The sequence below is a fragment of the Babylonia areolata genome, chromosome 27, assembly GCF_041734735.1.
Source record: "Babylonia areolata isolate BAREFJ2019XMU chromosome 27, ASM4173473v1, whole genome shotgun sequence".
NCBI lineage: Eukaryota > Metazoa > Mollusca > Gastropoda > Neogastropoda > Buccinidae > Babylonia > Babylonia areolata.
Window position 1 is genome coordinate 9,856,975 of NC_134902.1, and position 240,370 is coordinate 10,097,344.

Consider the following 240,370-nt stretch of genomic DNA (forward strand, 5'->3'; position numbering starts at 1 on the left):
CAGTTTCAGGTAGAACAATTGTTCACTGTTGTCTTTGAAACATTTACACAATGAATAGTTACCGCATGCACGCAGACAGAATGACTCACTTGTTATCAGAGGAATGTTTGTGACACAGTTGCCACTGATAGATGCATCGGGAGTATGTATGGGGAAGAAGGGAAGGAAAGATGCAGGATGTAAAGACTTTGAAGTACCAACATGGGTGACAAAGCGTTGGACGACGTGGTGAGAATTGAATAATAATATTTCATTTTTATATAACGCTATAATACAAGCATAAGCAAGCTCTTAGCGCTTTACAATCTAGTACCTAAAGTGAAACAATAAAGCATATAAAAAGTAGTAGAAACATAAAACAGAATCATTAATATTATTAAAAAAACACAATGCATAAAACTCAAAAAGTAACATACTATCAATACTACAACTGTTACACTCCAACACTCGCACTAACACCCACCCACAGACACACACATGATTAAACGGCTGAGATTACAGCAATTTTCAATTAAAATGCATACATGTAAAAAGGAACGTAATTGTAATCTGCATGCCACAGATTTTGTAAAAATTGTAAAACAAAATTTGACAAAAAAGGTAAAAGGGGTAAAAATCGGGTCCTTCTCCCTTTCGAAACACACCACCACCATCCATCTACCCACTCCCATTCTCTCTACTCTCCCATCACACACACTCACATTGCCATGGGCCTGGGACAACAGCACTATTTGAGTTATGACAAGTATTTTTTAAAGAGATAAGTTCTAAGATTTACTTTAAAGGTAGATAGATGAGTTGTTTGTCTGAGAGCAATGGGCAGAGAATTCCAAGTTGTTGGGCTGAAGACGGAAAATGACCTCTTTCCACAGGAGCTAAGGAAGTATCAGGGAACAGTTAGCTGGGAAGAATCAAAAGATATCAATGTTCTGTTTCGCAAGTACAGGTTAACATGCTCAGAAAGATATGAGGGTATGGTATCACAATTCAGGCACTGAAAGCATAGGCAGGCAACTTTATATTCAATTCTGGCTTGAACAGGCAACCAGTGAAGTGTCCGCAGGAGAGCAGTAGCACTCTCTCTCCTCGACTTTTTAAGGACGAGTCGAGCTGCACTATTCTGTATTTTCTGGAGCTTGTAGAGTTTATCATTTGGAAGGCCAGCAAAGAGAGAATTACAATAATCTAGGCGGGATAAAATGAAGGCAACAGCAAGTTTATTGGTGGCATCAACAGACAGGAAGGGGCGGATTTTACGAAGCTGAAAGTAAAGAACTTTACACAGGTGGTTCACATGAGTTTCCATCGTGAGGGATGAATCGAGGTATAAACCAAGATTGCAGACAGAACAAGAAAAAAATTTCTATGCCAGAACAAATGATAGACGTTGTATTTATCTGCTTGAGCTTATTTTTATTACCAGTCAACATGAGTTCTGTTTTGTCATCATTCATTTTTAGTTTGTTTTGTTTCATCCACTTTGATACATTTTCTATACCAGTTTTAAATTTAGAAGCTAAACATGGAATTTCAGAGGGAATAGTAGAATCATGCAGTTGAAAATCGTCAGCAAACAGATGATAGTGAGGTACAGACTGTTGGATGATCAAACTTAGACGTTGTGTGTACATTGTAAAGAGTACAGGTCCCAGGACGGAACTTTGCGGTACCCCATATCTGAGCACAGACGGAACAGACTGGTTTCCATTTACAAGCACAGAGTGTGTGCGACCTGATAAGCAGGAATGAAACCATTTCAGAACAGTACCATTGAGTCCGAACACAGCACACAACCATAATGTCATGGTCTATCGTGTCAAATGCTGCAGAAAGGTCCGGCAGTGACAGAATGGATACCTTGCCTGCATCGGATGCTAGCAACAGGTCATTGACCACACTTAATAAGGCCGTTTCCGTGCTGTGTCCCTTTCTGTACGCTGACTGAAATGGCTCCAGGAGACTGTGGATCTCGAGGTGTTTCATAAGCTGGCCAAGCACAATACGTTCTAAAACTTTAAACAGAAATGGGAAGTTTGATTCTGGTCGAACGTTTTTCAGGTTTTCGGGATCAAGACTAGCTTTCTTCAAAAGGGGACACCCCAAAGCATGCTTAAAGGACTGTGGAACAACACCTGAGGTCAAGAAGATATTCATGATATTGGTTATAATAGGTAGTAATTCTTCTAAACATTGGTAAAATATAGAATGTGGGATAGGATCGAGACTGCATGATTTCTTTGACGTCTTGAGGATGACATCTTTGACCTGTTCCTTGGTAACTATCTGGAATGTAGTGAATTATGTTCCATTAAAAGTATCAGATTCGCCAAAATCAGTTGGAGAATCGAAGCTACTTCTAATCATCTCTATTTTAGTAGTGAAATAATCAATAAATTTATCAGCTAGATTTTCAGATGTATTGCTAGGCAGAACAATTCGGACATCCTTCCCCACCATATGATTGGCCAAGCGAAACAGAACTCTGAAGGAATCAGCGTCAGTAATTCTGTCGCACACGTATTTCTTTTTCGCATCGTGGATCATTTGGTTAACAATATTGCGTAAGTGAGCATATATCTGCTTGGAATTTTCCAGACCAATCTTTCGCAATTTTCGCTCAGCGGAGCGACGCTGCTGTTTTGCCATCTTGATTTCAAGAGACATCCAGGGTACACATAAACATCAAACACAACACGCATTGTGAGAGGGGCATGCTTATCAAGCAGCTCCTGGAGGGAAGTGTTGTAAAATGTGATCAGGTTACTGGTGTACAGACTGGTGGCAAATACTTCTGAAACATCAGTTTTTAAAAGATTAACATTTAAAGATATGTAATTGCGTGAGAAAACATTTTTCTTTATCTTTACAGGCTTTATGAGCTTAAGATTAATTGATATCACAGAGTGGTCAGAGATGAGTTTGTCAACAAGATCTGTCACACTGTTCTCACTGTTTGTTATGACCCAGTCTAATGTATGACGGGTGGGTGGCAACCTTAACAAGCTGTTGTAAACAACGGTTTTCATTTTTTTTTTTTTTTTTTTTTTAAAGACGAGCAACATTTACTTCAGAATTAAAAAATTGCATCAGAACTGAAAATTAAAATCACCAACAATAAAAATGTCATCACATGAGATAAAACAATCCAGCAAATCACAAAATTCATCGATAAACATTTTGTTGGAAAGTTTGTTCTTTTTGTTTGGTCTATAGACTGTGAGGAATGTAACATGCTGGTTCTCGTAGCACAGCCGAGTTTCACACACTTCAAAGGACTTAAAATAAAGGTCTTGAGTAGAAACTTGTACTGTATGTTGCAAGCTAAACTGTCCCTAAACAAAACAGCAAGTCCACCACCTACACCAGTCTCTCTGGGAACAGATTTCAAAATAAAACCAGGAGGGGTCACATTAACAATATCGCATTCATCACCAGTAGGTCTAAGCCATGCCTCAATTAAAAACATAAGATTATAGTTTCCCTTGATGATCAAGTCACACACTCCATCTGTTTCTGCACAACTGGATGTTAAGACACTATTTTAAAAGAATCGGAATGTTCTTGGGCGGAAATAGTGGTGTCGATCTTGATTACAGAAGAACTGTTTGGTACTGTAGAGAAAGGAAATCAGGCGGACGTCATCATTATGGACTTTGCGAAAGCCTTCGATAAAGTAAACCACAGCCTCCTCATCCACAAACTGAAACATTACGGCGTCTAAGGAAAGATCAACAAATGGATAGGAGCTTTCTTGAAAGACCAGCAACAATCGGTGGTAGTGGAGGGTGCAGCTTCCAGCCGGGTCAGCGTGAAATCTGGGGTCCCACAAGGCTCTGTTTTAGGGCCAGCGCTATTTTTGGCGTATATCAATGACTTGCCAGAAGAACTCTCCTCACTGACACGTATGTTTGCTGATGACACAGCTGTCTACCGTTTAAAGGCCTCCAAAACTGACCAAAACTTACTTCAGGAAGACCTCAAGAAGCTAGAAGCATGGGAGCACAGCTGGGACATGGCTTTCCATCCTGGAAAATGTGCTATTCTCCCAGTTACAAAATCATCCTGTCCTGCAAAATCCGACTATACCCTCCACAACCATATCCTAGAAACTGTGGCTACCTCAAAATACCTAGGCGTTACCATCACAAGTGATCTCAGCTGGGACCTGCACATCAACACCATTTGTGCAAAAGCCAATAAGACCCTCGGCCTCCTCAGAAGAAACCTGAAGATCCCAGCAGTGCGCCTCAAAGAAACAGCATATAAGACTTTCGTCAGACCAATCTTGGAGTACGCGTGCACCGTATGGGACCCGCATACGCAAGACAACATCAAGAACATCGAAGCTGTCCAGAGACGAGCAGCACGGTGTGTGGTCAACCGGTACCACAACACATCTAGTGTCACCGCGATGATCGACAGACTGCAATGGCCGACTCTGCAGCACAGACGGAAGGTAGTTAGGCTTGCCATGCTACGGAAAATAATGGACGGAGAGGCGATCGTCGACAAAAGCTGCATCGTGCCAGCCCCACTCAGACAAAGAAGGAAACATTCTCGCCAGCTCAACCAGATCCGGTGTAAAACCCAATACAGGCAATATTCCTTCTTCCCCAGAACGATACGTGACTGGAACAACCTGCCTGAAACAGCTATAGCTGCAGACACCTTGGACACCTTTAAGTCTAGGGTGCCCCCCAGTCAGTAGTTAATTACATAATAGGTCCCCTACCCCCCCTCCTCCTCCCCACCCCCTCTTTTACCCCAATACTTTTGGGGTTTTTTTAATTTATTTTTGGGGCCCTGCTGTCTTAGATCAGCAAGGGACCGGCTAGCTCGGAAGGGCGAAAAGTGAAGTGATAGTAGACTGCCGGAGAACCCAATTAGAGTAGGACTAGGTTTTCATCCTCACTAATAGGTCTGTCGCTTTCTGTAGTTTTTCTTTCATCGCAACCCAACAAAAACGGCGTAAAAATCAAATTGATGATTGTGGCTGTCAACGCAGTGAAAGATTATATTAGAAGGGTTGCATTTCCGAGAATGATCGAGTGAGAGAGATGGAACAGACTTACAGTTACTGTCGGTGGGCGGGGTACGGCTGGAAATCCAAACAGAAATCTTCCTGCCCTGCTTCCTACGACCTCATCTGTAAGGACGCTTCTTCCTGGCAGGCTTCCTGAGACAGGGTAGGCAGCGGGAATGAATCCCTAGTCGCTGCAGGCGCCGGCACAGTGTGGTGCAGAGAGCGCAAATCCATGATGGCAGTGAGGAAGAAACTGGGGAGGCGCTGGTCGTCGTCAGAGAAGATAAACACTGGTTTTGATAATCCATGAGCTGTCCCGAGAGTAAGCCACGGAATAAACACGGTGTTTGTTGGTGTCGTGTGGGTGCACTTGTACTGGAAGAGTGCACGGAAACCGACAAAACGACACATTGACACAGGCAGGCCGTGCGGAGAGATCACTCACAGTGGTTGGCGATCTTGCCATGACACAGAAAAGAAAGAGAGACCAGAGAAATTCGAACGTATTTCTGTTATTCATGGCCAAAGTCGAAGAAAAAGATACCACGGTGTTGTCCAGGTCATGGCAGAGAAGTTGACACCATTCACAATAAAAACTAGGTTAATTAAAAGACTAATAAGTAAAAACGGAATGGAGCGTGCACATCAAGCCTGCTATGCGAATCGTGACAACAACTCACCAGTACGACCGAATCATAGGAGACAATAGCAGTATGTACAGCATGTGTATTTTTGTGGGATGAGCTTTGGACAACAGTGAGAGATCTGTGTCAGGGATACGTTTTCGACCGAGCTTTCTAAGCGAGTGGACCACTGATCCCTTGATGCCTGAACATTTTGTGTAATTGTGATACAAGCGTGACTCAACCTCTCTCTCCGAGCAAACTCACTCTCTCTTTCTCTGTCCCTACATCTCTCTGTTATTCATGATCACATAAATGCACACAACCATAACGTTCTGCTCTGGGAGAATAGGAAAAGATGAGGGAGAGAATGCAGTCACCAGTAGAATATTTGTTCACTTAATTTTGTGCGCACGTGTGTGTGTGGTTACAAACCTTTTTTTTGTTGAAATCTCACTCGCTCATTGTTTATTTCCTATAGTTATTCAACAAATATTGAATGATGAATGGTGAAAGGAATGGCACTGGTAGTTAACTGATTGTCATTGTGTGATTTAGGAGAATAGTACGGAGGTGAATAATGCCTGGTGTTAAGATGTAAATGTACATAAAGTAATTCACATGTGGCATTCAGATGGCTGTGTACACATGATTAAAGACACTTGAGTTCAGATGGCATGGTAGGTGGCATGGTGGCTGTGACACATTGAATGAAGTACCGTATGGTTAAGTGTTCACGTTGTGCAGTGGATGTCAGAATGACAAGTCGGGTGAAGAAATGTGTGAAAATTGTTATCCCCTCTCTCTTTCTTCTTTTACACACATGTACACACAATGATAAATCATGTATCTGATGTCATATTTATTTTAGAACATTAAAGCAAAACGAACATTTGCTGTGCAGGCATGTTGCTGTGTGTATGATTGCACATGTATAAAATCCTTTATTTTTTTAATGAAATTAAACCTTTTATTTCCAAATACATACCTTATCTATCTTCTATCCTCAATTTTGAACATATAAATCACATATGTTATTAAAGTTTAATCTTCTGACACGTTGAATTCAGTTTGATATAACGGCTTTTTGGCTCACATGTGTGTTTACACACAACGTGCGGCTGTGTAAAAACTCTTTGTTTCAGGTGTGTGTGTGTGTGTGTGTGTGTGTGTGTGTGTGTGTGCTAAATTTAACAAATGCGTTTTCTCTAGAAATACTTTGTCTGACGACATCAAATCTGCCTCGAAATAATGGAAAAATCAGTTCTTTCCACACGTTATAAATCACTTCCCACTTCTGGGAAGCGCACAAACATTACAAGAAGCCAAACAAGTTGCCATTTCATGTTTCACAAAACACCCGACAAACTGATTAATAGCATTATGTATGTAAATGGCAGAGAGACAGCCAACACAGAGTTGCACAGAACGCCACACCAGGTGTATGTATGTATGTAAATGGCAGACAGCCAACACAGAGTTACACAGAACGCCACACCAGGTGTATGTATGTATGTATGTAAATGGCAGAGAGACAGCCAGCACAAAGTTACACAGAACGCCACACCAGGTGTATGTATGTATGTATGTAAATGGCAGAGAGACAACCAGCACAGGAGTTACACAGAACGCCGCACCAGGTGTATGTATGTATGTAAATGGCAGAGAGACAGCCAGCACAGAGTTACACAGAACGCCACACCAGGTGTATGTATGTATGTAAATGGCAGAGAGACAGCCAGCACAGAGTTACACAGAACGCCACACCAGGTGTATGTATGTATGTAAATGGCAGAGAGACAGCCAGCACAGAGTTACACAGAACGCCACACCAGGTGTATGTATGTATGTAAATGGCAGAGAGACAGCCAGCACAGAGTTACACAGAACGCCACACCAGGTGTATGTATGTATGTAAATGGCAGACAGCCAACACAGAGTTACACAGAACGCCGCACCAGGTGTATGTATGTATGTATGTAAATGGCAGAGATAGCCAGCACAAAGTTACACAGAACGCCGCACCAGGTGTATGTATGTATGTAAATGGCAGAGAGACAGCCAGCACAAAGTTACACAGAACGCCACACCAGGTGTATGTATGTATGTAAATGGCAGAGAGACAGCCAGCACAGGAGTTACACAAAACGCCACACCAGGTGTATGTATGTGTGTAAATGGCAGAGAGACAGCCAGCACAGAGTTACACAGAACGCCGCACCAGGTGTATGTATGTATGTAAATGGCAGAGAGACAGCCAGCACAGAGTTACACAGAACGCCGCACCAGGTGTATGTATGTATGTATGTAAATGGCAAGAGATAGCCAGCACAAAGTTACACAGAACGCCGCACCAGGTGTATGTATGTATGTAAATGGCAGAGAGACAGCCAGCACAAAGTTACACAGAACGCCGCACCAGGTGTATGTATGTATGTAAATGGCAGAGAGACAGCCAGCACAAAGTTACACAGAACGCCGCACCAGGTGTATGTATGTATGTAAATGGCAAGAGATAGCCAGCACAAAGTTACACAGAACGCCACACCAGGTGTATGTATGTATGTGAATGGCAGAGAGACAGCCAGCACAGAGTTACACAGAACGCCACACCAGGTGTATGTATGTAAATAGCAGACAGCCAGCACAGAGTTACACAGAACGCCGCACCAGGTGTATGTATGTAAATAGCAGATAGCCAGCACAGAGTTACACAGAACGCCGCACCAGGTGTATGTATGTATGTATGTAAATGGCAGAGATAGCCAGCACAAAGTTACACAGAACGCCGCACCAGGTGTATGTATGTATGTAAATGGCAGAGAGACAGCCAGCACAGTTACACAGAACGCCACACCAGGTGTATGTATGTATGTAAATGGCAGAGAGACAGCCAGCACAGAGTTACACAGAACGCCGCACCAGGTGTATGTATGTATGTATGTATGTAAATGGCAAGAGATAGCCAGCACAGAGTTACACAGAACGCCACACCAGGTGTATGTATGTATGTATGTAAATGGCAAGAGACAGCCAGCACAGAGTTACACAGAACGCCACACCAGGTGTATGTATGTATGTATGTAAATGGCAGAGATAGCCAGCACAGAGTTACACAGAACGCCGCACCAGGTGTATGTATGTATGTATGTATGTAAATGGCAAGAGATAGCCAGCACAGAGTTACACAGAACGCCACACCAGGTGTATGTATGTATGTATGTAAATGGCAGAGATAGCCAGCACAAAGTTACACAGAACGCCGCACCAGGTGTATGTATGTATGTATGTAAATGGCAGAGAGACAGCCAGCACAGAGTTACACAGAACGCCGCACCAGGTGTATGTATGTATGTATGTAAATGGCAGAGAGATAGCCAGCACAAAGTTACACAGAACGCCACACCAGGTGTATGTATGTATGTAAATGGCAGAGAGACAGCCAGCACAGAGTTACACAGAACGCCACACCAGGTGTATGTATGTATGTAAATGGCAGAGAGACAGCCAGCACAGAGTTACACAGAACGCCACACCAGGTGTATGTATGTATGTATGTAAATGGCAGAGAGACAGTCAGCACAGAAGTTAGGGATGGAAAATTTGGGAAATAGAAACAGCAATGAGCCCAGTGATTTCTCACTGGCTCATTGTTGTTTCAATTTCCTTAAGTTATCCTACAAATAGTGTGTGATTAATGATGAAAGGAAGGTGACCAAGAAGCAGAAGAAATGGACAGATTACAGACGAGTCGTGGTACAACAGACTCAAATGGCAGATCATACATCATCACTTTTCCACATGGGGTCATTCAACAAAATCGGCAACATCTTCAGAAAGTTCCAGAACTACTAGACACTCCACCTGAATCAGACATTGACTGTCCTGAAGATGAAGATACCTCAGGTCAGGCTGCTTCTTAGCCCGTCAGTGCATGCTTTGCCTCTCCAGTAACCAGAAAGTGTCACGATGTGTGTGTGTGGTCAAACCTCAAACCAGGTTATAGTACAATGACCCTGATATTGACATTATGGAACAATAATCCTGCTCGTGTGTTGACGTTTGTACTTCAATTGAACATTTCTTAATGGAAGAAAAAAAGAATGAAAGACTTTAAAAAGCTGATTAGAAATGCTTTATTAACCAATGAAAATCATTAAAGCTGCATATTTACCAAAACTAAAAATACTTTGCTCATGCTGGTACAATCACTAATTGTATGTTTCAGTTTCATGATTAATTTAAAATGTGAGGGAATTTAAAATGGGAATTTTTGGAGGTGAGACCAACAGATCAATACTTTCATCAACAATGAAATAAAATAAAGAGAGGTTCTGAATTGTTATATGATTTGATCTTTTACTATAGCGCCCGCCACCACCGTGGTTCTCCGATGTTGGCCTCCAGCTGCTGGAAGCAAAGCGTGAACGTCGCAGAGCCGAGAGACAATGCCCAAATTGTTGGGTGTGCCGCCTCCAAAATGTTATATTCTATCACCAACAAACTCCTTGGCAAATCCGACCCCCCTCCCCTTCCCACCAACATCCCACCCTCCCAACTTCCACAAGCATTTTCAAATGTCTTCAACAGTAAGATCCTGGACCTTGTCTTTCAATTCTAGTCTGAAGACCCACCTTTTCCCATCATGAATAATTTTCATCAGCTTTTCACTTTCCAGTACGAACTGAAATGACTATTAGTGAGAGTTTCAGATTTCGTAGGTTGTATTTTTGATTGTGTACTGATCATAATTGTGTGCTATGACTCGTGTGTGTGTGTGTGTGTGTGTGTGTATGTGTGTGTGTGTGTGTGTGTGTGTGTGTGTGTGCACGTGCTTGTGTATGTTGTGTGTATGGTTGGGTGTGTGTGTGTGGGGGGGGGAGGTGTTGAATGATTTGATAATGTTTGGTATCTTGAGTTAAATTTTTCCTTTTTGATATTTACGTATGTGATCTATTTGTAAACGCCTAGGGCTTATTTTCAAGATTAGGTATAAATGCTCATAATAATTGTACGTTTACTAGAGTCTGATACAGATGAAATAACACGAACACAAAGAACAGTTTGGTAATGTGCGGATTAATGTTAAAACATTCTTGCAAAAGAAAAAACACACACATTATTTACCCATCTGGATTATCTCTCTCTCATTCTTTTATATCTCATCTACAGTCATAAAATGTATAATTCACATTTTCTGAAACATTATCTATTTATGAGAACAGTTTAGCTGGCACATTAAGACAGCACCATAAACCATGAATTCGCCCATGAATAAATCAATCATTGATAATTCATATTTGCTTTTGTCCAGAGAACTAGAGTTATCCACAAATGAGGTTATAAAAAGTTTGCATATCATGATCTTATATCATGCAAGAACTCACCTTTTTATAATTTTACTAAATACAACACCCTTACAATTTGAATGCCCAACCAACCAGGGAATGTATTCCTATATACACATTAAACGTTCTAATACACCAAGAAATCCCACATTACTACTGTTGGGTTTGCTATATGTTCTCAAGGATCCAACTATCTCTTTGATAAAAAAAAAACCATTTGTACTTCAAGTTAAATGCTAACAACCAGAAATTTACTAATAATAGCAATCGCAACACACATCAGTAATTGTGTAATAATATTATTATATTAATAATAATAATAATTATTATTATTATATTATTCAACAACACACGTTATATTTTTTTTCTCATTATAATTTCATACTGTTTCAATTCATGTCAATTGGTCAGAATGGCTGCAGTCAGCCTACGGCACCAACAGCAGCACACTTTTTAAAAAAAAAATTTTTTATGGAAATAGATACAATAACAATTTGTTTTAGGTAAAGTCCTCTTTTAACGTCTTAAATTATTGCACCTATTCAAACGAAAATTTTCGCTGTTTTACAATGGAGTCATATGAGAAATGACATGCTGCGTGTAGTGTCGACCCTCCTAATAAAGAAATAGGCACAATACGACGCGAAATGATCCATAATATGAACCCGAACAGACACTTGTCATCTCAAGCTGCTATGTTTTTAATTACATTTTCATGGTTTATCGGACCAAAACAGAAAGAGCAAGATGGCGGCACGTTAGTTTAGTGCCTGAATCCGCAACAAAATAGAGTAAAATAAGTTCACGAGAACTGAGTTCATGGACATGTGGATATCCGCAAAAGTGCAAAGGCAGACAAGACAGTCGAGAGACGCTTTCCAAAGTATTATGAAAATCTATCGGTTTTCGCAGTCAGCAAAGCAAAGAGGGAATCGGTTGGGTTTTGAATTTCTTCCCATGTGACGCAGCGGTCCTGCTGGACCCCAAACACTAACGTAATAAGCGGGAACAGGATGGAATAATACCTCGCCCATGGAGAAGGGGTGGCCTCCCTGAAACCCAATTCTAATCATCAGGGTAATGAAATTGACATTTGCAAAGCATTATGGGCGACACGAGGCGACGCCTAGCATTACGAGACAAGAGTGGAGATCTCCATGGAAGTCCCACAATTCTCCTTTCTTCCTGCTAGCGGAGTCCAAACACAATTTTTGGTGGTAGAATAGAAGCAGGGCCCCTTCTCGTTTTTATTTTTATTCTTTTTATTTTTTTTTTGTGAGACAAGGCTCAATGGAAGATAGTGCACAGACTTTTCAATATTTCATTTTTCTTGTCAGATTTCTTCCTTCTTTCATTTCCGATTTTTTGTTTTGCCTGACCTCACAGCGATTGGTCCCCATTGACTGGGGGAAACTGAGTCAGACAGAAGAGATGACACAGCCAGGGATGAAGCCTTATGTGGTTTGAGAGAGAAGTAGGAAGGATGAGGTGTTATATGGTTTGAGAGAGAGAGAGAGGGGTGAGAAGGGCGAAGTGTTATGTGATTTGAGAGAGAGAGAGAGGGGTGAGAAGGGCGAAGTGTTATGTGATTTGAGAGAGAGAGAGGGGGGTGAGAAGGGCGAAGTGTTATGTGATTTGAGAGAGAGACGTGGGAAGGATGAGGTGTTACGTGGTTTGAGAGAGAGAGGTGGGAAGGATGAGGTGTTATGTGGTTTGAGAGAGAGAGGTGGGAAGGATGAGGTGTTGTGTGGTTTGAGAGAGGAGTGGGAAGGATGAGGTGTTATGTGGTTCGAGAGAGAGAGAGGTGGGAAGGATGAGGTGTTTTGTGGTTTGAGAGAGAGAGGTGGGAAGGATGAGGTGTTATGTGGTTTGAGAGAGAGAGAGGTGAGAAGGATGAGGTGTTATGTGGTTTGAGAGAGAGAGGTGAGAAGGATGAGGTGTTATGTGGTTTGAGAGAGAGAGGTGAGAAGGATGAGGTGTTATATGGTTTGAGAGAGAGAGGTGAGAAGGATGAGGTGTTATGTGGTTTGAGAGAGAGAGGTGAGAAGGATGAGGTGTTATGTGGTTTGAGAGAGAGAGGTGGGAAGGATGAGGTGTTATGTGGTTTGAGAGAGAGAGGTGAGAAGGATGAGGTGTTATGTGGTTTGAGAGAGAGAGGTGGGAAGGATGAGGTGTTATGTGGTTTGAGAGAGAGAGGTGAGAAGGATGAGGTGGTATGTAGTTTGAGTGAGAGAGGTGGGAAGGTAGAGGTGTTATGTGGTTTGAGAGAGAGAGGTGGGAAGGATGAGGTGTTGTGTGGTTTGAGAGAGAAGTGGGAAGGATGAGGTGTTGTGTGGTTTGAGAGGGAAGTGGGAAGGATGAGGTGTTGTGGTTTGAGAGGGAAGTGGGAAGGATGAGGTGTTGTGTGGTTTGAGAGAGAAGTGGGAAGGATGAGGTGTTGTGGTTTGAGAGGGAAGTGGGAAGGATGAGGAGGTTGTGTGGTTTGAGAGAGAAGTGGGAAGGATGAGGTGTTGTGGTTTGAGAGGGAAGTGGGAAGGATGAGGAGGTTGTGTGGTTTGAGAGAGAAGTGGGAAGGATGAGGTGTTATATGGTTTGAGAGAGAGAGGTGGGAAGGATGAGGTGTTGTGTGGTTTGAGAGAGAGAGGTGGGAAGGATAAGGTGTTATGTGGTTTGAGAGAGAGGTGGGAAGGATGAGGTGTTGTGTGGTTTGAGAGAGAGAGAAAAGTGGAAAGGATGAGGTGTTGTGTGGTTTGAGAGAGAGAGAAAAGTGGAAAGGATGAGGTGTTGTGTGGTTTGAGAGAGAGAAGTGGGAAGGATGAGGTGTTGTGTGGTTTGAGAGAGAAAGAAAAGTGGAAAGGATGAGGTGTTGTGTGGTTTGAGAGAGAGGTGGGAAGTATGAGGTGTTGTGTGATTTGAGAGAGAGAGAAAAGTGGAAAGGATGAGGAGGTTGTGTGGTTTGAGAGAGAGAAGTGGGAAGGATGAGGTGTTGTGTGGTTTGAGAGAGAAAGAAAAGTGGAAAGGATGAGGTGTTGTGTGGTTTGAGAGAGAGGTGGGAAGTATGAGGTGTTGTGTGATTTGAGAGAGAGAGAAAAGTGGAAAGGATGAGGAGGTTGTGTGGTTTGAGAGAGAGAGAAAAGTGGAAAGGATGAGGTGTTGTGTGGTTTGAGAGAGAGGTGGGAAGGATGAGGTGTTGTGTGGTTTGAGAGAGAGAGAAAAGTGGAAAGGATGAGGAGGTTGTGTGGTTTGAGAGAGAGGTGGGAAGGATGAGGTGTTGTGTGGTTTGAGAGAGAGGTGGGAAGGATGAGGTGTTGTGTGGTTTGAGAGAGAGAGAAAAGTGGAAAGGATGAGGTGTTGTGTGGTTTGAGAGAGAGAGAAAAGTGGAAAGGATGAGGTGTTGTGTGGTTTGAGAGAGAGGTGGGAAGTATGAGGTGTTGTGTGATTTGAGAGAGAGAGAAAAGTGGAAAGGATGAGGAGGTTGTGTGGTTTGAGAGAGAGAGAAAAGTGGAAAGGATGAGGTGTTGTGTGGTTTGAGAGAGAGGTGGGAAGGACGAGGTGTTGTGTGGTTTGAGGGAGAGAGAAAAGTGGAAAGGATGAGGAGGTTGTGTGGTTTGAGAGAGAGGTGGGAAGGATGAGGTGTTGTGTGGTTTGAGAGAGAGGTGGGAAGGATGAGGTGTTGTGTGGTTTGAGAGAGAGGTGGGAAGGATGAGGTGTTGTGTGGTTTGAGAGAGAGAGAAAAGTGGAAAGGATGAGGTGTTGTGTGGTTTGAGAGATAGGTGGGAAGGATGAGGAGGTTGTGTGGTTTGAGAGAGAGAGAAAAGTGGAAAGGATGAGGTGTTGTGTGGTTTGAGAGAGAGGTGGGAAGGATGAGGTGTTGTGTGATTTGAGAGAGAGACAAAAGTGGAAAGGATGAGGTGTTGTGTGGTTTGAGAGAGAGGTGGGAAGGATGAGGTGTTGTGTGGTTTGAGAGAGAGGTGGGAAGGATGAGGTGTTGTGTGATTTGAGAGAGAGGTGGGAAGGATGAGGTGTTGTGTGGTTTGAGAGAGAGGTGGGAAGGATGAGGTGTTGTGTGGTTTGAGAGAGAGAGGTGGGAAGGATGAGGTGTTGTGTGATTTGAGAGAGAGAGAAAAGTGGAAAGGATGAGGTGTTGTGTGGTTTGAGAGAGAGAAGTGGGAAGGATGAGGAGGTTGTGTGGTTTGAGAGAGATGTGGGCAGGATGAGGTGTTATGTGGTTTGAGAGATAAAGGTGGGAAGGATGAGGTGTTATGTAGTTTGAGAGAGAGGTGGGAAGGATGATGTCTTGTGTGGTTTGAGAGAGAGAGGTGAGAAGTCTGGGGTGTTATATGGTTTGTGTGATTTGAGAGAGAGAGGTGGGAGGGATGAGGTGTTATGTGGTTTGGAGAGAGGTGGTAAGGATGAGATGTTATGTGGTTTATGTGGTTTGAGAGAGAAAGAGAGAGAAGGGTGGGAAGGATGAGGTGTTATGTGGTTTGAGAGAGACAGAAAAGTGGGAAGGATGAGGTGTTGTGGTTTGAGAGAGAGAGAGAGGTGGTAAGGATGAAGTATTGTGGTTTGAGAGAGAGAGAAGTGGGAAGGGTGAGGTGTTATGTGGTTTGAGAGAGAGAGAGGTGGGAAGGATGAGGTGTTATGTGGTTTGAGAAAGAGAAGTGGGAAGGATGAGGTGTTATGTGGTTTGAGAGAGAGGTGGGGAGAATGAGGTGTTATGTGGTTTGAGAGAGGAAGAGGTGTGAAGGATGAGATGTTATGTGGTTTGAACAAGAACAAGAACAAGAACAAGAAGAACAAAACTTTAATCTCCAGGCCTCCGGCCCCTAGAAAGAGGTCAAAAGTACACAATATGGCGATCACTCAGCCACAACAAAATGTAAAATACGTACTAACTTAACCTGTAGAACAAAAGTGCTTCTCGTGCATTGTAAATTAATTCTAACTTTCATCATTGTTGTCACAGAATTCCTGTCGTATCTTCAGGGCATTAAATATATAAATGCATAGTTTACGAATACTGTAAACAGAACCATTCTTCATCAAGTGAACATACGATTGACCTTCAGAGTTCAGATGTTTTTGCTGCAGGTCATTGTAAAGGACACAATTATTTATAAAATGGTTTTCATCTTCGATTACATTACAACGTTTACATGCGTAATTTGAATTACATTTGAATGTTCTTCTAAAAAATGATCCATTTATTGGGAGCAAACCAAGCCGTAATTTTACTAAACAGTCCCTAAAACACTTTTTATCCACATATTCAAAATATTGCTCACACTGAAAACCAGTTTTAAACAGTCTGTAGTTATGATATATATCTTTAGACTTTACTGACTCGTCCCACTCCTGCATAAATATATCTTTTATTCTTTGCTTAGATAATGACAAAAATGTTTGCTCACAACCAACGCCTTGTTGCAACCAGACATATCCAAACCCAAGTCTAAATAAAGTATTTTTTACTAAAGACACCCAGCATTTTTTTCCCCTTTCGTCTAAGTTAAACAACATCAAATATGCCTGTCTGGGTAATCGGTGCACATTCATATTCAGCAACCTTAACCAGTACTTGATACACCTTGTTGCACTATTTATATATAGTGGATAACGTCCTAATTCGCCGTATGCAAACTTGTTTGGTACTCTAAGTGTTATGTTCAAAAAACGTTTACACGCAAAGGAATGAACTTTCTCAATATTATCAAGTCTGTTAAGACCCCACATCTCAGAAGCGTACAAAAGAATGGGTTGTACCTGAGCATCGAATATTTTGAAAAAACATCCTTTGGAAATATCATTCAGCTTCGTTATATATTTTATACAGTCAATGCATGCATGTTTGCCTTTTGCTGCTAAAATCCCTACTCCTTTGTTTATACTAATTTTTGTTGTAAAAACAAACCCTAGATAATTATATTCATTCACTACTTCTAGAGCATTTCCATCGAGATTCCACTTTTCATATCTTCCCAAAAAGCCACCTTTTCGAAAAACCATCACTTTAGTCTTGTCAGTATTTACATTCAAGAAGAGTGTTTTACATGCATTATTCAGAATATTAATTTGATTTTGCAGACCAATCGCAGTGTTAGATAGCAGTACAATATCATCTGCGAACAGAAGAATGAACAACTCTAATAAATTAGGCAAAAACTGAATTCCATGAATACCACTGATTTCAACTGCTGAAGCAATTTCGTTAACAAATAACGAAAACAATATAGGGCTCAACATACAACCTTGCCTTAAGCCAACGGGACAATCAAAAAACTCAGTTAACTTATCTTCAATACGTACGCAAGACGTAACACATTTATACATAGCAATGATAGAATTCATAAATTTCCCCTTTATACCTTTCTGAATCAAAATATCAAACAAAGGCTGACGTTGCACAGAGTCAAATGCTTTTCTCAGATCGACAAAACAGGCGTAAAGCTTGCCTCCCTTCTTTGATAAAGATTTCTCAATAACCGCGTTCAGAGTAAAAATATGATCTGTTGTGGCATAACCACGCCTGAATCTAGCCTGTGACTCTGTTAGCATATCATTTTCTTCAGCCCATTTGACAAGTCTTCCGTTTAGCACTGATGTATAACATTTGCTAATAAGACTGAGCAAAGACACGCCCCTATAGTTGTCTGTTGAACTACTATCTCCCTTTTTAAAAATTGGAACAATTATTGCCTTCGCCCATTCATCTGGATACGTGCCCTTATCAAACAGAATGTTAAACAGTTTTGTTAAAAAATGTACAGCGATATTATCAGCTGATTTTAACATTTCTGCCAAAATACTGTCTACACCACAAGCCTTGCCTTTTTTTAATTTCTGAATAGCATCTTCAAATTCTTGTTCTGAAATATCATGACTTAGTTCATCAGATATATTTGATTCCTCTGGTTGCACTTCACTAATGGCTCTGTTATCAGTAGTGATAACCTCGTTCTGAGTAAATACATTCCGAAAGTGTTCAAACCATTCATTTTCTTTAATGTCTTTACATACTCCTATTTTCCTTCTTCCAGACACTTGCTTTGCTTCTTTCCAAAACTGCTTGCTGTCTTTGCTCAGTGATGCTAGACGTCTGGCTTTATCACGTCTATAGCTGACTTTCTTTACCTTACATAAATCCTTATCATCCTTGGTTTGTCTTAACATTGTTAACAATTGTCTGGCTTTGTGTTTTGCATCTTTACATTCAGCATCAAACCATGGGGCATCTCGCTGATCACTCCCAACACACACACGCTTCCTCATACATTCACTCGCTCTCAGCAATACATTACTGAATAGTTCCAAAGCCTCATTTACACTGTAATCTAAAAGAGAAAACGCATGTACACACATAGTCTGTAAATCGTCTGAATAAAGATTTTCTCTGAAACTGTTCTCCTTTGTTTGATCCCAAGCTAATCTATTAATCCATTTAATATCATTTACTTTCTCAGTACAAGCAGTGTCTTCACTTCGAGCAATTGTAAACGATACAGGGAAATGCGGTGAGTCAATAAATGAAACTACCTTCAATGAGCGTACAAAATTCATAACACACAACTCTCTGGACATTATAACATAATCTATGGTACTTCCACCTGTAGACGAGACAAATGTTAATGAATCATCAAAACCAAAATGACATAACCCGTTCAAAATAACACAATCAAATGCGGAACACATCTCTAACAAATCTTTACCAAAAGCGTTCTTTTCTCTGTCATCAGATTTTCTCTTAAACAAATCATCTTCCTGAAAATACGACCAATCCCACTTGTCATTTTCTGTGCTGCCAGCTGAGGAAAGAGCGTTTACACAACCAGTCCGTGCATTATGTGGTTTGAGAGAGACAGAAAAGTGGGAAGAATCAGGTGTTGTGGTTTGAGAGAGAGAGAGGGAAAGGTGGGAAGGATGAGGTGTTATGTGGTTTGAGAGAGAGGTAGGAAGGATGAGGCGCTATGTGGTCTGAGAGAGAGAGAAGTGGGAAGGATGAGGTGTTATGTGGTTTGAGAGAGAGAGAGGTGGGAAGATGAGGTGTTGTGTGGTTTGAGAGAGAGAGAAAAATGGGAAGGATGAGGTGTTAAGTGGTTTATTTGGTTTTAGAGAGAGGTGGGAAGGATGAGATGTTATGTGGTTCGAGAGAGAGAGAGGTGGGAAGGTAGAGGTGTTGTGTGGTTTGAGAGAGAGAGGTGGGAAAGATGAGGTGTTGTGTGGTTTGAGACAGAGAGGTGGGAAGGTAGAGGTGTTGTGTGGTTTGAGAGAGAGAGGTGGGAAAGATGAGGTGTTGTGTGGTTTGAGACAGAGAGGTGGGAAGGTAGAGGTGTTGTGTGGTTTGAGAGAGAGAGGTGGGAAAGATGAGATGTTGTGTAGCTTGAGAGAGAGAGGTGGGAAGGTAGAGGTGTTGTGTGGTTTGAGAGAGAGAGAGGTGGGAAGGATGAGATGTTATGTGGTTCGAGAGAGAGAGAGGTGGAAAGGTAGAGGTGTTGTGTGGTTTGAGAGAGAGAGAGGTGGAAAGGTAGAGGTGTTGTGTGGTTTGAGAGAGAGAGAGGTGGGAAGGATGAGATGTTATGTGGTTCGAGAGAGAGAGAGGTGGGAAGGTAGAGGTGTTGTGTGGTTTGATTGAGAGAGGTGGGAAGGATGAGGTGTTGTGTGGTTTGAGAGAGAGGTGGGAAGGTAGAGGTGTTGTGTGGTTTGAGAGAGAGAGGTGGGAAAGATGAGGTGTTGTGTGGTTTGAGACAGAGAGGTGGGAAGGTAGAGGTGTTGTGTGGTTTGAGAGAGAGAGGTGGGAAAGATGAGGTGTTGTGTGGTTTGAGACAGAGAGGTGGAAAGGTAGAGGTGTTGTGTGGTTTGAGAGAGAGAGGTGGGAAAGATGAGATGTTGTGTAGCTTGAGAGAGAGAGGTGGGAAGGTAGAGGTGTTGTGTGGTTTGAGAGAGAGAGAGGTGGGAAGGATGAGATGTTATGTGGTTCGAGAGAGAGAGAGGTGGAAAGGTAGAGGTGTTGTGTGGTTTGAGAGAGAGAGAGGTGGAAAGGTAGAGGTGTTGTGTGGTTTGAGAGAGAGAGAGGTGGGAAGGATGAGATGTTATGTGGTTCGAGAGAGAGAGAGGTGGGAAGGTAGAGGTGTTGTGTGGTTTGATTGAGAGAGGTGGGAAGGATGAGGTGTTGTGTGGTTTGAGAGAGAGGTGGGAAGGTAGAGGTGTTGTGTGGTTTGAGAGAGAGAGGTGGGAAAGATGAGGTGTTGTGTGGTTTGAGACAGAGAGGTGGGAAGGTAGAGGTGTTGTGTGGTTTGAGAGAGAGAGGTGGGAAAGATGAGGTGTTGTGTGGTTTGAGACAGAGAGGTGGAAAGGTAGAGGTGTTGTGTGGTTTGAGAGAGAGAGGTGGGAAAGATGAGATGTTGTGTAGCTTGAGAGAGAGAGGTGGTAAGGTAGAGGTGTTGTGTGGTTTGAGAGAGAGAGAGGTGGGAAGGATGAGATGTTATGTGGTTCGAGAGAGAGAGAGGTGGAAAGGTAGAGGTGTTGTGTGGTTTGAGAGAGAGAGAGGTGGAAAGGTAGAGGTGTTGTGTGGTTTGAGAGAGAGAGAGGTGGGAAGGATGAGATGTTATGTGGTTCGAGAGAGAGAGAGGTGGGAAGGTAGAGGTGTTGTGTGGTTTGATTGAGAGAGGTGGGAAGGATGAGGTGTTGTGTGGTTTGAGAGAGAGGTGGGAAGGTAGAGGTGTTGTGTGGTTTGAGAGGGAGAGGTGGGAAGGTAGAGGTGTTGTGTGGTTTGAGACAGAGAGGTGGGAAGGATGAGGTGGTATGTAGTTTGAGTGAGAGAGGTTGGAAGGTAGAGGTGTTGTGTGGTTTGAGAGAGAGGTGGGAAGGTAGAGGTGTTGTGTGGTTTGAGACAGAGAGGTGGGAAGGATGAGGTGGTATGTAGTTTGAGTGAGAGAGGTTGGAAGGTAGAGGTGTTGTGTGGTTTGAGAGAGAGGTGGGAAGGTAGAGGTGTTGTGTGGTTTGAGAGAGAGAGAGGTGGGAAGGATGAGATGTTATGTGGTTCGAGAGAGAGAGAGGTGGGAAGGTAGAGGTGTTGTGTGGTTTGAGAGAGAGGTGGGAAGGTAGAGGTGTTGTGTGGTTTGAGAGAGAGGTGGGAAGGTAGAGGTGTTATGTGGTTTGAGAGGGAGAGGTGGGAAGGTAGAGGTGTTGTGTGGTTTGAGAGGGAGATGTGGGAAAGATGAGGTGTTGTGTGGTTTGAGAGGGAGAGGTGGGAAAGATGAGGTGTTGTGTGGTTTGAGGGAGAAGTGGGAAAGATGAGATGTTATGTGGTTTGGAGAGAGAGAGAGAGAGGGAGAGGTGGGAAAGATGAGGTGTTGTGTGGTTTGAGAGGGAGAGGTGGGAAAGATGAGGTGTTGTGTGGTTTGAGAGGGAGAGGTGGGAAAGATGAGGTGTTGTGTGGTTTGAGAGGGAGAGGTGGGAAAGATGAGGTGTTGTGTGGTTTGAGGGAGAAGTGGGAAAGATGAGATGTTATGTGGTCGAGAGAGAGAGAGAGAGGGAGAGGTGGGAAGGATGAGGTGTTATGTGGTTTGAGTGAGAGAGGTGGGAAGGATGAGGTGGTATGTAGTTTGAGTGAGAGATGTGGGAAGGATGAAGTAGTGTGTAGTTTGAGTGAGAGAGGTGGGAAGGTAGAGGTGTCATGTGGTTTGATTGAGAGACATGGGAAGGTAGAGGTGTTATGAGGTGTTATGTGATTTGAGAGAGAGATAGGTGGGAAGGTAGAGGTGTTATGTGGTTTGAGTGAGAGAGGTGGGAAGAATGAGGTGTTATGTGGTTTGATTGAGAGAGGTGGGAAGGATGAGGTGGTATGTAGTTTGAGTGAGAGAGGTTGGAAGGTAGAGGTGTTATGTGGTTTGAGAGAGAGAGGTGGGAAGGTAGAGGTGTTATGTGGCTTGAGAGAGAGAGGTGGGAAGTATGAGGTGTTATGTGGTTTGAGAGAGAGAGGTGGGAAGGATGAGGCGTTGTGTGATTTGAGAGAAAGAGAGATGGGAAAAATGAGGCGTTATGTGGTTTGAGTGAGAGAGGTGGGAAGGATGAGGCGTTATGTTGTTTGAGAGAGAGACGTGGGAAGGATGAGGTGTTATGTGGTTTGAGAGAGAGAGGTAGGAAGGATTAGGCGTGATGTGGTTTGAGTGAGAGAGGTGGGAAGGATGAGGTGTTATGTGGTTTGAGAGAGAGAAGTGGGAAGGATGAGGTGTTATGTAGTTTGAGAGAGGTGGGAAGAATTAAGTGTTATGCAGTTTGTGGAGCGAAATTTCCTCCGATGACCGCTTGGAATTGTTCATCGATGTCAGGATCTTTCAGTTTCTCAAGTTTGAATTTGAGTCGGCTGTTTTCCCTCACTTGTTCCTCAACCGTACTTGAAAGTTTACAATCACAAGATCGCGATCACTGCCAAGGTCAGCTCAATAGGACGTTCTTGTTTTCGCCCTATGGATTCCATACCTGTTTTGGTTCTTCACAAAGGGGTGCAAGCAGAGAGACCTGCTCAAGCTTGATTTTTTTTTCTGCCCAGACCGAAGCCTGAAATAAGCCTGAATTTTTTTTTTCTGATCCGACCGAAGCCTGTTTTTTTTTGTTTGTTTGTTTTTCTGCCCAGACCGAAGCCTGAAAATACTACGTGGGCTCAACAAAACATAGCATCAACCCTGAACACAATTACCGTACCATTGAATTTTCTAAAGATTGTTATTTGGGGGAGAATAATGGTGAATTCTGCGAAAATCAAGAAGCAGACAAAAAAGGAGGAAAAGGGAGGGATTATTTCCTTTGTGATGGGGTGGTGTGGAAAGGTCAGAAAAAGGAGACAAGGTGGTGTAGAGGAAAAACAGGATCGTAGGAACAGCAGAGGAGTACAGGCGAGGTGTAGACAGGGACAGGAACAGCAAGGGGACAGCTTCCCAACCAGGCAGAGAATTGAAGCGCGAAGCCCAGCGCAAGCTCCACAGAAACTACTGGATCCACACAGCCCACCTCATTGAGGACAACACAGCAGAAGGCGGAGGGGTCTCCAAAGGCCTCTGGGCCTATGTGAAAGCCAGGTGCACAGAGTCGACCAATGTCTCCCCCCTGAAGGTTGAAGGACGGCTGGTGACGGACGCCCAGGGCCAGGCTGAAATCCTGATATCGCCAATTCCAGTCGGCATTCAGCAAAAGATCCCCATGCACAGCAGAGGACTTCGTGTCTAGGACAGGGCCCAGCCCCACCCCTGAAGGACCGACATGCGACTCCATCACCATTGAGGAGGAGGGAGTCAGGAAGCTACTGAGGAATCTGAAGACCACGAAGGCCCCCGGCCCTGACGGCATCAGCCCCCAAATCCTCACGAGATCACGCCTGCCCTCAAGCTACTGTTCCAGTCCTCGATCGACTCGGGGGTTGTTCCACAAGACTGAAGGACAGCTTATGTGTCACCTGTCTTTAAGGAGGGTGAACGCTACCGTCCAGAAATCTACCGCCCTATCTCGCTGACAAGTGTACCTGGCAAGATGCTGGAGCACATCATCGTCCACACCATCATGGACTTTGCAGATGAAAACAACATTATCTGTGTGATGGATGCGTTTGCATCATCATTTGGTATTTCTTGTTTTAAACATTCCGGAGTTTTAGTTGATTTTGACTTGAAGCCGTGGACCCTGTGTTGTTTTGTATGTAAAATTGATTTTCATTGGCTGAGGTTGAACGTCACTCTATAATGACATCATCTTGATTTTGACGTGACTGGTAGGCTAGTCAACTGCTGGGAAAGATTGGGATATGTGTTTGGAGATGAGAATGGTCAGAATTGATGACTTGTGGTTGTATGTTAACCCGAAGAATGGTTAGTGTTTCCAATTCAGCTTTTTTTTTCCAGATGAGAGCACCGGGGCTATGTTTGATATCGCAGGTGGCCAACTGATCTGAAGGGAAGTCTGGTGTTGCCCTCCTTATTGATGATTAAAGCAATCCGATGTGGATATGGATACGGGTGGTCCGACATGTGTCATAGGTAGGCAAATATTAATTGGAATGATCAGTTAACCAAGAAGAAGCTGAATGAGTAAACCGACAGGTGATGAATTATGGTGAACCAGAGACTGTCGTATTATTGTGAATTATTATGAACCAGAGACTGTCATGTTATTGTGAATTATGAACCAGAGACTGTCATGTTATTGTGAATTATTATGAACCAGACTGTCATATAATTGTGAATTATTATGAACCAGAGACTGTCATGTTATTGAGAATTATTATGAACCAGAGAATGTTGTGTTATTGTGAATTATTATAAACCAGAGACTGTCGTGTTATTGTGAATTATTATGAACCAAAGAGTGAGAGACTGTCATGTTATTGTGAATTATTATGAACTAGAGACTGTCATGTTATTGTGAATTATTATGAACCAGAGACTGTCGTGTTATTGTGAATCATTATGAACCAGAGACTGTCGTGTTATTGTGAATTATTATGAACCAGAGACTGTCGTGTTATTGTGAATTATTATGAACCAGAGACTGTCCTGTTATTGTGAATTATTATGAGCCAGACAGTGTCAGAGTAAAGAATAACGAAATGTGATATATCTTGGAACAGAAACACAAATCGGTTTGTGTGTGTGTGTGTGTGTGTGTAGAATGGAACTGAGATCCAAGACCAGCTGAAGGGCATCCAGAATATATTTCAAGAAGTGTGTTCTTCTTCAAGACTGTGCAGGGACGTGAAGGAGAGACTGTGGGACTGTGTGAAAGAGAGAGAAAATGTCAACTTGTATAAAATACTAAATTAACATACTGGATGTACCTTAGTGAGGATTTATGATTGTTTCTTGTGAAACGGTTTCGATATATGTGTCACTGGTCTTTCTTGTGCCCTAGTGTCACGTGACCGGTCGAGGTTGAGGACCCACCTACAACCCGACAGGCCCCGCGCAATCTAATAAAAGAAAATTTAAGAAAAAATGGGTCTCCGGATCCTCGCACGCTCAATTAAATGCAGCCAACACCAAGAATTTGTACACAATACCACACTTTATTCACTCACTCACACGGATATACTGACAACCAAAACAGCAGTGGGGCCTATTTCCCTTAATCCCCCCTCCACTCCCCAAACTTACTAACCCGCTAATTCAAATCGCCACATTATAAGTGGGAATGAGGGAAAAATAAATGAGTAAATCACATTCGCTCGAACACGTACACTCACCCCTCTTATGCACTGCTCTCACACATACACACGCATCCTCTACCGTCCATGTACGACTCGCATTAGTTCCGAACACACAGGTCCTTGTCACAAACAACGCACGATGCAGGCGACCACTGGGAGTTCTAGTCTTTCTGTAGACAGGGGGTGTAGAGCGGCGATTGTTGTATACGTTGGGGACACCCCTGTGACAGTCTCAGGGTATCACGGGTGCAGGGAAGGATGTGGATGTCCAGGACAACGGTGGACCACTCTTCAGAGCTCAAGAGCTCGTGAAAAAAAATAATACGGGAGATTAAATCCCTGGAACTAGGACGTAATTCCAGACCTCCTGGTCGGACATGGACCCAGGAAATGTAGTGGCACTGGAGGCCCCAAACCCGAACTGAATCGGTAAAAACAACAACCCCTCACTCCAAAACGAATGGAGCAGGAACAGTGACTAGTGCGGCGTTGACGACCGTTGGTCCCTCCCTTCTTCCGGTCCCACAATTCCTTGCTGCGATGCATGCTTCCATTTCCGCCCCAGTACCCCACAACAAAATCGTCGGACAACAGGTTCGTGTTTAGAGCCAAGTCGAAGTGAAACTCTTGGCCGTCGGCGCGAAGCCCGCAAAACACACTGTTCTTCCCCAGTTGATCTGACCCGTCGAGGTAGATTCCGTATGAATTGTCCTTATCAAACTTGTAGTTGAGCTAAACAACCGGCAGATATGCATGCACGAGAAAAAGAAAACATCAACCTGAGCTGACTAGAGGGAGGGAAGGAGCACACGCTCATTCGCGCGTACACACGCACATGTGCACGCACGCATAGAAATAAAGAAAGAAAGAAGGGAACAAGAAAAAACAAAACAAAGCAAACAGCGAAAATCATGACGTATTCGAGGGGTCAAGTTGACCCAAATTCCTTCTTTTTTTTTTCAACGCTACACTGTCGCACGCGACACCTAGTCTATTGTTTTTGTTTACGGAGTGTTTGTGGTGATTGGATGTAAGATTGTGTGTGAAAAAGGGAGAGGAAAACGTAGAACACGCACAAAAATATACACACAGTGTCTGTCTATATTTCTAACAACAACATAAAGACCATCCGTAACATCTGGTGACCCCAAGTTCTTTTTTCTAACTGTTATAGTGTGTCAGGCGCCTATGGTGGAAGCATGGGATTTTCTCAGACACACTGCGCACTGATGGACCCCTCCTTCCTACCTCCCTACTCTTCTCCCCCCACCCCCCTTCCATGGCATCTATCCCCACCAACACCCCTCCCCATACCCTCTGTCCCTTTTCCCCTTCCCTTGGCCAAGTACAGAGGGAGCAAGTTATCAAGAAATACTAAGTAAAGATGGTATCTCCTCTGACCATTCTCTTCCTATACACCCCCTGCCCTTTTCCCTTCCACTCCCATCACCCTCAACCCCGTCCCCCCCTCCCCCCCAACCCCCCCTCCTTACCAACCCCCCCCCCCTCCTCCTTCCCTTCCTCTTTTCATCACCCCCCCCCCCCCCCTCCCCTTCTCCTTGTCAGTGTGGGTTCCGTGGGAAAGCATCAAAAGTGTAAAGTCTAGCACTGCTGGTTCCAGATTGGTTAGTTTCCTCCACAACCAGTGTGAGAGGGCCTGGTAGTGTACTTGGCAGATTGGTCTGTTAACTTCAGCCAATTGGAAGCGTTCTGGGTCGGAAGATAGTTTGCATACGGCGCCAGCTTGTGAAGAGGATAAAATGAATAGGCAAGTGGGGTTTCTTTCTTTTCCTTCCTTGAAGCAGGCCAGGAGAGCCAGACGGTCAAGACAGTACCATGGGGGCTGTGAGTGTCAAACTAGCATCTATTTTTCGGACTTAGTTGAATGCTTGATTTATGGTATACTTGGATTCTGTGACTAATACACTGGCTCAGTGGGATTGTGTTCTGCTACATGAATATAAAGTGAACCCTTAAACATTGGGGGCTGTGAGTAATGCTTGTACTGATAATTTGCTTTGTTGACAATTTACTTTATGGTTTTTGGAAACAGTTTGGAGTTTGTAGAATTGTGATGTTGTGTCACAAGAATGTTGAGAGATCCTTTTTAGTTGATGTGGTATTTCACAGTTAATGTAACTGGAATGTGTTGATGCAGATACCATGACTTGTGAGAGAGCATAGCCAGCATGTGTATGGCTTAATTGTATTTGAGGCTAGTGACTGAGGGAAAAGTGGTTAAAATACACAATGTAGCCAATACATGACTAATTGGAGTACTGGTTTAGGGTATTTGGGTATTCCCCCCCCCCCCCTTTCCTGTTTCATACAGGTTGATATTATGGTATGATGCTTGGACATCATGTTTGGGTTTACATGTTGTGCATCTTGGCTTGCATAAATGATAATGTTCAGTAACATGTCAGTGGTATGTCAATTGTTGACATACTGTGGGAAGAATGTAAGCATTCAGTCACAAAGAAACACAGATTATTATGTGTGTTGCATCTGTGTAGAATGTTTTGGTTGTAACAGTTGGAATTATTTTGAGGCATGACATACCTATTTTGTATGTTAGGTGGTGATGGTTATATTCAAGGTGAACAAATCTACAGGCTAACTGTATGTTCAAGCTTTTCCATGTGTGTGCACATGGGTGATAATGCAACATGGGGAACATGTGTGACTTGGTAGTTGTGATTACCATGTGCTGTAGTCATGTGTTATATGCCAGTGGGGTAACACATAGCTGTATGTGTTCAATAAGATTTGAGACCACTGACAGGCAGTCCTATGTTGGTGCACTCAGGTTGCTATATATTTACCAAATTACTTGGTAACTATATGATTCCCATGTAAACATTTTACCAATGAGATACTTTGCAGAGACAAAGTACAGATTTGTTCAGTCTTAATGGAAACAGCTATTACCGTATGGTGATTTAACTGGAGTTAAACACTGGGAGTTTGTAATTGTCTGCCACATACTTGGTGTGACAGCTATTATTCTATGGTGGTTTGACAGGAGTTAAATACTGGGAGTTAGTATTTGTTAGTCATATATTTGGTGCACATTAACTTATATGCCACTGATTGTTGATGGTAAGCTATATGAAGCTTGTTTTACATTTTTTCATAGATCTCTTTGAGAAGAGAGTGTACGGCTAGACATTGAGTGTCAGAATGGAGAAAGGTTATCTGTGGAATTGTTTACTTGTCCAGACAACATAATGATGTTTCTGTTACATCAGTGCAATTATGTCTAGCATATGTTTTGGTATTGATTTAACCTGGGTTTTAATATTGTGTGTGTTCCAGGTGTGCTGTTAAGTTAGAGAAATAAACACCTCAATTCATCTTTCTAAAAGACCCTGCTGTGGTACGAGGAGAGAGTGGATTGTGCACCTATCCTCTGCCTGTTATCCTACTCTACCCCTTCTACCTTCTACACCTACTCCTACTCAACCCCTACCCCCACCACTACTACCCCACCTTTAACATAACTTTCCCTTGTTTATTTTTTCTGATGCAAAGCCAATATGTCTGTGTAAATGTGTGTTGTGAAGTCAAGCGGGCTTCGGAGACAAGAGTAGTAGTTCTTAGTTTTCAATATTTTATTATCTTTTTTTTTAAATTATAAGTTATTAAGTCGGTTTACTCATTTATTTTACAACATTTATTTGTTTATTGTTATCAATTAGTTTATGAATTGCGTTGCTTCTACACTGTCTATATAAATTAAACTTTTCATATTTTTATTAATTAATTTGTCAGCTTAGTTTTCGGTTTTTCCTTGTCTGGTTAAAGCCATTGGAAAACCATTTTAAATCTGGATAATTAAACTCCACTCTACGCATTTTAGATCTAGCCGGTAGGTCGTTAAACCCAACTCTAAATCTGAAACGTTATTACTGTTTTTAGCTGTTACTGTGTTAGATTTGGTGCTGAGTAATATAAATAGTGCAGATCTATTCATTATTACAAGCATTTTCACTCACGAAGCATATATATTAGTCCTTTCGTGTTTATTTAAGATTTTCTACGTCAACAGTCAGATGGTCTTTCAATAAATCTAAAATCGACTTTGTCAGAGCTGAATAAGGCATTGTAAATTGCTTACAGTAACGTCGAATTGCTTGCAGTTCAATGCTGCGTTCATACCTGAAGGTTGATAAACCTTGGAATTAGATTGACTTTCTGAGTAAAGGTTTACAATAGTTGAGGATTTACAGCAAGTCAATGTGTTTTTGTTTTTTTCATCCATCTTAAGTTATCTCTCTTACATTGTGGTATTGCAACTTTGGGAAGCAGGAGGAGTTAACAAAACTTTTTAATATTTTTCTTGAAGTTAACAATTCTTTCTTCTCTGTATTGCAAAATCTACAGTGTTGTTTCCAGTATGAAAGCTTAAAATTGTGTAGGGATTACTTCTCACTATCCGGTGGTTATTGGATTGTTTGTGATTGTGTTGTTTTACGTCCATAGAGTGAGGAAGTTTGAAAATTGTGGTGATCAAAAAGAACTTTGCTATTTTTTATGATAACATTTTTTGGATTGTAGTTTGTGTGAAAACATTTTTCACAAACTTTTGGGGAACAGAGAAAGTTGTGTTCCTACAGGTTTGAAAACAGGACTGGTTGTCTTGTTTACTTTGGGTTATAATATTGTATCTAGTGTGCAGATTTTGAAATCATTCTTGATTTAGATGTTTTATGTTTTCAACTAAATTTGAACATAGCTGAGAAAAGTACTATGGAGGATAAACTTTTTAACACTTTCCTCCAGAGAGGGAAATCCCTAGGACTGGCTGATGCTAAGCTCATAGAGTTTGTTAACTTTCAAGTCAAGGAAGCGCAGGATAGGGAAGACAGGTTACGAGCAAGGAATGAGAAGCAGAGAGAGGCAGAAATAGAAAAAGAAAAGATCAGGGCAGAAATAGAAAAAGAAAAGGTCAAGGCGGAAGTAGAAAAGGCTAACCAACAAGCAGAGTTGGACAAAGCAAAACTTCAGTGGGACACAGCTCAGACGAACACTCAGAAAGAGATTGAACTGAGTGATGATATAGATTCATACCATTACAGATTTGAGACTCGTGCGATTAGTCTGAACTGGCCCAGGGAAAATTGGCCAGTGTTTTTGGCAACAAATCTGGAAGGTAGTGCTCTTACTCTCTATCATAGTCTCTCAGAGGGTAACACTCTTAGTTATGTTCTAAAGGAGAACTTGCTGAAGAAGTTTCGTTGTATTCCTGAAGGTTTCAGGAAGCGGTTTAGAGAGGCCAGACCGGGCACGGAAGAGCCTTTTGACATTTATGTTGTGGAACTGCGTCGCTTGTTTGACAGGTGGGTCTCTTTGTCCAACATTGAAAAGACATACGATGGTTTGGTTGATCTTTTGCTGGGTGAGCAATTAATGGAGAGTGTCTCAAAGGACTTAGCCACTTTCTTGTGTGAGAAGGATCAGAAGGGCTTCAGTGAGATGATCACAGCTGCAGAGTCGTACCGTCGAGCTCATCCTAACAAGACTCTTTCCCGAAAGGGTGACACAACAGTGTTTGGCTCGGTGGGCAAGATCGAGAACCAGGGTGGTTCTGCAGACTATTACAGCCAGGGAAACCGTTCTTTTCATCAGGGTTTTGGAGGACGACATCGTCCTTATTCTCGCAGTGATTTTAGAGGAAATTGTGGTTACAATGGTAGTGGTGGTTTCAGAGGCCGCGGTACAGAGTATGGTGGTTTCCAAGGTCAAGGTACAGAACGTGGTGGTTTCCAGGGTCGAGGTACAGAACGTGGTGGTTTCCAAGGTCGAGGTACAGAGCGTGGTGGTTTCTCTTGTGGAGGTCGTGGTCAAGGTGCTGGTGGTTCTCATGGAGGTGACCATGGTTCACTTTCTTGTTGGTTGTGTGATGGTGTTGGTCACACGCACAGATACTGTTCCTGGAGATTTGGAAAAGATCCATGTCACTTATGTAATTCCACTCACCCGAAGGGTCGGTGCCCAGTTGTTCTTGCTAACGGACAAGCTGCAGTGGTTTGTGAGGAAAATGATGATTCAGAGCAGCATGCGTGTGCACAAGTGCTGCGTTTGGCTATGCAAGATTTCGCGGGTCATTTGCATTTGGACTCTGGGTCTGTGAATGGCGAATCTTGTTCAGTTTTGCGGGACACAGGAGCTACTGTGTGTGGAGTGCGCAAACGCCTGGTGAGAAAGGATCAGTATTTGGGAGAGTCAGTCAAGCATGTATCATTTGGTGGGCGTACAGAGGAGTTTCAGTTGGCTCAGGTTCAGGTCGAGTCTCCATATCTTTCTGGAGCTGTTGTGCATTGTGTGCTGGAGGCTCCAGTCGCTGATGTCATCATCGGGAATGTTCCTGGTGTGGATAATTCAGTGAGATCTTATGCGGAAGCTGTTCCATTTTCGATAGCAGTGATCACTTGTGTGAGAAGCAAGCATGTTGTGGAGAGGAAACCTTTGTGTGAGTTCTCGGATGTTTTGGAAGTGTCTCAGGAAAAACTCATTCAAGGGCAGAAGTCTGACGCTTCACTGAAAATGTTTCGATTTGGCCGACTCTGGTGAAGTCTGGTCAGCTGGTGGAACGTCACACTTCTTTCATGTCACAGAGGACATTCTGCATCGAACATTTCAAAAAGGTTCCAGATCATGGGAGCAGGTTGTTGTCCTATCATCATTGCGATCGTCTGTCTTGGCAGTTTCACATGATCTTGTCTTGGCTGGACATTGTGGCGCTCGTCGAACGTTGGCCAGGCTTTGAGAAAAGTTTTTTTGGCCTGGAGTGACAATTGATGTGGCAAAGTACGTGTCTTCTTGTGATGTGCGCCAGAGGACAGTTCCAAAAGGGAAAGTTTCACCTGTGCTGTTGAGTTCCATGCCTGTGTTATAGTGTGTCAGGCGCCTGTGGTGGAAGCATGGGATTTTCTCAGACACACTGCGCACTGATGGACCCCTCCTTCCTACCTCCCTGCTCTTCTTCCCCCCACCCCCCCATCCATGGCATCTATCCCCACCAACACCCCTCCCCATACCCTCTCTCCCTCCCCCCCTTCCCTTGGCCAAGTGCAGAGGGAGCAAGTTATCAAGAAATACTAAGTAAAGATGGTATCTTCTCTGACCATTCTCTTCCTATACACTCCCCTGCCCTATTCCCTTCCACTTCCATCACCCTCAACCCCGTCCCCCCCAACCCCCAACCCCCAACCCCCCTCCTTACCCCCCATGTCGATCTCTGGCAGGATGGCATCTGCCTCAATGGTCACCACATGGTGTGGTGTGTTTATCATGAACTGTTTAGAACAGAATCAGGGCTGGGCAATCTTTCCTCCTCCTTCCCTTCCTCTTTTCATCACCCCCCCCCCCCCTTCCCCTCCCCTTCTCCTTGACAATGCTGGGTTCTGTGAGAAAAGTGTTGGATGTGCAAGTCTAGCAGGGTTGGTCCCAGATTGGTCTGTTAACTTCAGCCAATTGGAAACGTTCTGGGTTGGAAGATAGTTTGCATACAGCGCCAGCTCGTGAAGAGGATAAAATGAATAGGCAAGTGGGGTTTCTTTCTTTTCCTTCCTTGAAGCAGGCCAGGAGAGCCAGACGGTCAAGACAGTACCATGGGGGCTGTGAGTGTCAAACTAGCATCTATTTTTCGGACTTAGTTGAATGCTTGATTGATGGTATACTTGGATTCTGTGACTAACACACTGGCTCAGTGGGATTGTGTTCTGTTACATGAATATAAAGTGAACCCTGAAATGTTGGGGGCAGTGAGTAATGCATGGAGGTTCAGTTCCATAGGGAAAAATGTCTTTTCTGTTTATTTTTCACAAAAGACTAACTGCAGTACAGATTTATGGTGTTTGTGTTTACACTGAACAATAGTAATTGAAATGGGTTTAAGTACATTACTTGTAATTGTTTGTACTGGTGTTTTGTTTTGTTTTTGTAATTTAGTTCCTGAAGTTTTGGAAACAGTTTGGTGTTAGTTGAATTGTAATGTTGTATTACAAGAACATTATGACACTTTTGGCTGATGTGGTATTCCACAGTTAATGTAACTGGAATGTGTTGATGCAGATACCATGACTTGTGAGAGAGTATAGCCAGCATGTGTATGGCTTAATTGTATTTGAGGCTAGTGACTGAGGGAAAAGTGGGTAAAATACACAATGTAGCCAATACATGACTAAATGGAGTACTGGTTTAGGGTATTTGGGTATCCCCCCCCCCCCCTTTCCTGTTTCATACAGGTTGATATTATGGCATGATGCTTGGACATCATGTTTGGGTTTACATGTTGTGCATCTTGGCTTACATAAATAATAATGTTCAGTAACATGTCAGTGGTGTGTCAATTGTTGACATACTGTGGGAACAATGTAAGCATTTAGGCATAAAGAAACACAGAGAATATGTGTGGGTTGCTTCTGTGTAGAATGTTTTGGTTGTAACAGTTGGAATTATTTTGAGGCATGACATACCTATTTTGTATGTTAGGTGGTGATGGTTATATTCAAGGTGAACAAATCTACAGGCTAACTGTATGTTCATGCTTTTCCATGTGTGTGCACATGAGTGATAATGCAACATGGGGAACATGTGTGACTTGGTAGTTGTGATTACCATGTGCTGTAGTCATGTGTTATATGCCAGTGGGGTAACACATAGATGTGTGTGTTCAATAAGATTTGAGACCACTGAGAGGCAGTCCTATGTTGGTGCACACAGGTTGCTATATATTTACCAAATTACTTGGTAACTATATGATTCCCATGTAAAAATTTTACCAATGAGATACTTTGCAGAGACAAAGTACAGATTTGTTCAGTCTTAATGGAAACAGCTAATACTGTATGGTGATTTAACTGGAGTTAAACACTGGGAGTTTATAATTGTCTGCCACATACTTGGTGCAACAGCTATTACTGTATGGTGATTTAACAGGAGTTAAACTCTGGGAGTAAGTATTTGTTAGTCATATATTTGGTGCACATTAACTTATGTGCCACTGATTGTTGATAGTAAGCTAAATGAAGCTTGTTTTACATTTTTACATAAATCTCTTTGAGAAGAGAGTGTACGGCTAGACATTGAGTGTCAGAATGGAGAAAGGTTATCTGTGGAGTTGTTTACTTGTCCAGGCAACATAATGATGTTTCTGTTACATCAGTGTAATTATGTTTAGCATATGTTTTGGTATTGATTTAACCTGGGTTTTAATATTGTGTGTGTTCCAGGTGTGCTGTTAAGTTAGAGAAATAAACACCTCAATTCATCTTTCTAAAAGACCCTGCTGTGGTACGAGGAGAGAGTGGATTGTGCACCTATCCTCTGCCTGTTATCCTACTCTACCTCTTCACCTTCTACTCTACTACCCCTACTCAACCCCTACCCCCACCACTACACTACCCCCCCCCCCCCCCCCCCCCCTTTAACACCTGTAATTGGGACTCCGTTCCATAGGGTAGCAATTGATCTTGTTGGGTCAATTGCACCAGCTTCTGAACAGGGGCACAGATTCATCTTGACGCTGATTGACGTCGCTACAAGGTACCTAGAGGCAGTCCCCCTCAAAGACATTTTGTCTACATCAGTGGCAGAGGCATTGCTGTCGATCTTCTTGCGCTTGGGGTTTCCAAGAGAGATTCTGTCTGATCAAAGTAGTCAGTTCAACTCTGACCTCATGAACCAGTTTAATTCTCTGTGTGGCAGTCGGGGAATCAGAACTTCGCCGTATCACCCACAAGCTAACAGGACGGTTGAACGCTTTCACGGGACACTGAAGGCAATGTTGCGCAAGGTGGTTCAGAGTCAGCCAGTGGCATCATTACATTCCAGCACTTCTATTCGCTTGTTGTGAGTTACCATCCGAAAGCACAGGATTTTCACCTTTCAGGCTACTTTTTGATCATGAGGTCCGAGGGCCAGTGGCTTTGTTGCATGAGACATGGACAGGAAAGGATGGTAAAGATAAGGATGCCAAGCCTTTGTACAAGTACATTTTTTATCTACAGAACACCATCGCTGACATGTGCCAGGTTGCTATGGAAAACTCACCAGCCACGTCAGCGAGGGGAAAGAAGTACTTTGACAAGAAGACAAAGGACAGAGGTTTTCAAGTCGGAGATGAAGTGCTCGTTCTTCTCCCATCCAGTTCGAACAAGCTGTTGTCCAGTTGGTTGGGGCCATTTCCTGTGACGTGTCCTTGTAAAGGCAAAAGAAAAAGTGTTTCATGCCAACATGTTGAAGAAATATGTACACAGGAAACCTGCTGTGTCTACTCAATCTCTGGCGTGTGAGACTCCTGTTGTTCAGTCTGAGGAGTGTGAGACCTCTGTTGTTCTTGGTGAGTCTGAGTCATGGAGTGATATTTCTCTGCTTCAGGTTGATCCCACTTCTCTGGTTGTTTGTAGAACGGATATTCCGTTTGAGGTTTCTCAAGAGACTATGTGTCAGCTTGCACTGCCGGTGTTGTACAGGAAGCCAGTGATTCGTTTCAGTTACCGACATTGGCTACTCCCATGACAACGTCCACAGTGGATGAAGGAGTGAATGATATTAAGTTTGATGATTCATTGTCACCACCTGCTCGTGAGCAGCTGAGAGGCATTTTTGAGGAGTTTTCTGACATTCTGACAACGAAACCTGGGTGTTCTCAGGGGACCTTACTTTGGAGATTCCGCTGGTCACTGATGTGCCTGTGAGAAGGAAAATGTATGATGTCCCTTTCACCGCGAAAGAGGTGATTGAGCGAGAGGTAAAAACCATATTGGATCTTGGTGTTACTGAGCGTTCTTGAAGTCCATATACTGCTCCTGTTGTATTAGTGTGGAAGAAAGGTGGTTCTTGCCGATTCTGCATTGATTACAGATGCTTAACAAGGTGACAGAGTTTGATGCCGAGCCCATTCCAGATGTTGAGACCTTGTTTTCAGTTCTCAGTGATTCCAGAGTTTTCACCAGGATTGATTTGGCAAAAGCTATTGGCAGGTTTGTGTGAAGCCAGAGGATAGACTGAAGATGGACCAAGGAGGGCCCACGGTCGTCATGCACCATTGTGTGGACGCCTGAATGTGCTGAGGCGTTGAGGAGGATTGAGGCGATTTTGTCCGAAAATCCTGTTCTGTTACTTTCGCGTTTGGGTAACCAGTTTGTGCTGTGCACGGATGCCAGCTCAGTAGGTCTGGGAGCTGTTCTGTTTCAGGACTTTGATGGAATGTTGCATCCTGTGGTGTGTACCAGTTGCAAGTTGCTGCAGAGAGAGTGCAACTACAGTACCATCGAGCGGGAGTGCCTTGCTATCGTGTGGGGTATCCAGAAGCTTGTAAGGTTTCTGTGGGGAGTGCAGTTCATCTTGCAGACTGACCATGGACCGCTGCCATATCTTTGCACATCCAGTTTCAAGAACGTCAGAATTCTTCGTTGGGCATTGTCGCTACAAGAATTCTCTTTTGAGGTTCGTCCCATTTCTGGCATGTCCAACATCTTGGCGGATCTGCTCTCGAGATCTTCAGTTGATCAAGTGGTTCCATGAATACCCTCTCAAAGACAATTCGGTCATTGTCTTTTTCCGTGGAGGGGGTGGGGGGGTGGAGGGGGGGGTAGTGTGACGGATACGTTTGCATCATCATTTGGTATTTCTTGTTTTAAACATTCCGGAGTTTTAGTTGATTTTGACTTGAAGCAGTGGACCCTGTGTTGTTTTGTATGTAAAATTGATTTTCATTGGCTGAGGTTGAACGTCACTCTGTCTAATGACATCATCTTGATTTTGTCGCGACTGGTAGTCAACTGCTGGGAAAGATTGGGAGATGTGTTTGGAGATGAGAATGGTCAGAGTTCATGACTTGTGGTTGTATGTTATCCCGCAGAATGATTAGTGTTTCCAATTCAGCTTTTCTTCCAGATGAGAGCACCAGGGCTATGTTTGATATCGCTGGTGGCCGACTGATCTGAAGGGAAGTCTGGTTTTGCCCTTCTTATTGATGATTAAAGCAATTCGATGTGGATACGGGTGGTCCGACATGTGCCGTACGGTAGGCAAATATTAATTGGAGTGATCAGTTAACCAAGAAGCTGGATGAATTATGGTGAACCAGAGATTGTTGTGAATTATTATGAACCAGAGACTGTCATGTTATTGTGAATTATTATGAACCAGAGAATGTCGTGCTATTGTGAATTATTATGAACCAGAGACTGTCATGTTATTGTGAATTATTATGAACCAGAGACTGTCATGTTATTGTGAATTATTATGAACCAGAGAATGTCGTGCTATTGTGAATTATTATGAACCAGAGACTGTTGTGTTATTGTGAATTATTATGAACCAGAGACTGTCATGTTATTGTCAAGTGAATTATTATGAACCAGAGACTGTCGTGTTATTGTGATTTATCATGAACCAGAGACTGTCGTGTTATTGTGAATTATTATGAACCAGAGACTGTCGTGTTATTGTGAATTATTTTGAGCCAGAGACTGTCGGAGCAAAGAATAACGAAATGTGACATTTTGGAACAGAAATACAAATCAGTTTGTGTGTGTGTGTGTGTGTGTGGAGAATGGAACTATGAGATCCAAGACCAACTGAAGGGGATCCAGAATATTTTTCAAGAAGTGTATTCTTCTTCTTCAGGACTGTGCAGGGACGTGAAAGAGAGACCATGGGACTGTGTGAAAGAGAGAGAAAATGTCAACTTGTATAAGATACTAAATTAACATATTGGATCTACCTTAGTGAGGATTTATGATTGTTTCTTGTGAAACGGTTTCGATATATGTGTCATTGATCTTTACTCTTCATTTTCTAGTGCCCTGGTCTATTGTTTTTGTTTACGGAGTGTTTGTGGTGATTGGATGTAAGATTGTGTCTGAGAAAGGGAGAGAAAAACTAGAACATGCACAAAAATACACACACACACACAACTTTCAGTGTCTGTCTATATTTCTACAACAACATAAACACCATTCATAACAATCTGCAGAGAGCAGCATGGGTTCAGAAAGAAGCGATCCTGTGTCAGCCAGCTGTTGGGCCTCATGGATGAGATCACACACAGCAGGGAGAAAGGCAAGCAGACAGACATGCTAATCATGGACTTCGCCAAGGCCTTCGACAGAGTATCCCACTCACTCCTGACCCACAAATTACAGTCCTGTGGAATCACTGGCAACATCAACAACTGGATCCAGAGCTTCCTAAGTGACAGAAAGCAAGCAGTTGTTGTGGATGGTGCCACTTCGGATTTCGTGCCTGTGGAGTCAGGAGTCCCTCAAGGCTCTGTCCTCGGCTCCTGCCTCTTCGTGCTGTACATCAACGACCTCCCCAAGGGCCTGACCTCCACTGTACGGCTCTTTGCAGACGACACGGCATGTCACAAGACAATTAACAAAGCCGCCGACCAACACGATCTGCAAAGTGACCTGGACAAGCTGACTGGGAGAAGAGATGGATGATGTCCTTCCACCCGGACAAGTGTGCAGTACTGCACTTCGGCAAGCAATGGAGGGCACAATACCACCTATGTGACCATACTGTACGCTCAAGCCGCACAATGATACCATGTACCTCGGTGTCGTCATCTCCACCGACCTCAGCTGGAACAAACACACCAACAATGTCGCAAATAAAGCAAGCAAGACCCTTGGCTTCCTGCGACGAAACCTCAAGATTGGCTCAAATGCCACAAAGGACCCACTCGCACGCCCCCACCCCTCCGCCCCCCTACAAACACACGCACGCACACACACACTCACACACACACGTACACAGAGATAAACACACACGCGCGCGCGCGTACACAAACACGCACACGAACACGCGTGCACGCATGTATACCTGCATGCCTAAAATGTTAAAGTACATAATATTCATAAGCAGAAACCCAAGGTACAGCATACGACTGGCTGCATATACACTGACTTACTGAAGGATACATGCTGGCTTTAAACAAGAAAAGACACACAGACAGAGCCACAGACAGAGACATAAACAGGCAGACAGACGGACACAGAACACACGCACACGCACACACAGAGGCAGACAGATACAGAGAAACTTATTACTCAGTAATACACATTAATGTTGCATATTTGTGGAAGTTGGGACGTGTTCTGTAATACTTTGGTAAATACTGATTGCGGAGATTTTGAATTGCAGTGCATTCCATGACAAAGTGGTATTCGTCTCCCACTCGATTTGTGTCACAGTTGCAGTTTCAGTGGCTCAAGGAGGCGTCACTGCGTTCGGACAAATCCATACACGCTACACCACAACTGCCAAGCAGATGCCTGACCAGCAGCATAACCCAACGCGCTTAGTCAGGCCTTGAGAAAAAAGAAAAGAAAAAAAGGTGAATAAATAATAGATAAATACATTAAAAAAAAAAAAAGAACTACTGCTAATAATAATATGTATAAGGCGCAAAAACTTGATGAAGTCAACTATAAGCGTACATAAATAAATAAATGAATGAATGAATAAATAAATAAATTTTAAAAAATAGGTAATAATTAAATAAAAAAATAAAAAAGACAACAATAATAATATGTATAAGGCGCAAAAACTTGATGGTCAACTATAGGCGTACATAAATAAAGAAATAAATGAATGAATGAATGAATAATTTTTTTTTTTTAAATAGGTAATAATAATAAATAAATAAATAAAAAAGACCACAATGATGATAAATAAGCAAATAAAAATAAAACATGCAGACACACATTCACACATACTGCACACACATATACATAACAGATATGCACCAAACATGCAGTTTCACAGATATGAAAGCACAGTCAAATACACATAAACGTACATGAGCCCCAACACACACACACACATTACCCTGCACTTCCTCTACCCCCCTCCACCACACACTCATTTCTAGGCTACGTATCACGGCTTCCACGGCACACACACACACACAGAGGAACACTTACTTGTACAAGCACACACACATACGCCCATATCCCCACCCCGAGCCCCCCACACATATATACAAAGATATATATATATATATGCACACCCGCATGTTCCAATATTCCGTTGCACCCACAGTGTAGGCATGCATAAACACACATACCTCATCCTCTTTTAAATAAACTGTAGTTATTGGCTTTTGTAGAGTTACTACAAGTTTCTACCCATTTTTGTGTATAACTATCTTTGAGCCTTTGGGTCAGATTGTTTATCTGCCATGCCGCCGGTTGATACAGATTGTGGATAGTACCACACAAGAGACAGCCCATTTTCATCTAGAATCTGATTGATTTTAAGTAACCAGTCATTTTTGTGTATTTGTAAATTAAAACATTCATGTATTCAGCATGCGAGAGAAGAATTTTTACTACTGTCAGTGGACAATTTGTGCCAGAATTTGATCATTCGGCAATATACATGCACAAGCAGGAGGAAACGTCCCGTTTCACCATAGATGAAACAGTTTGGAGTGCTTTTCTTAAGCTGGAGTATGTATTTGCAGTATTCCAAGTGTAATGATTCGGCAATGTCAGCGCAGTTATTACCCCAAACATCACAACCATAAGTTAATATTGGCATGACCAGTGAACTGAATAAGTCTAATTGACAGGAAATATAGGTAGCTGAAGTTGTCTGCTTTTTCTTAACAGTGCCATCATTGCCTGTCTGGCCTGATCTTTTAATTGTTTCACAGCTATGTTAAACTTACCATTGAAATTGAAAGCGAATCCTAGGTATTCAAAGCAAGTAACGTGTTCTGGAGTATTCCCATTAAGTGTGAACAGGTACTGGTAATTTAGTTTCTTACCACAGAATACCATTATTTTTGTTTTGGAGCAATTCACACTTATTTTCCAGTCATTACAATATATGCTTCCAGTTCGTTTAGCGCCTTCTAAAGTTTAACTTCTGAGTCAGCAAATATTACTGTACCATCAGCATACAGAATTAGCAATAGTTTGAGGTATTCATATACTCTTTCGTCATGGTTTATTCCCATATCCACAGGGGAGCAACCATTCCTGATAAAGTTTCAGTTACAAAGCAAACAAAAAGGGGGATAGGTTTTCACCTTGGCGAACACCTTGATAAACTGCAAAAGACTCAGAAACGGCACCCTTTGAGAAAACGCATGAAACAATGCTGTGGAAGCTGCGATGTGTTGGCCTAGAAATGAGTGTGTGGAGGAGGGGGCAGGGGGTGCAGGGTAATGTGTGTGTGTGTGCGCGCGTGCGTTTTGGTGCTCATGTTTATGTTTATTTGATCATGCTTTCATATCTGTGAAACTGCATGTTTGTCAGTTATGCATGTGTGTGTGTATGTATGTGAGAATGGCGTGTGTCTGTATGTTTTACAGTTTATTTGCTTACTTATCATCTTTTTTGTTGTTGTTATTTTTAATTATTTTTATTTTATTTTATTTATTTATTTTGTTGCTGTTATTTTTGACTCACTTTTGTAAACAAAGTGAGTCTGTGTGTGACCAAGCACGCTATGCTTGCTCCAAGACTGCTCACACACTAGCTACATCAGACAACAGTTTTCGCAACTAACCCACGGCAGCATGTGTGACGTCACTCCGCTTACATCATTTTGTCCTCCTTGCCAGACAACCTACTCACGGCTCGACCAGTGTCGCGTCGCGGTATGCTATTGGCTGAGCTGGAATCTGTGTTTCTGCTCCAAAGTATTTAATCAATATATCTTTTGTTGGATCAGTAAACTACAAGTATTATATACTGGCAGAATCGTCGCGATTCCTTCTTTAAGCCTATTCCATTTGTGTTTGCCTACGTTAAACTGATTTAACGCAGTTTGTAATTTTCAGCGGCGAGCTCATTAAAACTGACCCTGTTCAGGTGACGTAAATTAAGATTATAAATTTATCTTAAATAACCAACACTTAATTTTATACTCATTATAAAGTAGGTGTTGAGCTCTTTCCTTTGCAACTTATCTGACGTAAATCGGTTCAGGCATCATTTAGAAATCTGTCACTGAACACCTTGTCAAAAACAGAGCTGTCATCGGATTTGGCCTGATTAGTGACGATCTGCTCACAGCACACGTGACGGTCTTTGCAGTCCGCTTAACTTGCATAAATTGGCACAGTGAGTGATGAGTGGTAAACAACTCCAACCGAACAAACTTGACCTTAAGGGTGTACACGCCAATAGGTCGTTAAACTCCTCCAGTAGATGAGTGGTCATTTCATACCTGGTCAGTCATCTGACTAGAGCTTCTCCCTCTCTCTCTTGCTGCGTCGTGGGCAGTGTGAGTGTGTGTCGTGTGTGTTCTCACAATGGCTAACATCTCGCTACGTATCGCTGCAAGTACTAGTGTGCAGAATGTGTTGATTTGTAAAGTGTATTGTTCAACACAGTACTTGTGTTCATAGGAGTATGTTCAGTTAATTCTTTGTTCAGTTATTGCTTTGACATGTAGTCACAGCACAGCTATGATTGATATAGAAAATCGCCATGTCGTCATATGCTCGTAGCAGTATTCCATTTGATTCTTTTTAACGTCAGTCAACGACGTCTCTGGACACTAATAGTTTGTTCGAGAATATTCTAGTGAGTGCATATGACGCGTTCTTTCTCATTTGCTGTCACTGATGAAGTAGTGTTTCACTGATTCTCCATACTCTCAGATGTGTGTAGTATTCTGTCATGATTACAAGACAGTGTTGGGTTTATATCAGTTACTGGTTAAAACCACCTGATATGTATCAGTCTGTTAATTGTAATTTAGTTATCATGCACCCTCCTATAAGGCTTACTCCAGTATAGTGTTACATGATAAACTGATTCATTTGAGTCACAGTATAGTGTTACATGATAAACTGATTCATTTGAGTCACTTTGACACAGTAAAAGCTTTACCTAATCTATACTGTCAGTGTACTTTCACTAAACCAGCGTTGCTTCAATCACTTTACCTGCACTATTTAAATGTATTAGAAATGTCATTTGATGTCAGTGTTTGGTCTTCACACATATGCAATACAAAGTGGTAATCTTTCCATGCAATATGTATACATGTGCTTTATTATTCACTTGTGCTGACATGTTGTGCTAATGACATTTATTTGTGTCATTCCAGGCACTGTCTTCTTCTCTTAGTTCTTCTCTTCTTTGTCTTCTCATTATCTCTTCTCTTAGGTCTTCTGTTTTTTATCTTCTTTTCTTATGTTCTCATAACTATTGTAAATAAAACAATAGAAAACCCCATTTGTGACTGGCCTCTATATGTTCCTGGCCTGTGCACAGGAATTCTCGTCTATCCTTTAATACATTCAATCATCATTTAGTTTAGTTCTTTTGTACCGTCCATACCCTATTAGAACCACTCGGTACACAGCTACATATGCTTTAACCCGGTGTTTGGTTGTCCGTGTGTGTGTGTGTGTGTGTGTCTGTGTGTGTTTGTGCCTGTGTCTGTGTGTCCACTGGTAAACTTTAACATTGCCATTTTCTCTGCAAATACTTTGTCAGTTGACACCAAATTTGGCATAAAAATAGGAAAAATTCAGTTCTTTCCAGTCATCTTGTTTAAAACAATATTGCACCTCTGGGATGGGCACAAAAAAATAATAACAAGAAGCCAAATTATATGCAAACTGAATTTACCGTTATATTTATATTTTTTATTCTCTAAACTTGCACTTTGATCCGATATTCTGACACAACAACAAGAGCAGTCATTTTTATCATTTTTTGTTCAAACAGGAACTTCTTTTGCTAAGCATGGAAGTTATATTTATTTTGCATGTCTTTGGTGCTGATAGTAAAAAAGGGAAATCATCTGAAATTAATGCTAGGGGGCTTAATTTGCTTTAAACTGATCTTTCACATCTTAAACATTACATTTTGAAATTATACTCAATACATAAAAAGCTTGTGTGTTTTACTCTCAGTGTACTGGGCTTTCACTATGTTCATTCGCCCAAGTGGTCTTTTTCGGAAAATACTAAAATCAATACGACGAGTGGACTTTATAGATCTATTGGCTGAGCCCTGAAGGTCATGGGCAAAACTCAATTGAGTACACATATTTACACATATTCAAAGCGCATGCTCATATTCTTCGCGAACGACGCCATTTCGTTTCAAGTTGTTGACCTGCCCATTCAATCCTATATTCAATCGACAATACACGATAACATGTGATGGAAAGTTGGAGAAGGAGACCGTTAAATATTTATTCAGATAAAGATTTGTGAACGCCTCATCACTTACTGGATTATGCCCCAAACTGCCATAAAAATATCCACAGAATCCGTCGGAATTCACAGTTAAAAATAATAAACCATGAGAGTTAATACCCTTGAATTGATGAAACGTAAAAATTTTCAGTCTTGACCTTTCTCAAAATGAAGTCCTTTTCACTTCATACAACGTTTAGAAGTACTTGTACTTGGCTTTACATGTTTTTAGTTTAACAAATACTCAATTTTCATATCAGCTTTAAAACTATAAAACTAGAATGAACATAAAAGAGAAATTGAATCAACCGTGTCAACCAGGTGTAACAAAACTTGTACATCTATCTAGATCCAGAGAAAACGGCTAAATGTTGCAGTGTGATTTCGGCGCTAGCTACGTCTCCTTTACCGCGGACTTAAAAAGAATTTTTAATTGCCCTTAAAGATTTTTTGAATGGCCAAGATATACCAGAATAATATGATTTTAACAGCGTTCTCACTGCAAAAACCGCAATCGATTTATACCCTTTAAAAAAAGCATGTTTAAATATTATAATTTTGTACGTCAGTTAAGGAGCCACAAAAGTGTAATGGGTAAGACAGTTTCTTCTCACCCGAACACGTGGGGTTCAAATCTGCCGTTATGACTTTTTTCTTTCTTTTTCTTTTAACCCGAAGCTTTATAATAACAAATACAGAACACATTTTAACGATTAGATTTTTTTTTCAAAGTGTATCACAAGTGAGTCTTGAAGGCCTTGCCTGTCTTGTTTATTTATTTATTTATCTTTTTTTTTTTTAATTTGGTTTCTTTTATTGTATTTCTTTTATTTTATTTTATTTCATTAAAAAAAAATTCTCAAGGCCTAACTATGCGCTTTGGGTTACGCTGCTGGTCAGGCATCTGCTTGGTAGAGGTGTAGCGTATATGGATTTGAGCGAACGCAGTGACGTCTCAGTCCTTGAGTTACTGTTACTGATTCTGATTATTGAATAAATTACACCCAAACTGTTTTAATTTATCAAAGGTATGATAAATGGCTTCATTGATAATTCCATCAGTTCCTGGGGATTTATTATTCTTTAGCTTTTTAACGACAGAACAAAGTTCTGCTTCTGTGAAGCTTTTTTCTTGAATTGTCTTTGCTTCATCTGATTCAATATCCCAATAATCTGTCAGCTTCTTCCTCTTGTGTGAGTGCGGTCTGGTCACTTGTATTTATCTTAGACAAATTTTCAAAGTATTCCTTGAATTTGTTTAACGGAATTGTTGTTGCTTGTTTACGGTTCTTCCCATTCATGAGAGGCCAATTGTGTTTTGGATCATGTGATTTCATTTTTCTTCTTTTTTTTTTTCAACGAGGGGAGACAATTCACAAGAATATTTCTTTAGTCTTTGAGGTAAAAGTCATTCTGTTTTCATCACGACAGCATGGCCGACGAAGGAAACAGTCCACCAAAAAAACTTGTGACGAAGAAGAAAGATCTTCCTCCGATTTCTCCGAGAAACGGTGAAAATCCACAGCCTGCTCGGAGGAAAAAAAAGAAGCCATCTGAGACAGCGTATAACGGGCAGATTTCAGCCGAAGCTGACAGGCCAGCACCACGTCGACAGCCCCGATCGACCACACCAGCGGGAAAAAAAGCGAGCAATGCAGACGGCAGTGGCGGCGAAGGTAGTGGTGCCACAACGACCACGCCAAAAAAGCTTAAACGAAAACCAAAAGCCAAAGCTGAGGCTGGCGACCAAGCTGAGGAAGCTCCAGTCAGTGACAGAAGCGCAACAAGTGCACAGGAAGTAAGTTTAAGTTGAATACAGTGCGAATGTTGTTCACAACAAAATAATGACGTGTCTGTGCATGCTTTTGCACTCCTCTGAATTTGAATTGAAAGTACATATTCACTGAAGCCCCCCGCAGCTTCACACAATGACCATTTCATGGGTAAAACCCTAGACAGGTTAATTCAGACGGGCGCAATAGCCGAAAGGTTAATTAATAACAGCGTACCACGCATATGTATGTGCAGAGATCGATGCTGCGCTGGGTATGACTTACGCATATCTGCGTGGTAGCGCCATTTTTAGTTAAACACGCGGAGCGCATCTGCGTGCCGGGTTTTGTTTCAAAACAAAGACTGCCCGTCAACGGTCTGAGGGGGAAAAAAACCGCATGGAATTCCACATACCAATCAACCGTCTGTTTTTAGACCAGTTTATGCTGACCTAGTCAGCGTTATCCGGTCGAATCCCTAACTTGAAACAAAGGACTAAAGACCAGTCATTTTGCTATCAAGGATGGCCCTGTCACTTGAAGAAGTGCTTCAAGAAGTTGTTCAGAATGGCTCTGGCAATGAAGGTAACTGTTCGGAAGGTGAAGATGAAGACCGAGAAAATGAAGACAATTTACTTGAAGCTGTTGTCGTTAAGGATGACAGTGAAAATGAGGAAGAAGCTGACGATACCAAGGAGGTGCGTGTGGGTGATGGCGATCCTGATTTTCATCTCGAAAACGGAGAAATCGACAGTGACAGTGATGATTCTGTGGTTTTTGATGATCGAAGAAATAATGAACCAGTCAACAACAACAGCAATGTGCAACATGCTGTTGGTGGAAATCAGAGGCAGCAAACGTGGGTGCGCGACATCAACAACTTTCCACGTGTTCGTGCTTTCACCGGTCAGTTTACATTTTCATGTCTGTACTTTCTGAGGTGCTGAATTTAGATCATGCACCGTTCAAACCATACCATGTGTGTGTGTGTGTGTGTTCAGTCAGTCAGTCTCTGTGTGTCAGTCTGAGTGTATATGCTGTGAACAATCATTGAATCAGTCTATAACACTATGTCTTTGTGATGTGGTTAGCCAGTAAACACAATGTCTTTGTCAATTTGTGATGAAGTCAGCCAGTAAACACAATAAATTTGTCAATTTGTAAAGTGGCCAGCCAGTAAGCACAATGTTTTTTTGATGCTGTCAGCTAGTAAACACTAGGTCTTTGTGATGTGAACAGTCAGTCTAGAATAGTTATGCCCTGGTGATGTGAACAGTCTTTCTATAACAGTATGTCTTTGTGAGGTGTATATATATATATATATAGTTTATTTATTTATTACTTTCAGGCATTCTTGGGTTGAAAGTTGATATGGGACCGCACCCAAAGCCCATTGACATCTACTGGCTTTTCATCTCAAATGATATTCTGCGTCACATAAAAAAGGAGACAAACCGGTATGCAAGATCCTGTATTGACACAGAAAGGGCAAAAGGACCTCTTTCAAGACGGAGTGCTTTCACAACATGGAGAAGGCTGTCGGTCCCTGAGCTGGAGAAGTTCCTAGCCATCTGTCTCCACATGGAACTGGTGCGAAAGCCCAAGATCACTGACTACTGGACAGTGCACCCAGGGGCACACTTCATATGCCGCTCAGCTGATGTCAAGAGAGTGGTACACATCCATTATGAAGTTCCTCCATTTGAACGATGATGTCAACATGATCCCCATATGGCCAGGAGGGCCATGACTCCATCTTCAAGTTCAGACCTTTCATGGATCACCTTGAGCAAAGATTTCAGGAGGTATACTATCCTGAGAGGGACATTTGTGTGGATGAGGCTATGTGCCCATTCAAAGGCCGTTCACGCTTTTGTGTTTACATGAAAGACAAACCCACCAAATGGGGATTCAAATTTTATTAACTTTGTGAAAGTGAACGTGGCTATGTTTACAGACTGGAAATGTTTTGTGCACAGCTTGGTGTCACTGTCAGCAACAAGCCATATGATGTAGTGATGCAGCTGGTGTCACCACTGCTCAATGTAGGTCACCACCTCTACATTGACAACTACTACTGTGAGCCCAATATCTGCACCGCTCTCTCTGATCAGTTGACAATGGTGTGTGGCACAGTCCACAAAAATCGCAAGGAGATGCCCAAGGACCTTGCCAACCAGCCACTACAGAGAGGTCAGATGGACTACAGGAGGAGGGGCAATGTTGTGGCCTGCAAGTGGAGAGACGAAAAAGAAGTTTTCACTCTGTCCACTATGCACACACATGTTCTGGAAAGAGTTCAGGCCAGGTATGAACTCAAAGAAAAACCAACAGTTGTCATCAGCTATATTCAGAACATGGCAGGTGTGGGCCAGAGTGACCAACTAATCACATACTTCCCAATGCATCGGAAGACAATGAAATGGTGGAAGAAACCTTTCTTCCACCTACTGACTCTGTGCACCATCCAGACCATGATACTGCTCAACAAGCACAGGAAGAGCAGGCAGCTGAAGAAGGTGTCGCTGGAAGAGTTGATCAAGTCTCTCCTCTTGGACCTTCCTCGCACTGACGTTGCACCTCCTCCTGCTGCTGCTGCCAGACCCAGGCTGCCTACCTTCAGACTGAAGGGCCGGCACTTCCCCGCAGAGCTCCTGCCGACAGAGAAGACAGCAAAACCCAGAAAGAACTGTCACGTCTGTTACCAAAAAATGAAGAGGCGTGGTGCCACAGCCAAAGACTTGAAGAACAAACGCCCCATGACCAGCTTTTATTGCCCAATGTGCAATATGGCATCATTGTGCATTTCCACATGTTTCAGGGACTACCGTACAAAAAAGGACTACATGGAAAACTAACTCCACCCTCTCTCTCTCTCTCACACACACACACACACATGCACGCACGCACACACGCACGCACACACATTCTTTTTATAATTCTGATTTTGTGGGCTATTTTCGGACTGACAGAAACTGAACAGAACAGCAAAACAAACTTTGTGAATCTTCAGTGACTGAGGAGACAATTCTGTGCTGAAAGTGACAGTGTGTGCTTCCCATCATCTTCTTTTGTTTTGTGCTTTTATGTGAAGCTGAATTTTACATTATTTTTCAAGATTACCTCTCTGGATGCTTGAGGTGAGTGAAACATTTTATTATTACATTATTATCTGATGTTTTGACACAATCTTCGGTACGTTTTGTGTAGATTATAAGTTTTGCTTTTTTCCAATTTGCGTGTCTTTGTTTCCTTGCATGGCTAATACAAAAGAGGAAGAAAACAGTAACAAACACACAACAGAGTGATAGATGAAAGATTCTTTTTTCCAATGATACCAAACACTTATGCTAAATCTGTAAGGAAAGATAACAAATTTCCTCTTGAAATGAACAAAAAGTAGCCCATTTCCAGCTACACACAGCCACTGAACACCTCGTGTGAGGCGAAAATCCACCCAGCTGAGGTACGCGGTGATTAGACTTTCAATCTGAGGGTCCTGGGTTCGAATCTCGGTAACGGCACCTGGTGGGTAAAGGGTGGAGATTTTTCCGATCGCCCTGGTCAGCATATGTGCTGACCTGATAGTGATATTGCCTGAACCCCCTCCGTGTGTATATGCACACAGAAGATCAAATACGCACGTTAAAGAGCCTGTAAGTGTAATCCATGTCAGCGTTCGGTGGGTTATGGAAACAAGAACATACCATTACCAAGCATGCACACCCCCGAAAATGGAGTATGGCTGCCTACATGGTGGGGTAGATAAACAAAACGGTCATACACGTAAAATGTTACATGTCTGTCTGAGTGTGTATGTGTGCGTGCCTGAAATCTGATTGAATGACACAGGAAACGAATGATGAGTGTCGAGTGGCAGCCATCAGTCGGCTCTACCCAGGTAGGCAGCCTGATGTGCAAGTGACCCCGTATTTGTAAAGTGCTTAGAGCTTGGTCTCCGACCGAGGATAGGCACTATATATATCCATATCGATCAATCAAATAATTGTGGAATACTGACCGAACGACACATGTTTTCACTCTGTGAAAGGCTCATACTGTTATAGCTTGTTTTTGTCCTACTCTGATACCGATATTACTACTCTAATACTAGTACTACTGCTTCTACTATTACTACTCCTACTACATTGTGCATTGTCTTTTCACATTCCTCAACCGTCTCAAAACAAACTGAACGCTAATTTATTTTTAAGTTTACCTTTTCGATTAATCTGATATTTTGATTTATAGTATGTATAATTATGTATCACCATTATGTATGAGTTTGAAGCATGCATGCTATCACACTTGCAAGCACACAGAATGTTACATACATACATCACAATATCACACACACACTGTCACCCCGTTGTTTGTTTTGTCACAAATTTGTGTGTGGAGATACTTTCAACTATAGTATAACATCCGGTGAACCTTGAACTTGCACACACAGGTTGTTACCCTTCCCAGCATGCCTTGCGCGAATGGACTTACTGATGTGAATAAATGTCGCCTGTCTCAGCTTGACTTGGGCACTAGTGTTGACGACACTGAAGATTGATCATTGAGTGATCGTGGCAGTTTGTTTTGTTTTTGTTTTTTTGTTCATGGGCTGCGACTCTCACGTTCACTTGTATACACGAGTGGGCTTTAATGTGTATGATCATTTTTATCCCCAACATGTAGGCAATCAATTTGTTTTGGGGGGTTGGGGTATGTTCTTGTTTCCATAACCGATGAAATGCAGACATGGATTACAGGACCTTTAACGTGCTAATTGGATCTTCTGCATGTGCATACACACAAAGGGGATTCAGGCATTAGCAGGTCTGCACATCTGTTGACCTTGGAGATTGGAAAAATCTCCACCCTTTACCCACCAGGCACAGTGACCAGGATTTGAAGCCAGGACCCTCAAATTGAAAGTCAAATGCTTTAACCACTCAGCTGTTGTGCCCACCATCACCCTGATAAGGGTTGAAGTTTTGTAATCCATTGTATATTGTTTTTCTTTATTTCATTGCCAGACACTCAGACTGTCATTGTCAGACACTCAGACTGTCTGTGGTCAGTCTACACATTTCTTCCACCAATTTGTGTCTCTTTCAGGAAGGTGGTGTGGTCGGTCTCCCTTGGTGTTGTGACAGGTAGGTTAGCTCTGTGTTCCTGTTTTGCACTTTGACATGATGAAACTATTTTCTGTCATATGTTCAGGATATGGGTGGCAGCAAAACCAGTCTAATCAAAGAGGGTGGCACTCCCAGAAAGAAAGGGAAAAAGAAGGGGCCCAAGAAAAGTAGTGAAGGTCAAGGTGACAGGGATGACCTGGGAGACAGCTACCTGGCCTCTGACCTGCAGGATATCAAGGAGGATGTGGTAGGTATGGACACCAATGGGGAGGAAGGAGAGGAGAAGAGCACCATTCCATTCAAGACTTCTGCCCCTATTCTTCACAGTCAACCCATTGACAAGATCTTCATTGAAACCAACAGTGGGTACATTGCTGTCTTTCTTTTGTTTTTTCTTTAATTTTTAATGATATATATTTAATCTATATTTCTTCCACATACATTTGAATGATGCAAACAACAAAAATAGAAAAGAGTAGTTTACAAAACACACGCAAAAAAAAACAAAAAACAAAAAAACAACAACAACAACAACAACAAAAACAGAAAAGAAACTGAATACAATATACAGCAGATTGACTTAATGCTAATATTAAAAAAAAAAAAAAAAAAGGTTGGGTGGGAGGGGTGGGGGTGGGGGCTTTTCATGAAGAAGGTACATTATTTAGCATGTTTCTTACATGAGTTTGAATTTTGGCGTACAGATGCCAACAAACTGAGTTTATCATTCTATGTGATAAACCTGTTTCAGTTATCTGTGCATCTGCCTAAGTGTATACAAATGTATATACATTTATACAGTGTGTGTGTGTGTGGTAAACGTGAAGAAATTCACTTTCTGTGTAAATACTTTCTCTGTCAACACCAATTCTGGCTTAAATTATGAATAGAAAATAGAGCTCTCTGCACACATTGCGGTTATAATTACAGTCCACAATCAGGAAGGGTACAGGAAGCAATTGTTTTGATAACTGGAATTATTGGCTCATGTGTGCAAGAAAACTTTGTCCAGAATAGAATAGAATAGAATAAATTACTGTATTGTCATGAAACCTGTTTGTGAAGTTTGTGGCACTAAATGGGTAAAAAGGTGAAATGTTGATCACTGTTGACAGAACATTGGAGGAAATGTTGACATGTTTACCAGCACACAACTTTCAGTTTCACTGTTTCAGTTTAACAGCTCTGATGGGTTCAGTGATATTTTTCTTGTGGATTATTATACTGGCTAGCCAGATCTACTGCATATCAGTCATGATTTCTTAATATTCAAGTTATCTTCCATTTTGAACTCATGAAGTATTAAATTCATCATTCATTAGTTCTAGATATCTGTTTCATCTTAAACACATTGTTTTAATCTTAATGCTAGCGACCGGTTGCTGAGGAAGGTGGCAGAATGGTTAAGATGCTTGTCAGCCAATACAGAGTCTACGAGGGTATGGGTTCGAATCCTGCTCTTGCCCTTTCTCCCAAGTTGGACTGGAAAATTGAACTGGGTGTCTAGTCATTCGGATGAGATGACAAACTGAGGTCCCGTGTGCAGCATGCATTTGGTGCACTGAAAAAGAAAGCATGGCAATGAGAGTGTTGTCCACTTACCAAATTCTGTAGAACCGAGAAATCCACATGGATAGGTACACAAATATTATTATGCATGCACTCAAGGCCTGACTAAGTGCGTTGTGTTACGTTGCTGGTCAGGCATCCGTCTGTCAGATGTGGTGTAGAATAAATAGATTTGTCTGAGTGCAATAATGCCTCTTGATGAAACTGAAACTACTGGTTGCCATTCAGTACTGTTTGAGGTTTTGGGGGGTCTTTTGTTTGTTTATGTGTTGTTTTTGTTGTTGTTGTTGTTGTTTTTTATTGGTGGTTTTTTTTGTGTGTGTTTTTTTTTTTTAGGAGGGAGGGCAGTGTCCTTTTTTTCTTTTTCTTTTTTTGAAATTACACATGATCCCTGAATAGACTTGCCTCTCTTATTGATTTCATCCACAATTTCAGGGGGTTTCAAGGGCTATACCAAAGCTCAGTTGACTAGGCGAGCGCAACAGGAAAAAGAGGAGAAAGCATCAGAACCGGAGCAACCCACAAAAACAACACTTGAGTTTGGTCTCAGTACCCACTCTGTGTTCAAGACTGTGTGTCTGTTCCTGCATGGACTGACTGCCGGCCTGGCCCTCTGGCAGATTGTGGTTGTCTACATCCTGTCTCGCCACTCTGACCAGGACTTCCTGCAGCACTACCAGGTTCTGGCATTACCTGTGCAGTGTGTGTTTTACCTCCTGTTGGCTCTGTGCGTCATTTCTGCCTGTGACAGGTAGGCTTCACTGCTGCAAGTGCAACATACCAGATAAGTCCATAGGTGTGAGAAGTGTGTTGCAGGTGTGAGATATATGCTGCAGATGTGAGATGTGTGTGCTGCAGGTGTGTGATGAATGCTTTGGGTGTGAGATGTGTGATGGAGATTGAGGAATGTGCTGCAGATGTGTGGTATCTCCTATATGTGTGGGCTGCAGATATGTTACTTTTTTAGTTACAGATAATAATAATGATAATGATGATGATGTACAATTATATAGCACCTTTTCTCTCTAAGAGCTGAGGGCGCTTTACATGAAAGAAAATATTACAAATTACATAAGTCATTCATGACCACTCTCTCTCAAAACCCTCCCTCCCTCCACTCTTGCTGTCTCACCCTTAATGCATCCAAAGTGAGCTGACATGGATGGTGTTAGAGAAGAAAGAAGCTGAGTGCTTAAAGATAGGTTTTGAATAGTGGAGTTTTAAGTGAAGAGCGAAAAACAGGGATAGAATCAGATGAACGGATATGATGAGGAAGGTTGTTTCAGATATGAGGAGCAGCAAAGAGGAAAGAATGTTCACCATAGGTTCTTGTATTGACACAAGAAAGTTTCAAAAGGTAACACTGAACAGAGGAAGAGCGGAGATTTCTTGAGGGAGTGTAAACACTGATAAGGTCAGAAATATAGGCAGGTCCTGCGGAGTGGAAAGCAGAATAGCAGAGACACACTACTTTGTAATTAATTCTTGCTTCAGTGGGGAGCCAGTGTAGAGTGGGGAGAAATGTGATCAGTACGTGGGACTCTGAGAGTGAGACAGGCAGCATTGTTTTAAAGTTTTTTTAATTCGCTGAAGAAGATTATGTGGACAGCCTGTGAGAAGAGAATTGCAGTAGTAGATTTGTGACAGCACAAAAGTGGAAATAAGAGTTTTAGAAGTTTCAGCAGAAAGGCACTGATGGATAGAGTTAATGCGGTGAAGTTCACAAGTGACTATGCGTATCAGATTTACTACCTGAGTGTGCATACTCAACTGAGGTTTGAGTCAAAAATGACTCCAAGGTTCTTTGCTAATTTAGAAAACTGAACTTGAGCATTACCAACCACAATTGTGGCAGGAAAAAAAAGTAGATGTGGACATTCTTACAGAGGAAATAATGATAGCTTTAGTTTTGTCATCATTTAACTTTAGTTTGTTGAATGTCATCCAGGATTTAACATCAAGAATGAAATCCTGCATTGACGGAATCAGACTGTGTACTTGGTTTGGTTCTGCAGTAACATCAGCAAAAGAATAGTGAAGAACAAAATGACCAGAAATGACATCAGAAAGAGGAGCAGTGTATAGAATGAACAGAACGGGGCCCAGGACAGAGTCTTGTGGCACACCGTAGGAGATCAGGATTGGATCAGACTTAAAGTTGTTAACAGAGACAATCTGGAAGCAGTTGAATAGTTATGAAGAAAACCAATTCAGAACTGTTGAATGAATTCCAAAAACATGTTAAAGTCTGGAAAGGAGCATACCGTGGTCTGTTGTGTCAAACAGCCGACAGATAAGCAAAGTTAACACAGACAGTTTACCTTCATAAACAGACAGTATTAACCACTTTCAACAAAGCACTTTCAGTGCTATGGGCAGATCTACATGGTGACTGAAAAGAAGAAAACAGGTTGTTTGATGCTAAATGGTCTGAAAGTTGGGAGAGAACAATTTTTTCAATAATTTTGGACACAAAAGCAAGGTTGGATACAGGGCAAAAATTTTTGAGGTCATTGTGTCTAGAGTGGATTTCTTTAGCAGGGGCTTAACAAGTGCAGTTTTGTATACATTAGGGAAGACACCAGAAATTAAAGAATTGTTTATGATTTTTGTTAGTGCAGGCTAAACATCATTCACTCATACAACAGTGGTGTGGGAAGGGGTTCCAGGTCGCATGTTTTTGGACCATACTTTTTTAACACATTAAGCATGGATGTGATGTGTGCCACATGTATACATGTATACATATGTCATTATGTGTGCACCTGGTGTGAGATATGTGTATGATGTGTGCTGCAGAGATGTGAGGTGTGCTGTGTGCTGCAGTTGTGGGTTGTGTGCTGTAGGTGCCATATGTGAGTTACAGATGTGAGATGTGTGCTGTAAGTGTCAGATATGTGTCACAGATGTGAGTTGTGCCGCTGGTGCAAGATATGTGTTTAAGATGTAAGATGTGTTCTGTAGGTGTGTGGTGTTTGCTGTGCTGCAGGTGTGAGATGTGTGCTGTAGGTGCCAGATAAGTGTTACAGATGTGAGATGTGTGTTGCAGGTGTGTGGTGTGTGCTTTGGTGTGAGATGTGTGCTGTAGGTTGTAGTATGTGCTGCAGATGTGTGGTATCTCCTGTATGTGTGGGCTGCATATTTGTGATTTTTTAGCTACAGATGTGAGACGTGCAATGTATGTGTGCACCAGGTGTGAGATATGTGTGCTACAGAGAGAGATGCGACGTTTGCTGTGCTGCAGTTGTGAGTTGTATGCTGTAGGTGCCAGATTTGAGTTACAGATGTGAGATATGTGCTGTAGGTGTCAGGTAAGTGTTACAGACGTGAGATGTGTGCTGTTGGTGCCAGTTGTTTGTTACAGATCTATGTGTGTAGTGCTGTAGCCCAGTGTAGGTGCCAGATGTGTGTTACAGATCTGAGATGTGTGCTGTAGGTGCCAGATACATTTTACAGATGTGAGATGTGTGCTGCAAATGTGATATATATGCTTTGGTCTGAGATGTGTGTGCCGTAGGTGCCAGGTACTAGGTAAGCATTACAGATGTGAGATGTGTGCTGTGCTGTAAGTATGAACTGTGTGCTGTTGGCTGAGATATGTGATATGCTGCAGGTGTGACATATGTGCTTCAGGTTTGATGTGGGCAACCCTACAGGGAGGTTTGTGATGCGGGCACTGACTCTGCAAAACGGGGCAGTATCCATCGTGGTGTATCTGGTGGGTCTTGTGCTGAGCCTGTCCACCATGGAAGTGGAAGACCGTATTCATCTGCTAGACAAGAATCCTATGCTGTGGAATAGCACTCAGGTCAGTGCCACTCCTCCAGATCAAATATTTTGAAAAAACTATCCACCAGTTTCTAACCTCCCTTTCCTGTCAAACCTTATTGAGAAAGTTGTCCTGAAGCAGCTGAACAACCACCTTTGTTTCAACAATCTCTTCCACCCTTTTCATTCTGCTTGCCTTGCAAACCACAGCACCGAAACAACTCTCACACACATCCTGGATTATCTACTGCTAGCATAGCGTCCAACTACGGAAAAATTTCCCTTTGCACTCTTCTTGACTTGTCTGAATTGTCAGCCACCTTTGACATGACAGACCATTGAATCCTCCTTTCCTGACTTCATTTATTCACTTGTATAAACAAAGTTAGTCTGTGTTATAACAGGTGTTAAGTTGTCTGTGTGTGTGTGTGTGTGTCCGTGGTAAACTTTAACGTTGCCATTTTTTCTGGAAATACTTTGTCTGCCAATACCAAATTTGTCTTAAACATAGTATCAAAAAAAATTCTTCTCAGTCATACCAGTAATAGGTTGTAAATCTCCCGGATTAAGTTGTACTTCTGGATCCTTAAAGGTTTATTTTGTTGAGATTCGTTCCAAAATTCTAAAATTCTAAAAAATGCTTCCCACTAAGTTGCTAGAAGGTAGGTTGTGTTTGTAAGAAGATGACATGACCTCATTTTTCTTTTTCACAATTTAAAGAGAAGAAATACAAATTCTGGACAGAACACATACGGTGACACTAACTACACCATTGACGTGTTTACTGCATATAAATATTCTAAAGTGGATACTGAATTAACTGGAATGAACATAAAAGAAAAATTGAACTGATTGTTTCTTTCAGCCCGTTGTAGACTGGTTCTTGCAGATCAAAAGATATACCATGTGTTGCGGTGTGCTTGAAACGATGGCAATGTCTCCTTTACTGCCAAAATTAAAGAATAATCGAGATATGATAAAACACACAAAAAACGTGATGTAAACGGCGTTATTACGTTCAATACATTCATGTCTATTTATCACACAAAGAAAACAACATTGCTTTAGCCATTATACCCCCAACTTGCCCAGTGTTGACTTGTAGTGTAACACCCCCACCCGCCTGGTACCGTCGTCTAAACACGTGCTTACTATGGATGCAGCCATTGTTGTTTACATAAACGAGATACTCGCGAGATTCACTGCCTCATTTTTGGCACTTCCTGCCTTGCATTTTGCACTTTTCAGAGTCCGATTTGCTTGAATTTTGACAAAGTTGTGAATTTTTAAAGTTGCAAGACGAGTTTGATGATTGCCGAGAGCTTTAGCGTAATCTGAATGCCGATTCTGAAGATGACTTTAAACCATTTGAATTTTGCATGAGAATCTTGTAAAAATCAATTAAACTGAGTGACATAGATATCGAATGACCGAGTTTTGCCGACAATGAGAGTGAAGTTGATTACTTGAATGTGAATCGATCACCAGACCTCCGAAATCATGAATCAAACACCGGACCTCCAAAATCGATACTGTCAGTGAGTTAGTCTTGATTTCACAGATATTTATTGGCGTTCTGCACAATCTTCCTGAATGTGCTAGTTCAGTGGAATATACTACTAATTTGGTAAAGTTTTGCCAAAGTTTTGAAGTTTCAAAGTTGCAAGATGAGTTCGATGACTGTCGATCGTAGTAGCGTAATCTGAACGACTATTCTGAAGATGATTTCTGCGTGAGGATTTTGTAAAAGTTTATCGTACTGAGTGACCTAGACATCCACTGACTGAGTTTTACCGATATTGAAAGTGTAATTGGTACTTGTGTGTGAATCAATCACCGGACTTCTGAAATCATGAATCGATTGCCGGACCTCCGAAATCGTGAATCAATCGCCGGGCCTCCGAGATCATAAATCAATCGCCAGACCGTCGGAATCGATACTGTCAGTCATTGATTGCACTGATACGTATTGACATTCTGCACAATATTCCTGATTTTGCTAGTTGAATGGATTATATTTTTCTTTTCATTATGGAGAAAATACATGTGAGGTAGGTTTGTTATTTGTTTTTGTTTGCTGTTGTTTTTCTCCCATCCCTCAAAATGAAAAGAACATAAAAATCAGCATGTTCATTGGTGGAATTCAAGTTGAGTAAGAAAAAGAATGAAAAGAAGATGTGTTAGAAGTCACTGCAGACAAGATAAACGTATTTAAAAGAAAATCATACTCTAATTAAAAGAATTTTTTCAAAGTTGACCATCAAATTTGATACATTTATTTTTTTTATGTGTAAATACAAAGCAACATGAGCCTGGAAACAAAAATTCTTCTGCAACTTTATTATGTGTAGAATTCAGGAAAAATAAACATGTGCAACAAAAGAAGGTAATTATATTTTTAATCAATGTTTATAATTACCCACTATCGAAAATTGCAAGAGTTATTCACCTTGGCATGGGATTTCAGGGGGGTGATTAGTGCTGAGCGACCTGGGGGTAAGAGGGTTAAATATTAAATTTAATCAGATGATGTCAGATGTGCCGCAGCTGTGGAGATTAGTCTGCTTGCTTCAGAACTGAGCATGCATGGTTTGATCCGGCTCCCATGCCTTTTTTTTTTTTTTTTTTTGTTGCCATTTTTTCTTTTTTGAACACTTTTTAACAGTTTTTTTAAATCTCTTTTTTTTTTCTCTCTCTCTCATGATTCTTTTACTGGATAAAGCATGAAGCACAAGTGAGTCTTGAAGGCTTTGCCTCTTGTTTTACATTTGGTATCAACGGCACTGCTCTCACTTGGTTCAAATCATATCTCACTGACCGATTCCAGTCTGTCATAGTTGATAATTGTCAGTCTGAACCTTTTAGAATTGAACATGGAGCCCCACAGGGATCTGTTTTAGGCCCTGTGCTTTTCACTCTGTACACTGCTCCTCTTGCTGAAATTATCAACTGCCACAATGTCAGTCATCATTCTTATGCTGACACTCAACTTCAGGAGAGTGATACCCCTGAAAATTTGTCCTCGCTCTTGCAAGAAACATCCGACTGCATCCTGGACACTTAGAACTTGATGACCCTAGATAAATTACAATTGAACGCGGACAAAACTGAAGCAATCATCATCGGAACTAAACAAAAACTTTCTTCCATCACAACTGACACAATCAAACTTGGCAGTACATCCATCCCTCTTTCCAGCTCAGTCAGGAATCTCAGCGTTGTCCTTTGCTTGACAACACACTGTCCATGCAAAAATTTATCAGTCAGACCTGTCAGTCCTGTTATTGTCAGTTGTGGTGCTTTAGTTCCATTTGGAAATATCTGTCCACCAACACAACATCTAGACTTGTTGTTTCTCTCATTCTCTCTTACCTTGACTAATGTAACTCTCTATTGTCTGGTTTGCCTGCTTCATCCATTCAGTCCCATCAGCGCATACAAAAATCTGCTACCCAACTCGTCCTCAGAAAGAAAAGATCTAAGCTCATCACTCATCTTTTGCAACATCTCCATTGGCTCCCTGTCACACACAGAATAAAGTACAAGATCCAACACTCTATGTTATAAATATATTAACCAATCCGTCCCTTCATATCTCAGTGGCTGTCATCACCTCTACACCCCATCTCGCTATGTACAATCGGCTTCAGATCCACTCTGTTTACGCATACCCAGATTCAAACATTCCACTGTCTGCTGCTGTTCTTTCCCTGTCTCTGGACCTTGCATTTGGAATGAATTTCCTCTTTTGCTCCATCAGGTCTCCATACTCAGCTCTTTCAAGTCTGGCCTTGAAACCCACCTCTTTCCAAGATCTGCCTCTTCTTTGTCTTCAGTTTCTCAAGTTTAGAGTTATGCATGCGTGTGAATGACTAGCGTGAAAGCGCTTTGTCTCAGCACAAGATTCATCACTCTATAGGTACTGATTATTATTATTATTTATTATTATTAGCCGTCTCTAAGGGTGCTGTTTTAGGTATACTGAAACAAAGCTGTCAGGTGCCATGGACATGTGGTTTAAAAGAATAGGAAATATATGAAAGCTACTGGAGGCTACATCAGTAAGTTGGTATAGTCATTTTATGTGTAAGTGTGCCCACATAGCTGCATTAACCCTTTCGCTGCCAGGAAAATAAGATTTAAGTGAAATCTATTTGCCAGGGGTTTTTCACACAAAAAACGGGTATAAATTTTCAAAAATTTCTGTGCTCTTTGTTATTGGAGAAAGACCAATAAAAGTATATATTTTCTGAAAGGTAAATAAATAAAGAATACAAAACACATGATGTTTTCCCATTTTATATATTTTTAGTGACATGCTGTTGTTTTGAAATCAGTGTTTTGTTTTTTGTCACATTTTCAACTTGTTCGTTACAAACATTAGTCAGGTAATTTACACTAAAATATCATTTTCTGGACAAATGGATATCTGCACACACACAAAATCATACTAGAACAACCACAATATAAAAAAAAAATTGAAAAAGAAATAGATACACAATGCATTGTGACTTCTCCAAGTGAAATGGATATCTGCACACACACAAAATCATACTAGAGCAACCACAATATAAAAAAAATTGAAAAAGAAATAGATACACAATGCATTGTGACTTCTCCAAGTGATAATATGGATGTGAAGCCATGCCCCCTCAGTCTCCACCACCCCCTCCTCTTCACCCCTCTCACATGGTCACTTATCCAGTTCTCATCAGACCGCGTTGGCTGAGTGCCAAGAAAATCGCTCACACTGTGTGTCCTGCTAAAAATTTGGGTGACTTCTGTCGTCTGCTAGAGCTGAACAGCCGGCATCACTCACTGATAGTCGTATCTTGGCCACTCTCTTGATTGCTCCCTTTATTTTCTATTAAATCGTCCTATAAATGTTCATCACTGTCTTCTCCTTCGAGTTTACGCTTCAATTCTTTCTGAGCATCAGCTAAAGAAAACAATCTTGGTCGATTTAGTTCGCCATGATTGCATGTCTTGAGCATGGCATCAGTCCGACATTTTGTTGAGTGAGTGAGGAGAGGAGCCAGGCAAACACTACGACAGTGACCCAACCAAAATTTTCAAATAAAGGACTGCCTCATGCCATTGATGGTGTTTCTAGCTATGAATAGAATCTAGAAAGATTCCCCAAGCTAAAGCTACCAGCATTTTTGTCAACGAACTGAATGCAAAGCAGGGAAAAGTCAGTATATTTCAATGACGAGTTATCTCGTCATTGTGGCAGCGAAGCATACATGCTTGCCATGATGAGTTATCTCATCATATAGGCAGCCTAGGGGTTAAGATACTTATCAAGCACCCCTGCTGACAGAAGAAGAAGAAAAAAAGGTCAAATTACACTTATCCGCTGTATGCAGATAACATTACGGAGACCAGGTTTGTCAAGTAGCAAATGATTAATTTGATATGGTCATTGACAGTTTAGCTAAATTATCCAAGTAACAATATTTGCTCAGGAAGCAGGTGAATTTATTTGCTTAAATAATTGTGGGCATCCTTTATCAGGGAAACATTACTGACTTACCAATATTACAGGTGATGTGATTTGCCCAGGTAACAGCTAACCTGATTTCCCCAGATAGCAGCTGGTCTGATTTGTGCAGGTGACGGATGATGAACTCACAACATTCCGATCGCTCAACACAGCCAGAGGAGTTGCAGCCATCTTGGGTTGGTTTATCATTGCCCTTGCCCCCAACACTGACCGTCTAAGTAAAAACCTGAAAGAGGGTGATGATGACATCTTATCTGGACAGATGGAGTTGGATCAAGTGTCACCAGCTTAGACTTTCTCTTCCCTTTTTGGTATAGGTTAAATAAGACTAAGTTGAAAACTTGCAAGAAAAGCTGTGATATTTTATTTGAGGAAAGCCTATACCTGATTTAAAATTTCAGTTTACATACTTTCCTTGGTTTTGGAGATGCAACATTCCAGTTGAGGAAGTCCTTTTTGATGGGTGCAACATTCCAGTTGAGAAAGTCCTTTTTGATGGGTGCAAATTCCAGTTGAGAAAGTCCTTTTTGATGGGTGCAACATCCCAGTTGAGAAAGTCCTTTTTGATGGGTGCAACATCCCAGTTGAGAAAGTCCTTTTTGATGGGTGCAACATCCCAGTTGAGAAAGTCCTTTTTGATGGGTGCAACATCCCAGTTGAGGAAGTCCTTTTTGATGGGTGCAACATCCCAGTTGAGAAAGTCCTTTTTGATGGGTGCAACATCCCAGTTGAGAAAGTCCTTTTTGATGGGTGCAACATCCCAGTTGAGGAAATTCTGTTGTACTTGTGTGATATCCTAGATCATGAAACCCTGTTTTACATGTGGGATGGTAGTGAAGTGTGTTTTGGTGTGTGACAGTGAGTGAAAGGTGTAGGTGTATTGTGACCCGTTCCCTCTGTCTGTCTGTCTGTCTCAGTGTTTGTCTCTCTTTTGTCTCTCTGTATGTAATTTGTGGACAGATTGATTGGAATGTGTTTTGATCATGTGTGTGTGTGTGTGTGTGTGTGTGTGTGTGTGTAAGTTGCATTTACAGAGATTATTATTTCTGGTGAAAGTGTAAAGATCAGAAATGCGTCATCAGTATATACTATGATGTAATGATAAAATTAATAAGCTGGATCAATCCTCAATTTCAAAGAAACAATTTACAGATATTACATGATTTAACAAGTATTAACTAGTCAGTCAGAGGCACATTACAATTAGATTTAGTTTGCTTCAGCACATAATGAATGATGATTTCAATCTTTTGACACCAGTTACAGTGTCACTGGAAGCACCATATTTCTCTGAAGATGCAGTTTTAAGGACAATCGTGGATATTATACCTGACAGCAATAAACATGGGAAACTCAATAAATCAGTCACTTCCTCAGTAAGATAGGAAAATATCAAAGAGAATAAAGTTACTTCCTCTCAGTTATATTTACCTGACACCATGAAAGACAGGAAACCATCAAAGAGAACAAAATTACTTCCTCTCAGTTATATTTACCTGACAACATGAAAGACAGGAAACCATCAAAGAGAATAAAGTTATATCCTCTCAGTTGTATTTACCTGACAACATTCAAAGAGAATAAAGTTATTTCCTCTCAGTTGTATTTACCTGACAACATTCAAAGAGAATAAAGTTATTTCCTCTCAGTTATATTTACCTGACAACATGAAAGACAGGAAACCATCAAAGAGAACAAAATTACTTCCTCTCAGTTATATTTACCTGACAACATGAAAGACAGGAAACCATCAAAGAGAATAAAGTTATATCCTCTCAGTTGTATTTACCTGACAACATTCAAAGAGAATAAAGTTATTTCCTCTCAGTTATATTTACCTGACACCATGAAAGACAGGAAACCATCAAAGAGAACAAAATTACTTCCTCTCAGTTATATTTACCTGACAACATGAAAGACAGGAAACCATCAAAGAGAATAAAGTTATATCCTCTCAGTTGTATTTACCTGACAACATTCAAAGAGAATAAAGTTATTTCCTCTCAGTTATATTTACCTGACAACATGAAAGACAGGAAACCATCAAAGAGAATAAAGTTATTTCCTCTCCGTTGTATTTATCTGACAACATGAAAGACAGGAAACCATCAAAGAGAATAAAGTTATTTAATTACACATACTTAACCATGACCCAACTAGTGCAGACTCCAGTAGGGGTCTGACATTCCTGTCCTGTGCAAACTACTATCCGCCTATGCGGAGAAAACGAAACTACGGCCGATAACCTCCCGGAAGTAGGTAACCTCCCCTTTGTCCCGCTGGCTAGTGCCCTCTTTTTCCGGCAGCCATCATGACTCCTGTTCCTGTGCTCTTCATACGGCTAAGTTTTTTTTCGTATTTTCTGCCTGTCTGTCGATTCTCTGGCATTCTTGTTTGTTGTCAAATTATGTCTCCAACCAGGTCACATAATTATATAACTCGATTGGGGAATCATGCTAAAATTAAGGCACGATCGCAATCGAGTCGCTGACACTCTGGGCCCTCTACTCCTGGCCCTCTCAACAACGCCAACCCGCCGCCTCCTCCACTCCCTCCGGTCGACTCCAGACCTCCACCACCTCCTACACCTCCTCTGATGACTTCTAGAGGTTTGTTGCCACACACTCAGATCAGTGTTGCCTTTTATGTCATTTTTATCGATCCGCGAACGCACTCGAAGCGATCCGCATTTTCTCGGCCCTGCCAGTCAGCAGTATACGAGTCGATCTCTTTACCCATACCCACAGTTGCACCAATGGAATGTGCCACAATCCCTTTGGGGAAACAACACCAAAAAAAAAAAAAAAAAAAAAAAAGCAGCTTGTTTTGGATCCGCACGTTAGACTGGGCCCTATGTGCGATGTGTCCGTGGTGGCAGCCGTGACATTGGATCACGTGACCCCCCACGCGGCATGCCTCGACTGTCTCAGATCCAATGGCGACCGAGGCGCATAGGGATGCCCTCCCCTGATGTAGGGAGGAAGGTGGACCACTAGGGGACAAGCTTGCCCATACGCGTGCACCCCCCTCCTTGTCCGGAGCACCCGATCCAAGGGAGGCAACCCCTGCTTCAGCACCCTTGCCGGTGACCGCCGCAGTTATTTCCCTTGCACCGGCACTGCTCCTCGCCTTCAGTGCGAGTGTGTGCACGGTCCTACCAAGCTATGCGGTGATGACCCCATCTGCCACACCGCCGAGTGCTGCTGTTTCCCATCCACTAATGGCATCTCAGCAAGCTGCTCAACCAAACAATCAGCACCTCATCGCTAACTTGCTGCAGCAATTATGCACCACTCTGCTTCCCGGTGCCACACCTTGCGCCTGCACCGCCCCTCGCCCACAGAGCAGGTACGTGCACGCCCCATTGGAACTTCGGCAGTGCTGGATTCTTCTGCCCCATTGCCTAACTCTGCTGTTACCCAGACTAATATCGGCACTTCCACGTTGGAGTGCCTCTTAATAACTCGATCCTGCCTCTCGGCAGTGCTCGGGCCGATCTTGTCTATCCCTTTATCCGTCAACACACAACTGAACGTCGGTCCTCTCGCAGGAGCTATTCGCGAGATTGGACCGCTGTTCAGCTACAGGGGGATGCACATCCCACGGCAAGCCGACGGACTTGTCACCCCCTAGTCCACGACACCCATAACACTGGATTACGGCGCCGTCATGCCACATGCCCCGACCATCTCGCGTCTGATGGCAACCGATTTGGGTTGGGATGCCCACTGCATTAAGGGACATTATAATTATTCCCCTTGCGGCCGTTTTCACCTGTATCGGTTGCGGTGGCATTGAACCACGGACTCTCACACGCAGCATGACACTCCTCCCTCTACAGCGAGGACACGTTGCACCAGGGGATATGTGCTCTAAAGACACCATCCTTTTCGACGATTATCGGCGCCAAGGGAGGCAACTCCGCGTTTGTAACCTAGGCGGTTGAAGCTGTAGTTACTTTCGCCGACACAGCACGTCACTCCTGCCCCCCGTGCTGTCCACCAGCGATGTTTTCTTTCGGTTTCTCATTGGGTCCTCATGCCCAGTCATGGACTTTACACATCTTTGCATAGCAACTACACTTTTCTTGCTGTTTCTCAGGCTATTGGCCACAGGAAATAAATCACAATATTTCCCCTTCTATCCTTTTGATTTATTATCACAATCAACAATCACGAAATATATATATATATATATATATATATATATATATATATATATATCTAGATGGGAAACTGTCAAAAGTTATTTCCATTGTTGTGATTTACCTGACAACAAAGAAGATGGGGAAACAACCACAAGACCCCGTCAACTCTTTCCGGCTCCCTTACATTGCAACATAACCTGCATGGTGGACACCTTCATCCCTCAAGCACACAGCAGCTGTTTCCTGATTTACCCATGCTGATTGGTGTCCTCCTAGGAACAATATATGGTAATCAGTTGTGTACGACAGTCACCATCAGAACAGCAGAGGAGGCAACTGCTGTCCCGACTGTTCGGGCTGGAATTCGATTATACAATTTCTAGTAGAGAGTGTTTTGCACAAGTTGCATCCCCACTCCCTCAATCAAGAGGGCCTTAGGACTCATCATTGGGACGGATCCCAAAGGCTACTTAGGCCCAAGGCTACAGCACTAAGTCCCAGTGCAATTTGACTTCTAGTCTGAGAGACATAGTCATTCATGAAAGACTAAGCTGCAAACAATTTCCCTTTGCAATTAAGAAACCACTGATAATACAGCTCTCACTTTGCAGTTGGCCATACTGAAAACGTATGTCAGATCAGTGCTTTGATGTAAATAGCCAGTACAACACATCTTGAGCCACTTACCTCCCTGCCCTGCCCCGCTCCATCCCAGACTCAGTGCGCACCACACACAGCCAGAGGCCTGTCATGGATCTGGTCCCCTTTCTCACTAAAGAACCTTCAGCAAAAAATTTTCCCATGGAAACCCTCTTCCATTTGGAATTCCAACACAGAATGAGACTCAGTGACCTGTGGGCACATGAAATGCACTTCCACAGCCTGATCCAACCCAGCCATTGACTGCGGACAACTTTCTGCAGGTTGCTCCAACATGCCACACTCAGGTAGAGAAGCCACCAAGCCTTCCATATGCCCCTTCATGATGGTACCTACCTGGGCAATTACACAACCCTGTTCCAGAGACACCAGGGACATCAAGTCTTTTGTTGCCAAATGTCTGCCATTCTATGCATAGGCAACATACCAGTGCTGTCATTTTTTGGCAACAACAAAAAAGTGGGGGGGGGGGGGGGGGGAGTGCCCATCGCCTGTCAGCTCGCATGGAGGAGCTCTACAGATCTGGCTGTCATGCCTAAGGCAAGCCCAACATGGCGACCTACCTCTGTCTCGTGCCACAGTTTCCTTCAAACACAAAAATCACTTCCACTATCGGCCCACATCCAATGTGGAATCATCAGATCAAACTACATGGGTACGTGTTTCCTTCCCTTCCTTTGATTCAAAGGGCTCTCAGTAAAGTGTGGATTCAACCCTCCGACCCAATTTTCTTTGCACTACATTTATCAGCACAGCTGTGGTCCACAGACCTCCCCCACAATACAGCTGCGGACCTCTGTCTTCTTTGTCCGCACCAATATCCTTAGGTGACACAGTACACTCTACTATCATCAAATTCTACTTGAGGGACACCTATTGCTTTAGGGATGATGGCTCATCGACTTCTACCAGAGAGACGTCGCACGCCTGCGGGATGATGGCTCAAGAGGCATCGCTTCTGTGGTAGTTGCACAACAGGCCATCGCAGCACACAGACAGTAGAACAGGTGAGCCCTCCACCTTGTCGCGCTATTCTGCACTAGTTGGGTCACGGTTAAGTATGTTTAATTAAAAGGAAATTTTCTATCAAAAATTACGTTTAGATAACATACTTACCGTGACCCAAATTTAAGACCCTCCCGTCCTCCCCGCTTCCTGTTCTCCCTGCTCGCTACGCTGGTGATGGCATATTGCCGTCAAAAGAGGGCGCTAGCCAGCGGGACAAAGGGGAGGTTACCTACTTCCGGGAGGTTATCGGCCGTAGTTTCGTTTTCTCCGCATAGGCGGATAGTAGTTTGCACAGGACAGGAATGTCAGACCCCTGCCGGAGTCTGCACTAGTTGGGTCATGGTAAGTATGTTATTTAAACGTAATTTTAGATAGAAAATTTCCTTTTCCTGGAAGGAAACCATCAAAGAGAATAAAGTTATTTCCTCTCACTTATTATCTGACAGCAAGGAAGATGGGAAACTGTCAAAAGTTATTTCCATTGTTGTGATTTACCTGACAACAAAGAAGATGGGGAAACAATCACAGAGAATAAAGTAATTTCCTCTCAGTTATATTAACCTGTCAACAAGGAAGACAGGACGCTGTCACTAAGTTATATACCTGACAATAATAACAAGATGGAACATTATCAAGAAGACAAAATGGTTACAAGCACTGCTTCGCCTGCTACTGCCCACCCTCTTCTCTCAACAGAGAAAAAGCATGCCATAAACATATCCTATGTCAAAGCACAGGAAGACATGTTACATGATCTCTGAAAAATGTTTAATATATATATTTGTAGCAATGAACAAGTATGTATGTATGCATGTATATATGTTGACAGATACATGTACTTATTGACATTTCTTAATGCATACAGACCATTGTGATTTTTACAAAGCACCTTGATATGTCCTGTGAAAATCAGTCAGTTCATTGTTACAAATGTTAATGCATAATGTGATTCTTTACTGGAATTTAATGAAAGTTTTCAATTATTGATAGTTAAATGGTTTGATCTTTAAAATTGGTCTGCTGATAAGTCCATTGTAGTTTGTGTGTTTGTATGTGTGTATTCTGATCATTGACAGCAGAGAGAGATTGGGCGAGGGTGAGTAGTTCTGTCCACAGAATAGAAGCTGAAATTATAGTGAAAATAAATGCAAGTTTTTGATTTTCGTAGCCATGGTTTGTTTGTAATAAATATAACATGTGTATACTTACGTCTTTATCTGTTGCTTTTTAATTCAGTTTTGTGAAAGTGTGAATTTTTGTACTTTATATGTATGTACATGGTCTGCCTGTGTTACAGTCCTTGTACAGTCCCAGTACATACAATATGTTTGGTGTCATATACTGTACCATGTCAAACTGATGCAAACTAGGCCTATTGGTTTGCCTTGCTTGGCCAAATTTCACGCTTGAATTGTTGTTTAAGTCTTTCTCTCATTCGATCTTGTCTTTTCTTTCTCTGTTTTCACCTTGGCTATTTTTCTTGGTTCAAAGTGTGGTCCAGTATGTCTCCCATGTTGTCGTGCCATGGTAGGAACCATAAGGCTGGGTTAGAGCTTTGTCAGGAGACTTTCCCAGGTTAGGAGCCCATGGTTCTTCTCGATGTGGACCACAGCAATGCATCTTTGGACATGGATTGCAGAGGCATCACTCAGTCCTCGAAACTGGTTGTGAAGGGTACCGAGGGGAAATGAGGTTGAGCATCACCCCCCAAGTTGTCCCAGTGGGATGGGGGATTGATGGGGAGTTGCAATTTTCCTCTCAGTTGTGTGGACATGGGGTGGGGCACTTCCCACAGGGGGATTCTGTACCTGACCACTGTCTCAGTCACTGTACTGAGAAGGCCCTCAGTGGGGCCGTTGCTACTTCCCCTCCTCCCTCCTATGCTGAGCCCCCTCCACCATCTCCCTCAGTGGGGAAGAAAGCCATGGCTTCAGGGGGGAATTCTCCTTTGCCCACCCCAGGCCACGTCACACCAGTTTCTCCACAGGAGGGGATTCTAGGTGTGTGGCTCTTACCTGTTCCTCAGGCAGTTCTGCTATCCAGCCGGTCTGCCCTGCTGGGGGAGGCCCATGCATGTGAGGCGGCTCTGGGCTGTCGATCTTCCCCTAGATCTCCCTCTGATTTGGCAGGGTTTCTCCCTTCCTGGAGGTCAAGGTGCCTGTGACCTCAGATTGCACACGTTAATTTCCATGTGGATTAAAAAAGTGTTTTTGAATTTGAATTGACTCTTCGGGATGGGGTCACAAGATGGCTGGTGCCCATGGGTGGATTGTATTGTATTTCTTCTCTTTTTGTCACAACAGATTTCTCTGTGTGAAATTCGGTCTGCTCTCCCCAGGGAGAGCGCGTCACTACATTACAGTGCCACCCTTTTTTTTTGTACTTTTTCGTGCGTGCAATTTTATTTGTTTTTCCTATCAGAGTGGATTTTTGTACTGAATTTTGCCAGGAACAACCCTTTTGTTGCCATGGGTTCTTTTATGTGCGCTAAGTGCATGCTCATCCGAATGACTAGCATCCAGCCCACCACTCAAGGTCTAGTGGAGGGGGAGAAAATATCAGTGGCTGAGCCGTGATTCAAACCAGCGCACTCAGATTCTCTCGCTTCCTAGGCAGATGCGTCACCTCTAGGCCATCACTCTGCCCAGAGAGGCCATCACTCCAGGATTTCCCCATTCTACCCGTACTGGGGTGCACCTATGGTGCATGCTGGGTTGCTGGAAGGACCGGGATGCAAGACCTCGTCCTGTCCTCCCCAGAACCAGCCCAGCACATCCCCCAGTGCAGCACAGGCTGCCCCACGGGCGGGATCAACTATTTGTTGGTCAGGGTGACCTTCTTGGCCAATGGTGCCTCTCTGTCGGGAAGTTGTGCCTCTGCTACCCCATATGTGACCTCCATGGTCACTACCGTCTCCATTTCAGGGTTGCCCCACTTGGGTTGGGGGAGCCTGCAGTCCCCACCTCCCCCCAACCCCACCCCACCCACCTCTCAGCCCTCAGTCCCCACATGGAGATAAATGGGTGTTTGTGCCCTCCCAGCTCGCCTGGGTCCCTATTTCCTCCAGAGAAACACAAGTGCGAAGGTTTGGTACCTGCCCTCTCAAGCATGGCTGGATCTGCAGTCCAAGCACTCTGACCAGACTTTGGTTCACCCCTGCTCGTTCCACTGGGTAGACCACCAAGTCCAGGACACCCCAGTAAGTATCACAGCTTGGGATTGGACACAGCCCGGGATGGAGTGGGAGGAAGATATGGAGCCTCTGTACTCCGAAGATGACGGTACTGATGCACATTCCCCCCCACACACACACAACCCCCCCCACCCCACCCCCATACCCCACTCCCAGTCCCAGGGTGACATATAGTAAGTCCACACTGCTTAGAGACCAGGATGAACCCCTCAGATCTGGCTGAGCTAGAGTTGACCCTCCCCAATCGGGTCACTCATGCAGAGTCCGCCCCACAAGCCACATTGTCACCTCAGCTCTTGTCAGACAACACAGTGCCGCCTCCAGGACCACAAGACGCCTTAATTTTACAGTTCCAGAGATGGTGCATAAGTGGCTCAGTAAGCCAGCCCGCACCATCATGTGTGCCGCTTCCATTCATCCTCCTGTAAAGAGTCTTTTTCAGCCCCAGGAAGAAAAAAAGAAAGAAAGAAAAAACAAACAAAAAGAAAATTCACCTATTTTCGGTAATTTAGTGATAATTTATTTTGTATTGAAATTTCAATTACTGCAGTTAGATGACATGTAAACTGCATGAATTGATCTCAATTATATTTTTATGCTCACCGTAAAAACCTGTGTTTTGGGAAATCTGTTGAAACACTGGCTTGGACCACTGTAAAGGGGCATGCGCAGCATAAACCATATGACCTGCAGCAGGGGCTTTTTCAAGCATTGTGAATGACAGACCAGTGCAAAATGGCGTGGTTTGTGACGTTATGATTTTAATGTTTAGTTCTGGATGAGTCACATCCGTTAAAAAATCCCAAAGTATATTTAGACTGATGTCCCATTACATCCCACACTATTTGTTTCTGGCAGATGTATGCATCAATGCAAGTTCCAAAATAAATGGAAGAAGTTTATATTTTAAATGAAAATGATAGAATGACTGATATTGATCAGTATGTCAGATAAAAGTGCTAAGTTTTGCTAAAAAAAAAAAAAAACAGATAAAAAAGTATCAGTAACATAACAATGGAAACATTTTTGGCTTCTCTACAGTTGTTTTTGCCCTACCCAGAGGTGCATTGTCATTGAAATTACACTGTGTAGAATTGATTTTTCAATCCTATTTTTGAGCAAAATTTCCAGAGAATATGGTTTTGTTAAAGTTTCCTACAGACCCAAATAACAGAAAACTAAACACTGGGCTATTACATAGGCCCATTGATTTTTCCCCCCCAATTTTTAAGCCAATTTTTTGTCAAAAACAGACTACATATTTCCAGAGAAAATGAATATGTTAAAATTGACCACTGTTACGACGTCTTGTTGACGTTTGTTTGTACGTGTGTTCATGTATATCTCCTCCACCCACCCTCTCTCTCTGTCTCCTTCCCTATCTGTCTCTCCTCCGTCCTCCCTATTTCATTTCTAGTGTGTTCAGTTCCAAACTTGGAAGCTGTGCCTGTGCATCTCTTGAGATGTGGGTGCGGCAAGTCTGACATCTACATTTCACCTCTACACCCAATCTCACTCTCTTCGATTAGCTTCATGTCCACTCAGTTTCTGTATACCCAGACTCAAACACTCCACAGCATATTGAGGACTAAAAGGCAGTGCCATTCTTGAATAAAAGCTCATTTATGTTTGTGCATTTCTCCTGTCTTTGCTGCTGTGTGTACATGTCAAATGGGCGGCATAAGGACAAGTCCAGACCTTCTGTATTTGAGAAGTGTCTGGATTTGTTACAGTGTACCTTTTATTTTCCTGTGTGCTAGCTGAACTGTAGCATAAGCAGCAGTGACTTGAAGTTGTGTACCTTGTAAATGGAGAGAATTGCTTCTCTTTATGTTATAGTGTGTCATCTGACTTTCTTCCTTTTCTTTTTGCCCACAGCCCTGTTCTTAACTAAAACCTCATCTCTCTGACCAACTAGACCTGACACTAGCCCCTGCATGGACCTGAATTTTCCCTCTAACAACAACAGTTTGTCCCCCAGTCGTGCCATCTGTTCCCTGGCCTGTTGCTGTTGTTGGTCCTCTTCCAGCTCTCTCTGCAGCCTCAGGGCTTCATCCCTCACCTGGATGAAGGTGGTTTGAGGCTCTCGCCTCACTACCTGGCGCAGCTCCCTTTTCAACAAGGTGTTCCGGAGGCCACTGATGAAGTGGTCCCTCAGCATGTCAGCGGTGAGGGCCCCAGTCGTCTTCATCTGGATGGCTCTCTCCATGCTGCGCACAGCATGAGAGTAGTCCATGATGGACTCCTCCGGCTGCTGTACCCTGCTGAAAAGTATGGACAGCAGTGTGGTGACACGCCGTCCGTCACCAAACACCCCCAGCAGAATGCCGGTCACCTTCTCTGGGGTGTTGGTGTCCTCCAGGTCCCGCAGCATCAGCTCCCTGCGTGCGGTTCCCTGCAGATGGCTGTAGATGAAGTATGCAGCCATCTCGTCTCCCATGGGGTATGCGGCCAGGACCCTCTCCGCCTCAGTGACGAAGTCCTCAGCCGACGTCTCACCTGGCTCACCAGTGAACACTGGCAGTGTGGGTGCCACACACCACTGCATGGGGGACTGCTGTGCTGTGGTAGTAGGCATGGTCATCCTCGGGCTGGGTTGGGCTGTGCTGGGCTGCGTTGGGCTGTGTGCTGCTAAAGCTAAGAGACACCTCACCTGCTGATCCTGTCGGCGACGCCAAGTTGTTAAAAGGGGGGGCGGGGGGGTAAGGAGGGGAGTTAGGGGGGAGGGGGGACGGGGTTGAGGGTGATGGGAGTGGAAGGGAAAAGGGCAGGGGAGTGTATAGGAAGAGAATGGTCAGAGGAGATACCATCTTTACTTAGTATTTCTTGATAACTTGCTCCCTCTGCACTTGGCCAAGGGAAGGGGGGGAAAGGGAGAGAGGGTATGGGGAGGGGTGTTGGTGGGGATAGATGCCATGAAAGGGGGGTGGGGGGAGAAGAGTAGGGAGGTAGAAAGGAGGGGTCCATCAGTGCGCAGTGTGTCTGAGAAAATCCCATGCTTCCACTATAGGCGCCTGACACACTATAACATTTATTATTGTTTAATCCATTAATTACTCTCCTGGCATCATTGTTTTTTTCTCTCCACAGTCAGCCCTCACTCTGTCTCTGTGACCTTGCACTTAGAATTAACCCTCTGCTATCCTTGCATCATTATATCATTGTTCTTTCAAGTAAAAAAAATCAATCGAGGCAATGATATGCTTGTTCTGTACTGTCCGTACATTCTATGTAGCATATTCCGGGGACTAAATGGCTATGCCACTCTTGAATAAGAGCTATTTTGTGTTTGCACATGTCGTTTCTGCTGCATGCACATGTCAAATTATCGGTACTGGAACAAGTCTGGACTCGCTTTTTTTGAGGAAGTGTCTGGGTTTAGTTTTAATTACTGTTCTAGCTGAAACGGTAGCATAAGTAAACTTATCAACTTCTCCAATGCCTGTTGCTACCAAACAAAATTAAATTATGTTTCATTTCTCAAACTTTGGACACCCAACACGTTTTCCCACTTCTAAGTCAAGTAACATTTGATAAACCTTGTATGGTAGTCTTTTATTATCCAGTTGTAATAGTGTAAACCAGTATCTTGATACAGAAACATAAGTGTTTTCATAGAGATTGTACCTTCCCAAATCACCTTAACTATTTTAATTGTTTGGGGTTCAGATTGGTGCATCTAAAAAATTTCTTGCATGCTAATATACATACTTTTTCTAGATGATCTAGCATGCTAAATCCCAAAAATTTCAGATGAATAAAATAAAATGGGTTGTATCTTAGCACAAAATGTTTTAAAGAAAGAGTTGGCAGTCATTTCCTTGTATTTTTGAAAAAGTCTGTTTAACTGTGCAACTGTTTAATTTCCCTTGGTTGCTTAATGTTCAGTACCTCTTTTCATACTTAGGCAAGTGGTCAAGTTGAAACCAAGAAAGCAATAACTGTTCACGACTTCCAGCTTCTGACCATCAAAAAACCACTGTTCATTCTTACCTAAATAGCCTTCTTCCCTGAAAACCATAATTTTAGTTTTGTTGGTGTGAACATTTAACTTTGTCATTACAACATACACAAACAATAATCAGCTGATTTTGTAGCCCACATTAAGTTGTCGAAAAAAGCAAAATGAAAAGCTCCATAATTCCTGGCATCATTTGTATACCCTGTTTTCCCTCAGCATCCATGTGGTCAGCTCGCTGGTTTGTGAAGACAGAAAACAATATGGGACTCAAAACACACCCTTGTCTTACTCTGACTGAACCACAATTTGAATGCACATATGTAATGATTGATATACTGATTCCAGAGATGCCAAAAATGTTCCATTTATACCTTGATTTTTCAAACAATAAAGAAGCTTTCTGAGTATTGCAAATACCCATATGTGTAAGCAGTTGAACTCTTAAGGTGCAGAAATCACAGTTGAGTGTGCAGTGAAGCATGCTCACAGGGCCAGTGTAATAATGTTGTAAAAAAAATTGTAATACATAAAATAAAGAAGGAAATTAATCAGTTGTGTGTGTCAATTGACTGCTCGTTGCTTTTTTTCCAATTTTATTGATTATTTTCACACACACATACATGTGCGCGCATGTGTGTCCGTGCATGTATATGTTGTTGGACCTCAGTATGTTATCACCAACCCATAAAGTTTACCCATCAACCTTCGGCCCATCCACCACACTGTGTTTTGATCCCACTGCCTGAAACAGATTTCCAAACTTTTATCGGCCACTTTTATGGCCCTTTTATGGCCCTTTTATGATACCCCATCTTGGAGCGGCCCACCCCAGATGCAGATGTGAAGGGGTCGACTTGGAAACGTCACACATGAGACAAAGACCCACATATAAGAACACACACACACACACACACACACACACACATCGACACAGTGAACACAACAGACACAAAAGTTGTGACTCCAGTTTTACGACCCAGCCATGCAAGTGGCGGAGAGAACACAACGGCAATGATAAAAGCGCTAGAGATTAGATAACATAGGGCGCGATTCCGTGCGCGCACGCACGCACGCACCCACTCACTTACACATACACACACACACACACACACACACACCTTCAACGTAAACATACGTACTGTCACACACTTGCACCTTGTAATACGCGCACGCATATAGTATACTCACGTATACTCACACGCAATCGCGCACGAACTCACCACCAGCAACAGCACAACTACACAACTGTTGTGGTGATCACCGGTATCATTATATGCCGCAAAATATTGAAGCCTACATGCACTGTCGCTGGTGCAGTTGATTTTTTGTTGTGTCTCTCCTGGCATACATCGCCGGCGACAATAATCATGTGCATGGTGACAATATGCATGTGCTGCAACATGTGTAAGCCTGGAGTTCGTGAGCTAAATGGTTATTTCAATAATGAGTTCTGACCTGACTGTCTTTTAAAAATCTTATGGCGTGAACAACTGGTTACTATCAATACAAAATAGAATCTGAAAAACGGTTTTCGGAAACGAGATGATACATTTTAACACTATCAGAATTGTTATGAGTTCAGCAGTGAAGAAGAACTTTTGAGAACTTTTCCAGATGAAATAACTCTTGAGACTCAGTTAAGGTTTGGAATAACGAAAGCAGCACTTGACCTATTATTTACGACACAGCCGTCTGTAAATATCTTTATACGATTGGGGTATTACTTTTATGTTGTCGTCTTTGGTCACATCATTATGATCGATATCAAATTGCGCTCTTTGGAGTTCACACATAGGTATCAGTACTGTCATATGCGATATTGCAAACATTTAAGCAATAATTATTCAAACCAGATTTTGCAGAAATGTTTGATGTGTATGTTCCTAGCGTGGTATGACAACCAGTAGATCTCGCTTTCTGTGGAAAATCGCGATCGGATTTGAAAATATCTGATTCAAAGTCATTTTTGACGGTTAAACTTCTTATGACAAATCTACTGCGTGCAAGTTCCCTTTGATCATCTACTGATAATAGTGTCCACTGCACCTTATGTTTTCATTGCTGAAAGACTGATGGACTGGTAAACCAAGTGCATGTGTTAAAGGGGGTAGAGTAGGGGTAGGTGTAGAAGGTGAAGAGGGGGTAGAGTAGGGGTAACAGCAGAGGATAGGTGCACAATCCACTCTCTCCTCGTACCACAGCAGGGTCTTTTAGAAAGATGAATTGAGGTGTTTATTTCTCTAACTTAACAGCACACCTGGAACACACAATATTAAAACCCAGGTTAAATCAATACCAAAACATATGCTAAACATAATTGCACTGATGTAACAGAAACATCATTATGTTGTCTGGACAAGTAAACAATTCCACAAATAACCTTTCTCCATTCTGACACTCAATGTCTAGCCGTACACTCTCTTCTCAAAGAGATTTATGTAAAAATGTAAAACAAGCTTCATATAGCTTACCATCAACAATCATGGCATATAAGTTAATGTGCACCAAATATATGACTAACAAATACTAACTCCCAGTGTTTAACTCCTGTTAGATCACCATACAGTAATAGCGGTCGCACCAAGTATGTGGCATACAATTACAAACTCCCAGTGTTTAACTCCAGTTAAATCACCATACAGTATTAGCTGTTTCCATTAAGACTGAACAAATCTGTACTTTGTCTCTGCAAAGTATCTCATTGGTAAAATGTTTACATGGGAATCATATAGTTTCCAAATAATATAGTAAATATATAGCAACCTGTGTGCACCAATATAGGACTGCCTCTCAGTGGTCTCAAATCTTATTGAACACATACAGCTGTGTGTTACCCCACTGGCATATAACATATGACTACAGCACATGGTAATCACAACTACCAAGTCACACATGTTCCCAATGTTGCATTATCACCCATGTGCACACACATGGAAAAGCATGAACATACAGTGAGCCTGTAGATTTGTTCACCTTGAATATAACCATCACCACCTAACATACAAAATAGGTATGTCATACCTCAAAATAACTCCAACTGTTGCAACCAAAACATTCTACACAGATGCAACCCACACATAATCTCTGTGTTTCTTTGTGACTGAATGCTTACATTGTTCCCACAGTATGTCAACAATTGACACACCACTGACATGTTACTGAACATTATCATTTATGTAAGCCAAAATGCACAACATGTAAACCCAACATGATGTCCAAGCATCATACCATAATATCAACCTGTATGAAACAGGAAAAGGGGGGGGGGGGGGTACCCAAATACCCTAAACCAGTACTCCAATTAGTCATGTATTGACTACATTATGTATTTTAACTACTTTTCCCTCGGTCACTAGCCTCAAATACAATTAAGCCATACACATGCTGGCTATGCTCTCTCACAAGTCATGGTATCTGCATCAACACATTCCAGTTACATTAACTGTGAAATACCACATCAGCTAAAAAGGATATCTCAATGCTCTTGTGACACAACATCACAATTCTACAAACTCCGAACTGTTTCCAAAAACCAGAAAGTAAATTGCCAACAAACCAAATTACCAGTACAAGCATTACTCACAGCCCCCAACATTTCAGGGTTCACTTTATATTCATGTAACAGAACACAATCCCACTGAGCCAGTGTGTTAGTCACAGAATCCAAGTATACCATCAATCAAGCATTCAACTAAGTCCGAAAAATAGATGCTAGTTTGACACTCACAGCCCCCATGGTACTGTCTTGACCGCCTGGCTCTCCTGGCCTGCTTCAAGGAAGGAAAAGAAAGAAACCCCACTTGCCTATTCATTTTATCTTCTTCACGAGCTGGCGCTGTATGCAAACTATCTTCCTTCTTCTTCTTCTTCTGCGTTCGTGGGCCGCAACTCCCACGTTCACTCGCATGTATACAAGTGGGCTTTTACGTGTATGACCGTTTTTACCCCGCCATGTAGGCAGCCATACTCTGTTTTCGGGGGTAAACTATCTTCCAACCCAGAACGTTTCCAATTGGCTGAAGTTAACAGACCAATCTGGGATCAACAGTGCTAGACTTGCACATCAGCACTTTCCTCACAGAACCCAGCATTGTCAAGGAGAAGGGGAGGGGGGGGGGGGTGATGAAAAGAGGAAGGGAAGGAGGAGGAAAGATCGCCCAGCCCTGATTCTGTTCTAAACAGCTCATGATAAACACACCACACCATGTGGTGACCATTGAGGCAGATGCCATCCTGCCAGAGATGGACATGGGGGGTAAGGAGGGGGGTTGGGGGTGGGGGGGGGGGGAGGACAGGGTTGAGGGTTGAGGGTGATGAAAGTGGAAGGGAAAAGGGCAGGGGAGTGTATAGGAAGAGAATGGTCAGAGGAGATACCATCTTTACTTAGTATTTCTTGATAACTTGCTCCCTCTGCACTTGGCCAAGGGGAGGGGGGGGGGAGGGAGAGAGGGTATGGGGAGGGGTGTTGGTGGGGATAGATGCCATGGAATGTGTGTGTGTGGGGGGGGGGGGGGGGAGAAGAGTAGGGAGGTAGGAAGGAGGGGTCCATCAGTGAGCAGTGTGTCTGAGAAAATCCCATGCTTCCACCATAGGCGCCTGACACACTATAACACATGTTTATATGCTCTGCAGTCCAAGTTCTTTGACTTTTTTTTAATTATTATTATTACTCACGCATGTGTGTGTGTGTGTGTGTGTGTGTTGGAAAGATATGGACGGAATCATTTCGGCAAAGTACAACATGTATGTTTCAGAAGCACTATAAAAAGAAATTTTAATTTTAACCTACTGATAAACATGGACACACACATGATTTACTTGTAAGAGAAAATTATAACCCCCTCCAGTCTATTTGTCATGGACTTGGCTCTCTCTCCGATCACAAATCCATTTTCTTCAGCATTTCAGTTCAGAAACCTTCACATCAAAAGCACTACATCAATTCTAGAAACTTGAAGAAGGTTGATAATAACTTTTTCTGTGAAGGCGTCATTATAGCAGCTTCCTTCTTGAACTAGGACTGATTCTAACCTTCTGGGTAATTTCAGTCAGGCTTTACGTGACATACTCGATTACCATGCACGTATGCATACTAGATACGTAACTGACCGTTCTCAGCTCCTTGGAAAACATCAGATGTCAAAGCTGCCAGACAGAAGCTGAGACAGATACTATAATAGAAGATGGCAATCTACTCACCTCACCTGGTAAGCAGTCAGCAGTGGTCACTGAGGTGTGTGGTCAGCAGATAAATGACTAATCAAATGCAATACTACATGCAACGAAAATTGAATACATTGCTCAATCATGCCAGCAATAATATCCACACTGATAAAGAAATCCTTCATCCAGTAACCTGGTAGCTGGCGTTTGAGCATTTTCAGTACATGAGCAAATGATCATATGGCAAGCTATCACGACACTATTCCATGACACTATAGTCGATCACTTAACAGATCAGGTGCTGCTTTCGTTATTCCAAACCTTGTCTCAAAAGTCATTTCATCTGGGAAAGTTCTCAAAAGTTCATTTTCACTGCTGAACTCGCAGCAATTCTGATGGTGTTAAACTGTGTACTTCAAGGCGGACGCGTTACTTCTAGGCCATCACTCCACCTTGTTTGTGGCGGTGTGGGGGAGCGTGCGTGTATATAATATATGTGTGTATGTGTATTTCGGGAGGAGGAGGGGTATCAGCTTGCGTGCGCGCGCGCGCGCGCGTGTGTGTATGTGTGTGTGTGTGTGCTGTGGAAGCTACGATGGGGTGGGGGTATGGTTGGGGGTGTATTCATGTCTGTATTGTGGGAGCTATACGGAATATTGGAATGTGCGTGCCAGTGTGTGTGTATAATTATATATAATGTGTGCGTCTGTGGGGGGTGGGGGTGGGGATATGGTCGTATGTGTGTGTGTGTGTGTGTGTGTGCCGGCCGTGGAAGCTGCGATACTTAGGAATGTGCGTGTGGGGGGAGGGGGTGCAGGGTAATGTGGGAAAGATGGTGAGTGAGTGTGTGTGTGTGTGTGTGTGTGTGTGTGTGTAGAGGATGGGACGTCTGTGTATGCATGTCTGTATTGTGGTAGCTACGGAATATTGGAGCATGTGTGTGTGTCAGTGTGTGTGTGTGTGTGTTTTGGGGGGTGCTGTGGGGGGTGGGGGTGGGGGTATGGGCGTGTGTGTGTGTGTGTGTGTGTGTTGGAAGCTGCAATACTTACGAATGTGCGTGTGGGGGAAGGGGGGTGTAGGTTAATGTGAGAGATGGTGTGTGTGTGTAAGGGGGGTGGGGGTAGGGGGGCTGGTGGGGGGGTATGTGGGTGTGTAGAGAATGGGGTGTGTGTATGCATGTCCGAGTCTGTATTGTGGGAGCTAGGGAATATTGGAATGTGCGCGTGTGTGTGTATGTGTCATGTATATGTGGGTGTGTAGAGGATGGCGTGTGTGTATGTATGTCTGCATTGCCGGCGGGAGCTACAGAATATTGGAATGTGCGTGTGTGTGTGTGTGTATGTGTGTGTGTGTCAGTGGAGGTGAGGTATGGACGTGTGTCAGTGTGTGTGTGTGTGTGTGCCGTGTGTGTGTGTGTGTGTGTGTGTGTGTACGCTCAAGTTGTGGCAGGAGAGCTCTGTGCGATTGCGAGCGCATACATGAGCGTATTTGCTTATCTGGATCTGGATCTGGATGCATACGTCGCAAGAGCCAATCAGCGGCCTTAAACGCGACGGACGGAACAGGGAGAGCGCAAAAATAGTTCAAAAGGCCACCACTTTGTCCTAACAGTCTTTCCTACAGGTTCAGGTCTCAATGAGTAACCACAACAGGTATCTACGGGTTTAAAAACTGGTTAAAATCTCTTCTGCTGTCTGGATGCTTAGGAGGCAGGCGATGTTAATCTGCCAAGCATTGATGCAAATGCGCTGGCAGAGCCTGCTCTGACGATGTCCTCCTCCAGATGGTTCCAGTCCATCACTGTCCGCACGAAGAAGGAATGTGCGTACTATTCTGTGTTACTGATAGGTAGCTGGAAGCCTCGAGTGTTTCTGACTACGCGGCGTTCGACGATGTTGGAGACTTCGAAGTCTAGTCCTCATACTTGGGTGGTCGTATCCGTCTGCGGCCAGCACTCACAGGGGTCCGTCAGGAATTTGAGGGTGGGGGGCGGGGGGGGGGGGGGGGGGGGGTGATGGCGGGGACTCAGTGAAATCTCCAGCTATCTTGTACATCAAGCCTAGTCGTGCCTGTCTGTGACGATCAGCCAGTGGGGGGAGATTCAAATCCCGCAGCATTCGGCTTACACAACCTGGTTCTCTGGTCCTGTAGTCCTTTGTGATGAAGCGTGCTGCCTGTTTCTGTACCCTCTCCAACTTCTTGGTGTCCTGTTGGTAGTATGGGTCCCACACTGTTGCTGCATATTCTAGTCTGGATCTCACTAGTGCGATGTACGTCAGGCGCCAGGCGCCTACACTCCTTTGGGCAATTCCGGAGATTCCATCGTAAGAAGCCCACTGTTGATCCGGCTTTTCGAGAGATGTAGGTCACTGTCTGAGATGAGCACTCGTAGGTACGGATTTTGCTGAACTTGTTTCAGGAAGACTCCATTGAGGCTGTACATATAGGTTGACTTGCTCTGGGAGGACAGGATGTAACATTTCTGTGCACTGAAGCGCATCCCCCATCTCTTGGCCCAGTCCTCAAGGTGTCTCCGGCACAGGTCTTCCTGCAGGGTGATGTCATGGTCCTGAGTGTGTGTGGGGGGTGTGGATGTGTGTGTGCGTCATCAAGTTGGGTCCGTCTATGATCTGGTGCGCGCGTGTGTGTGTTTCAGTTTCAGTTTTAGTAGCTCAAGGAGGCGTCACTGCGTTCGGACAAACCATATACGCTACACCACATCTGCCAAGCAGATGCCTGACCAGCAGCGTAACCCAACGCGCTTAGTCAGGCCTTGAGAAAAAACAAACAAACAAAAAACAAAAAACAAACAAAAAAAAAACGGGGGAATAAATAATAGATAAGCTTACATAAATAAATAAATAAATGAATAATAATTATAATATAGAAAAAGGTAGTAGTAATAATAATAGTAATACTAATAAAATGGTTTAAAAAAAATAAAAAATAAAAATAAATAAATAAATAAATAAATAAATAAGACAACAATGGTGATAAATAAGCGAATAAATGTAAAACATGAAGACACACATTCACACATACACCCACACATGCATAACAGAAATGCACCAAACATGCAGTTTCACAGATATGAAAGCACAGTCAAATACATATAAACGTACATGAGCTCCAACACACCACACACACACACACACACACACACACACACACACACTACCTTGCACCTCCTCTACCCCCTCCTCCACACACTCATTTTTAGTCTACGTATCGCAGCTTCCACGGCACACACACACACACACATACACACAAACACACACTCACAGAGATGAACACTTACTTGTGCAAGCACACACACATACGCCCATATCTCCCACCCCCAACCCCACACACATATATATCAAAGATATATATATATATATATATATATATACGTTCCAATATCCTGTTGCTCCCACAGTGTAGGCATGCATACACTCACATACCTCATCCTCTACCCCACCTCCCCCCGCACTCCCACCTCCCCTCACACACACGCACACACACACACACACACACACACACACACACACACACGTACACAGATCTCTCCTGACACTTGTGTACACTTACACTCTCGCGCATTCACAAACGCACTCAAAAGCACAGACCCACACATACACACAAACACATACACGCACAGAGGCTGCCACTGACTGGCCGCAAGAGGGATGGGAAAAGATCTCTGATGCCAAGAACGTGGCGTCTAGTGTGTTGCTCAGTCTATTGTATTTGGAAAGGCCCACAGAGACTCTGTTCCGTTTTGAAGAAATTTGCGCAATGTTGGTTTGGAAATGATGCCGATATTTGTTTGATTTGCAAAGCATCGTGCTCTACCTTTCATGTTAGACTTGCAGCCGCTCCCTCTCTCTGCTTTTATTTCTTTGAGGCGATCGATGGTGTGATGGCCTTGTACCTGTTCTTTTTGGTATTCTTTGACTTTTCTGAGGATTTCCGATTTTCCTAGATGTAGGCCGCTCGTTGGTGTTGTCTGATCCCTTGCAAGTTTCCTGGCTATCATGCGTTCCATGAGCTTTCCAGCAATGTTTTGCATGGTTAGGATCCGGTAGCCGCTTACCTGATGATGGTCCTTTCCTGGTTTTTGTATGGGTTTTAAGAAGCTGTGTGTCCAGTCCTCCGGCACCTGTCCATTGTGGAAACTGTTTTGATATAGATTGAAAAGTTTGCTTCTGTCTTCTTCCGATAGCTCCTTGATGTCTGAGTAACGAACTTTGTCTGGGCCAGGAGCCGATTTTTTCTTGCATTTAGCTATTGCCTCGTTTAGATCATCCATTGTCAAGTCATCATCAGGTCCAGTCTGCATAAGGGTTTGGTTTAACTCCTCAATATATTTCTTTTTCTCATCTAAGTTTCTTTGATCACTCTGTTGTATGAAACGTTTGAGCAAGGCAGATCCTTTTTCTTCATTTGTCTTAAGCTTGGTTCCGTCAGTGTCTAACATGTCTGGGGTTGTTGTTGTTGTGCACGTTTTCCCTTCCATGCGACGATAAAATTGCCAGAACTCTGTAACTCTGTCAGTGTTATGTCATAACTGAGTGCCTCGCAAAACTGTTTCCACTTGTCATTTTTGGCCTCTTGAGCAATGACTTCAAACTGTTTAGTTTTTTCTTTCATTTTTGTTTCAGTATCTTTGTCCGGAGATGGTTTTGTTTTTTCTTTTTGCCAAAGTTTGACAGCCGCATGTTTTTCTATCCAGGCTCTCTCTGTGTCGGTATTCCACCATGGGTGCTGAATAGTTTCCATCCTGTTCGGTGCCGTTCTTTTGTTTCTTCTGCGTCTTAATTTTTCGATGACGGTTGTCTCTTTGGTTTCATACTGAAATGGATCACGCGGTTTCATGCAGCGTTTATCTGACAGTTTCTGTAGACTGAAAACTACCGGGAGGTGGTCACTGCCTTGGTGTGGAAGCGTCTCTACATTCATTTCTGCTCTGAATTTTGGAGATGTTAGAGCGATGTCAATCACACTGTCACTGTCCCCTTGTCTTGTTCCAAGGCGAGTTGGGGATGTGGTTGTTAATGGGCTAAGAAGAATTTCCCCTATCATTCTTCAAGTGCGAATCCTTGTGGGTTGGTGTTCCGCTGGTCCCATAGCTTCGATCTTGCATTGAGGTCTCCACAGATAATGACTGAGTCTCCAAGTTCGTTCTCTATTTCCTCTAAAAAGGCCCAATCCTCTTTTGTTGTGCAGGTTCCTGGGTGAACATAGGCATTGATGAGCACGATGCTTTTGTGAATTCCGTCAGGTTTTTCGAGACGCACCCCCACTAGTTCACATGAGTTACTACACCATTTCTCTAGATTTATGGTGGAAACTTTGTTTTTTAGGTTTTTGTTCAGTATGATTGCTACTCCTCTTCCTTCATTCCTTTGAAAGACTGTGAAATTCTCAAAATGTATTGGTCCGTCTGCACTTGTCCTGGTCTCTTGGAGACATAAAATGTCAAAATCATATGCCAATTTCTCAATTGTTGAGATTCTCATTCTCGCGGTGGAACAATTCCAACTGCCGATTCTAAAGAATTTCTTTGACAGCCGCTCTGCTTTTGTCATTCTGCTACCTAGGTCCGTGACTACAAGACAGAACACAGACAGGAAATCGACAATTTTACCACTTGGTGTGATCGTGACCCAGAACAAGAACAAGGGCGAGCGCAGTTGAAGTAACACCTACAGGGGTACTGATGTCTCTACTCAGCATAGTTGGCAAAGCCCTTGCAAGAGTCATCCTGGCCCCACTGCATGTCTGTGTTGGGGTGGGAATGTGACCAAACAAGAAAAGACAAAGACCGATTTCAGAAACTTATAAAAATTGCCGCGGACCGGGTGGTGGGCAGAAAACAGGATAATATCGACGGACGACTTTTATCACTGAGTCCGGCGAAAAAAGACAGCAGATCGATTTTACACAATTTTAAATGAAGAAACACACACTGCTCTTTTCTCTGATTTCAACAGCAAACAAGTCGGTTTCGAACACACCGTGAAAGGACAGCACGTTATAACTCTTTTTATTTTATTTTATATATATCACTGGCCCTCACTGCGATACAGAGTTTTGACATTCATATGGATAATATTATTACTTCAGCCAAATGAACCCTCGGCGGCTTCCTCAGGTTAGACGTAACCCGGTGTGCGGTGCTCCAGCCGGCGTGTGCATGTGTGTGTGTGTGTGTGTGTGTGTGTGTGTGTGTGTGTGCATGTGCGCGGAGGGGGGTGGGGGTGGCGGCTGTTACGTAGGTATACATACTTCATTCATCATTCTTCATTATGCTCATCGCTCCCGGTGGAGCATATGCCATCGACGACCCCTCGCCATCGCACTCCAGTCCGTTCTGGGCTGTTTTGGCCATTCCATTCCAGTCCCTTGCTGCTTCAGCTCTGCCTCGGTGTCTCGCGGCCTCCAGCTGTTGCGAGGCCGGCCTCTCTTCCTGTTTCCCTGCGGTGGGTTCCAGGTCAGGGCTTGGCATGTGATGCTGGACTGACGCTGGCTTCTTAAGGGTGTGTCGGATCCAGCCCCACTTCCTCCGCAGTATCTGCTTAGCCACTGGTTCCTGTCCCGCTCGCTCCCACAGATCCTCGCTTCGGATCTTCTCCTGCCATCGGATTTTGTAGACTGATGCGCCTCAGACAGGTGTTGAAGAATGTCTGAATTCGATCTGCTGCATCGTCTGTGTTGTTCGCCATGTCTCGCATTCATAGAGCAGATTTGACTTCACATTGGAGTTGAAGATGCGGAGTTTGGTTTTCATACTGATTGCTCTATATGCCGCCCACGGATGTTCTTGAACACTGATGAAAGCTGTTCTTGCCTTACCGATTCTGGCTGTGACATCTCGGTCCGTGCCTCCTTGTCGGTCAACCACTACGCTTCCCAAGTAGACGAAAGACTCCACCTCCCTGATCATAGACACTAGATACTCATGTCTATGCCCTGATGGACTCTTCACCGACAGGTATACATACACTGAGTTTGAACGATCAATGTGTGAGTCAAGTTCAAGTTAAACTGATGTTTGCCGAATGCCGTCATATGGTGGTGTGTCCATCGAGATCGATGATGACCATCGTTGTCATCCAGCTGGGGGATGGGGGGAGGGTGGTGGTGGGGTGGGGGGGGGAGGATGCTCATGAATCTATCTGTCAATGCGCAGATGGCTGAATAGTCCAATCTGCGCACGAAATGTTCGCTGACAGTTAGGGCAGACAAAGACAGGCATACCATTGTCAGGGAGCTTGTTTGCCCGTGACTTTCTGGCCTGCCTCTTCTGAACAGCTGCAGCAGTCCTGTTGGCCTCGCACAACTTGGCGCCTTTGTGCACACCAGTGCGCCATTTGTCACGGTCTACTGCAGATTCCTCCCAGGAGTCAGGGTTGATATCAAAGAGACTTTCAGAGTATCTCTGAAGCGCTTCTTCTGACCTCCGTGTGATCTCTTCCCTTGTTGCAGCTCGCCATAGAAGAGCCTTTTGGGCAGCCGATGGTCTGGCATGCGCGCCGTTATATATATATATATATATATATATATATATATATATATATATATATATATATATATATGTGTGTGTGTGTGTGTGTGTGTGTGTGTGTGTGTGTCGCCGGTTTGCCGTGCGGCACACAAAAACTGACACTGATGTGACTCATGTGTGTCACAACTGAGTTGTGTCAGTAAATTTTAAGACTCAGTGAAAAAGCAACATGCATGTGTTTTGCAAAGCACCTTGAGCAGATTTCTGGATAGTGTGCAATATAAGTATCTATCATTATTATCATTAAGTTGACAAAAAATGTGTTCTGTGTGACGTCAGTGTTTCGGTGATCGTCTGTATCATAGCTGCAGATGCTTCTAGAAAGTTTCGGGAAGCTCCGGTATCTGGGGGAGAATGGGGGAGTGGAGGCAGAGTGGCTTGTGGGTTGGGGGTGGGGGGTTCACGGTGGGGGAGGGGGGGCGGAGGGCCGAGGGGGTGTCACCCACCAGCACCTTCATCGGTGTGTATTGACCTTGCCCCTTCCTGCTTGAACACGAGTCAGATATAATAATAATAATAATAATAATCTTCACGCACCTGTGCTCACATAAGAGTAGTTTCCCCTGATCAAGTCTTCGATTCACTCCTGGCAGGAAGCAGACGTAAAATACGAGACGAGAGAAGGCAAGTTTTTATTTTATTTTATTTTTTAATTCATTTATGTAAAAACCTCACTGCTCTGTGGTTCGCACTTCACGCATAAGTATATGAATACACACGGTAATATGTAATATGTCCGGGGAAAAGAAAGAGAATTGAACGTGGGAATGAATGACTTTTGAGTATCAGTGCTTCAAACCTGGCAAGCCGCAGTGACGGAACTGTCGTTCAGTTGGCTTATCAGTTGAAAATAGTTAAAAAATGGTTTATAGTTTATATTCATCAGTCCCGCAGTTTATCGTCAAATAAAGCGATGTCAACTTCAGGAATATTTAATAGAAATGTTTTTGCTTGATTGCATGCATTGCTTGATCAGGTGTTTCACCACTCATTTATTTCAACATTGTGCCACTTTCACGAGTTTTATCAACAGTATTTTGCACATGATGTGAGAGTTTGACAAGCAATACTTTCACTGACGCTCTTTCTCTCTGCCCCTCCCTCTGTCTTTTTAGTTTATCTCTCCAAACTATCCACCTGCCTGCCTGTCGGGCTGGCTGTCTCTCGTTATTTTGTACCCTTTGACTTGACTCTTGAGTGCATTGTTTTAAATTTAATGGTGGTGGAGATGAGTTTAACTTTAATGGTGGTAGAGATGAGTTTAACTTTTGGCTTGCATCCTTTAAGGTCTCAGTATTGTTTCCATTTAATACGGTCCTTGTTGTGCCTTTCTCTTATCCTATGCCTGCACGGCTGTCTCTCCCCCTCCTCTCTGTCTCTCTCACTCTTTTTAATTTTTTTTTTATGTATAAAAAATTCTGTTACCAGTATGCTTATGCACATGCTTATAAATGCCTTTATAATTTAGTATTGTGAAGACTGGATGAAAATGTACACCACTGCTTATCTATTATCCTCAGAATAACAAATTTTGTCTTGTTCTCACTCTGTTTCTCTCTTTCTCTCAAGATTTAATTTCCATTTGTTTTGTTTGGGGTATGGGGGATTACAAATAAGAGAACAAAATGAATGTGGAAAACAAGTAATAAATGAACTGGCAATATCCACATTTCTTCCCCAGCACTTTTCCGTTTATAAAATGGAAAACTTGTAAACTGGTTATTTACATTGTATATACTCTGCATTTCTCCTCCACTCTTTGACTGGCCTTTCTTGTGTCCCTTGACAGGGGAGGAAATGTAAAGTATATATTACAATGTTATTTACACAAATTTACAATTTTTCCGTCTGAGGAACAGAACTGAATGTAAAGAACATAGGAGCAGAAAAGTGCATATTGCCAATGAACTGTATTTATCATTAACATTCATTTGGTGTTGTGGATGTGAAATTCTCCAATGGTTCAAAGCATACTAAACTGATCAATTGTTTTGGAATAAGTTCTTACATTGTTACAGTGAAGACGTGCTTATTTTAATTGAAAAGTTATACACAATTTGCTATCTGTATAAATTTTGAAATAGCAAACGATTTCTTGAATTTGAAAACAGTTCACAAAAATCATAGCCTGACCTTGGATGATAAAAGCATTGGAGAATCGGTGTCGTAAATCATTATAATGAGGACATTCCATGAGATGAAATTCATCTCCTACCACTGACATAACATTTAGGGCAAAGGAGAACATTTTTGTTTAATGTCCCCTCTCACATACTGATGATTTTAGACTTTCAGGGTGTAATCTTTCATCTTGTGGTATATAGTAGTTACATCTGATTTTAAATGGTAGCTTGTGATTGCTGCAATGAAATTTAATGAGTGCATAAACATAAACGTCAGGTAAACATGATATGTATTTATCTGTTCCGAAGTCTGGTTTGACATATTTATAAAACATTAAATCATAAGAAGCATCTACTACATGCATTAAGTTCATTCCTCCAGTTAATAACAAAATGGTTCACCAAAGAATCTTGAATATAGCTACAAGTTGTATTGATATTTGAACTATATTCCCTTTCCCACTTCAGTCAGATCTGAATCTTGCAAGAATTTCTTGAATCTTACTAATCCATGCAGATTGGATGAAACCTTTGTCATGTAAATTTCTCCAGAATTGGTAAACATGGAATGACATTTTTGAGACAAGATTATACAATACTATACAGTACAGTAGAATACAATACAGTAGAAAACAATACACATATTTGTTGTCTATACTTAGGTAAAAACATGGCATTCATGCACAGACATACACAGACACGTACAGACCCCCCTGCACACACACACATCCATGTTTAATGTAAATACATATTTCTTGCAATGCACAAGGTATTTCAATTTAGAATAAGTGATGCGTTTTTTTCTTTTCTAATCACTTTTAAAACTTTTCTGTCGTCTCGGTTATACCAATGTGAACAGAAAAGTGCACACACACACACACGTATATCGGACGTATATTGGTGGACAAAACCTATCGCCGCGCAACTGAAGCCACGCAACCACCATGTTTAGCCCGGAGGTCATGTGCTGACAGTGTAGTAAACGTGTGTGTGTTCTGCAAGCTGAAGTCAATTAACGGAGGGCTGTCCACCATGTAACAGGCCTGTTTATGACTTACTGTATTATCTCAGTCATTGGTCATGGCGATGTTGAAGCCACCAGTGGGGGTCAGGTCAGGGGGGGGGGGGGGGGGGGGGGACCGCATTCCAGGCCTGTTTATGACTTCCCTTATCTCTATGATCATTGGGGCCTCAAGAAAGATATAGAAAGAGGGATTCAGGTTCAGATTCAGATGGTTTATTCATTTTAGGCCTAGCCCCCTCATGAAGGGAAAAGTGAACAGACAATAATCATATCATTTAAGACAAAGATCAAAACAATGCAGCTATGGATATATCAGGTTAATCAGGAACATTAAGAAGTGAGAATTTCCCTGTATCTTAATGCTTTGTAGAAAAACAGAGACAAATTTCGCACAACGTCATGGTCAGTACAAGACAACAATAGAACCAATTTGAAGAGACAAGGTTGTCAATAGTATCTGGGTCGAATAAAAGTTTCTCTGATTTCTTTCAGTACTTCACAACAAAGAACAAAATGAACTTCATCTTCTTTTGAACGTTTACACATAGGACAAATCAAATCAGATTCTTTCACTTTTTTGTATCTATACCTATGTACAGCCAAATCAGAAATACCCAGTCTAAACCTTGTTGTGATATACTTAATATGTTTATCCAGATTCAGAAGCAAATATGGTTTCACAACATGCAAGACACAAAATGTTCTATATATCTCAAACCTTTCAATAGTCAAGATATGCTGATTCCATTCCTGCCATCTGCTATCTATTAGACGTTGTCGAAAAGCATTTATAAAATCTGCTTCACAGCCTACACCTTGATTCAGCCACACATGGCCAAAACCATGTTTAAACAGAGGCGCACATTTGATGCCCAGTTGATTTTACCCCTACTATCCAGTTCATATAACATTTGGTTAGCTTTGTTTGGCTGTCTTGAATCTTCCATTTGTAATATTCTTAACCAATAGCGAATACAACTAACTGCAGAGTTAACAGATATTGGATATCGATTTGTTTCACCATATACTAAATCATTTGGTGTCCGCCTGTCTACACCCAAAAATCGTTTAACAGCAAATAAATGAACAGACTCACAATGTACAACAGCCTTATCCAAACCCCATAATTGAGAACCATACTGCACAATTATAGAAAGAGGGAGAGAAGGAGTGTGGATTGAACATAAGAGTAAACACACAATAGTTAACATAAACACAAATAAACGCAAAAAGAATGCAATTAAACAACACAAATCTTGACTTATGTTCCGACACATGCACGCATGCACGCACACACACACATACATTCCATGAAAAAGTTGAACTCGAACACTTCAAAAGAATTAAAAATTCAGCTTGATAATATATATATATATATATATATATATATATATATATATATATATATATATATATAGGGAGAGAGAGAGAGACAGAAACAGAGTTAAAAGGTTAGGGAAGAAAGGAGACAGGGGAAGAATGGGGTGGACTGAATATCAAATTAACAGTATTATACCATGCATAATATCTTTAAAGTATATAAGAAGCACACAAGTCTTTCCACATAGTTATTGAGATAGCACACACACACACACACACACTCACACATTAATAGTCAAAAAGTGTCAATGCTTTTCTTGTTTCTCTTTTCCATGAAACATATAACATGAACGCAACCAGTCATATTATACAGTCAACAGTTCTCTTTCTCTCTCTCTCTCTCTCTCTCTCTCTCTCTCTCTCTCTCTCTCTCTCTCTCTCTGCATCCTCACAAGCCATTGTTTCAGTCGTTCAGGTTGTTTGTGAGGAATTCTGAAAGTGGTAGAAGAAACCATTAGCTCAAGAAATTGCAAGTGCATCCCTGCATACACACATTTGTTTGTACATAGAGCACAAATATGCACACAAAAGATGGCATTCATGCAGACACAGACACACAGAGACATGTACAGGCAGACAGAGCCCCCCCACCTCCCCCAACCCCCCCACACACATACACTGCGCGCATGCACACGCGAGAGCATGCAAGCATGTTTAATGTAAATACATATTTCTTGCAATGCACAACATATTTCAGTTTAGAATAAGTGATATGTTTTTTTTGTTTGTTTTCTAATCATTTTAAAAACTTTTCTGTCATCTTGGAGGGTTATACCTATGTAAACAGAAAAGGGCGCGCGCGCACACGCACGCGCGCGCGCGCACACACACACACACACACACACATTGGTGAGCTGTTCTCCGAGTTTGAAGGCAGACGTGTTTTGGAGCTCTGTTAATTTTTCAGAGATCTTTGTTAATTATTGAGTGATCAAGTCTTCTGTCATTCCAAATTATCTCTCGATTGGACAGATGACATCATGCCAAGTTCAGCAGTGTTTTCGAGGTGCCTGTGGTCAGTTTTTCTGGACTTTTCAGTCTTTTATGAGGAAACGAGCTGCGGAGAGAGCTGCAACAAGATGACTGTGTCGTGTCTTTCGAGTGAAAAGTCTGTCGGCGGCGTTCGTACTGGTGTTTGTCACTGCCTTCCTACTGCAGTGTGGCGATGTCGAGTCCAACCCCGGCCCTTCAAAGAAACAAACGACTCTATGGTCTACTGTTTCCCGATCTTCGATTTTCGCAAGTGACAGCACTGATGAAGTCTCCCTGGATGATGTAATGAAAATGTTGACATCACACACAGGTATGTTGACAGGTATGGACAAAAAGATGACAAATATTGAAGAGAAGATGACGGCTTTTGAAACTCAAATGAGTAAAATGCAAACAGAAATCGACGAAGTCCGGAAAGAAAGTAAGGAACTGAAAGAAAAGGTGTCTAGTTTGGAGGAGAAACTTGACGATCAAGAAAGCAGAGGCAGACGAAAAAATCTCATCTTTTATGGTATTCCCACTCCTCCAAATCATGCTGAGACGAAGCTGTCAAGGATGTTGTGAAGAACAAGATGGGGATACAGGAGGAGATTACAATGGAATGAGCACATCGTCTGAAAGGGGGGGGGGGGGGGGGGGGCACACGCCCTATCATTGTTCTTTTCGAAAGTGCAAACACAAAGAAAAAGTGCTGTCAGAATGCAAGAAACTGAAAGGAACGGACGTGTTTGTGTCTGAAGACTTTGCCCTTAAGGTGAGAGAGAAGCACCGTCAGTTACTGCCTTTCCTGCGAGAGGCCAAGTCTGCCAACAAGAGAGCATTTCTGCGCTTCGGTTCCCTGGTCGTTGAAGGCAAGCACTACGTCTATGATGCTGATGCTAGAGGTCTCTGCGAAAAGATGGTAAACAAGTGATGGGCCGGCTGGCATGATCACGGTGTACCTGCAAGGAGAATTTCTGATTGTCCCCCTCCCACCAGTGCTATTACCGAGTTTGTAAATGCTGGTCATGACAGATGTCGAGATGTTTCATATGCATGTGATAATTCAACAAAAACAAACAACTGCACACAATGCATTGCACATTTACAAACTGATTCTGAAAACACAAACACACACACACATTCATCTGCATCCTTACATAACAGGAAGAGAAACATGCCTGAGTTAAACATGACAACAGGGGAATTCACTGTAACCAAGCATGTGCCTGTGCTCCAGATTATGGCATGGAATGTACAGGGGCTGTCTCAAAAGTTAAAAAATGTTTCGTTTAAAACTTTTTGTGAAAGTTTCACAATTTTTTTCATTTTCTGAGGTTTGGTTGTGTAACCAGAGTGATATTGAAAACACATTTCCCGACTATGCTGTATTCATTTCTTCCCGTGCAAAGTGAAAAAGAGGTGGTGTTGCCATTTGTATTCGTAAATCAGTTGCAATTCACGTGGAACAGCTGTTAAAAACTGAAGAAGATTGTGTATTCATTAAAATCGACAAGTCAATTTTGAACTGTTCTTCTGATACTGTCGCTGTATTTGTCTACATTGCTCCCCAACATTCTGTAATATATGATGATGACTCACATGAAGGTTTGGATAAGCTGGACAGTAATTTGTGTAATATTATGCGTAAGTACCCTGATTCAACATTATTGTTATGTGGTGATTTTAATGCCAGAACAGCAGACTTCTCTGACACCGACGTTTACGACGAAGACAGACACATTGAACCGTTAGTTGACATTCAAGATCTTCTTTGTGACACACTGCAACCTTCTCGTAGATCAAAAGACCGCAGCTCCAATGGATTTGGTTTAAAACTGATTGATTTGTTAAATGAATACAATTTGTTTTTTGTCAATGGACGAACAGATAGTGACCGGGAAGGGGAGATAACCTGCATTGCTGATCACGGTATGAGTGTTGTTGATTACTGTATTGTTTCAAACCACAGTTTGACTTAATTACTGACTTCAAAGTTGTTGACAGATGCGAATCTGACCACTTTCCTATTGTAACGACATTTTCTTCTGACTGCCTGACTGATATAGATAACTTTTCAGACGATGATGATATAGCAATGGATGATTTATGCAGGTTTTTTATGGAAGGATTCTTCCTATGAATATATTTGTCAAAACTCAGATACAGAACGTGAAAACTTTTTATCAGCAGTGGAGAGAAGTGTTGATGCAGGTTTCAGATTACCTCGTTGGCTTGTTGCAGCGAGCAGCTGACAAATGTAAACACAGGGAGGCAAAGCGGGAAACATGTGCACAGCCTTCGTGGTGGGACGAAGATTGTGAGTGTGCTAAAACTGATAAGTACAGGCAACTGAATATGTGGCGATTTTCCAATAAACTTGAGGATTTGAACCAGTACATCAATATGAAAAAAGAATTCAAAACACTTTGCAAAGAGAAACAGGAGCAACAGAATAATCAAATACTAAGAGATCTTAATGATGTTTCTAATGACAAAAACTATAAATCATTCTGGCAAAAAATTAAATCTCTTACGAGTGTAGTCTCAGATCGTTCTTGCATGATCAGTGCTCATTCATGGTATCATTACTTTCGTGATCTGTTAAATCCTGAAAAAGAAAATGTCGATTCTGAATTTTGTCAGGAAATGGAAAATGTTGTAAAGAGCCACAATTCTAATAACTGAAAAATGTCAGAGAGCGCAAGATGACCTTGATAAAGAAATTACTGAAGATGAAATTCGTCAAGCTATAAAGGGTATGAAGAAAGCCTCTGGTCCGGATGGTATACAACCTGATGTGTTTCATGTTGCTTCTGATGTTTTAATCAAGTTTTTTGCTGGTGTTATTCAACTGAGTTTTTGAAACTGAACAATACCCAGAGAGTTGGACAAAGGGACTGATTTTCTCATTGCACAAAAAAGGTGATCACAGAAAAACTGAAAACTATAGGGAGATATCGTTGTTAAACATTATAAGTAAACTATATAGCAGTGTTCTGAATAAAAGACTTAGTGCTGTTTGTGATGCGAACGGAAATATTCCAGAAGCTCAAGCAGGTTTTAGAAAGGGATATAGCACTACTGATAATATATTTTCACTGCAATCATAGATTCAGAAATTCAGGTCGTTTTTATACACTTTTTGTTGATTTTTCCAAGGTATTTGACAGTATTGAAAGATCCAGTTTACTCTATATTTTACTTCAGAAATGAATTCATGGAAAGATGTTTCAAACACTTTCAAGCATGTTCAAACGAGTGAAGGCAGCTGTGAGAGTTGTGAATAATGTCACTTTATATTTTGAGTGCATGTCAGGGGTTAGACAGGGTTGCATTCTCATCCTCTTCTGTTTTCTCTTTTTCTGTCTGAACTACAATGTGCATTGATTAACGACGACACAAGGGGCATTGATGTATTTTCAGATCAAAATTTAATGGGAATTCTGCTTTTGATGTATGCAGATGATGTCACACTGGTTTCTGACTCAGTGATTGATCTCCAGAAGAAAATTGAATGTCTTGAACAATATTGTCGTATATGGGGCCATAAAGTGAATATGGAAAAGACAAAGGTAGTTGTTTTCAAGAACGGTGGTTTTCTTTGAGATTGTGAAAAATGGTATTATGCTGGTAAACAGATCAAAGTTGAACCCAGTTACAATTACTTAGGAGTAATTTTTTCTGCCACATTAAACTGGTCCAAATGTGTTGATAATCTTTCGGGAAAGGCACTCAGAGCCGTAGCAGGGAGTAAAAGACTGTATTTCAAGTTACAGTGTGTGCCAGTTGATACTATTTTCAAAATCTTTGATGTCAAAATCAAACTAATTTTGTTGTATGGCTCTGAGATATGGGGTTTCCAGCGCTACGAAGCCATCGAAAAGGTACAAATAAAACTATGTAAAATGATTTTGGGTGTGGTTAGAGATGTTAAAAATAACATTGCCATTGGAGAGTGTGGTCGGTTTCCCATTTATGTTGATGCTTATGTGCGGCTTATCAAATATTGGTGTAGACTTATCAATTTATCCCAAGACCGATACCCAAAACAATGCTATAATATGTTACGCATGCATGATTACAATGGAAGACACAACTGGGCAACTCAAGTAAGGACTATATTGTGTAAATTTGGATTTGGGTATGTATGGGCAGTGCAAGATGCGGGTAATATTGAGTATTTTCAGAGGATCTTCAAGGACAGACTAGAAGATGATTTTCATTTTGGCAAAGCTGGCATGAATCTGTTGTGAAAGAAGGTGATTACTGTTTATATCATCCAGAAATTATAAGAGCAAGTTACTTTGGTGAGTTAGACAATCCATGAGCATCGTCACGTTCTGTGTCTGATTAAGTCAAATCGTCTACCACTTGATGGAATCCCTCATTTTGGTAATCGTTTGCCAGATCCGATTTGAAAGTATTGTAATTTGAATAGTATTGAAGATCTTGTACATTTTCTTTTTGTTTGCCCCAGAAATGCAACACTTCGTAAAAGATCTATACCACTTTATTACCACCGTTTTCCATCATCTTTTAAAGTTCAGTTGCTATGTAGAAAACCTGAGTTGGAAGTTAGCCTCCACGATTGCTATGTACATTTGTGGATCTTTGAAACTCAGATGCAGCACTTAATGTTTGATGTCTGTATGCTCACCTTGTGCTGCTTATCCCATGTAGAATTTCACTTCTCCTGTCCATATGGGTTAAATGGCCTGAAAAGTGTATTAAAATTATTGTTATTGTTGTTATTAATATTATTGTTACACACACACATTATACACATTATACTCAATAATAATAAGAAAAACAACAACATTTCTTTCACTACACAATGACATTGTAGAAATAATCAAACGGAAAAGGTCATACTCTTTCTGATGAGATGATATTCCTTTCTCTCTTTCTTCCTTTGAAGGTTTTCTGGTTTTCTGGAACAATTAATGGCAACACAACACGGCACGTTCTTACTTGCGCTTTCACACTAACTGAAGTTGGGCAAATAATGTCTGTCATACGCGAGGGACAGTCGCTTCAAGTGGTCACGCTGTGAGCCTCAGGATGGCTCGCAGCCCACGAATGAAGAAGAAAAAGAAGAACCACTTGGCTGACCAGTGCGATGTTCAAGTTCAGTGCCCTTTGCTTCAGTGGGAACCAATACCTGCCGAATGAAAATGTCACTCTGCTCCCGTTTCACCGTCTTACTCGGGCAGCCTGATGATCCGATGGTTCAAGCGTTTTGAGGGGCTGTTTTGCTCCCTTTGGATCTGCTGGATCTGGCGTTCTTGCTGCTTCAGAGTTGTTTTTCTTAAGTTTTCATTTTCTTTCCTCATTGACTTGCAGTCCTCTCTCAGCTGATCAACTTTTGTTTCTGCATCAGTCAGCTTTCTATTCTTTGGATTTTCTCAGTGAAAATTTGGGTAAGACTCTCCACTTTGGTCCTGATAGTCATTTCCATATGTTTCAAACGCTTACTGATATCGTCCATGCATTGACCAAGCACCTTCAGCGTTTCACGAATCGACACCGTCTCTACTTCCAAATTCATGATCGCATGAGACTTTTATTTTTTTTAGCTTTCCCAACTTGTTTCTTCATGGTCTCACTTTCTGAGGATGCTGATGAGTCAAGTCTTTCATTCATAATTGTAGTTTCACTACACATACTTTACCGTGACCCACTAGTGCAGACTCTGGCAGGGAGTCCGATTCCTGTCCTGTGCAAACTACTATCCGTCTATGCGGAGAAAACGAAAGTAGCTACGGCCAATAACCTCCCAGAAGTAGGTTACCTCCCCACTGTATTCCTGTCTAGCTTCCTCTTTTTTTGGCAGCCAACTTGACTCCTGATCCTGTGCTCCTCATATGGCTAATTTTTTTTTGTATTTCAGTCTGTATCGATTATTTGACACTCATGTTTTGTATCTTACAAAGACTTGTATCGGGTCACAAACTTACTTAGCTCGTTTGGCCATTCGAGCTAAAATTATGGCACAATCTCAGTCGTAAGGGCCCTCTACCTTGGGTTCTCTCAACAATAGGTACAGGTACAGTATTTGGGGCAGAAATTAAGCCCTGCGGCCTTTCCACGCCTCCACCACTCCCTCCGGTCCACTCCAGAACACTACCACCTCCTACACCTCCTCCGGTGCCATCTCTGGGTTTGTTTACCCACACAAAGGTGAGTTGTGCTGTTTCCTCATTTCACTCGATCGATTCGCGTCTGCGCTCCGCGTTTTCTCGGCCCTGCCAGTTGGCAATGCATGAATCTCTTTCCCCATGCCCAAAATTTCAATGACTGAGCGTGCGTTCCCAATGGGGAACCAACACGGGCATATGTCCGCTGCCCTGCACACTCTATCAGTATGTTTTTCGTCCGTTTTGGCGGCCAGACATCGTATCCACGCCCCGCACGTGGTATGCCCTGACTGCCTCACATCCAGTGGCGACCATGGTGAGTCGGGAAGCCCTCCCTCTAGGTAGGGAGGAAGGTGGACCACTAGGGGACACACACGCCCATATGTGTGCACACACCCCTTGTCCCAAAAATCCTTTCTTTCTTTTCTTTTGCGTTTGACAGCTGCGTGTGCAGTCAGTGTCGAAGTCCGAGGGATGCCACAAACTCGGACGTCTGGTGAAGATTGGCTACTGTCCCCCAGAGCTTGGTGTTGAGGTCCGCACCCCCAGGCCAGGACTGCTGCCGCATCTTCTCATACAGGGGGCAGTCTTGGAGAATATGGGATGGGGTCTGGTCAACCTGGCCGCAATCACATAGGGATGTGGCTGCCACTCCGATCCTCTTCAGGTGTGCTCAGAGGCCGCAGTGTCCTGTGCGAAGGCGGTAGATGGTAGTCTTGTGTCTCCTCTCTAGTGTCCTGATGGGATCCTGGTGTGCCTGGTAGCCTCCATTCAGGGTGACCCAGCCTCTTTTTGCTTCCTCATACGTGGCAGGAACGGTCAGCTGTGTGAGCTGGCTTCCTACCTTAGCAAGGTGGTCTGCATGCTCATTGCCTGGGAGGCCTACATGGGCAGGCACCCACTGGAGGGTTGTTGGGGCTGTTTGGGTAAGGGTTGTGAGGGAGTCCTTAAGGGACTGGATCAGTGGACCAGGATCAGGGGAGTCAAGGGCCTGGAGTGTGGAGTGTGGACATGTCAGTGAAGATGGAGATGCTGCCGGGGGCTTTCCACAGGAGGAGAGGAATTCTGCTGCCGTTTTAATGGCCAGGACTTCAGCTCTGAAATTGGATCAGAGCTTTCCTCCAGGGAGTGCGATACTGCTGTGCTCTCCATCGGGAAATCTGACGTAGACACCACTGCCTCCGTTGTGTGTGGCTCCCTCCACTGATCTGTCCGTGTATACATGGGTCCAGGAACTGGCTGGGTGGGACTCCTCTATCATGGCCAGAGTCAGGATCTTGAGAGTAGCTGGTTGCTGGTCTTTGGTGGTGATGTCAGGAACTCTGACGCTGATAGTGGCCTCCATCTCTTGGTCGAGCCTCCAGTCAGGCAAGCCAAGGTCAGTGCAAGACCCCCTTTGACGCCAGAACATTGCTGTGTTGTGCTCTGAGTGCTTTATACTGGTGGTTGAGGCTCTGACATTTGAGACAGTTCTTGGTGGGCTGCTCCAGTCTGTGGTGTAGGTGGTGTGAGGGCAGTCTTCTGAGCTTCTCTCCCTGCATCAGGACTTTCAGGTCGCATCTTCTCTCCAGAGGCTCGACGTTAGCAGTTTTCTCCATGTCATAAATCGGCGTGGACCTCATGGCTCCAAGTATGAGGCGTAGTTCCATATTTTGGACTTTGTCGAGCTGTCTCTTGTTGGTCTTGGAGGCTGTGCCCCACGAGGTTGAGGCATACACCATGGTGGGTCTGACCGCTCCCATGTAGACCCTGGCGAGAAGCCTGCTGTCTGCTCCCCAAGTCATCCTGGCCAGCTTCTTCAGCAGGGCTAGCTTGTGGATGCCTCTCCTCTCCATCTCCTCAATCTGGAGCCTCCAGGTCAGGCGGGTGTCCAACTTGACACCAAGGAATGTTGGTGTATCCGTCTGGGGCAAGACCTATCCCTGGAGCTTCAGTTTGACTTGTTCGTTGGCGGTGGAGAGAGAGAAGAGTGTTGCGTTGGTTTTTGTGGTGTTGAGCTCAAGACCCCAGTCGTCTGTCCATGTAGCGATATTGCTGACAACTTCCTGAAGCTTGTAGGAGGCCGTGCTGGTGTGTTCAGCAGATGTCCATACTGCCAGGTCGTCTTCATGCAGACTGTTGGAGACGTGCTTCGTGATGTTGTTTCTGATGTCGGAGGAGTGTCATGTTGTGTGTGAGAGTCCGTGGTTCGATGCCACCGTAACCGACACAGGTGAAAACGAGCGCAAGGGGAATAATTATAATGCCCCTTAGTGCCGTGGGCATCCCAACCCGAATCGGTTGCCATCGGACGCGAGACGGTCGGGGCATGTGGCATGATGGCGCCGTAATCCAGTGTTATGGGCGTCGTGGGCGAGGGGGTGACAAGTCCGTCGGCTTGCCGTGGGATGTGCATCCCCCTGTTGCTGAACGGCGGTCCAATCTCGCGAATAGCTCCTGCGAGAGGACCGACGTTCAGTTGTCAGTTGTGTGTTGACGGATAAAGTGATAGACAAGATCGGCCCGAGCACTGCCGAGAGGCAGGATCGAGTTATTAATACATTTAAGAATTATCTTGATATTCATTGTGAAAACTTTAAATACAAAACTCATTTACATATTTTCTGATTTTTCAAGCACGGCGCACTCAGTGTTGAAAAATGCAACAGACATACGTGGGGACTCTCTTTTTCTTCCCCACTTCAAGCGGGTAAAAGGCCTTGTCAGGCTTGCACGCCTTGATATTGATATATGATATGATATAAGAGGTACTCCAACGTGGAAGTGCCAATATTAGTCTGGGAAACAGCGGAGTTAGGCAATGGGGCAGAAGAATCCAACACTGCCGAAGTTCCAATGGGGCGTGCACGTACCTGCTCTGTGGGCGCAAGGCGCGGCACCGGAAGGCAGAGTGGTGCACAATTGCTGCAGCAAGTTTAGCGATGAGTTGCTGATTGTTTGGTTGAGTAGCTTGCTGAGACACCATTAGTGGATGGGAAACAGCAGCACTCGGCGGTGTGGCAGATGGGGTCATCACCGCATAGCTTGGTAGGACCGTGCACACACTCGCACTGAAGGCGAGGATCAGTGCCGGTGCAAGGGAAATAACTGCGGCAGTCACCGGCAAGGGTGCCGAAGCAGGGGTTGCCTCCCTTGGATCGGGTGATCCGGACAAGGGGAGGGGGTGCACGCGTATGGGCAAGCGTGTCCCCTAGTGGTCCACCTTCCTCCCTACACCAGGGGAGGGCATCCCTACACGCCTCGGTCGCTATTGGATCCGAGACGGTCAAGGCAAGCCTCGTGGGGGGTCGCGTGATCCGATGTCACGGCCGCCACCACGGACGCATCGCACATAGGGCCCAGTCTAACGTGCGGATCCAAGACAAGCTGCCTTTTTTTTTTTTTTTTTTTTTTTTTTTCCCCAAGGGATTGTGGCCATTCCATTGGTGCAACTGTGGGTATGGTAAAGAGATAGAGGAGATCGACTCGTACACTGCCGACTGGCAGGGCCGAGAAAACGCGGATCGCGTCGAGTGAGTTCGCGGATCGATAAAAATGACATGAAAGGTAACACTGACCTGAGTGTGTGACCACAAACCTCTAGAAGTCACCAGAGGAGGTGGCGGAGGTCTGGAGTCGACCGGAGGGAGCGGAGGAAGTGGAGAAGGCGGCGGGTTGGCGTTGTTTAGAGGGCCAGGAGTAGAGGGCCCAGAGTGTCAGCGAATCGATTGCGATCGCGCCTTAATTTTAGCACGATTCCCCAATCGAGCTACATAATTATGTGACCTGGTTGGAGACATAATTTGACCACAAACAAGAACGCCAGAGAATCGACAGACAGACAGAAAATACGAAAAAACTTAGCCGTATGAAGAGCACAGGTACAGGAGTCATGATGGCTGCCGGAAAAAGAGGGCGATAACCAGCGGGACAAAGGGGAGGTTACCTACTTCCGGGAGGTTATCGGCCGTAGTTTCGTCTGCTCTGCATGGGCGGATAGTTTGCACAGGACAGGAATGTCAGACCCCTGCCGGAGTCTGCACTAGTTGGGTCACGGTAAGTATGTTATTTAAACGTAATTTTAGATAGAAAATTTCCTTTGATATACAACAGAAACAATGTTGGGGAAAGCACTCCTCCCTGGGGGACACCCTCACGCAGCTTGATCTTTCTGCTGTGGAAGCCGTTTAATTTGACCCTTGTGGTCCTGCCAGAGAGGTAGTGGTGGATCCACGTGTACATCTTGCTACGTACACTGGCATGGAGAAGTTTCAGGATGAGGCCCTCCTTCCACACTTTGTCAAACGCTCTCGACAGGTCAGAAAACACAGCCAGTGTCTTCTTCTCCTGAAAAGAGTTTTTGATGTCCTGGACAAGGAGGGCTAGTTGGTCTTCTGTGTTGCAGAATTTTCTGTAGCCAGTCTGGGTAGGTGAAAGGATGTTATGTGTTTCCAGGATGAAGGTGAGGCGGCGGTTGACCATCCTTTCCAGCAGCTTGCTGACACAGCTCAGAAGGCTGATTGGTCTGTAGCTGTGGGGGTCTTTCTTGTTCTTTCCCTTCTTTGGGATTGGGATGATCCCGAAAATCCAATTCAAATGAGGCAACTCCCGCTTTGGCACCCCTACCAGTGACCGCCGCGGTTACCTCCCTTGCGCCTGCACTGCCCCTTGCCCACAGAGTAGGTACGGGCACGGCCCATTGAACTTCGGCAGTGCTAGTTTCTTCTGCCCCACTGCCTAACTCTGCTGTTGCCCAGACTAATATTGGCACTTCCACGTCGGAGTGCCTTTTTATAACTCGATCCTGCCACTTGGCAGTGCTTGGGCCGATCTTGTCTATCCCTTTATCTGTCAACACACAACACCTGAACGTTGGTCCTCTCACAGGAACTATTTGCGAGGTTGGACCGCCGATCAGCTACAGGGGGGTGCACATCCCATGGCAAGCTGACGGACTAGCCACCCGCTCGTCCACGACGTCCATAACACTGGCTTACGGCGCCATCATGCCACATGCCCCGACCGTCTCGCGTCCGTTGGCGACCGATTCGGGTAGGGATGCCCACGGCGCTAAGGGACATTACAATTATTCCCCTTGCGGCTGTATTCACCGGTGTCAGTTACGGTGGCATTGAACCACGGACTCCCACACGCAGTATGACACTCCTCCTTCAACAGCGAGAAAACGTCACTCCAGGGGACATGTGCTCTAAAGACACCATCCTTTTCGCTGATTATTGGTGCCAAGGGTGACAACTCTGCATTTGTAACCTAGGTGGTTGACAATATAGTTACTTCCCTTCCGCCTACACAGCACGTTACTCCTGCCCCCTTTACTGACCACCAACGATGTTTTTTTCGCATTCTCATTGGGTCTTGCTGCCTATTCGTGGGATTTACACAACTTTGCACAGCAACTGCACCTTTCTTGCTGTTTCTGAGGCTATGTGCCACTGAACTTTTGGGTTCTTCATCCCTCAGCACTTGCACACAGTCCTCTGCAGGCGACCAATCCAGTTACCATTCTCTTCTTGTTATACACAATAACATGAAATAAATCACAATGTTTTCCTTTCTATTCATTTTGATTTATTATCAAAATCAAAAACAAAAAAAAAAAAAACAAAAAAAAGTTTAATCTTGTTATATTTATACACATTTATATTTACATATACAGATGTATACTTATCCCTCGGTATACACATGTGTGTGCACTTAAGGGATATGTTCATACGATTTTAATGTTAACATGTACAATTATATTTCTATCTCTATTCATTGAGATTCCCTACATAGCAATATACGCACATTTGCATTTGCGTTATTCTGTACTCGACGCCGCATTTGCATTATTCTGTACTCTTTGCGTCTACATACTGGCACAATATTCATATGTGTATGTACAGCTCTTATATATGTGCATACACAGATTCCTTTCCATTACTGATCATGCACACATACCCATTTACTTGGGTATATCTGTGCAGGCTACATGTATGCTTGTACAGCTGCTTATTTCTTGTGCCTCGATCTCTTGTCATTGTCATATTCCTGACATCATCACTCGAGTTGATGGAAGTTTATATATATCCCTTTGTACATATATGTATTCATTTTCATAAATACATCCTTACCTTGCGTTCGGAGGACGACTGCACTCACAGACAAAACTGCCTCATTCAAGCCTGAATGTATGCTCCCTTCACATATCCGTAGTGGCTGGTCCTTAGGGACTCACACACACTCCCTTCTCACCCACAGGGCAAAGGTGCAAGGAGGGACAAGGCAGTCCAACTCATTTTCCTACAACAACCCTGGGTTTGCACCACTGTGGTTGTGTTAACAGCTTCTCAAGGGCCCTACATCCTAGCTGGCCCTGCCATTGATGGATGTTGGTCTTCGCCTCTCAAGTTTTATCAGGCCTAAAAACTGCCTAGTACAACCCCAGCTGCACACTGCTGTGGTTGTGATATGTTTCACATGGCCTGTACTTTCTAGTTGGCCAGGCCATTAACCCTTTCGCTGCCAGGAAAATAAGATTTAAGTGAAATCTATTTGCCAGGGTTTTTTCACAAAAAACGGGTATAAATTTTCAAAAAATTCTGTACTCTTTGTTATTGGAGAAAGACCCATAAAAGTATATATTTTCTGAAAGGTAAATGAATAAAGAATACAAAACACATGCTGTTTTCCCATTTTATATATTTTTAGTGACATGCTGTTGTTTTGAAATCAGTGTTTTGTTTTTTGTCACATTTTCAACTTGTTCATTACAAACATTAGTCAGGTAATTTGCACAAAAACATCATATTTTCTGGACAAATGGATATCTGCAAACACAAAATCATACTAGAACAACCACAATATATATATATATATATTTAAGAGATAGATACACAATACATTGTGACTTCTCCAAGTGATAAGATGGATGTGAGGGCACGCCCCCTCAGTCTCCACCCCCCTCCTCCTCACCCCTCTCACACGGTCACTTGATTCAGTTCTCATCAGACCGCGTTGGCTGCATGCCAAGAATATCACTCTGCTGCTAATTCGGTCATCTGTCGTCTGCTAACATCTGTACAGCCGGCATCACTCACTGACAGTCGCATCTTGGCCACTCTCTTGATTACTCCCTTTATTTTCTATCAGATCGTCCTATAAATGTTCATCACTATCTTCTCCTTCGAATTTACGCTTCAATTCTTTCTGAGCATCAGCTAAAGAAAGAAATCATGGTTGATTTAGTTCGTCACGATCGCATGTCTTGAGCACGGCGTCAGTCCGACATTTTGTTGAGCGAGCGAGGAGAGAAGTCAGGCAAACACTTGGACAGTGGCCCAACCAAAACGTTCAAATAAAGGACTGCTTCATGACGTAGATGGGGTTTCTAGCTATGAATAGAATCTAGAGAGATTCCCCAGGCTAAAGCTACCACTATTTTTGCCAAGGAAGTGAATGCAAACCAGGGAAAAGTCAGAATATTGCGATGATGAGCTATCTCGTCATGCAGGCAGCGAAGCATACATGCTTGCCATGACGAGTTATCTCGTCATGCAGGCAGCCTAGGGGTTAATGGGATAGGATGTTGGTCTTCTCCTTCCTAGTTTTTCAGGCCTAAAGACTGCCTCGGACAACGCTAGCTTTACACTAATTTTGTTGTGATCAGTTTCACATGGAATATACATCCCAGCTGGCCCTTCCATTAATGGATGTCACCCATCACCTTCCAAGTTTTATCAGGCCTAAAGACTGCCCACTGTGCAGGAGACAATCAGGTCCCACACTTGGCATGGGGTACACTTCTTACTTGCTCAACCCAAGGTCCATCCCTCCCACTTCTCCCCGGTAGCAGAAAGCCTGGGTAAAAATTGCGTTCCCCTTTGCTCAAGAGGAACGACATGTTGATCAAGGGGAATGATTATCCCACAGCACAACGAATTGTTTGCTGGCCACAGAGGTGCAGCTTTCTGCCCTCTCATACCAGCACAGTAGCTGCTGCTTTTTGGTCAGTTAGTTCAGCCCGCCATCCTGCTTGAATATGAATGCTGCGTCAACTCCTAAAACAATTGTGTTGGAAAATGATTTCCCCACCTGGTCTTACTTGCCTGACCCTTTTCAGTTTTGCCACAACCACTGCAGTGGTTACACTTACAGAGGGGCAATCTCCACTTACACGTCTCCAATGATCTTGCTGCAACAAAGGCCATCAGCCAGGTGGCAGCATGCAACACTGGCCCACTGTGTTTTTTAAGCTGGCATCGTTCCTATTGCGGTGCTTCCCCTCGCCCCGCCTCTCGTCTGCCTGGCCCTCGGGCTGGCGGAAGTGGCCGGAAACCCCCCGTTCCTCCAAAACTCAAGGAGGGGAGGGTTGCGGCCTCGGCGGGATCGGCAGGGGCCGAGGTGGTGGATATTCCGACTCGGTCGGAATCCGAAAAAGTAATTTCTAAAAATAAATACTCCATCCTGGCCGACCTTGAGCCACCGCAAGCAGAGGAGCAGGGGGTAGCGATGGAATAGGCTGCTGCTTTATTTTTTTTTAACCTTTTTAATGGCAGTGATCCACTGGAACATCCGGGGCTTCTACGCCAATTTTCAGGAACTCCAGCTGCTTTGTCGTGCTTTGAAACCTTCAGTGCTGGCGCTGCAGGAGACTCTGCAAAGAGATGGCAAGGTTTTATCTCTCTCTGGTTTTAACTCCGTTTTTAAACCCGCTCAACCGAAGCAAGAGGGATTGACGGGAGGTGTCGCTCTTTTTATTCGCAAGTCCCTTTTATACAGTACAGTTCTTTTAAGCACCCCTTTACAGGCGGTGGCAGTCAGAGTCACACTTGAGAAAACTATCACTGTCTGCTCTCTCTACCTTCCTCCTTCCGTCCGTGTTCTGAGGCAGGACCTCATGAACCTGGTCGACCAGCTCCCACGTCCGTTTTTACTGTTGGGCGTCTTCAATGGACACTCCCCGCTCTGGGGAAGTGAGATGACATCAGCCCGAGGTCTTCTCTTGGAAAACCTTCTTTTCGACATGGACTTGTGCTGTCTTAACGACAATTCTCCCACTTACCTTCATCTGCCCTCTGGAAAGCTCTCGTGTTTAGATCTGTCGGTCTGCGATCCATCGTTGGTCCTGGACTACGAGTGGAAAGTGCACGACGATCTGCACGGGAGTGACCACTTTCCTGTTGTCCTCCGCCCCACAGATGGAGAAGGTGACTCTCTGCCTGACCGCCTGAACTATGACAAAGCAGACTGGAGTTTTTTTACCAAGAAGATAAGAGCGGAGCTGCAGGAAGAAACAGTATTGAAAAGCAAGGACCCTGCTGACGCTCTGACTCGGATCGTTTTAGATTGCGCCAAAGCAGCAGTCCCATCGTCTACCTCCAAGCCTCAGGTCCCTAGAACGCCCTGGTTCAACGCGGAATGTTGGGAGGCCCGTAAGTCTCAGAAGAGAGCGCAGCGACGCGTCTTTCAGAGACCGGAGACCGATAGCGTTCGAACCCATCAACAGCTGAGGGCGAAAGCCAGGTATGTTTTTAAAAAGAGCCAGAGGAAGTCATGGAGAGATTTCTGCTCTTCCTTAACCTCCAACACACCCAAGAAGAAAGTGTGGAGGGTTTTAAAAAGAATTAAGGGCAAAAACGTATGCCCGACCTTTCATCATCTTAACCCGGAGAGCGCGATGAGCCACGATCGTGGCTTTCCCGGTAAAGTGCGATGGGCCACGATCGTGGCTCTGTTTACATAAGGTCCGACATCGTACGGCTATGCTCGGCAGCCTTCGTAAAACTGCCTCGTTCTGGTGTTACTGCCTCCCTGCTTGTGTTTGCACAAACTTTGACCGAGTTTATAAGTCCAGATCTTCGTATTTTTTGTAAACAATGAGTGACACTGAAGTTGACAAAGCTCAGGAAATGAGTGACCTTGTCACTAGTGATGATTCATTTGCTGACAGGGATTCTGGTGAAAACGGCTTTGTTATTTTGACACTTGGGCATGCTGGCTTGCTTGTTGTTCATTCAGTTTTGTGTCTCCAGCCACAAAAACTGGGGGGTGGGCGATGGGGGTGGGGAGGGGTGGTAAAGTGGGTTAGGCATGGGTCTATTGCGATTTCTTGACCAAATCAAGCTAGAAAACTGGAAATTATTTTGATTTAAAGCATTCTTGCTGCTTTTGAAAGCAACATGAGCTAAAAGAAAACATTTATTTCTGTTTTTGCCTGTGATTGCATAAAGTATTGTAGATGTGCGCGTGCGTGGCGTCGGTGGGTGTGTCTCAAACAAATAATACAGTGCTTATAATTTCATTGTTTCAGTTATATTCATTTCATGATTCTGCAGCCAGAACATTTTCTGCACAGTTTAATGCCAATTTTGAGATTTTGACTCTGTAAAAGATGTGAAAATACCTATAAACATTGTGGTTGACGTTTTTGGAAAACAAGTTTGCAAAATTTGTTGTTTATATCCTGTGGAATATCTCCAACTACTTACAAGGTACAGCCTTTTTCTTACTTTTATCTGATTCTTCATTCACTCTACTTTCCAAAAATGTATAGGTTTACCTGTTTATTCTTACTGATAAGCATACAAATGCCCCAAATCAGAGCACAGGTAGCGGAGGCAAACTATCCCTTTGTTTTAAGCATGATTTCTGTAAGCATGTTTTATTATATCCAGCACTTTGAGGGTTAAACTTTCAGACGCTCTGGTCACAGAGAAGAAAGCAGTTGCCAATTTGCTTGCCTCCACAATTGAACAGAACTCGAGATCTGCTAACAAATCTGCTCGGTTTCTTAAAACCAAAAACCTGTCAGAAAAAACACCATGTAACTTCTTTTCTGACAACACAGAGAATTACAACCTTCCTTTCACAATGAATGAACTTAAATCTGCCCTTCAGACCTGTACGGATTCCTGTCCAGGAATGGACGAGGTCCATTATAAACTCCTAAAGCACCTTCCCCAAACCTGTCTGGACACCCTGCTTAAAGTTTATAACCACATCTGGGTCACAGGCTTTTTTCCACCCTCCTGGCGGAAAGCCCTCATAATCCCGCTGCCGAAACCGGGAAAAGACCCCTCGAACCCCTCCAACTACCGCCCAATTGCACTGACCAGCTGCATCTGCAAACTGATGGAGAAGATGGTCAACGGTAGACTGATGTGGAAACTAGAGACTGACGGCCTTCTGGCGAAAGAACAGTGCGGTTTCCGCAAGCATCGCTCTACCGTTGACCATCTGGTTCGTCTGGATACCACTGTAAGAAATGCCTTCGTAAACAAACAACATGCGGTGGCCATATTTTTTGACTTGGAGAAAGCTTACGATACCACGTGGAAATTTGGTATTCTCTCGGACTTGCACAAGCTCGGCTTCCGAGGACACCTGCCTCAGTTCATCCACAATTTTTTACAAGACAGACAATTCCAGGTGAGACTTGGCACCACCCTGTCCGACATGCACGAGCAGGAGCTGGGTGTCCCGCAAGGGAGCATCCTGTCGCCGGCTCTTTTCAGCATCAAAATTAATGACATCGTTCAATCCGTTCAGAAGGGATCGAACAGCTCGCTGTTTGTGGACGATTTTGCCTTATATGCAACCGGCAGCACGTACGCCAGCATCCAGCGACGGCTTCAGCTCTGCGTCAACAAAATCCAGTGTTGGGCAGAGGAGAATGGCTTCGCATTTTCGTCCTCCAAAACTGAATGCATCCATTTTCATAATTTTCGCCAGTTCTATCCGGACCCTGAAATCCGTCTGGGAACATCCACCATCCCGGCGGTCAAGGAAGCCAGATTCTTAGGGGTCGTCTTTGATCAGAAGCTGAACTTCCTCAGCCATATTAAACAGCTGAAAATATCTTGCCTAAAAGCCCTGAACATCATCCGAGTTGTGGCACACACGAACTGGGGTGCTGATAAGAGAACTCTCTTGCACCTCTACAGAGCCCTGGTCCGGTCCAAACTGGATTATGGAAGTGTAGTATACGGCTCGGCCAGACCGTCCTACCTGAAACTGTTGGACCCTGTACACCACCAAGGGCTTCGACTCAGCTTAGGTGCTTTCCGCACCACCCCTGTGCACAGCCTGTACGCAGAGGTGGGGGAACCGCCTCTTTCCAACCGCAGACTGAAGCTGACCCTGAATTATTATTTGAAATTGTTCTCTGAACCTACAAACCCTGCTTACGACGCTGTATTCAACAACCCTTTCGATAAGAAATTTACAGACAACCCAAACTGCATACCTCCTCTCGGACTCCGCATTCAGCCGCACTTAGAAAAGGCCGATCTGGATGTCGGTGGCATCTCGGATTTCTCTAAGTTCCCTCACAGCCTCCGTGGACCTTTACAACACCTGAGGTCCGATTCGATCTGGCCTCGTACCGTAAGGACACCACCAGTTCTCTGGCCTACAGAACTTACTTTTCGGAACTGTGCCACAAATTCCCCACTTTTCAAAGCATCTTCACTGACGGTTCCAAGTCAGAGGACGGAGTCGCCGCATCTGTGTTCTGTCCCGCCTTTCCTCGACTGGCCCTCAACGGAACACATCCTGTCTGACAGCTCGGTGTACACTGCGGAACTGACCGCACTGGTTCTGGCGGTTAAAATGGTTCTCTCTTCGAAACAAAAGAGATTCATGATCTTTTCCGACTCCTTGTCAGCCCTGGAGGCGATAGCCTGCAGGAATATCACTCATCCCAAACTGCTGGAATTTTATGAAACTTTTACTCTTGCAACGAATAAGAAAGGATACGAGGTTGTGTTGGCCTGGGTTCCCGGACATGTTGGCATTCGTGGTAACGAAAGGGCAGACCTGCTGGCCAGGAATGCTGTAAAGAAAGAATTGTCCAGATCCTTTGTGCCATATACAGACATGAAGCGGAAGGTAAACACGTTAAGGATCTTTGGCAAGAGGAGTGGAACACCCAGATGGACAACAAGCTCTTCCAGATCTGTCCGGACCTAAAAGAGACCCTCCCTTCGGGGGTGAAGAACAGAAAGGAAGAGTCTGTGCTGTGCAGACTGCGTGCGGGGCACACTTTTTTTTACTCATTCTTACTTGTTGAAGGGGGAAGAGGCCCCTCGATGCATTCCCTGTGACAAGCCTCTCACCGTGAAACACGTGCTCCTTGATTGTTGGGATTTGCATGACGTTAGATGCAGACATTACACGGCGGTTTCTTTGAAGACTTTGTTTCGTGATGTCCCTCCGTGGGCGCTGATGGACTTCTTAAAAGAAGTGAACCTTTTTAACCAGATTTGAAGGTTTTAAACTATGGAAGTTTTTTTTTTAACTTTGGAGTGGAAAGTTTGAAGTGGTGACTCGTTTTAATTGGTTGTTTTTTTATCCTTGTAGTAGTTATTGACGCGGCGATAGCCTTGAAATGGCCTTAGTGGTCGGCGAGGCTCTAAGCACCATAATTTCATTTCATTTCCCTGCCTACAAGCACTGTCTTGCCAGTGGGACACCCCCTGAGGTGTTTACAGAGCCTCGTTCTTCAGCCAAGGGCCTGTCTGAGGATGACTTTGTTGTCACTGTGGCAGCAAGCACCATGTCTTTCAGGCACACGGTTGCCTCACAAGACCATGTAACATCTGTCTGGCTTCCTTACATTTCAGCAGAACCTCCTTGGTGGCCACTTTCATACTTCAAGCACACAGTTTCCTGCTTTACTCATGCTGACTCATGCCCTCCAATGGCTAGTACAGCAGATCAACAGCCATTCTGTCCCAACTGCCCCTCATGGCTCTATCCCATACTTCAAATGTACTACACAGGGCCAGACCCAGTCATGGACCTAGTCCTATTTCTCAGTTAGTGCCTTCAGTACAAACTTTCTTCATGGAGACCACCTCTTCCATTAGGAAACCCACCACAGAAAGACACCATGGCCTAGAGGCACCTGAAGCAGACACCCACAGCCGGATCCAACTCACCTAATGACTGCCTACAACATTCTGTATGTTGATCCATCATGCCACACCTGCGCAGAGAAGCCACTGAGTATCGTGTCTCTTGTAGCCTATTGCCTGCCATTCTATGCTCAGGCAACAGGCCAGTGTCGCTTTTTGTAGCTACAAAAAAAAAGGGGTGGGGGTGGGGGGGCAGCGCACCCATCACCTGTCAGCTCACACGGAGGAGCTCTACAGATAGGATGGTCACGCCTAAGGCAAGCCCAGTATCCTGGTGGGCTGCCTCTGTCTGGGGCCACAGATCCCTTCAAACACAATTATTCTTTCCCAGTTGGCCCACAACCAATGTTGACTCATCAGATCAGACCACATGCACCTTGCATTGAGGTTCAGCCTTCACCTGCCCTCTTACAGTTCTTGAGGCCTTCATGATAAGCTGCCTGCCCTCTAGCTCAATTCAGAAAACCCCACAGAGTACACTTTGCCACCTCTCACTTTGACTGGAAAGGTTTGACACTAGTTCAGCAGTTGACTCCTTGACCACTCCTTGACCACTCTTGCAAGATTATCAAGACATCTCTGTCTCAAAGGACAATCAATGATTAGGCATGTGGGCAGATGTGGGTTGGGACTTATGCCTCCTCAGCCAGAGTTCACGAAGTCGGGGCATGGTCCTCATCTCTCGCCTTGCCCACTCAGGAAAAACCCTGCTACTTTATTGGTTTCTACTTGAGAGATGTCTCACACTTCAGCAAGGATGGCTCAAGAGGCATCGCCTCTACAGTGGTCGCACAACAAGCCATCACCGTGCACAGACAGTAGTACAGGTGAACCCTCCACCTTGTGTCATTCTGCAATAGTGGGTCATGGTAAAGTATATGTAGTGAAAAGGAATTTTTTTCCCCCTAAAATTACATTTATCTAACATACTTACCATGACCGACATTTAAGACCCTCCTATCCTCCCCTGCTTCCTGTTCCCTCTGCACACTGCACTGGTTATAGTTAGGTGCCATCAAAAGAGGAAGCTAGACAGGGATAGAGGGGAGGTAACCTACTTCCGGGAGGTTATCGGCTGTAGCTACTTTCGTTTTCTCCGCATAGGCGGATGGTAGTTTGCACAGGACAGGAATTGGACTCCCTGCCGGAGTCTGCACTAGTGGGTGACGGTAAGTATATTAGTTAATTTTAGGAAGAAAATTTCCTATCAGAGTTAATAACATGATCCAACTGGTAATCCTGTCAGTTTTTTATGCGTATACACCGGGATTTTGAAACTCAAGTCGCACATATGATCAGTTTTTAGGTCAGTGAAGTTACACTCTTCACATGATGTCCGCACCGATCCCTGACGAGTGTGGGGGATCAAGGCTAATTTCAGAATCTGTTGTGTTCAGCTCTTTGTAAGGATCTTTGTGTCAAAAAGACCAACTGCTTTAACAGAGTCGCATTCTGCAATGCTACCAGTACCACCAGTCGTGAACAATCGCTCTCCCACAAGTATTATTCATTACACACCACACAGAGAAAAAGAGTCGTGATATATATATATATATATATATATATAAATATAGGCAATAAGGGAATTTAGATTAAAATTTGTGTTAGGGCCATGTTCTATTTACGATAAGATAGAATAAATCATACAGATCACACTGATATAAAGTTTACCACTGTAGTGGGGCGGGAACATAAATTTAAGATTTTGGTTTTTAATATCAAGATTCTTGTGGTTTTATTGCTTCTGCCCGTGTGAATGTGCCTTACAAAGAGTCGCAAGGCAAGAGCATGTGATGGTTATGCAAGCGCGGCTGGACTGTTGGTCGCCAGAGAAATTTGCTTTTATGAATGTTTTCCAGTTTTCAGTTTCAGCACGATATCATTTAATTCATAAGTACAATTTTGTAGACCATGCAATGCACAACTTTGGGAAATACTTCAGGCTCTGCTTTTACATGCAGAATATAAATATTTAAATGTGTGTTAATCATGTTTGTTTGAATGAACATTGCAGGAGCACTGTCCAGACAATTAATTAAGAATGTATGGAAGGCAGATTATGGCAATATCAACCAGCATGTCTTGGTGTGAAAAGAACTGTATGGCATGCATATTTTTTCTTTGGCAATGAACCAGTATTTGCAAATATGACTCACGAACCCTGGCGAAGTAGACGTCAATTTAGCTTGGAATATAAATAGTAATAATGATGATAATAATAATAAATCATGCATTTTATCAGTGATTATTTAAAACTTTATTGTGACATGTGTAACATTGAATCCAAGTTACCCAAACTAACTTTCCCCAGCATAGATGTTTGAATTACTGGATTTATAATAACACTAATAATGAATCTGTCATGCAATCCTTAGCCCATGCAATGAAATCAAACATAGTCTGCACATAATTATGTATTTTATTAATGATTACCTAAAACCTTATGACAGGTGTAACATGGAACTCAAAATACCCGAACTAACTTGCCCACCCTGGATGATTTTGTTTTTTTCAGAAACATTGCAGGCACTCCATTTTCACATTAATTCTCTCCAATGTTTAACTGATTAAAGTACTACTGTTCATTATATTATGAAATGGTAACAGTACAGTTCATATCACTTGACAAAAGTTATCCTCTTTATCTGAATAATTGCAATAAAAACACTGGATTCTTTGTATCTTTTTATTTGATCAATAAACAGAAAACAGATTAGCTTTATCCTCACAGTGAACAAATCTGTAGAATTACAGAACAAAATTTAATAAAAGTAAAACCATGAGAAAAAAACAAAATGAAACAAAAACAAAGCAACAACAACAACAACAACAACAACAACAACAACAAATAAGAAATTTTATTATCTGTGTAAAGCAGAACACAAGAACATGCGTTCCGTGTCTGAATATAACACTTGACTTCATCTCAAGCACTTCTAAATGTGAAATGCCTCAAACTTAATTTTTGAAAAATCATACACAATCAGTGCATAGTTTGGTTTTTCAGAACTTGTGTGATGTAAAACATAGCTGTTCTAATCAAATTTTGCAAAATAAGATTGTAGGGACTGACTTGTTTTGGATACAACGATTTTTTTCATTCCACATTGTCACGTGAACTGCTAATACATCATTTCGTGATAAAACTTCACCAGATAGCAAAAGCCAGAATCAAGGTGACTAAAGCAGTAAAGGGGGTGATTTTCTACTTTGAACTTCGTTGTTTGGAACTTTTGATGCAGCAAAGTATTCAACTGAAAGCAGTCTTATTGAACAACAGGAGTTGATTTGTTTCGAAATATTGCGCCAGTATCTGAATATCACCGCATCTCGCAATGTATCAGAAACCGTGATTGTGTCTAAACTTAATCAGATAAGTGAAAAATGCATAAACAAACCATAACAACAACGAAATTAACATAAACAGTTTATTTTCAAACAATATATCAACCATTGGGTTAACATATTGGAGATTTCCGTGTAACATATATGTACATTTCAGACACTGTTGGAAATGCCACATTCTCTGAATCTGTGTTCAAACACACACAGTTGAAGGGTGTTTGTCAAACTCATTTATGCTTTCCCATGATGAATCCGCATGATTTATGTGAAAATAGTTATAATTTCTTTACATGCATATTTCTATTGGGACATTTATATGTACAGAAGTAACACAGAAAAGAGGAACCAAAAATTAATATGCGATGTCAGTATGCATTTAAATAGTCATTTTTACCACAAAATGAGTATGTGCTGTTGAAGACAGTTGTGTTAACCACCTGTTGCAAGTAAAGATTGTGTAGTGTATTCAAGAATGTGCTTGCCTTTGAATGAAGGAAAAACATGTTAAGTGGAACGGGTTGTTTACGTTTGTCACGCAGTTATTTTGCATAATATTTCAAACTTAATATACCATTTTTATTGATGAACGATGTTTTATTATTACAAAAAATAAATATTATTATCTATATTAAATATAGACCCTGTATTTATGGACTGGATTTTGATAAGGTTTGTACTTATTTATTTCTGACCACTTCATGTTCAGACTAATTGCCATGTCACAAAATGGCGCCAAAATTTTGGATGTTTTTGATAATTTTCAACACATCAAAGACATAAGAACAAAACAGATTCTCACAAAATTGTTGCAGATATTTCTTTATTCAGTTGCAATCCTGATAGCATGCAAAAAATTTGAATATTCATTGTAAACACTTGTCTGTATTGAATCAGACTGAGAGAACCCCATTTCCAACAAAGTTCTGGAGACTGACCCATGTTCGTCTTCCAGGTAGTCTTTGCTCTTCATGACTATCTGATGCACTTCATTTTGCCACCTTCGTACTCCAGCCGACTGCACTCTCTTTCTGACGCTAAATTGACGTGTCTACTCCACCAGGATTCATGAGTCACATTTGCAAGTACCGGTTCATTTCCAGGTATTTCATACCGTTCTTTTCAAATCAAGATGTGATGTTGGTTGATTTTGCCATCACCTGCTTTCCATACTCTCTGAATTAATTCTGGACAGTGCTCTGACGTGTTCATTTAAAGAAGCCTGGGTAACAGTATTTGTATTCTACACATTGATAAGCAGAGACTGAAGTATTTCTTGTGCACTGCGTAAAATGTCAACAAAATTGTGCCTACGAACTAGATGATCCCATGTTGCCTTTGTAGGTTCACCTTTGAAGTCAGTATTGATACCGTTTTCATTCTTTCTGGAAATGTCATGACTGGTAAGAAACTGGAAAACATTCTAAAAAGCAAATTTGCGTCTTCTACGAATTTAGTATAAAATACATGAATTAAAAATGTTTGTTTCCTTATGACCCCACATAATTCTCTTACTTTCTGTACGGTATCTATCATCTGCCGCAGTGTCAACGGACAAAGGGTAGGACAGCATCAACGCGGCAGCAGTCAGTCACATGTGCTCTACTGGTGCTTGCTTAACTGCCTTTACTTGCTCTTGCCTTGCGACTCTTTGCAAGGCGCTGTCTCACGGCCAGAACTGCAGAAGTGTGAAAAATAATTATTAAAAATCAAAATCTGATTATGTTCCCGCCCCCCAATAGCGGTAAACTTTATATCAATGTGATCAGTATGATTTATTCTATAATCTATTTTATCGTAAAAAGAAGGGTTTTGTTGCTCACATTTGGACCATTTTCGTATCTGCCCTGGACGAATAAGTAATATATATATATATATATATATATTTTGTTTTTGTTTTTGTTTTTTTGTTGCCCCATTATCTGCACCATTTTAGTGACATTACTCCCACGCCGCTCATTCCGAGGTCTCCATACATGGCCACACCTGGGTTTGTCTGTCACAGTCCCAGTGCTGGCAGTCCACAGTGAACAATTGGGGTTAGGTCGTCAGGAGGCCACACACCAGAGAGACCCTGCACTGCTGCTGAGTCACTTTGGAGGTGTTCATTAGTTCCAGTTTTGGTTTAACGAACTTTTGGACACCACCTTCTAAGACCCCTACTGGCAACAATAATGGTTTTAATCGCGGAGCCAAGACAGAGCAAGTGTCTCCCTGAAACTGGAGACCGCCACTATGTCCCTCCAGCAACAGTCCCCCATGAATCCACTGACACTGAAGACCTTGACAAGATTCACCCCAAGCATGGAAGTGGAGGGGTATTGAAACTGAGGTCACCATGAGAGCAGGGCATGAAAGGCCACATAATTCGGGACTTTTTAAAATATATATTGATGGTGAAGGAGGAGGATGACGATACTGCTGTGGAGGTCCGTTTAGGTTTAGAACGACGTGACAAGGCTGTACTCTACCTGTTACAATGATATCCTGCCATCAACCAGGCCAGAGAAATACAGACACTTGTATTGTCAGTCGGGAAATAAGAGCAACACACCCAAAGAAGCATCCTTGAAGTGGATGATACTTGACTCTGTCATCCCAGTCTTTCCATTTTAAGTTTAAGCCCATAGTTCACTGAACACTAGGTAGGAGCCGGTTGTTGGCTGAAAACCCCCATCTCTGCTGGGATTTGAACCCATGTCCTCCCAGCTGTCAGTCCTTGATGATGACCACTTCGGCATGGCAGCTGGTTGTCTGTGATAAAGAATACATTGACCACATTCGAAAACATCAATACTGCACAGATTACATGGGCCGCTAATTGGCATGGCATGTGCAAAGCAGACTGGCGAATTGCATACTTTCTATCATTCAATGTTACAAACAAGAAAGTTGTTTGTTTGTTAAGATAGATATAGATATATATAGATAAGGCCTACCTGAACATTGCATGTTGATTCAAACGCAGCTCTAGTCAGTGTATGTGTTTGGTCAACAACTGGGGAAGCAATGTGAAAGTCATATGTTTTTAAATACCTTCCTGAAACCTGTCTGTACACCCTGTTCAAAGTTTACAACCACATCTGGATCACAGGCTTTTTTCCACCCTCCTGGTGTAAAGCCCTCATAATCCTGGTGCCAAAACTGGGAAAAGACCCCTCAAACCCCTCCAACTACTGCCAAGTTGCACTGACCAGCTGCATCTGCAAACTGATGGAGAAGATGGTCAACGGTGGACTGATGTGGAAACTAGAGACCGACGGCCTTTTGGCGAAACAACAGTGCGGTTTCCGCAAGCATCGTTCTACCATTGACCATCTGGTTCATCTGGAAACCGCTGTAAGGAATGCCTTTGTCAACATACAGCATGTGGTGGCCATATTTTTTTTATTTAGAGAAAGCCTATGATACCACCTAAAAATTTGGAATCCTCTCAGACCTGCACAAGCTCGGCTTCCAAGGACACCTGCCCCAGTTTATCCACAACTTCTTGCAAGACCAACAATTCCAGGTGAGGGTCGGCACCACCCTGTCTGACATTCACGAGCAGGAACTGGGTGTTCCGCAAGGGAGCATTCTGTCGCTGGCTCTCTTCAGCATCAAAATAAACGACATCGTCCAGTCGGTTCAGAAGGGATCGGACAGCTCGCTGTTTGTGGATGATTTCACCCTGTATGCAACTGGCAGCATGTACGCTAGCATCCAGCGACATCTTCAGCTCTGCGCGGACAAAATTCAGTGTTGGATAGAGGAGAATGGTTTCACCTTTTCGTCCTCTAAAACTGAGTGTATTCATTTTCATAACTTTCACCAATTTTATCTGGACCCTGAAATCCATCTGGGAAAATCCACCATCCGTGTGGTCAAGGAAGCCAAATTTTTAGGGGTCGTTTTTAGCCTTATCAAACAGCTGAAAATATCTTGTCAAAAAGCCCTGAACATCATCCGAGTTGTGGCACACACGGACTGATAAGAGAACTCTCTTGCACTTCTACAGAGCCCTGGTCCGGTCCAAACTGGATTACGGATGTGTTACAGTATATGGCTCGGCCAGACTGTCTTACCTGAAACTGCTGGACCCTATACACCACCAAGGGCTCTGTCTCAGCTTAGGCGTGTTCCGCACCACCCCTGTGCACAGCCTGTATGCAGAGGTGGGGGAACCGCCTCTCTCCAACCACAGATTGAAGCTGACCCTAAACTATTACTTGAAACTGTTTTCTGAACCCAAAAACCCTGCTTACGACGTATTCAACAACCCTTTCAACAAGAAATTTAAAGACAACCCAAACTGCATCCCTCCTCTTGGACTCAAGTTCACTGGCCTACAGAACTTACTTTTCGGAACTCTGCCACAAATTTCCCACTTTCCAAAAAATCTTCACTGACGGTTCCAAGTCAGAGGAGTCGCTGCATCTGCGTTCTGTCCCGCCTTTCCTGACCAGCCCTCAACAAAACACATCCTGTCTGACAGCTCTGTGTACACTGCGGAACTGACCACACTGGTTCTGGCGGTAAAAATGGTTCTCTCTTCGAAACAAAAGAGATTCATGATCTTTTCCAACTCCTTGTCAGCCCTGGAGGCGATCGCCTGCAGGAATATCACTCATCCCAAACTGCTGGAATTTTACGAAGCTTTTACTCTCGTAACGAAGAAAGGATACAAGGTTGTGTTGGCCTGGCTTCCTGGACATGTTGGCATTCGTGGTAACGAAAGGGCAGACCTGCTGGCCAAGAACGCTGTAAAGAAAGAATTATCGAGATCCTTTGTAACATACACAGACATGAAGCAGAAGGTGAACACTTACGTTAAGGATCTTTGGCAAGAGGAGTGAACACCCAGACGGACAACAAGCTCTTCCAGATCCGTCCGGACCTAAAAGAGACCCTCCCTTCAGGGGTGAAGAACAGAAAGAAGGAGTCTGTGCTAGGCAGACTGCATGCGGGGCACACTTTTTTTTTTTTTACTCATTCTTACTTGTTAAAGGGGGAAGAGGCCCCTCGATGTATTCCCTGTGATGAGCCTCTCACCGTGAAACATGTGCTTCTTGACTGTTGGGATCTGCATGACGTTAGACACAGACATTACACGGCGGTTTCTTTGAAGATTTTGTTTCGTGATGTCCCTCCGTGGACTTCTTGAAAGAAGTGAACATTTTTAATCATATTTGAAGGTTTTAAATTATGGAAGTTTTTAAAAAAAAAACCTTTTGAGTGGAAGCTTAAAGTGGTGACTTGTTTTTATTGTTTGTTTTTTACCCTTATAGTAGGTATTAACGTGGCGATAGCCTTGAGATGGCCTTTGGTTGGCGAGGCTCTAAGCACCATAATTTCATTTCATTTCAACTATTACAGCAATGGTATCAAGGATGTGGCGAAAGCGAGTGGTAGCATTATAATATCATAATAAGGTGCAATGAGTAGACCACTTCTACATTACTGGAAAAGAAAGCTTGTATTTAATCACATTGTAAAGACATCAACAACAATAAAAAATAAAATAAATAAATAAAATAAAATAAAAAATAAATAAAGACCAGCTAGTACAAAGTAAGGACTGTTATACAGAATGATAACTATGGAACATGCAAAATTGTGATTAGGTAACAGTTTCCATAATTGGAAGGTAACTGTTCCACTTTGTATGGAAGGCATGATGGTTCATTAGTATATATGTAACCAAGCGTTCTACTTGGTTCAAAAACTGTTTCACACACAAGCTGCATCAGACGACGTTTTTCGCAACTAACCCACTGGACTTTCAACGGCCTGCACAGATTGTGTGACGCCATTCCCGGTTTGAACGCAAAGCTGCTTACGTCATTTTGTCCTTCTCGCCAGACAATCCCCTCACTGCTCGACCAGTGTCGCGGTACGCTATTGGCTGAGCTGGAATCTGTGTTTCTGCTCCACCGTATTTAATTAATATTTCTTTTGTTGGATCAGTAAACTACAAGTATTATATACTGGCAGAATCGTCGCAATTCCATCTTTAAATCTATTCCATTTATGTTTGCTAACGTTAAACTGATTTAACGCAGTTTGTAATTTTCAGCGATGAGCTTGTTAAAACTGACCCTGTTCAGTTGACTTAAGATTATAAATTCATCTTAAATAATCAACACTTTATTTTATACTCATTATAAAGTAGGTGTCGAGCTGTTTCTTTTGCAACTTATCCGATGTAAATCGGTTCAAGAATCATTTAGAAATCTATCACTGAACACCTTGTAAGAAACACAGTTGTTGTCGGATTTGGCCTGATTTGGGCTGATCTGCTTTGCAGCACACGTGATTGTCTTTGCAGTCTGCTTAACTTGCATAAATTGGCACAGTGAGTGATGAGTGGTCACTTCATACCTGGTCAGTCATCTGACCAGAGGCGCTCTCTCTCTCTTGCTGCGTCGCAAGCAGTGTGTGAGTGTGTGTCGAGTGTGTTCCCACAACAGCTGACATTTGCTACGTATCGCTGTAAGTACTATTGTGTAGAATGTGCTGATGATTTATAAATTGTATTGTTCGACACAGTACTTGTGTTCATATGAGTATGTTGATATTGCTTTGTTCAGTTATTGCTTTGACATGTTGTCACAGTTTGGCTATGATTGATCTAAATAATTGCCATGTCGTCAATAGCTTGGAGCAGTGTTCCATTTGATTCTTCTTAACGTCAGTCAGTGACGTCTCTGGACACTGATAGTTTGCTACAGAATATTTTAGTGAGTGCATATGACGCGTTCTTTCTCATTTGCTGTCACTGATGAAGGTTACAGTGTTTCACTGATTCTCAGTACTCTAAAATGTGTGTAGTATTCTGTCATGATTACAAGATAGTGTTGGATTAATATCAGTTATTGGTTAAAACCACCTGATATGTATCAGTCTGTTAATTCTAATTTAGTTATCATGCCTTCACCTATATGGCTTACTCCATTATAGTGCTACATGATAAACTGATTCATTTGAGTCACTTTGACACAGTATAAGCTTTACCTAATCTATACTGTCAGTGTACGTTCATTAAACCAGCATAGCTTCAATCAGTTTAACTGCACTATTTAAATGTATTAGAAATGTCATTTGATGTCAGTGTTTGGTCTTCACACATATGCATTACCAAGTGGTAGTCTTTCCATGTAATATGTATACATGTGCTTTATTATTCACTTGTGCTGACATGTTGTGCTAATGACATTTGTTTGTGTCATTCCAGGCACTGTCTTCTCTTCTTATGTCTTCTCATTATCTCTTCTCCTTCTTGTCTTCCTCTTAGTTCTTCTCTTATAAGAACTATTGTAAATAAAACAATAGAAAAGCCCATTTGTGACTGGCCTCTATATGTTCCTGGCCTGTGCGCAGGAATTCTTGTCTATCCTTTAATTCAGTCAATCATCATTTAGTTAGTTCTTTTGTATCGTACCCTATCAGAACCACTTGTTCAATAACATGGCTACATATAAGATGCATGTTCTTTGATTTTGTATCTGTATCTGAGCTGTGGTTTAAATGCATTGAGTTCTGGTGGTTGTTTATTGAATTTGCATTTGTACAGAAAGTTTTTGGCAAGTAAAATAATGAAATCTAAAATGTCATCTGTAGCAAATGTGTGTGAGTTTCCAAATAAAACTAATTCTTCATATAGTTGGGCATTGCATACATATTGCATTTGTTATTAATATCAGTTTGGAAAGCAGTCCAAAATCTCTGCTCAATCTCACATCTCCAAAAAAGGTGTTCAATGGTTTCTGGATGTGATCCACAGAAGCTGCATTTATCATTGAGAGATATTCATCTGTTTCAGAGACCGGTTTGTTGCAATAATCCTATGAACTATTCTTATTTGAAACCATTTTAAGTTCACATCACTTATTTTGTGTATTTTGTGAAATGTCTGTTTCCAGTTAATGTTCATTTGGAACAAATCGTTCCATTTGTTACAGCATTTAGGGGTGATATTGTTTTAAACTAAAGTGTCGTAATAAACTTTTGTTTGTTTTCCAGTTAATGTTCAGTTGCAACAAATTGTTCCATTTGTTACAGCATTTAGGGGTCATATTGTTTTTAACTAAAGTGTCGTAATAAACTTTTGTTCCTTTTTTTACTGAATATATCATTTGTAATGATTTTCTCGTCTGCAAAGCAATGTCATTATCAATTTCAATGTTCAGGGTTTTTTTTTAATATAATTTCTGACTGACCTTATGCAATCATTTAAAGTAAGGAAATTTGGTTGGTGTTTTTTTTTTCATGCTTTTGACTAAAATCTTCATAGGAAAGGAAACTGCTGTCCCCATGCACTAGATGAGAAATATTCCATACCCCTTTTTCCATCCAATTTCTGTATGATAAAATCTTACTTCCAATTTTAATATTTTGGTTCAGAAAGATTGGTTCTGCTAAAACTTCTTTGCTGTTTGATTGTGGGACCTTCTGACAAAATTCTTTGTAGGCTTGGAAAACATGAATCCAGAACTTATTCTTGTCATCAGGTGTTGGTAGACAGGGTCCATATCTATCAATATCTTCAATAATTGGATTGATTGCTTTTATTATTAATGTCCATTTATGGTTTGAAAAGTTTAATTTACGTATCCAGCTCATTTTAAGACCTTTGATAAATGGCTTGATGTCAAACATTCTTAATCCTCCTATTCTTGTACTTTTAATTACTGTTTTTCTACTTATTCGATCCTGTTTTTTGTTCCAAATGAACTTAAAACATGCCTTCTGCAGCTCATCAATATATTCATCAGGTGGATTTGGTAGAAACATCCATAACTTGGTTATTTTTGATAAAATTACTGACTTGAGAACAGCTATCCTTCCTAAAGGGGTAATCGATCTTTTTATCCATATTCTAAATAACATTCTAATTTCAGATATTTTGTCTTTATAGTTTAATTCCTCACATTCTTCTAAATCAACAGTAAACCACACTCCTAAATCTTAAATTTGGTGGGTTCCACACCATTTTTAAATGAGGTAGATATCTAATTTGACATTGTTTTCTGCTACCCAGCCATATTGCTTGAGTTTTACCTGTGTATGACCGTTTTTACCCCACCATAATATAGGCAGCCATACTCTGTTTTCGGGTTGTTTTTTTTTATAGTATTAAATGGCAGGGTCACTAGTGCTTCAAAATTGGGGAAAGAGGCTCAAACATGAAAAAATATTTTGATAAAGGATGTTATTCTTGGCCTGTGAAAATCCATGGTTGATTCATTCAGGTACAAACAGGCAGCATAACAGCATGATTTCTTCTGCTTGTATTTCAGGTGTGAAAAGTGTAACTGGCAGTTCGCAGTCAGTGTGAACTTTCAGTGTAGTTTCAAATTTTTGCTTCAGCGCCTTGTGTCAGTTTGAATTAACAGAGGAATGTACACAAATTAGTGTAATTAAGATGTGTATAGACATTTTTTCTTAAATGCAGTATAAATTTTTTTGGGAACTTTTTCATCCCTGCAGCATGGTTTTCTGGTTCACAGGAATCTTACCCTTCATTCCTGGGATTCTGGAAAACCGTGCAGCAGAGAATTCCCCCTTTCCTTCCTATATCACGGAAAATCGGTTCTTAGTAAGCCCTTTGAACTTCATGAGAGTCATGTCATCAGTGCGTATCATCTATCCTTGACAAGGTCACTCGCAGGGTAGTGTTTATGAGTGGAACGGATGACACCCCCCCCCTTCCTGTCCATGGGAAAGTGGCTGCTGCTACATTCTTGCCGATGTGCTGCATAGACGCACATACACAGAAAATGGAATGTGTAGAAAATTTGTATTTTGACCAGTTTTCTGACGATGAATTTTACAACACTGTATCAGATGATGATTTCAATCTGTTACAAATGAATGAAGAAGAGAGAGTGCAATTGGCTGTTGTTGACAACAGGTGATGAGAAGTTAAAAAAGTGAAAGTGTGAAAATTGTGGTGTATATTTGTGCAGGAACTAGCGGTGTGACTGCTTCAAGGTATATCACACACATGTAACCTTTGTGTGATATATGACATGATGTCTGTGACATGGACATGCGTGTACAGTGAAAATTCTGTTTGTGAATAGTTTATGTGCAAGAACTGTGTAAATAATCTTCTTCGTTCATGGGCTGCAACTCCCATGTTCACTTGTATGTACACGAATAGGCTTTTACATGTATGACAATTTTTACCCTGCCATGTAGGCAACCATATTCCCTTTTCAGGGGTGTGCATGCTAGGTATGTTCTTGTTTCCATAACCCACCGAACGCTGACATCGATTATGGGATTTTTAACTTGTGTATTTGATCTTCTGTGTGTGTATACGCACAAAGAGGGTTCAGGCACAAGCAGGTCTACACATATGTTGACCTGGGAGATCAGAAAAATCTCCACCCTTCACCGACCAGACACCATTACCGAGATTTGAACCTAGGACCCTCAGATTGAAAGTCCACCGCTTTAATCACTCGGCTTTTGCGCCCGTCAAATAATGTTCTGATTCTGGCTCAGTGACCCCTTGTGTAGGGAAAGGCATACACATCTTTGAGACAAACTTCAAACCATTCATGTGGTTAGGACAATAGCAGTGTCAATTGTGACATTTTGATATGACCAGTAGATTGGCACTAAGATACAATTAAGGCACTACTTGGTGAGTACCTGCATGATGTGCATACTCTGCAAGCAAAACACTGTCCTGTATGTGGAACATACTTGTATGCATTGTGTGTTTTACACTTGAGTGCTACCAGAGATGTCAGCTTAGTGTCAACAGGGTCACAGACAACTTCTCACATGAATTTTGTGCATAACAGTATATGAAATCTTAGTGCACTGTAATGAGCAGTGTTGCCGCGGAAGTAAGTACCTGTTTCATACTTTCTTTCTCTTCTTTAAACCCAGGAATGAAGGGAACATATGTATAGGGAATCTGGGGGAAAAAAAGGGAAGTAATGGTTCATAGAAAAATAGGAATGAAAGAGTAAAAACTGATTTTGAAATGTGTATGAATAGATATGTTTAGTACTTGTTTGCATTGTAGTTATTGTGCTGAGGGTTATTCTGATTGTCTGTATCAGCTGTCTGAACAAATGGAAGGTAGATTCCATTTCACCCAGTATTTAACATCTGAAAAATACTGTGACTATCTGAACAGCAGTCAGTTGGAGTGAGGGGAGGGTTAGGAATTGTTTTACTGAAGTATACATTTATGTAAAGTGCACTTAAGAAATAAGTAGAGCACATGAGTCTTTGAATGTAGAAGAAGAAAAGTAATGTTTTTTCAGGTGAACTGAAATGGACTTGAAATGCAGAAGCATGATTTACTTTATTTCCCCTGCTTCCTTCCTCCTGCCCACTGTAATCCACTGTCAGTGTGTTTCCACCTGATGACCAGTGACTTCTTTCAGTTCCAGTTTATTGATGATGCTGGATGTCTGTTACAGGTGTCAGCTCTGAGTGCTTGCTACAGAACAAGAGCCACTGACCAGAGTGCACTGCTGCTTCATGACTGGCCTATTGTTTGAGAACTGGCTTGTGGTGATATTGATGTGGTTGAACTGCCCACACAGGACAACAGAAACAGATGTGTCCAGCTGGCAGCAGTGGGCAGGACTGTGTGAAGACCTCTGGCTTGACCCAGCTGTGGATCATCTGATGAGGACCTGGGTCCTTGACATGTCTCTCACTGTTCCAGCTGGATGTTTTGCCCACCTGAATTCAGTCCTGAATGCATTTGTGTGTCAAAAACAGGACAGTGCTTGTCTTATGAAAATGCCATGACTTTGCATTGTAAGACTTCTTGGTGGACAAATGTTAGGTTTATTGTTCAGCATGTGTCATGTACAGAGAAAATGTGCCAACTATTTATGATTTATCATCCTGTCTATGGCAAACAAACCCAAAGAGAGACAGTTCACTAGAGAGAGTTTCAGTAAACTCAGACAAGTTTACGTTTGCCCTGTTCAAAGAAAGTGCAGAATTTCTTTTTTTTTGGTTTTTTTGTTTTGTTTTGTTTTGTGTGTGTGTGTGTGTCTGTGTGTGTAATAAACCAGTCACTATAGCTTGTGAGTGGTGAGTGCATGATGGCAGAGCCTCCATCTATGGACTCCTACTGTGGTGCAGGAGATTCATCTTCAGGTGGGAGTGAGGGTAGCTTTCCTTTCAGCTCTAAGGTGGAGGGCTATGACTATGACTTCGAGCCGCCTCCTGACAGTCGCTATGAGTGCGCCATTTGCCTGATGGTGCTGCGGGAACCCCGACAGACCCCCTGTGGTCATCGATTTTGTCGGGACTGCATTTTGAAATGGCTTCGGTGAGGATTCATGGATGTGGTGTTTCTCTCAAAAGACTTTCCCTCTCCTCTGTCTGTCTTTGTCTTTCCCATCCCTCTGTCTTTCTGCCTTCTATGTCTCTCTCTGTGCCTTGATTGTATCTCTCTCTGTGAAGTCTGTCCCTACCAAGTGTCTGTCTGCCTTCTTTGTCTTTGAAGTCTGTCCCTTCCCTCTGTCTTCCTTTTTCTGTCTCTCTGAAGTCTGTCCCTGCCCTCTGTCTTCCTTTTTCTGTCTCTCTGAAGCCTGTCCCTGCCCTCTGTTTGTTTGCCTGATTGTTCTCTCTCTCTCTGTGAAGTCGGTCCAACCCCTCTGCCTTCTTTGTCTCTCTGTAAATAGTCTTAGTCAATCAGCCTACTCACAACCATGGTCACATCATAGATTGGGTTATGTTTCCACCACAGGACAGATATTGTGCAGTCTACCTCTGTGACTGAAGAGCTTAGCTCTGACCATTTCTGTGTTGTCTGTGAACTGAACGTAGAGTCTTCCCTGGTTCCTGCCATCTGCAAAGAAGCCCACAATTTTTGTGCCTTGGAGTTGGACAGAGAGGCTTTCAGTTTCATGCAGGACTTGCGTAGGACTGTCATCCACTCTTTGCCCCTCTGTAGAACAGCTGGACTCCACTCTACATGCTGCATTGGACAGGCATGCTCCTGTTACCCGCTGTAAAGTCAAGGATGGACGGTCTGCCCCTTGGGTACTCTGATGTTAGAGAGGAGGTTAGGAAAGCTAAGAAAGAAAGACTACATGCAGAGGAACAGAGTAAAAAGACTGGACTGATTGTAAACAAATCTTTGCCTCTGCGAAGAGAAAAGTCACCAAGATTGTCCAAAAAGCAAAAACTGTGTATCAGCGCTCATATTTCAGGTAGCAAATCAGTGAAGCAGCTTTTTAGTGTCTATGGTAGACTTGGCAATGAAAGGTCATCTCCCCTCCCCAATTTGTATCCTGTTAGTCAGTTGCCAACTGTTTTTTGTGATTATTTTAGAACTAAGATAGCTAACATTCGCCCATAACTTGATCGCGGGAGCACTACCCATATAGAGTATAGCAGAGTCTTGTAACACAGGTAGGTTTGTGACTTCTAAGTTTGATGTATTTTATCCTGTTTCTCAGAGTGAACTAACAAAGATTATTTTAAAGTCGAAGCCTACCAGTTGTTCCCTTGACTTGATTCCCACTTCATTGTTTATTGTCTTGATCTGCTGCCCACCCGTACTCACATTGTTAATGAAAATCTGCTGTCTGGTCTTTTCCCTTCCATTTTTAAGACTGCTGTGGTCAAACCATTGTTTTAAAAAAAGCCCTCCCTTGGCCAAAACAATTTGAAGAACAACTACCCAGTGTCGAATCTGTCCTTCTTCTCTAAAATAATCAAAAATGTTGTTCTCAACCAACTTTCTGAATACCTAAACTGACATTCCTTGCTCTGCCCAAACCAGTCTGCTTACTGACCCTTACACAGCAGTGAAACGGCACTGATTAAGGTCACAAATGACATTCTACTTGCCCTTGATCGTGGTGATGTATCTCTCTTGACACAATTTGATTTGAGTGCAGCTTTTGACACAATTGACCATTCTCTTCTGCTCAGTACACTTCAAAATCACTATGGCATCTGTGGAACAGCCTTGAGTTGTTTCCAGAACTACCTTACATGTCGCAGTCAGTCAGTCATTGTTTGTGACTTTTCATCGGACCTAGAACCTGTTTCCTGTGGTGTACCTCATGGCTCTGTGTTGGCCGCTGTTTTACTTATAATGTATACTAAACCCCTTCAACCACTCATTCACAGTTACTACATTTCTAACCAGTCTTTGCTGATGACAATCAATCAATCATGCAATTTCTTTCTCATCCCTCAGAAATCAACCATACTGTAGAGGTCATGCAAAGTTGTATTCGTGAAGTTAAATCTTGGATGACAAATCATGAGTTAAAATTAAAAGATGATAAAACTGAAGCCCTTGTCATTCACTCAAAGAGATCATTTTCAGTTCTTTCAAAGCCATCTACCATTTTTGTGGGAAACCGTGACATTTTGTTCTCTCCTTCTGCAAGCAACCTTGGATTCATTATCTCTGATATGTCTCTTGATAATCATGTTACTCACATCTTCAGATCTGCCTATGCTGCTCTCCTTCAGATTAGTTCCATTCGTCACTTCCTGACAACTGCAGCAGCTAAGATACTTGTTTGTGCTTTTGTCTTGTCAAGGTTTGATTATGGCAATGCTCTTCTTGCTGGCTGTCCTAAGTGATGCTTGGACAGGTTGCAAAAGGTACAGAACTCAGCTGCAAGGCTTATCTTCAAAGCAAAGAAACAAGACAATGTTACACCTCTGCTTAGAACCTTACACTGGTTCCCTGTTGAAGCACGCATACACTACCTCTGCTTAGAACCTTACACTGGTTCCCTGTTGAAGCACGCATGCACTATAAACTATGTCTCTTTTGCCATAATTTCTTCTCAGATTCCTCATCAGGCTATATTTCTGATATTCTTTCTGTGCGGTCACTTCGTTCGTCCACAGATAAACTAATTCTATGTATACCAAAAACCTGCACAAAGATATGTGGAGAACGTGCTTTTTCTTTCACTGCACCCAGACAATGGAACTCATTGCCACTTAACATTCACCACATCAGATCGAAACTGTGGTGTTGTGACTGTTGGAGACTCAGTTATTTACAAAAAACAATCTTCAAAGAGACTTAACCATTAAGATCTTCTGCTGAAACTACATAAGAGTTACTGCCTGTGTTGTGCACACGACACTATTCAACAATGATTGAACCAGTCGTTAACGGACACAAACATTACATTAGTGACAAGGGTGGGATTTTGAGGTGACTACTTGAAGAAGCCGCTGTTCCTGGTGACATTTCACTGTCCTTGTTGAGCAGTGATCATTGTCCCTTTTTCTGGACAATGATTAAAGGCGTTGGTTGGTATGGAGTGGAGTTGAATGGTTGTTGGTTCTTCAGCAGGACTGCATCACCTACTTCTAGTTTGGAAGGTTTGATGTTGGCTTTCTTGTCAGCATAGTCCTTCATCTTCTGTTTTTGAGTAGTGTCATGTTGTCGAACCGGTCCATCATTTTGATGATTTTCAGCAATATGAGGAAGTTTGCCTCGAAGACTGCGTCCAAATAGTATTGTTGCAGGAGGAATACCAGTTGTGTGTGGTGTCGTTCTGTAGTCTAACAGGAATTGATGCATGGCTTGTTTGAAGTTAGGAGTTGTTGCAGTTTTGATGGATTTCTTCAGGGTGCGCATAAATCTTTCAGTTTATTGGTGTAAGGCCACATTGGGGTGATTTTTCTGTGCTTAATGCCATTGTGGGTACAGAATTGTGTAAAGTCATTGCTTTGGAATGGAGGACCATTGTCGATTTTCAGCATTTCTGGATATCCAAATTCTGAAAATATTTTGTCAAGACTTGGAATCACAGTTTTTGCAGATGTAGAGTTAGCGACATCAACAACTGGGTAACGGGAGTACTCATTTTGGATAACAAGCACATATTGTCCATTTGGAAGGTGTCCAAAATCAGCAGAGAGTTTGGTCCAAGGAGCTTTGGGAAGTGAAGACATTTGGAGTGGTTCACGAGCTGATGTGGGTGTGGAAACCTGCCAAGTCATGTATCCCTTGACTATTTTTTCCACCAAAGACTGCATTCCTCTGAACCAGCTTTCCAAACATAGAAGTGTGACTGTCTTTACAATGCCCTGGTGGCGACTGTGGGCAATGTCTACAGCTTTCTGATGAAGGGACTGAGGTAGGACGATCTGTCAACCTTTCAGCACGATGCAGGTGTTACATGCCAAAGAGACTTCTGAGCGACAGAGGTACAGTGTCTGAAAGTTTCAGAATCTATTTTCTCATCATGGTTGTGCCACTGACTTGTAATCAGCATGTTGGTGACAGCTGTGAGTGTTGGATCTTTTGCCATTTCATTTGCAACTTCTTCTACTGTCATTGCTTTTGGTGTTGATGTTGTGACAACATAGTTCATGCACTCTTCAGCTATTTTCTCTTCTCTGCCACTTGGGGTTAGGTTCACTGGATGACTACTGAGATAATCTGCAGGATTATCATGTCCTGGGCGGTAATGTACAGCCATTTCGTATGGTTGCATCCGCATGATCCATCTCTCAATGTGTGCTGACAGCTGAGTTCATGGATTATCAAAGATTGGCACGAGAGGTTTGTGATCAGTATACACAGAAAATGGAGCGCCAAAGATGTAAATGTGAAAATATTCACAAGCCCAAGTGATGGCTAATGCTTCTCTTTCAGCTTGCGAATAGCGTTGCTCTGTAGGGGTGAGAGTTCTACCTGGAAACTGGATGATGCGGCCTTCTTGTGTCAGTACAGCTGATATTCCAACTGGGCTGCCATCAGTGTAGATCTCGGTCTTCTTCTTTGGATTGAAGTAAGTGGTGTTGTTGATTCACTGAGCGCTTTTTTTGTTTGTTTCATAAGCACTGTGTCATGCTTTTCTGTCCATGAAAATGAAGTAGATTTCTTGGTGAGCTGTCTCAGATCATGTGTCATAGTTTGGTATGTGATGTGCTCCACAGAAGTTCATCATGCCAAGCAGACTGCGAACTTCTGATGCGTTGGTAGGAGTTGGAAGTTCCAGGTTAGTTTGTAGTTTCTCTTGACTTGGTTTGACGCCATTCTCTCCAAAAACATGTCTGAGAAATTCAAGTGATTTCTTGTTGTAGACGCATTTACCAGCATTGAGTGTCAAGCCTTTCTGGTGAAGACATTGAAACGATGTTTGCAGATTGGCATCATGAGGCGCTAGTTATGTAACAAAGCACAAAATGTCATCACTAATGTTCACAACACCTTTCAGACCACTGAGTGCTTGACGTATTGTTTCCTGAAAAATCTCACTTGCCGAGTTCACACCAAAGAACAGTCAGCAGTAGCGAAGAGTCCAAGATGTGTTGAGAAAGTTGTGATGTGACGAGATTCTTCGTTGAGCTCAGGTTGATTATAACTTTGGTTGAGGTCTAGCTTGGAAAAGATTTTTGCGGCTGAAAGAAGTGTTTTCAGTTCATCAAGCATTGGAGTGCTATGTCTTTCTCATCAGATGGCTTTATTGGCAGCATGCATGTCAACACATACACGAACCTTTCCAGGCTGTTTTGGCTCAGGAACAACAATAGGAGACACCCAAGGTGTAGGGCCTGTAGTTTTTTCAATGACTCCTTGATCAAGATCTTTTTTACTTTGTTCTTCAACATATTTGCGAACGTGAAATGGTGTGCGTCTGTATGGTTCTGCAACAGTTTGGACATCTTCATCATGTGGAGTTTGACTGAGTGTCTTTAAGACATCCTAGACCAGTGAACAATTCTGGAAATTCTTTTGTCAACTCATTTTCCACTGAGTCAGTCTTATTCACAGTGGTGATGAGTTGTAGTTCTTGTGAATTTTTCCATCTCGGGATATTTCGTTTATTCCCAGGTACAATGCAGATTGTTGTAGTTGTTTCAGCTGTGTCAGACTTAATGTTGTTTGAATTTTTCTATCACAGGAATGGATTGTTGTTGTCCATATGCTGAGATTCTTGTTTGTGATGATTTCAAAGTAGGACGAGTGCAAAGACGTTAAAAAATCTTTTTCTGACAGTAGATTTTTGTTGCTCCTGAGTCAGCAAGAACATTCAGTTTTATGCCTTGAATGGAAACATTAAAATGTGGGGGTCTTTCAGTGTTTACATTTGTTGCATAGACAAATGCAGCATCACTGTCTTGTTTCTTCATCTGATGATTCAATGTTGACTTTGTTCATGTCAAGTTCGTCAACATGGTATGTGTGAGGCTGACACTTGTTATGATCTCACCTTAATGGTGATGGGTTTGCTTGTGGTTTTGATCTATACATTGATGCAAAATGTGATAATTTTCCACAATGTCTGCATTGTTTTCTGAATGCAGGACAATTGCGTTGGCCACTTTCATGAGGCCAAGAACCTCCACAGTTGCGACATTTCTGTGAAATAGAATGTTGGCCAGTCTTTGAAGACTGAGTGGTGTTGGTATTGTGTAGTGCTTTTCTTCTGTTTCTTAAACTTAAGACACTGAACTGATTCTCTTGCTTGCACGGCTGCTGATTGTTCTGTTGTTAGCTGAGCAGTATGTGCGTATTTGAGGAGATCAGTTAATGTCAGATTTAGATTGCCAAGTCCTTTCTCTCTGATTCTGGGTGATTGACAGCCTGATATAAGTTGTGATTTGATTTCTGCATCAGGATCATGAAAGTTGCATTTATGAAGTCATTCCAACCACAGAAACCATGCGATACCTGCTTGACCTTCCTTCAGTGCAGGCCAGAAACAAGTTAGAACAGGTTAAGACCTATTTCAAAGCATTAGAAAACCCTCAAAACCCACTGCATGATGTAGTCCAAGAACCAAAAGGCAGCCGTCTAGGACAAGGAAGATCATGGATGGGGCAAGCAGAAGACACAATCCAGCTAGTATGCCGACTACAAGACCTGAAAGAAACAAAAGAATGGGAGAAAAACCCCGAAAACTTCAACCATCTATTCAACACAGCCATTTCACCCACTCTAGGAAGACATTGTCGGGAATGGCCAGAGGGCAAAACTGATGCGGAAATTTAAAAAAAATTTTTTTTTTATATCTATTAGCTATTGACCTTTTTTTTTTTTTTGCTCACTTGTGTAAACAAAGTGAGTCTATGTTTAACCGGGTGTTCGGTTGTGTGTGTGTGTGTGTGTGTGTGTGTGTGTGTTTGTCCGTGGTAAACTTTAACATTGACATTTTCTCTGCAAATACTTTGTCAGTTGACACCAAATTAGGCATAAAAATAGGAAAAATTCAGTTCTTCCCAGTCATCTTGTTTAAAACAATATTGCACCTCTGGGATGGGCACAAAAAAATAAAAAATGAAGCCTAATTATATGCAAACTGCATTTACTGTTATATTTATATTGTTTGTATTCTCTAAACTTGGCACTTGGATCTGATATTCTGACACAACAACAAGAGCAGTCATTATTTATCATTTTTTGTTCAAACAGGAACTTTTGCTAAGCATGGAAGTTTTATTTATTTTGCAAACGTTTTGGTGCAGATGGTAAAAAAGGGAAATTACTCTGTAATTAATGCTAGGGGACTTAATTTACTTTAAATTGATCTTTCTCATCTTAAACATTACATTTTGAAATTATACTCAATACATAAAAAGCTTGTGTGTTTTACTCTCAGTGTACAGGGCTTTCACTATGTTCATTCGCCCAAGTGGTCTTTTTTGGAAAATACTAAAATCAATACGACTTTACAGATCTGTTGGCTGAGCCCTGAAGGTCATGGGCAAAAATCAGTTGCGTACACATATTTATACACATTCAAAGCGCGTGCTCATATTCTTCGCGAACGCGAACGACGCCATTTTTGTTTCAAGTTGTTGACCTGCCCGTTCAATCCTATATTCAATGGACAATACATGATAACATGTGATGGAAAGTTGGAGAAGGAGACCGTTAAATATTTATTCAGAGAAAGATTTGTGAACGCCTCATCACTTACTGGATTATGCCCCAAACTGCCATAAAAATGTCCACAGAATCAGTCGGAATTCACAGTTAAAAATTGTAAACCATGCGAGTTGATACCCTTGAACTGATCACAATGAAACGAAAAAATTTCCAGTCTTGACTTTTCTCAAAATGAAGTCCTTTTCACTTCTTACGACGTTAAGAAGTACTTGTACTTGGCTCTACATGTTATTAGTTTAACAAAATACTAAATTTTCATATCAACTTTAAAACTATAAAACTAGAATGAACATAAAAGAGAAATTGAATTGACCGTGGCGTACTACATTCCTGGCGGGTGTAACTAAACTTGTACATCTATCTAGATCTAGTGAAAACGGCTAAATGTTGCAGTGTGATTGCAGCGATAGCCATTAAAAAGAATTTTTAATTGCCCTTAAAGATTTTTTGAGTGCCCAAGAATAATATGATACTGCAAATACCGCAATTGATTTATCGCCCTTTAAAAAAGTATGTTCAAATGTTAAATTTTAGAACGTCAGTTAAGGAGCCACGATAGTGTAATGGATAAGGCAGTTTCTTCTCACCCGAACACGCAGGGTTCAAATCTGGTTAGGACTTTTTTTTTTTTTTTTTTTTTTTTTTTTTTAAACGCGAAGCTTTTATAATAACAAATACAGAACACATTTTAATGATTAGATTTTTTTTAAAAAGTGTATCAGAAGTGAGTCTTGAAGGCCTTGCCTCTCTTGTTTTTCTTTTTTTTCCCCCAAGGCCTGACTAAGCGCGTTGGGTTACGCTGCTGGTCAGGCATCTGCTTGGCAGATGTGGTGTAGCGTATATGGATTTGTCCGAACGCAGTGACGCCTCCTTGAGCTACTGAAACTGAAACTTCCAACCCTTGTGCCTTCTTTGTCTCTCTGTGAAGTCTGTCCATCCCAACTGTTTGCATCTTTGTCTCTCTGTGAAGTCTGTCCCTCCCAACTGTCTGCATTCTTTGTCTTTCTCTGAAGTCTGTCCCTCCCAACTGTCTGCATTCTTTATAATAATAATAATACTGTACATTTATATAGTGCCCTTTCTCACTAAGAGCTCAGGGCGCTTTACATGAAAGAAAAATATTACAAGTAACATAAAACATTCATGGCCACTCTTTCTCAAAAAACTCTTCCATCACTCACACTCTCCCTTTCCCACTCTACATACATCCAAAGTGAGCTGACATGGCTGGTGTTAGAGAAAAGGAAGAGAGAGTACTTATAGATAGGTTTTAAAAATATGAGTCTTTAGTGGTGAGCGAAAAGCAGAAATAGAATCAGATGCACGGATATGATAAGGAAGGTTGTTCCAGATGTGAGGAGCAGCAAAGAAGAAAGAATTTTCACCATAGGTTCTTGTATTGATGTGAGGAAGTTTCAAAAGGTAACCGTCAGAGGAAGAGCGGAGATTTCTTGTGGGTGTAAACACTGATAAGGTCAGAAAGATATGTAGGTCCTGTGGAGTGGAAAGCAAAATAGCAGAGACACGCATCTTTGTATTTAATTCTCGCTTCAATGAGGAGCCAATGTAGAGTGTGGAGGTGAGGAGAAATGTGATCAGTACGTGGGACTCAGACGGGCAGCATTGTTTTGAAGTTTTTGAATTCGCTGAAGAAAATTATGTGGACAGCCTATGAGAAGATAATTACAGTAGTCAATTCGTGACAGCACAAAAGCAGAAATAAGAGTTTTAGTAGTTTCAGCAGAAAGGTACTGACAGATAGAGTTGATGCGACGAAGTTCACAATTGACTATGCATATCAGATTTACAATAGATGAGCATGCATGCTGAAGTTTGAGTCAAGAATGACTCCAAGGTTCCTTGCTGATTTAGAAAACTGAACTGTGGCATCACCAACCACAATAGAGGCAGGAAAAGAAGTAGATGTGGACATTCTTGCAGAGGAAATAATCATAGCTTCAGTTTTGTCATCATTCAACTTCAGTTTGTTGAATGTCATCCAGGATTTAACACCGAGATTACAATCCTGCATTGACAGAATCAGACTATGTACTTGATTTTGTTCTGCAGACTTTTGTAGCTGAGCATCATCAGCTAAATAGTGGTGAAGAACAGAATGGCCAGAAATGACATCAGAAAGAGGAGCAGTGTACAGAACGAACAGAACGGGGCCCAGGACAGAGCCTTGTGGCACACCATAGGAGATCAGGGCTGGATCAGACTTAAGTTACTAACAGAGACAGTCTGGAAGTGGTTGGATAGGTATGAAGAAAACCAACTCAGAACTGTTGAGTGAATCCCCAAAACATGTTCAAGTCCGGAAAGGAGCATCCTGTGGTCTATTGTGTCAAACGCAGCTGACAGATTGAGTAAAGTTAACACAGATAGTTTCCCTTCATCAACAGACAGTAACAGGTCATTAACTACTTTCAACAATGCAGTTTCAGTGCTATGGGCAGATCTGTATGCTGACTGACAAGAAGAGAACGGGTGGTTTAATGCTATATGGTCTGAAAGTTGGGAGAGAACAATTTTTTCAATAATTTTGGACACAAAAACAAGGTTGGATACAGGGCGAAAACTTTTGAGGTCATTGTGATCCAGAGAGACTTTCTTTAGCAGGGGCTTAACAAGTGCAGTTTTGTATACATCTGGGAAGACACCAGAAATTAAAGAATCATTTATATTTTTTGTAAGTGCAGGCAAAACAACATCCGAACACTCATACAGTAGTGGTGTGGGAAGGGGGTCCAGGTCACATGTTTTTGGAGCAGACTTTTTCAACACACTCAGTACATCTGTCTCTGAAACAGGTGTGAAAGCAACAAAAGGAACACCTTGAAATTCTTTTCCCAGGGGATGTGACACAAGTGACTGTGAATCCAGTTCTTTCCTGAGGCTAACAGTTTTTTAGCAGAAAAAATCTGAAAAGACACTGGGCAGTAATGAAAATGAATAGATAGAAGGTAGCAAAGAAGATTTTGTTCTGCCACAAAGCTTATTTGTTATGCAATATAGTTCTTTGCTTGATTTAGCTTCGGAGATCTTGGTGTTAAAAAACAGAGTCTTTGCTTTGTGCACAAGAAAGGTAACAAAGTTCTTGGTTTTCTGCTACATTTGTTTGTAGACAGTTAAACCAGATACCTTCCACTGTGCTTCCGCATGTCGCCTCTCTCTCTTCGCTGCTAGCAGTTCCTCATCAAGAAGCCCAAACCATGGTCTCTGTGAAGTCTGTCCCTCCCAACTGTCTGCATACTTTGTCTCCCTGTGAAGTCTGTCCATCCCAACTGTCTGCATACTTTGTCTTTCTCTGAAGTCTGCCCCTCCCAACTGTCTGCATTTGTCTTTCTCTGAAGTCTGTCCTTCCCAACTGTCTGCATACTTTGTCTTTCTCTGAAGTCTGTCCCTCCCAACTGTCTGCATTTGTCTTTCTCTGAAGTCTGTCCCTCCCAACTGTCTGCATACTTTGTCTTTCTCTGAAGTCTGTCCCTCCCAACTGTCTGCATTTGTCTTTCTCTGAAGTCTGTCCCTCCCAACTGTCTGCATACTTTGTCTTTCTCTGAAGTCTGCCCCTCCCAACTGTCTGCATTTGTCTTTCTCTGAAGTCTGTCCCTCCCAACTGTCTGCATACTTTGTCTTTCTCTGAAGTCTGCCCCTCCCAACTGTCTGCATTTGTCTTTCTCTGAAGTCTGTCCCTCCCAACTGTCTGCATTTGTCTTTCTCTGAAGTCTGTCCCTCCCAACTGTCTGCATACTTTGTCTTTCTCTGAAGTCTGTCCCTCCCAACTGTCTGCATTTGTCTTTCTCTGAAGTCTGTCCCTCCCAACTGTCTGCATACTTTGTCTTTCTCTGAAGTCTGCCCCTCCCAACTGTCTGCATTTGTCTTTCTCTGAAGTCTGTCCCTCCCAACTGTCTGCATACTTTGTCTTTCTCTGAAGTCTGCCCCTCCCAACTGTCTGCATTTGTCTTTCTCTGAAGTCTGTCCATCCCAACTGTCTGCATTTGTCTTTCTCTGAAGTCTGTCCCTCCCAACTGGCTGCATTTGTCTTTCTCTGAAGTCTGTCCATCCCAACTGTCTGCATACTTTGTCTTTCTCTGAAGTCTGTCCATCCCAACTGTCTGCATACTTTGTCTCTCTGTGAAGTCTGTCCATCCCAACTGTCTGCATACTTTGTCTTTCTCTGAAGTCTGTCCCTCCCAACTGTCTGTATACTTTGTCTTTCTCTGAAGTCTGTCCCTCCCAACTGTCTGCATACTTTGTCTTTCTCTGAAGTCTGTCCCTCCCAACTGTCTGCATACTTTGTCTTTCTCTGAAGTGTGTCTCAACTCGCTGTCTCTTTGCCTTCATTGTATCTCTCTCTGTGTGAAGTCTGTTCCTACCAACTGTCAGTCTGCCTTTGTCCCTGAAGTCTATCCCTTTGCTTTGTCTTCCCTTGTATGTCTCTTTGAAATCTGTCCCTGCCCTCATTTTAATTTGATAAAATATAAGACTTTATTTTGCTCCTAGAAATTTTGATCTCCAAATGCAAAATGAAATGTAAATGTGATTTTGTCAGGGGACTTAAAAAACAGCAGAATTTCCAACATATCTCAAGATATATTTGACGACAATGATGTTTACAGTAAATGTTTCACAACAGTTCTTTTTTTCATTGTAGGAAATCAGCAGATAGTACACTGAATAATTATGGAATATGTTTGTTAAATATGTGCACTACACTTAATATATGCATTCTCAATGGCATGTGCAATGGGGACACAGAAGATAATTATACATTTATGTCAGAAACAGAAAATAGTGTTAATGATTACTTTCCGCTCTTTAAGGATTTGTTTGTAGTTGTTTTCTCGTCATGTAAACTGATAGCATCAGATAGAGTGGAGTTAGATCATTCACCAGTTGAACTGCACTTGAACTTTGAGTGGTGGTGGTGTGTCCATCGAGATCAATGATGACCATCGTTGTCATCCAGCTGGGGGATGGGGGGAGGGTGGTGGTGGGGTGGGGGGAGGGTGGTGGTGGGGTTGGGGGAGGATGCTCATGAATCTATCTGTGAGTGCGCAGATGGCTGAATAATCCAATCTGCGCACGAAATGTTCGCTGACAGTTGGGGCAGACAAAGACAGGCATATCATTGTCAGGGAGCTTGTTTGCCCATGACTTCCTGGCCTGCCTCTTCTGAACAGCTGCAGCAGTCCTGTTGGCCTCGCACAACTTGGCGCCTTTGTGCGCAGCAGCGCGCCATTTGTCACGGTCCACTGCAGATTCCTCCCAGGAGTCAGGGTTGATATCAAACGCTTTCAGAGAGACTTTCAGAGTATCTCTGAAGCGCTTCTTCTGACCTCCGTGTGATCTCTTCCCTTGTTGCAGCTCGCCATAGAAGAGCCTTTTGGGCAGCCGATGGTCTGGCATGCGCGCCACGTGTCCAGCCCAGCGAAGCTGGGACTGCATCAGGATGGTGAAGATGCTGGGAAGGGTGGCTTTTGCGAGCACCTCTGTGTCTGGGGTCCTGTCTTGCCACTTGATGTTCAGTAGCTTCCTGAGGCATGTTGTGTGGAAGTGGTTCAGCTTCTTGGCATGTCGTTGGTACACTGTCCAAGTTTCGCAGGCGTACAGTAGTGTGGGGAGAACTACTGCTCTGTAGACCTTTAGCTTGGTCTCAAGACTAATGCCTCTTCTGTTCCAGACATTTGCATTGAGTCTACCAAAAGTTGCGCTTGCTCTTGCAATCCTGACGTTCACTTCATCGTCGATGGTCGCATTTCGTGACACTGTGCTGCCAAGGTATGTGAACCGCTCCACCACACTGAGTCTCTAACCGTTGACTGTGATGTTGGGCTCAACGTAGGGTTTCCCTGGGGCTGGCTGATGGAGAACTTCAGTTTTCCTCGTGCTGATGGTAAGGCCGAAGTTCCTGCTGGCAGTGGCAAACTTGTCAACGCTGAGTTGCATGTCAGCTTCAGATCCAGCATTGAGGGCACAATCATCAGCAAACAAAAAGTCTCTGATGATGTCTGTCATGACCTTCGTTTTTGCTTGAAGCCTTCTGAGGTTAAACAACTTGCCATCTGTTTGGTACTTTAGGCCGATTCCAACATCGCCATCTCTGAAGGCATCAGTAAGCATTGCAGAGAACATGAGGCTGAACAGCGTTGGAGCCAGGACGCAGCCTTGCTTGACACCATTTGTGACAACAAAAGGAGCAGATGTTTCACCATTGCCCTGGACTCGAGCCTGCATGCCTTCATGGAATTGGCTGACCAAGGAAATAAATTTCGGAGGGCATCCGTACTTGGCCATGATCTTCCACAGTCCCTCTCTACTCACGGTGTCGAAGGTCTTAGTGAGGTCGACATAGGTGGAGAACAGATCAGCATTTTGCTCCTGACATTTCTCTTACAGCTGCCTTGCAGCAAACACCATGTCGGTGGTTCCGCGCTCTTTCCAGAATCCACATTGGCTCTCAGGCAAATGACCTTGGTCAAGGTGTGCTGTGAGGTGGTTTAGTAGGATCCTGGCAAGTATCTTGCCTGCGATGGAGAGCAAGGAAATGCCCTGATGGTTATCACAGGCTTGCCGGTTCCCCTTTCGCTTTTACAAGTGAATGATAGATGCATCTTTGAAATCCTGGGGGATCGTCTCTTCTTTCCACATGAGTGAGTACAGCTGATGGAGCTTCTCAGTCAGCGCAGTGCCTCCATCCTTGTAGACCCCTGCTGGTATGGAGTCTGAGCCAGGTGCTTTGCCACTGGATAGCAGACGGATTGCTTTCTGGGTCTCAAGAAGTGTTGGCGGATCGTCCAGTGCTTCGTTGATGGGGACTTGTGGGAGACGGTCTATGGCTTCATCATTTATGGAGGAAGGGCGATTTAAGACACTGTTGAAGTGCTCAGCCCAGCGTTCAAGAATTTTCTCCTTCTCGGTGATCAAGGTATTCCCATCTGCACTGAGGAGGGGGGATGATCCTGAGGATGTGGGGCCGTAGACTTTTTTTAAGGCATCATAGAACCTCTTCATATCGTGCCTGTCAGCATATCCCTGGATCTCCTCAGCTTTGTCACTCAGCCACTTATCCTGCATCTGGCGTAACTTTTGCTGGACAGTCCTGCGGATGGCATCATACGCATCCTTTTTTGATGTGGACTTTGGGTTGCTCAGGTAGGCTTGATGCAGATGGTGTTTCTCATCCAGAACCTGCTTGATTTCATCACAGTTTTCATCAAACCAGTCTTTGTGCTTTCTGGTCATGGGTCCCAGGGTCTCTGAAGCTGTACTATAGATCAGCTCCTCCCGAAACCTGGAGGGGGTCAGGCTGGTGTTCTCCTGACCCACTCCCGGGAGGATCACTACCTTGTCGTGGTCGGGAGGCTTAGTGGCCAGTGATCGAGCGAGCTATGTCGGCGGGGGCATCAGTGCTTCTTGGGGTTTGGTGCTCTGATCCCAGGTCTTAATTGACAGCCTACATAGCCATCAGGGCTGAATAAGTGGTGGTTTTGTACTGATGCCCCTGATAGGGCTTCCCATGCCGAACAGGTCGTGAGTGAGGCCCAAACTAAACGTGACCCACTGTCCCTTTCGCTGTTCTCTATTCTTCTTTTTACTGCCTCTTTTCTGTCCTCAGCTCCCCATCAAGCCTTCTTTTCCACATTTTTTTTGTTTGTTTTTTTTCTCTTCTCTGCGGCCTTCTTTAGGCCCGCTGTGTTTGCCGTGCGGCGCGACCTGTGATGGAGGGGAATGAGATCCTGGGGATTGAGAGAGCACGCTGCTCTAAACACACCCTTTGGCTCGGACCTCTCCTAAGACAGGCGGCACACATTAGCCCGTGTGTGTCAATCGGCTACCCCTTCGTGGGGCTGGGTCAAGACTGGCAGTTTAGAGGCTGACGAAGGTAACCCCCGTAGTGCTCGGTTCTCTGTCCCCGGGAGCTGGGCATGATCGGGGGGGAACACGTTGGAGCTGGATTGTTGGTCGTATATCCCTCCCGAAACGTGGAAGGGGTCAAGCTGGTGTTCCCTTGACCCTGGCCCCTAAGTTGGACCCCATGGTGGGTGGGTAAGGGAGGGATGAATTTACTTTTTTTCCAACATGACTTCCAAAAAACTACACCCCCCTAACTCTGGTAAAAGACGGCGGCAGGGAACGGATGACTCAGACTCCGATTCGGAGGTCGTTGAGACCTCTGGATTTTGGCCATCGTGGCTGGTGATGGAGGGCGCTGATGACGACAAGCCGTTGTCGGCTCTCAGCCCCTTCGCTATCCAGAAGGGCTTTCAGTGCCTGGCAGGATCGCTGAAGTCCATCAAGAGGCTGAGGAGCGGAGCATTTTTAGTTCAGACGGAATCCAAAAGGCAGACACAGCTCCTTCTCAAGGCGACCACTTTCGTGGATAGGGCGGTGAAGGTTTCCCCTCACAAAGGCCTCAACTGCTCAAAGGGGGTCATCAGATGCCCGGAGTTGAAAGGTGTGTCTGAGGCCGAGATCAAGAGCGAGCTGTCCTCTCAGGGAGTGACCGAAGTGTACAGGGTGACGGTGAGGAAGGGGTCGGACAGAGTCCCGACCAACACTTTCTTCCTCACCTTCTGCTGCCCGGATGTCCCCAAGGACATTCAGGTCGGATACCTCATGGTCAGCGTAAGCTTGTATGTGCCGTCCCCCCTGAGATGCTTTAAATGTCAGAAATTCGGACACGTCAGGGACCGATGTAAGGAGGAAGAGGCGTGTGGCACCTGTTCGAAGGCGGCGCACCAGGGCGATTGCGTCAGTGCAGCCCGGTGTGCGAACTGCGGAGGTGGCCACCCATCCTCATCGAAAGACTGCCCCGTCTGGAAAAAAGAGAAACAAATCCAGAAAGTCAAGACAGAAAAGAAAATTTCCTTCTTTGAGGCAAGGAAACAGGTGGAGGCCGCATCGCCTAAGGTGTCGTATGCCTCTGTCGTCAGACCCAGGATGGTGGACGTCACGGTCCAGACGACGTCCACAGGAACGCAGACGGACGACTTAACCGCCTCGTCGGAACCGTTGGCCTTGGGTGGAGACGCCGTGTCCACCCCTTCCCATCCTGTGCAGCAGTCCTCAGGGGCTGCTGGGCGGTAGAGAAAAGCCTCGGGCGGAGGCACGTTGTCCTCCTCCCACCCCACCCCACCCCCCGGCACCCCTCGCCCCGCCTCTCGTCTGCCTGGCCCTCGGGCTGGCGGAAGTGGCCGGAAACCCCCCCTACCTCCAAAACTCAAGGAGGGGAGGGTTGCGGCCTCGGCGGGATCGGGAGGGGCCAAGGTGGTGGATATTCCGACTCAGTCGGAATCCGAAAAATTTATTTCAAAAAACAAATATTCCATCCTGGCGGACCTTGAGCCACCGCAAGCACAGGAGCAGGGGGTAGCGATGGAATAGGCTGCTGCTTTATTATCTTAACCTTTTTTAATGGCAGTGATCCACTGGAACATCCGGGGGTTCCACGCCAATTTTCAGGAACTCCAGCTGCTTTGTCGTGCTTTGAAACCCTCAGTGCTGGCGCTGCAGGAGACTCTGGTTTTAACTCCGTTTTTAAACCCGCTCAACCGAAGCAAGAGGGATTGACGGGAGGTGTCGCTCTTTTTATTCGCAAGTCCCTTTTATACAGTACAGTTCTTTTAAGCACCCCTTTATAGGCGGTGGCAGTCAGAGTCACGCTTGAGAAAACCATCACTGTCTGCTCTCTCTACCTCCCTCCTTCCGTCCGCGTTCTGAGGCAGGACCTCATGAACCTGGTCGACCAGCTCCCACGTCCGTTTTTACTGTTGGGCGACTTCAATGGACACTCCCTGCTCTGGGGAAGTGAGATGACATCAGCCCGAGGTCTTCTCTTAGAAAACCTCCTTTCTGACATGGACTTGTGCTGTCTTAACGACAAGTCTCCCACTTACCTGCATCTGTCCTCTGGAAAGCTCTCGTGTTTAGATCTGTCGGTCTGCGATCCATCGTTGGTCCTGGACTACGAATGGAAAGTGCACGACGATCTGCACGGGAGTGACCACTTTCCTGTCGTCCTCCGTCCCACAGATGGAGAAGGTGACTCTCTGCCTGACCGCCTGTATTACGACAAAGCAGACTGGAGTTTTTTTACCACCAAGATAAGAGCGGAGCTGCAGGAAGAAACAGTATTGAAAAGCAAGGACCCTGCTGACGCTCTGACTCTGATCGTTTTAGATTGCGCCAAAGCAGCAGTCCCATCGTCTACCTCCAAGCCTCAGGTCCCTAGAACGCCCTGGTTCAACGCGGAATGTCGGGAGGCCCGCAAGTCTTGGAAGAGAGCGCAGCGACGCGTCTTTCGGAGACCGGAGACCGATAGCGTTCGAACCCATCAACAGCTGAGGGCGAAAGCCAGGTATGTTTTTAAAAAGAGCCAGAGGAAGTCATGGAGAGATTTCTGCTCTTCCTTAACCTCCAACACACCCAAGAAGAAAGTGTGGAGGGTTTTAAAAAGAATTAAGGGCAAAAACGTATGCCCGACCTTTCACCATCTTAAACTCTCCGACGCTCTGGTCACAGAGAAGAAAGCAGTTGCCAATTTGCTTGCCTCCACAATAGAACAGAACTCGAGATCTGCTAACAAATCTGCTTGCTTTCTTAAAACCAAAAACCTGTCGGAAAAAACACCATGTAACTTCTCTTCCGACAACACAGAGAATTACAACCTCCCTTTCACAATGAACGAACTTAAATCTGCCCTTCAGACCTGTACGGATTCCTGTCCAGGAATGGACGAGGTCCATTATAAACTCCTAAAGCACCTTCCCCAAACCTGTCTGGACACCCTGCTTAAAGTTTATAACCACATCTGGGTCACAGGCTTCTTTCCACCCTCCTGGCGGAAAGCCCTCATAATCCCGCTGCCGAAACTGGGAAAAGACCCCTCGAACCCCTCCAACTACCGCCCAATTGCACTGACCAGCTGCATCTGCAAACTGATGGAGAAGATGGTCAACGGTAGACTGATGTGGAAACTAGAGACCGACGGCCTTCTGGCGAAAGAACAGTGCGGTTTCCGCAAGCATCGCTCTACCGTTGACCATCTGGTTCGTCTGGAAACCACTGTAAGAAATGCATTTGTCAACAAACAACATGTGGTGGCAATATTTTTCGACTTGGAGAAAGCTTACGATACCACGTGGAAATTTGGTATTCTTTCCGACTTGCACAAGCTCGGCTTCCGATGACACCTGCCTCAGTTCATCCACAATTTTTTACAAGACAGACAATTCCAGGTGAGACTCGGCACCACCCTGTCCGACATTCACGAGCAGGAGCTGGGTGTCCCGCAAGGGAGCATCCTGTCGCCAGCTCTTTTCAGCATCAAAATTAATGACATCGTTCAATCCGTTCAGAAAGGATCAGACAGATCGCTGTTCGTGGATGATTTTGCCTTATATGTAACCGGCAGCACGTACGCCAGCATCCAGCGACGGCTTCAGCTCTGCGTCAACAAAATCCAGTGTTGGGCAGAGGGGAATGGCTTCACGTTTTCATCCTCCAAAACTGAATGCATCCATTTTCATAACTTTCGCCAGTTCTATCCGGACCCTGAAATCCGTCTGGGAACATCCACCATCCCGGCGGTCAAGGAAGCCAGATTTCTAGGGGTCGTCTTCGATCAGAAGCTGAACTTCCTCAGCCACATTAAACAGCTGAAAGTATCTTGCCAAAAAGCCCTGAACATCATCCGAGTTGTGGCACACACGAACTGGGGTGCTGATAAGAGAACTCTCTTGCACCTCTACAGAGCCCTGGTCCGGTCCAAACTGGATTATGGAAGTGTTGTATACGGCTCGGCCAGACCGTCCTATCTGAAACTGTTGGACCCTGTACACCACCAAGGGCTCCGTCTCAGCTTAGGTGCTTTCCGCACCACCCCTGTGCACAGCCTGTACGCAGAGGCGGGGGAACTGCCTCTTTCCAACCGCAGACTGAAGCTGACCCTGAACTATTATTTGAAATTGTTCTCTGAACCTACAAACCCTGCTTACGACGCTGTATTCAACAACCCTTTCGATAAGAAATTTACAGACAACCCAAACTGCATACCTCCTCTCGGACTCCGCATTCAGCCGCACTTAGAAAAGGCCGATCTGGATGTCGGTGGCATCTCGGATTTCTCTAAGTTCCCTCACAGCCCTCTGTGGACCTTTACAACACCTGAGGTCCGATTCGATCTGGCCTCGTACCGTAAGGACACCACCAGTTCTCTGGCCTACAGAACTTACTTTTCGGAACTGTGCCACAAATTCCCCACTTTTCAAAGCATCTTCACTGACGGTTCCAAGTCAGAGGACGGAGTCGCCGCATCTGTGTTCTGTCCCGCCTTTCCTGACTGGCCCTCAACGGAACACATCCTGTCTGACAGCTCGGTGTACACTGCGGAACTGACCGCACTGGTTCTGGCGGTTAAAATGGTTCTCTCTTCGAAACAAAAGAGATTCATGATCTTTTCCGACTCCTTGTCAGCCCTGGAGGCGATAGCCTGCAGGAATATCACTCATCCCAAACTGCTGGAATTTTATGAAACTTTTACTCTTGCAACGAAGAAAGGATACGAGGTTGTGTTGGCCTGGGTTCCCGGACATGTTGGCATTCGTGGTAACAAAAGGGCGGACCTGCTGGCCAGGAACGCTGTAAAGAAAGAATTGTCCAGATCCTTGGTACCCTATACAGACATGAAGCGGAAGGTCAACACTTACGTTAAGGATCTTTGGCAAGAGGAATTGAACACCCAGACGGACAACAAGCTCTTCCAGATCCGTCCGGACCTAAAAGAGACCCTCCCTTCGGGGGTGAAGAACAGAAAGGAGGAGTCTGTGCTGTGCAGACTGTGTACGGGGCACACTTTTTTTTACTCATTCTTACTTGTTGAAGGGGGAGGAGGCCCCTCGATGCATTCCCTGTGACGAGCCTCTCACCGTGAAACACGTGCTCCTTGACTGTTGGGATCTGCATGACGTTAGATGCAGACATTACACGGTGGTTTCTTTGAAGACTTTGTTTTGTGATGTCCCTCCGTGGGCGCTGATGGACTTCTTAAAAGAAGTGAACCTTTTTAACCAGATTTGAAGGTTTTAAACTATGGAAGTTTTCTTTTAACTTTGGAGTGAAAGTTTGAAGTGGTGACTCGTTTTAATTGGTTGTTGTTTTTTTATCCTTGTAGTAGTTATTGACGCGGCGATAGCCTTGAGATGGCCTTAGTGGTCGGCGAGGCTCTAAGCACCATAATTTCATTTCATTTCATTTCAGTTGGCTGATCATGTTTCAGAATAAAGAAGGCATGGAGTTCAGTTACTTCTAAGTGTCATGAATTATTCTGTTCTTTGCAGATGATTTTGCTTTGCTGTCAACAACACCGACTGGGTTACATATTTTAAAGATGTGCTGTGATAAGATGAAGATAAGTGTAAATATATATGGTTTTTTGAAAGAGGAGGACCATTGGCTTGAAATGATTAACTGTTTTTTTGATGGAGTTGCTTTTGAAGTTGTGAACAGTTATTGCTACCCAAGTTACACATTTGCAACAAAAATTAGCCCCTAACTGGATACTCAGTGTTTTGTAACTAAAGGTAAAAAATCTGTAATTCTCTTATGTGATTATATAATGTGTTTCAGGAATACACAGAAATGACATGTTTTAGGATTTTTACATAAAAATATTGACCATTCTCTTCTATTCATCAGAAATTTGGAGACCACTTAGATATGTATTTGTTTGTATTTGTATTTCTTTTTATCACAACAGATTTTTTGGTGTCATATACTGTACCATGTCAAACTGATGCAAACTAGGCCTATTGGTTTGCTCTGCTTGGCCAAATTTCGCGCGGCTAACGGTGAAAAGACGGGCCCGCCCGCTCTCAGCCAATCAAACGCCTCTAAAAGCTATAAGCGCAATTTGTATTACTTTTTATCACAACAGATTTCTCTGTGTGAAATTCAGGCTGCTGTCCCCAGGAAGAGTGCGTCGCTACACTACAGCACCACACATTTTTTTTGTATTTTTTCCTGCATGCAGTTTTATTTGTTTTTCCTATCAATGTGGATTTTTCTACAGAATTTTGCCAGGAACAACCCTTTTGTTGCCGTGGGTTCTTTTACGTGCTCTAAGTGCATGCTGCACATGGGACCTCAGTTTATCATCTCATCCGAATGACTAGCATCCAGACCACCACTCAAGGTCTAGTGGAGGGGGAGAAAATATCGACGGCTGAGCTGTGATTCGAACCAGTGCGCTTGGATTCTCTCGTTTCCTAGGCGGATGCGTTACCTCTAGGCCATCACCCCACTTAGATCATATAGAGAAAATACATCTGCTGGCTTGTAAACAATTTTTAGGGGTACCTGTTAAAATGCCTAACAAAATGGTGTATGGTGAATTAAGTCAATATCCACTTTTTGTAAAGTCTTATATAAGCTGCATAGGATACTGGTTAAAGCTGATTTCCATGGAGCCTCATCGATTACCGTATCAAGCATATCACATGTTAATGAATTTAGATATGTCAGGGAAACACTGTTGAGTAACACACGTTAGGAAGATTCTCTGTGAAACAGGTCTTGATATTGTATGGCATATGGTGTTGGTAATGTAAAAATCTTTCTTAGTGCTTTGAAGCAAAAGCTTATTGATTTGTTCACACAAGAATGGACTGAATCCTTGAGAGAAAGTGACAGATATACGTGCTACATGTTGTTTAAAACTGTTTTGAAAAAGAGATGTATGTATCTCAAGCATTGACGTATATTGTTACAGTGTAGCTGTCACACAGCTGTAAATTGATAATAATCTACACAGATACAGTGATTCAACAGATAAAAAGATGTGTATATGCTGTAAATCTTACATTGAAAATTTAAAGAACATGTACTATTTGAGTGTACATTGTACAGAGACCTCTGAGAAGCATTTCTGAATGACTCAATAATTGATTTTGTATATGTTGTAAATCTTACATTGAAAATTTAAAGAACATGTACTATTTGAGTGTACATTGTACAGGGACCTGAGAAGCATTTCTGGATGACTCTATAATTGATTTTGGAACACTTCTCAAGCCAAAAAATGAGAAACATAATCAGAATTTGTCAGTTTCTTTTCATGCTCTGAACGGAAGGAAACTTACTGATGGTATTTGATAATTGCTGCTATGTCCATCCCATTGCCCCGACCACCTAACCTCCCCCCCAACCCCCATTGTTTGTATAAGGGCCCATGGCCAATGTACAATAAACAATTCAGTGTTCAGTGTTGTCTATGAAGTCTGCCCTTTCCCTTTGTTTGCCTGCTTTCTCTCTCTCTCTCTCTCTGGTCTGTCCTACCCCTCAGTCTACCTTTGTTTCCCTCTCTCTCTCTCTGAAGTCTGTCTTCCCCTCTGTCTGCCTTCTTTGTCTCTCTCTCTCTCTCTCTCTCTGTGTACTCTGTCCTTCCCCTCTGTCTCTCTGTCTTCTTTATCCCTCCCTCTCTGTGTGGTCTGTCTGCCTTTCTCTCTCTGAAGTCTGTCTTTCCCCACCATCTCTGTCTTCTTTGCCTTTCTCTCAGGTCTCCATTCTCTCTGTTTGCCGTTCTGTCTTAAATCAGTCTGGTGCTCCCTTCTGTCTGCCTGACTGCTTCTTTGTCTCTCTCTGTGTCCCTGACGTCTATTCCTCCCAACTGTCTGCTTGCCTTACTGTGTTTCTTTCTGAACCAGACACTCCTACCTCTTACCTCTTGTCTCCCTCCGCCTTCCGTATGCAGTTATGGGTGGTCTTGATTTTCTAGCCCCGTTCTATCTCAGCCTATCACCCTTTCTGTGTTTGTCTGTTTTTGAAAAATAATACCAGCAACTTGCCTTTGTTCACAGGGAATCTCACACGCGGTGTCCTGCAGACAACGAGGAGATATCAGAGAATGATCTGTTTCCAGACAATTTTGCCAAACGAGAAATTCAGAATTTCACTGTGAGGTGCCCCAACAGTAAGCAAGGCTGTGATGTGCTGACCACGGTCAAGGAAGTTTCTGTGAGTACAGTGCATGGCTGATCATAAACTGAGAAAGGGAACTGACTTGCGGCTGGTCTGGCTTCAGGTTTAGGTGCAGTTTGAGGATGAGCTGATATAGCATGGTGCTTGATGCCTTTTTACTTTTAAGAGTAGCTGGAAGTGATTTGAAAAAAAAAAAAAAAGTTTTAAGATTTGTTTTCATTTTTAATCCATCCAGTGTCAGAGAATTTTGCATAGAAAAAGTGCTCTTCCCTTTCCAGGGAATTTTGATTATTCAGGGGTAATGATTAAGAAAATTTAAGCACAAAAACTACAAGAGATACATACAGAAAGTAAATGTTTTTGTGAAGGAAAATTAATAAGGATTCTGAAGTATGACAAAAAAAACCCAAACTATTTGCATCTCCACAGAATGACACGCAAAATGAAAACAAATAGAATACAGCTGGAAGTGATATTCTTAATGTCAGTTTATACCAGTCGAAGAAAATAAAAAAGGTTCCAAGCTCATGATAACAATCACAACTTGTGCAGACATGTAAGTGAATAATTACCCCAACAAAGACAAACATGGGTTCAGTTAACTTAAGGTCAATCATATCCTCAAAAAGCGAGATGTCAAGTTCTTTGACACCAAAGAGTTTCCCCCTACAGAGAGGGGAGGTCTTTGATGGCACTCACTCACTCCAGCTTGCAAATGAGACAGTTAAAGTGTCTGCTGTGCATGCTGGCTTGCCTCTGCTGCAGACATGTCAGCCTTTTGATCAAGGACAAAAACTGTGAAAAAATTAAAACATGTGTCCCAGAGTTAATGTTGGTCATTAAACCAGTAGATTAAAAAATCAATGGGTCATTTGAAAAATTAAGAGGTTAGGAAAAACACCCCCTTCTTCCCACCCCACAGCCCCAAAATTTGTAATTTAATTAATTTTGTACTCTTGTCAGTTGTATGCTTTAGTATGTGAAATTGTTTAAGTGTGTGTGTGTGTGTGTGTGTCTCTGTGTGTGTGTGTGTGTCTGTGTGTGTGTGTGTGTGTGTGTGTGTGTGTGTGTGTGTGTGTGTGTGTAGTGTGTAGACTGTACCAGTGCTTGGTGTGAAAAGACAACATGTCATGATTAACACGACTGACAGACACAAAAAAGCATCAGTCTGATTAAAGTCAATTCTGCAATGCTGAAAAACTGATGTGTGATTAATAGAAGCAGTGTCACTGTCCTTTGTGCCAGTCTATGATTAATAGAAGCAGTATCACTGTCCTTTGTGTCAGGCTATGATTAATAGAAGCAGTATCACTGTCCTTTGTGTCAGGCTATGATTAATAGAAGCAGTATCACGGTCCTTTGTGTCAGTCCAATTCCACTGTTTCAGGCAAGCACATTTCTCTGCTTTGTGGATGGAAATCCAGATCTTAACAGTTGCAAAATATATGTTAGATATCCTACTGTACCATGTCAACATACTGTGCAGATCTGTTTGTGCCTTCTTTAATCTCCTTAAAAACACATTTTCCTGTCCTTTGCATTTTCTTTAACCCAGGGTTTCATGAAAACCATTGATTATTAACTGTTGTCCAGTCTGCAGCACTATCAGTGAAAACAACAGATCACTGGTGTCACTCAGTCTACAACCATGCCTCCTTCCACACCCTCTGACTGGTATACTACCTCTCGTCTTACACCATTCCTTTTCCTCTTTCCACTTTCCACACAAATACTGTCCTCACGGCCATTCACAGTATATAAAAAAAAAGCTGTCTGTTTTGATAAAATGACTGAACTGCATCAGATGTTGCTGTCAGGTTTGTTATTGTCTTTTCATAACCTCCTTGTTTTAATGAATCATCAGACAAGAGACTCATCTCCATTTTCATACTTGACTATATTCATTTGAACAGACGATAAAATTACTGAACTGCAACAAATGTTGATGTCAGTTTTGTTATTTTTATCACCTTCTAGTTCTAATGAATCATCAGACAAAAGAGATTCATCTCCATCGTTATACTTAACTATATTCATTTGAACAGCCTGCAGAATTGATAGATGAATTATAGATAAATATGAATTATTGTAGATAGACATGTATATTGCAATTAGCAAATTACAATGCTTAGAGTTGCTCTAAATGGGATTTCAACCAAATTTATGATTTGACTATAAGTACATTGTGGATGTACTAAAAAACTGCAAAGATGATGGTCAGATGATTTTTGTCTAATTTAGTGGTTATCATGATCTTCAATGGCTTTGTTTACAAGATTAGCTTTGAGTACATTTACTTTGGGATGTACTGTATGCAGCCACACTCAAGGAAAATAATAGCAACATAATGGTAAAAGTGAGGTCACATGAGGGTAACATGATGGTAGCATGCACTTTGCTATGGTAGCTATCTTTGAGGAGAAGTGGCATGGTGATCATGGGAAGCTACACATATTGCATACTGATTTAGTTCCGGTGTGTGTGCATGCGTGTGTGTGTGCATGTATGCGCACGCAGTCAGAATAAAGCAACAAAGGTATTCTATGACCAAAAACACAATGCTGATTTGCACTTTGCTAAAACTAAATAATTATATTATCTGATGTTGCATTTTTTCCCCTCTCTGATTCATGTGGAGTCAGGTTCATCAAAACGTGTGTCCGCTGGCATTAGTCCCGTGCCCCAACCAGTGCACACATGTTCTGCTGCGCAAGGACCTGGAGCAACACATGACACAGTCATGTGACCGACGCTCCCTTCCCTGCCCATACTGCTCTGCTAGCTTTCTGGCTGTTGAGTATGAGGTGAGGGGCATGTTTGTTTGTGTATGTGCATGACCATTTGTAGGTACTTGATATCAGGTATTTTTATTTGAATTATAGCTGTCAAGATCAAGTTTTGTTCTTCATGGAATATTTATCCTCATTATTATTTTCATTTTTAAAAGAAACGATGGTATATGACGTCATAAATCATCATCACTTAAGTCGATCTCGCTGAAGTTGTCTTATCATGTAATTTGACACAATTACTTGGCCCTGGCCAGGAGTCTTCTTTTCTCAATATATTTTCCTTGCTTAACTCACTCCGGATGATGGAACGTTATTGTGTTCCTGACGTAAGGTAGCGTTCCAGACAACAGAATGCTATAGCGGTTTCGACAATTAAGATGATTTCCACGTTTTCCTCATGGGGTAACATAAAAATTGCAGCTACACCGGGCATTGCGAACGTGTCAAGGGTCAAATGGAAAGTTTCTTCGTGAGGTTCCATAACTATACACTCACTGGCCAGCCGTTGACGTTGGTACCCCACATGACAAGCTAATCTGCATACGTATCGAAAATGGTGTTGCAGGTGATACAAGTGGAAATTTGTGGAGCAAACTAGATAACGACAGCAGCTTTTACTGCTGCTGAAGTGATTGAAATGCTTCAAACTGAAGGTTTTGACATAGACGAGGATGATGAAGACGTTGAATAAAGTATCTGCAGTGAAGAAAGCTACCAGCAAGAAGTTACTGACAGTGACTCAGCTTCCGAGGGCTGTGAAGGGGTGGAGGCTCGGGGAGGGGGGGGGGGGGGCGTACACACGATGTGAGAAGAGGGGTCAGTGGGTCATGTACAGGGAGTTTATTCAGTTACTTTGTCTTTTGTATTTTTTGTGATTTTTTCCTAACCCTAACAAATGGGTCGTCTGCAGGGGAAAGCAAGGGAGAAAACTGTTCATCCAGAGTGAGTTAACCCAACCTCATTTAAGTGGATACCACACATGCATCAACATTATTTTTGTGCCCATGTAAAGCTTTCCCCTTATAAGTTGACTCTAACAAAGAGAATGTTTATGCTGGCTGAGAGAGCAATGGCATTCTGATCGCTGGCTTCCGAATCAAAAATCATAATCGAAGTGTAATACAACGCCAAGTAAAGGTGGTGTCGGCCTTCTGAAGAATGGTAGAGAGCAATCGCTTTGGATGTTGTGCATTGTGTCAAAGCTGTGTACTACGAGCCACAGGCTGAAACTGCGAATATTGCAAACAAATCCCCATGTCAAAGCCGACAAAGAAGGAAAAACGATTCCCCTTGTCACTTTGAACTGGAATGTTTTGTTTTATCCATTCCAAACACCAATTTCTAGCAACACACATGCACGAAATGAATAGATGCATGTGAACCAATAAATAAAACTAATAACTAAATGTTTAATATACATCATGTACCAATGCAACAAAGAGGCAGAAAAAAATTAAATTTATCACATCTTCAGGCATGTGGACACAATCAAAGAGTCTGCATTTGCTAGTGTCTTATTTGACATTCATGTCAGTCAACTGAACATCTTCAGATATAATGTTATTTGTCCTTTGTTTAATGAATTTGCAAGATCTGCCTGGCATACAGTAGCTGTAGCATGACCAGCTACATCAGTGTCTGCCTAAATCTGATGTTCAGATCATCTTGTCTGCTCCTTTGATTATGGTGATGAGGTGGTCCAGTGTAACCATCAGATACCACAGTTCTTGCCATTCCTAAGTGTTGTATATTGTTTTAGCAGTTCAAGCTGTTCTTTGCAATGAACATTCCCTTCTTTGAAATATATACATTACAACAACATTAATCCAACATAGAACATCAACCAAATTAAAAGACCAGTTTCTTAATTGTTTTTGTTTTGTTTTTTATAAACATTTAACAATCTCACTTGCCAATGCACTAAAACACTGAGTGAGGGAGACAGACTGAGGACAGGGGGAGAACGAGGATGGGAGGATGGAAGAAAAGAAAATGGTGGAAGGAACCACAAAGTCCATCAAATAATAAATTGTTCACACACACACACACACACACACACACACACACACATACATGTGCACACAGACCTGTGCCCGCACACACACACACACACACACACACACACACACTCACTCACTCACTCACTCACTCACTCACTCACTCACTCACATACATACATACACACAAACACACTCTGAAATCAAATTTACAGTACCAACTTCAGATGACGTTCATCATTCACAAGTGTGCAAACATGTTAATTTGTTAATTCAAGGTATGGATACCAAAGACTTTCAAAAGACTACGTTTTAGTCATAACATTGGGTTGTTTTTTTTCCAAATTTTATCTTTTCTTGGTATTGGCACCACATTATACCATGTGTCTACAGGGCATTAAGCTAATGATATTGTCAAGTCAACCTCTGTAAGTGTGTATTTCTTCTTTAACAACAAACAAAACCATTTGGTGTCATATACTGTACCATGTCAAACTGATGCAAACTAGGCCTATCAGTTTGCTCTGCTTGGCCAAATTTCACACGGTTAACAGTGAAAAGTTGACCCGTCTTGCCTGGTCCGCTCTTAGCCAATCAAACGCCTCTAAAAGCTACAGGCACTGACTCATCCCTTCGGCCAAGGCTCTCGACGCCATCTTGTCAGGTTTACTCTCTGTCTTGTCTTACGCTTTTTTTGGCTATTAAGCGTGTTCATTTGGCCTTATTTTGCTGCATGTGGCTTGATTTTCTTGTATTCTTACATTTTGTGTACTCGATTCGACTCTGCCCCCTCGAATCGTACTTTTTTCTCTACCTCTCAGTCAGTCCTGTCTTTCCTTTCTCTGTTGGGGATCGGATTTTCGCTGGGTGCCTAAGCGCGGGTACCATGCCTCGTATGTCATCCCACGACAACAGGAATCATGATGTTTGGATCGAGACTCTGCAAAAGACTCTCCCAGGCCTGGAGCTCATGATTTCTCCCTATAGGGACCGCGGCGATGCATCTTTAGATGCGAATCGCGGAGGTGACACTCCTACCATTACAATGGTCATGAAGGGGACTGGGGGAAAAGGGGTACAAGCATTGCCTCCTGAGGTGTCCCAGCGCGAGGCAGGAAAAAGAGGGAGTGGCAAGTCCTCTTGGTGGTGGGGACTCACGGCTAGGCACGAACTCCCAAGTGGAGGCCGTGCCCAGCCGTTACCCTGGTCCCCACTCAGAGACGGCCCTCAGGGGCCCCATTGCTGTTCCCCCTCCTCCCTCCACTGCCGACCCCCCTCCCCTACCTCCATCTGTGGGGGAGAAAGTTTTGGTTCCGTGGGGGACCTCTACTTTGCCCACCCTTGGCCAAGCCACCCCAGTCTCCCCACGGGAGGGGATTTGGGCACGTGGCCACCTGCTTTGCAGATCTTCCCACTATCCGGCCGGTCTCCCTGCTGGGGGAGGCCCGCGCGTGTCAGCTGGTTCCGGGCAGTCAGCCCGCTGGTCTTCTGGCGGGATTGACACCCAAGTCAGACCTGACCTCCCTCCGACTTGGCCAGGTTTTTCCCTTCATGGAGGTCAAGGCGCCAATGACCCTTGGGGTTGGGGTCACAGGATGGCTGGTGCCCAGGGTGGTTTCCCCCATTCTACCCGTACTGGGGCACACCTATGGTGCATGCTGGGTTGCCAGGAGAACCAAGGGCCAACCCCTCGTCCTCTCCCCACCAGACCCAACCAAGCACATCTCACAGGGTGACACACATGGCCTCGACAAGTGGGATCAATTTCTTGTTGATCAGGTCAAGCTGCTTGATCAGTATTGCCACTCATTCCACAAATCAGGCCTCTGTCAACCCACAAGTGACCTTCATGGTCACAACGGCCTCCTTGTCAGGACTGACGGCTGCCGAGTCACCCCACTTGGCCCGGGGGAGCCTGCGGTTCCCACCTACCCAGCCCTCGGCCCTACAGGGAGATGAGTGGGTGTTTGTCCCCTCACAGCACTCACCGGTCCCTCTTGCATCCAGGGATGCCCTCACTGAGAAGGTGTGGCACCCACCATCCCAAGAGTGGTTGGACCTGTGGTCCACACTCTCCCCGCCCGCTTCAACAGCTATGGCCATGGTCCCCGCTCGGGATTGTCCCAGCTTGTCCCGTTGTCCCGCTGGGCTGACCACAGCTCACAGGACGCCCTAGCAGGTACATCCACTTGGGATGGCACCCAGCAGGGGATGGACTGGGAGCAAGAGTGGGAGCCTCTGTCTTTGGAGGAGGACGAACAAGTGGATGAGCACTCTTTGCCCCCATCCCAGGGGGACAGATTGAGCCCACACCTCCCTAGGGACCAGCCTGAACCAAACTTGGACTTAGCCAAGCTCGAACTGACCCTCCACAATCGGGTCATGCATGCTGAATTGGTCCCTCAGGCTGCATTGTTACCCTTGACCCTCCTTAGGCCATGTGACTCTAACTCCAGAACCACCAGATGACTCAGAGTACCATTAATGGCGCAGGAATGGCTTAATAAGCCAGCCCGCACTGTTAGGGGTGCTGCTTCCATCCCTCCTCCAGGCAGGGAGTCCCTCCCTGGGCAAGTTCCTTAAAGATTCCTCCAAAGGCGGGGTATGGTCCTTGTACACACAGGACCACCCAGCTTACATGGAAGCGGAGCCCTCCGCGCAGGACAGGATGTTGGTCTCAGTGCAGCACCTTTCCCACTTCAGCTAATCTACCCTTTAAACGTTAGCAGGGTGGGACAGATTGGCCCGCCGCTGCCTCCTCAAGGTTTCCACGGCTTATACCTTCTTTGACGCGTTCCTCCACAGGGCCAATGAGCTGTGGGAACAGCGTCCGGTTAATCAGGACACGGGGTTGCCTTCCTCTGTCCCACCAAGCCTCTTTACCGACCAGAGGTTAACTCTCTCCATACGAACGGCGAAAGAGACGACGTTAACAGCGTTTCACCCCAGTTACCATCATCAAATTATTGCAAGCGGAAGGCTCTTATACTGAAGAGGTGAATGTTGACAAAGAATACCACAATTCTGACGATGGAAGCTAAAGGTTGGGTCATTCAGACACCCACTGGACATCCGCGGGGTCTTTGTAGAGGAGAAGAGAGGACTGGCCGTACTGAGTGAGTTAAACACTTTTGGCAGTAGGGTAGCCTCTGGTCTCACAGCGGCCGCAGACACAGCTACCAGCCTTCCCTTCAATACTGTGCTGGCTCGACGTGATGCCGTTCTCCGCCTCTCCAACATTCCAGTAGAGGAGAGGGCTGCCTTGCGGTCCATCCCGGTGCAGCAGCACTCCCTCTTCGGCCAGTATGCACCCCATTTTGTCAGCAACAGGGCAGAGATGAACATGGAGGTGGCTTCATATTTAGCCCACACCTCCCAGGGGCGCCAGGGTTCGCTGCCATTGAAGAGGCCAGCCACCAGGGCCCCTCCATATACCATGCCACCTAAGTCACAGCGGCGTGCACAGAATCAACAGCAGAGGAATAAACCACTTCATGTCCGTCCAAGCTGACCGGCCATGCCCAAGGCCAGAAGGCAGCACCCCCAATGACTGGGGCGCGATTCAGCACTGCCAGTCGTCCAGCCCCTCCAAGTAGGAAACTTGTCCCGGCATGCACATCAGTGGTGTGCTCTGGGACTCAACGACTGGATTGTGTCGGTGCTAGAGTTGGGGTACATGCTGTCTTGGGCAGAGGACCGCCCACCTCCTCCTTATGCACCCAGCTCAGTGGAGCAGGAGAGCATCTTTGAGACAAAGATATCACACCTACTCTTCATAGGGGCGATATCTCAACTCTCGGACCCGGGCCCCGGTTTTTACGGCCGGTTGTTTGTGATTCCAAAGGTCTCGGGAGGGTGGAGACCAGTCTTGGACTTGTCTCCCTCAACAAATTCCTCCCCAAAATCCAATTCAAGATGAACAAATTCCTCCCCAAAATCAAATTCAAAATGGACACACAGGTGCAGATTCAAGAGACCATTCAACAGGGCGATTGGGCTACCTCTATCGATCTGAAAGATGCTTATTTTCATATCCTCATCCATCCGGTGTCCTGTTGGTACCTGAGGTTCATGTGGAGGGACAAGGTGTTCCAGTTCTCGGCCCTCCGATTTGGTCTGTCCCTTGCCCCTTTCCTGTTTACCAAGGTGGTGCGGGAATTGGTGTCCATCGTCCGGTCGGAATCCAATCGTCTCTGTGTGCACCTGGACGACTGGCTCATTCTGGCCCAGTCGCAGGCCCTGTGCCAGTCATACGGCCAGACTTCTAGATCTTTGCTCCCAACTGGGCTTCCTCACGAACCAGGAGAAATGCTATCTGTCCACAAGTCAGTCCTTTGACTTCTTAGGGATGAGATTCAACACGTGGTCCATGATAGTCTCTCCGACGCCAGATCGCTGTGACCGACTGGCAGGCCGCCTCAGCCACTTGCGAGCAACAGCATGGACACTTTCATCTCTCCTGGGCATGATGGAGTCCATGGCACCTCTCATTCCCCTGGGCAGGGTTCTCAAGCACCATCGTCAGGGGGCACTGAGGCTGCGGTGGTCCCAGAGAACCCAATCATGGGATACCCAGATATGTCTGGGCAAGTGGTTCCTCGAGGTGACATCAGAGTGGCTAACCACCCCTCTTCGGACACAGGGGGTGCCTATAGCCCCACCTACTCTTCAGGTGCCACTCTTCACAGACGCCTCCTCCCTGGGTTGGGGAGCCCACATGGACTCACTCCATGCAGCAGGGACTTGGTCCCCAGAGGAGCGCCTATGCCACATCAATGTTCTGGAACTGGAAGCAGTTCGCAGGACTCTCCTGCACTTCATGGGGGAGGCCACTGGCAAGACCATCTGTTTGTTCACAGACAACATGACAGTCGCATGTTATGTGAACAAAGGCGGGGGAGTGCATTAAGCAGACCTCTTTCTGCGGACCGAGGCTCTCCTCCGTTGGTGCCACAACAAGGGCATTGCACTTTCAGCGAGACACATAGCAGGAAAAGCCAACATCTTGGTAGACGCTCTCAGCAGATCCAGGAGTGTCATCCACAGAGTGGACCCTGGACAATGACATCCTTCAGGGGGTGTGGGAGCGGTGGTTTCGGCTGATGGTGGACCTCTTTGCCACAAAGTTCAACAAAAGACTTCACACTTATGTCTCTCCGGTCGCTGACCCAGAAGTGTGGGCAGTGGATGCTCTGTCTCTAGACTGGTGCAGTCTGATTGCCTGTGCATTTCCTCCTTTTCCAATTCTGTCCAAGGTGATACGGAAAGCCAGATTGGAATGCCTGCAGCTGATTCTCATTGCGCCGAAATGGCCAGCCCATCCCTGGTATCTGGACCTTCAGTCCCTGACACACGTTCCACCCCTGGAACTCGAAACCAAACCTCATCTGCTGAGGCAGCCTCGTTTGGTGATTCCTCATTCCAATCCTCAACTGCTCCACCTGCACGCGTGGCTGCTGTGTGGTTGGAACTGTCAGTACCACCATTGAAGTCTTCGACCCCTTGGTTGGCCTCTTCAACAAACAAAACCAGTTCTTTGGAAAAGGCTAACTTTTTTTCTTAATAATTCCTCTAATTTCCTAAAATACACTTACGTGTGTACATATCCACCAGCTACCATCTGCCATTGTGAAGTGGTTAGCAACACGGACCGATGGCTGGGAGGACGCGGGTTCGATTCCAAGTGGTAGTGGGTTTCTTGGTCCGCATCTGACTCCTACCCATGCAGAGTAGAGTGCGCTGCTGGCTTGAAAGGGAAGACTGGGACCACACATTCGAATATCATCCACTTCACAGATACTTCTTTGGGTGTGTTGCTCTAATTTCCTGATCAACACTACAAGTGTCGGTATCTCTCAGGTCTGTTTAACGCTAGGATATTATCATGAAAGGAAGCGGAGAATACAACCTTGTGATGTAGTCCCAAACATGAATGGACCTCTGTAGCAACATCGTCATCATAATCCTCCTCCTCCATCTTCATTATCAATAAGAAAAAATGTCCCAAATTCTGTGGCCTTTCATGCTATGCTCTCATGGTGACTTTAGTTTTGATCTGCTCCCACTTTGTGCTTGGAGTGAGTCCTGTCAGTATCTTTGGTGTTGACAGATTCATGGGGGACTGTTGTTGGAGGGACATGGTTGTGGTCTTCACTCTAGGGGGAACACTCACTCATTCTGGCTCCACTGGCTAAGCTATTATTGTCATCAGTAGGGGGCTCAGTAGGTGGTGTCCTAAATATGTATAATCAGAACAGGGACTACTGAACACCACCATCAGCAGTTCAGGATCTCCTTTAGTGTGTGGCCTCCTGACGACCTAACATAGATGGTTGCCTGTGGCTGACTGGCGACACTGTGACTGCGATAGACGAACCCGGGTGTGGCTCCTTATGGAGTACTAGGAATGAGCGGCATGGAAGTAATGCCATTGAAACAGCAGATATGGGACAGAAAAAAAAATTGCTGACAATCCACTTTTTTATTACATTTTGCAAAAATTGTTTGTCCATTTCTGTTCTTCAAAAGAGGTGTTCCATATAATTACCCCTGGAGGCAGTGAATCAGTCCGTCTTTGTATACTATTGTTTTCTTATCTGTTTATCATTGAAATCATTTGTTTTTGCACTCTGTACCTTGATACAACATACCTATTGTATTTTGAAAATTCTTAATTGCTTCAATAAAGTCACGGTACTGTAATGAGTGGGTCCTCAGGTTTGGATATTTCTGTTGAAACACATCAAAAGATAACGAAATACCATCTTCATTCAATAGATGATAAATCTGATATATACTTGTTGGAAATCAATCCAGCAGAAACAGTGTATGATTACTAACCAAAATGTTTATGCTATGAAAATACATTAACATCATGTATATTTGAGGAAGTTATTGTTGTCCTTTCATACATTACAAAATACTATGCCAGAATGCATTATGCACAGTGTTCATTGATGTATTTTCAAAATCTGTGCCACGTGTTTTAAACTTATCAGTGTCTAGATACTAATCAGTGCCTAGATACATAAACAAAACAAGTTCCTTCAAATGAGAATCAAAATAAACAGCCTAATCAACCAACTGAGTTGACAGAAAATTATTTATTTTTGACATTTTAGTCTACCTCTTGAACATAGTTGGCGTACACAATTTAGATAATAACTTTACCATTCCACAATAATCTGAAAACATAGTCATTTTTTTTTAAAGCACCATCAGTGTCTGGGACATCAATGAAGTACATTAACTTTGACATAAAAAGAGTTTTTAGACTGATTTTTTTTCCTCCCTGAAGTAGTAAGCTGACACTTACTCCAAATATTTAACATTTTCTTTATTTCAGCTTTTTACCATTATAGATTGAATGTAGAATTCTATGTATACCTGTTCCAAACTGATTCCAAAGTATCTAAAACTGCCTGGGTTCCATCAAAAATTCTTGTCACCCAGGTCTGATACTTGTTTTTGCCTTGTCGTGGTCGGGAGGCTTAGTGGCCAGTGATCGAGCGAGCTATGTCGGCGGGGGCATCAGTGCTTCTTGGGGTTTGGTGCTCTGGTCCCAGGTCTTAATTGACAGCCTACATAGCCATCGTAGCTGTTAGGGCTGAATAAGTGGTGGTTTTTGTACTGATGCCCCTGATAGGGCTTCCCATGCCGAACAGGTCGTGAGTGAGGCCCAAACTAAACGTGACCCACTGTCCCTTTCGCTATTCTCTATTCTTCTTTTTACTGCCTCTTTTCTGTCCTCAGCTCCCCATCAAGCCTTCTTTTCCACATTCTTTTTTTCTCTGCGGCCTTCTTCAGGCCCGCCGTGTTTGCCGTGCGGCGCGACCTGTGATGGAGGGGAATGAGATCCTGGGGATTGAGAGAGCACGCTGCTCTCAACACATCCCTTTGGCTCGGACCTTTCCTAAGACAGGCGGCACACATTGGCCCGTGTGTGTCAATCGGCTACCCCTTCGTGGGGCTGGGTCAAGACTGGCAGTTTAGAGGCTAACGAAGGTAACCCCTGTAGTGCTCGGTTCTCTGTCCCCGGGAGCTGGGCATGATCGGGGGGGGAACACGTTGGAGCTAGGCTGTTGGTCGTATATCCCTCCCAAAACCTGGAAGGGGTCAAGCTGGTGTTCCCTTGACCCTGGCCCCTAAGTTGGACCCCATGGTGGGTGGGTAAGGGAGGGATGAATTTACAATTTTTTCAACATGAATTCCAAACAAATACACCCCCCTAAATTTGGAAAAAGACGACGACAAGGAACAGACGATTCGGACTCAGATTCGGAGGTTGTTGAGACCTCTGGATTTTGGCCGTCGTGGCTTGTGGTGGAGGGCGCTGATGACGACAAGCCCTTGTCAGCTCTCAGCCCCTTCGCTGTCCAGAAGGGCTTTCAGTGTCTGGCAGGACCGCTAAAGTCCATCAAGAGACTGAGGAGCGGAGCGTTTTTAGTGCAGACAGAGTCCAGAAGGCAGACACAGCTCCTCCTCAAGGCGACCACTTTCGTGGATAGGGCGGTGAAGGTTTCCCCTCACAAAGGTCTCAACTGCTCAAAGGGAGTCATCAGATGCCCGGAGTTGAAAGGTGTGTCTGAGGCCGAGATCAAGAGCGAGCTGTCCTCTCAGGGAGTGACCGACGTGTACAGGGTGACGGTGAGGAAGGGGTCGGACAGAGTCCCGACCAACACTTTCTTCCTCACCTTCTGCTGCCCGGATGTCCCCAAGGACATTCGGGTCGGATACCTGATAGTTAGTGTAAGCCTGAGATGCTTTAAGTGCCAGAAATTCGGACACGTGAGAGACCGATGTAAGGAGGAAGAGGCGTGTGGCACCTGTTCGAAGGCGGCGCACCAGGGCGATTGCGTCAATCCAGCCCGGTGTGCGAACTGCGGAGGTGGCCACCCGTCCTCATCGAAAGACTGCCCCACCTGGAAAAAAGAAAAACAAATCCAGAAAGTCAAGACAGAAAAGAAAATTTCCTTCTTTGAGGCAAGGAAACAGGTGGAGGCCGCGTCGCCTAAGGCGTCGTATACCTCTGTCGTCAGACCCAGGACGGTGGACGTCGCGGTCCAGACGACGTCCACAGGAACGCAGACGGACGACTTAACCGCCTCGTCGGAACCGTTGGCCTTGGGTGGAGGCGCCGTGTCCACCCCTTCCCATCCTGTGCGGCAGTCCTCAGGGGCTGCTGGGCGGGAGCGGAAAACCTCGGGCGGAGGCACGTTGTCCTCCTCCCGCCCCACCCCACCCCCCGGCACCCTCGCCCCGCCTCTCGTCTGCCTGGCCCTCGGGCTGGCGGAAGTGGCCGGAAACCCCCCGTACCTCCAAAACTCAAGGAGGGGAGGGTTGCGGCCTCAGCGGGACCGGGAAGGGCCGAGGTGGTGGATATTCCGACTCGGTCGGAATCCGAAAAATTTACTTCGAAAAATAAATACTCCATCCTGGCGGACCTTGAGCCACCGCAAGCAGAGGAGCAGGGGGTAGCGATGGAATAGGCTGCTGCTTTATTATTTTTAACCTTTTTTAATGGCAGTGATCCACTGGAACATCCGGGGGTTCCACGCCAATTTTCAGGAACTCCAGCTGCTTTGTCGTACTTTGAAACCTTCAGTGCTGGCGCTGCAGGAGACTCTGCAAAGAGATGGCAAGGTTTTATCTCTCTCTGGTTTTAACTCCGGTTTTAAACCCGCTCAACCGAAGCAAGAGGGATTGATGGGAGGTGTTGCTCTTTTTATTCGCAAGTCCCTTTTATACAGTACAGTTCTTTTAAGCACCCCTTTACAGGCGGTGGCAGTCAGAGTCATGCTTGAGAAAACCATCACTGTCTGCTCTCTCTACCTTCCTCCTTCCGTCCGTGTTCTGAGGCAGGACCTCATGAACCTGGTCGACCAGCTCCCACGTCCGTTTTTACTGTTGGGCGACTTCAATGGACACTCCCTGCTCTGGGGAAGTGAGATGACATCAGCCCGAGGTCTTCTCTTAGAAAACCTTCTTTCTGACATGGACTTGTGCTGTCTTAACGACAAGTCTCCCACTTACCTGCATCTGTCCTCTGGAAAGCTCTCGTGTTTAGATCTGTCGGTCTGCGATCCATCGTTGGTCCTGGACTACGAGTGGAAAGTGCACGACGATCTGCACGGGAGTGACCACTTTCCTGTCATCCTCCGCCCCACAGATGGAGAAGGTGACTCTCTGCCTGACCGCCTGTACTACGACAAAGCAGACTGGAGTTTTTTTACCACCAAGATAAGAGCGGAGCTGCAGGAAGAAACAGTATTGAAAAGCAAGGACCCTGCTGACGCTCTGACTCGGATCGTTTTAGATTGCGCCAAAGCAGCAGTCCCATCGTCTACCTCCAAGCCTCAGGTCCCTAGAACGCCCTGGTTCAACCGTGAATGTCGGGAGGCCCGCAAGTCTCGGAAGAGAGCGCAGCGACGCGTCTTTCGGAGACCGGAGACCGATAGCGTTCGAACCCATCAACAGCTGAGGGCGAAAGCCAGGTATGTTTTTAAAAAGAGCCAGAGGAAGTCATGGAGAGATTTCTGCTCTTCCTTAACCTCCAACACACCCAAGAAGAAAGTGTGGAGGGTTTTAAAAAGAATTAAGGGCAAAAACATATGCCCGACCTTTCATCATCTTAAACTTTCAGACGCTCTGGTCACAGAGAAGAAAGCAGTTGCCAATTTGCTTGCCTCCACAATAGAACAGAACTCGAGATCTGCTAACAAATCTGCTCGGTTTCTTAAAACCAAAAACCTGTCAGAAAAAACACCATGTAACTTCTTTTCCTCAGGCTGGTGTTCTTCTGACCCACTCCCGGGAGGGTCACTACCTTGTCGTGGTCGGGAGGCATTAGTGGCCAGTGATCGAGCGAGCTATGTCGGCGGGGGCATCAGTGCTTCTTGGGGTTTGGTGCTCTGGTCCCAGGTCTTAATTGACAGCCTACATAGCCATCGTAGCTGTTAGGGCTGAATAAGTGGTGGTTTTGTACTGATCCCCTGATAGGGCTTCCCATGCCGAACAGTCGTGAGTGAGGCCCAAACTAAACGTGACCCACTGTCCCTTTCGCTATTCTTTGTTCTTCTTTTTACCGCCTCTTTTCTGTCCTCAGCTCCCCATCAAGCCTTCTTTTCCACATTCTTTTTTTTCTCTGCGGCCTTCTTTTAGGCCCGCCGTGTTTGCCGTGCGGCGCGACCTGTGATGGAGGGGAATGAGATCCTGGGGATTGAGAGAGCACGCTGCTCTCAAACACATCCCTTTGGCTCGGACCTCTCCTAAGACAGGCGGCACACATTGGCCCGTGTGTGTCAATCGGCTACCCCTTCGTGGGGCTGGGTCAAGACTGGCAGTTTAGTGGCTGACGAAGGTAACCCCCGTAGTGCTCGGCTCTCTGTCCCCCGGGAGCTGGGCATGATCGGGGGGGGGAGCACGTTGGAGCTGGGCTGCTGGTTGTATATCCCTCCCGAAACCTGGAAGGGGTCAAGCTGGTGTTCCCTTGACCCTGGCCCCTAAGTTGGACCCCATGGTGGGTGGGTAAGGGAGGGATGAATTCCACATTTTTCTTTCAACATGAATCCTAAACAAACACACCCCCCCAAACTCGGAAAAAGACGACGACAGGGACGGACGACTCAGACTCTGAGTCGGAGGTCGTCGAGACCTCTGGTTTTTGGCCATCGATGGCTAGTGATGGAGGGCGCTGATGACGACAAGCCCTTGTCGGCTCTCAGCCCCTTCGCTGTCCAGAAGGGCTTTCAGTGTCCTGGCAGGATCGCTCAGATCCATCAAGAGGCTGAGGAGCGGGAGCGTTTTTAGTACAGACAGAATCCAAAAGACAGACACAGCTCCTCTCAAGGCGACCACTTTCGTGGATAGGGCAGTGAAGATTTCCCCCTCACAAAGGTCTCAACTGCTCAAAGGGAGTCATCAGATTGCCCGGAGTTGAAAGGTGTGTCTGAGGCCGAGATCAAGAGCGAAACTGTCCTCTCAGGGAGTGACCGACGTGCTACAGGGTGACGGTGAGGAAGGGGTCGGACAGAGTCCCGACCAACACTTTCTTCCTCACCTTCTGCTGCCCGGATGTCCCCAAGACATTCGGTCGGATACCTGCTAGTTAATGTCAGCCTGTACGTACCGTCCCCCTCTGCGATGCTTTAAGTGTCAGAAATTCGGACACGTGAGAGACAGATGTAGGAAGGAGGAAGAGGCGTGTGGCACTGTTCGAAGGCGGCGCACCAGGGCGATTGCGTCAGTGCAGCCCTGTGTGCGAACTGCGGGAGTGGCCACCCGTCCCTCATCGAAGGACTGCCCCGCCTGGAAGAAAGAAAAACAAATTCAGAAGTCAAGACAGAACAAAAATTTCCCTTCTTTGAGGCAAGGAAAACAGTGGAGGCCGCGCGCCTAGGACGTCGTATGCCTCTGTCGTCAGATCCGGGACGGTGGAAGTCGCGTCCAGACGCGTCCAAAAGGCGCGACGGCCCACTTAAAACCCCTTTGTGGAAAAAACCCTTGGGCCCTTTGGGGGGGAGGGGCTGTGTCCAACCCCCTTCCCCTCCCGGGGGGCAGTCCTCAGGGGGTGCCGGGCGGGAGGGGAAAAACCCCGGGCGGGGCACGTTTGTCCCTCCCGCCCCCCCCCACCCCCCGGCCCCCCTCGCCCCCCCTCTCGTCTGGCCCGGCCCTCGGGCTGGCGGAAATTGGGGCCGGAACCCCCCGACTCCAAAATCAAGGAGGGGAGGGTTTCGGCCCAGGGGGGGAACCCGGGAAAGGGGGGGAAAGGGGGTGGATATTCCGACCCGGTTTGGAAACCCCAAAAATTTTTCAAAAAAATATCCATCCCGGCGGGGCCTTGGGGCCAACGCAAGGGAGGAGCAGGGGGGGGGAGCGAGGAATAGGCTGTTTCCCTTTTTTTTTTTTTTAAAAACCTTTTTTTAAAGGCCCGGATCCAATGGAAATCCCGGGGTTTTTAGCCAAATTTTTAAAGGGAAATCCAGCTGCTTTGTCGTGCTTTTTAAACCTTCAGTGCTGGGCCCGCAGGGACCCCTGCAAAGAGATGGCAAGGTTTTTTTCTCTCTCTGGTTTTAACTTTTTTTTTTAAACCCCCCTCAACCGAAGCAAAAGGGGTTGAGGGAGGTGGGCTCTTTTTAAATTTGAAAATTCCCTTTTTTTACAGTACCAAAATTCTTAAACACCCCTTTTCAGGCGGTGGGAGGCAGGGGTCAGCTTGAGAAAACCATCACTGTCTGCTCTCTCTACCTTCCCTTTCCCTCCGTGTTTGAGGCAAAGGGCCTCATTTTAACCCGGTCGACCAGCCCCCCCGTCCGTTTTTTTTGTTTGGGGGTTTTAAGGACACTCCCGCTTGGGGAAGTGAGGGGGACATCAGCCCGAGGTCTTCTCTTAGAAAAAATTCTTTTTTGCATGGACTTGTGCTTTTCTTAAAAAACAAGTCTCCCACTTACCCGCATCTGTCCCCTGGGGAAAACTCTGTGTTTGTTTTGTCGGTCGGATCCATCTTGGTTCCCGGACTTTCGAGTGGAAAAGGGCACGACGATCTGCACGGGGGCCACTTTCCCGTCTTTCCCCCCGCCCCCCCCAGATGGAGAAGGTTTACTCTCTGCCTACCGGGTTTTATTCGGGCAAAGCAGACTGGGGTTTTTTTTTTACCAAAAATAAGAGCGGAGCTGCAGGAAGAAAAAAGTATGAAAAGCCCAAAGGGCCCTCCTTTACGCTCTGACTCGGAAAGTTTTAGATTGCGCCCAAAACGCAGTCCCAAACGTCTACCCCCAAAACCTCGGTCCCCAGAAGCCCCGGTTCAAACCCGGGAAAGGGGAGGGGCCCCCAAGGCTCGGAAGAGAGCGCAGCGACGCGGGCTTTCGGAGACCCGGGGCCCGATAGGTTCGAACCCCTTTAACAAACTGAGGGGGAAAGCCAGGTATGGGGTTTTTTAAAAAAAGCCCGAGGGGAAATCTGGAGAGATTTCTGCTCTTCCCTTTAAACCTCCAACACAACCCCAAAAAGGGAAAAAGTGGAGGGTTTTAAAAAGAATTAAGGGCAAAAACCAAAGCCCCGACCTTTCCCCCATTTAAAACCCTTTTGCCTCTGGGCACAGAGAAGAAACCCGTTGCCAATTTGCTTGCCTCCAATAGAACAGAACTCGAAATCTGTAAAAAAATCTTTTCGGTTTCTTAAAAAACCCAAAAACCCGTCAGAAAAAAAAAACCCTTTTAACTTTTTTCCCACGGGTTTTTACCCCCCCACCTTCCTTTTTCCACAATGACGAAAAAATTGCCTTCAGTGGGCGGGTTTGGTCCGGTCCCCCGGGCCTTAAATTAATCTTCCAAAAGCCCTTCCCAAAATGTTGGGCTAATGTTTGTTTTAAAAATTGGGTAAGGGGTTCCCCTTTCCATCCTGGGGAAAAACCCCAAAAAAACCCCTGCCGCCCCCGGGAAAGCCTTTTAAACCCCTCCCCTCACCCCCCAATTTTTTTCCCCCCTGGGGCAGGCCCTTTTTGGGGCCGCAAAAATTTAGGAGGGGAATTTTGGTCCAGGGGTTTTAGGGAAATGAACCCCCCCCCCCACCCCCACCCCCAACCCCCCCCCCAAAACGGCCTTTTGGGCGGAAAGGAAACCCCAGTGCCGGGTTTTCCCCCAAACTGGGGTTCCGGGGGGGGCCTTGGTTGGGGGCTGGGAAACCTCCCCAAAGGGGGGAAAGCTTTTCCTTAAAAAATCCCCTAAAGGGGGGGGGCCCATTTTTTGGGTGGGAAGGGGGGGCCCCGGGGGGGAAAAAGGGAAATTTTTTCTTTCAAAATTGAACATAAACCAAAACACCCCCCCAAATCCAAAAACACAAGGAAAGGGCAACCCAAGGTGGGGGGTCGGGACCCCTGGTTTTTCCACATTCTAGGGGAGGGAGCTGGTGACCCCCAAGCCCTTGCCCGGCTCCCCTTTTGCTCCCAAAATTAATGCTGGCAAATCGTTTAGAAAATCAAGGGCTGGGGAGGGGGGTTTTTTTATTCCAAGGGCAGCCAAAAAACGCACATTCCAGGGGACCCTTTTGTTGGGGTAGAAAATTTCCCAAAAGGGTTCAAGAAGGGGGAAATGGGGTTTTAATTTTTGGGGGGTCCCAAAACGAAAAGCCTCCAATTTCCCAAATTTTTCGGGGGGGAATTTTACAGGCCCGAAAATTTTGTCCCGGGGCCTTTTCCCCCATTCCCCGGCGGGGCGGAAGCCAGATTTCTGGGGGGTCGTCCTTTTCGAAGCATGTAAATTTTTGGACATTAAACAGGTGGGGGAAAAACTTGGCCTTTAAAAGGGGGCCGAACCCGGGGGATTCGAGTTGTGGCAAAACGCGGGGGTGGCCCCCGTTAAGAAAACTCCCCCCCAAAAAAGCCCTTTCCGGTCCAAACGGAAATTTTTTTTGGGAAAAAGGGGGAACCGGGGGCCCCCAGGAACCCCCCGTCAACCGAAACGGTTGGGGCCCGTAAAACCCCCCAAAACCCAAGGGCTTCCGTCTCAAAGGGGTTGGGTGGGGGTTTCCAAACCCCCCATGGCCAGCCTGGGGGGGGCGGGGGGGGAAAAGCCTTTTCCGGGGGAAAGGGCCGCCCCCGAACCCCCCCCCCTGGAACCCCTTTTTTTGTATTGGGGGGCGGGAACCTAACCCCAAAAAAAAACCCCGCCCACGGCTGGGGGGGGGTTAAACAAACCCTTCGAATAAAAATTTACAAAAAAAATATTCCTCCCCGGTCCCGAACCCCCGCAATTTGGGGGAAAATGCGATTTGGAAAAGGCGGTGGCCCTTTAATTTTTTTTTTTTTTTTAAAAAACCCCCCCCTTTTTTAACATCCCTGGAAATTTCCGGGGTTTTTTGTCTACCGGAACCCAAAAGTTTTCTGGCCTTCAGGCCCCCTTTTTGGGGAAATTGCCCCAAAAATTTTTAAAGGATCTTCCTGGAATGGTTTTTCCCCCAAGGCAAAAGGGGACGGGGGGTTCGCCCGGGCCCAAAACTCGTTCTTTTCAAACCCCCTTTCCTGGACGGCCCTCAGGAAAAAACATCCTGATGTCCTTCCTTCCCCCCCCCGGCTGACCGGCCCTGGCCTGGGGGGAAATAATGTTTTTTTTACAAATTTTGGGGGTTCATGGGCTTTTTCCCCTCCCATAAATGGTGGCATCAAAGCCCCGGTTTTTTTAATAAAAATTTTCCCAATGGCTGGTTTTAAGAAACTTTTCCCCTTTTGCCCGGAAAGGTTCCCGGGGTTTGTTTGGTGGGGTTCCCCCATGTTGGCCATTTTGGGGGTAACGAAAGGGGGGACCTGCCCGGCCCCCCAAAACCCGTTAAAAAAAGGTGTCCGATCCCTTGGGACCTATGGGAACAAGGCAATATTTTTAACCGTTAAAGGACTTTTCAAAGGAAAAAAAAGTTTGGAAACCCAGTTATGGACTTTAACCAAAAGATCCCCCCATCCGTCAGGACCTAAAAAAACCCTTTCCCCGGGGGTGGGGGGGAAACCGGAAAAAGGGGGAGCCGGGGCCCTTTGGGGGGGTCCGGGGCCAACTTTTTTTTAAAACCCCTTTTTAAAAAGGTTTAAAGGGGGAAAAAGGTTGTTTTTCCCGGGAATTTTAAAGCCTTTCCTTTCCCCAACCCACCGGGAAAAAAGTTTTTTGGGGGTTTTGGGGCAAAAAAGTTGCCCCCACCTTACCCTTTCTTTTTGGAAAGGGAAAATGGGTTCCTTTTTGTCCCTTCCGTGGGCGCTGAAATTTTGGCTTTTTTAAAAAAAAGTGGAAAAAACCTTTTTTTAAAAACCCGAGTAAAAATTTTAAATAAGGGAATTTTCTTTTTAATTTGAGGTGGAAAGTTTTAAATTTGACCTTTTTGGGTTTTTTTTTTATCCCCCTTTGGGGAAGGTTCTTTAACCCCCGGGGGAAAGCCTTAATGGGGTTGGTTCCCGGGCCAAGCCCCAAAAACCCTTTTTAATTTGCCCCTTCCCTTTTTAAACCCTCTCAAAAGTGGAAAAATGGTCCTTGACTGGTTGGAAACGAGGGACCCCGGTTCCGAAAGGGTGGGTTTGAAGACCCCTTTGTTTTGAATTGGGCCCCCCCTGGGCCCGATGGAAACTTTTTTAAAAAAACGGGGGGCCAAATTTTTAAACCGGGGAAAGGTTTTTAAACTATGGAAGTTTTTTTTTTTTAGCTTTGGAGTGGAAAGTTTGAAGTGGTGACTCGTTTTAATTGTTTGTTTTTTTTATCCTTGTAGTAGTTATTGACGTGGCGATAGCCTTGAGATGGCCTTAGTGGTTGGCGAGGCTCTAAGCACCATAATTTTATTTCATTTCATTTCATTTACTTTCATGCCAGATGTTTCTACTAAAAACAGTAAGAATTCTAACAGCTTATACAAAGGATTCTTCACTTCCATCTCAATACAAAGCTGTATTATCAGTAAACTGTGATGGCCTGTCTTCTTCATTGATATGGATACCTTATATTTTCTCATTTCCACGCAGCATGTCTGATATTTCTGCACAAAAACAAATACAAGAAAGGGTTTCCCTGTCTTACACCATGATTAATACCAAACAATGATGAATACTTGTACCAACAGCAATACATGATGGCTGTGTCTGCATAGAAAGCTTTTATTCACTTATTTCTGGGTCAAAATTATTTTTTAATCAAAACTTAAAAAAATAAACTTCCATGTAATAGTGTCTACCAACAAGAAGAGATTGGGCATTTTCCTTTCATTATTATACATCAGTACGTCATGTAGTGTGAGATATTTCCCTTGTCTGTCTGCCTTTCATAAAACTCTTTTGTTCAGTGTGAATTAACCGTGATAAAACAACCTTTAGTCTTTTAGCAGTACATGGCCATGCTACTCTGTAAGCTGTATGAGAGAAGGATATTGGAATTCATGATATTTTTTAGCATCTGAGTGTATTTTTTTTATATTCCCATGCATGAAGAAGAGTACTCCAGTAAAATTGTGACAAAGTGATGAGATTAAGTACCTGTGCTGTCTTCCACAGCAATCCACCCCCAAACTGGGTCTTACACCAAACTTTCAAAAGGGTAGGTTTGGACAAATTGATATTTGGCAACATTGCTGGGAATAGATATTTTGCGGACTTTTCACAGTTATCAACAGTAATGGAACTGTATGTATGCATAGTATAAAAACTATTTAATTTTTGTTCAGGGTTGTCGTATATAGTTGGCCTAAATTTCCTGGACTAATAGCTGTTGTCTCCATCTAAACCCAGAACATTGGCATAGCTGCTGTCCCCACCTACATTCTGAACATTGCCATAGCTGTTGTCTAAACCCAGAACATTGCCATAGTTGCTGTCCCCATAAACACGCTGATCTCTGCATTAGCTGGTGTCTACACCCAGAACTTACGTCAGGTCAGGTCATTAGATCTGCTACTGGTAACCTGTAATCCAGTACAACCTGTTCAGGGTCGGGTTGCCGGCGACTAAACCGGCACTCCCACCGTTCCCTTCCGGGACTGGTGAGGCAGGTAGCTAGACACCCTTATGGAGATCCATAAAAGGGCGTTGGCTCAGGAGAGCCACCGACGGCCATCTAGCTCCACCGTGCTGTGTGCATGCCACACGCAGTTGGCCCCCGGGGTGTGTCTACCCATGCATGCGAAGTCTGGATCCGGCAGAATCTGCGGAAGAAACCTATCGGTTCAATGGAGAGGAAGGCGGTTACAGCAACGCACTGTGGAGTGCAGAGAGCAAGATGAGACACCGAAAGGATATCTTGGTCATCCACTGCATCCGTGCTCATCCTCCAGTCGTCTCGACTTAGTCTTGCTACTGGAAATTGGTGGACCCGGACGAGAGTGAGGTTGACGTTGCGCAACTCCACTTCACTTTATTCATCCTTCATCATTTCATCACCCCCAAGTCCTGTGGCGACAGGCGAGTGACGAAACGACAGGTGTGGGTACGCTGGCAGTCGCAGCCGCAGACCTGCATGCAGGCAGCTCAGGCCATAGGGTCGTTCTTCGTCGACAGGAGCAGCGATGGAGCTCGGCAGCCATCTGAGCGTCTGAGCAGCCCTCTTTAGGAATGCACTGCTCACCTCCCTGGCATGAGGAAGGGGCTAGAAAAGGTGCCCTAAAAGTTGCCTGCTCCATATCACCCTGGCCAGCATACCGCGGCTGGCGGGTACCCTACATCAGCGGTCGAAACAATAAGAAAGAAAAGAAAAAAAACAAGGATGGTTCCTCTCACAATTGGTGCTTGGAACATAAGGACTCTCCTGACAGAGATAACGCGGACAGACCCCAAAGGGAGAACGCCACTAGTTGCATCCGAGCTCGCCAAAATTACAACATTGACATCGCAGCCTTGAGTGAGACTCGGCTTGCAGGCGAAGGCGAGCTCTGTGAACGGGGATCCTGGTTACACCTTCTTTCTGGAGTGGACGAGGAAGCGAAGAGGCGACGTGAGGCTGGCGTTGGTTTTGCAGTAAAAACAGCACTTGTCAGCAAGCTAGCTGGAATCCCAAAGGGAGTCCAACGATAGGCCTTATGACCATGAAACTCCCACTGGCATCTGGCCAGAAGCACCTCACCATTGTCAGTGCCTTACGCCCCAACCATGACCAACCCGATGAAGTGAAGGCGAAGTTCTACGAGGACCTTCACTCTGTCATTGCTGCTATCCCTAAAGCAGACAAGACTCATCATTCTTGGGGACTTCAATGCTAGAGTTGGCTTCTAAATTCATTCCGGGGAAGGAGGTGATTGGAAAGCACGGGTGGGCCACTAAAAACCCAAATGGATTGTTTTTTGTTTTTGCCTGTGCAGGCCGAATTTGCTGAAAACCCAAAACCCGGTTTTTGTCCCTCCCCGGAACAGGAAATCAGGGATGCCCCCTCGCCCCAAAGTTTTGGAAATTCATGTTTATTTTCATGTCAAAAAAAAGGGATGAAAAGATTTCCTTTTGGGGACAAAGACCATGTGTGGCGCCGGTGTTGGACAGCCCATCCCCTTGTAGTTTGGGAAGGGAAAAAATTTTTCCGGAATACCCCAAGGGGACCCCCCAAAGGGCCCGGGAAGGCCCCAAAAAGGCCCCAACTTTGGGCCAAACCCCTAAAAAAATTTCACCCTTTAAAAAAGTCCTTTTTGGAGCGGGGAAAGATGTCGGGGAACCCGCCTTTGGAAAACCCTTTAATTTTGGGGTCTGCCGGAAAAGGCCCCTGCGTGAGGATCTATAGTACTTTTAAGAGCCCCTGGGACCTGCCCCAGGAAAGCACAAAGTTTTGGTTTTTGATAAAAACTGTGATAAAATAAAGGCAGTTTGGTGAGAAACGCTTTCTGCTTTAAAAGCCCCTGAGAAACCCCCAAGGGCCCACATCAAAAAGGATGGTCGATCCCCACCCGCGGGGAAGGTTCAGCAAAAGTTACCCCGGGATGCAGGATGGTTTGGGTTTGAGTGACAACGCTGGGGGGACCCAGGGTTTGGGGAAGGCCCGATTATAAAAGGGGTTTCTATTCCCTTTAAAAAAATTTTTGGGGCCCCACATCCCCTGGAAATCATCCCCCCCCCAGTGCAGATGGGAATCCTTTGGGATAAAGGAAGGAGAAAATTCCAAAAACCGGGGGGAACTGGCATTTCTAGGGGGTTTTTAAATGGGCCCTTCCTCCTAAATGATAAACCCCTTGGGCCCGGGTTCCCCCAAAGCCCCCATCAAGGGAAAGACTGGCGATTCCGAAACCCCCTTGGGCCCCAGAAACCCAATTTTGGGTTTACCCAGTGGCAAACCCACGGGCTCGTTTCCATACCAGCAGGGTCTAAAGGATGGAGGCCCCTTGTGATGAGAAGTTCCATAGCTGAAACTCACTCATGTGGAAAAAAGGACGCCCCCGGTTTTAGAAAAGGCATCTACCCTTTTCACTTAAAAAAGCGGGGGGGGGGAAACCCGGCAAGCCTGTGAAAAACCTTGGGGGGGCTTTTCCCTTGCTCTCCATCGGCGGGAAAGTTTATTTGGGGCAGGACCCTATTTAAACCGGCCTCAAGAAACCCCCCCTTAAACCAAAGGTCATTTGCCTGAGACCCCAATGTGGTTTCCCGGGGAAAGTTTCGCGGCAAAAAACCGACATGGTTTTTGGGTCCCAAGGCAGTGAAAGAAAAAATTTTCAGGGGGGCAAAATTTCCCTGATTGTTCTCCCCCTTTTTGTGCCTCAAAAGGGGGGGCCTTCAAACCCCGTGAGTTGAAAAGGGATGTGGAAAGTAAGGGCCCAAAGCGGTCCCCCGGGAAAAATTTATTCCTTGGGTTTGGGCCAATTAATGAAGGCATGCAGGTGGTCCGGGAAAAAAGGGGGAAAACATCGGGCCCCTTTTGCTGTCCCCCAAAATGGTTTTTAAAGCAAGGCCCCTGCGCCCGGTTCCAAATGTTCAGTAAGGTTTTGCAATGTTTAAATGATCCCTTCAGAGTTTGGCGATTTTGGGAAAATTGGGGCCCAAAAAGTCCCAAAACAGATGGCAAGTTGTTTAATTTTCAGAAGGTTTCAAGAAAAAAACAAAGGGTTTCATGACAGACTTTCATAGAGATTTTTTGGGGTTTGTTTGATGTTTTGTCCCCTAAAACCGCTGGATTTGAAGGGACATGAAAAACTCGGGCTGGCCCAAGCTTGCCCGCCATGGGGGGAAATTTTTGGGTTTTACCATCAGCAGGGGAAAAAACTGAGGTTTCCATCAGCAGCCCGGGGAAAAACCCTACGTTGACCCAAAAACATCCCCAGTAATGGTCAGAAAACTCATTTGGGTTTGGAGGGTTCACTTTTCCCTTGGCAGACATGTCACAAATGCAAACCATCGACGATAAATGTGAACATCAGGATTGAAAGGGAGCAAGCGCAATTTTGGTAGACTCAGTGAAAATTTTTCTGGAACGAAGGGGGCATTAGCCCTTGAGACCAAGCAAAAAGGTCTAAGGGCGGGTATTTCTCCCCCTCTAGTAGCTGCGAAATTTGGGGACAGTTTTCCCGAAAATCCCAAAGAAGCTAAAAACCCACTTCCACACAAAAAAATGCCCCCGGGAAAAGCAACTGAACATCAAGTGGCAAGCCCAAAACCCAGAAAAGGGAGGTGTCGCAAAAGCCACCCCCCCAGCATTTCCCCCCTTTCCTGAGCGGGCCCCCCAGCTTCGTGGGCGGGAAGGGGGGCGCGCATCCCAGCCCATGGGCCCCTTGCCCAAAAGGCTCTTCAAATGGGGCTGAAACAAGGGAAGAAAACCCCCACGGGGGTTTTAAAAGGAAAGAAGGCTTCAGGTCTTGAAGTTTTTCGGGAAAGCGTTTGTATCACCCCTAAATTGGGAGGAATTGCAGGGGGGAATGCAAAGGGCGGGGCGCTGTTGCACAAGGCCCCAAAGTTGGGGGGCCCAACAGGGATGCTGCAGTTTTTCAGAAGTGGCAGGCCGAAGTTCACGGACAAAAAAGTCCTGACTTTTGTATCCCTTATTTTGGTCTCCCCCAAAACTGGAGCGAACCATTTGGGTGCGAAAGTTTGGGGACTTTTAGCCATTGGCATTAAAGGGTTTTCCCTTGGCTTCTCCCCCCCACCCCACCACCCCCCCCCCCCAACCCCCGTTTGGATTGAAAAAAGGGTTTGGCCCCTCATCGTTTCGTGGACACACCACAAAAAAACCCAAAAAATTTTTTTTTTTTCCTTAGTGGTTTTTAAAACCCCCTGGTTTTCCCCCCCAGAACATTGCCTAGTTTGGTGTTTAAAACCCAAAAGATTGCCATATTTGGTGTTCCCCCAGAACATTGCCATACCCCTGGTTTGTCTTCACCCCGGGAAAATACAGCCATAGTTGGTTTTTTTCCCCCCCTGAACTTTGCCATAGCTTGGTGTCTACACCCAGAAAAAACCCCTTTGCTGGGGTATACCCCCGAAATTTCCTTAGTGGTTTGTCTACCCCCTAAAACATTGCCTTTAGTGGTGTTTAAACCCCCCAAAACACAGCCATAGTGGTGTTACACCCGGGAAATTATTGCCTTAGTTTGGGTGTTTTTACACCGAAAACCACCCATAGGGGATGTCTAACCCAGAAAACACCCAATAGTTTGGGTTACCCCCGAAAACTTGGGCCAAAACCCGGTTTGTTTTTCCCCCAAAAAAAACCCTTTAGTGTGTTACCCCCAGAGTTCCGGTTTCAGTTTCATTTTCTCAAGGGGGGTTCCCCCTGCTTTCGGGCAAACCTTACAGTTTGGCTTGTTGAGAAGATCCCTGACCGCAGCAAACCAAGGCTTAGTCGGGCCTTGGGGGTGCTTCATTTTTTGTGAAACAAAGGAAAGGGGATTTCATTTTAGAAAATTTTCGCCCAGGGAAAAATTTTTCTCTTTTGCCAGGGGGGTTTTTTTTCAGTCCCGCCAAGTGGTGCTGCACCGGGCCTGGGTTTTCTTTCTAACCCAAAAGGGAATAGAGTCATTTTGGATTTTTCCATAAACTTAGGAGAAAGGGGGGGAGGGGGGGGGTTTGAACCCCACCCCCCCTTCACGGACTTCTTTTATTGGCAGTGAGCGTCCCTTAACCATTTCCCTTTTTTCCTCCTAACCCAGAAAAAGCCAAGCTGGGGGTTTAAAACCCCAGAACATTCCCATAGGGGTGTCTAACCCGGGGGAATTGCCTTTTTTGGGTTGTCATACCTAGAACCCTTTTGGCCATAGTTGGTGCTCCCCACCCAAAAACACAGCCATGGGCTGGTGTATAAAACCAAGAATTCCCAATAGGGGTTTGTCTACACCCAAAAACACGCCTTAGTTTGGGTATACCCCCTAAAACTTTTGCCAAAATCTGGTGTTTTAAAACCCCAGAACACAGATATAGTTGGTGTTATACCCCCCGGGGAAACTTTCCCATAGCGGGTTGTCTACCCCCAAAAAACCCCCAAGTTTTTAGCTGGTGTCTACCCCTTAAACTTTGCCATGCTGGTGTCTCCCCCAAAAATTTGCCAAAATTTTGGTTTTTCACCCGGGAAATCCCATAGATGGGGGTTGCCCCCAGAACATTCCCATAGGGGGTTTGGTCCCCATCAAACCCGGGAATATTACCATAGCGGGTTTTTTTAACCCGGGAAATCCCCCATGCTGCTGTCTAGCCCCCTAAAACATTGCCTTTGCATTTTTTCCACCATCGGGTTCCCTGAACTTTCCCAAATAGCTGGGGGTGCTGGGTGGGGAGGAGCAGATTGGGGAGCGGGATGCACGGGCCCGGGGTTTCGGGGTGTAGGAAATTTTAAACCCTTTAACCCTTGCCCAGGTTATGTGTGGTATGGGGGGAAAAATGATTATAACAGTAGCCTTTTCATTTGTTTACACTTTTTCCCTTGGGGGGGGGAAAGGTATTTTTGCATGGGGGGGTTTTATATTTTTTGGGTTAAAAAACAACTTGATAGTTGAGGAAAACAGCAAGTGACCTTGATTGTTGTTTCAAAATCTTTTGCAAATTTTTAAACCCCCAATTTCCCCCATAAAAATAAAAAAACTTAAATTTTTTCTTCTTCCTCTCTCTTTCTTTTTTTCTTTAAAAATTTATTTTTGTGAAATTTTTTTTTTCTAAAAATTTGGTTATCTCCTGTTTGGGGGTTTAAAATCTCATCGGTCAACTTTGAAATATGAAAATTTAAACATTTTTCCATTCTTTTTTCCTTCAAGGGGAAAAACCTACTTTTAATTTTTTTTTGACCCAATTTTTTTAAAATTTTTGTAAATTTTTTTTAAATAGATTGGTGATTTTTTTTTTTTTTTTGAAAAATTAAAAAATGCTCGGAAGTCAATGGGTTAAAGGATCTGTGACCCGGTTTCGCTTCCCCTGTGTTTCATATAAACACCCCACATGCTTACAAAACACAAGGTGACACATTAAACCAAAATACATGTTGCACAAAAGTATGCAAGCATGTATTTGCACATAGTCCCAAAAAAGGGAATGGAAAAAAATAACCCCCACACATCACACACCACACACACCAAAACAGAGAAAAAAAAAAAAAAAAACCAAAAAAAAAAAAAAAAAAAAAAAAACAAAACCCAAATTTGAGAATAAGCTTCTGTTTCGTTTAAAAGGTATCCTATCCTTGAAAATGTCGGGTTTTGATGGCGGGAAATTTAAAAAAGTCCCAACAAACCCTTTCCTGGTTTCATTTTTAAATTTGCTTTCTTTTAAAATGCCAAGGAAGGGTTTGGACGGGGTTTAAAATTTGTTTTCACAAAAAGGGTTGAGTTGCCCCAGTAAACTTTGAGGGCTTTGGGCTAATAAAACAGGGGGCCCGGGGAACTGCCCAAAAATTAGAGCAGGAGGCAATGTGGCAATCCCCCTTTTGGGCTTGGTTAAAAATGCCTTACTGCATATTATATGTCCTGGAAAAAAACATTATGTATGCTTAGAGTATGCTGGACTTTCTATTTTGATGTGGGTACTGTTGTTGTGTGTGGTGTTGATTTATTCCATTCAGGAGAGAGCTTTTTTTCTCTTCTTTTTTTCCCCAAAATATTTCACCTTCAGGGACTGTCCCTCTGACCATTACTGATGTTGTAATTGGGGCACCTCATAATCCCACCCCATCCCCATCAACCCAGCACCCCCAAAATCTGAGTTCATCATGGACATGTTTTAGTTGACTAGTAAAACAGAGATTACAAGACTAGTAGTAGAACACACATTTGTGGAATCAAGCTGTAAATAATGAAACATTAGTGCCACATATAGATTTTTAAAATCAGATTTCATTTTGAAGTATACTTAAAATGTCTCATGCTTGGTACAATCTTTGGATGAAAGTGCCATGAAAATTAATGTCAACTCACTAAGTTGGCTAACGACCACCACTTCCACAACCCCAAACTTTGTTGTTCTCTTTTTTCAGTTGGTTTGCTTTTAGAGAACAACAAAAGTTGTTGCTGAAAAATGTCAATTACATGACTATTGATATTTAGGATAAGGACTGTCAGTTAAGCTCAGGGCAATCATAATGTGTTTGAAATTAAAACCTAACAGTTCAAGATGGCATAGTGTGTAGTTGTTTCCCTCACTTGCATGAATATTTCAGACTGAGACTGCAGGCGTTCAGTGGTAGTAATTAAATTAGAATAGAATTAGAATTAGAATATGTCTTTATTACCAAGTGTACCGGGTCACAAGGAATATTGGGCGGGATAGTACATAACAAGATACGAACATGAATCGAAAATCATACACAAACACAGATACAGTAGAAATAAGATACATACAAGTGTATATCAGTATAAAAACTTGTGCATACTCACGCATGCACGCACTGCACACGCACACACACACACACACACACACACACACACACATTTGAACAGAAGCTGCATATTACATGTGGGTGGGGCTGATGACTAGATATTCAGGTAGATGGTTGTTGGGTGCACAATTCTATTTATCACACTGGATTTGTTCAAGAGACAGGGCATTGACTGCTTTGGGGAAAAGCTATTGGCGAAGCGATTGGTTTCGTCCTTATACTTCTGTACCGTCGACCAGACGGGAGCATCTCGAAAATCCCAAAAGCTGGATGTGATTCATCCTGGCTGATTGATTTTGCGTTTTTGAGTAGCCGCTTATAATATACGTCTTCTAGAGAAGGGAGATCAGCCCCAGTAATCTTGGTGGCAGTTTTTTACGATTCTGTTAAGGGCTGCAGCTTCTGTCTTGGAAATGTTTCCGTACAAAACAGTAATAGCAATGGTTAGCACACTTTCGATGACTGCTCGGTAGAAATCAACCATGATTTTTTTTTTAATTCCGAACTTTGAGGCACCGAAGAAAGTACAGGCACTGTTGTGCTTTCATAACAGTTTTTTCTGTATTTTTCTCCCATTTCAAGTCGTTGGAAATGATCAGTCCGAGAAATTTAAGGTCGCTGATGATCTCTACTTGCTTGTCTTCAGTGACAAGTGGTAAGGGGTCAGATCTGGTCTTCCTGAAATTAGAATTAATTCTTTGGTTTTTGATACGTTGAGTTCTAAGTTGTTTTGATCACACCAGCTGACAAGTTCCAGTACTTCTTCCCTATATTTTGACTCATCACTGTTCGTAATCAGCCCTTCTAGAGTTGTATCGTTGGCAAACTTGACCATGGTGTTACATTCATTTTGAGTTGCACAGTCATGTGTGAATAGTGAGTACAACAGGGGGGATAGAATACATCCCTGTAGGGTGCCTATGTTGAGAATGCATGTGGAGGAAGTGAGGTCACCAACTTTAACAACTTGTGGTCCGCATCTTAGAAAATTTAGGATCCATGTACAAATTGATTCAGGCAGCGAGAGGTCTTTCAGTTTAAAATATAGTTTTGATGGTACTATTGTGTTGAACGCAGAGCTGTAGTCAATGAAAAGGATCCTGGCATAGCTGTTAGGATTTTTGAGATGTCTGAGGACATGGTAGAGACCTATGCTAATGGCATCTTCAACTGATCTGTTAGCTCTATAGGCGAACTGAAAGAGATCAAAAGATGGAGGAATGCAGGTTTTTAAATGTTATAGATCAGAATTCAGGCTGTGATCATTCATTGCCAGAAAGCTTCAATTGAATTTAGTAGAATAGAACTCAGACAGCAAACATTTAGTGGCAGTAATAAATTTAGTGGAGTAAAGTTCAGAATGTAAGCATTTAGTTGTCGTTCATGCTAATTTCATTTAATGGATTAGAATTCAGGCTGAAAATATTTAGTGGTAGATGTGGATTAGAATTCAGCTTGCACTGCAGGCAGTCAGTGATTCTTGTCTCAGCAAGTCCTTCTCTCTTGTCTCTTTCTTTGTTTCTCTTCCTCGTTCTCTTCTTATTCTCTTTCTCCTTTGTCGTCTTTTTAATATCAAATGTTTGCCCTAATCGGCTAATGTTTAGTAAACTGAATTTGTAACAGTCTTGGCCAGGCATTATAATATGAAACATAATTGTCAGGGTGGCTTTTTAACATCTGTTGAAGTAGTCACAATGGTTACTGAATGTTCATAGCATGAAACTGTGTCAGTGTTGTCCTACCTGACTGTTGTCATCCAAGATGTATTCCATATTGAAGTCATGCACTGTGTGCGTGTGTATGTGTGTGTAGACCATATCATCCAGGAAAAGATGTCAGGCCATCCATTATCTTTGACTTCCTGGATTTATAACAAAAAAAGAACTTCCTCTATTCTTGCCCTCACCAAGCATACCTGCACGCCTGCATTAATAATCACTCATATACACCCAGTCTCTCTCTCTCCCCCTCTTTATTGCGAACTTCCTTCAAGGTAATGTCAGATAAGATTCAGCCAAAGTTCAGGCACGTCGCAGTGGACCGATGTTCTGAGGAATGTTGTACGTGTGTGGTCCGTTTCAGACTGGTAACTGTTGGCACTGACAGAATTCTGCCTTCATCTTCTGCCACCTACTTGTTTGTTGTTGAAGCATAAGTATCTGAATGTTGATGATGATGTGGAACGCAACGCAAGAACGCAAGAATTTTAATGTAAGGTCACCGACCTGTATACATTTTGGGTGCACGTGTTGCACACACATCTTAACTAAAATAAAATAGGAAGAACGAAAACAATCCACTTAATACACAGTTAGCTCACTGAGAACAAGTAAACTAAATGAAAAGCACAGGGCTGATATGTCTGTTTAGGGATGAGAGTGCTCTTCTCTCAGTCTTAATGCATAAAAACAAACATTGCAACATCTCTGGTCACATTACAACTTTCGTTTTCAGCAGAAAAGATAATGACAGATTTTAATATTTTGCATATGCTTAAGCAAATATTTCCTTCTAATATCATCATATAATGGACAGGCTGTTAGTACATGTAGTTCGTTCTCTATTCTACCACCACATGGGCAGTTTTTCAAACATCACGATAACGCTGATTTATTTTTAGTTCATTTATACCAAAACGGAACTTAATGAAAGCCGATCTAAATTTACTGATGGTAAGAGAGATAATATTTTTCAGGTTGTAATAAGGATTTGAAGACCTATATGTTTCAAAACGATTACTTCCGTTGAGTTTTCTTGCCCAATCCCGTTTAAAGCCATCTATCATGCGTTGTTTGAATATTTTAAGAAAAACATTTACATCCCCAACCCCGCCATTTATCCAAACTTCTGAAAACCCATAAATGTCTAAGCAATGTTTCAGTCTATCTGCCCAATTTCTCGAAGACATATCAGCTTGTATGTCATCTTATTTACGCTCATTAGGTACGCCTGTTTCAAGATTCTCGATAGAGACATCTGATTTAGCTTAAACCAGTATCGCAAAGTACTGAATGCAACTATCAAGTATAATGGATATCGACCAAGATCACCATAAATCATTACATTTGGGGTTTTGGGACTAACACTCAAAAATCTTTTACAAGCAACAAGTGGACAGACTCAACTGCTTTGAAGCGCATTGTTCCCCACATTTCAGATGCGTATAATAGCATAGGTTTTATCTGCGCATCAAGACTTTAAAAAACACGGTTCTGTCCATATTGCCAAGACTCCACATTGTTCTCATAATTTCAACCACCCCCCTTTTGCCCTGCCAGCGAACTCTTCAAGTGCAGAAATGAAAGATAACTTGGTAGACAGCATAAAACCCAGATATCTATAATTGTTTACAACTTCAGTTTCGTCTCCATCGAAATACCATTTTTCTGCTTTAGACAGATGTCCACCCTTTCTGCAACCATTATTTTTGTGTTATTCAAATTTTACTGTCAGTCCAAGAGATTTAAGATGCTTGTTGAGATTATCTAATTGATTTTGTAATCTGCTGGTGAACGATGACAGCAAGGGACAATATCATCTGCCAAACAATAACAGGAAATATTTCTTGTATAGCCTGGCAAAAACTATGAAAACCGTGTTTTCCATTCTTGGTCACCTTGTCAGCAACTTCCTGAAAATCAGAAAGCAAGAAAAGCTAGGGAGGACAACAACACTCTTAGCGTTAACTCCTGTCAGGGCAATCAAAAAATTCCTGAAAACTATAGGCCCCCATTCGGGAACAGGACTGAACTGTAACTGTACAATTGCCTTTTAAAATGCGGATCATTTTGGTTGATGTTCTTATCTTGTTAAGCACTGCCCAAAGGGGGAACCTATTTTGATCAACTGAGTCGAAAGGCCGGTCTAGATAATCTGTGAAAGCAAGATAGAGCTTGTTTCTTCCTTGCTCCATTTGGAAACTTTTTTGGATAATACTAAGCAGAGGGCAAAATATGAGATTCGATCGTGATGATGATGTGGAGAAAAAGTGATGAAGGTAATGGTGATGACTGGGTGGTGGTGTATTGCAGGGCCATGTCCAGTCCTGTCCTCAGGGTAAAGTTCTCTGTCAGCTGTGTGGTGAAAACATCGTCAGACAGGAGGTGACCATATTTCTGTCTTTGGTGTTTTTTTGTTGTTGTTTTTTTTCTCATTTCTCTGTCTGTATTTCTGTCTCCTCACCTGATAATTTCTGTTGTGTATGATGGTCAGGACATTATACTGCAAGATAGGGTCATGTCAAGTGTAGAGTACTTCATTATCTTATGAGACAATTACATTGTGGCCTCTTTAAAAATGTACAAATATATCACAGTGTAATAAAGAAGTATTATTATTATCGTCAAAAGTCTACAAAAAGTATAGATCACAGATAATAAAGTCTACATTTACAGATATTTTATAATTTTATTTCTGAAACTGTAAAAGCATCTAATTAAAAAAATTACCCACCCACATATAACGCACATACAGCCCCCATGCATACACACATACACATATACACACATGCACACATGCACACAAGCACAGCTTTCTTTTCAGCCTATCAGTTTATACTTGAAGTGGCAAGCACACTTTGTACAACACAGTCATGACCCATGGGATACAGGCTTGTTCAGCTCTGCTGGTTTTGGAAGAAAACTGGATCTCAGTACTTTTCTGCACCAGACATTTTTGGTATTGCCTGCCAGATGGGAGACTCTTACAATAACATACAAGGACATGACTTCTATCACTTTTCATTTCTCACTCAGCCAACCATACCGACAAATAAATGAACATGTCTGAACAAGTTTATAACTGTGTGAAAACTTTGAAGAAGGGCGGTGTTACCGTACATTAGAAGATATGCGTTTTCTTAGGCAGTATTGTTTTGTGGATAAAATCTGTGTGAATAAAAATTTTGGTTTATTAATTGGAGACAGTTCCAAATTGTTTGTATTCATTCACTTACTACTTTCTTACCATCGGTGAAAAATTGTTGGATACTCCAGGAGATTTTCTTAAAGCAGTGATCATTGTCTTTTGTTTTTGAGACATTTTGTTTAAAAGGGTTTCTGAACATCAGCTAAGCTGTGAACCTCTCAACCTCTTGAAAGTTAGGATGGATGTTAGTTTTGAAAGGTCAGCCAGGGCTGCATCATCAGAGTAGTCTGACAAGGAGAGTTGGGTTCTCTGCCTTTGAGGTCTTTTATATTGAAGGTGCCTCCGGGGGGTCACTACTTTAGTCGTGGTCGGGAGGCTTAGTGGCCAGTGATCGAGCGAGCTATGTTGGCGGGGGCATCAGTGCTTCTGAGGGTTTACTGCTCTAGTTCCAGTCTAATTGACAGCCTACATAGCCATGCTGGCTGTTCAGCTGAATAAGTGGTGGGTTTTTTTTGTTTTTTTGTACTGATGCCTCTGATAGGGCTTCCCATGCCGAACAGGATGTGAGTAAGGGCCCAAACTAAAAGTGACCCCACTGTCCCTTTCGCTGTTCTCTCTTCTTTTTACCACCTCTTTTTTCTGTTCTCATCTCCCATCAAGTCTCTTTCCACATTCTTTTTCTTCTGCGGCTTTCTGCAGGCCCGCCGTGTTTGCTGCAGTGTGGCGCACCTGTGAAGGAGGTGAAGGAGATCCGGGAATGAGAGAGCAGCAGCCTCTCAAACACGTCCCTTTGGCTCGGACCTCTCCTAAGAACAGCGGCCACATAGGCCCGTGTGTGTCAATCGTCTACCCCTACATGTGATTGGTCAGACTGGCAGTTTAGAGCGCTAGAGATGACTATCCCCCGTAGTGCTCAGTTCACTGTCCCCGTAGCTGGGCATGAACGTGGAACGTGTTGGAGCTAGACTGTTGGTCGTATGTCCCTCCCGAAACCTGGAAGGGTCCCAAGCTGTTGTTTTCCCTGACCCCTGGCCCCTGAAGTTGGACCCCATGGGTGGTGGTAAGGGAGGATGAATTCAACGATCCAAAAAACCATGGCTCCTATATCCAAACACCCCCCCACCCGCCACATCCCTTAATCTTGCACTAAAAGAGAGATCAAGGAACGGATCGTCACTACTCCGATTCAGGTACTGAAGAGATCCTGCTGGATATCTGACCGAGTGTGGCTTGTGTGGAAGGGCACTGAAGAGACGAGAGCCCTTGTCGGGGATCTCGAACACCTTCAGCCAACCAGAAGGGCTTCCAAAGTTTAGCAGAGCGCACTGAGAAGTCTATCAAGAAGAGGTGGTGAGGAACGGAACGTTTTCTGGTGAGACACATACCTTCCGAGAAAGGCAGACTAGCTTTCCTGCTCAAGGCGACCCACAATTTTGTGATAGGGCGGTGAGGGTTTCCCCACCAAAGACTGAACTTCAAAGGGGCTTAGCAGGCTGCGCCCGAGTTGCGAGGAGTCATCTGAAAGCAGAGATCAAGAGCGAGCCAGTATCGCGATCCCATCGCAGGGAGTGACCGCGTCGTATTAGGGTACAGTAAAGAAGGGGTCGACAAAGCCCCCAACCGAACACATCTATTCGCTCCACCTTTCTGCTGCCGCGAATGTCCCCAAGGACGATTCGAGTCGGGCGAGTAACCGGGTCTGCTCTCGATGAAATGTCTAACCCTCTACAATCAGAAGAATGTTTCAATGCAAGAATGCCCGGGACACCGTGTGGGACCGATGGCATGATGAAGAGGCGTTGTGCACTGTTCAAAGCGCGACTACTCCAGGGCGCATGGCGTCAGTCCAGCCCGTTGTGCGAACTGCGTAGCGCCGACGCCGTCCTCATCAGAAAGACTGCCCCACCTGAGAAACAGAAACTGAAATCCGCGACAAGGTGAAGATTGGTGAAAAAGGAAAGTATCATGCTTTGAGGCAAGAAAGCATTGGACGGAGTGCCGAGTGACGTGTCGTAGCTAAGGAGACATAAACAAAAACGCGCTCTGACCGTGCGAGACCCATAGGATTGTGGACGTCGCGGCTGCACAGACTAGAAGCATCCAAGGGAACGGCAACTGGGAACGCGAACGTCACTACGCTTAAATTCAGAACGCGTTGCGCTCGGTGAGGCACGTTGTCTGCTCCTCCCATCCCCTCCCGCCACCCATCACACCCCACCAGCCCCTCGCCCGGGGTCCGCCTCTCGGTACTTGCACGACACCTACCCAAAACTCGACCAGGAGGGAGGAGAGGTATGCAGGCCTCCCCGCCGGCAGGATCGGAACGCCGATGGTGATATTCCGGCTCTGGTTGGAATCGCCCACAGAAATTCAGATTAAAAGAAATATAGGTACTTCTGCATCTTGGCCGACCTGGACCAAACCGCAACATGAGGACAGAGATCGTAGCGATGGAATAGGCTGCTGCTTTTTTCTTCTTTGTTTTTTATTAAAACCTTTTTAATGCATGATCCACTGGAACACCGGGGGTTTCTACGCCAATTTCCAAACTCAGCTGTCTTTGGTCATGCTTTGAAACCTTCAGTGCCTGGCGCTGCAGGAGACTCTGCAAAGGAAATGGCAAGGTTTTTATCTCTCTCCTGGTTTTAAACTCCGTTTTTTAAACCCGGCTAACCGAAGCAAAGAGGGAATTGACGGGAGGGTGTCGCTCTTTTTATATGCAAGTCCCCTTTATACAGTACAGTTCCTTAAGCACCCCTTTACAGGCGGTGGCAGTCAGAGTCACACTTGAGAAAACCATCACTGTCTGCTCTCTGTACCTTTCCTCCTTCCATCCGTGTTCTAGGCAGGACCTCGTGAACCTGGTCGACGCAGCTCCACGCACACCGTTCCTACTGTTGGGACGATTCAATGGACACCTCCCCGCGCTGGGGAAGTGAGATGACATCACCTGAGGTCTTCTCTTGGAAAACCTTCTTTCTCGATATGGACTTGTGCTGTCTTAATGGACAGTTACCACTTTACCTTCATCTGTCCTCTGGAAAGCTCTTGTGGTTTTAGACTGTCGGTCTCGTGATCTCATCGTTGGTCCGGACTACGAGTTAAAGTGCGACGACAATCCGCACGGGAGTGACCACTTTCCTGTCTCGTCCTCTGCCCACATATGGAGAAGTATGACTCTACTGCCTGACCCGCCTGAACTATGACAAAGCTGACTGGGGAATTATTACCACGAAGCTTAAGCGGCCCACTTCAGGAAGTAAACAGTCATTAAAGAAACTACTAGGTACCCTGCTACTCTCTGACTTGCAATCGTTGTAGCTCTGCAGCCAAGCAGCAACTCCCCATCTTCTGCCTCCCAAGCCCTAGATGCCAAGAACCAGCCTGGATCGAGGGAGGACTGGCGGAATGTCGGTACGAAGTCGTACGCGTCGTAAGTCTCGAAGAGAGCGGCAGACGCGCGTCTTTCGAGACCGGAGACTCGAAAGGTGTTCATAAAACAACCATCACAGCTGAGGCGAAAGCCAGGTATGTTTTTAAAAAAGAGCCAGATAAATCATGGAGAGATATTTGCTCTTCCTTAACCTCCAACACAGCCCAAGAAGAAAGTGTGGACGGGTTTTAAAAAGAATTAAGGGCAAAAAACGTATGCCCAATCTATCATCATCTTAAACTTTCAGATGCCTCTGGTCACAGGAGAAGAAAGCAGTTGCCAATTTTGCTTGCCTCCACACTCGAACAGAACTCGAGATCTGCTAACAAATCTGCTCGGTTTCTCAAAGACCAAAAACCTGACAGAAAAAACACCCTGTAACTTCTCTTCCGACAACACAGAGAATTCAACCTTCCTTCACAATTCCTGTCCAGGAATGGACGAGGTCCATTATAAACTTCTTAAAAACATCTTCCCGATACCACTGTCTGGGACGACCCTGCTAAAGTTTACAACCACATCTGGATCAAAAACATCACAGCTTTTTTCCACTCCTCCCTGGCGGAAAGCCCTCAAAACCCGCTGCTCGGAAACCGGAAAAGACGGCCACGAACTCCCTTCCAACTTCCCCCCAATACACTGACTCCAGCTGCCTCGCAAACTGTTGAAGAAGATGCTCATTGTAACTGATTGGAAACTAGACTGACGTCCTGCTGGTGAAAAGCACAGGGCGTTAGTCCGCACAGCATCGCTCTAGCTGTTGACCTTCTGGGTTCTCTGAGCCACGTAAGAAATGCCTTGTACAACAGACTCGCCTGTGTGGCCATATTTTTTGACTTGGAGAAAAGGTTAACAATACACCTGTAAATTTCGGATCCTCTCGGACAACTCACACCAAAAGCTGCCGGCTTCCGAGACACTGCCTGCATTCTCACAATTTTTTGGCACGACAGAGCTATTCCAGTGATGGTCGCACCACCCTGTCGGCGACATTCACGAGTTCAATCAAGGCTGGGTGTTTCCGTCAAGAGCATTCCGTCAACCGGCTCTCTTCAGCTATCAAAATTAACGACATTGTCAATCCGTTCAGCAAGGAACGGACATGCTCGCTGTTCGTTGGACGATTTCGCCTTGTATGCAACTGGCAGCCACTATGCCAGCTCCAGCGAAACAGGCGTTTGAGCTCTGCCGTCGACAAGACACATCCAGTGTTGGGCGCAGAGGAGCTCATGGGCCTCTCACATTTTCGTCCACAAACTGATGTATTCATTTTCTCTAATTTTCGCCATTTCTATTTCCACTCTATATCCGTCTGGGAAAATCCACCATCCCGGGCGGTCAAGGAAGCCAAATTTTTAGGGTCGTCTTTGATCAGAAGCTGAACTTCCTCAGCCATATTAAACAGCTGAAAATATCTTGCCAAAAAGCCCTGAACATCATTCGAGTTGTGGCACACACGACTGGGTGCTGATAAGAGAACTCTCTTGCACCTCTACAGAGGCCCTGGTCCAGTCCAAACTGGATTACGGAAGTGTAGTTATTACGGCTCGCCAGACCGTCTTACCTGAAACTGTTGGAACCCTATACACCACCAAGAGGGCTCCGTCTCAGCTTAGGTGCGTTCTGCACCACCCTGTGCACAGCCTGTACGCAGAGGCGGGGGGAACCGCCTCTCTCCAACCCGCAGACTGAAGCTGACCCTAAAACTATTATTTGAAATTGTTTTTCTGAATCCTACAAACCCTGCTTACGACGCTGTATTCAACAACTCCTTTTGATACGAAATTTAAAGACAACCCAAACTGCATCCCTCCTCTCGGACTCCGCATTCAGCCGCACTTAGAAAATGCCGCTCTGGATGTCGGTGGCATCATCAGATTTCTCTAAGTTCCCTGACAGCCCTCCGTGGACCTTTAGAAACACCTGAGGTCCGATTCGATCTAGCCTCATACCGTAAAGACTCCACCAGTTCTCTGGCCTACAGAACATACTTTTTTTGTAACGTCTGCCCATATATATTCCTTTTTTTCTTTTTTTCTACATTTGCAGGTGACCACCTCATTCTACTGTATCATCTGCTAGGACACTGCTCTCCGAAGTAGACTACGGAGGTATCGATAGTTCTGACATGAGACCAATTCACAGCGGTCTAGTCCGACAGACTTTTTCTGGACCGCAAGCGACATGTACAGCTTCGTTCGCACTCGACCAGATGAATCAGCCTCCTATCACTGCTCTATGACCGACGTCTACGGTGTAACTGCACCTCAGATCCTGCGGCGTATTCTTGACGGCTTCCGGGCATGAATATACCCACATTCACCTCATACCGCAGGTTGACAGAGGGGAGTGAGTAAATTGTTTTACGAAGAGGTGGTATTGCTCACTGTAAACAGAATATAAAGTATTTACTTTGCAGTTCATTGCTTATTGTAAATCGATGTCGTAAGTCGCATTCGATTCCATTTTATTACTTTGATTCGTATCTATCAGCGTTTGTCTGCTTCGTGATCGCTTTCTTGTTACTACACATATATCTCTACTAGTATGTGACGTTCTAACAGGTAGGCGGAGTGGTGGAAACTCTCTAGCGCAACTATATGAGTCTGTGTTTCCGACTTCCTTGTCAAGCACATCTTGACGGCGTCTCGCCCACAAGCAGGAATAACCACTCTTGTCTCTACGATTTTACTAGTCGCGGTAATCTGTTCATGACAGATTCTCTTTCTCTCGGCATATCGATCAGTAGGATCACGAGCGTTCACAGTCTCGTCCTCGTCGTTCCGCTCCGCACATTGCACTTGGGACTTCATGCAGATAGCAGTGAGAATGAGACGCTACCTAGCTTCCACACATCTCCTGTACATGAGATAGATCGTTCCTAGCATCTCTTTGTCTTCACTTATACATTCACAGGGTGTGTGTTTGTGCACTGAGACAAGCGATGCGCGATGGGGAAGAGGCGGGAGAGTGAACGACTGAAGTACGTATCAAATAATTCTAGCAAATACTATGGCACCTGGATCGTGCATAGACGCGGTTATGGGTCGATCTTCGACTCACACCCTCAGCGACGAGACTGTATCTCTACTACTAGTATCAGCGCTTATGGCCTGGATTGCTACACCGGTCCTTCATGACTCGAACATGACCGGAGTCATTAGCTTCATCCTCGCGTCCGAGTTCAGGGTGATGCTCAAATCAGTAAAGCGCTCGTGTCTGCGTGCACGAGTCTTGTGTGATCGCGTGCGGCTCTCGAGGGCATCACAGCTTGGGATCTTATTACATTGATGTTCTGTTCGTTTTACTCACTTCTATATCACCTCATAGTATAGATACTGCGGGACAGAGGCACGCATTTGTGCTGGAGGAGATAGATAGCGCGCTTGGATGACATTGAGGGGAGTACGACGTTGTGAGACACACAGCCTCTCACACCGTGAACAACGTGCGTCCTGACTGTTGGATCGCATGACTTTGAACACAACAGACACTAACACTGTCGACAGCATCTTCACTTCGAACATGACATCACTTGTTACTACGTGAGGTCCCGCCTGGCGCTGATGATCTTGCTAAAAGAATAACATTTTAACCCATTTTGAAGGTTTTAACTATTGATGTTTGTTTTTTTTAATCTTGAGCAGGAAACATCTTTCTCTGAGTGTGCTCGTTTACTCACACTTGTATAGTCGTCTACGTTTTCACGATACAAGCATCAATCCTAGCGCTCGTCAGTACTTATTGAACGTCGGCGCGCGACTAGCCTCTCTGAACACTGGAGTAGTGGAGTCGGCTGGCTCTAATGCCCACTCAATACTCTACCACTGTCATTTAAGCTTACGCGCAGGTTAACATCAAGCATACCTTTTTAGAAGACTATCGCCCCTACTAGACATCGACGCTGCGCTGCACCTTACAGACTGGGCGTCCTCGACTGAGTGCGTGGGCGATTTTGAAACCGCACCTAGTAGACAAAGAGAGTTGCTAATGAGAGCGGTCTGTCTGGTGACATTCAGACTTCGCCGTTGCAAGTTCCCCAGCAGGTTCTTGCGCAGGTCAACAGTGAGAGTGACCCCTTGAGATACAAACAGCCTGAGCAAACACACATTCGTACCCAGGCCTCATACAGTCAAACACAGACTCCACCCAGTTCACTGCCTCAGCAACACTACTGCTTTCAGCATCTACGGCCACAAACTCTCAATACCCACTCTACCAACAGACGTTTTACACTTGACTGACTACAATTCAGCAACGATGCACACTGGACGCACAAATCTACGCATTTTGTCCCCGCCTTTCCTGACCAGTGCCCTCAGCGACAACATCCTATCTGACAGCTCTGTGTACACACTGGGAACGACGCAATGGTTCGGGTGGGAAAAATGGTTCACCTCACTACGAACACAACAAGACAGACAATCATGATCGTCACACTTTTCAGACTCCATACAGCGTCAACAAAAATAGATATTCGCACCATGAGGACGATCGAGCACTGCAGAAATCTGACTCATCCCAAACTGCAGGATTCTAAACGAAGCTTTTACTCTTGCTAACGAAGAACAGGATTTGAGGTCGTGTCTGGCCTGGGTCTCGAGCATGTTGGCAGCATCGTACGGTAACAACACGAGGTGCAGACGCAGCCTGGAGCATCACAGAACCGCTGTACAAGTGACAGAATTACATCGAGCGATCCTCGTACCATACACAGACATGAAGCATAAGGTGAACCACCTACTTTAAGGATCTTTGGCTAGAAGGAGTGGGAACAACCCGAGACAACAAACTGTTCCTAGCACTCGTTGAGACCTAGAAAGACAGATACACCTCCACTCGGGGGCGTGCAGAGAAACAGAAAAAGAGTTCTATGCTGGCAGACGCATGCGAGGCATGCACGTTATTTTTTTTAAACCCACATCTCGGTACTTAGCATCGAACGGGGGACAAGAGGGCCCCTCAATGTATCCCTGTTTGAGCCCTCACCGTGAAACACGATGCTACCTTGACAGTCTTGGATCTGCATGAACGTTAGACACAGACATCTACATCGGCGGTCCTTTCTGAAGACATACTTGGTATTAATCACGAGTGCATAGTCACGCTGTTCTGCCTGAGGCGCTGAACTAGATGGACTACTTAGAAGGACGTCGACACGCATTTTACGCGACTGCCAGATTAACCGAAGGTCTTTATATTTTACTAATGCGAAGGTTTTTTTTGGTTTTTTTTAAACTAGTCATGACTGTTGGCGGATCGGACAAGCGTACAATGTTGCACAGATCTCTTTTATTGTTTTTCTTGTTAACGTAGCCCTTGTTGTAAGTATTAACCGCTGCAACTACCAGAGGTGTTGGCTGTACATGGTTCAATATCAACTGTTTAATTTAAAAAATTAAAAAGGTGTAACAAGGATCACATAATGCAACTGTATGACACTTACTTTCCTTCACAACAGTATATCGCTATGACAGGTAGCTTAGCTATAATCATCTTCGTAAACATTTTTGGCCCAAACGAGAAGATCCCCAACTTTATTAGACACACTGATCGGAATGATCACACAATATCTACAGCTAGTTTCGATCAAAACGCACAAACTGATTATTGGAGGCAGCGACTGAATCTAGCTTCCTGTGACCCACAAAAACGCAGATCATTTTAATTAATACGCGCGCGTCCACTAATCACTCCGCTAGTGAAGGGCTATGAACAAAGAAAGAAGAATATTCTAAATCGACCCAAACTTAGATATGTATGATGTTTGGCGAGACTTAAACCCTGATAGTACAACGTTTTACATGGCGTAGACCATCCCCTTTACAACAGAGCTGTTTGGACTTCTTCCTTATATCTGAATGTTTGATACAGTATGTACATGAAGCAGACATCCAATATGGCTGTAGGACAGACCATTCAGTGATAGTTCTTAAACTTTCATTTGGTGAAAAAATTAAACGAAAGTCTTTTTGGAAATTCAACAATTCTTTACTGAAGACAGATTATGTAAATGAAATCAAAGAAGAAATCAAACAAGTTATTAGAGAATATGCAGTTTCCAGTATACAATTATAAAGAATTTAGAAACATTCCAATGTCCGAAATACAGTTTGTAATATCAGACCAATTATTGTTAGATGTTCTATTAATGAAGATTAGATCAAAAACAATCTCATATGCCACAATGAAAAAACGTAAAACAGATGAGGAAGAACAACAGTTAGAAATAGAAATACAGAACTTAGAAAGCAGGAATGTCAGAACATGTCAAGAAAATAATAGAATAGAAGAGAATAAGTTAAAGCTTGTAGATATTAGAAAAAAGAAGATGGAAGGAGTACTCAAGCGTTCAAGGGCCAGATGGATAGCAGAAGGAGAAAAAGTATCAAAATACTTTTGTAATCTTGAAAAAAGGCACTTTGTAAATAAGAGTATGAAGAAGTTAGTTACAGACAAAGGAGAAGAACTCCATGAACATAATGTAATATTAAAGGAGGTTCATGATTTCGATAAACATTTATATAAAAAGAGACTTATTCAAACATGTGAAATAGCAGATATTGTTAAGGAAATGCCTAAACTTAGTAATATAGAAATAGAAAACCTTGAGGGTGAAATTACTTACGAAGAAGCTACCCAGGCACTTAAACGCATGCAGAACAATAAGAGTCCAGGTACTGACGGCTTTTCTGCTGAATTTTTAAAATTCTTTTGGAAGGATCTTGGATACTTAATTGTCAGGTCACTAAATGAAGGTTTGAAGAAAGGTGAACTGTCACAAACACAGAAAGAAGGCATAATAATTTGTATACCAAAGGGTGACAAACCACGGGAATTTATTAAGAACTGGAGACCGATATCTTTATTAAATGTTGTTTATAAAATTGGATCTTCTTGCTTAGCAAATAGAGTTAAGTCTGTGCTGTCCTCTTTAATTAGTGATGACCAAACAGGATTTATGTCTAACAGATTTATTGGTGACAATGTTAGATTAATATATGATATGATTCATTATTTAAATTCAAAGCAGTTGCCTGGTTTATTGATTTGTATAGATTTTGAAAAAGCGTTTGATACTGTTGACTTCACTTTCATGATGAAAGTGTTAAAAGCATTTGGATTTGGTCCAGTCTTTTGTAGATGGATAAGTACTTTTTATCAAAATATTAAATCAGCAGTAGTAGTAAACGGAACAGCTTCTTCTTGGTTTCCAGTAGAGAGAGGATGTCGTCAAGGTGATCCTATTTCACCCTACTTATTTCTTTTATGTGTTGAAATCCTTGGCATAATGATAAGAGAAAATAAACTGACTAAAGGTATTAATATTAACAATACAGATCATAAAATTGCACAGTTTGCAGATGACACCCAACTGATGACCAAAGGGGATAGAATATCATTTGAGGAGATCATAAGGACAACCGACTTGTTTAGTAGTTTTTCAGGATTATTTATGAATACAGGTAAAACTCAAGCAATATGGTTGGGTAGCAGAAAACAATGTCAAATTAGATATCTACCTCATTTAAAAATGGTGTGGAACCCACCAAAATTTAAAATCTTAGGAGTGTGGTTTACTCTTAATTTAGAAGAATGTGAGGAATCAAACTATAAAGACAAAATGTCTGAAATTAGAATGTTATTTAGAATATGGATAAAAAGACCGATTACCCCTTTAGGAAGGATAGCTGTTCTCAAGTCATTGATTTTATCAAAAATAACCCAGTTATGGATGTTTCTACCAAATCCACCTGATGAATATATTGATGAGCTGCAGAAGGCACGTTTCAAGTTTATTTGGAACAAAAAACAGGATCGAATAAGTAGAAAAACAGTAATTAATAGTACAATATTAGGAGGATTAGGAATGTTTGACATCAAACAATTTATTAAAGGTCTTAAACTGAGCTGGATACGTAAATTAAAGTTTTCAAACCATAAATGGACAATAATAATAAAAGAAAGCAATCCAGTTATCGAAGATATTGATAGATATGGACCCTGTCTACCAACACCTAATGATAAGAATAAGTTCTGGATTCATGTTTTCCAAGCCTACAAAGAATTTTGTCAGAAGGTCCCACTATTAACCCTTTCGCTGCCAGGAAAATAAAATTTAATTGAAATCTATTTGCCAGGGTTTTTCACAAAAAACGGGTATAAATTTTCCAAAAATTCTGTGCTCTTTGTTATTGGAGAAAGACCCATAAAAGTATATATTTTCTGAAAGGTAAATGAATAAAGAATACAAAACAAATGCTGTTTTCCCCATTATATATATTTTAGTGACATGCTGTTGTTTTGAAATCAGTGTTTTGTTTTTTGTCACATTTTCAACTTGTTCATTACAAACATTAGTCAGGTAATTTGCACAAAAACATCATATTTTCTGGACAAATGGATATCTGCAAACACAAAATCATACTAGAACAACCACAATATATATATATATTTTTAAGAGATAGATACACAATACATTGTGACTTCTCCAAGTGATAAGATGGATGTGAGGCCACGCCCCCTCAGTCTCCACCCCCCCCCCCCCCCCCCCCCCCCCCTCCTCACCCCTCTCACACGGTCACTTGATTCAGTTCTCATCAGACCGCATTGGCTGCGTGCCAAGAATATCGCTCTTCTGCTAATTCAGTCATCTTCTGTCGACTGCTAACATCTGTACAGCCGGCATCACTCACTGACAGTCGCATCTTGGCCACTCTCTTGATTGCTCCCTTTATTTTCTATCAGATCGTCCTATAAATGTTCATCACTATCTTCTCCTTCGAATTTACGCTTCAATTCTTTCTGAGCATCAGCTAAAGAAAGAAATCTTGGTTGATTTAGTTCGTCACGATCGCATGTCTTGAGCACAGCGTCAGTCCGACATTTTGTTGAGCGAGCGAGGAGAGAAGTCAGGCAAACACTTGGACAGTGACCCAACCAAAACGTTCAAATAAAGGACTGCTTCATGACGTAGATGGGGTTTCTAGCTATGAATAGAATCTAGAGAGATTCCCCAGGCTAAAGGTACCACTATTTTTGTCAATGAAGTGAATGCAAACCAGGGAAAAGTCAGAATATTTTGATGACGAGTTATCTCGTCATTGTGGCAGCGAAGCATACATGCTTGCCATGACGAGTTATCTCGTCATGCAGGCAGCCTAGGGGTTAAGTAGCAAAGAAGTTTTAGCAGAACCAATCTTTCTGAACCAAAATATTAAAATTGGAAGTAAGATTTTATCATACAGAAATTAGATGGAAAAGGGGGTCTGGAATATTTCTCATCTAGTGCACGGGGACAGTAGTTTCCTTTCCTATGAAGATTTTAGTCAAAAGCATGGAAATATAACAAATTTCCTTACTTTAAATGGTTGCATAAGGTCAGTTAAAAATTATATAAAAAACCTAAACATTAAAATTGATAATAATACTGCTTTGCAGATGAGAAAATCATTACAAATGATATATTCAGTGAAAAAAGGAACAAAAGTTTATTACGATACTCTAGTTAAAAACAATACGACTCCTAAATGCTGTAAGAAATGGAACGATTTGTTGCAACTGAACATTAATTGGAAACAGACATTTCACAAAATACACAAAATAAGTGACGTTAACTTAAAATGGTTTCAAATAAGAATAGTTCATAGGATTATTGCAACAAACAAATCACTGAAACAGATGAATATCTCTCATAATGATAAATGTAGCTTCTGTGGATCACATCCAGAAACCATTGAACACCTTTTTTGGAGATGTGAGATTGTGCAGAGATTTCGGACTGCTTTCCAAACTGATATTAATAACAAATGCAATAATGTATACAATGCCCAGTTATGTGAAGAATTAGTTTTATTTGGAAACTCACACGCATTTGCTACAGATGACATTTTAGATTTCATTATTTTACTTGCCAAAAACTTTCTGTACAAATGCAAATTCAATAAACAACCACCACAACTCAATGCATTTAAAACACAGCTCAGATACAGATACAAAATCAAAGAACATGCATCTTATATACTAATGAACCATCATGCTTTCCGTACAAAGTGGAACAGTTACCTTCCAATTATGGAAACTGTTACTTAATCATAATTTCGCATGTTCCATAGTTACCATTCTGTATGACAGGTATAACAGTCCTTACTTTGTACTAACATGTCTTTATTTATTTCTTTTATGTATTATTTGTTTATTTTTTTTAACTTTTATGGTTGCTGTTGTCTGTACAATGTGATCATCTACAAGCTTTCGTTTCCAATAATGCAGAAGTGGTATACTCATGCTCATTATTATTATGACATTATAATGCCACCACTTGCTTTCGCCTTACCCTAGACACCATTACTCATTTACTGTAATAGTTGACACATTTGATGCTGTTGCTATGTTACAACTGGTCCAGGCTATTTGCTATTAATGTCATCTTAAATCACCATGATTACTACAATCATTAAGGTGTAAACATTGATTGATTGAATGATTGGACAAATCTTTTTTGTTTTTGTTTTTTGTTTGCTTGTTTGTTTGTTTGTTGTTGTTGCTGTCGATGTTGTTGTTACAGATTTGTTTTGCCTTGCTATACTATTCTCTGTATTGTATACATGTTTTTGGAAAATTTAAAAAAAGTTAAAAAAAAAAAAAAAGTATTAACGTGGCGATAGCCTTGAGATGGCCTTAGTGGTCAGCAAGGCTCTAAGCACCATAATTTCATTTCATTTCATTTCATATGGAAGGTGAAAAGAACATGGGATAGAACTGCCTTTGCAGTCTTTTATATAGAAGGTGAAAAGAACATGGGATAGAACAATACCTTCAGGGAAAGAAGCTGAGGCTTTATTGTAATGGGCTGCAAGGCATACTGTTCAATAAAAACACCTCTCTATAACACTCCTCCCACCTTATAATGACCTTTCTGTGACTAGTGTGTCACTCTGTTTTGCACTGTGGCCCCCAAAAGTTCACTTTTTAATATCATTGGCATGTTTTTTTCTACATATTTTCATGGTCGGCTATGCAGTAATGATGAACAAGATGATGTGATTTAATTTCCTTGTGGACAGATGTTGAAGCACATGGAGGAAAGGTGCCCCAAGGCCATGGTCACCTGTCACTTCAAGCTGCTGGGATGTACTGCTCAGGTCAGAAGATACACAACAGTGTTGGGTTGATAATAATGATAATGAATACTTATATAGCACACTAACCATAAATCTGCCATAGGTGCTTCACAGGACACTTTAATTTACATAACAATTGAACGCAGACAAAACTGAAGGAATCATCATCAGAACAAAACAAAAACTTTCTTCCATCACAACTGACACAATCAAACATGTACATCCATCCCTCTTTCCAGCTTCAGTCAGGAACCTTGGCGTTGGCCTTGACAACACACTGTCCATGCAGAAATTTATCAGTCAGACCTGTCAATCCTGCTATTGTCAATTACGGCACATCAATTCTCAGTGGAAATATCTGTCCACTGATGCAATATCTAGACTTGTCATTTCTCTCATTCTCTCTCGCCTTGACTACTGAAACTCTCAATTATCTGGTTTGCCTGCTTCATCCATTCAGTCCCTTCAGCACATATAAAACTCTGCTGCCTGACTCGACCTCAGAAAGAAAAGATCCAAGCACATCACTCCTCTTTTGCATCATCTCCATTGGCTCCCTGTCTCACACAGAATAAAGTACAAGATCAGCACTCCATGTTATAAATGTATTCACAAATCTGCCCCTTCCCATCTTTGTGGCTGCCTTCACCTCTGCACCCCATCTCGCTCTCTACAGTCGGCTTTGGATCCACTCTGTTTATGCATACCCAGATTCAAACACTCCACTGTCGGCTGCTGTTCTTTCTCTGTCTCTGGACATTTCATTTGGAATGAACTTCCTCTTCTGCTTCATCGGGTCTCCTCACTCAGCTCTTTCGTCTGGCCTAAAAAACCACCTCTTCCCAAGATAGCCTCACTCCCCTGCCTTTTCTTTGTCTTAAGTTTCTCAAGTTTTGAGTTATGCATGTGCATGAATGACTAGTGTGAAAGTGCTTTGATTTGTCTCTGCACAAGATTCAGCACTATATAAATACTTATCATTATTGTTATTATTAACACATTGCATCAGTTTTACATACACACACCAAAATGTGGCTAACAAACTACACACACACACACACCAGAATGTGATTAACAACCCCTCCCCACACACACACACACACAGTGCATACATACATTTTAAGATATGTACATAGCCACTGCCCTACACACATATGCACACATAGGCACACACAAACACACACATGCACAGACACACACATACATACACAGCCACACAGACACGCACTCACACATACACCCACCCACACCCACATATGCTTGCCAGGACACTCATGCGTGTGATCAAACATACAAACACACACAAATACACATTCATATGTAATTGTATGTGTATGCATACATATGTATACACACATAGTCAAGCACACCACACACAAAGAAATGGACCTGCCACTATTCTTATTATGGGGTTCACAAAAAGTTAAGGACCACTTGGGATTTTGCACAGTTTTCTTCTTGGGGACATGGTGAAAATGATCGTGAATTTCTGGCAAACAGTGGTCTGTACAGCCAGTGTTATGACCACTACTCATAACCAGAGGTGCTTTGTGGTCTATGTATTTCATTTCTTGTTTTTGTTGTTGTTTTTAACAGTGAAAAACTACAGCTATCTTTAATTAATATCTGAATAACTAAATTGTTCGATGCACTGATTTTCAAGAAACATTTTTTTCAAGCCGTACATGTTACATTTGTATTCATTGAGAGTCCCATGGTAGACCGTATGCAGCATACATGATTTGACTCCTTTCATTCCATATTTTCTGTGAACTATTTGCTTCCCCTTGTTACTACATTCCTTTTATACATGCATTCCCTTCATTCCAGGATTGAGAAGGGAGAAAGAAAGTATGAAATGGGGTGTTATTTTGGAGACTTACAGTTCACTTACATTGTCATGTACTGTTGTGTACAGAATTGATGTGAGAAGTTGTGTGTGACCCTGTTGACACTGTTTGATGACACTCAGGTGTAAAACAGGTGAGTCTGGAGTCAAACACAATGCATGCAAGTACATACCACATGCAAGACAATGTTTTGCTTGCAGAGTGTTCATATGATGCAGGTACTTACCGAGTATGCCTCACATTTTTCCCAGTGCTATACGGCTGTTCATAACCGAAGAAAAATGTCACAGTTACTACTGCAGTTCTTATCAATTCAATGATTTGAAGTTTGTTTGCTGTCTAGAAGAGAATGCTCCTTCAATACACAAGCAGTTACTCAGCCAGAATCAGAACATTATTTGAAAAAAAACCCCCAAAAAACCAGTTCTATGCACATAAGTTTCAGTTTCAGTTTCTCAAGGAGGCGTCACTATGTTTGGACAAATCCAAAGATGCTACACCACATCTGCTAGGCAGATCCTCCCGAAACCTGGAGGGGGTCAGGCTGGTGTTCTCTTGACCCTCTCCGGGAGGGTCACTACCTTGTCGTGGTCGGGAGGCTTAGTGGCCAGTGATCGAGCGAGCTATGTCGGCGGGGGCATCAGTGCTTCTTGAGGTTTTGCTGCTCTGGTCCCAGGTCTTAATTGACAGCCTACATAGCCATCGTAGCTGTTCGGGCTGAATAAGTGGTGGTTTTTGTACTGATACCCCTGATAGGGCTTCCCATGCCGAACAGGTCGTGAGTGAGGCCCAAACTAAACGTGACCCACTGTCCCTTTCGTTATTCTCTATTCTTCTTTTTACCGCCTCTTTTCTGTCCTCAGCTCCCCATCAAGCCTTCTTTTTCACATTCTTTTTTCTCTGCGGCCTTCTTCAGGCCCGCTGTGTTTGCCGTGCAGCGCAACCTGTGATGGAGGGGAATGAGATCCTGGGGATTGAGAGAGCACGCTGCTCTCAACACATCCCTTTGGCTCGGACCTCTCCTAAGACAGGCGGCACACATTGGCCCGTGTGTGTCAATCGGCTACCCCTTCGTGGGGCTGGGTCAAGACTGGCAGTTTAGTGGCTAGCGAAGGTAACCCTCGTAGTGCTCGGTTCTCTGTCCCCAGGAGCTGGGCATGATCGGGGGGGAACACGTTGGAGCTAGACTGTTGGTCGTATATCCCTCCCGAAACCTGGAAGGGGTCAAGCTGGTGTTCCCTTGACCCTGGCCCCTAAGTTGGACCCCATGGTGGGTGGGTAAGGGAGGGATGAATTTACATTCTTTTCAACATGACTTCCAAAAAATTACACCCCCCTAACTCTGGAAAAAGACGACGACAAGGAACAGACGACTCAGACTCCGATTCGGAGGTCGTTGAGACCTCTGGATTTTGGCCATCGTGGCTTGTGGTGGAGGGTGCTGATGATGACAAGCCCTTGTCGGCTCTCAGCCCCTTCGCTATCCAGAAGGGCTTTCAGTGTCTGGCAGGATCGCTGAAATCCATCAAGAGGCTGAGGAGCAGAGCATTTTTAGTGCAGACAGAGTCCAAAAGGCAGACACAGCTCCTTCTCAAGGCGACCACTTTTGTGGATAGGGCGGTGAAGGTTTCCCCTCACAAAGGTCTCAACTGCTCAAAGGGGGTCATCAGATGCCCGGAGTTGAAAGGTGTGTCTGAGGCTGAAATCAAGAGCGAGCTGTCCTCTCAGGGAGTGACCGACGTGTACAGGGTGACAGTGAGGAAGGGGTCGGACAGAGTCCCGACCAACACTTTCTTCCTCACCTTCTGCTGCCCGGATGTCCCCAAGGACATTCGGGTCGGATACCTGAAGGTTAGTGTAAGCCTGTACGTGCCGTCCCCTCTCAGATGTTTTAAATGTCCGAAATTTGGACACGTGAGAAACCGATGAAAGGAGGAAGAGGCGTGTGGCACCTGTTCGAAGGCGGCGCACCAGGGCGATTGCGTTTAGTCCAGCCCGGTGTGCGAACTGCGGAGGTGGCCACCCGTCCTCATCGAAAGAAAAAAGAAAAACAAATCCAGAAGGTCAAGACAGAAAAGAAGATATCCTTCTTTGAGGCAAAGAAACAGGTGGAGGCCGCGTCGCCTAAGGCGTCGTACGCCTCTGTCGTCAGACCCAGGACGGTGGACGTCGCAGTCCAGACGACGTCCACAGGGACGCAGACGGACGACTTACCCACCTCGTCGGAACCGTTGGCCTTGGGTGGAGGCGCCGTGTCCACCCCTTCCCATCCTGTGCGGCAGTCCTCAGGGGCTGCTGGGCGGGAGCGGAAAACCTCGGGCGGAGGCACGTTGTCCGCCTCCCACCCCACCCCACCCCCCGGCACCCCTCGCCCCGCCTCTCGTCTGCCTGGCCCTCGGGCTGGCGGAAGTGGCCGGAAACCCCCCGTACCTCCAAAACTCAAGGAGGGGAGGGTTGCGGCCTCGGCGGGATCGGGAAGGGCTGAGGTCGTGGATATTCCGACTCGGTCGGAATCTGAAAAAGTAATTTCTAAAAATAAATACTCCGTCCTGGCCGACCTTGAGCCACCGCAAGCAGAGGAGCAGGGGGTAGCGATGGAATAGGCTGCTGCTTTATTTTTTTTAACCTTTTTAATGGCAGTGATCCACTGGAATGTCCGGGGGTTCTACGCCAATTTTCAGGAACTCCAGCTGCTTTGTCATGCTTTGAAACCTTCAGTGCTGGCGCTGCAGGAGACTCTGCAAAGAGATGGCAAGGTTTTATCTCTCTCTGGTTTTAACTCCGTTTTTAAACCCGCTCAACCGAAGCAAGAGGGATTGACGGGAGGTGTCGCTCTTTTTATTCACAAGTCCCTTTTATATAGTACAGTTCTTTTAAGCACCCCTTTACAGGCGGTGGCAGTCAGAGTCACACTTGAGAAAACCATCACTGTCTGCTCTCTCTACCTTCCTCCTTCCGTCCGTGTTCTGAGGCAGGACCTCATGAACCTGGTCGACCAGCTCCCACGTCCGTTTTTACTGTTGGGCGACTTCAATGGACACTCCCCGCTCTGGGGAAGTGAGATGACATCAGCCCGAGGTCTTCTCTTGGAAAACCTTCTTTCCGACATGGACTTGTGCTGTCTTAACGACAAGTCTCCCACTTACCTTCATCTGTCCTCTGGAAAGCTCTCGTGTTTAGATCTGTCGGTCTGCGATCCATCGTTGGTCCTGGACTACGAGTGGAAAGTGCACGACGATCTGCACGGGAGTGACCACTTTCCTGTCGTCCTCCGCCCCACAGATGGAGAAGGTGACTCTCTGCCTGACCGCCTGAACTATGACAAAGCAGACTGGGGAATTTTTACCATGAAGATAAGAGCGGAGCTGCAGGAAGAAACAGTATTGAAAAGCAATGACCCTGCTGACTCTCTGACTCGGATCGTTTTAGATTGCGCCAAAGCAGCAGTCCCATCGTCTACCTCCAAGCCTCAGGTGCCAAGAAGCCCTGGTTCAACGCGGAATGTCGGGAGGCCCGTAAGTCTCGGAAGAGAGCGCAGCGAAGAAAGAATTATCCAGATCCTTTGTACCATACACAGACATGAAGCGGAAGGTGAACACTTACGTTAAGGATCTTTGGCAAGAGGAGTGGAATGCCCAGACGGACAACAAGCTCTTCCAGATCCGTCCAGACCTAAAAGAGACCCTCCCTTCGGGGGTGAAGAACAGAAAGGAGTCTGTGCTGTGCAGACTGCGTACGGGGCACACTTTTTTTTGCTCATTCTTACTTGTTGAAGGGGGAAGAGGCCCCTCAATGCATTCCCTGTGATGAGCCTCTTACCGTGAAACACGTGCTCCCTGACTGTTGGGATCTGCATGACGTTAGACACAGACATTACACGGCGGTTTCTTTGAAGACTTTTTTTCGTGATGTCCCTCCATGGGCGCTGATGGACTTCTTAAAAGAAGTGAACATTTTTAACCAGATTTGAAGGTTTTAAACTGTGGAAGTTTTTTTTTTAACTTTGGAGTGGAAAGTTTGAAGTGGTGACTCGTTTTAATTGGTTGTTTTTTTATCCTTGTAGTAGTTATTGACGTGGCGATAGCCTTGAGATGGCCTTAGTGGTTGGTGAGGCTCTAAGCACCATAATTTCATTTCATTTCTTGCACTGTACTCCTTCAGCATTCCAGTGGATGATACGAAGTGCTGCTTGCCCATGTGCTCCATTCTGTTCTCCCCAAAGAGTCTGGGAAGGATCGCGTCTGTGGTCGGTAGTTGTGGATGGGCCCCTTTGAGGCTGAGGGCCCGGCACCGTCTCCCCCCGGCCATGGTCCAGGAAGACGACACCACATCGGTCTAACGTTGTCTGCGTAGCCATGTGTCGTAGAGTGCGTGCACAGCCAGTTTTGACTAGATCACGCCCCTTAGAGAGGCCACTGTGGCGCCGTCTTCGGTGATCTCCTGTTCTGGTAACGGTTTACAGTTGGCCGGGTTTTCTCTTGGGAGTTTTCCTTCTCTTGGAAGAACTGCCTGCTGAGGCTAACGGACTGCATCTGCCCGGATTTTTCCTCAGGGTTGACTCCCGAAGCCTTTCCTATGAGTGGGTATGGCCGCAAGGCAGCGGAGGTTTGAAATCAGAGTTTTCCTTCTCTTAGATGAGCTGTCTTCCCAGACTGATGAGCCCCATCTACCCAAAGCACTGGTTTTCAGGCGCCAGGTGACCCGCCTTCGCCCCTTCTCCTATCAGTAGTAGTAGTTCCGCCGGGCCACACGAGCAGGCTAGGAGCTGGACTTAGTTGTCAGAGGCTGTTGGAGACGCGTGCCTTGAGGGGCATTTTATAGACAATTGGAGCTTGTCCCCATTGCTACCCCTCGGCTGTGACAACCTTGGGACCATCAACCAGTCTTTCTTGTGACTGTTGTGATCAACCACACACACTGTCAAAGGTTGTGCAACAGTGTCCAGGTCCATAAGTCTCCAACACAGTCCACACAAAGAATGAAAAGGGTGTACCCACCCAGCATCTATCGCCAGTAAAAACACTGTGTGTGGTACTTGTGGAAACAGTCTTCAAGACACAGTGTGGTTTGCTGGGGCAGTCTGGGCAGTAGAACCTCACATCCTTTCTTTGCCGTTTCTTCCAGCAGACTCTGCACCTCCTTTGTAGCCAGGCCTTCTGTGGGGTAGGTGGGATGACATCAGTGAAGTGTCGTCCACACAGACAAACAGCGTGGTCATCTTTAGCAGTGTCTGGGTCTTGGTCACCAAAAATCATGGCACTAATTACATCCTTCTGGAAGTCCAGGAATGTACTGCTGTTGCCTGCTTTTTTGTTGAGGATGTGTGCTTTCAGCATGGCAATTTGTAGAAAATGCACATACAGATATTCGTACCACTTCTGGGTTTTCCTTGTGGCATCGTAGGGCTGCAGTTGTTGTTGGTCATGATGGTCCATGGCACCCATGTTTTTGTTGTAATCCAGAATTGCTGGAGGCTTATTGATAATCCAGAATTGCTGGAGGCTTATTTACTGCCCTTTGGTCTTGCTGCTGCTGGTCTTCAGCTGCAGGTTTGTGGCAAGTTGTCATCTCCAGATGGTCCAGGACGAACATCATGATCATCACCATGCTGCATACCTGAAACACATAGCATAAAAGACTAAGTTTGTTGGGGTTTTGTTTTGTTTATATATATATATATATATATATATATATATATATATATATATATATATATACAGGTTATGAAATGGTACCATTTTATTTCTGATTGTTTTCAGAAGCTGAAATACAAACACACACACCCCTACCTCCCCAACACCCCAAACCCCCAACACACACACACTGAAACTGGTTCATGGTATGCCACACCCCCTTCATTCTTTTTCTCATACAAAACAAAATGACAACACACACACACACACACACACACACACACACACACACACACACACACACACACACACACACACTTCTACAAGTGTTGCATTTACAAAGTAATTTAGGCATACAATTCTGTATATCATTCTCTGATTTCATTTTTGTAAACATCTCCTCAAAACATAGAACATTATAACATGACATACAGCGCACGTCAATACAGCATTGGTGAGCGACATTTCATGACGTACACCGAATGTCAACAGCTCAATCAAGAGGTTAAAGGTGAAATGTGTGTGGTATACTGGTTGCTGCACAATTGCACACCACACTTTTCACACTTGATTGTTGTTTTACATTTTTTGAAGGGTTTGTTGGCATAGCTGGCTCCAGGGTGTATGTGGTTGTACTTGTGACATACTGTGCACACCACACAGTTGTGGTTTTTGCCATCTCCTTGAATGGTGGTCTTTGTCATCAAAACAGAGGTCTGCTGCACTTGCTTCCATTCTGGGTTGGCCAAGATGAGGTTTTTCAGCAAAAAGGTTGCTTATCAGTTGGTGGGCCAGGTCCAGCTTGAAGGAGAGCAGGTCTTGCTTGCTTTGTCCCTGAGGTCTGTGGTCTGTCACTTTCCCCTCAAGGACAAAAGTGTGGGCGACAAAGGAGTTGTCATGAAGTGGGTGTGCTGCGGAGAGGTAGTACACCATTCTGTTGTCTTTCCATGATGTTGCTGCCATGTCACCACACTGTTGCCATTCAGCAGTACGACAAGGAACCTGGTGTATTTCTGCCTTTGTCTTGATCAGATCACTTGGGTAGTGAATACAATTTGGTCGCATTGTGCCACACAGGTGCATCCCCTTGCCCAACAGGTACTTTCTCAGCACAGGTGAGGTGCAAAATTGTCTGTGAAGACAACATGGCCAAAGTCATGAATTGGTTTGGTCAGACCAATCACAACACGAGCACTGAGCCCCATCAGTTTGTTGACTGTATTTACCTGTGTACACCTCCATGTTGTTGCAGTATGCTGTCTTGACGTTGGCAGGTACCCACGGCTTGATGCCAGACAGGTTTGACCTTATATAATGTTTGAAGCCTAAACGGCCCGTGAGCAGCACCATAGCTTCATCAACTGCCTCAATTTGGTAAGGAAGGAGGAAAACTGCTGCACGGTTTTCCAGGCTCCATGAATGAAAGGAATGATTCCAGCAAGCTGGAAAACTGGATGAAAGAGTTAAAATGTCTGTCAGTTTGCACCATCATTGCACGGTTACCCTTATTATACACTGTGTCCTTAACTTGTTGGCACTAACAAAGTAGCCAAAGCAGCATCCACAACTAGAACATGCATGCTTAGCCGGGTATGGGCTGTTTTAGATGAATTCTACTCAGCTTTGCACTGTATGGAATATGCAGTGTGGTATGTTTCCTGTGTACGGTGGACAATATGTGGAACATGCAGCATGTGTGCATGTTTCTTGTGTATGGTAGACAGCCTTTTTCGACCTGATTTGTTTTGTATTCATGTTTTATTGGTGTACCATCTCATTTCTGACACAATAAAATGTGGGGTGCGGGAGGTTTGTTTGGTTTTTTTAAGATATTTTTTATATTCTATTTTATAGGTCAACATTTTACAACAACAACTTATAGGACATTTAGAAAGAAAGTCTCCCTCAGTGGCATTGACATTCCTCTTTCTCTTCTGTCCATAATCTTGGTGTCATACTCGACCATTCTCTTTCCTGTCAGCAGCATGTTGCAAATATATGCAAACTGTGTTAATTTGAAATTCACAGAATTGCATCCATTCGTCATCTCCTGACTGAAGATGCAACCAGAACTCTTCTTTGTGTCTTTGAGCTGTCCCACCTAGATTATTGTAATTCCCTTCTTGTCGGTTCACCCAGCTACCTCATTGTTAACTTCATAAAGTCCAGAACCATGCTGCTCAACTTGTCTTTTGTTCCTCTAAATTTGATCATGTCTGTCCTCTCCTTCAAGCTTTGCATTGGCTCCCAGCACAAGAAAGAATTATTTACAAAGTTGTCTCTCTTTGTTTCAAGTCCATTGAGTATACTGGTCCACAGTATCTTTCCGATCTCATTCATCCTAACATACCCTCACGCCAACTCCACTCTTCTTCTCACTGCTTAGGACCACCCCCCACCATCAGATCAAAACATATGGCCAAGGCAGTTTATCATACCAAGCCCCATTCTTTGGAATCAAGTTTCCTCAGCCTCTCCATCACTCATCTTCGCTGCAGTCTTTCAAATCCGGTCTGAAGACCCACCTTCCACACACACACACACACCCCCCACCCCCGAATAATTCTCAAAGGCTTTTCCCTTTCCAGTATGAACTAAAATGACTATCGGTGAGTGAGTGAGTTTGAGAGATTCAGAATTTGTAGATTGTATTTTTGATTGTGTACTATTTATGATTGTGTACTATGACGTGTGTGTGTGTGTGCACGCGCGCTTCCAGATTATGCGCAGTGAGCTGGACAGTCACCTGTCAGACAACATGGTGTCCCACCTCAACTTGCTGTGTCACGGGGTCACCCAGCTGTTCCAATACCTGCACATACCCCCACTGACTGGAGCTGTGGCCAGGGATGGGGTCAGTGGGGCGGACATGGCAGGTGCCCTGTCCGGGATGGTGCCCATGATCTATCAGCTTTCGGCCCTTCGCATGGAGGCCATTCAGCCTGCTTGTACCAGAGAGTCAGATGTCTCCAGCCTCAGAGAACCTCAGCAGGTGAGGCATTGTGGCTATGCCGAGACATAGAATTCAGACTGATAGACCCTGGGCAGTGATAGCTTAAACCTTGCACTTCTGAGTGTAAATATATATATCCACACTTCTAGCTGGTCATGCAAATAGTTTACTTCCTTGCAGATGATGACTGCCTTGATGCATGTTTGAAGTGATATCTCAGCAAGTTTTTACTTTATTTTGATGTGGATGTTTGCTTTTTGCAAAGCGAACAGCTGTTTAGTGTGTCAACATGGCTGCCAGGATGTACAATAAAGAAGAGGTGGCTGGAATTTTGTTTGATTTTCCACACAGTGTCAAACTGTAGCAACTATGAAAACATGATAGAAAATGAATGTAATGTTGTTGATCACCTGAAGTGATTCTGGTTAACCTGATGATGATCACATCGACAGGTAAGGGCAGGGTCATGTTGGAAATGGGTGTAGAGGAGAGGAGCAGATAGCAGTGAGCAGGGACTGTACAGTGTCAGTGGTTTCAGGCTGTCTGCAGTTAAGCCTTTCACCTCTGACCATGAATATATGCACGGTTTCGGGTAACTGCATTATCAACAGTCCAGCCACTTGTTTGGAAACACTTTCTTCATTGCAAATGGTGACTGCCCTTGATGCGTGTTCAAAGCAATATCTCAGCAAGTTTTGGCTTGATTTTGATGCTTTTTTTTTTCCATTTTGTATAGCAAGAAGTTGTTGAGCGTGTCAACATGGCTGCCAGGACGTGTAGAACAGAGGAGGTGGCTGGAATTTGTTTGATTTTCGAACACAACATATACAAAAGCAACACCAAAAACGTGACAGAAAACGAAAGTAATGTTGTTGATCAACTGGTTATCCTGATGATGATTATATGCTAGGTCAGGTCAGGTCATTAGATCTGCTACTGATAACCTGTAATCCAGTACAACCTGTTCAGGGTCGGGTTGCCGGCGACTAAACTGGCACTCCCACCGCTCCCTTCCGGGACTGGTGAGGCGGGTGGCTAGACACCCTCATGGAGATCCATAAAAGGGCGTTGGCTCAGGAGAGCCACCGACGGCCATCTAGCTCCACCGTGCTGTGTGCATGCCACACGCAGTTGCCCCCCGGGGTGTGTCTACCCATGCATGCGAAGTCTGGATCCGGCAGAATCTGCGGAAGAAACCTATCAGTTCAACGGAGAGGAAGGCGGTTACAGCAACGCACTGTGGAGTGCAGAGAGCAAGATGAGACACCGAAAGGATATCTTGGTCATCCACTGCATCTGTGCTCATCCTCCAGTCGCCTCGACTTAGTCTTGCCACTGGAAATTGGTGGACCCGGACGAGAGAGTGAGGTCGACGTTGCGCAACTCCTCTTCACTTTAAACAAACTCATCGCGCAAGTCATCAGTCATCCAAAATGACCTTTCATCCTTCATCATTTCATCACCCCCAAGTCCTGTGGCGACAGGTGAGTGACGAAACGACAGGTGTGGGTACACTGGCAGTCGCAGCCGCAGACCTGCACGCAGGCGGCTCAGGCCATAGGGTCGTTCTTCGTCGACAGGAGCAGCGATGGAGCTCGGCAGCCGTCTGAGCAGCCCTCTTTATGAATGCGCTGCTCACCTCCCTGGCATGAGGAAGGGGCTAGAAAAGGTGCCCTAAAAATTGCCTGCTCCATATCACCCTGGCCAGCATACCGCGGCTGGCGGAGACCCTACATCAGCGGTCGAAACAAGAAAGAAAAGAAAAAAAACAAGGATCGTTCCTCTCACCATTGGTGCTTGGAACATAAGGACTCTCCTGGACAGAGATAACGCGGACAGACCCCACAGGAGAACGGCACTAGTTGCATCCGAACTCGCCAGATACAACATTGACATCGCAGCCTTGAGTGAGACTCGGCTTGCAGGCGAAGGCGAGCTCTGTGAACAGGGATCTGGTTACACCTTCTTCTGGAGTGGACGAGGAAGCGAAGAGCGACGTGAGGCTGGCGTTGGTTTTGCAGTAAAAACAGCACTTGTCAGCAAGCTAGCTGGAATCCCAAAGGGAGTCAACGATAGGCTTATGACCATGAAACTCCCACTGGCATCTGGCCAGAAGCACCTCACCATTGTCAGTGCCTACGCCCCAACCATGACCAACCCGGATGAAGTGAAGGCGAAGTTCTACGAGGACCTTCACTCGTCATTGCTGCTATCCCTAAAGCAGATAAGCTCATCATTCTTGGGGACTTCAATGCTAGAGTTGGCTCTGACTACATCTCCTGGGATGGAGTGATTGGAAAGCATGGTGTGGGCCACTGCAACCCAAATGGATTGCTTTTGCTTCAGACCTGTGCAGAGCATGAACTGCTGATAACCAACACAGTTTTCTGCCTCCCTACCCGTAACAGGACGTCATGGATGCACCCTCGCTCAAAGCATTGGCATCTCATCGATTATGTCATCGTCAGGAAAAGGGCTAGGCAAGATGTACGTGTAACAAAGACCATGTGCGGCGCCGAGTGTTGGACAGACCATCGCCTTGTAGTCTCGATGCTGAATATTCGAATCCAGCCCAAGAGACGCCCCCAAGGCCAGAAGGCTCCAAAACGGCTTAACATCGCTAAGCTGAAAAACATCACCATCAAACAGTCCTTTGTGGAGCTGCTGGAAGATCGTCTGGAATCCGCCTCTCTGGACAACCAGAATGTGGAGTCTGACTGGAGGACCCTGCATGAGCTGATCTATAGTACAGCTTCAGAGACCCTGGGACCCATGACCAGAAAGCACAAAGACTGGTTTGATGAAAACTGTGATGAAATCAAGCAGCTTCTGGATGAGAAATGCTGTCTGCATCAAGCCTACCTGAGCAACCCGAAGTCCACATCAAAAAAGGATGCGTACGATGCCATCCGCAGGACTGTTCAGCAAAAGTTACGCCAGATGCAGGATAAGTGGCTGAGTGACAAAGCTGATGAGATCCAGGGATATGCTGACAGGCACGATATGAAGAGGTTCTATGATGCCTTAAAAGAAGTCTACGGCCCCACATCCTCAGGATCATCCCCCCTCCTCAGTGCAGATGGGAATACCTTGATCACCGAGAAGGAGAAAATTCTCGAACGCTGGGCTGAGCACTTCAACAGTGTCTTAAATCGCCCTTCCTTCATAAATGATGAAGCCATAGACCGTCTCCCACAAGTCCCCATCAACGAAGCACTGGACGATCCGCCAACACCTCTTGAGACCCAGAAAGCAATCCGTCTGCTATCCAGTGGCAAAGCACCTGGCTCAGACTCCATACCAGCAGAGGTCTACAAGGATGGAGGCATGTGCTGACTGAGAAGCTCCATCAGCTGTACTCACTCATGTGGAAAGAAGAGACGATCCCCCAGGATTTCAAAGATGCATCTATCATTCACTTGTACAAGCGAAAGGGGAACCTGCAAGCCTGTGATAACCATCGGGGCATTTCCTTGCTCTCCATCGCAGGCAAGATACTTGCCAGGATCCTACTAAACCGCCTCACAGCACACCTTGACCAAGGTCATTTGCCTGAGAGCCAATGTGGATTCCGGAAAGAGCGCGGAACCACTGACATGGTGTTTGCTGCAAGGCAGCTGCAAGAGAAATGTCAAGAGCAAAATGCTGATCTGTTCTCCACCTATGTCGACCTCACTAAGGCCTTCGACACCGTGAGTAGAGAGGGACTGTGGAAGATCATGGCCAAGTACGGATGCCCTCGGAAATTTATTTCCTTGGTCAGCCAATTCCATGAAGGCATGCAGGCTCGAGTCCAGGACAAAGGCGAAACACCTGCTCCTTTTGCTGTCACAAATGGTGTCAAGCAAGGCTGCATCCTGGCTCCAACGCTGTTCAGCCTCATGTTCTCTGCAATGCTTACTGATGCCTTCAGAGATGGCGATGTTGGAATTGGCCTAAAGTACCGAACAGATGGCAAGCTGTTTAACCTCAGAAGGCTTAAGGCAAAAACGAAGGTCATGACAGACATCATCAGAGACTTTTTGTTTGCTGATGATTGTGCCCTCAACGCTGGATCTGAAGCTGACATGCAACTCAGCGTCGACAAGTTTGCCACTGCCAGCAGGAACTTCGGCCTTACCATCAGCACAAGGAAAACTGAAGTTCTCCATCAGCCAGCCCCAGGGAAACCCTACGTTGAGCCCAACATCACAGTCAACAGTCAGAGACTCAGTGCGGTGGAGCAGTTCACATACCTTGGCAGCACACTGTCACAAAATGTGACAATCGACGATGAAGTGAACGTCAGGATTGCAAGAGCAAGCGCAACTTTTGGTAGACTCAATGCAAATGTCTGGAACAGAAGAGGCATTAGTCTTGAGACCAAGCTAAAGGTCTACAGAGCAGTAGTTCTCCCCACACTACTGTACGCCTGCGAAACTTGGACAGTGTACCAACGACATGCCAAGAAACTGAACCACTTCCACACAACATGCCTCGGGAAGCTACTGAACATCAAGTGGCAAGACAGGACCCCAGACATCAAACAGCTGAAAATATCTTGCCAAAAAGCCCTGAACACCATGCGAGTTGTAGCACACACGGGCTGGGGTGCTGATAAGAGAACTCTCTTTCACCTCTACAGAGCTGTGGTCCGGTCCAAACTGGATTATGGAAGTGTAGTATACGGCTCGGCCAGACTGTCTTACCTGAAACTATTTGGACCCTATACACCACCAAGGGCTCCGTCTCAGCTTAGGTGCGTTCCGCACCACCCCTGTGCACAGCCTTACGCAGAGGCGGGGGAACCGCCTCTCTCCAACCGCAGACTGAAGCTGACCCTAAATTATTATTTGAAATTGTTTTCTGAACCTACAAACCCTGCTTACGACGCTGTATTCAACAACCCTTTCGATAAGAAATTTAAAGACAACCCAAACTGCATCCCTCCTCTTGGACTCCGCATTCAGCTGCACTTAGAAAATGCCAATCTGGATGTCGGTGGCATCTCAGATTTCTCCAAGTTCCCCAACAGCCCTCCATGGACCTTTAGAACACCTGAGGTCCGATTCGATCTGGCCTCATACCGTAAAGACTCCACCAGTTCTCTGGCCTACAGAACTTTCTTTTCGGAACTCTGCCACAAATTTCCCACTTTTCAAAGAATCTTCCTGACGGTTCCAAGTCAGAGGACGGAGTCGCTGCATCTGCGTTCTGTCCCGCCTTTCCTGACCACCCCTCAACGGAACACATCCTGTCTGACAGCTCGGTGTACACTGCGGAACTGACCGCACTGGTTCTGGTGGTAAAAATGGTTCTCTCTTCGAAACAAAAGAGATTCATGATCTTTTCCGACTCCTTGTCAGCCCTGGAGGCGATCATCGCCTGCAGGAATCTGACTCATCCCAAACTGCTGGAATTTTATGAAACTTTTACTCTCGCAACGAAGAAAGGATACGAGGTTGTGTTGGCCTGGGTTCCCGGACATGTTGGCATTCGTGGTAACGAAAGGGCAGACCTGCTGCCCAGGAACGCTGTAAAGAAAGAATTATCCAGATCCTTTGTACCATACACAGACATGAAGCGGAAGGTGAACACTTGTGTTAAAGATCTTTGGCAAGAGGAGTGGAACACCCAGACAGACAACAAGCTATTCCAGATCCATCCAGACCAAAAAGAGACCCTCCCTTCGGGGGTGAAGAACAGAAAGGAGGAGTCTGTGCTGTGCAGACTGCGTGCGGGGCACACTTTTTTTTACTCATTCTTACTTGTTGAAGGGGGAAGAGGCCCCTCGATGTATTCCCTGTGATGAGCCTCTCACCGTGAAACACGTGCTCCTTGACTGTTGGGATCTGCATGACGTTAGACACAGACATTACACGGCGGTTTCTTTGAAGACTTTGTTTCGTGATGTCCCTCCATGGGCGCTGATGGACTTCTTAAAAGAAGTGAACATTTTTAACCAGATTTGAAGGTTTTAAACCATGGAAGTTTTTTTTTAAACTTTGGAGTGGAAAGTTTGAAGTGGTGACTCGTTTTAATTGTTTGTTTTTTTATCCTTGTAGTACTTATTAACGCGGCGATAGCCTTGAGATGGCCTTAGTGGTCAGCGAGGCTTTAAGCACCATAATTTCATTTCATTTATTTTCATTCTCTTCTCTGCCATGCTGATTGATGCCTTCCAAGACTGTGACCGGGGCATCTACATTCAGTTTCGCACAGATGGCAAACTTTTCAACAAAAACACCAGCCGCTGTGGCGAAGTGGTTAGCGTCGCGGACTGATGGCTGGGAGGACGCGGGTTCGAATCCCAGTGGAGGTGGGTTTTTCACCCTGTGGCCGGCTCCTACCCAGAGTTGAGTGTGCTGTGGGCTTAAATGGGGAGACTGGGACCACGCAGTGGAGTGTCATCCACTTCAAGGATGCGTCTTTGGGTGTGTTGCTCTAATTACTTGACCAACACTCTAAGTGTCTGTATCTCGGGCCTGGTTAACACTGGGTTTAATTACACATACTTAACCGTGACCCAACTCGGGATATCATTATGACAGGAAGCATAGAGTACAGCCTTGTCACACAGTCCCAAACCAAAAATGGACCTCCATAGCAACATCATCGTCATCCTCTTCCTCCATCATCGTCAGTATAGACAAAACGGTCTCAAAAGTCTGTGGCCTTTCATGCCCTGTTCTCATGGTGACCTCAGTTTCGATACCCCTCCACTTCTGTGCTTCACCTTGGGGTGAGTCCTGTCAATGTCTTCAGTGATGGCAGATTCATGGGGGGCTGTTGTTTGAGGGATGTGGTGGCGGTCTCCACTCTGGGAGGGATGCTCACTCAGTCTGGCTCCACGACTAAGCCATTATTGTCTTTATTAGGGGGCTTAGTAGGTGGTGTCCTAAGTTCGTTAAATCAGAACAGGCACCACTGAACACCACCAAAGTGATCAGCAGCAGTGCAAGGGCTCCTCTGGTGTGTGGCCTTCTGGCGACCTAACATCGATGGTTCCCTGCCGACTGCCGACGCTGCAACTGTGACGGATGAACCCGGTGTGGTCGTGTATGGAGGAATCTAAACGAGTGGCGTGGGAGTAATGCCATTGAAACAGTGCAGCTGATGGGGCAGCAAAACAAAACAAAAAACAAAAAAATCTTTTCAACTTGCGGTGACTCCATGACTGAAGCCATGTACCAACCAGCTAGCTCACAGAATGCCAGTGCCTCCCCCCCACCTGCAATCAAGATCGATGACACAGAGATCAAGTCAGTCGACAAGTTTTGCTACCTGGGCAGCACCCTGTGCAGCAATGGAGCCCTTGATGCAGAAGTGACGCTGCGCATCGCCAAGGCCAGCTCCGCCTTTGGCAGACTCAACAACAGGCTGTGGAACAACAAAGACATCAGGCTCAGCGCAAGAATCAAAACCTACAGAGCTGTTGAGTTGACCACCTTGTTGTACTGCTGTGAAACATGGACGACGTATCGCCGTCACATTCAACAACTTGAGCAGTTTCACCAGAGATGCTTACGAAAGATCCTTGGCATAAAGTGGCAAGACAGGGTCTCCAACCTCCAGGTCCTAGAGAGGAGCGGCTTGCCCAGCATCGAAAGCCTGCTGATCCAGTGCCAGCTACGCTGGACAGGACACGTCTGCATGACAGACAGCAGGATCCTGAAGATGCTTTTGTATGGCCAGCTGAAGGAAGGCCACTGCGAACTTGGAAGACCCTGCAAGCACTTCAAGGACACCTTGAAGACAAACCTCAAAGCCTGTGACATAGTGTTTTCTGGCACGTGCTTCCGTGTATGTGGGGGGGGGGGGGGGGAGTGGAGGTGGAGAGAAGTATTGATGGGGTAGGTGGGAGTGGGGAACGAAATGTAAAGCGCTTTGAGCAGTATGTCTGGAGAAATGTCCATTTTTTAAATTATTAATATTATTATTAATTGAATGTCGCTTAGTGTATTACAACAACAAAATCATCGTTCTGCAGATGCTAGAGCCTTGGCATGTTGTTTTTGAGTTGACATCTCCAAAGAGTTGAAATCCTTTCCTGCTGATTTCAGGGAGTATCAAAGTTGCCTATACTGAAAAGTGCTTTCCTGCTGGTTTCAGGGAGTGTCAGGGTGGTCTGTTCCCTCAACTTTACAGTCACTCAGGTCTCCAGTCTCCTCTGCCTCCCTGGACTCTGCAATCCCCTCGCTGCAAACTGCCCAGTATCCCCTTAATCACTCCTCCTCTGATCCCAAGTCACTGATGCACGGAGCCCCATCTGTGGTTGGCCATGAAGCCTCAGTGATGAGTTACACCTCTGACGGGCGGGACAACAGGGAGGTGGAGGTGGCGGGTGGAGGGAGGCAGGAGTGGAGTGGCCCCAGCATCAGCACACTGCAGGACGAACAGAAACTAGTGGTGCACGACCAGAAGCTACTGGAACTGCAGGTCAAGATGGACAACCTGGAAAGGAACTACAGGCAGAAGGTACAGCACAGTGTGTGTGTGTGTGTGTATTTGGATGTTGGTCCTGGAGTAGGCTCTCAAGACCTAAACAAGCACATTGGGTTTATGTGAAAGGTCTGGCATTTGCTCTGTTTTTAACCAGTTGAGCTGACATCCTACAAAAAAATGTTGCTATAGTGCCTTTAAGACATCCATTGACGTCCTGCATCTATTCCGATTTTTCCTGATCCTCCAATCAGAGTTTGGTTCAGTGAAGACAAACGAAATATGAATGGCTAGTTTAATGTGTCTGGATCATAAACATACTAATTAAATTTGCATAGTCAGATGGAGGACCCATTTATTCTCGATAATGTTTGGCTAATTGGGCTTCGAGTGCGACTGAAAAGTGGGTTTGTGTCATGTGCAAAAATAACTTGGGGAACTTTGTCCAGCTGACTCTGTGGTCCCTGTCAATGGATTTACACAGCTGTGCAGATGATTTTGTATGGTAATAATGATGAGAGATGCATCTGTCTTGTCTGTTGATTGGTTTGAACTCGAAGTCATGACACTAACATCAATGTTCAACGATTTGTTCAGTCCGTATGTCCAATCAGACATCAATTTTGAGCAGTTGACAATGACTGACAGTAAGGATGCAGTACTTTTGTGTAATTTGAGAAGAGGGGGAGGAGAGAGAGTGGAGTGGTGTAAGATGATAGGTGTGGCAAATGGGTTTGTTAATGTTCTGGTATGAGTTGCAGTGTTAAACGTTTCTTTTTTCCCCCCCATTCTTTTCCCTGTCTTTTTCCTTCATGTTTTTTTTTTTTTTAAACAGCACAGCAAGCGGTATTAAAAGTTGTATGAAATAACTTCTCTCCTTCTCCCATTTCTCTCTTATGATACTTGTATTCGCTCACAATTGTCTGTTTGTTTCTCTATTAATGGACAATATCTATGCATGCATGACTTTAGTACTGAATTAGTGTTTGCATTTGTGTTGTAATTGCTCTAGTGTATTTTCTGTTGTTGTGAGAATAAACAAACCCAGACAGAAGTAATCACATGTTATACGTGCTTAGAATACAAGCAACAACACGCCAGAGCAACAATAAACCCAAACAACTGTATACAGTTTATGAACATTCCTAGATTGCATGCTGCAAGACACCCTAGGGCAGTTGTTGCGCCAGAAGATAGGGAAAAAAACAACAACAAAAAAACAAACAAACAAAAACTGAAAATGAGGATTAATGGAAAAAAATTATGTGGAAAAAAAAAAGAAAGAAAAAAGGTGCGGCAAATGGGTGTGTCCATGACTTAGTGAACTGTCTTTCACAGTGTTCATCTGGCCAGGCATTGTACAAGTATCAACAAAGAGTTACCCCCTTTAAATAGGGAACGCTCTTTGGTGTAAAAAATTAAATAAATAAAATAAAATAAAAAAGCTTGACTGTTCAGTTTCTGAAAATATGGTTGACTGTTTATTCTGACAGAACCATCGTTTGTCATTGTTGGGACAGTTATTCACTTACCTGTTTACAAGCGTTGTGATTGTTAGCATAAACATATAACTGTTTTATTTTCTTCTACAGGAATAATGTGATGCAAGCATGCTATTTCCATTTGTATTTTGTTTGTTTGCTTTTCAGATGTCATTCTCTTGAGGTGGTATTCGACTTTTTTGGTGAACAAAATTTTGGTCCACAAAACTTATCAACACAATATGAAATGCTTGGATAGTTATCTACAATGAAAATAAATGGAATAAAAGCTCAGATTCAGATCCATATTCATTTTCCATCACAGAAATGTTTATTTTACATCTATATCTTTTGTACTGGAATTTAAAAAAAAAATGTTACCCCTGAATACTAAAAATTCCCTGGCAAGGGGAGAGCTCTTAATCACTGGCACTGAACTGGCTAAAAAGATTTTCTTCTTTTTTTTTTTAACAGCAGACGTGGTATAGTGTATATAGGTCAGTCTGCACACTTTGACACCTTGAAACTGGAACTGAACTGTGTGTATTTGTGTGTGTATATGTGTGTGTGTTTGTATGAATGTGTGTGTGTGTGTGGAAATTAGATGCACTGGATAGGAATAATAACTGATCATGTCCATTTCCCTGTCCTCAGATAAGTGCCCATCAACCATTGTCATTTTGCCCATTAACCATAGTCCACATCTGACAGCTGCCTGTGTGGTGAGTGTGTATCCAAGGCTTTGGTGTTGGCAGATTAAATGGGAACTGTCATGGGAGGGATGTAACAGCCACTTGCACTCCTGGTGACACACAAACTGCAGGATCTGCAACTTTGCAATTGTTGTCATTTAGGGGCTCAGTGGGTTGTACAGAATGTACACTGAACCAGAATAGGCACCATGGGTACTGTCAAAGAGACACGGCCATAGTGCACAGTCTTCCCCTAAAGGGATTGTATGGTGACCTAATATGTTTAGTTTCCTGTAAACTGCTGTGCTGGATTGAGAGGGTTGCTGTTAAATATCATTGGATATTAGTGCATGTAAAAGAACACATGGCAAAATTCTGTAGAAAAATCCACATTTTGGACAACAAACTTGCAGGCAGGGAAAAGAGGGAGGGAAAAAAAGGGCGGCACTCTTATTGTAGTGATGTGCTCTCCCCAGGGAGAACAGCCCGAATTTTACACAAAGAAATCTGTTGCATTTTGTAACATGATATTATTTATTGGGTTTGGCGATAATGTGTTATATCGTTGGATGAAGTGTAACTCTTTACGACTAGGTACAAATGTGATTCGTAGGACTTCAAATCAAATCATGTTGGTTATATAGCATAGCCATCCGCAAAGGGCAGTTTCAGGACTGAAAACCAGTCAGTTCTTAAAAACTAAAAGAGAAACCAAAATAGTGTTAAAAGCTGGATCAAAATAATGATAATGAGACCAATTTTTCAGTGTCTCATCGGCCATATAAATTTAAATCAAGTGAAAAATATGCATTTCTTGCAGCAGTGTAAGGTTTTCTCTGGGCTTAGCAATGAAAGTAAGTCTGAAAGTAACAGCAGTTCACTGATGAACATGCTGTCTGCAACAGTATGGTCATCCATTCACAGGTAATTGTGGTGTGCTGTCATAATTACCCTTGTACCCCTGTGGTGTATTGTGTAAAGTACCCTTGTGGTGTGCATCCATGTAACTATGTTGTGCTTTCACAGTACCCCAGTATCCCTGTCGTGTGCTGTTACTGTCGTCTGTGTCCCTGAGGTGTGCTGTCTGAAGTACCACAGTACCCCTGTGATGTGTTGTCATAAGTACCACAGTACCCCTGTGGTGTGTTGTCATAAGTACCACTGTACCTCTGTGATGTGTTGTCATAAGTACCACTGTGCCTCTGTGGTGTGTTGTCATAAGTACCACTGTACCTCTGTGGTGTGTTGTCATAAGTACCACTGTGCCTCTGTGGTGTGTTGTCATAAGTACCACTGTACCTCTGTGATGTGTTGTCATAAGTACCACTGTGCCTCTGTGGTGTGTTGTCATAAGTACCACTGTACCTCTGTGGTGTGTTGTCATAAGTACCACTGTGCCTCTGTGGTGTGTTGTAAGTACTGTTGCGCCCCTGTGATGTGTTTTAATAAATGAATGAGGTATGTTTCTCATACTTCTGTGGTGTGCTATTATAAGTACCACTGTACCCCAGTGGTGTACAATTATAAGTACTGCTGTACCATTGTGGAATAGTCATAAATACTGCAGTACCTCAGGCTGTACTGAGAAAGGACAACTGTGTGTTTCAGATGAATGAGTTGGAAGGACGTATTTGCAATGGACAGTTTTTCTGGAAAATACGAAACTATTCACGGTACCAGCATGAAGCAGAGCGGGGAGAGACAACAGCACTCCATAGTCAGCCCTTCTACACCTCCCCATCAGGGGGCTACAAACTGTGTGTGCGGGCCAACCTCAACGGGGTGGATTCTGCCAGGGGGAGCCATCTGTCATTGTTCATCCACTTCATGCAGGGGGAGTATGATGATGTGCTGGACTGGCCGTTCAGCGGCCGCATCATCCTGTCCATCATGGACCAGAATGACTGTTGTGAACTCCGTAACCATGTGGCCGAGACCCTCATGGCAAAACCCAACTTGGCTGCCTTCCAGAAGCCCACCACCCCCCGCAACCACAAAGGCTTTGGCTACATGGAATTCCTGCCCCTCAGTGCCTTGAAACAGTCCACGTATGTGAAGAATGACACACTCATCATCAAGGTGCATGTGCTACCCAATGGCTGAGGATAGCAGTACTACTACTGCACATGACAGACAGGCAGAGACTGCCAGTCTACAGGATAAACACACACACCTGCCCACACCTTTATTCTTCACTGCACCTGTCCTCACCTCCATTCTCTTCTCTGGCCTGCAGCTTGTTTGCATGAACACTGTTTCTCTACCAGCACATTCCATAATTTTCAGGCTGTCACATAATGCATACTGGGTAGATTCACATTTTCATAAACCACTGAATACTTGTCATGGATAACAGGATCTTAAATGTGTACATTTGATCTTTAGCTTGTGTACATGCACGCATTACCTCTCCCTCCCAATCTGTCAGCCCTGTGTCAATCCTGTCTCTGTCTGTAGAGGAAAACAACCACTTTATTGTAGGGTGACCAGCTTTCAGCTAATCATTTTTCATCTCCAGCGAAGTTAGTGGATAACTACATGATGCAGGCAGTGCGACACAGACTGAACCACTGCGCATGGTCCACTTCCACAGGTGACAGTTCTGGTTACAGCCTGCCTGTCATCAGTTCTGTATGTACAAATTGTAGATCCTGACAGTGAGGTGTGCAGTGCACTTGGTCCTAGTGGCCGTGTGGCTGTTCAGGGTGTTATATGGTTATGGCCATTCTCCAGCACACACATACACACCAGTCAGCAGAGGTAATGCTGTACAAGCAGGGAGAACATGGTGGGTGAACCAGCACAGAGCTGTGTCACTCTGGACAGTGTAATAGGGTCTGGCTTCTGTAGGTGGGGCCTGGATCCTTCTGGCCAAACCAGGGGTTTTGATGGTTTTAACCCAGGGTAGACAGTTTCTTTAGGTCCTTCTCTGCCTATTTTTTCTGCTAGGTACATACATCCTCCTAGTTCCATAGTGTCTATATCGCCAGAAGTGGCGTCTGCGACATACACGACCAGATCCAGGTGTAGCCCAGGATGTGTTTCAGGCTTGAGGCATCTCAAATAGAGACAACCTGTTGTCGGGCGAGTGTCCTCCACTTCTCTGGACAGCTTGGCTGTAGCTGCCCTCCCTGTGTGCCTGCTGATGTCTTTCTGAGATAGACTGGTGATGGTAGTTGATCCAAGGTTGGTGAAGTCCCCCAAGGCCCACCACCTGTAGTCATCAATCTTGATGGCCAAGGCATGACTGGCTTCCTGATGTTGGTCTGAAAATGTGGTGAACCCTGCCTCAGGGCAGGCATGTGCACAGTGGTAGTCAGTCTTTGAAGGATCCTCAACGTGGAATGCAGGTATTGCGTGTCTCCTTCATGAGAACTTCAGTCTCCTTGGTTTGGTCCAACTAAAGGACCTCCCCTCTGACTCAGTGTGCAAGTGGATGTTGTCTGAGCATACAAGAAGGAAAAGACCCCAGTGTTGGTGTGAGTCTGCTGCCTTTGTAGATGCTACTGCTAATGGCTGTGGTTTCTAACCTGAATATGAATGTATTGTCATTCTGAAGAAATTGATCACTGGCAGACAAGATGGATGACATTTATTGTAAATATCATGAATGTGATTCTGTTTTTTCTCAATTTCCTGTTGTCTCGAATTTGGCAGTGGCATTCCTGTAGTTGCCTGGAGTTGCACCTTCTCCATGCTGCTTATTCCAGCAGACTGGTAGAGTGGAGTTGTAGAAGGAGGGCCATTTCTGTGATAACAAGACTACTTTCCCTCTTTTGTTCAGGACATGCAAGTATTCATTTCACGATGTTTTGATAGCAATGTGTAAATCGGTTCCTTGTAATTGTAAAGTCATTTGTTTAGATGGTGATACGAACTTGACTTAAAGCATGCAAATAATTTTAACACTTGCTGTGTTTGCGTTTTGGGTGTGAACTGAACACCTGGTGAACTCTGCAGAATGGGGACAAAGACTGAAACAAATTTATCTGTGTGAAATTCGAGTTGCTCTCCCCAGGGAGAGCACATCACCACAATTCAGCACCACCTTTTTTTCTTCTTTTTTTCAGTCTGCAAGTTTGTTTTACTGCTAAAGGGAATTTTTCTTCAGAATATCCTGAGGAAACCTGTTTATTGCTGAGTTATTTTTCGTACGCTAAATGCTTGCTGCACATGATACCTCGATTTATTGCCTCAGCTGAAAGACTAGCGCAGCTGATGAATTTTCTTTTTCCTGTGTGTTGGTTCTTGAGGTGCTGCCTGACCTCAGTGTACAGCGCCAGCAGTCTGTTCTTATTGTGGAAAGTTTTTAAAATATACAATTTCTGTTTTATCCAGGTCCGTTATTATCTGCTATTACTAGTATTAGTCTTCAGTTTGAAGTACTTTGTTTTGTTTGCCCCCAGACCCCCCCCCCCTCTCCCCCCTCCAAACTGACTTTGAAAGACTCCCTTCACAGTACTAGGGGTCAGTGACACCCCTCACAGTGTAGTAGGGGTCAGTGACACCCCTCACAGTGTAGTAGGGGTCAGTGACTCCCTTCACATTGTAGTGGGGGTCAGTGACACCCTTCACAGTGTAGTAGGGGTCAGTGACTCCCTTCACAGTGTAGTAGGGGTCAGTGACTCCCCTCACAGTGTAGTAGGGGTCAGTGACTCCCCTCACAGTGTAGTAGGGGTCAGTGACACCCCTCACAGTGTAGTAGGGGTCAGTGACTCCCTTCACAGAAATAGGGGTCAGTGACTCCCTTCACAGTGTAGTAGGGGTCAGTGACTCCCTTCACAGTGTAGTAGGGGTCAGTGACTCCCTTCACAGTGTAGTAGGCATCAGTGACTCCCTTCACAGTGTAGTAGGGGTCAGTGACTCCCTTCACAGTGTAGTAGGGGTCAGTGACACCCCTCACAGTGTAGTAGGGGTCAGTGACTCCCTTCACAGTACTAGGGGTCAGTGACTCCCCTCACAGTGTAGTAGGGGTCAGTGACTCCCCTCACAGTGTAGTAGGGGTCAGTGACAAACCCTTTGTTATGACCATTGCTTATGAAAAGTAATTTGAACAGTGTACACTTGCACATAACTTATAACTTGTGTCAAAAGTCCATAACCTATTAACTGGCTACAAAAGAACAGAAGTTAACTAAGAAAAAGTGTGCTTAACTGAACAGATGGTTAGTTTTCATGAAACAAAGGTGTGAGACTGATCAGGAAGGAGAGCAAAATTTGCCATGACAAAAACAAAATTACAGCCAGGCCTTAAGGAAAGAATGCAATGAGTGATGGCCATGTTTACATGGACAGAAAAGCATCACATTTGAAATGATATAGGTTGTTCCTGAAAATCATTGAAAATGTGTATGTTCATGATTTTTACTTCATCTGTTCCTGGTGGATTTTGGGACACGCTTGTATGCAGAATGGGATGGTGTACTTGGTCTGTGGAGGTTGTCTTAACACTGTTATGTCACTATTTCAGTCTTGCACTATTAGTATTACTTTGTCCATTGAATATTTTTGTTATTTATATTTTTTCTGGTAAAAGGTCTTGTATGAGCTAATCTTGAATTGTCTGTCGAGTATCCTTTAGTGTTTGTCTGACATTGATAAATGTATCCTTTCGCATTTGTCTGACATTGATAAATGTATCCTTTCGCATTTGTCTGACATTGATAAATGTATCCTTTAGCATTTGTCTGACATTGATAAATGTATCCTTTCGCATTTGTCTGACATTGATAAATGTATCCTTTTGTCTTTGTCTGACATTGATAAATGTATCCTTTAGCATTTGTCTGACATTGATAAATGTATCCTTTTGTCTTTGTCTGACATTGATAAATGTATCCTTTCGCATTTGTCTGACATTGATAAATGTATCCTTTCGCATTTGTCTGACATTGATAAATGTATCCTTTTGTCTTTGTCTGACATTGATAAATGTATCCTTTAGCATTTGTCTGACATTGATAAATGTATCCTTTTGTCTTTGTCTTGTTTCACTTCTTCAGTGTATGGTCTTTTGTTTGTTTTGCATTGTCTACTAAAAAAAATAAATAACACCAGTCTCATTTTGTACTATTTATTTTAATATTTTCATTGACAAAATATGGTGTGCTTATTTCACATGACTTACATGAACTACCTATTGCTGTGTATTTCAGGGACAGATGAGTTAGTTGTGGTCAGGGTGTGTCAGATAGGAATGGTGGTGCTCTGCAAGGAATGTGTACATTGATAGACACTGATGTAGCACATCCTTGACCCCTTGTGCCCTCTGGGACCACAGTTGTGAGTGAACCTGCCCTTGACTTTCAGGTCAGCAGACTGGTGCCATGCCAATAGCATTGTAATACTAATAGTTTTGTGCCTATGTATGACGGCCACAGGCATACAATGTGGTGATTGTGAGGACAACGATTGTGTTCAGCCTCATTCTGTAAACCCACCAGTGCCAGGCATGCTGGATCTGGTGCTGAGTCTACTTCTGAGAAGTGCCCTTGTTTGTGAAATTGACTTCACGCCTGTAGTGTGTTGCCTGCTGTCCTGTGAGCTGACTGTCAGTGGCTTTCATTTTTGTTGGTGCAAAGTGTCTGTCCCATTCTTTGAAAATGTGAAATTGTGTCCCAGGAAATTGCATTGTGTTGTATGCCATTGCACCAGCTGATGTGTGTCTGGTTTTGCATTGTGTGCCTGCACTAGGAGAGGCCTTGGTGAGATCCCCAGTCCTGATAGCAGGCCCTGACTGATGTACACAGCAGTCTGCTTGTTCTGTGTCCACCCTGCCCAGGTCCACACAGCTGACAGCTGCTACAATAAACCTCGACATGCATTGACAGCACATGTGGTGTGGGCGTGGTTTATTTGATGGAGAAGCATTATGGTTTCATAGCGGTGGTTAACTGGGGAGTGCATCTCTTGGTCTGGTCCATGGTGAATAAGGTTGAGTGAGATACCTCACTGAATCAGAATCAATTTTAATGTCAGTTATACCTAAACAAGGTTTTTAAGATATGCATGTGAAGTTACACATACCACACACAAAAAGTAAAACTCTGTGTGTGTGTGTGTGTGTGTATCAGATGGTGAAGTGGTCAACGTGTACACATCATATGCTGGAGATATGTGTGTGTGGAAGTGCTAAGGAATAATGTTACACTTTTGTGTGTGTACACTTTTGTGTCAAGTCGCCTGATGTATGTGTTGAAGTGCTATAACATCACACCTTTGTGTCAGGTTGCCTGATGAGTATGGAAGAAGTACTATGGAATAACAATCAATCAGATCAGTTTAATGTCTCAAGAATACAAGGAAAATTGGCTTGTGGACAACAGGATAAGACAGTACATCATTGACAGTACATCATTAACCAGTTGAGTGCCTTTTAGACGTCAGCGGGGTAACCGCCCCTTTCCAGTCGCAGATTGAAGCTGTCATTTAATTATTATGTGAAACTTTTCTGAACCAAAAAATCCTGCCTATGATAGTGTCTTCAAAAACCCTTTTCGTTAGAAATTTGAAAACAACCCAAACTGCATCCCTCCACTTAGACTCCATATTCAGCCACAAATGGAAAATAAAGTCATGTTCGCTGTTGCGCGCTCGTCACAAGCCGCACTCGCATTCAGCTGACAGGTTGATAAGACTCCTGCAGTTGCAGCAGTGTGCACTGGCGTCAAGAGAAATGTGAAAGAAAACCAAAGTTGGGGCTGCTGGCCGCAATTCATAGCTGCGATTCAACTTTTCAAGCTTAAAAGTTTGGCTGGTATTGTGGCTGCCATGATGTTTATAGAACCATAGTAACGTAACGGTTGTTCTGGCGATTCCGAAATAAGACTTGGCGATGCTCTTTGCTGTTGTAATATTGTGGAAAATTTTATAAAGAACAAAGTAATAAAATGAAATATAGTTACGGTCATCTGTTTTAATTTGATCAAAATTGTCACAGCTGCAAGAAAAGGACCAAAATTATATTCCGATATTGTATAGAGATTACATACTATCCCACAATCCCTTTCTTTCACATCGACAGTCTGCTCGGGCCATAGACATATATAGTGTAGATGTGAAACATATACCTCAGTGATCATAGTGTAGATGTGAAACATATACCTCAGTGGTCCAGGCTGGCATTGGATTTCTGTTCTCAGTCAAGGCCAACGAGGTCAAATTGTGCATTCCAAACTCAAATAGATTTTTTTTCCTTCTTGATTCTTGCAGGAAAATATACAAATAAGATGTAGAAAATTGTACTCAAGCTTGGTCTGACTTGTTAATTGAGAAAAAGTTCATGAAAGCTGCAAACAATGGATATATAATGTAAATAAGGCCGTCCTTGACACTGCCCAAAAGTTGTGGGGGATTTACAAATGTCATTAAAAGAAAAATTAGTAACATACACAACACAAAATATTTTCACTTTGTGGAAGTGTTATCTGTTGAATATTATCTTTAAGGTTCATTAGAACAAAAATTAGTGTGCGTGTGTTTGCATTTTAGCGGTGTAAATGACTTTAAAACTTTTCCTGTGCCTGGCCTGTTTTATAACGATATACAGCTGTACACTTTTGCACGCACTAAATGAGCTACCCCTTTTTCCCTTTCAGTCGCGGTCGCAGAGCCTTGGTTGCGGAGTCTTATCGCTCCATCGGATGCCGCGGGGGAAGGGAATGGGGGAGATGCGTAAACTTGTCAAGTCTGACAAGGCCGAGCTTGCAACATTGAGCTCTGTGCTAGAAACCCAAAAGAAGAGCTGACCATGACTTGTGCTGAACTGGATGTCAGTGGCATCTTAAATTTTTTTAAAGTTCCCCGACAGCCCACCATGGACCTTTAATACACCTGAGGTACGATTTGATCTGGTTTCATACCATAAAAACTCTACCAGTTCATTGGCCTACAAAACATACTTTTCTGAACTCTGCCACAAATTTCCCACCTTTCAGAAAATCTTATGGTTCAATGTTGGAGGAGGGTGTTGCTGCATCTGCATTCAGTCCTGCCTTTCCTGACCAGCCCTTAATGAAACACATTCTGACAGCTCAGTTTACTCTGTGGAACTGACCGCACTGGTTCAGGCATTAAAAATGGTTCTGAAAGCAAAACACAGGTGATCCTTATCAGCCCTGGAGGTTATCACCCGCAGGAATCCGACACATCCAAAACTGCTGGATTTTTTTTTTTTTTTTACACTTGTAACAAGTAAAGGGTATGATGTTGTTTTGGCCTGGGTTCCTGGCCATGTTGGCATTTGAGGTAATGAAATAGCAGACCAGCTGGCCAAAAAGGCTATAAAGGATTTTTTTTTTTTTTTTATCAAGATCCTACATACCATACACAGACATGAAGCAGAAGGTGAACACTTACGTTAAGGATCTTTGACAAGAGGAGTGGAACACCCAGACAACAAGCTGTTCCAAAAAATGTGTCCAGACCTAAAAGAGACCCTCCCAGTGGTTGTGAAGAATAGAAAGGAGGAGTCTGTGCTGTGCAGACTGTTCACAAGGCCCACACATAACATGGTAGATTCTCTGAAGACTTTGTTTCGTGATGTCCCTCCGTGGGTGTTAATGGACTTCTTGAAAATGAGCATTTTCATCAGATTTGAAGGTTTTAAACTTTGGAAAGTATTTTAAACCTTTTGAGTGAAAAGCTTGAAACAGTGACTAGTTTTTGACTCACTTTTGTCAACAAAGTGAGTCTATGTTATAACCCATTGTTCGGTTGTCTGTGTGTGTGTGTGTGTGTGTGTCTGTAGTAAACTTTAACATTGCTATTTTCTCTGGGAATACTTTGCCAATACCAAATTTGGCTTAAACATGGTTTGAAAAAAAAAAATCTTCACAGTCATCCCAATAACAGGTTGTAAGTCTCCCAAATTAAGCTGTATTTCTAATCATTAACGGTTTATTTCATTGAGATTCGTTCCGAAATTCAAAAAACCGCTTCCCACTAAGTTAGCCTACTAAAAGACATGACCTTGTTTTTCTTGTTCACAATTAAAAGGAAAGAAATAAAAATTCTGGACAGAGCACATACAGTGATATTAACTACACCATCGACGTGTTTACTGCATATAAATATTCTAAAGTGGACACTGAATTAACTGGAATGAACATAAAAGAAAAATTAAATCGATCGTTTCTTCCAGCCCGTTGTAGACTTGTTCATGTAGATGTAGAAATCTACCATCTGTTGTGATGTGCTTGAAGTGATGGCAACATCTCCTTTACCACCAAAATAAAAGAATAATAGATATAATGAAACACACGGAAAACATGATTTAACCTTTCCCGTACGTCGTGGGTATGCAATTGCACCCACACACATGGTTTTTGCTTTGTAAATCAAGTAATTTTGAAGCCACTTCCATTAAATTTCATGACTTTGTTTATACTGTATCCTACTACATAACTGAAAAATATTTTGTTTTATCCATAAACAAAGAAATGAATATACAATAAACGTCCCAGTTCATCGTGGATGTGTGCACACCCATAATTTATTCTCAAAGAATAAATGCTTCTTGCCCACCATTTGGATTAGATTTGGTGCCACCGAGATCAGGCCTTTTTGCCAGTTGTGCATCATATCCTTGTTCAAGTCTGTGGGTTTTACTCTGAAGTTTTAACTCATTTCAAAAATGGATATTTATTGTACTAGATCTCATCCGGGTTGGTCATGGTGGGCGCGTAGGCGCTGACAATGGTGGTAAACTTCTTCCCGTTGCATAAAGGGAGTTTCATCGTCATCAGGCGATTGTTCACTCCTTTCGGGGGGCCAGCCAGCTTGCCAACAAGGGTTGTCTTCACTGCAAAGCCAACTCCAGCCTCGCGTCTCTCTTCAGGTCTGCAACCACTCCAAAAGAAGGTGTAGCCTGCGCCTCGCTCACAGAGTTCGGCTTGTTCTGCCAGTCTGGTCTCACTTAGTACATGTACATGTATATCAGTGTGTGTGTGTGTGTGTTGCCGGACCATGAGAACATCCGTACACTCCAAAGGGCAGGAGTGAATCATTATTTGTTCATTCGTTGTAATAAAGTGCGCCTGCTTTGTTTCTCGTTTTTAATTAACAGCGTGCTAGATTTCATCACAACAACTCAGAACTGACTCTCAGTCAGATCTAAGTAATATATACTGTTTGTCACAAAAGAGCTGCCATCAACATATACAGAACAGATCAGACCGAAACGGGCCTTTCATTATTATTAGTCGCGGGCCGGGGGCAGACGTAAACAGTGGCTTTTTTCTTTCTTCGATTTTGTCATCAAATACATCGTCATTTGCGTCACAACTTCTTGGTGTCTGGACGACATCATACCTAAGTTTCACCCCCTTCCCCCTCCCCCATTTTCTCTCCGAATTTGCACATATCTCAGGAATGACCTCTGGCTGGGGGTTTTCAGCGACAGTCATGCCCAACTAAAAGTTCAGTGGTTTTATATATTTAAAAAAAAAGAAATGAAATGGAAAAGCCCATTTACGCGAAGCTCTCACATTCCTGCACTTGGTCAGTCAAGCACTTGCGTAAATGCATGCATGCAACTAGAAACCGGACATGAAAGTTTGCTGAAGGAAACGTCAAATTTTTTTTTACGGACAGGTGTTGCTAACCGATGGTACACCCACGACATACAGCAAGGTCTTCAGTGTTTCTTCATAGAAACCATGGGTTACTGTACACCAACGACGTACGGTAAGGAGTCATTTCTTCATAGAAAGCATGGGTGTCTGTACACCCACAATATTCAGCGCACAAAATTTTAGGCGACGTATGGAAAAGGTTAAATGGAGTTATTACGTCCACTACAATCACAGCTATTTATCACACAAAAAAGAAAACGTCAACATTGCTATAAAGATTAGATTTAGTCAAATGACATCAGATGCACCGCAGCAGTGGGGATTAGTCTGCATGCTCCGGAACTGAAAATGTATATAGTTTGATACTACTTGCATGCCTTTTTTTTTTTTTCTTCCCAAGCTTATTTTATATATCATATTTAATACAGAGCACTTTTCAACATTTTTTTCATCTCTTTTTTCTCCTCCTCATCATTCCTTTACTGGACAAAGTGTGAAGCACAAGTGAGTCTTGAAGGCTTTGCCTTTTGTTATTGCATTTTTTACCCTTGACGGAGATGCTAACATGTTGGCCTTAGTGGTGAGAAGGCCTTAATGGTCAGCGAGACTCATAAACACCATCATTTCATTTCATTGGATGCTAATGGACTGCTTTAAAGAAGTGAACATTTTAAATCACATTTGAATGTTTTAAACTCTGGAAGGTTTTCAAACTTTTTGAGTGAAAAGCTTGAAGCTCAAGATGGCCTTTGTGGTTGGCAAGGCTCTAAGCACCATAATTTGGATTTGGAGTGTGTGCAACTGTTTTCCTTCTCTCATGACCCAATACTTGCAACTGCATGTAGTTAACAAATGATCAAGTACACAAACATAATTTGATTTGATTTGCCAGGGTGAATGTCAAAGCTGTTGAAAATAAGCAGCAGACTGAGAGGCAGTCAGATTATGAGTAGTACCAAGAGAGTGGAGCAGAGAGAATGAAGTTGACGGGGTTGCAACTAACTACCAATTTCCTATGCATTTCTTGAGCTGAGTGTGCAACTGTCTCAGTTAAGTATAAATTCTGAAACCTTTTTTCCGCACATCAGGTGTGGCCATCAACTATTAAAAACAAGCAATATCATGTAATTGAAAGCTTGTACTTTATTTAATTATTTATGTAACCAGCACATCGTTGCTCGTCCAAAACTTATACATACTCTTTCCAAAGTGTGTGTAAAACCATGGCTCATTGCAAGAATGCACAGATCAACACAAATAAAATTTATTGCAAAACTCTCGAGTAAATATTACAGTCACATGCACAATAAGCATTTCTATTGGCAAAACTGATTTCTTTTTTGGTCTATAATACCAGTAGGTAAATAAGTTTTGCAATTTCATTTCAAATGATGTTGCAATATCATGTCAGTATTGAGTTGAGCAAGGCAGAGAGAGACACTTATTGTAAATCACCAATGGTAACACACAAAAAATGAATACTGAATAGTTTTAAACACTCATGGTAACAAGCAAGAAATGAATATTGATTGCATAGTATGAGAGCTCTGCTGTTTGCATGCTGCCTTTCACCTCCAGGACACCACCACTGCCCTCCTTATTTTCTCCCCATGACCTCAAATCATGCTGCTTTTTGCCCAGCTGACTGGAGTGGGGCCATTTCAGGGCTGACACTGACCTCAAATCATGCTGCTTTTTGCCCAGCTGACTGGAGTGGGGCCATTTCAGGGCTGACACTGACATCAAATCATGCTGCTTTTTGCCACAGCTGACTGGAGTGGGGCCATTTCAGGGCTGACACTGACCTCAAATCCTGCTTTTTGCACAGCTGACTGAGTGGGGGCCATTTCAGGGCTGACACTGACCTCAAATCATGCTGCTTTTTGCCCAGCTGACTGGAGTGGGGCCATTTCAGGGCTGACACTGACATCAAATCATGCTGCTTTTTGCACAGCTGACTGGAGTGGGGCCATTTCAGGGCTGACACTGACCTCAAATCCTGCTTTTTGCACAGCTGACTGGAGTGGGGCCATTTCAGGGCTGATACTGACATCAAATCATGCTGCTTTTTGCACAGCTGACTGGAGTGGGGCCATTTCAGGGCTGATACTAACTTCGCCATCAGCCTGCTGTAGAGAGGTGGTAGGGAAAACTCTCCATGACCAGACAACAGTTAAAAAGATGTGCGGACAGCAGACACTGTGCACTGCCTGGGCTGTAATGGCAAGTCACCAGACTTTCAGGTCTTCCACAACAGGAGTTGTTCATACAGCTGAGAATGTTTGCAACATGTCGGAAATTGATACAAATATATGAAACGCAGTGAAGCTGAGTGAAACTCCAAATAGACCCAATGTCGCCCTGTACTTTCACCAACAGCCGCACAAAAGGTACATAAAACACAGGCACTGGCATGACTTACAATGATTCATTGGCAAGACCTGCATTAATGCACAGTATTGGGAACTGATGAAATGAAACACACATAAGATGAACGATTTGAAAAGGTGACACACAGTTGTCATTAATTACTTGAAATGAGCCAGACTGACTTTACATTTCAGATTATAACATTTCAGAGTCACATTTGTATTCACATAACCCTCAGATCACGGAATGGATCATATGGAAGTGAACATCATATGGTCACTTGATAGAACTTTCATTTTTCCATTCACCAGAAGTGGTATGTTTCAGGCTAATGTTCCAAACATTCTCAATTGCAGAATGCAGGTGCAGACAGCATGATGCTCAAACTGCAGACCCTGTGATATGCTTTTCCTGTCCTCCCTCAACAGCAAACCAACTCTTTCAACACTCACCTGTAAAAACAACTGAGCCCTGCTATCAAAGAAACTCATCAATGAACTTGTCATTAATTCTGCTCAAAGAAAACATACAGACCGCCCAAGAAAAAAGCAAATGTAGTTCAGTCATCACTCACAAATCCTCAGACACGACTCCTTACCATCTACAATACTTGCCACAGGCAAAACAAAATCTTTTTGAAGTGGGAAGAGGAGGAGGCAGTTCTACATAACTGGAGCAGAAGCCATTTTACCACAGAAACAACAGGTTCAAAGCAGCATGTGGTCACACAACACCAGCTACAATCATTGAATTTTCTTTTCACAGAACATGTGCTATTTCCTATTCACAGGACCCTTACACCACTGTTATTTCCCATACTACAGACACTAAGTTAAATAACAACACCTGCTACAAGCTGGGCCATGTGTGTTATTGACTGCTGTACAACAGACCCCTACACTGATGTGTTACTAACTGCTGTACAACAGACCTCTACACTGACGTGTGTTACTGACTGCTGTACAACAGACCCCTAACCTGATGTGTTACTGACTGCTGTACAACAGACCTCTACACTGATGTGTTACTGACTGCTGTACAACAGACCCCTACACTGATGTGTTACTGACTGCTGTACAACAGACCCCTACACTGATGTGTTACTGACTGCTGTACAACAGACCCCTACACTGATGTGTTACTGACTGCTGTACAACAGACCCCTACATTGATGTGTGTTACTGACTGCTGTACAACAGACCCCTACATTGATGTGTGTTACTGACTGCTGTACAACAGACCCCTACATTGATGTGTGTTACTGACTGCTGTACAACAGACTCCTAACCTGATGTGTGTTACTGACTGCTGTACAACAGACCCCTAACCTGATGTGTTACTGACTGCTGTACAACAGACCCCTAACCTGATGTGTTACTGACTGCTGTACAACAGACCCCTACACTGATGTGTTACTGACTGCTGTACAACAGACCCCTACATTGATGTGTGTTACTGACTGCCATACAACAGACCCCTACATTGATGTGTGTTACTGACTGCTGTACAACAGACCCCTACATTGATGTGTGTTACTGACTGCCATACAACAGACCCCTAACATGATGTGTGTTACTGACTGCCATACAACAGACCCCTAACATGATGTGTTACTGACTGCCATACAACAGACCTCTACACTGATGTGTTACTGACTGCTGTACAACAGACCTCTACACTGATGTGTGTTACTGACTGCTGTACAACAGACCTCTACACTGATGTGTGTTACTGACTGCTGTACAACAGACCCCTACACTGATGTGTTACTGACTGCTGTACAACAGACCTCTACACTGATGTGTTACTGACTGCCATACAACAGACCCCTAACCTGATGTGTTACTGACTGCCATACAACAGACCCCTAACATGATGTGTGTTACTGACTGCCATACAACAGACCCCTACACTGATGTGTGTTACTGACTGCTGTACAACAGACCTCTACACTGATGTGTTACTGACTGCTGTACAACAGACCCCTACACTGATGTGTGTTACTGACTGCCATACAACAGACCCCTACACTGATGTGTGTTACTGACTGCTGTACAACAGACCTCTACACTGATGTGTTACTGACTGCCATACAACAGACCCCTACATTGATGTGTGTTACTGACTGCCATACAACAGACCCCTACATTGATGTGTGTTACTGACTGTTGTACAACAGACCCCTACACTGATGTGTTACTGACTGCTGTACAACAGACCCCTACATTGATGTGTGTTACTGACTGCCATACAACAGACCCCTACACTGATGTGTGTTACTGACTGTTGTACAACAGACCCCTACACTGATGTGTTACTGACTGCTGTACAACAGACCCCTACATTGATGTGTGTTACTGACTGCCATACAACAGACCCCTACATTG

General features: G+C 43.9%; 3 protein-coding genes across 8 annotated transcripts; 2 read left to right on the forward strand and 1 right to left on the reverse strand.

The window, feature by feature from the left end:
• The first annotated feature begins 39,419 nt into the window (after positions 1-39,419).
• On the forward strand, positions 39,420-62,952 carry LOC143301532 (transmembrane protein 237-like). The gene is made up of 6 exons (XM_076615899.1): positions 39,420-39,547; positions 45,815-46,181; positions 51,370-51,646; positions 53,289-53,604; positions 56,487-56,661; positions 62,237-62,952. Exons 2-6 carry the CDS (start codon positions 45,816-45,818, stop codon positions 62,417-62,419), a joined length of 1,317 nt encoding a protein of 438 aa, XP_076472014.1. The 5' UTR covers positions 39,420-39,547; position 45,815; the 3' UTR covers positions 62,420-62,952.
• LOC143301533 (uncharacterized) lies at positions 62,773-73,824 on the reverse strand. Of its 3 annotated transcripts, none has more exons than XM_076615901.1 (2): positions 64,145-73,824; positions 62,773-64,095 (listed from the first exon to the last, which is right to left on the reverse strand). In XM_076615901.1, exon 1 carries the CDS (start codon positions 73,717-73,719, stop codon positions 72,979-72,981), a length of 741 nt encoding a protein of 246 aa, XP_076472016.1. In that variant the 5' UTR covers positions 73,720-73,824; the 3' UTR covers positions 62,773-64,095; positions 64,145-72,978. The 3 variants fall into 3 exon arrangements, with proteins under 3 accessions (XP_076472016.1, XP_076472017.1, XP_076472018.1); XM_076615902.1 differs by having other exon boundaries at positions 62,773-63,737; positions 63,787-73,824; XM_076615903.1 differs by having other exon boundaries at positions 62,773-63,688; positions 63,738-73,824.
• A 14,515-nt stretch (positions 73,825-88,339) lies between these two features.
• LOC143301280 (TNF receptor-associated factor 6-like) lies at positions 88,340-230,878 on the forward strand. 4 transcript variants are annotated; one of them, XM_076615459.1, is made up of 9 exons: positions 88,340-88,432; positions 128,114-128,982; positions 152,403-152,559; positions 155,166-155,327; positions 187,620-187,691; positions 202,954-203,031; positions 213,213-213,485; positions 221,538-221,903; positions 225,649-230,877. In XM_076615459.1, the coding sequence occupies exons 2-9, from the start codon at positions 128,750-128,752 to the stop codon at positions 226,141-226,143; spliced, it is 1,836 nt and encodes a 611-aa protein (XP_076471574.1). In that variant the 5' UTR covers positions 88,340-88,432; positions 128,114-128,749; the 3' UTR covers positions 226,144-230,877. The 4 variants fall into 4 exon arrangements, with proteins under 4 accessions (XP_076471574.1, XP_076471576.1, XP_076471577.1 ...); XM_076615460.1 differs by lacking the exon at positions 88,340-88,432 and adding an exon at positions 95,550-95,627; XM_076615461.1 differs by lacking the exon at positions 187,620-187,691 and having other exon boundaries at positions 225,649-230,878.
• Positions 230,879-240,370: the final 9,492 nt, after the last annotated feature.

Coding starts and splice junctions, on each gene's coding strand:
- LOC143301532 (XM_076615899.1), top strand. CDS start 45,816: ATGGCCGACGAAGGAAACAGTCCACCAAAAAAACTTGTGACGAAGAAG. Junction 51,647..53,288: donor GATCTTCATTGAAACCAACA/GTGGGTACATTG, acceptor CCACAATTTCAG/GGGGTTTCAAGGGCTATACC. Junction 53,605..56,486: donor GTCATTTCTGCCTGTGACAG/GTAGGCTTCACT, acceptor TATGTGCTTCAG/GTTTGATGTGGGCAACCCTA.
- LOC143301533 (XM_076615901.1), bottom strand. CDS start 73,719: ATGACCATGCCTACTACCACAGCACAGCAGTCCCCCATGCAGTGGTGT.
- LOC143301280 (XM_076615459.1), top strand. CDS start 128,750: ATGATGGCAGAGCCTCCATCTATGGACTCCTACTGTGGTGCAGGAGAT. Junction 155,328..187,619: donor TTCTGGCTGTTGAGTATGAG/GTGAGGGGCATG, acceptor GGTGTATTGCAG/GGCCATGTCCAGTCCTGTCC. Junction 213,486..221,537: donor GCCTCAGAGAACCTCAGCAG/GTGAGGCATTGT, acceptor TGCTGGTTTCAG/GGAGTGTCAGGGTGGTCTGT.